This window comes from Hyperolius riggenbachi, chromosome 6 (genome assembly GCF_040937935.1).
Source record: "Hyperolius riggenbachi isolate aHypRig1 chromosome 6, aHypRig1.pri, whole genome shotgun sequence".
In the NCBI taxonomy this organism is placed as follows: domain Eukaryota; kingdom Metazoa; phylum Chordata; class Amphibia; order Anura; family Hyperoliidae; genus Hyperolius; species Hyperolius riggenbachi.
In genome coordinates this window covers 272,265,902-272,554,259 of record NC_090651.1, presented here as the reverse complement: position 1 = coordinate 272,554,259, position 288,358 = coordinate 272,265,902, and the positions used below count along the sequence as shown (strand labels likewise).

The following is a 288,358-nucleotide window of genomic DNA, read 5'->3' as shown; positions in this document are numbered from 1 at the left end:
ATCTAACATGTTTTATAGCTACAGTCCTTGTACTGAGGTTTAAAGTACACCTGAAGTAAGATGGATATGGTGGCTGCCATATTAACATCTTTTTAAACAGTACCAATTGCCTGATGTCCGTCCAATCTCTTTGGTTGCAGTAGTGTCAGAATCACACACCTGAAACAAGCATGCGGCTATTTCAGTGAGACTTCAGTCTGTGCACCCGATTTGCATGCTTGTTCAGGGTTAGAGACAGAGGCTCAGCAGGACAGCCAGGGAATCTGCATTGTTTAAATAGAAAATACATAGGTCAGCCTCCATATCTCTATCAGTGTGCTTTAAAGCTGACCTTAACTCACAACTTCCTCTCTGCTCCAAAAAGACAAGCAACAGCATAACCACCGTTAAAGAAAAACATTTTTGTTACAACTTATAGAACTCCAATGGTTAATAATTATCAATAACACAGACTTACATCTGCACACCGTAAGCAGAGTCGCGTTAGGCATCCCGGTGGTTTTTCAAATGTAGAAGAGTGGTGAAGTGGCGCAGTTTCACTTTCATCATAAACACAGCTGTAAAAATAACAAACATTTTCACCCAATTGCCATTTTAACCACTTCCCCACCACAAGTTATTTCCCCCTTTAAAACCAGAGCAATTTTCACACATCACACTCCTCCCATTCATTTGCCAATAACTTTATTGCCACTTATGACACCAAAATGATCTGTACATTGTTTTTTTTCGCCACAAATTAGACTTTCTTAGGGTGGTACTTTTTGCTAAGAATTATTTCATTTTAGCTCCATTTTAAAAGGGAGTAAATAAAAAAAAAAGGTAATTTTCATTATAGTTTTAAAATAAAATGTGCTGAGATAAATAAAAATGACACATTTTATTTGCCCATTTCTCCCAGTTCTAACATTTAAATTGTGTCCCTAGTACAATGTATTGCGACAATATTTTATTTGGAAATAAAGGTGCATTTCTTCCATTTGTGTTTATTAATACTAGATCAATAATTACAAGCCCTAATTTGCAAAAGTAATAGTGATATACCTTCACAAAATACATATTAAAAAAGCCCCTCAAAAAAAAAAAAAAAACCCCTCAGGTAACTATGATTTTTTTTGTATGCTATCACTTCTTTTTTTTTACAATAATAATAACTATAGCTATACAGACAGGAGGGGGAAATAAGGGGTTAAAATAGGGTATTTTTTATTAACATCAGTAGGTGTATAAATGAACATTTTAGGTGTATTTTTATTTTTGGCCACTAGATTTCCCCATACTGTCCTGTGTGCTGAACGGCACACAGGCAGTAGTGAAGAGATGTAAATATCAGTGGCATCTCCTCGATTAGCAATCTGCCACGCGATGGTGGTCGGGTCGCTTGTTGCTGTAAACACCGCAGTACGTGTACCTATGCCCCCGGTGCTGAGGTGGAGTCCACAGGGGCATAGATACACCATACAGCGGTGGGGAACTGGTTAAATAATGTTTTTATTTATTATTCGGTTGATATTGTGTTTTGTACTTGTTCTGAAAGGTGGTGGTGGGGTTCTTAAAGTACATCTGAAGTGAGAGGGATATGGAGGCTACCATATTTATTTTCCTTTTAAACCAGTTGCCTGGCAGCTCTGCTGATATGTTTGGCATCAGTAGTGTCTGAACCACAAACCTGAAACAAGCATGCAGTTAAACTATTCCTACTTCAGTCAGATGCTTGTTCAGGGTCTATGGCTAAGGGAGCTAACGTGCCCATGCATGAAGTGAAGATGGGCAGATCGACCAAGAGACAGATCTCTCTTTAAACCAATGTGATCAGAAAGAGATTTGTTGGCTGCCCATAGACCGCAGGCCAAATTGACTTCAGAATGAAATCTTTCTGGAATCAGCCTAGTGACGCCACCTCGCCTCCCCAAATATTATATGTGCCCCCTGGTGTCCGTGCATTAAAATCATTTACCTGTCTACTGTCCTCCGAGTGTCCACTGTACTCCTGCATTGGCGCCCCACTTTGCTGCCATCGTTATAGCATGACATCACACATGAACCCCACGTGTCACACACACTATATGACGGTAATCACAAAGCAGGTGGTTTCGGCACATGGTGTCAGAGCTGGTGTTTAACACTGCAGAGGATATGAGCAGCAGCAGGGTGAGCTGTTATTTTGCTCACCCTGCACCCAGCTCACCGGTGGCAGGATAATATGTACGCCGGTAGTTACGTAGGACCCAAATGCAGAAGTACGGTGGACGCTTGCAGCCAGTGAGACGGGTAAAGTTTTTTTAATGCATTGGTACCAGGGGGCACATATAACATTTGGAAGGGACAGTGGCCTTGGGTTCCATCACGTTTGTCACTCCAGATATCGCACAGTTACCGCAGGGCACCACATCAACCACGTCGGCTCAAGATTTCCCAGCATGTCCGATCAATTCATTCAAGCAATTTCAGCCCGCAAATCAGTCAAATAATCAATCGAGCATGCTTGTTGCGGTGCCGATTTTCACCCGGTTCAATAATAATAATCAAATCGGATGGTCAATCAGCCGTCAAAGCGCTACATGTACAGCCACCTTTACAGACAGAGGCTAAGTGGGATAGCCATATAATCTGCATTGCTTGAAAATAAATAAATAGGACAACCTCCGTATGCCTCACAGTTCAGGTGTGCTGTAAAGTGGATCCGAGATTACCTTTTACTCATTGCATAATTGTGTTCCTTTCCTATGGTTTATAGGGCATTCCTCAAGCCAAATACTTTTTGTTGTTGTTTTAATACTCTAATTCCCTATAAACTAAATAAGCCACACCCACAGTTTTCAGAGAGCCTTGGCAGTAGCAAGGGCTCATGGGAGCTCAGTCTGGGCAGGAGGAGGGGGAGGTATTACTAGCCAGAGATTTCAGAGGCAGAGGGGAGGAGGGATTAGGTTTTTTTTCAGTCTGAGTGCTGATAGTGCAGACAAGCCTGCCTCTGTGTAATGTTTACAAACAACATGGCTGCTGTCATTGTATCACAGGAAGAAATAATCATATTATATTAAAGCAGTATGCAGACAGATTTGCTGTTTAAACCATCTAAACTGTACATAAGATATATAGACAAGTTACTTGTTACAGTTAGATGTTCATCTCGGATCCGCTTTAACAGCGTAAGTAAGACAGACTTTAACGATTGGTAGATTCACTCACTCTTGGGATGCTTCAATAGGAGACTTTTTAAGTTTCCGGCTCTTAGCTCTGTCCCTCTTGATCGCCCTTTTCATCCTCAGCAACAATATTACAGAAATCAATGCAGAGGGTATTAGCACAAATGCAGACAGCAAGATGGCTGTATTAAATTTAAAGCTTATGCCTGAAAAACATAAGAGACACACAAACAGGATTAACATTGACAAAAAAAAAAAAAAAAAAAAAAGCACAGGTTACTAATTTGCAATATTAAACACTATAAAGCCACCGCCACTGCTGCCGTCTGCCTCTCCGCCCTCAGGACACCCCCCCCATTTAGGCTCCCCCTGCCAGCAGCAGTACTGTCACCTGTCCGCAGACGTAAGTCCCCAGGGTCTGTGTTGTCGCTTCTTCTGGTGTCCTCTTCACTTCCTGTCCCATCCTGTGGCAAGTCGTGGAAACAAACAGTAGAGAGCGCTCTACTGTTTGAACTTCAGCTCGTCACAGGACGGGACAGGAATTGAAGAGGACATGGAGAAGAAGGCCAGCCGGAAGAAGTGACAGCACGGCCCCCAGGCACCCGCGCCAACCAGACAGGTGACATTATTGCTGCCGCTATGCTGAATTGGTCTTTGCTGAATCAAATGTCGCAAGCGATGCGCTCCTGACCCGTCGGCGATCGAGCAAAATTTTCTGTCTGGACCGATGGCCTAAATCGACCGATGTCAGATGGAAATCAACATTTGCTTTAACACACATCACAGTGATCGAATCTGCTGTATATCTATGGGAAATCGAGCTAGTGTATGGCTACCTTTAGACAAGTTGTGGTAGGTAGCGATGGAGTGGAAATCTATGCCAACAGAAGTCTGACACATACTCCAACATTTCCCTGCGCTATCAGAAACATACAAATCATGTTTTGGCGGGCATTCTATGAAGTGGAATCATGAGACTTACTTTCCAGAGTGACTGTGAGCTTCATCTCAGGCACGTTGCCATGGACATCTGGCGGGTTTCTCACTGCGCAGGAGAGTGTTCCATTATCTGTGAGTCTCAGGTCCTCCAGCCGGATGGAGGCATCTCCACGTGCCACGTTCCCCTCCCACGTAATACGATCCTTAAAGGGTCCGCTTGTTATTGGGTATGCTATTGACTGGTAATGCATAATCTAGGCATAGGGAAACGACAGAACCACTCAGATTCTGGTAATATTGGCAAAAGGTGACAAAAGCATAGATTAATCTTCCAAATACTGTATATGTATGAGCCTATACGGAGACACAAATATATTAAAGTGAACCCGAGGTCAGAGGGATATGAAGGTTGCTATATTTATTTCCTTTTAAACCATAGCAGTTGCCTGGCACCCTTGGCGATCTATTTGGCTGCAGTAGTGTGTGAAGTACACCAGAAACAAGTCTGCAGCTAGTCTTGTCAGACCTGACAATATTGTCAGAAACACCTGACCTGCTGTATGCTTGTTCAGGGGCTGTGGCTAAATGTATTAGAGGCAGAGGATCAGCAGTAAAAGCCAGGCTACTGGTATTGCTTAAAAAGAAATAAATATGGCAGGGTCCATATAACTCTCACCTCGGATTCACTTTAAGACAGCAAGCAACCCTTCCAACATATTAAATGTTTTATTTTGTATATTGATAAAAACATGAATGCAGTCTGTAAGCTCACAACACAGATGCAATACATATATGTGGATAAAGTCACCCGCCAAAGGAAATGTAATACTGCAGTCAGCCTTCTGACTCAAACAACTTTGCCACATTACATAGCCTGGAAGGTGAAACCGTAATTCAGTTCCAAGCCAACAGCCTGCTGGAAATTGTTACATAACCCCAGTCTTCTGATCAGTTATCCATGACACAGGAAGCGGATATAAGACACAGCAGTTTCACCTGTTTGGTTAGGCAATTCCTCTGATATTTAAAACATTTCACACTACATATACATAGTTATTTGGGTTGAAAAAAGACATACGTCCATCAAGTTCAACCAGAGAACAAAGTACAACACCAGCCTGCTCCCTCTCATATCCCTGTTGATCCAGAGGAAGGCGAAAAACCCTTACAAGGCATTGTCCAATTAACCCCAAAAGGGAAAAAATTCCTTCCTGACTACAGATGGCAATCAGATAAAATCCCTGGATCAACATACATCACTGGGCATTACTTAGTAATTGTAGCCATGGATGTCTTTCAATGCAAGGAAAGCATCTAAGCCCCCTTTAAATGCAGGTATAGAATTTGCCATAACTACTTCCTGTGGCAATGCATTCCACATCTTAATCACCTTAATGTAAAGAACCCTTTCCTAAATAAATGGCTAAAACATTTTTCCTCCATGCGCAGATCATGTCCTCTAGTCTTTTGAGAAGGCCCAGGGACAAAAAGCTCACCCACCAAGCTTTTATATTGCCCTCTGGTGTATTTATACATGTTAATTAGATTCCCTCTAAGGCGTCTTTTCTCTAGACTAAATAAACCCAGTTTATATAACCTTTCTTGGTAAGTGAGACTTTCCATCCCACGTATCAATTTTGTTGCTCGTCTCTGCACCTGCTTAAAACTGCAATATCTTTCCTGTAATGTGGTGCCCAGAACTAAATTCCAAATTCCAGATGTGGCCTTACTAGAGAGTTATAGAGGAGCAATATTATGCTAACATCTCGAATTTTTATTTCCCTTTTAATGCATCCCAACATTTCATTAGCTTTAGCTGCAGCGGCTTGGCATTGAAAACCATTTTTTAATTTGTTGTCGATGAGTACTCCTAAGTTTGATGTCCCCAACTGAATCCCATTTATTTTGTATGGTGTTAGACCATTGGTACAGTCAAAATGCATGACTTTACATTTTTCAACATTGACTTTCATCTGCCATTTATGCCATATAGCCATCCTATCCAGATCCTGTTGCAATATGTCACTATCTTCCAGAGAGTTGATGATTCTGCATCATCTGCAAAAATAGCAACATTGCTTTTTACTGCATCTACTAGGTCATTAATAAATAAATTGAAGAGCACTGGACCCAGAACAGACCCCTGTGGGACCCCACTGCTAACAGTCACCCATTTTGAGTATGATCCATTGACCACAACTCTTTGTTTTCTGTCCATTAGCCAGTTCCCTATCCATGAACACAGACTCTTCCCCAGTCCTTGCATCCTCAACTTTTGCACCAGACTTTTGTGTGGAATAGTGTTGAAGGCCTTTGAGAAGTCCAAGTATATCACATCTACAGCATTTCTAATATCCATATTATCATTCACTACCTCATAAAAGTTGAACATGTTAGTCAAACCGGACCTGTCTTTAGTAAACCCATGCTGATGCTGAGAAATAAGAGTATTTTCTAGTATGAAGTCATGTATAGTATATCTTAGTAACCCCTCAAATAGTTTGCATACAACTGATGTTAAGCTTAAAGGTCTATAATTTCCTGGATCTGATTTTTTGCCCTTCTTAAATAATGGTAAAACATGGGCAGTACGCCAATCCCCTGGGACTCTGCCAGTTGAAAGAGAGTCACAAAAGATAAGATAAAGGGGTTTATCTATAACTGAACTTAATTCCCTTAGGACCTGAGGATGCATGCCATCTGGGCCAGCTGCCTTGTCTATTTTTAATTGATTTAGTCTTGCCTTCACTTCTTCCTGCGTTAAGTATTTAATATTACAATTGGAAGATTGAGACTCTTCCGCCTCTGTAGTTTGCAACAGTGCTGTTTCCTTTGTGAAGACAGAAGCAAAGAAAGCATTAAATAACTCTGCCTTACCTTGGTCATCCACCATTGAGTTCCCACCCTTATTCTTTAGGAGTCCAATACAGTCAACTTTTCTTTTTTATGCTGGATACACACCATGCGTTTCCGCGTTCGATGCATCCGTCGATACGCATCGATTCGATTATTTTCGACATGTCCGATTCAAGCTTCGATGGATCGTTAGGTCGATTTGCCATACTTTACATGGCAATCGACCTAAAAATCATCGAAATGCGTTCTGAAATGCTCGGAAATAATCGAATCGACGCGTATCGGCGGACGCATTCGACGCGGAAACGCATGGTGTGTATTCAGCATTAGAGTTGATGTACTTGTAAAACTTCTTTGGGTTGGATTTGATATCCCTAGCGATTTGATTTTCAGCTTCAATCTTTGCCAGCCTAATTTCTTGTTTACAACTTTTATTGCACTCCTTATAATTGCTTAATGCAGCCTCGGTCCCCTCCTGTTTTAGGACCTTATAGGCATTCTTTTTCCCCTTCACTTTATCTCTAACCTTTCTATTCATCCATAGAGGCCTTTTTTTTATTCCTAGACGTTCTGTTTCCATATGGGATATACATATTACAATATTGATTGAGAATAAGTTTAAAAGCTTGCCATTTCCCTTCAGTGTCCTCCCCTTGTAGTACATTATCCCAGTTCACCAAACTTAGTGCCTGCCTGAGTTGTGATCACTATTTCCCAAATGTTCTTGAACCTGCACATTTGATACGTTATCTGGTCTATTTGAAATCATCAATTCCAGTAACACACTGCCCCTAGTTGGTTCCGTTACCATTTGAGTCAGGTAACTGTCCTGTAGTGATGACAGAAATCTGCTGCTTTTACCAGAATGGGTAGCCTCAATACTCCAGACAATGTCTGGAAAGTTGAAGTCACCCATAACTATGACCTCATTTTTACTTGCAGCTTTTTCAATCTGCTGTAGTAATTGCAGTTCTGCAGCTTCATGAATATGTGGTGGCCTGTAGCATGCCCCAATAAGCAATTTTATTTCGACCATGAATATTTACCCAAACGGACTCCACATCTTCACAATCTTCATCCATCTCATCGTTCCGGACAGCTTTAAAAGAGTTCTTAAAGAGACAAACCCCTCTACCTTTTTACACTGTTCTATCCTTCCTAAACACATTGTATCCCTCTAAATTCGCTATCCAGTCATGGCTTTCATCCATCCATGTCTCAGTTATTCCCACAATGTCATATCCTTTGTCATTCAGAATGAAGTCTAGTTCGTCTATTTTATTTGCAAGGCTCCGAGCATTGGTTACCATGCACTTTATATTTTTACCACCACATTTTCCAATTTTGGTTACATGAAATGGGCTACTTGAAGTTTTACCAACCTCCTTAATCTTTACACTGTCCCCACCCCCCTCTCCACCCCCCATAATGCTAGGCTCCCACTGTATTTTTACCTTATTTTGTCTACATATTGAGACTTTACCCCCCTCCCCCCCGCCTCCTAACAGATCCTAATTTAAAATCTCCTTCAACCGATTAGCCATCTTCTCCCCCAATGCAGCTGCACTCTCCCCATTAAGGTGCAGCCCATCCCTGCTGTAGAACCTGTAGCCGACTGCAAAGTCTGCCCAGTTCTCTAGGAACCCAAACTCCCTCCTTCCTGCATTAATTTCTCAGCCACTTATTTAACTCCCTAAGCTCCCTCTGTCTCTCAGATGTAGCACGTGGCACTGGCAGTATATCAGAAAACACCACCTTGGAGGTCTTCTCTTTAAGTTTATCTCCAAGTACCTGAAAATCATTTTTGAGGACCTTCCATCCCCCATTAATTTTGTCATTGGTGCCAATGTGTACCATGACAGCTGGGTCTTCCCCAGCCCCACCCAATAATCTGTCAATTCTTTCCGCTACATGCCGAACCCGAGCACTCAGGAGACAACAGACTGTATGGCATTCACGGTTTCTTCGACAGATTACCCTATGTGTGTGCCTAATAATCGAATCCCCTACCACCAATATCTTTCTAGCCTTAGCTGCACTCCTATTCCCTTTCTCGTTGCAGCGGTCTGCCCCTTGGTTGCTAAGGGACACATCCTGCAGCAGCGTTGCTACTCCAGAATCATCCTCCCCAATATTACGCAAACAAGCATACTTATTAGGGAGGGACAACTCGGGACTAGCCTCCCTGCCACTTTTTCCTCTAACCCTTTTAACTGTGACCCAACTAGCGGCTGCCTCTGCTTCTTGCTCCGGCTGTACTCCACCCACCTCATCTTCACCGGTTCCCTCCAGTGTCTGGATCGTGAGATCCAAGCTCTTCTCCATGTTGTGTATGCATCTCAGTGTTGTGTATGCGTCTCATTTAGCTGTGACTTCAGCCTCTAACTGAGCAACACGCACACACCCAGGTCAACAGTAAACACCCTCAATCTGCTGATCAAGGCATGCATACATGTTGCAGGATGTACACTGTACTGCATTGTCTAACATGATGACTATTGTGTGGGGAAAAATTACTTAAATTAAACTGTGGTGGTAAAAGATGAAGCGGGAGAGTGAGTGAAGTGGGGGTGGAGGAGAGGGAGAGTGAGTGAAGCTGGGGTGGAGGAAAGGAAGAGTGAGTAAAGCTGGGGTGGAGGAGAGGTTATGGGAGGGGGTCAGCTAACCTGCCATTGTTTCCTAGGACAGGAAGGGGTGTGCCATTTTTTCCTAGGACAGGAAGGGGTGTGCCATTGTTTCCTAGGAGACGGAGGTGTTGGAAAGCACTGTGTTTGGGAAAGCAAAACCTTCTCATGACCCCCACAGTAGGAATTTGTGTCCATGGGGGAATAGGTTGGGTTAATGAATCATTCATGAATAATAATAATAATAATAATAATAATGATGATGATGATGTGGGACAGAAAACGATTGTTCCTCAACATCTATGCTCAGTTGTACACTGTAGTTAATTAAGCAAGTTACCAGGTTGGTTAACGTGTAGAGGAACTAAAGGAGTCCATAACCTCTACACTAAAAAATGATGCAGTGTACGGTACATAACCAAGTACACATTCAAAAAGTAAGACCAAAAAAAAAAAAAAAAGATAGAGGCAGATAATATATAATACAATTCCTGCAGCCAAGTGTACATACAGAATGACTGATAAACGGCAGAAATAGTAAAAAAAAAACAAAAAAAACGCTGTGGATGAATGAGGGTGGCCTAATAGCCCGAAACAGGACCTGTATACCAGCAGTACTAGATGCAAAACTAGCTACAGGGATATACATATAAATTAATTGCAAGGCCCGGTCCACTTCCCTTAAAATGTACCTGAGACGAAGGGGAAGAACATTTTTATACATACCTGGGGCTTCCTCCATCCCCCTCCGCAAAGATCGCTCCCTCGCCCCGGTCCAAAGCATCTTAGATGCTCCGGTAGCAGCCCTGTTCTCTGCAGCCAGTCGGTGGTCAGTCGGCGCAGGTGCAGTGCGGCAAACCGCTCTCCCCCTTCTCACTGAGTGTACTGCGCCTGCGCAGTAGTATTGAGCAGGCGCAGAATGCTCCCGGCATCAGGAATGCAGCAGAGTGGGTGAGAGTGGCAGGGCCTCGCATGCGCAGTATGCCTGACTAGCCGCGGAGAAGGGAGCTGCTACTGGGGGATCTAGGAGGCTTAGGAATGTGCCAAAGGAGCGATCTGTGCAGAGGGGGCTGGAAGAATCCTCAGGTATGTAAAAAAACTTTTCTTCCCCCTCGTCTCAGGTACATATTAAGTCTGAAATCCGAAAAAAATATATACTCCTTGCAATACAACACTACAATCAACATGTCAACAGCAAGTTGCTCAATTCAAAGATAGTTGTGTTGTGAAGTACCGTAAGTGGTGGGACTAGCATCCTACCTAATAATAGGCAAGTGACCCTGCGTCTGTGCGTGTCAGTGCTTTTTAGCACTGCGCATGTGCAGGAACAAGACGCAGAGACACTGAGCCGGAGGAGGATGGGGCCAGAAGGGGCGGTCGTGTGTGTGCGCACGGCGGATTACTGACAGACCTAGCGCACAAGTAAGTGTATGAGTATCCATATTCTGCATGTCCATACTCTCCGACTGTCATTTATGCTTTGGAAATGCACTTTCAAAGACTTTTTGAAAAAACTACACTAGTCCCTATCTACACGTCACATCGTGAACTCACAAAACCATTGCAGAGAAAGTTGTGGTTTTAAACAAGTTTGTGAACATTGATATTTTTGTTGAATGCCTATTTGTATACAATTGTTTACCTAATAAAGTAATTTTTCATTATTGTATTTGTTTCTGGAATGCAAGTATGACATTACTTTGTTGTTGCACTTTAGATCAGCGTTGTATGCTCCATGAAAACTCCTAGTTTCCAGGTGTTGCTTTCCTGCATAATTTGAAATTGTGGTCCTAGGAAAATGTGTGTACTTATTTGGCAAGATAGGGTTACTCATTGGATTGATCCCTTATTGGGGTTATAAGATAGCACCATAAACCCTCATCACCAGCCCCTGTGCACCACAATCGCCCCTGGTGTGAACCAGCCCTATGAGAGGAAGATTTACTGATTACCTTGTAAGGCCCTCCATAATTTGCTGGTAACTATCGCCAAAGAGGACCCTAAAAACTTTTGGGGTCTCTCTCTGCTTTTTACCAAAAAGAGAGGGCTAGCATGGCTTCTGTAGGGAACCTCCCCCACTTCAGAAAACAAATGGTGCTGAGCCTTATCACAACATTTTGCACGTGAATAAATCTCACATCAGTGATAATGAATCAGGCATCCAGTAAGATGCAGAACCCTGAGGTAATTGGGTGCAGGGTACCACAGCCTACCTGACCCAACAGCTATGTAACTTACTGTAAAAAAAGCACCTCCTCCTAAAGGACGATATCGCCAGTCCACAGTTACATCTTTAGAAACAGGATCAATTGAGGAGAAGCTGCACCACAACTTGACTGACTGTCCCACAATTCCATATGATGCTTTGTCCATTCGGATATCTATGGAGAGCACATCGTCGATGCCTAACCAAAAACAACAATAAGGCAGACAATAATAAGGTATGACTTTCACATACACGTCATGAAAGAAAAAAAAGTATTTTATACCGTTTAAATAGATAAATGTCGAACATACAGTGTAATATTCCCAAGCAGCGCCGGCCCTAGACTTTTTGCCGTCTGAGGCAAATTTTGAAAAAATTATTGCTGTGTAAAACCTCCTCCCCAGTATAGCCCCCTCCACAGTAGCCAGATATTCCCGCAGTACAAGTCAGCCTACCTCCACATAGCCAGATGTGCCCCAAGGATGATACAGCTGTGTCTCAAGACTCCACTAGATAGCATCATAGATATGAGACACAGCAATTGCCACACAGGAAGAATCCCTGATCATTGTTTGTTCAGGGTCTATGGCTAAAAGTATTAAGCCACACACACGCATGACTAAAGTCTGCCGATAATGACCGCCTCAGCCAATAGTCAGGCATGTGTACAGAGGCCGACTGTCCCTCCACAAAACATCCGTCCAGCAGATCAACTTGTCTGAGCAACTTGTCCGAGGGATGCCACTCCATCATCCCTCTGCCCACTGCATAGCAACGGAACCCTGACTCCGCATCTGTACAGGCACAGGGAGGTGACATTTATCAAAAAGTGTGTACGCAGATAAGCAGGGCAAATGGTATTTGTGGTGAACATTACGGAAAGTCGTGCGTAATCGCCAACGATTTTCGTATGGTCCAGCACCATTACTGTCAGTCCTGTGTAAATGTACAATAGATGGCTTTTTCCTCTCTTCTCTTAAAAGCAGAGTACAGTAACTTCCACCATGTCCTGTGAGGTCAGCAAGGAATTTCACACCTGGCTCAACCTCCTGCCGAGGACCATTTCCTGCCACAGCTCTCTCCCAAAAGCCAGATCGAACTGGCCAGATAAGAGCTCCCTCCAAAACCTTACACTCAGACAAAGGAAACTTTAATGTATTTGTATTTCAAAATAGGCTTGTCAAGGAAAGACAAAAAAATACATATTCTGATACCCATAAAGCAGTTCTATCATTCATCCGAATTACAGTTTCCCAACTGTCAGGGGTCAGTCAGGAAACTGCTTTATTCAACCTGCGTAGAGTGAATGCGGTAGAATAGGCATGTGTAGCCTCATTTGATACAGGGTCGCCGGCCACTTATGAATATAGCCTCGGATTTGCGATGCGCCACTCTGGGCCGGAGTCACACCGATTATTAATAAAGGTTACATTTTCTTGCTCTGAGTCTGGGGGTGGCAACCTTGCTGCCAGGAGATAACCCCGCCTTCCCTCCACCTAGTTTGGAGGTAACCCAGCCCCAATTCTAAGACTGTATAAATATGGGGCCAGCAGAGCCCGCCCCTGTCTTTCATAATTTCATCTGCTTAAGAAGAGCTTGTAGCATGCGTTCAAGGAGGACTGAACCCATGCTGTGTTTCAAGGACTCTTAACATTAATGCCTACTTTAACCTGGACTGCTCAGCCGTAACTAAGTAAGAACTTTCTAATTTTATCACTTCTATTTTTAAGCTGTGTGTATATGTTAATTGGTGTATATAACTGTATGTAATGCATTTTTGCTATTAAACGTTTTAAAAATTATTTAGCGGTTATGACCTGTTGCTGAACATACATAATCGTACCCATTCTCCTGAAACCGCTATCCTGTGTTTAATAGAAGTGTACCTTTATAACCCGTATGCGTGAATCCGGCTCAGATAGTCAGAGCTGACACAGATTCCTGCATACTGCAAAGGGTTAACAGAGCTTTCTCAAAGTATTAGCATAATTACAGTAGCGGGCTGTGTAACCCGCTTGGTGGCAGATCTTTGAATTGTATGTGTGTGGTGAATCCGTTGGCGTCTAAACGCTCCCTCTGCGAGTCAGTTCATCAAACTGCGAAGTCAGGTTTACGTTTCGTGATAAGCAAAATGACAGTGTGAGAGGATTGACCCCATCCGCAGACCGGCCTTGCGGTCTGTGACAGTATTGTTTAAGAGAAAATAAATATGGCAGCCTCCATATCCCTCTTACTTCAGGGGTGCTTTAATTCTCATACCCACAGTGCAACAAATTCACATAAAGTTGAATTTTGAAGTGTACCTGAAGGGAAAAAAGTGCCCCAAATAGATAGTTAGCCAAGTAGAGGAAAGTCTCGGATAATCCACAGGCCTCCACAGTCCTCCTTCACCTCGCCTTTCCAGCACTGGCACCCCCTAATGCTCCTCGAGGAGGGCTTGTCGATGGAGCTTGGCCGCAATGCTCAGACAGTGTGCGCCTGCGCAGTAGCATGGAGCCAAACAGTCTAGGCTTTTTCCGATGAGCCCGAGCAGCAGATCCTCGCTACTGAGCAGGCACGAAACATCATGCAGCTGCACAGTGGAGCCGTGTTAGTGTACTATAGGAGTGTGGCTGCCAACTTTTTAGCTTCCTATCGTTTAATCAGTGGTTGGGAGGAGGAATTGGGAACCCTCTGGAGGATTCAGAGGCTTCCCTCTACCGAGGTAAGTATATACCTTTTTCCTGAGGATCTCACAGATTTGCTTTAAAGTGAACTGAGCACCTCTAATATTTTTTTTTTCAATGAACCTTCCCATATGGGAGGCCAGTAATACAGTAATAGTGTGTCCTTGGGTGAGAGGGTGGAGGTCGGGGTTAAAAGCATTATTTACCTATGGGAGGCTCCAGTGGTCTCTCCTCTATATGGTGGTCACCATTTCCTCGGTACAGTGCTGTATTTTCTTTTTCCAGGGTCGGCAGCCGTGTATGTCCAACGCAAGGCATGCTGGGAGATATAGTCCATGGATTTGAGTACAGAGATGTACTCACATCCCCCGCCAGGCAATCACTGCAATGCATGCCGGGAGATGTAGTCCATGGATAAAGGTAGATGTACTCACATCTCCCGCCAAGCAATCACCACAATGCATGCAGGGAGATGTAGTCCGTGGGTATGAGTAGAGATGTACTTACACCCCCTGCCAAGCAATCACTGTAATGCATGCCCAGAGATGTAGTCCATGGATATGAGTACAGAGATCTACTCACATCTCCCACCAAGCAATCACCGCAATGCATGCCGGGAGATGTAGTCCATGGATATGAGTAGAGATGTACTTACACCCCCTGCCAAGCAATCACTGCAATGCATGCCGGGAGATGTAGTCCATAGATATGTGTACAGAGATCAACTCACATCCCCTGCCACGCAATCACCGCAATGCATGCTGGGAGATGTTTTCCGTGGATATGAGTACAAAAATGTACTCACATCCCCCGCTGTGCAATCGCTGCAATACATGCCGGTCATTGCATTGTGACAGGTGTATGACAGGAGATGCAGCCCGCTGAACCTGGTAAAAAAGTGCCACAAGAGCAGCCCCCTGCAGATAAGAAATGCTCCTCACCCCAACCCACGCCATCCTTAATGGCACTCTGTTATGAACCTACCTTATGGGGAGGTACATTTGAAAAAATAATTTAATTTGAGGTGCTAAGCTCAGTAGTAACCAGCTATTATTAGTAGATCTATGCTGTTTGGATGTGGGTAGATTTAAGGCCTGTCATTTAACAGTAAAGGCCCATACACACGTCTGATTTTTGCGAACGACGGGTCCGCCCGGCGGATCGCTCAAACTCAGTCTTATCACGCGAACGACAGTCTGTACATACGCCCGATTTAGCGGGCGAACGACTGAACGATGGGACGTTCAAACGACCCATCGTTCGCAAAAATCAGACGTGTGTATGGGCCTTTAGCTGCAATTTAATTAAACGCACAAAGCACAGTGCAGAACTGACCCATTTACACTTCCTCCATTCCCATCTCACTGCTGCTTGCATGAGCACCAAGTTAGGAAGCATAGTAATGCAAATGTCTACTGATAATAGCCTCTTACAAATCAGATAACATTCTGTAAAGAAGTAAGCAACACACACACGCAGAATCAACATCACCTGTAGCAATCATGGTCAATCATTAGGATGACACTGCAAGAAACTGGCATTGTACAGATACATCGCTTGAGAACAGCCAAACTGCATGTACTGTTCAATTGAGAGGGGAAGAGGGACAACAGGGCAGCACACAATAGAAAGGTCTCCAGCAGGCAGGTAAGCACCAGAACAACACGTTCTTTCTTAAAGGATAACTGTAGTGAGAAGTATATGAAGTCTGCCATATTTATTTCCTGTTAAACAATACCAGTTACCTGGCAGCCCTGCTGGTCTATTTGGCTGCAGTAATGTCTGAATAACAATGGAAACAAGCATGCAGCTAGTCTTGTCAGAAACACCTGATCTGCTGCATGCTTGCTCAGGGTCTATGACTGAAATGATTATTCCTAATACACACAATGACATTTTCTGGCAGATTTCTTGATAGATCGATTATTTCCAGCATGTCCGATCTATTTTCCGATCAATTTTCCATTCACTTCTATGGAAAATGCTGTAAATAATCGATCTGGCAAGAAATCTCATTGTGTGTACCAGGCATTAGAGGCAGAGGATCAGCAGGACAGCCAGGCAATTGGTATTACTTAAAAGAAAATAAATATGGCAGCCTCCATATCCCTCTCGTTACAGTTATCCTTTAAGTGTCGTTTATGGAGATTTAACATTATTGATCACTGATACACACACTAGATTCCTGGCTGAGATGACTCCAAGATCCCTCTAGCTTTAAAGTGTACCCTAGACCAGTGTTTCTCAACATTTTATTGGTAGGTACCCCTTTTAAAACCCTGTACTCACCAAGTACCCCCTAACATAGCAAACATTATCACAAGTACCCCTTTACAATTATATATGGAATCGTTGTACTTGATAATTTGTTCTAAACAATTTCCAAACATTTACTATTGCTTTTATTTAACTAAAACACTAATTTGGTGGTGTTTAAATAAGATGTATCATTTTCTAAAACTCTTAATTTTTTTATTCTTGGTTAAGTATATAAAGCCCAAGTACCCCCTGGAACCATCAGAAGTACCCCCTGGGGTACGCGTACCACACGTTGAGAACCTAGGCCCTAGACGGAGGAAAATAAAAGTTTTTAACATACCCGGGGCTTCCTCCAGCCCCATGTGCACGGATCACTCCCTCGCGACGGTCCAGCCCTGTTCTTCGTGGCCAGTCGGCACAGTGTGGCTGCTCTCCCCCGTCTGGGAACTTTCTGCCCAGCACAGTAGTACTGCGCAGGTGCAGAACACTCCCAGTAGGGGGGCTTGCTCGGCCCTGCCGCGGAATACGCCTGACTGGCTGCAGAGAACAGGCTACTACCAGAGGATCTACGAGGCTTAGGACCACCGCGAGAGAGCTATCTGCATGGAGGGGGCTAGAGAAAGCCCCAGGTATGTATAAAACCTTTATTTCCCCTCGTGTCAGGTTCACTTTAAGCTGGCCATACACTAATTGTCACTCAACTTTTTATTTTCCTTTGATTTTACGATCTCAATTACGATTGACATTAAAATTGATATTACAATCAATAAATTTTGCCCCCAAGTAAAACCAACATTGCAGATCCATCTTTCAATCAATTATTATTGGCTTAATATATGGCTTGACAATGAGTTCCAACTTTTCTACTGCCTCTATATTATAAGCTCTCTATTCAGTTGTTACTGCTCACTGTGGTGTCTATATTAATTTCCCTGAAGAAGAGGAGGATTTTATATACACGACTCTCAGCGTTATTCATGGAGAATGGGGCAGGGTTGTATGGGGACAGGTGCCACAGAAGCTTTGCTATGGAGCCCCTGATGTGTAGTTCAGCCACTTATAAGAATGTTTACATGTGTGAGTTACATGATCCTGCTGCCGAGTGTGAGACTGTCACCAGGACGAGCAGTCATGTGACAGCGAGGCCAGGCAAAGAGTTTCCACTCACCCATCAGCAGCACTAGAAGCCTCCATACCGCGGTGCCCCGCCGCCGAGGTGACACCATCATTCTCTATACAGTCAGGTCTTCCTTGTCCCCACTCCGGTCCGACAGGTGAGGCGAGTCACAGACAGGAAGTGAAGCGTGAGCAGCCCGGCCTCCTCTGTGGCGTGCAGGTGATTCACCCCGGCAGGCGTGGTGTCCTCCTCCTCCGGGGTGACCCGAGTGACACGGCGCTACCTGAGGGACGCGCTGTGCAGTACAGCGGGAGGCGGTGTATCATGGCAATGAGGTGTATACGCGATTGTATGTATGAAGTTGCATCCCCCCATCCGGATACACAGTTTGTGTTCTCTTACCAGTCATCCATTAACATCGTGTTTACTGAGCTGTTGCAGAACAACTGAGACTGAGTGCAAGTTTTAAAGTCTCCTCCCAGCTCTCTCCTCCAGTCTATTTATACATTTGTAGGAACACGTCTTGCAAGTTTATTTTATTTACGAAGAAAAGCACGTGTCACAGTTCACTGGATGCACGTTCATATATAGGGATAGTCAATGAGATGCAAATAATATTGAGTTAATTCCATGCAGCTTAAAAGAGAAACCATAACCAAGAATTGAACTTCATCCCAATTAGTAGCTGATACCCCATTTCCCATGAGCAATCTTTTCCTTTTCACAAATGGATCATCAGGGGGCTCTGTATGGCTAATATTGTGGTGAAACCCTTCCCACAGTGTGATGTCAGGACCATGGTTCTGACATCACACTGTGGGAGCCTTATTGAATTGTGGGAAATAACAGCTGTTTACAACTGCCAAAAAAACAAGCAGCATCTCCTTCCACTGACATCACCTGCCAGCAGTAAAAATGTCACCATGTGATAAATGTCAGAATGTAAATCAGGGAGAGGAAAGTTTTTACAATGGGCAAACACTGACTAAACCATTTATAAAGAATTAATGTAAAAAAGAAGCACTTTTTTATTACATAATTTTCACTGGAGTTCCTCTAATTGTACATGATTTTTAGTTAAATAAATGGTATCATCCTGATTTAAAACTTCTTGCTTTTAATTGTACATGAGAGAGACGTTCATTTATACTTACCTGGAGCTTCCCCTCCAGCTCTCTGCACACTCCCTCGCTAGGGTGGCCACTTGCAGAACCCCAAAAAGAAGGACATCACACCCTGAAAAGGAGGACATCGTACAGAGCGTTCCAAAAGTGGGCATGGCCAAGCATAAAGTGGGCGTGGTCGTGGGTGATGCCAAATATACATGACCTTAGCAGTGGTGTAAATGGTCTGCCGGGGAAGTTTGAGCTCGGCCGTAGTGTAGCCCCCAAAAATAGATGTAATCTGACAGCATTTCACCAAAAAGACACGTAATCTGGTAGAAGTTCCTCCAAAATACAGATAATAGGGCAGTGGTTCTCCCAAAATAGACAATGTGGCAGCAGCAGTTTCCCCAATATACACATAATCTGGAAGCAGTTCCCCAAAATACGCGAAACCTGGCAGCGGATCACCCAAAATACACATAACACCCAAAATAGATGTAATCTGGCAGCAGTGGTCCCCCAAACATACACAATCTGGCAGCAGTTCCCCAAAATATTCGAAATCTGGCAGCAGCCGTACCCCTAACATACATAATCTGGCAGCGGTTCCCCAAAATACACTTGGGGCTTGATTCACAAAAGAGTGCTAACTGTTAGCACGGCCGTTTTCGCGCGTATTTTCGCGCGAAACGATAACGTTTTCGCGCGCAAACGCAAATTTTCGCGCGAAAACGTTATTGAATTCACGGTAAAACTCGCGTTTGCGCGCAAAAACGTTATCGTTTCGCGCGAAAATTCTCAATCGCGCAATGCGAAAATTTGCGCGAAAACGGCCGTGCTAACAGTTAGCACTCTTTTGTGAATCAAGCCTATAATCTGTTAACAGCGGTTCCCCAAAAATACAGATAATCTGACAGCAGGTACCCCCCAGCATAGGTAGCTAGGTCTATATGTGTCCCCAGTATAAGTAGTCATGAGTATAGTTGTCCCCAGAATAGGTAGCCAGGTGTATAATGTCCCCAGAATAGGTAGCCAGGTCTTTGGGTGTCCCCAGAGTAGTTAGGCAGGTCTATAGGTGTCCCCAGTATATGTAGCCAGGTCTTTAGGTGCCCCCAGAATAGTTAGCCAAGTGTATAGGTGTCTCCAGTACAGATAGCCAGGTGTATAGTGTTCCCAGTATATATAGCCAGGTGTATAGGTGTCCCCAGTATATTTAGCCAGGTCTATAGGTGTTCCCAGTATATGAAGCCAGGTCTATAGGTGTCCCCAGAATAGTTAGCCAGGTCCCCCGGCAGGAGGGGCGAGCTCAGTGAAGGGAGAGCGGTAGGTACAGCAGTGGGAAAGGAGGGACATCTTTCCCCCTTTCCTCACCTTGGGACTTCCCCTTCCTCGCTCTCCCCTCCAGAACTAAAATTTTGGGGCGGCTGGCAGCGGGCTGGACTTACCTCTGCCTCGTTCCAAGCCCCGGGGGTAGCAGGTTCATGAGTCATTTGAGCCGGTTCTTTCCTGAGAGTTTAATGATCCGACTCATCACACTGAACCCAATAAGTTCAGTGGATGAGACAGGAGTGTGCAGCTGCAGTTCCTGTCTCATCCACTGAACTGATTCAGTTCAGTGTGATGAGTCGGATCATTAAACTCACAGGAAAAAAACGGCTCAAATGACTCATGAACTGGAGATCACTACTGCTTCCCCGGCGCTTGGAATGAGGCAGAGGTAAGTCCCGCCCGCTGCCAGCGGCCCCAAAATTTTAGTTCTGGACGGGAGAGCGAGGAAGGGGGGGTCCCAAGGTGAGGAAAGGGGGGGGGGAGATGTCCCCCCTTTCCCACTGCTGTACCTACCGCTCCATCTTCTCTGCGCTCTCTCCCTCCACACAGCCCAAAAAGGAGGACATCTGGCCGTCCGTCCTGGCCTTGCGCCGGACGGAGGACAAGAAGTCCAAAAAACGGACTGTCCGGCCGAAATCCGGACGTATGGCCACCCTTTCCCTCGCTGTCCTCCTGCATTGCTCCAGTGTCCTGCAATAAGCTCCGATACATTGGCCGATTATGCTCTCTCACGCATGCTCACAACTGCTGTGCTCCTGTACTGCACAGGCACAGAATGTTCCCGGGTGCAGGAGTGCAATAGGGGTACGTGCGTGGCTAGAGCGCACATAATAGCTACTGACCAATTTACTGGAGCTTACCGCAGAACAAAGGAGCAGCCCAGAAGGATGGCAAGGAAGCCCCAGGTAAGTATAAATGCTGCGGTTAAGTCTCAGGCTTCTTTTAAAGCACACTTGAAGTGAGAGAAATATAAAGGCTGACATAATATTTCCTTTCAGGCTAGGGTCACTCTCAGAATTGCATGCGTTCTCCACTATGTGCTATTGGGAAAATGCATGCACTTCTGCTGAGTGTCACCCTGGCCTCAAACAATACAGATTGCCTGGCTGTCCTGCTGAGCCTCTTCCTTCTAAAGGTGCATTCACACTTCTTGATTTCTGTCACCCGGCGGGGATCAGGACCCAGGAGCTTTGTTGCTGACAACACTCTGGGTGCTCAATTCAGACACACAGTGATGGCGCTGACACAATCAGCACAGTGTTGCGCCGAAATCAGCTGGTTCGAGAGGATCAGCAGGACTGTCAGACAACTGGTATGTGGACACACGCCGTTGTGGACACATCATTGATCACTATTTATCTTTCACTTATGCTAATACATTCAATCACTTTAAAAATAATTGTTGTATGGCAAACATTGCTCTTGTGTCTAAAGGTGCGTGCACACGCACGACAGCAGTCAACGACGGGTCAGTCGGCACCTCCCGCTGGGCGGGTTTTCAGCAGACTCTAGTGCGTGTGTACGCACTGTCGGCGGACTGATAAGGCTGTTCTTGAAAGATCCGCCGGGCGTACACTACAGTCTGCTTAAAACCCGCCCAGCGGGAGGTGCCGGCTGCTGTCGTGCGTGTGTACGCACCTTAACGCTAGAGGAGTATGTACTCCTCACCTGAAGTGTATGCACACTGTGCATGTTGCTGGATGTGAGTGTGCAGCACATACAGTTGTTAGAGCATGTTCTCATCTCTGCATTTTAATGGACCTGCGGTCCTTAAATGGACTCCGAGCTCAAAATAAAAACAAAATCGGTACTCACCTGGGGCTTTCTGCAGCCCAGTGTAGGTCGGGAGGTCCCAAGGTATCCATCTGGCTCTTCTCCCAGGGCCTGGCCAGAAATGGCTCCCCAGCGGCTCCCGGCGACACTGGGCCCAAGTGTCGGGCTCCTTCTTCCTGAAACGTCACGTCTGTCGTCACCACACCGGCCGCCTCGTGTCATCACGGTGGCCGGTGTGACAGTACTGCGCATGCAGGATTTATCAGATAATCGTTCATTAAAAAAAAAACTCCAGTGACATAAATTGATGACAAACATTTCTTGGGCACAATGAGCCAAATGGATTTGGATGCCTGTTGTTCATGTGCGTGTGTAAATATTGTACACATGCCCAGCTTCTCTGCAGTCCATACAAAGTGGTAAACAACTGTGTTGTTGATGTATGTACAGAATGGTTGCGTGTCACACATGTTCGTTTGTCAGAAATCGTTCTTGAGCAACAATTTTTTAATGTGTGCCTTAACCCTTCATTGCTACCTATCCACGGTTAAATTCCCTTTATTAATTGTATACTGTGTGCATCCCACTAGAGATAATCAATGGAAAGAGAGCATGAATGAGGTGCTGATAATTTAGGCTTTTATTGCTAAATATTCGCAGCTCAGTAATGTAAAGTAGTCAGTGTACAGCTTGTAGAACAGTGTCAAATTACTGTTCAATCTATATATCCCAACATACAGCTATTAACGTCTGAACCACTGGCAACAAACTTGAGTACAAACTAAGTGAAGAATGGTACCTCATGGCAGACAACTCTCTGAGGATCTTAAAACAAAGAGAATTGTTGCTCTACATAAAGATGGCCAAGGCTATAAGAAGACTGCCAAAACCCTGAAACTGAGATGCAGCACAGTGGGCAAGAGCATACAGTAGTTTAACAGGACAGGGTCCACTCAGAACAGACCTTGATCAACCAAAGAAGCTGTGTGCACATGCTCAGTGTCATATCAGAGATTATCTTTTGCAAATAGACATATGGGTGCTGGCAGCATTGCTGCAGAGGTTAAAAGGGTCAGCCTGTCACTGCTTAGTGCATGCTGCACACTACGTTAAATTAAGGTGCCCATACACTTTCCCGAGTTATCGCCGATAGACAGCAGATTCGATCACTGTGATCGAATCTGCTGTGAAATCGATGCACAAACGCTGACCGTTTAACAGATTTCCACCCGAAAACGATCAATCCCGTCGATCTGTCCGCGTGGAAAATTTTGCTCGATCACCGGTGGGTCGGGAGTGCGTCGATAGCGGTGTTTAAATGTCCGATGACCGACGCTAGCGGCAATACATTACCTGTTCCGCCGGTGCGTGTCCCCGCGGTCCCTTCCCCGCGCTGGGCTCCGGCTGGCTTCACTTACTTCCTGTCGGGTGAAGTTTAAACAGTAGAGCGCCCTCTACTGTTTAAACTTCCCCCGACAGGAAGTAAAGTGAAGCTGGAGCCCAGAGCGGAGAAGAGACAGCGGAGACCGGGGGACTCGCGCCGGTCGGATCAGGTAATGTATGCAGGGGACGTCGGCGGCAGCTCCACAGATTGTGAATCGGTTTCATAGTGAAATCGATTCAAAATCTGTTTGCAGTGTAGGCAGCCAATAGATTCCTCTTTGATCAGATTCGATCACAGAGGGATCTACAATGGGTTGCAAAAGTATTCGGCCCCCTTGAAGTTTTCCACATTTTGTCACATTACTGCCACAAACATGAATCAATTTTATTGGAATTCCACATGAAAGACCAACACAAAGTGGTGTACACATGAGAAGTGGAACAAAAATCATAGATGATTCCAAACATTTTTTACAAATAAATAACTGCAAAGTGGTGTGTACATAATTATTCGGCCCCCTTTGATCTGAGTGCAGTCAGTTGCCTATAGACATTGCCTGATGAGTGATAATGACTAAATAGAGTGCACCTGTGTGTAATCTAATGTCAGTACAAATACAGCTGCTCTGTGAGGGCCTCAGAGGTTGTCTAAGAGAATATTGGGTGCAACAACACCGTGAAGTCCAAAGAACACACAAGACAGGTCAGGGATCAAGTTATTAAGAAATTTAAAGCAGGCTTAGGCTACAAAAAGATTTCCAAAGCCTTGAACATCCCACGAACCACTGTTCAAGCGATCATTCAGAAATGGAAGGAGTATGGCACAACTATAAACCTACCAAGACAAGGCCATCCACCTAAACTCACAGGCCGAACAAGGAGAGCGCTGATCAGAAATGCAGTCAAGAGGCCCATGGTGACTCTGGACGAGCTGCAGAGATCTACAGCTCAGGTGGGAGACTCTGTCCATAGGACAACTATTAGTCATGCACTGTACAAAGTTGGCCTTTATGGAAGAGTGGCAAGAAGAAAGGCATTGTTAACAGAAAGCATAAGAAGTCCCGTTTGCAGTTTGCCACAAGCCATGTGGGGGACACAGCAACCATGTGGAAGAAGGTGCTCTGGTCAGATGAGACCAAAATGGAACTTTTTGGCCAAAATGCAAAACGCTATGTGTGGCGGAAAACTAACACTGCACATCACTCTGAACACACCATCCGCACTGTCAAATATGGTGGTGGCAGCATCATGCTCGGGGGGTGCATCTCTTCAGCAGGGACAGGGAAGCTGGTCAGAGTTGATGGGAAGATGGATGGAGCCAAATACAGGGCAAACTTGGAAGAAAACCTCTTGGAGACTGCAAAAGGCTTGAGACTGGGGCGGAGGTTCACCTTCCAGCAGGACAATGACCCTAAACATAAAGCCAGGGCAACAATGGAATGGTTTAAAACAAAACATATCTATGTGTTAGAATGGCCCAGTCAAAGTCCAGATCTAAATCCAATCGAGAATCTGTGGCAAGATCTGAAAACTGCTGTTCACAAACGCTGTCCATCTAATCTGACTGAGCTGGAGCTGTTTTGCAAAGAATAATGGGCACGGATTTCAGTCTCTAGATGTGCAAAGCTGGTAGAGACATACCCTAAAAGACTGGCAGCTGAAATTGCAGCAAAAGGTGGTTCTACAAATTATTGACTCACGGGGTCGAATAATTACGCACACCTCACTTTGCAGTTATTTATTTGTAAAAGATGTTTGGAATGATGTATGATTTTTGATCCACTTCTCACATGTACACCACTTTGTATTGGTCTTTCACGTGGAATTTCAATAAAATTGATGCATGTTTGTGGCAGTAATGTGACAAAATGTGGAAAACTTCAAGGGGGCCGAATACTTTTGCAACCCACTGTATCTGCTGATCGATCTGGTGGCATAATCGACCAGTGTATGGCTGCCTTTAGTCTGCATGGCTGTCTTCCCAGAAGAAAGCCTCTTCTAAAGATGATGCACAAGAAAACCAGTTTTCTGAAGACAAGTTGACTAAGGATATGAACTACTGGAGCCATATCCTATGGTCTGATGAGACCACGATAAACTCATTTGCTGCAGATGGTGTCAAGCATGTGTGGGAGCAACCAGGTGATGAAGACAGACAAGTGTATCTTTTCTACAGTCAAGCATGGCGGTGGGAGTGTCATGGTTTGGGGCTGCATGAGTTCTGCCAGCACTGGAGAGCTACAGTTCATTGAGGCAGTGTTTCTCAAACCTGTCCTCGTGGCTCCCCAGCGGTGCATGTTTTTCAGGCAACCTCACCTATGCATACTTGGGGTAATTAGTGTCTCAGCTACATGGAATCCACCTAGCTGAGACACTGATTACCCCACCTGTGCAGAGGTGAAGTTGCCTGCAAAACATGCACCGTTGGGGAGTCGTGAGGACAGGTTTGAGAAACACTGTATTGAGGGAACCATGAATGCCAGCATGTACTGTGACATACTGAAGCAGAGCATGATCCCCTCCCTTCAGAAACTGGGCCTCGGGCCAGTAATCCAACATGATAATGACCTCAAACACACCAACAACCACTACCTTGCAACAGAAACTGAGGGTAAAGGTGCTGGACTGGCTAGGCATGTTGCCAGACCTAAATTCTATTAAGCATCTGGGGACATCCTCCTCGAATTGAGAAGCGCAAAGTCTCTAACATGCTCCAGCTTTGTGATGTCCTCATGGAGGAGTGGAAGAGGATTCCAGTGGCAGCTTGTGAAGCTCTAGAGAACTTCATCCCCAAAATACACAAAATATTGACACTTTTGGCACAATTTTGACATTCTTCACTTAGGGGTGTACTCACTTTTGTTGCCAGCGTTTGGACATTAATGGCTTAAGAAAAAAGTTCATTTACAGGGCCTGAGCCCATTAACGCAGTTATGTCCGCTTTTTTAGCAACACATCAATGTTACAGATGCTGAAAAGAGGACACAACTGTGTGGGCTCAGGCCCTTACACTGTTATACAAGCTGTACACTGACTATGTTACATTGTATCAAAGTGTCATATCTTTAGTGTTGTCCCATGAAAAGCTACAATAAAATATTTAGAAAAATATGGTGGTGTACTCACATTTGTGAGATACTGTATTTACATCTGCATTGAGCTTAATTGCCATGCTAATCTTTTGGCGTCTGTAAATTCTGAGTCAGACAGCAGCAACCAGTGGAGATGGAATCCTTGATCCACATACTCCTTATGAGTCAGGCTAAGCAGCATTCTTTACAAGGAAGTCAGAAATGCATTAGGCTCACTTATTCCCATATAGCTTCCTTTAACTCTTTTGGTGCCAGGGCGTTTTTCACACGTATTGATAAAAGGCGTCAACAAAACAGTGCAGTTTCCCACTTTTTAACCAGAGAACCTGTAGACGGTATTAGGTCTGGAACCCACTGGAGCGATTTTGTGAGCATTTAGTGAGCGATTCAAACCGCTAGAGATTTCCCAAAACGCTCAGCTAATGTTAATGGATAGGCCAAATTCCACTGGAGCGATTGCGTTTACAAAAACGCAAAACGCAGAACATGCTGCATGTTTAGCGTTAGCGTTTCTGCAATGTAAAGTATATAAAAGCTGGCCTAATCGCTGGTCAAAACCTACACAGAGCGATTTAGTTAGCGTTTTGCTTGTCTGAAACGCTACCCAGAAAGCCTTGTGCTTCCCAGAAGACCTTAAAAAACCTTAAAAATCCTACTTCCTGGTGACGTCTGCTGGATGGTCGGAAGTGCTACAGAGCTGTAGGCTCTGTACACAGAATACATCACTCCAAAAATACTGTGGGTTATGTGTGCTTCATACAAAGTTGTATTTGAGGTTGTTTTTCTCAAAAAAATAAAAGAAAAAGGTGCCAAAAAAGCAAAAAGAAAATAAAAGTTAAGTAAACTACCACTATTGTTTCTGTATGAGTACTTATTAGTATTATTATCATTATTAATTTATTGTTTGAAGTAAGTGATGCTGCCACTCATACAGGTGTGTAGTCCCCTTTAAAAGATCAAAAAATCCAACACATCGGCTAAATTTGGTTAAAAAAATTAAATATTTGAATTTACCAATCATATTGCAAATCGCTAATCACTATCGCTCTCAAAACGCTATGCACTTTTTGCAAAACGCGCACCAAAACACCAGAAAACGCTGATGAAATCGCTAACACACCGCTCACAGAAAACGCTAGCGATTGCGATTAGCAATTGCATTTTGTAGTGGGTTCCAGGCCTTACAGATTTTTGTTGAGACTCTACATTTTTGTAGAAGCAGTATTATACATTATAATCTCTGAAGTGCTAGATTAGCATACATATACACCTTAAAGAGAAACTTTAACCCAGATTTGAACTTTATCCCAATTAGTAGCCGATACCCCCTCTCCCATGAGAAATCCTTTCCTTTTTCCAAGTAGATCATCAGGGAAATCTGCATGGCTGATATTGTGGTGAACCCCCTCCAACATTGTGATGTCAGGACCATGGTCCTGACCAGTGGCGTACCTAGGGCATTTGACACCCGGTGCTGGGTATTAAAAAGACACCCCCCCCCCCCCCCCCATTAAAAAAAAAAAAACAGCAAATGTGGCATGCTAAACGTGACACGGCGGGTAATGCCAGGTGTAGGCTCGCTCCCTCCCCCCCCCCCCCCCCCTAAAGTTGTCCTTAGTATAGTATAGTGGCACCAGTATAGCTAACAAAAAATGGGTGCGGTTATATCATGCGGCGCGCATTGCGCGCCGCAGCGAAAAATGGGCGTGGCCATGACCGGATGAGGGCAGAGCTAACTAATTTAAAGTGAACCCGGGATAAGAGTGATATGGAGGCTGCCATATTCATTTCCTTTTAAACAATAGGCAGCCCTGCTGATCTATTTGGCTGCAGTAGTGAACTGAATTACACCACAAACAATCATGCAGCTAATCTTGTCAGTTCTGACAATATTGTCAGAAACCCCTGACCTGCTGCATGCTTATTCAGGGTCTATGGTTGAAAGAATTAGATGCAGAGGACCAGCACAGCAGCCAGGCAGCTGGTATTGTTTAAAAGGAGATAAATATGGCAGCCCAATATTATTCTCACCTCGGGTTCCCCTTAAAAGTGCAACACAAGGACAGTGGGCCTTTCCCCAGAAAATTCACATAATTGTTCAGGTTTTCTCAAGAAAATACACGTAATGTGAACAGATTTGACCAGAAAATAGTTCAATCATGTCGGCAGATTTGCCCAAAAAACAAATTCAATCATGTCGGTAAATTTGCCCAAAAAAAAACGTTCAATCATGTCGGCAGATTTGCCCAAAAAACACGTTCCATCATGTCGGCAGATTTGCCCAGAAAATACATGCAATCATGTCGGCAGATTTGCCCAGAAAATACATGCAATCATGTCGGCAGATTTGCCCAGAAAATACATGCAATCATGTCGGCAGATTTGCCCAGAAGCCCAGAAAATACATGCAATCATGTCGGCAGATTTGCCCAGAAAATACATGCAATCATGTCGGCAGATTTGCCCAGAAAATACATGCAATCATGTCGGCAGATTTGGTTTCGAAAATACATGCAATCATGTTGGCAGATTTGCCCAGAAAATATATGCAATCATGTGGCCAACCTGGCCAGAAAACACTTCAATCATGTAGCAGACCTGGCCAGAACAGTCGATACACCTGCTAATATAAATTAAATAAAAATGTACTCACCTGAAGCAGCAGCAGACCTCCTGTCCCCGCCTCCGTCCGGCGCGCAGCTCCCACGATCCTCTGCAGCCAGCCAGCCAGCAACTGAAACTCCCGCGCTGAGAGCAGGGCTACGGGAAAATGGCGCCCGAAGCCCTGCATTGCAGACTCAGTCTCCAGAGCAGGGCTTCGGACGCCATTTTACTGTAGCCCTGCTCTGCCGCTGTTGGAGCTGCGGGCTGCTGCTGTCAGTGAACTGACACAGCGTCTATTAGAAGCCGAAAATCAGTTCACGGTGGGGGTGCTTGGACAATATTAGGGGGTGCTTCAGCGCCCAAACCACCCCCCTGGCACCGCCACTGCCCCAGTATAGCTAGTATAGTTGCCCCAGTATAGCATAGTGGCCCCAGTATAGTTTAGGGTAGCATAGTGGCCCCAGTGTAGCATAGTGGCCCCAGTGTAGCATGGTGTAGCATAGGTGCCCCCAGTGTAGCATAGTGGCCCCCAGTGTAGCATAGGTGCCCCCAGTGTAGCATAGTGGCCCCCAGTGTAGCATAGGTGCCCCCAGTGTAGCATAGGTGCCCCCAGTGTAGCATAGGTGCCCCCAGTGTATCATAGGTGCCCCCAGTGTAGCATAGTGGCCCCCAGTGTATCATAGGTGCCCCCAGTGTAGCATAGTGGCCCCCAGTGTAGCATAGTGGCCCCCAGTGTAGCATAGTGACCCCCAGTGTAGCATAGTGGCCCCCAGTGTAGCATAGGTGCCCCCAGTGTAGCATAGTGGCCCCCAGTGTAGCATAGGTGCCCCCAGTGTAGCATAGGTGCCCCCAGTGTAGCATAGGTGCCCCCAGTGTAGCATAGTGGCCCCCGGTGTAGCATAGTGGCCCCCGGTGTAGCATAGGTGCCCCCGGTATGAGGGAAGCCTGGAAGGTGGGGAGGGGGGCCGGACCCCCCACCTCCCTCACCTGGGTCCCCTCCTTCCGGCACTTCCACCTCCTAATTAGCAGCAGCTTAGCGAAGCGGGCGGGGAGGACTTACTCACCTGCTCCAGGCGATGGCGCATAACGTTATCCTCACGTGACGCTGGTCTCTCTGTCGCTCACTGTGCTTCCGCAAATCAGGAAGCACAGTGGGCGGTGGAGAAGGTGGAGACCAGCGTCAGGTGACGATGACGCTATGCGCCATCGCCTGGAACGCAGGAAGTAGGTGAGTAAGTCTTCTCCGCCCGCTCCTGCCCGCTCATCAAACTGCTGCTAATTAGGAGGGGGAAGCGCCAGAAGGAGGGGACCCAGGTGAGGGAGGTGGGGGGTCCGGCCCCCCTCCCCACCGCTTTCCCCGCCACCCCTCCTTTCCGGGTTGCTTCCCCCTCCTGTCCTGCCTGCACAGTGCACAGGCCTCTGTGGGAGGCCTTGGTGACACCCCCTGGGGCGCCCGACACCTGGTACGGGGCGCCCCATGCCGCCCTATGGTATGAACGCCACTGGTCCTGACAGTTTACTGTGTAACCTTGTTGCATGGTGGGAAATAACGGCTATTATCAGCTGCCAAGCAAGCCATTTCTCCCTCTGCAGAATGTTTTGTTTGCTAAGAGTTCCATGCACATTGCAATAAGGAATCACATGCGTTGTGCGGAAAAGTGATGCGTTTTATTCTTTTTTTTTTTTTTTTTTTACACTATGCATAATAACAGATGCCACCTGAAAACACAGCAGCCCCACCAAAAAAATCATAATATGCATTTTTGCATTGTGGCAAAATGCTCTAGTGTGATTGCTCCATAAAATGTGTCCCATGAGGCTACTAACTGGGGTGTTAATACATCTGGCCTGTAGATGACACTGCTCTACTTGTATTGCTGCATAAGATTATCTGGACTGTTGTGGGCCGTTGGTTCCTGTTATGCTCTGGCTAGGAACAAGACTCTGCTTATGTAGCGAGTTGGTGAATTTTGTAAATAAACCGAGTTTCAGACATCCTGCTTGCTTCCGTGACTACTGAACACCACACTAACCTCCTTTCTGTGATGTAAAGACTTGCTACAGGCAGTAACTGAAAATGTGTATGTGACACCAAGGAAACTACACATATAAAGGGTTTCTGTGAGGCTCTTCTCCCCAGACAAGGTAATGTTCATTTCCTAGGCGTTTCTTGCAGTTTCGCAGTTATACGTACTGGAAAACGACAGCTAAATATGAAACTAAGCTAAAGTTACAAACATTCAGAGGTCATCACCTGTAATGAACATCTTTCCAGTGAAGGCTCAGATTACCAGGCAACAATGAAAAAGATTTGAGCTCACATACAATGCCTATATTCTCAGAGGAAACGTCAGAGGGGTTTGAGCACAATTCTCACATTCTTCCCACATTTCTAAAGTAACCTTCTGCACGTTACTTTGTGTTTACCCTGCATGTACCTTCCTCTGCCTTCCACATTGCATCAGTTGCGTTCCATTGCAACAGACAACATATTTGCAACACAATTCAATTATATTACTATGGTAGGGTCACAGCAGCAGTTCCTGTCAGAGTAACGCACAGCATGTGGCGGTGTAGAAACTGTCAATGTACTATATGCGTCCCACCGCACCTTAGTTGACAATAGGGATGGTCAATGAGAAGCAAATAATTCTGAGTTGAAGGATTATGCAGATTTTGTAAGCACATTTATGAAGCTTAAAATGGACCAATCAAATTTTACCTCAGCATGATTTGACTGGTTCATTTTCAAGCTGCATAAATTGCTGCATCAACTCAAAATTATTTGCAGCTCACTGACCATCCCTAGTTGACAATTGTTTCTATAACTGTCAAAGCTAATCAAGAATTCGAAGCTTTGAACTAAATTTCTGTCCGACTTACGAATAGGGATGGTCAAATGATATACTGTACAAATAATTTTGAGTTGATAAAATATGTTTGGCTGATTTTGTGCAATTTATGCAGCTTGAAAACCAATGGAATGAAGTTCCTGCAGAATTTGGTTGGTCCATGTTTAAGCTGCATACATTTGTATAAATTCTGCCTCAACTTGGAATCATTTATTTAACCATCCCTACTTACAGACTACATACTAATTTACTCTAGATACAAAGGGCCTGATGCACAACACTGAGGTAAATTTACCAGGAGCGCGCGGTAATTTTACCGTTATAACAAGAGAGCACACGTTTACCCTTTCGCGCCATTACCGTGTTAACGCACATGTTGCTATGGTAAGGAGCTAAACAGTTAACAGGCAGGGACCACACCCCTCAGTTAATAATGGTAACATTTTACCGCAGTGTTGTGCATCAGTCCCAAAGAACCTTAACAATTCAACAACAAAAAAAGGTCATGAAAATTAAAAAAAAATAATGGATCAATTGCACTTATGTGTAACTAAACAATGAGGAGCTAGAATGGTTGAGATGAGCCAGCCTGAAAGTCTGCAGGGATCAGTTCTTCAATCACAGTAACGTCTACAACTGGAAGCATTCTAATTGGCCGAATAGTGTAGGCTAATTATTACTACAACTGATCTAAAACCTAGCAGTTCCAGTGGGTGCGGTTCACTCAATCACGTTAGCGGAATTTCCCTATGGACTTTTTACACTAGCTCGCCTCAATCATACTAGCGCCAACAATGCACCATTAGAAGGTCAAAAAGTCACACTAGGTGTGTTATCAGCTGAGAGTTCCTGCTGGACAGGTACTCTCTACAGCAGGCATGTCCAAAGTATAGGCCTGGGCACCAAATGTGGCCTGCCAATCCATTTCTGGTGGTCCCCAAAGCCCTCTACAGTTGTCAATTCCATGCGGCCCACAGGCTGTAGCTGCAGTGCTGCATGCAGGGGCCAGCAGCAGTAACATCCACTGATAAGCAGCTGTCACTGTGCTAACTGCACACGGTATATGGGTTATTTACTGTGGAAAGGTTTTATTTGACAAAATGTTACATAGTGTACCTAACAGCATTCAGCAAAATTGTGTTCAATTCCGCTAGTTCAGCCCCCTAGCACTCTCAAGAATGGTGATATGGCTCTTTGCCTAAAAAGTTTAGACACCCTTGCTCTACAGAGATGGATTAGATATTGCTAAGCATAGCCTATTTTAGAGTGGACGGGATAAAGAAGCTTTAGCTTCCTCCTGCGTTTACAGTAGTTGTATTCTGTTTTCTTTACTAGATCTTCCCAACCAGAGTGCATGTCCTGACTTTACCTGCAGCATCTTCTGCAACTCTGGGAAACCCCAGTCAGCAGCAAGACAGTCGCACACTGCTCTCTAAATGCTGCATAACTACAGGAATTGGGACTACACAATACAAGTGTTTTGTTTCTGCTAGAGACTTCAGCCCTAGTAAGGATTGATGTATGAATAAATAATAAAATGCCACCTCATATAGACTTTATCACATCATTTCTGGATTCGGGCTTTTATTACTTACATTACTATATGTATGCAGCATTTAGCCTTACTTGTGCTACACTGTGTGTTTTTATGGCAAGGATGTCACTTTTTCACTGCAGGCTGTTTGCAATGCGGAGTCTCACTTATTTGAACATTGATGTATTTGGATATTGCAGGGTCATGTGGAAGGAGGTTAGCTTTGTGTAACTATTGCACACCTTCATTTGTTCACTTTGATTACAGTCAGATAGCAGCTGACTGGTGCTTCCCTGCATTGCTAGTGATGTTCCAGGAAAATATTGGCAACGCAGCTACATAGAGCAGCGCCAAAAGTAAAAGCCATCCTGTACTGGTTTGTTATCTGTTCATACTTAGAGTTAAAAAACAGACCCCTTTTGATCCACCCAGTGGCGGCGCCAGGGGGGTGCTTGGGGGTGCTCGAGCACCCCCTAGAATTGTCCAAGCACCCCCAAAGCACCCCCTGGAGTGAACTGACTTCAGGCGTCTAAAAGACGCCAAGTCAGTTCACACACCGGCAGCACGGAGCAGCAGGCAGGGCTACGGTAAGATGGCCGCCCGGAGCCCTGTTCTGCAGACTTCGGGCGGCCATTTTCCCGTAGCCCTGCTCTCTGCATGCAGGCAGGAAGTCTCGTCGTGACGTCGGGAAGGAAGAGGATCGTGGGCGCGCGGGCGCTGCGCGCCACAATGAGGTCGGGACTCGGGACGGGAGGTCGGGAAAGAAGGTCTTCTGGCTGTAGGTGAGTAAATGGGTTTTTCTTTTCTTTTTCAGGTGATGCGGATTGTGCATATTGGGGTCATATCTGCTACGGATTGTGCATATTGGGGTCATATCTGCCACGGATTGTGCATATTGGGGTCATATCTGCCACGGATTGTGCATATTGGGGTCATATCTGCCACGGATTGTGCATATTGGGGTCATATCTGCCACGGATTGTGCATATTGGGGTCATATCTGCTACGGATTGTGCATATTGGGGTCATATCTGCTACGGATTGTGCATATTGGGGCGATATCTGCTACCGATTGTGCATGTTGGGGTCATTTCTGCTACCGATTGTGCATATTGGGGTCATTTCTGCTACCGATTGTGCATATTGGGGTCATTTCTGCTACCGATTGTGCATATTGGGGTCATTTCTGCTACCGATTGTGCATATTGGGGTCATATCTGCTACCGATTGTGCATATTGGGGTCATATCTGCTACCGATTGTGCATATTGGGGTCATATCTGCTACCGATTGTGCATATTGGGGTCATATCTGCTACCGATTGTGCATATTGGGGTCATATCTGCTACCGATTGTGCATATTGGGGTCATATCTGCTACCGATTGTGCATATTGGGGTCATATCTGCTACCGATTGTGCATATTGGGGTCATATCTGCTACCGATTGTGCATATTGGGGTCATATCTGCTACCGATTGTGCATATTGGGGCCATATCTGCTACCGATTGTGCATATTGGGACCATATCTGCCACCGATTGTGCATATTGGGACCATATCTGCCACCGATTGTGCATATTGGGACCATATCTGCCACCGATTGTGCATATTGGGACCATATCTGCCACCGATTGTGCATATTGGGACCATATCTGCCACCGATTGTGCATATTGGGACCATATCTGCCACCGATTGTGCATATTGGGACCATATCTGCCACCGATTGTGCATATTGGGACCATATCTGCCACCGATTGTGCATATTGGGACCATATCTGCCACCGATTGTGCATATTGGGACCATATCTGCCACCGATTGTGCATATTGGGACCATATCTGCCACCGATTGTGCATATTGGGACCATATCTGCTACCGATTGTGCATATTGGGACCATATCTGCTACCGATTGTGCATATTGGGACCATATCTGCTACCGATTGTGCATATTGGGGCCATATCTGATAACGATTGTGCATATTGGGGCCATATCTGATAACGATTGTGCATATTGGGGTCATATCTGCTAACGATTGTGCATATTGGGGTCATATCTGCTACCGATTGTGCATATTGGGGCTATATCTGATAACGATTGTGCATATTGGGGCCATATCTGATAACGATTGTGCATATTGGGGCCATATCTGATAACGATTGTGCATATTGGGGCCATATCTGATAACGATTGTGCATATTGGGGTCATTGGACGTGTTTTTTGTTAAAATCTGCTCACATTACGTGTATTTTCTTGAGAAAACCTGCACAATTATGTGAATTTTCTGGGAAAAGGGTCACCAAAACTTGGGCCCTCTGTCTTTGCGTTGCACTTTTAAAGGGAACCCGAGGTGAGAATAATATTGAGGCTGCCATATTTATCTCCCTTTAAGCAATACCAGTTGCCTGGCTGCCGTGCTGGTCCTCTGCCTCTTATTCTTTCAACCATAGACCCTGAACAAGCATGCAGCAGGTCAGGGGTTTCTGACAATATTGTCAGAACTGACAAGATTAGCTGCATGGCTTGTTTCTGGTGTAATTCAGTTCACTACTACAGCCAAATAGATCAGCAGGGCTGCCAGGCAACTAGTATTGTTTAAAAGGAAATAAATATGGCAGCCACCATATCACTCTCACCCTGGGTTCACTTTAAATTACAGTTAGCCCCGCCCTCATCCGGTCATGACCACGCCCATTTTTTCGCCGCGGCGCGCTTCGCGCGCCGCAGGTTGTGGCCACACCCATTTTTGGCGCGGCGCGCTTCGCGCGCCGCAGGTCGTCAGCTCCCCCGGAAATTGGTCCAGCACCTGCATAGCACCCCCTAAAAAAATTTCCTGGAGCCGCCACTGGATCCACCCATACTGTCTCCCCGCCTGAATTTTGGAATTGGGCCAAACACGGAAGGAAGCACATTTGATTTACCATCTCCAAGTATGATTGTCTACCATACTCCAACTCATCCATGCTAGATTCCAGCTGTGATGTTTGATTGGTTTCTTACTCACAGTTCTTTTCAACCCATTCAACTGCAACTCAATAGGATATTTAGATCCATGCAATGATGTGGTGGTCATTTCAGAAACGTCCATTTTAGCTGTATTTCCCCCCCCCCCCCCCCCCCCCCATCCCTCCCCCCAGTCATTTCTTAGTAGATTTACTGGAATAGGCTCACTGTCATTTTGCAAAGTCCATTTTTGTTTTAACTTTATTTTTGGGACAGAAGACCTTGCACCCTCTGGTAAAATGAATAATTTTGATTTTTTTTTCTATCCAGCAGCCCCAAAACATTTAAAACAGCCGTCTCAGGCCTTGTGATCCCATTGTGTGATCAGAGGCCCAGCACAAATGGAGAGCTGCGAGCAGTGTATGACCTGTGCTGCCTATGCGTTCCCTCTTCCTATTCTCTTATCAATGTGTCCAGTCTCCATGGCTCTCTGTAGCCATGTCCCTGCTCCTGTGACATCAGTTCATCCATACTGGCAAGACACAGCACAGACAGTGAGACATCAGGAGGCCGGGGTACACTTATCACACTGTAGGAGGGATCATGGCAGCAGGATTGGTTAGTGCCACATCACACTCCACTGCTTACTTAGCATTTTAAGGGGGAGGAGCAAAAGGAAGGACTCACATGGCTATTCAAATATTTTATCTAGTATGTATATATGATTGCCTAATACTGATAATCTGGAGGGCATGCAATCCAGTTACTGATATTTGAGGGGATGTGGCTACCCATTTCTTGTGTCTGGAGGACTCATGGCTAATATTTTTCGGACTATAAGACTCTCATGACCATAAGATGCACCTGGGTTTAGAGGACAAAAACCAGGGGTATATATACATATACACACACATATACTAAACCTAGTGCATCCATGGTGAAGGGGCATCTTGTGGGTTATGCCCCCTTTGTATCTCATGCCCCCTTGTACCGCTTGTGTGTCTGATGCCTATCCCTTAACTTATACTGGTGCATAACCCTTAACCCCCCTGCCGCAAAGCTGCTATTTGTAGCTGCAATGTGCATAAATGGTAGTCCCAGTGCCTACTATGTTATTGGTAGCCTCGGCACCCAAATGTCACTTTAATGCCGCTACGTTGCTACAGCCTCAGGCGCCCAAATTTCCTTTGAATGCAGCCATCATTGACACGTTTTTAATCGGGGCCTCGCTCACCTAAATTTCCCTACACTGCTGCTAGTCATGGCTTTTACCGTTATTTCCTATGTCGGCAGCCTGTTTCGAGAAAAAAAAACCCTCTAACATCAAATGTTAAAATATATGTATATATAATTTTGGGGGGTTTGTTTACACACAGATTGTAGGACTGTCTATTTGCTTCGCTAGTTTGATGGAAAGGACTTCTGCTTTCTTTAACTTTTTACATATAAAATACAGCATTAACATTCACCTAAACATAAAACTGTAAATGAAATAAAGACTATATGACAAACAAACATTTTTTAATGGAAGTTGCTTTAATAAAACATTTTCCCCTACAAAAATATTTATAAAAAATATCTTCAAAAGAAATTTTCTTATGCACTGTTAAAGAAGAACTCCACTGATCAGTATTTAAATGTGAATGCAGTGCATTCATACCAATGTTATTTCAGACACAACAACTCTAAAAGCCTAGTCACCGCTAAGTCAAGGCTCAGTTACACTATTATGCATTTATTAGTATGTACAGTATTGGCAGCAATTTCCACTGCATGCCCTCACATCAATCCTTCACAATCCCAGTAAGTCTAAGGCCACACCTCCCTACTACAGAATGACAGACTGAGTCAGCAGGGAGGTATAATGCCTGATGCACACCATGCAATTTCCCATCAGTTAAATCGATTATTTCTGACAACTGTTCTGATTTCTGATCATTTTTCTGATCGATTTTGTATAGACGTGATGTTAAAATTAATTGGAAATCAGATTGGTTGAAAATAATTGATTCAACTCATCTATCTGAGGGGAAATTACATGGCGTGTACCAGGCATTACTTCATCTGACAGAGCAATCGCTCTCCCCTCTTCATGCCCATGTAATTAAAGAGGGATTGGTAAGACTGACTGACAATGACTGGCAATAACTGAGGAGAGAAGGATCTATGAACTGGCACAGCAGGTACTTTTTTAATATGCTCTATTAAATGCATATTTAAATAAAACTGACTGAAGTGTGTCTTTGACTAGACTTACAGGAGTCCAAAAGCTGTAACAAAAAAACAAGAAACAACAACCGATGACCCTTGTGATGGGGAGCAGTACTAAAGCCAAGTCGCAACCGAACAGAACTCTGTCAAGCACATCATCTTACACAAAGAAGAATATTATTTCCATGAACAATAAGAGTCTTTATACTGGAAAGAAATCCCATTTTAGTCTGAAAATAAATCCTATGCTCAGGGCTGCATTTCATTTACAATAAACGAGCAATCTGCCCATTATCATGAAGACTATTGCATTTTTTTAGCTAGTGACTGGGAGAACTGAAAGCATAATGAATGTACATTTTACTGCTGGCCTTTTTATAAGAGACAAAACTGGAGCTTTCATTTTTTTTCATAATTTCAGATATCACTAGATTTGTATACATTTATAAAACGGAGGCAAAATTTATCATCAAAGTGGATACTCAAATTTTGACCCCATCCTCTGAACACTGAAAAGCGGTCATTTAGGGCAGTGTTCCCCAACCCTGTCCTCAGGGCCCACCAACAGTGCATGTTTTGTAGAAATCCACACAGGTAGTTAATTAGCTCTGCTGAGACACTGATTACCTCACCTGTGCATGTTTGTGGTTTCCTGCAAAACATGCACTGTTGGTGGGCCTTGAGGACAGGGTTGGGGAACTCTGATTTAGGGCATATTCACAGTGGGACGGTGCGTTGTAATGCGACGTTAAAGTCGCAACGCAGCATTACAACGCAACGCAAAAAAAGAGGTGGCAACGCACATTAATGCTGCGTTACCGTGGCATACAGTGGAGCATACAGGCAATGAAAAATATGCCTCTATCTTTTAACGTGTGCGTTTAGAGGTAACGCACTGCAAGCAGTGAGTTACCATAACGCAACATTTACAAGGCGACGTTAACATCGAACTGTGAATGTAAGCTTAACATTACAGTGCCTTATCCTGCGTTATAATGACTTTATAACGCAGGACAATAATGTCCCACTGTGATTGCGACCTAAAGAGTACCTGAACTGACATGTGTCAGGATGACTTAAACATGGGTAAATATAGTACCAACCCTAGTTAGAACTTGCCTGTGGTCATTTATTTTTATTTTCATAGCAAAGGTTAAAGAAAACCCGAGGTGCGTTTGAAGAATATTATCTGCATACAGAGGCTGGATCTGCCTATACAGCCCAGCCTCTGTTGCTATCCCAAACCCCCCTAAGGTCCCCCTGCACTCTGCAATCCCTCATAAATCACAGCCACACTGCTGACAAACAGCTTGTCAGAGCTGGCTGTGTTTATCTCTATAGTGTCAGTCTGCTGCTCTCCCCGCCTTCTGCAGAACTCCAGTCCCCGCCTGCATCCCTTCCCTCCCTGCTGATTGGAGGGAAGGGACAGGGGCAGGGACCGGAGCTATGCAGGAGGCGGGGGAGCAGCTGAGATTGACACTACAGATGTAAACACAGCCTCACAGCACGGCTGTGATTTATGAGGGATTGCAGAGTGCAGGGGGACCTTAGTGGGGTTTGGGATAGCAACAGAGGCTGGGCTGTATAGGCAGATCCAGCCTCTGTATGCAGATAACATTCTTTAAACACACCTCGGGTTCTCTTTAAAAAAACACCAGTGCCTTTTTGTATGCAAATGAGGCAGCTGAACCAGTCAAATGCAGCTCAGGCTTTCAAAAAAAAAATACAGTAACAAACACTCTCATCTGGCTTTGCAAACAATGCTGATAGCAAGAGTGAGCTCAAGTTCCAAAGCAAATTATTTATTTTGTTAGGAGCTGAAGGAACTAAGTGTAGTTGAAACTAATATGACAGCTGTGCAAACTACAGACAAAGCATCTTACAATGAATATAAAATAACAGGATAGTTCTGTATATTATTGCTACTACACATAAAATCTGTAATTTCTTGAATTTATTTTCAGTTCAGGTTTGCTAATCGCAATAGTGAAAATGTCTGACACTTGCAAAATGCATAGAGTTGAAAACAGCCCTAAAATTGGAAGACAAGTTGATTAATACTTATTAAAGTATTAGAACATAAAATCTTTCATGTAGTCAATCCTCACCGATTTTCACCCAAATATGAAGTTAATAGGACTTCCCTGACTGGAGAACAAATGGCTAATTGGGGGTTCTCTTTGCAGCCTTGTATTGCTACATACAGTAAATGGAGTCTAGGAACTTTAATTTTCATAGTCTTCTTCACCAGAGCTGCAAAGATAGCCAGAAAATAAACAAAAACGTAGTTGGGTATTCTTTTAGGGTGCTCTAAGTGGCTTACCTATCTCTAGCTACTTATGAACAATATTAATTGCTGGCGTTTGAACAGAGTAACAGTGGAGACATTGATGAAACAATGATTAAATTATTATTTACAGCTTTGTAATAAAAAAAAAAAGATTTGCATTTTATAATTTAAGTGTTTCTATTCGTACTTTGTCTGTATGAGCACTTAAAATATTTCAAGATAAAACTGATTATTAATGAAAAATATTTGCATTTATGATGTGACCATGGTTTCATAATACTGGTATGCCACCAGCACTATACATGCTACTCTAATTATACCAATACCAAAATAAGTGGAGTATTTGCAGATTCCTGGAAACAGGAAAGGGAAGCTCATATTTTAAAAGAGGGATAAAATAATACAAAGATATGGCATTATTGATCAGGGCCTCAAGATGCTGAGAGTGATTTTGCATCAAACAGAACATTTTGAGAGCAATTTAGAGGAAAGCGATTTTGGAGCATCACTTTCCGCTACTGAATTGCTCCAAAAAAAACGGCAGGTTCAGCGTTTGCAATTTCGGCAAATCGCTCTGTTTGCTCCACTCCATTGACTTAGAGTGTACCAGAGATCAAGCTTTAGTCAGAATCAATACTTACCCGGGGCTTCCTCCCGCCCCATAAACACATGGGAGTCCCACGCCGTCCTCCCGCAGTCTGTCTTTCAGATGCGATCAGCCCTGATAACTTGCTTAGTGGCGTCCAGTCTGAGTCTTCTGCACATGCGCAGTAGACCCGGACTGACGTCACTGAGCAAGTTACTGGGGCTGATTGTGGCTGAACGGCAGACCGTGGGAGGATGGCGTGGGACTCGCACGTGTTTATGGGGCGGGAGGAAGCCCCGGGTAAGTATTGATTCTGACTAAAGCTTGTTCACTGGTTTCCTTTAATTTAGCGTAACACTAGCGTGCCTAAAAGCATTCTAGTAGGCTAAAGCCCTAAAGCAGTTTTTACATCTATCCATAACATCATTCACACAACACTGGGAAATTAAATCCACATTCCAAATGTACAAAATAATGACCTAAGAAAAATGGCATCATATCAGCTATAAAAGCAAATTCACAATTCTTTCATTGTGCAAATATGACAGCATGGTCAGGTGTCCTTGTCATACCAAACCCTATAGGGCAATTCTGTCAGGCAATAGATGCAACCAATTTATTACATTATATACACATGGCAGATCTGGGCTGCTTCAGCAGTATGTTTGCATACTGGCAGTACTTTACAAAACACAGAAACAGAAGTCCAGACACAGAGGTCCATGCAGCAGTGAGGCATCAGAAGTCACCTTGCCACCCATAAGCAAACACTTTGGTTTGCATCTTCTTCAGTAGTGAATGTTTCCCAATAGGCAGTACAGCCAAGTTCTACAGAATAGCCGGGGGCCTTTCTCCAGCAGCCTGCATGACGAAATGAGACATCAGACATAATTAATTTATACCGGCATTAGAATTCTATTATAACCTTTCAGACATGTAAATACTCTGTAGAACCACAGCTGCACATCAACAGTGGGAGGGGGAGATTTATCAGAGCAGGTTCAAGACAAACTGGAGCAAAATGGTGCAGTTTCACAACCAATCAGGTTTCAGTTGTTACAGCAGGTTTTCTGATTGGATGCACTTTTGTTCCAGGTTTGCTCCAATAATTTTTCTCACACTGGCTTTAAATTGAGTCTGAAGCCAAAAATTAAAAAACAAACAAAACAGGCTTTGGGTACTATAGAGCCTTCCCATGGGTCGGAAACTGCTCTCTTCCGCTACAGGTGGGCTTCGGAAGCCTTAGGAGCACTTGGGCTCCCAAAGGTGGGCCGCTCCATACTGTGCACAGGCAAGTGCCCTCTCTTGCGCACATTTGCATGTGCACAGTGCACAGTACAGAGCCGCCTGTCTTTGGGAGCACTTGGGCTCCCGAAGCCTACCGCAGTAGTAGATTTAAACGGAGGACCCTGCAGGGGGACGAGGGGATGAAGAGAGGAACTGGAAGGCTCTATAGCAGGGGTCCCCAACCACCGGACCGCGTCCCACTGCCGGTCCGTTGGCAGTGTCCAGCCGGGCCGCGGCGGGTCTGTCATCTTGCCCCTCCCCCCCGCTTCTGTTACTTTATGAGCGGGCGGCCGCTTCCGGATTCCCCCATGCGCGCTCTCCTCCATGAAGTACTATCTCCTCCTATAACAGCAGCGCGTCTTGTGTCTGCTGTAAGGAGGGAAGGAGGCGGGGCAGCGGCTTCCTGTAGCGGCGATATGCATCGCCGCTACCATGGAAACCGCTGCCCCGTCTCCTTCCCTCCTTACAGCAGACGCAAGACGCGCTGCTGTTATAGGAGGAGATAGTACTTCATGGAGGAGAGCGCGCATGGGGGAATCCGGAAGCGACCGCCCGCCCGCCCGCTCATAAGGTAACAGAAGCGGCGGCCGCACCATTTACGCATACTGGGCACTATACTAGCTATAGCTGGGCCACTATACTAGCCATGCTGGGGCATTATACTAGCCATGCGGGGCACTATACTAGCCATGCTGGGACACTATACTAGCTATAGCTGGGACACTATACTAGCCATGCTGGGGCACTATACTAGCCATGCTGGGGCACTATACTAGCCATGCTGGGGCACTGTACTAGCCATGCTGGGGCACTGTACTAGCCATGCTGGGGCACTATACTAGCCATGCTGGGGCACTATACTAGCCATGCTGGGGTAACCATACTAGCCATGCTGGGCACTTTACTAGCCATACTGGGGCACTATACTAGCTATACTGGGGTAACTATACTAGCCTAGCCATGCTGGGCACTTTACTAGCCATACTGGGGCACTATACTGTGCACTTTACTAGCTATACTGGGGCACTACCTACCCATACTGGACACTATATTAGCTATACTAGGGCACTACCGACCCATACTGGGACTATACTAGCTATACTAGTCAATACAAGCTATACTGGGGCACTATACTAGCTACACTGGGGTAACTATACTAGCCATACTGGGGCAACTAAACTCCCTATACTGAGGCAACTATGCTAGCTATGCCGCCGCACCCCAGCCCCTCCCCCCATAACCCGCTGCGCACGACACTGTCCACTAGGTCGCGCGAGCAATACCTCAACCCCCCCCCCCCCCCCCCCCCCGGGCCTCTGAGAAAAATTTGGTCAGTAAGTGGTCCCCGGGCCGGAAAAGGTTGGGGACCCCTGCTCTATAGGACCCAGAGCCTTCACTCTCCTTAGGTAAGTATCTGTTGTTTTTATAATTTTGGCTTCAGATTCACTTTAATACATCTACAGCACTGTGTTTGGCCATTACTCCTCAGCATGTTATAGCTCCAAGTCCTTCAAGCTGGTATCAATCCAAAGAAAAGAAAGCCAAGTTTGGACGTTATTTTTAACGTTACTGACAGATTAAATCGATACAGAACCAAACAGAATTCACAATGCAGATAATTTAGTCAGATATATGTAGTATAATCGAATACAGTACACTTATTTGAAATAAAAAAATGTGATGAAAAAGTATTTGCGAATCACTGTGTGACCTTCAACCTACTGAACATGTCTGTGGCCACTACATAGGTCTAGACTGCAGACAACACAGGGGTCTATTATGTTTAAAGAGACTCTAACAAAAATTTTAGCAGTATTTCTCCTATCCTACAAGTTCCTAAGGCTGTTCCATTGTGCTCTGGCTTACTGCAGCACTTTCTACTTGCACCATCTCTGTAATAAATCAACTTATCTTTCCCCTGTCGGATTTGGCCTGTGTCTGGAAGGCTGCCAACTCTTTAGTAATGTGAACAAGTTAACTCCTTCCAAGCCCCTGCAGTGCCTCTGTGATGATTATTCCTCACAGACAATGTCCCTGCTCTCACTGTCAGCTTGTCTGCTATCTGTGAGGCTGATAAACACAGACTGATAAACTGAACAAAGAATAGCTGGCTGAGGAGGAAGCTGCCTGTCAGGCTGACAGGAGTGCAGAGCCAAGACACAGCTTGTCATGCTTCATTGACAAAGAGCTCTTCCAAAACTTGCACATAACCTCTGGAGACTGAATTCAATGTGTAACTCACTGAATTCTCTGTGTACTCACTGTGTATTAACTGAGTTCACTGCTCTGCTGATGTACTTCCTGTTTTGGTGGCCATCTTTTCTGTTTACAAAACAGTTTATAAAACAGTTTTTTTGTACCCTCTTTATTGCAGTTGAGAGCAGCAAAAATGTTACAGAGGGGGCTAGGAGATGACCCCAAACAGGCAGGAATGTTTGTTCATACTTCATTTTGTGAATAGAGATTCTCTTTAAATACAGAAACTGAAGGCCCAAACTCACGGAAAAACATGATTGTCGAAAATGAATAGCGAGTCTCAGAGTGTACATTCACTGCATGAAAATCGCTAAAGATCCGTCATGTGGGATCTTTGAGCACCACACAATGTACTATTTGGCATAAAAGTTAAATAAATAAGTTGACGATGCAACCTTGCCGCACTCCTTTATCGGCTGAGAATTAGTCAGTTATTCCATACTCCGTTTTAACTGTTGCTTCTTAGTTTGCATATAGATTCCTCAAAAGGCAAATGAGATGGCCTGGTATTCCCATTTCCATGACAATATGCCACAGTCTATCATGATTTACAAAGTCAAAAGCTTTTAAATAGTCAAAGCAAAAGTAGACATTCTTCTGGAATTCCCTTACTTTCTTCATTATCCATTGAATGTTGGCAATATGGTCCTTTGTGCCTCCACCTCTTCTAAAGCCTGCTTGCACATCTGGCAGTTCTCATTCCATATATTGCTGCAGTCTGGATTTTAGAATTTGGAGCACTACCTTGCTAGAATGTGAGATTAGTGCAATTGTCCAATAATTTGAGAATTTCTTGGCATTGCCCTTTTTTGGGATTAGAATGTAAACTGACCTTTTCCAGTCCAGAGGTCACTCTTGTGTTTTCCATAGTTGATTGCAAATAGCCAATAGCACTCTAACAGCATCCTCGTGCAAGCTTTTCAGAAGTTCTACTGGGATTCCATCACTTTCTGGAGCCTTGTTATTAGCAAGACCTTCTAATGACTTCACTTATCAAGATGCTTGGTTCTTGTTAAGCGCAACATATTCCAAGAGCCCATATGAAAATTGTTTATGTCCTTCTTGTATAGCTGTTCTGTATATTCTTGCCACCTTTTCTTGACATCTTCTGTTTCTGTCATAGCCTTTCCATTTTTTTGTCTTTCATTGTTTCCATTTTTGAATGAAAGGTTCACCCAATCTTCTTAAAAAGGTCCATTAAGCCTCGTACACACGATGAACTGCGGGCGTATCGTTCAGAAACAGCCTTATCAGTCTGCAGACAGACTGTACACACGCTCTACTGTCGCTGGAACGCCCGCCCAGTGGGAGGGTCTGACGGACCCGTTGTTCTCTGCAGTTCAGCGTGTGTACGAGCCTTTACATTGTCAGTTTCTATTTCCTTGCACTGTTGGTTCAGTTAAGCGGCTTATATCTCTGTGCAATTCTCTGGAACTCAGTTTAGCTAGGCAAACTTTCTTTGTCTCAGTTGGTTTTTGCTTTCCTCAGCAACTTTTAAAGCCACAGTAGACAACCAATTTGCCTTCTTAACCTCCTGAGCGATAATCCCGAGCTGAGCTCGGGGTATGTCGCGCAGGAGGAGTTCTCAGGCCCTGGTGGGCCGATTTGCATAAATTTTTTTTGTTACACGCAGCTAGCACTTTGCTAGCTGCGTGTAACTTCCGATCGCCGCCGATACCCGCCGTGCAGCGCAGCCCCCCCCCTCCCTGACCCGTTGCGCAGCCTGGCCAATCAGTGCCAGGCAGCGCTGAGGGGTGGATCGGAACTCCCTCTGACGTCACGACGTCCATGACGTCGGTGACGTCATCCCGCCCCGTCGCCATGGCGACCATGGAAGCCCAGCAGGAAATCCCGTTCTGAACGGGATTTCCTGCTTACTCTGATGGGCTCGCTACATGATTTAAAAAATAAAAAAAAATTTAAAAAATAGTGCTGCTCCACCTCCTGGGCGATATAATTGTATCGCCCAGAGGGTTAATCTTTCTCCGTTTTGGGATCTTATTTTTGGCAGCCTCTTGGATATTATAATGTACATACTGTATGACCATAATTCCTCAGGCATTCCATCTACCAGATTGAATACTCTGAACCTATTCTTCACCTGTATTGTGAAGTCACACGGAGTATTGTTGGTCTACACTCTTTTCCTGTTGTCTTTAGTTTAATTCTACACTTTACAATTAGAAGATGATGATCTGAGCCACAGTCCACTCCTGGTCTTGTTTTAGCTACAGCAGAGTCACAGTTATCCGGAATTCAGACTAGTCTCAACTAACTGGCATGCCTGATGGATAACTGAACCTTTGTATTGGGGTGTTCTGGGGGGTTTGCCCAGCGCAAAATACTTTGAGCCTTCACTGATCCTCCAGTGACATCCTGCATCACCTTACAGGCTCCTAGCGGCTTCCAGCATCCGTGAATGCAAGTCGGCATGTCACGTGATCCAGCGCAGGTTGGCTGACACTTCGGCTTCCATGCACGGGGAATGTCAGAATGCTGCTAGGAGCCCGCGAGGTGATGCAGGTCATCGCTGGAGGATCAGTGAGTATTCTGCCTGCTTCGGGTGAAGGCGGGGGGGGGGGATTTGTGCTTTTTGGCCAGTTGCTCAAGCCGACCGGCAAGCACACATTTCAGGCATCAGGCGATCCGCGCCGGTACCTGATACTGAGGACTGTGCTGTATTTTTATAGAACTCTTCCACCTTTTCCTGCAAATTATGTCGCTATGTTGGTTGCGATATTGACCATTTGGCAACGTCCATGTGTAAAGTCTTCTCTTTTGCTGTTGAAATAAGGCATTTGCTCTAACTAATGTATTGTCTTGGCAAAATTCTATTAGTCTCTGTCTTGCTGCATTACGTTTTCCAAGACCAAACTTGCCTGTTATTCCGCTTGATTTTTTTCACTGCCTACTTCAGCATTCCAGTCACCTATGAGGTGTGTGGTGTCTTTCTTCCCACCACTACCAAGGACAATTTACATCACAATGCATATTTGCCGGCTGTTATCTCAACTAGAGGGTCAGTATTTTATATTGCAAAATCCAGGTATTTCTTAAGGTGCACACACACCTCTCGACTTTATGTCATCCATCAGAGATTGGGACCCGATCCCTTAGAGCGACATCACTGGCCGGCCTATACAGATGCATGTCAGCTATGTAGGTGATTATGCATTCTGCTGCTATGATGGGGGGCGGAGGGACGATGTAGCTGCCCATGCATGGTGTCACACAGCGGGCAGCGGCACAGGCAATGCAATCAGACATTGCACGGGTAGATCGCTCGCAGGTTGGGGATCGCTGTACACATGCCTATCAGCTGAGGAGGTCGTATTCAGCCACCTTAGTCAGGCATGTGTATGGCCCTTTAGTGTCCACAGTACCTAAATATTTCAATTGAACTGTAGCCAGTCCAGTGCCATTACTTAGTCATGCTCAGACAGTTGGCATCTCTATTTCAAGGAAGGACAGAAGGCTTATCCCAGTTGGTATCCAAACTAGAGAAATGGAAGAATGGAGAATATTTCTGGCTGGGACCTATTAGAAATAACTAAGCCACTCAAATTCTGTAGTGAGTAGGACTGTGGAAGTAGCATAGAGGATGCTGAGGAGATGCGTATCTATGAATTAATACAACAGGTATTTTTCTGTTTTATATTGCACATTTTTTTATATAAAATGCTTTAATTAATTTTCTATTAAATCCACATATAAAAAAAGGGGTACTTATCCGTTAGCCAGGCGCATCCGGCAGGTGGCGCTGTTGATGTTAATTCCAATCATAATTACTTCACGTAAACCTGTGAATGTAAACGCCGGATGCGCCCGGCTTAAACAGATCAAGCCGCCGGCTTGCTTCGTGTCTCGCTCTTCTCCCCCTCTTGCCCTCTCTCGTATGAGCCTTGGGGAGGGGACATGCGTGTCCCCCCAGAGTCGTTCGTCGCAGCATTGCGACAAACGACTCTGGGGGGACACGCATGTCCCCTCCCCAGTGTTCTATAGGAGAGAGGGCAAGAGGGGGAGAAGAGCGAGACACGAAGCAAGCCAGCGGCTTGATCTGTTTAAGCCGGGCGCATCCGGCGTTTACATTCACAGGTTTACGTGAAGTAATTATGAATGGAATTAACATCAACAGCGCCACCTGCCGGATGCGCCCGGCTAACGGATAAGTACCAAAAAGGGCTTTATGCTAATCGCCTTTTTATCGCCCTCTAACATTGCAAGTGGATTAATGTATGAACATGTAAACATGTATGTGATGAAGTGCGGGGCAGCTGTGACAGTTAAAAAGACACTACCTGAAACAGTCACAATCAACTGGAAATGTGTGTAGGGTCTGTGGATATATTGCCAGGGTTTTCCTCTATGGAGCTAAGCATAAAAGGTTTGGTTTTGAGAGTAGTTGCACCTGGTGTAATCACCTACAACCATTGACAGCCGGCCTACAAACACTGGCCTACAATGCAGTTTCACAGGCATGTGTATAACTCACTGTGTAAACAAAGTGTTAGTGACAGCAGCATGCAATGCAGAAAAGGGAATGTATGCAACCTTACCACTGGCTAAGTATGCAGCAGTCTACTAACTAGTTAGATTTTCTCTATCTTAGGCGTAATGCCCAAGTCATAGAAAGTAATGACAACCTTATGTTCTATTAAAGCTCTGATTAGAAGTTACTGACCTTAGGGATGGACTGATATGGAATCATGCATTAACATCTGTTCCATGGCGTGTCTTCTCAGTCAGCTTTTCAGTGCTTTATTAAAGGGAAAATGAATTAATTCTGATTACTGTTGTAGAGTCATAATATGCGTATTATGCAGTCTTACATCTGATAAAAGGGACTCTCACCATTCCATTACTGAAACCGCTGTACTGTGAGTCTTCTGGTTGCGATAATATCGAAACAAAACCACAGCAAGGACCCCCAGAATAATCACAACGCTGCCAACCCCAATCACCAGTGCCAGCAACATGATCTCTGAAAACTTAACTGTAAAGACAACAACAACTTTATTTTAACAAAAAAACAAAAAACAAAGTTTAGAGGAGGAGGATTAATATGTTAGCATGATGAAGAAACAGTACCCCACGTAATCACTAAAATATGATTTTGCTTGTTTGCACTTGCCTTTGTCAACTACTTTAAGCTGAATCTCTCCCATTTCTCCATGCACATCAGGGGGGTTCTTAACCTGGCAGAGGTAAGTCCCGTTATCTGGTTGCTGAACATTTCTGATCATTATTGAGGCATCACTGCGTTGAATACTTCCATCCCAAACTGCACGGCCCAAGAAACGTCCATAGCGTGGAGGAAATGGTTCCCTGTGGTAATAAAATATCTAGAGGAAAGCAGAAGCCACAAAGACAGGATTTGTATTAATTATTAGGGCATTTTGAGACTGCAAACAATCACCACAATTTAGTTTCTGAAAAGCCCAACTTGGAGCAGTGATATGAGGCATCCTGGTTTCCTGCCAAATTTCCCAAATCGTCCTCTGCCTACCCTAATCTTTTACTGAAACCACTGTCACATGATCACCCTGGTACACACTTTGGCCTCTGTCCACAAGCAGCTGAAGACTGAGGAGTGGACAGACACCACTTCCCCCTTTGGGGTTGCACCCGAGCACAACAATTGCTGTGCTCAGATTCAACATGAGATTTTTTTGGCCGCTGGGTTTACGCCACCACATGCCATGCTTGTGTTACCCAAACGCTTCCTTTCAGCTTCATGCAACTGCAGCCAAATGGCTATTGTGGCCGGCAGCCAGGAGGCTGAACTGGGCTGCTAGATAATAAACAGCCCATAGAAAGGAGGCCTTTAAATGTCGATGTGCCCCACCACAACCTTAAAGCTGGCTACACAATATACAGACTAGAGCACTGCCAATTAACATTTAACCAAAATATTGATCACTGGTCAGGATTGCCCGTTTTCTACATGATCGATTATGGCAAGAGCACGAGGAACACAAAGCCTTAATTGGTATGCAATGGACAAAATCCTAATGGTGGAAGCAGTGCATTTGAAGAAATGTTTTCTAATATTTACTGGTATAAGCCGCACACCTGAGGCAATTAAGCCTTATTAGAATCACAGATTCGACTACTTTTCTAGCTACTCATAGAGAAGCATGTGACCAGTTTGGTCAGGTGATAGATATGCACGTTTCTGATTTGCTAGTCATGGAGGATGTGATCACAGCAAATCTGAGCTTTGCACATCAGCTGGTCAAACAGATCACATGCTTCTCCTTAATTTCTCCTAGACACGACCATTACTAGTGATTAATATTAGGTAAAGATCATTTATTTACCCAATGTACCATGCATCTAAAAATGTATGGCCAGCAAAACATTATTTGGCTCACTAGTATGGAGTGAGGGAGATAAAAAAAATTACACCACTGGACCTTATAGAAGGATAATAGTATGTTCCTGGTTATGACTCCATTCCAATTATCATTAGTTTGACAGTTGCATGAAAAGGTTTTAGAACGTGAAAAAAACAAAACAAAAAACAGTTTCCCTATAGTGAACCTTTTAATGATAGTGTGACAATAAGTCTGTGTTCCCACTAGCGCGGATGCAAAATGGACATGGTGAGCCATCCATCCATTTTGCATCCTGTAACGATTGGTGTCAGCAAAACAGATTTTCTGATTATTGGTGATCTGCAGTATCACCAATAATACAGATGCTATACCTGATTATATGGTGATCTGCAGAATCACCAATAATGCTAGTATAGTCAGACACAGGACAACCAATGTGAGATAGTGTTTGGTGCAACAGTAATGAGGAAGGGAAGATCTCCCGAGGAGCGGGTGACTCAGATACTACTGCAGCCAAGGATCACCTGAGGAGCAGGTGATTCAGACTGTACTGCAGCCAGTGGACACCTAAGGAGCAGGGACCACTGACTGTGCTACAAAGGATGATCACCTGAGGAGCAGGCGATTAAGACTATACTGCAGCCAGTGGACACCTGAGGAGCAGGGACCACTGACTGTGCTGCGAAGGCTGATCACCTGAGGAGCTGGCGATTAAGACTATACTGCAGCCAGTGGACACCTGAGGAGCAGGGACCACTGACTGTGCTGCGAAGGCTGATCACCTGAGGAGCAGGCGAATAAGACTATACTGCAGCTAGCGGACACCTGAGGAGCAGGTGTTACAGACAGTGCTGCAGCTGAGCTTCACCTGAGGAGTAGGTGAAGGCTACTACAGATCCCTCACCAGTGGCTAGGCCCACTGGTGAGGACAGGAAGGTCAGACAAGCAGAGTAGGCAACGTACGGACAGGTAAAGTACAAAGACAGAAGGCTGATTCAGTGTCAAGTTCAGGCAGAGATGGCAACAGGAATCAGATGGGCAGAAGTACAGAATCAACAAACAAGAGAATAGTCAAAGGAAGCAGAAGGTCATAACAGATAATACAATGCAATTAGTACTTTAAGCTATCAACAGAATCTGGCTAAGTGTGGATCCCCAGCTCCAGCTGGTTCTAGCACACTTTGGGATCTGACTAGGGTCTGAGCGCTAACACGATAGCATTCGCAACAGCAGACACGGAGCAACTGACAGACTAGTGCTATATATACAGAGCTGCTCCATAGCGCCGCCCCCATCACTCAGCCAATCCAAAGTACCGTTTGAGTCAGCTGACTTGGCAGATCAGCTGACTCCCCTTCTATTCGCATAAAGGTCCTGTCACCTGGCACGTAGCCCTCAATCTATGTGCAATAGAAGGACCAGGCAGAGCACCAGCATGTAACTGTGCGGCAGAGGCCGCCAGCTGATACGCGGAGATAGCCGCCATGCCGCTTGCCTCTGCGGCGGTATCCCTGCTATCTATTACACATGCGCTCCGCGTCTGCCTGCCGTCCGAAGCGATCGCCTTTGTTCCTCTCTGATTGGCCAATATTTCTCATACTGAGACAATGCACTTTCTATAGTGAAGGGCGTGCAATGCATAAACAATCCAACAGAGGAGAGTAAGGGAGGAAATGACATCAGGATTGGCATAAAAATAGCCAGACTTAAAATGGGAAATGCTAAGTAGGATTTTCTCTTTTTTTACTGTAGAAAAAATCACTAAAATCAAAACGTGGACAGTGCAATACATATGTTATGTAAGTAGAGTAAGTATTCATCTACGGTACTTAAATATGTGTTTTTTTCTGAGATAGTATGGCTGACAGCTCCTCTTTAAGCCAATCTCCCTAGTCTCCAACCTCCCTTGTCTCCCCTTTGGGATGCTCTTCCTTGCTTGAGGTATGGTGACCATATGCTATACAACCTAAAGATGCAATCTTTACTCTTAAGGCCCTACCTGAACAACATATTAAAGTTATATCCAGTCTATTGCTCTTATAATACATAGCTGTTGATAGGATTGTACAAAGATTGGACAGTCAAATTGCAGAGTATATGGGCATCTTTAGGCTTCTGATTGTCAAGATACCACCCCTTCCTCCATAGCCCAATACTGAGGCTGAGCGGCGACAGGCTGGCCAAGCCATCCCCCACTATTCTAACAATACCACACATCACATTCCAGTATGCTGTGCTTTGACTGTAATCTGCCCCCCATTAAACAGATACAGCTCCAGAAAATAGGGTTGTTAGTGCCTCCTCTCCCCCCATTCCTAGCTCCTGTTGTAATGTGCAGGCATACCTCCAGAACACCAGATTTAGGCTGGGTTCACACATAAATTGTGAACAGTCCCATTCCAGTCCTGTCAGTTTTTATCAGGTAAAACTGATAGAAAACTGATGCAAACTGACAGGAAAAGATAGCACTGGAACTGTACACCTTTTATGTGTGAACCCAGCCTCGGTGAGAATGAAGATGTTGCATAACATCACCACTAGACATTCCCTTGTGTAGATATTGCTTTATTAAATTTCTCTTGGCCAAGTGAAGAGACAGTGAGGAGATGGCCAGCATGATTTTTTCCAAGTCCAAAAAGTAACATAGCTCAGCAATCTATAAGGTGGGCCATTTATATGGATACACCTTAATAAAATGGGAATGGTTGGCGATATCAACTTCCTGTTTGTGGAACATTAGTATATGTGAGGGGGAAACTTTTCAAGATGGGTGGTGACCATGGTGGCCATTTTGAAGTTGGCCATTTTGAATCCAACTTTTTTTTTTTTCAATAGGAAGAGGGTCATGTGACACATCAAACTTATTGGGAATTTCACATGAAAAACAATGGTGTGCTTGGTTTTAATGTAAACTTTATTCCTTCATGAGTTACTTACAAGTTTCTATTTGTTTACAGCCATTGACATGTCGCTGACATTAACACATGAGGCGCGGATTGATGTCTGGTGAACGCAGTAACCCGGTCATTGCAGCAGATTTCAATGCAAGACACCCTACGAGACCACCCATCTCCCATGCTACAGTTAGCAAACTGCTTGCTAAGTTTTGTGAAACTGGTTCAGTGTTGGATATGCCAAAATCTGGACGCATGAAATCTGTCACTAATGAAGAAACATCAGTGGCTGTCCTAGCTTCATTCAGCAAGAGCCCACAGTGTAGCACTTGCATGTCACTGGAGAGTGGCATTAGTCAAAAATCCCTTCGGCGGATATTAGCTACTCACAAATGGCACCCTTACAAACTCCAGCTACTGCAACATCTCAATGAGGATGACCCAGATCGGCGCACTGAATTTGCAGAATGGGCAAAACAAAAATTGGAACAGGACCCTCAGTTTATGCAGAAGATTTTGTTCAATGATGAGGCAAACTTTTATGTGAATGGTGAAGTTAACAAACAAAACTACTGCTATTGGTCTGACCCTAACCCACATTTGATAGATCCCTCCAAGACTGTTGGAAGAAAAAAAATTGATGGTATGGTGTGGTATATGGGGTACAAAGATAGTGGGGCCATTCTTCATCCGTGGAAACCTCAAGGCCACTGGATATGCGAAATTGCTACATGATGATGTGTTTTCCTCTTTATCCACTGAAGCTGGCACGTTCCCTGAGTGTTTCCAGCAAGATGGTGCACCACCACATTATGGGTGTCAGGTCCGAGCATTCCTAGATGAACAGTTTCCTGGAAAGTGGATTGGTCATTGCGGGCCAGTTGAATGGCCCCCAAGGTCTCCCGATCTGACCCCCTTAGACTTTTATCCTTGGGGTCATCTAAAGGCAATTGTCTATGCTGTGAAGATACAAGATGTGCAGCACCTGAAACTACGGATACTGGAAGCCTGTGCTAGCATTTCTCCTTCGGTGTTGCTATCAGTGTGTGAAGAGTGGGAGAAGAGGGTGGCATTGACAGTCCAACACAATGGGCAGCACATTGAACACGTTTTATAAGTGGTCAGAAACTTGTAAATAACTCATGAATGAAAAAAACTTACGTTAAAGTTTATTCTTTCATGAGTTATTTACAAGTTTCTGACCACTTATAAAATCACCAACTATTCCCATTTTATTAAGGTGTATTCATATAAATGGCCCACCCTATATATACAGTGACATTCAGTATTTTTTACTGGTCTCTACTGTAATCCAATATGCAGCCTGTGTAATTCTGTGCATCCACTGGCCTGCTGCCTGGTGCTTCCAAAGGCTTCACAGACAAATAGGGCTGGTTCACACTACAAGAGCTTTTTAAGCACCAGTGATTTGAAAAGTGCTTGCGAATTTAATGCTATAGGTGATTTAAAAGAAAAAAAAATCAAATTTGTCAAGTGAGAACACAAACATAGCATTACATTAGCAAGAGCTTTTAAAATAACTCCATCATACAGATCCCTCTAGCAGAATTTGCATGCGGGGACACGCAGTAAATTAGCACTAATGGAAACAGGCCCATATGTTAGACATACAGTACATGACATTTATAAATTAGATTAGAGTAATTTTATGCATCACATCTATAAAAAAAAAAAATGTATTAACGCTATAGCATTTACAATCTTGCGTTTAATATATCACTTAAATATATACATCGGACATGCATGTTCATTGCCTGGTCCATGCCAGCCAGGTAAAGTACCAATGTCTGGAAGACTGTGATCTTTTACCTAATGTACCACAAATGTCATCTAATCCTAGCATAACTCACTATAAGGTTTCTGAGGTTACATTTGCTTGCAATCCAATTAGTGCATTTCTAGATTACTCACCCCAAGTACATAAAACACCACCTTATCAAAACAGGCCTTGTGCTTGCTGATCTGTGCTCTACCCTTCCAGGTTACCTGCCACTAATGATACCGGCATAATACCAGTAATGCCACTGAAACTCTACAGGCAAGGAGACCAACCCCTTTCTCACTCAGCAAAATCAAAAAGCATCACATTATTCAAATATAGATTCCCCTTCATCAAATGCACTGCTTTTCTTTTCCAAATACATATTCTGAATTTCTGATGGTTATAACTAAGCCACATGTACAGTGGGAAAGTGGTTCCTGATTTCCTATCATTGCCCTCCTGCATGCAGAAGATATGTAGTATACATATATATAATATACATAGGTTCCACAACAGGAAGTTGAATCTTGTGCACACGCTACAGGGTTTTCGGCAGAAGATGCCAGTTAGGGCCGCTCCTGCCAATAATCTACCTGTGTATGCCAGCTCGATGCATCACTGAGAGATCTGGCTTGTGGGATTGACTTAGCTAAGTGCATTGTTCTCTTCCTTACCCCTCCCTCTTAAGGGGCCCATACACTCAGCCGATTTTCTGGCCGACCGATCGATCCCGATCGATCGATCGATTTAATCGTTTGCAAATCGGTTGGCCAATCGACCGATCGATGGCCGATTTCGATGGATTTCCATCGAACTGGCAGGGTGGAAAATTTAGGTCGATCTGATGAGATTGCTTATCAGTTTCAAACTGAAATCTATTGGAATTCTATCCTGGTAAAAAATGTTCTAAAAACGCATCAGATAGATCATCAGATGCATTTCTTATCTATCTGCTGCCAATCTGACGAGTGTATGGGCACCTTTAGTCACACAGTTGTCCTCCTCCAACCTCCATAGAAACAAAACAGCTTGCTAGCCTCTAGGATAGCAAAGAGTCTATACAGCACTTGGTCTCGAACTGTCACCAGAAGTATCGAGTCCTGATCCTTAAAGAGACTCCGTAACAAAAATTGCATCCTGTTTTTTATCATCCTACAAGTTCCAAAAGCTATTCTAATGTGTTCTGGCTTACTGCAGCACGTTCTACTATCACAGTCTCTGTAATAAATCAATGTATCTTTCCCCTGTCAGACTTGTCGGCCTGTGTCTGGAAGGCTGCCAAGTTCTTCAGTGTTGTGGTTCTGATATGAACTCCCTCTTCCAGGCCCCTCTATGCACACTGCCTGTGTATTGTTTAGATTAGGGCAGCTTCTCTCTTCTCTCTTATCTTTTACAAGCTGGATAAATCGTCCTCTGAGCTGGCTGGGCTTTCACATACTGAGGAATTATAGACAAGGGCAAAGCTGTTTGCAGGAAGAAAAGAGCAGCCTGAAACTTCAGTGCATGAGACTCTGCAGGGGGAAAGAAACACACAAATGATCTCTTGAGATTCAAAAGGAAGGGTGTATACAGCCTGCTTGTGTACAGTATTTTCTATGTGTGGACATACTGTACATCAACCTACTTCCTGTTTTGGTGGCCATTTTGTTTGTTTATAAACAAACTTTTTAAAACTGTTTTTAACCACTTTTAATGCGGCGAGGAGCGGCGAAATTGTGACAGAGGGTAATAGGAGATGTCCCCTAACGCACTGGTATGTTTACTTTTGTGCGATTTTAACAATACAGATTCTCTTTAAGTGTATGTGCACACCTAGAGTAACACAAAATTCTGCTTTGTGCAGCATATTACCTCTGCAGCAGGGTGGAGCTTATCTGCAGTCTGTACCCCAAACTTGGTACTGTTGCAATGGAAGCAAAGAGCAATTTAAGCTGCAGCAAACAGCTGCAAAAAATCTAAAAACCGTAGGCAGATGCGAAAAACAAAAATATGAAAAATGTCAGCAAATGCCTCTGCTCCTGCTTTTTGATTGGGTGTCTCCAGTGCCCAAATTTCCATATATAGCCAAAATTCATATGGGCGCCTATACCAGAGCCCAAATGTTTGTGGTACTGCTGGCATGCACATTTACTTACAACATGGGTTTACATTTAGTGGCTGCTTAATATTTACAAGCACCAAACAACCGGGACTGGGTAAATCCTATTTATACAGAGAGTGTCTGAGAGGGTGATAGACACTTGTCACCACTTGTTGAATCCACTCTACATTGCATATGACCATGTTGCCATATCCTACCATATCCATGGCCTAGTGGAGAGAGGGTGTCATTACTCAAGTGTGCTAGGTGCTGGGGGGTGTCACACGGAAATGTTACTATGTCGCCCTAAGTCCAATTGCTATGCCATTTTCATAATATTAGTATTTAGAGTCCACCAGGAGAAAAGCACAATATAAATGTTATTTGTCTTGTATAGTAGGTCTGCTTCCCATGTGTTCTGTAAAATTTATAGATGAATCAATAAGAGTGACTAATTCTAGCAATATTTTCATTACCACAATTGGGCAGTCCTGAATAGTCCTGATTGTACCTCTCCTCCAGAAGGCATTCTTCACAATAGGAACATTGAAGTCTTATTACAAAATGATATTGTTTCATGAAAGCTAAAAGTATTTATATATTTTTTTTAGAATTTAATATTAGTATAACTATATCTTTTATAGCCATTTTCCCTCCCTGGATCGTAGGAGTGTTGGGTGGAGGGACACCTAGCAGGTACATAGAGAACAAAGGTTGGCAAGGGAATGGTCTCATTTATAGGTTAACAAGTCAAAGTCAAACAGAGACCAATAATGGCCTGTTCAAACACAAAGATCTGCTGGGTGGTCCTCACTGCTCTGTACCACTGCTGGCTGCCTCTGTGTGACCTGCTACAGGCAACTAAATGGGCTGCCTAGCTCTCCAGCTACAAAATATACCTGGATGCAACTTGATGCGTGGCACTGCACACACTACCAGGATGGGGAACCGCATTGCGTTAGTGCAAGGGAATCCTGGGTAACAGCAGTGAGGAGCTGGTGCAGAGTGATGTGCAACACGGTGGGATGTTTGAACAAGCCCCAACACCGCCATTCCAATGAAATAGGCATCATTTCAAGAGTAAAAATAACCATGTGGCAGTAACCTATAGTTTATATAAAAACTCCAAAAGTTTGAGGATCTGTTTTTTTCAACTTTAGGTTATTAAAATTAGTCTATTCTGTTTATTCTGAAGCTAGCAAGCTAGCAAAGGGTCTCCAAAACTGATAGTTAAGCTCAAACTGCACTATTTTAACACCTAGTGTGATAAATTAATTTGCAGCAAACTTGAACACTTGCCAATTTATGTCACAAAGCACTGAGTTTTCCACACATAAAAGCAAAGTAATCAGGCCAAAATATAGTTTTCCCATTAATTCTTGCAATATACAGCACCTAACTAAAATCCACTAAAAAGTGGGTTTTTCCCGCATGTAGAAGACTGATCCATTTTCTCCATACAAGTTAACTGGGCATTTGGTCCCCGTAACAAACACTCTCGCGTTTTGTATTCATCTCTCTTTGATGGCCTGCCTTGGATGGGGACAGTATGACTGCGCTATATATATGGAAGAGATTATGGCTGCTTTTGTTATAGGACAGTCACATAGTACTCATGTAATGTCCTTTAAAAGAGGAATTTCCGAGAAAATAATGTGATAAAAAGTGCCTAATTTTTACAATAATTATGTATAAATGATTTAGTCAGTGTTTTCCCACTGTAAAAGAATTCCTTGATTTACATTCTTACATATATCACATTGTGATATTTTTACTGCTGGCAGGTGATGTAAGTGGAAGGAGATGTGCTTGCTTTTTTGGCAGTTGAAAGCAGCTGTTATCTCCCACAATGCAACAAGGCTCCCACAGTGTGATGTCAGAACCATGGTCCTAACATCACACTGTGGCAGGGGTTTCATCACAATATCAGCCATACAGAGCCCCCTGATGATCCGTTTGTGAAAAGGAAAATATTTTTCATGGGAAAGGGGGTATCAGCTACTGATTGGGATGAAGTTCAATTCTTGGTTACAGTTTCTCTGTAAACCAGTTTGCATTTATACAGGATATAACAGTTTACCATCAATAGAGTATTAAAACATAAGAGGCCCCATCCTGATCCTTGCACAGGGCCCCATTGTACAAATAATTGTCTTTACCTGTAGACTTCATCCTTATGCACCTGAAGTGCAATAAAAATTACAAACGGGTGGAGGCAATAAACAACACTATCTTAGAGGATAACATTTTGATTTTATACAATATTCTAGTAGTGACATTAGTGCCCCTATTTTCTTTGATAACATGGACACTGATGTACAGAACAGCTGTGTCCTCTTCCTGCCTGTGTCTCTCTGTAACCTATGCAGGCAAATACAGTAAATGTACAAGGCTCTAAAGCTGGTCCATGGTTTGCATAATGCAAACAGTTTCAGTGAGATCTTCAATCAGTTTTTGGCATGAAGTAAACAATCACACAAATAGACCTCAAGACACAAGTGCTTGTATTGCAAGGAATCTGACGGGTGCTTCTGTTAATATGTAACTGAGATAACTGGAAATCTACATTGTTGCAAAAGATTGCCCAACATGCACTAAACAGCAAAACAACAACAAACAGCAAATTTGTGGCAAAATGTATGCCCGTGGATCCAGGAGATTGCTCATCAATGTCGGGCCTGACACTGAACAGATCAAGAAGCATTCCCTGCTGTTTAAAATGGAAGAAAGCAGAGCCTGATACATATATGATACGGTAGATCTCGCCATTAGGGACTTATCTGGTTTTGCAGAAATGATCTACATCCAATCTAGTCCCCCACACCTGGTGAGTAACAAACAAGGTCCCACGTGTGGTGCAGCTGCTCATAGCCATCTGCCACACAGAACACCCGTTACCTGACCTCAGGTGCATGGGGGAGGGGGGGGGGATTTCAAGAACAGCATGGTCGCTGTGTGGCAGAGCACTCACTCCAACTGAACAGCTGTATACTGACCTGTTTGTGGCTATAGGAATAGCCCCAGTGGTGAGCATGTCTGTTACGTCAAGAATGCAGATACATTCACACTAGTTTGACGTTTATCTTCAGTAAAGGGGTATTCCTAATATCTTTGGATAGTCTAGTAGAATACTGGAATCCTTATGTGCTTTGAGGGGAAAAAAGTATTCATTAAAGCTCTTCATCAAAAAGCAGCAAGTGCTCCTGAGTATCAAGGTCACTGAAACTTGATCAAATACATTAATTTGCACACAGACAAAAAGCCTCCTTTATAACACAAAGTACCCATTGTACACACACAGCAGCCTTGCAGCTACAGCCACTACCTCATGCACGGCAACCAAAAAAGTTTGACCTCAAAGAGAACCTGAAGCGTTCGGTGAGGCTACACACTAGATACCACCATAAGAATATTTTTAGATGTCTGAAGCCTTATGTTTGGGATCATCTCAGCAAAAAATAAAGCATAGGTACAGGTGTCCCCTGAGGTCCTGTAGAGATGTGGTACACCAAATCTTCAAGCAATATTACCCCCCACCCCGAGCCAACCAAAATCTGCTCCATTGTGTGCCACGCCATCTTCACTCTTTCCCATCCCATAGAAACAATACTCATTGTCCTAGTATAGCAGAGGGACACATTTGTACAGCGCTCGTTCTCACAGTGTTACTCCCATAATAAAGCTGACAGGTGTCGCAAATAGGGCTCTATTCAAAAAAAACGTTCCCACAAGTTTTCCGCTCAAAACAGCGGACTTTCCCGACCATTTATCCAAGTGGGGATTCATAAAAGCTGTTCCCGCATGAAAATCTACAATCCCCCAGCAGAGCGAGAAATTTCCGCCTTCTCCAGTGTTTTTCTAGATTTATCTAGAAAAAAGTAACAAAATGGCCATTCATAAAGTTTAGAGGAAGCGGTATGTGGACGGGAAATACCGCTTCCTCTGATTTTGCGGATTACATACAAGTGAATGGGACAGACCTCCCAGAGAGAGCAGTGCACGGAGGGACTCTGCCGGCTGAAGTGTTTTCGCATGCCTTCCGACAGCTTACCGCCAGCTTTCAGCGGGAGATCTCCGCTCTTGCATCGCAGCTGGCAAGATTTTTATGAATTACCACCCAGAAGTCTAAAATACCGCTGCGGTATTTTCCCTCCAGGAGTTTTTTCGCCAAACATTTTTTATGAATAGAGCCCATAGTGTGTGTCTATGTAAGCATCTTAAACCTGAGCTCTTGGAAAGCCCCAGCAGGATCTTAAAATCATATCAAAATCTGACTAAGGGCAGGGACCCACTGAAGCGCTTTTGTACCGCTGACAATCACCAGCAATTTCAAAAATATTTTGCCAATGAAAGTGAATGGTGGTGAAGCCACTAGAGCGATAGTGATTAGGGCTAATTGCAATCGCAGGGCATGCAGCATTTTGTGAGCGTTTGCACATTAATGTATTGTGTAGGAGCAAGAAAAACACTTAAATCAATTGCAAAGCGCTACCACAAAACGCTAGCGACTGCCATAGCGCTTTGCAATTTTTAGTGGGTCCCAGCCCTTAGAGCCAGTTCACACTGGCATAAAAATGGATTGGGAACGTGACATAGGTACACGCATTTCTGAGGAAAGATGGGCACATTGCTGTGCAACCCTAACTAGTCTATACTATTCATCAATTGAGACCTCTTTGAAGCTACTCCATAGGTGCTAATACACGCCAGCCCGGGTCCATTCTTTCCAGCCCTCTACATCTGAATTGTGCTGTAGAGGTTGCCAAACGGTTGGTGATTTGTGGCACATTTGGTGGTCATGCCTTAAAGGGAACCTAAACTGAGAAGGATATGGATGTTTCCTTTTAAACAATACCAGTTGCCTAACACTACTGCTGAACTCTTTGGTTGCAGAAGTGGCTGAATCACACACCTGAAACAAGCATGCAGCTAATCCTGTCTGACTTCAGTCAGAGCATTGGATCTGCATGCTTGTTCAGGGGCTGTGCCTAAAAGTATTAGAGACAGAGGATCAGCAGGAGAGTCAGGCAACTGGTATTATTTTAAAAGGAAAAATCCATATCCTTCTCAGTTTAGGTTACTTCAAAAGGTGGGTACACACATCAGATAAAAGTCTTTGGAAAATGAAAGATCACAGACCAATTTTACCCCATTCCATGTAATATGAGAGCCACACTGTACACAGTCTATTCTATTGAGCTGAACTCCCCATCAGATAAAATCTTTGCAAGATGCTGCACACAAAGATGCTGTACACATGCAACAGATCAGTATCTGCAAAAGATCTGTTCCTGAAAAATGCATTCATAGCCTATGATATCTGCAGATCCTCATACACACCTTGTTTAATGGACAATCATTTGCAGATCAGACAATCATCTGCAGATCCAAAGATCCATCCTGGTGGATCTGATCTGCAGATGATTGTCCGTTGAACAAGGTGTGTATGAGATCTGCAGATATCATTGACTATGAATGCATTTTGCTGGAACGGATCTTTTGCAGGAACAGATCTTTTGCAGATACTGATCTGTTGCATGTGTACAGCATCTTTGTGTGCAGCATCTTGCAAAGATTTTATCTGATGGGGAGTTCAGCTCAATAGAATAGACTGTGTAGAGTGTGGCTCTCATACTACATGGGATGGGGTAAAATTGGTCTGTGATCTATCATTTTCCAAAGACTTTTAGCTGATGTGTGTACCCACCTTAAGGCCCAGGCGTGTTGGGATTACATATGGTGATACATATTAGCCTGTTTGATTTTCAACATACAAGTGCCAATAGATCCATTTGTCATTTTACTAGGTATTAACCACTTGAGGACCGTAGAGTTACACCCCCCTAGTGACCAGGCTATTTTTTACAATTTAGGCCACTGCAGCTTTAAGAGCTTGCTGCAGGGCCTGTACGTATAAACACACAAATGAATCCCCCTTCTCTGCCCACCAACAGAGCTTTATGTTGGTAGGCTCTGATCACTGCTTCAGTGTTTATTTTATTAGCGATGTATAATGTAAATAGATGGCCGTTTCACCGTCTAACAGTCTCCTAGCAGCAATCGCCACTGGGAGACTGATGACGGAGCAAAACCCCTCCCCAGGACTTCACACCAATTGGTATTGAGTGGTCCTGGGGCTGCTGCCGCGTTCACGTCAATCGGCGTGGAGCAGTCGGCAGGGGGTTAAACCACCTGGTCTGAAATGCCCTACCCGCCTCTTCAACATGTAAAGACTACTGCCAAAAGACACTTAGACACTTAAACTTCCCACTTTGTCCCCGACATAGTGTTCGACAATTTGAACCAGTTTATGCTCTCTGAACACATCCTGGCTAAAATGAAGGACACCCTGCCTAACTTTTTTAAAACATTGTTATTATGGACAGATTGGCAATGCAGGGCTTACATATGTTCTCCACTCTTTTTAGGCCTTTCCTGGCTATTCATGTTTCTAGCCACCTGGAGATTGCGGTTCTTTGTTACCTTTTATATACTTCTATGTTTGGTTATAGAAACTGCAGTTTGTTTTTTTGCAACTTGCAGTATTGGGTAAGTGATTAGGGAGGGGTGTGAAGTGAGAGTCTTTCTGCATGCGGTGCACCCTGCTAGTGATATAATATTCGATTATGTCCGACCGAACCCCCTCACCTGAATGTTTCTGAATATATTCAATTCCTGCTAGGTTTGGTACTGCAACAACAACAACAACAACTAACATTTGTAAAGCGCTTTTCTCCCATGGGACTCAAAGCGCATAAGCATGGCTCCGACCATTGTGGTACAGAGGAAGAATTTTATAAGTCTGGAAATGTCAGGCTAAACAGGTGGCTTTTCAGTCTGGATTTGAATAGCTCCAGGGATGGTGCTGTCTTTACTGGGTGTGGCAGGGAGTTCCAAAGAGTAGGGGCAGCATGACAGAAGGCTCTATCTCCAGATTTTTTGAGGTGCACTCTGGGAGTGACCAAGTTTATAGAACTTGCTGATCTGAGGTTGTGAGAGGTGCGGTGCAGCTTCAGCAGGTCCTTCATGTATCCAGGGCCCAGATTGTGCAGGGATTTGAATGTCAGCAGTCCAATCTTGAAGAGTATTCTCCATTCTACTGGTAGCCAGTGCAGTGAGCGAAGGATCGGTGTAATGTGACAGTGGCGAGGCTAGTTTGTTAGCAATCTGGCAGCAGCATTCTGCACTAATTGCAGGCGACGCAGGTCCTTTTTAGGGAGGCCAGCATAAAGGGCATTGCAGTAGTCCAGCCGTGATGTGATGAAGGAGTGGACTAGGGTTGGAAGATCCTCTGGGGGAATCAGAGGTTTAATCTTTGCAATGTTCTTCAGATGAAAGAAGGAAGATTTAACTACAGATGAAATTTGGTTTCTGAAACTCAATTCCCCATCGATTAGTACTCCAAGGCTGCGCACAAGGTTGGAGCTGTTTATGTCTGAATTCCCAATACTGATTGGTGTTGCTTTAGGATAGAGCTGTTTTGATGGCGAGTGCTGGCTTTGGACAAACAGGACCTCAGTTTTGTCAGCATTCAGTTTCAACCAGTTATCATTCATCCATGCCTGTAATTTAGCCAAGCAAGAGTTTATTTTTGGGGTAGGGTCTGTTCCACCAGGTTTGAAGGACAGGTATAGCTGTGTGTCATCGGCGTAGCAGTGGTACGTCAGGCCATGACGTAGGATAAGTGTACCAAGTGGCAACATGTAGATTGCAAACAGCAGAGGGGATAGGATTAATCCTTGTGGCACTCCGAATTGTAGAGGTGCAGGTTTGGACATTATAGGACCTAGGGATACTCTCTGTGTTCTGTCAGTCTGCAGACACAGGTTTATACCATTGCACTTGATTGCCTGACTGGTTGTCTGCTCAGCATATTAAAATGGTGAATTGCTGGGAGCACTATATATTTAAGGTTCTTCACTAAGCAAACTTTGTCCCCTATATCCAGCAGAGGTATAATAGAGAAAACACAAATAGACATCATATAAATTCCATCATGCATAAAATCCAAAGTGCTCACTTTTGACACCAGTGGCAGGTGGCGTCTGGCCTTACCATAGCCTACAGCTGTGGTGTGGCGGTATTAAATTCAGGAAGATACGGTGTGACTGTAATATGATCGGCAAGGGGACATCTTCCATTGGTAAGTAGGAGAAGTAAGCTTAGTGTTAGGTGTAGGGAAGGAAGGTTAGTGTTAGAATTAGCGACAATGGGGTTAGTGTAGGTGTAGTGGTGATGAGTAGCGGTAGTGGCAGTGAGTTACAGTAGAAGGAGGGATAGGGTTTAGTATAGCTGGAGTAGTAGGGTTAGTGCTAGGTTCAACGGGAGTATAATATTCAGTATTCATATCCACTTCATTCTACATACTACAGGTGCTTCTCAAAAAATTAGCATATTGTGATAAAGTTCATTATTTTCTGTAATGTACTGATAAACATTACACTTTCATATATTTTAGATTCATTACACACAACTGAAGTAGTTCAAGCCTTTTATTGTTTTAATATTGATGATTTTGGCATACAGCTCATGAAAACTCAAAATTCCTATCTCAAAAAATTAGCATATCATGAAAAAAGTTCTCTAAATGAGCTATTAACCTAATCATCTGAATCAACTAATTAACTCTAAACACCTGCAAAAGATTCCTGAGGCTTTTAAAAACTCCCACCCTGGTTCATTACTCAAAACCGCAATCATGGGTAAGACTGCCGACCTGACTGCTGTCCAGAAGGCCATCATTGACACCCTCAAGCAAGAAAGACAAAGAAAGAACCATTTTCAGCAACAAATCTACTCTGTTTACCACATGCCTAACCCTTGTAGCAGGGAGACCTCAAACCATAACATTTATGCAATTTTGTTAAAGAGGAGCTGTCAGCCATTCTATCTCAGGAAAAAAAATATAAGTAGATAAATACTTGCTCTGCTTACATAACATATGTATTGCACTGTCCACGTTATGATTGCTGTGAATTTTATAAAGGAAAAGTAGAGAATCCTATTCTAGACAGTTTCCATATTTACTGTGGCTATTTTGAAGCCAGTCGTGATGTAATATCCGCCCTTAGTCTCCTCTGCCTGATTTGCCCGCCCTTCACTATAGAAAGTGCATTGTTTCAACCTGAGACATGTTGGCCAATCAGAGAGGAACAGAGCTGTGGGAGGGGAAAACAGGAGGGAAAGAGGCTTCAGCCAATCAGGCTGCATTAGTTAAGTCTGAGGGGAAGTAGGGAAGCAAAAAAAATAAAAATAAAAAAATAAAAAGACAACCCAGCATGCCCTGCAACTTCTCTTTTGTGCACCAAATTTTCTGTGGACCAAATAAGAGTCGTGTAAACTGGGGAATGATAAATTATCAACAAGAAATGTAATAGTGATTTTAACTATTGGATTGCCTGATTAGCATTCTTATTACTTGTTTACCAGATAAAAATAAAGAATTGATTTTTGATTTTATGCCTGACAGTTACTCTTTAAGAAGTCATTTTGCCCCCACCACTGCTAAATTGGCTGCTACCCAATTGGCTGCAATCACTTTCAGTGCTGCAAGTTCTGTGTTGGTTACCCTCACATCTTTATACAACTTGACAACTTTGTGTAAGTAATCAAATAGAGGATTGGCCTTCCTTCCTTGAGAGCACTTTGACACTCTCTTTGGCAACTGCAACCCAGAGGAGTATCTAGAGGGGTGCAGGCATGGCTCATGCCATGGGTGCCACAGCACTAAGGGCGCCATGCCTGCTCCTTTGTTGCACAACCATGCTTGCCCCCGTGCCTCCCCGTCACTAAGCCCTCAAATCCGATTGATTCTGTTATCTGGGGAACATGACAGAGAGAGAATAAGAAGAGATATTTCCAAAAAAATAACTTCAGCAATATGCCAAGCAAAAAAATACATGCAACCATAACACATGTACACGGGAAAGGATGCTGTTTTTGGAGTGGAAGGGTGCTGTAACTGGAGGGGGCGCAATTTCAGTGTTTGCCATAGGCTCTATATTACCCAGATACGCCCCTACTGCAACCCAACATTCTACCTTACAGCCTATTACTCCTCTCTATGCACCGCCTTTAACCCACTTATCAGTCAAGACTCTTACAGACTGTTCTTTAGGTAGTTTGGCTAGACTACTTAGTTTTGGTGGAGACTGGCTTCTACAAGTTCCTGTTCCAAACATTACTTTCTGACTCACTACTTAAAAAGGGACTACCCTTCCCTTAGGCTTCTTTCCCACTAAGACGTTGCGTTAGATGCTACGTAAAGGTTGCACAACGTGCACCTAACGCAATGCATTGTGGGGTAGAAGCTGGACGTCAGATCGAGCCGTGTTAAACGGCTCTTCACGCGTCCTGTGATGCCGTGATGCGTACTCTTGGACGCATGCGGCATTACGTGGTCCCGCCAGCCAATCGCCGCATAGAGCGGCGCTCCAGGAAGTAAACACTGCACGTCACACCGTGCAGTAAATATTTATTAGCCATGTGCCTGGCCGCGGAGGAGGAGTGGAGACTTCCTCCTCCAACACTACTGAGCATGTGCAAACAGTCTAACGTGGCTTAGCCGCTTATAACACACAGCACGCAGCACTTTGCTTTTGCCTGCTGCGTTACAGTGTAACGCAACGTGGGCACTGTGAACAGCCCATTTTTCATTGCTGTGCGGTGGGCTGTGTTACAGGCTGCACTAACGTGCGCCTGTAACGTCTCACTGTGAAAGCAGCCTTAGGATACAAAGGCAAATACACAGCAGACTATTTTCCCCCATGGCATGCACATATAGTCTTATTCTCAGTTCTACATTAATGCAGGACTTGCTGTCTGACATGGAGCATCCTTCCTGCTAGCATATTTTCTTAGTTATTAAAAAAAAAAAATGAAAACCAATGTAAAAAAAAAAAAAAAAAAAAAAAAAAAAAAAGAAGAAAGAAATATAAACAAATCAATATTTGCAACATTAAAGCTAACAAACACAAAAGAGCGTTAAATCTTTTAAATGAAGCAGTGTGAAAGACAGAAGCATGCTTGCAGTGATTTTGCCATGAAACAATAAGTGTTCTTTGTAAGGTACAAAAATATTGTGACATTTGGAAAAAAAAAAAAACCCGAAGAAGCTACTGGTGGAGAGTCCTTTAGGCCTAGTTTTCATACACGTAAAGGAATACTGTAGGGGGGTAGGGGGGGGGGCGGGCTGTCGGAGGAAAATGAGTTTAACTTACCCGGGGCTTCTAATGGTCCCCCGCAGACATCCTGTGCAGCCACTTACCGATGCTCCGGCCCCACCTCTGGTTCACTTCTGGAATTTCAGACTTTAAAGTCTGAAAACCACTGCGCCTGCGTTGCCGAGTCCTCGCTCCCGCTGATGTTACCAGTAGTGGACTGCGCAGGCACCGACCATACTGGACCTGCGCATTACCCTCCTGGTGACATCAGCGGGAGCGAGGACACGGCAACACAGGCGCAGTGGTTTCCAGACTTTAAAGTCTAAAATTCCAGAAGTGAACCAGAGGCGGGGCCGGAGCATCGGGTAGGTTCACCTCATTTTCCCCCGACCCCCTACAGTATCCCTTTAAAAAGTGTACACAGCAGGTAATGTGTGCTGGAGTGATCAAGTGAGCACATATGCTGAAACCAGCTGTGATGCAGAGGGACATTGCTGTAGCTGCTTACATAGATGTGGCTGCACGGTTGGATAAGCGTGCTGTAGGCATGTACACAAGCAGCAAGTTTCAGAATATGTAAAAGGAAAAGGTAGAAAACCTAGAACACAGTGCCATGTTCACATGTTGCTTTATTCTAAGCACAGGGCTCTAAGCAATATCATGGTGCAGACAAAGATGATGGATGTTTGGGGGAAGATTGAACTGAGATGGCATTTTGCAACACTAGACCTTTTTTCCCATCAGACACTTTTCTCTCAGCCCAAAGGAGTTAAGGTGCATACACACATCAGACCATAGTCTTTGGAAAATGAAAGATCACAGACCAATCTTACCACCCTTCATGTAGTATGAGAGCCATACTCTACACAGTCTTTTCTATGGAGCTGAACTCCACATCAGAAAAAAAAATATTTGCAAGATGCTGCACACACAGATGCTGTACAGACACAAAAGATCCGTTCCTGCAAATTGCAATGATAGTCTATGAGATCTGCAGATCATCATACACACATGATTTAACTGACATTCATCTGCAGATCAGATCCACCAGGATGGATTTTCAGATCTGCAGATGAATGACAGTTAATTCATGTGTGTATGATGATCTGCAGATCTCATAGACTATCATTGCAATTTGCAGGAATGGATTTTTGGCAGGAACAGATCTTTTGCAGATACTGATCTTTTGTGTCTGTACAGCATCTGTGTGTGCAGCATCTTGCAAAGATTTTTTTCTGATGTGGAGTTCAGCTCCATAGAAAAGACTGTGTAGAGTATGGCTCTCATACTACATGAAGGGGCGTACATCAAAAAAGGGCGTCGGGAAAAAAGGGCGCGTGGTGTAAACGATAAACAGTATTATCGTTTATTGAAATATTGTGTCGAATTTCGTTCAGAAATAGTGTTTTAAGAATTTATAAATCACTAAATAATGTGTATGAGATCGGCAATTCTTAAAAAGTTAATCTTCCCTATTTGTAAACTGAAACTTATATTTACGTTTGTTAAAAACCCTCCCTGTACCTATCCCTAACCCCTAGACCCCCTGTTGGTGCCTAAACCTAAGACCCCCCTGTTGGTGCCTAAACCTAAGACCCCCCTGTTGGTGCCTAAACCTAAGACCCCCCTGTTGGTGCCTAAACCTAAGACCCCTCTGTTGGTGCCTAAACCTAAGACCCCCCTGTTGGTGCCTAAACCTAAGACCCCCCTGTTGGTGCCTAAACCTAAGACCCCCCTGTTGGTGCCTAAACCTAAGACCCCCCTGTTGGTGCCTAAACCTAAGACCCCCCTGGTGGTGCCTAAACCTAAGACCCCCCTGGTGGTGCCTAAACCTAAGACCCCCCCTGTTGGTGCCTAAACCTAAGACCCCCCTGTTGGTGCCTAAACCTAAGACCCCCCTGGTGGTGCCTAAACCTAAGACCCCCTATGGATAATAATGTTTTACAGACATTAATAAATAAAAAATGTAAATAAAAAAATGTAAATAATTTTTTTGGGTGGATAATAATGTTTTAGAAATGTTTTAGAAATCGTGATTTAGTATCTTTATAAACGTTATTCGTCACGGGCTCATTTTGTAAAGTTAAATCATCACAAACATAGTTATAAATCCTTAAAAATCTCCGGCGCCTTTTTTTCCCCTGTTCGGCGCCCGGTAAACGATATTTATAATGGGAGTGAATGGGGCGCCCTTTTTGTCCACTTGTCTCATGCGCCCAAATCTCCTGCTTCCCATGAAGGGTGGTAAGATTGGTCTGTGATCTTTCATTTTCCAAAGACTATAGTCTGATGTGTGTATGAGCCTTTAGGCACAGCAGGCAAGAGTCAGAAATAGTTGTTCTGGTAACACTTTAAACTAAAACCCAATAAAAGTATTGCTCTGACCTGATGTTTTCTAAAAAAGCAAAGGCGAAAACTGATATCAGACAGCAAAAACAATACGGGGTCCTATTTCTGTGATCAGAAATGCAGTTTAAAGCCAAATTATTGTGTGGAATTCAGAAGCCAGTATATCGATAATTGTACGGGGTAAGGGCTCTGCCTCTCACACAGGTGACCTGGATTCTAATCTTGGCTTTTCCTATTCAGTAAGCCAGCACCTATTCAGTGAGGAGACCTTAGGCAAGACTCCCTATCACTGCTACTGCCTATAGAGTGCGTCCTAGTGGCTGCAGCTCTGGCGTTTTGAGTCCGCCAGGAGAAAAGCACAATAAAAAATTCCAGTGACAACAATTAGAAAAAAACTCAAACGCTAGATGCCAGCTATAGTTTATATGGAGCGTTGGCTGCCCAATTCCTAGGCTTTGTTTGTACTTTAATTCCACACACATTCTGTAACATCTCTGTAAAGTCACGAAAGTGAAAGTTCCCATGAAGTTTCAACAGGGAAAGTTTTACAGAAGGATATGTACATATGCGACGTCTTTGCTGCGTAGATGTTGCATAATAGGCTGGTAACGCATGTTATTACTTGTACAGCCAGGGGAACCAACACTGCTCACAGCTTATTTACAGGTTATTCTGAAAAACCTGCTAACTTCCAATGAAATGAAGGCACAGCGTGAAGTTTTGTAATTAGACTGCGCACCTCATTAGCTACTGTATACATGTGGCAATCTACAGCAGCTGAAAGACAAACATGTTAAACTCTTCTAAATGTCTAGGAAAAATAAATCTTACTAGCTACTATGGGATCTATCACAGCACCGTTGCTTGCAGTGCATTCATCATTATCATCTTATACATGTTGGAAGACCACTACACCAGCATCTGATCTCAGGTTCCCGGTGTGTTTGTTCTCACCCTAAGCATTACTTTTCAAATGGTGCTACTGCTTGGAAATTGCTCACAGACAACTGGAATACACACAACAGATTTGGAGCCCTGAGACAGTTTTCTGTATTTTCTATACACAGCAGTGTCGTTAGCAAGGCTAGGCTCACACTGCGGTGGCGTGGACTCAGGGGCGTAACTAGAAATCACTGGGTCCCCCTGCAAAACTTTGGATGGGTGGGCCCAGACTCCTCAAGCATCACTACGGTACACAGCACTTGGGAAGCGTAGAAAGGCTGGGGGTAGAGCGACGCTGTACACAAGACCCTGCTGAACACTGAATAGGGACGGTCTACAAAACTTTGTCTGCAAAACTTTGTATGATTCGTTACCAGTGACTGAGCAGATGCAGTCATTAGAACAATTGTGTAGAGAGCAGAAAGCTTTTTATCTCAGTGCCCTCAGTTGTCAGTCTCTCAGTACAGGGGAAAAAAACCTCTCCCCCCACGGCGCCCCTTGCAGGGTCTATAGTTACGCCCCTGAGTGGACCATAAAGGCCAAACACACTGAAAAATTGTGATTGCAAATGCAGTGTGATTATGGGGGCAATTATGATTTTATCATAAAATGGATGATCCCAGAAATAAATAAAAACAAATCGTATAGCATCATATTTGCTTTGCAAATTTCTTGCGCTCCTATTGATTTAACCCAGCCTTAAATAGAAAAATGCTGCATGCGACTGATGAAAAAATCAAAGCACCACTGTTGCACAACAACATCAGAATTACTATGTTAATCGCAGTGCAGTTGCCAAAACGCATGCATTTCAATAAAGTAATCAACGCTCATGCACAAACAGCACATACGCTGTCACCGTCCATGTCATGCAACACTCAACAAAGCAACAATTTAGACATATTTGTGGCATTTGACATGTTGTAACAATATTGCTGTTATGACGTGTCCAACTTCTCTGTGGTGCCTGTAATTATCGTGCATGTGGACCGGCACATCATGTTTAACATAGAAACAGTCTATTGTATTGTTAACCAGTCCTAGAGAGAGCATCAACTCAACGTCAGCAGATACCAGATACTGAAAAAGGCATCATGGATACCACTTGTTTCTGTCTGTGTACTTGCTGAGATTTCCACTCACTTCCTGTTCAAGTGACAGCATGACCTCGATTTGATAGATGGTGTAATCTGTGCAAAAAAAAAAAAAAAAAAAGACTCCAACAAGAATTTTAACTCTCCTCCATTCTAAATAATTTTTGTAGTCATGTATTGAAAGTAAAGTGCCTCTTTTCTAGATCAGGTGGGGGGATCTCAACAAGCTTCCGGATACTGAAAACAGCAGACAGGAGGAGACCGGAGCCTCATCAAGGGACCACACACACTTCAAGGGGCTGAAAGAAGCCCCACGGGGATAAGGTCAGCGCCCCCCCCCCCCCCCCCCCCTCCCCATCTTGGTTTTCTTTACGGTTGTCTGCAGTAAGATTTTAGATCCTGTCCAAGTTATTGGGGTTACATGCTCACCAATAATTTACTGCTTTAATGATGAACTGTAAGTTAAAGTGAACCAGAGATGAAGCACCCTCATGTATTTACCATATATATCAGTGGGAGCATTAGAGAAAACACCTACCCTGCTCTCTGCTTCATCCTTCACCGTTCAGCCTGCTTGTTATCCGCCCTGATAACATCCCCGACTGAGCCTTCAGTCTGGCTTTGCTCAGGAATCATTATAGCCAAGTCTGTCTTCTCTGATGTCTTTTCAAGCCCAAGCCTGACCCCTTCTGGCTCTGCTTTCCTGTTATATATACTTGCAGCATCACAGAGAGCTGTGATGAGATGGGAGGAGCTGCTAACTTAAGGGTATATTAAAAAAACTTTTTTTTTTATAATCTAGATTTGTTAGTCATAAGAGGTTTTTAGAAATGGTGATTTCATTTAGCACACAGCCCACTAAATACAATCGCTTCAGCTTGAGTTGACGAACAGATAGCCGGACATTCTCCTTCAGGATTTTTTGGTAGACAGTTGAATTCATGGTTCCATCTATCACAGCAAGCCTTCCTGGTCCTGAAGCAGCAAAACAAACCCAGACCATCACACTACCACCACCATATTTTACTGTTGGTATGATGTTCTTTTGCTGAAATGCTGTGTTACTTATACGCCAGATGTAACGGGACACGCACCTTCCAAAAAGTTCAACTTTTGTCTCGTCGGTCCACAAGGTATTTTCCCAAAAGTCTTGGCAATCATTGAGATGTTTTTTTTTAGCAAAATTGAAACGAGCCTTAATGTTCTTTTTGCTTAAAAGTGGTTTGCGCCTTGAAAATCTGCCATGCAGGCCGTTTTTGCCCAGTCTCTTTCTTATGGTGGAGTCGTGAACACTGACCTTAATTGAGGCAAGTGAGGCCTGCAGTTCTTTAGATGTTGTCCTGGGGTCTTTTGTGGCCTCTCGAATGAGTTTTTTCTGCGCTCTTGGGGTAATTTTATCGGCCGGCCGGCTGGCCACTCCTGGGAAGGTTCATCACTGTTCCATGTTTTTTGTCATTTGTGGATAATGGCTCTCACTGTGGTTCGCTGGAGTCTCAAAGCTTTAGAAATGGCTTTATAACCTTTACCAGACTGATAGATCTCAATTACATTTGTTCTCATTTGTTCCTGAATTTCTTTGGATCTTGGCATGATGTCTAGCTTTTGAGGTGCTTTTGGTCTACTTCTCTGTGTCAGATAGCTCCTATTTAAGTGATTTCTTGATTGAAACAGGTGTGGCAGTAATCAGGCCTGGGGGTGACTACAGAAATTGAACTCAGGTGTGTCACAGTGCCCCTAGTGGCCAGACCGCAAATGCCTTCCAATCGGTTTCAGCACACAGACCATGCAAGCTGTGGTCGCGATTAGTGCGCAGAAACCGCTGGAGTTTTGGCAGCAGACCGACCAGAAGGGAGCCTGTGGGTTACGGTAATTACGAATTACACACTATTTCAGGGTATAACTGCCACCACCTCTGCTTTCTGAGGCAGAGGAACTCACTGACTGGCTATTTCTCGACCTGCAAATAAAACGGTTAAACATACTCTATTCTGTCTAGCTAGCAACAAAAGTAGCGTCTCCTCAAAAGTCTGGGTTCAGTTTCTGTATGGCTGAATAATAGGGTAGCTGGAGCAACAACTAACGATAGCGTCGGTTTATTAATGCAATATAAATAATTAATATATACAGAAAATTGTTAAAATCAACAATTATAGAGACAAAGGGTAAAACAGTATAGAAAATAAAAATGGAGAAAAAACGGATACTTAAAGTTCATGGAAATATGTCCTTTCTGGGGAAAATCCGAGCACATGGAAAACGTGCTTTGTTTCAAGTCCAGGAAAATGGCTGCCAGCCGCATGGTCCTCTGGCTGGCTCAATCAGGTGATGGTACACAGGGGAGGACTGAAGTCCGCCTGCAGGGAATGTGCTTTTGATGAAGCTGGTTCGGGGGTGTGGCAATGCCTGCCCCCTCTGAATTACCCACCAACCACAGTTCAAGTCCTTGGAGAGAGATATAGGTTTAAACTCATACAACGCTGTAACTCAAAACCGATAAAGGCCACAGTGGCGCTGATAACAGATTCATATTCCTCAGATGCTGACAATTCCTATGACATCAGACTTGAGTAGGGTATAGGGTCCAGTTCCTGAGAAGTTTGATAACTTGGTTGTAGGGGCCCCTGGCCCCTCTCGGCTGGTATCAAAAGATGCAGCACGGCTCTACCAATCCAATGATACCGTTCTCATAACTATGCTATTCACGGTATTCCGTAAATATGCAGAAGATCAAAACTCTATGCTTTCTTAGGCTGGCTGGACGGCTCCAGCCAGTCTGTGGGAAAGCAGTTCTTGAGGAGGCTCACCATTTGGTGGACCTATTGAGATAATTAAAAGTAAACATTCTTCTTGGACACAAGCATTGTCCAAGCTAATTAGCAAATCAAAAAACATCCTGCACCTAAGTTACTGCCAGTCCTCGGCTGAGAGGAAGAGTAGAAAAACTTGTATTTTAAAAAACCAGGAATGTCAGTTCCTGATCGCTGCAATGACTGACAAATCTGACCAAGAGATCGGAAAAACCGATGGCGAATCTTCCCGATTCGCCTATGTTCCTCCCGGCTGTTCCTTGACAGCTGGGAGAAAAAAAAACTCCAGGTTGCTACATGTAGCCCCTACACAACCAATCCAGATTCTATTGATCTGAATCGCAATCGATGCAGAGAATCGCTTGCCATCGCATTTTCTTCACGGGCGGTTCTAGGACGAGTCTGCGGCCGCGCAACCGTCCGTGACAAGGTGTGATAAACCACAGTTAAGTTATTTTTTAACAAAGGGGGCAATCACTTTTTCACACAGGGCCGTGTAGATTTGGAGTTTTTTTCCCTCACTAAATAATAAAAACCATCATTTAAAACTGCATTTTGTGTTCAATTATGTTATCTTTGACTAATAGTTAACGGTTTTTGATGAGCAGAAACATTTAGTCTGCTTTCACAGTGGGACGTTACAGGTGCACGTTAGAGCAGCCTGTAACACACCCCCACCGCACAGCAATGAAAAATCAATTGGCTTTTCACAGTGCCCACGTTGCATTACACAGTAACGCTTCACGTCAAGACAACATACTGCATGCAGTACTTTATACGTGGCTAAGCCGCGTTAGACTGTTTGCACATGCTCAGTACGGGTGGGTTTTTTTATTTTAGGGGCGGAGAGGAGGCGGGGAGAGGCCGCTACGTAGCCAGGCACATGGCTACTTGGCATTCACTGCACTTGCAGTGTTTACTCTTTGGAGCGGCCGCTGATTGGCTGGCGGGACCACATGATGCGGAGAGCTCCGCTCACGTGGTCTCCGCAGCGCCTCCGGCAGAGCAGGCGCACCAAGAGCTGCTTGTAACGCGGCTCTTGGTAGCGTCCTGCTCCAACACCACCAGGCATTGCGTTAGGGGCACGTTATGTGCCCTATAACGTCCCCTAAACGCAACGTCCGGGTGTGTAAGTAGCCTTAAGTGTGACAAACATGCGAAAGAATAAGAAATCAGGAAGGGGGCAAATAGTTTTTCACATCACTGTAATATGTTTTTCTGATGAACTGTGTTTTGCATGGAGTTTTAGTTTAACACAAGAAACGGCACACCAGAGCGGCGAAAATAACAGGTATAGTATTTGTTTTGTAAAATCTATCGGGGATATGTTTATTTTGTGCCAAAGCGTTCATCTCTGGGTTCCTTTAGGCAGGGAACACACTTGACGGTTTTCGTGCTCGTTTTCTGCACAGAAAAACTGAGAACTCATGTTAATCAATGGTCTAGTACACACTTAATATGTTGTTCGCACGCAGAAAAAAAACTGACATTCTGCATCATGACTCTGCACATTTTGTCAGTTTTCTCTATCAACGACATCAGCTGCTGTGAAAAAACGCGCGCATTTTCCTGCATAGAGACACACTTGGTGTGCAGAAAAAGTATGCAGGAAAACGCGCGCAGAAAACTGAAAGACAAGTGTGTTCCCTGCCTTAATGTTATTGAGAAATGCATTTCTATTTCAGTTTGCAGCCAGCTATCAATCTCCAAAACTGATTGTAAGTTACATTTTTTTTTAGTCTGGAATCTGTACTCTGTTTCATTAAAGTCCACGGCCCATATGCAATTCTCCTTTTCTTCAGAGTTTTCTCATATGGGCCCATGTGTTTTCCTATTCCAGCATGAGTAATGCACCCAGTCTGAACAATTGTTGCATATTTGCCAGACATGCATAAACTGACTGGCAGTACTTTGGACACTCACAACATTGACAGACTGTACACCTTTTTTAGAAGTGAAACAAGCAGAAATAAAACCTGGCACTTAAGACTTCCCCTTGCTAAGTTAGGCCTGGTGCACACCAAGCGTTTTTGGTAGCGTTTTCAAAACCGCTGCCACCTGTGAAAACGCTTAACTAATTTATCTCTATGGGATGGTGCACACCAGCGGTTTCAGGTTTTTAGCCAACCGCAAACGTGGCTCCTGCAGCATTTTTGCGGTTTGCAGAAGCGTTTCTGCCTCAATGTAAAAGCTCAAACCGCTCTGAAAAACGCTAGATCAGAGTGGTTTTCCAGGCGTTTTTGTTACAGAAGCTGTTTAGTAACAGCTTTACTGTAACAATATATGAAATCTGCTACACAACGCTCCACAAAACGCTAGGCATGTTTGGAAAACATCTCTAAACATGCCTAGAATTGCTCTGAAGATCTGCTTTAAAAACTTCAAGCCTTTTGCAGATCTGCTAGAAGTTTTTGGTGTGCACTGGGTCTAAATCTAAACAAGTTTTGCCTGGTGGTTAACCCTTCTAACCATTGTAAAAGTGTTTTTTTTACTCACAGACTCTTCGTTTCCTCCTAACAGAGGTCGGAATGTCCAAGACACTGTGACATCATCTCCCAACGGTGACGACGAGCTGAACGTACATTTCAGACGGGCATCTGTTCCATTGACAGCTTGGACCTCCTTTGAGGTGAACACATCCATTGATGACACTGGAAGATGGAAACAGATCAGAGTTAGAAAGCAGACTGTCGAGAATCAAAGGAAAGTGGAGAGAGATATGATCAGAGTTAGGGACCATTCACACTTACAAGAGCAAAACACTAAGAAATGCTGCATGTAGCATGTTTTGAGTCTAGCGCTAATCACGAATCGCCGTCAATGTACTGTTGGTGGGCCTTGAGGACCGGGTTGGGGAGCTCTGCATTAAAGGATACCAGAGCCGAAGTACATCGGAGAAACGGGGGGGGGGGAGCATGCATGTATAAGGAATCGTCCTGATGCTCACCGCTCCCCCCCCCCCCCCCCCCCCCCGGTTTTCCTTTCTGCCCCTCTGATACGCCTAACTGCCCTCTGGCACGTTCTTCCAGGTCGCCAGAGTCGGGCATCACTGCGCCTGCACTGGCCTGGATGAGTGCATCCTACAGTGCGCGACCCCGGCCGGGAGCACTCTATGCATGACGTAAATTGTGCTGCACACTGAATAGAGACTGTCTACAAATGTTTGTCTACAAAACTTTGTACGATTCTTTATCAGTGGCTGAGCAGATGCAGTCATTGGAACAATTGTGAAGAGAGCAGAAAGCTTTTTCTCTCAGCGGCCTTAGTTGTCAGTCTCTCAGGAGAGGGAAAATAAACTTTTTTTCCTTGACTGCCAGAAAATGTAGAGCCTGTTTCCCTGTCCTGAGAGACTGACAACTAAGGGCTGCAAGTATGCTCCCAGCCTCAGCTTCTTATTACATTTACTCAGAGATGAATTAAGATATAATCAGGCCCTAGGCAAGGTAGTAGATTTGGGGCCTACCTGTGGTCCTTTTGGTAAGCCGAAATGGAGAGAGGTCAAAGAAGGTGGCAGTTAGGCCCCTTGATTCCCATTGGGCCCCAAGCACCTGCCTAGGTTGCCGGTGGATGATCCTGCTCTACACTCACTCTATCCTCCGATGGAGCAGACCTGGCTCTGCAGATTCCTCCAGCATTAGTACAGTACACGGCACTTGGGAAAAGCGTGGAAAGGCTGTGGGCAAGGTGCTGTACACAAGACCATGATGCACAATGAATAGAGACTGTCTACAAATCTTTGTCTATGAAACTTTGTATGATTCCTTATCAGTGGCTGAGCTGATGCAGTAATTACAACAACTGTGCAGAGAGCAGAAAGCTTTTTCTCTCCATGCTCTTCTCAGGACAGGAAAAAGAAACTTCTCCCCCACAGGCCACCTGCGCCTTCTCCACCCACGGGTCCCCCTGCAGCTGCATCCCTTGCAGGGGCGATGGCTAGACCCCTTGACCGAAGGTTCCAGGAAGGATGGTATCCAGATATTAATAAACACATATATAGAGTGGATAGCTTATGTAGAGCTTTGTATGATAGTGTTAGGAGTTTGAACAGTATCTTTTGGGTTATTGGCAGCCAGTGTATGGCCACCTTAAAGGGGTTCTGTTTTGGGTTTCTGAGAAGAAAAACAGACCCTTACCTTGGGCTTCTATCAGCCCCGTGCAGCGGTAATGTCCCACGCCGTCCTCCTCCCATCTGCTGTTCGCCGCAGGCCCCGGTCTAAGCGGCATGGGATCCAACTGCGGCTGCGCTACAGTGGCCGCGCACCCGCTCGCTTCCGCCTGCGTCATCGGAAGCTTACTGCGCAAGCGCAGTACAAGGCTCCGTTGTACTGCACCTGTGCAGTAAGCCTCAGATGACGCGAGCGGAGGCACGGCAACGCGCATTATTCGTCTGTGTGACAGCCGAATAATAGCCCGGTGCCGGCTGCGGGGAACGGCAGATGGGAGCAGGACGGCGTGGGACATTACCACTGCAGGTGGCTGATAGAAGCCCAAGGTAAGTGGCAGTTTTTCTCCTCAGGAACCCCCACAGAACCCCTTTAAAGAGAATCTGTATTATTAAAATCACACAAAAGTAAACATACCAGTGCGTTAGGGGACATCTCCTATTACTCTCTGTCACAATTTCACCGCTCCTCGCCGCATTAAAAGTGGTTAAAAACAGTTTTAAAAAGTTTGCTTGTAAACAAACAAAATGGCCACCAAAACAGGAAGTAGGTTGATGTACAGTATGTCCACACATAGAAAATACATCCATACATAAGCAGGCTGTATACAGCATTCCTTTTGAATCTCAAGAGATCATTTGTGTGTTTCTTTCCTCCATGCACTGAAGTTTCAGGCTGCTCTTTTCCTCTTGCAAACAGCTTTGCCCTTGTTTGTAATTCCTCAGTATGTGAAAGCCCAGCCAGCTCAGAGGACGATTTATCCAGCTGATTAGAGCAGCTTCTCTCTTCTCTCTTATCTAAATAACACACAGGCAGTGTGCATAGAGGGGCCAGGAAGGGTGAGTTCATAGCAGAACCACAACACTGAAGAACTTGGCAGCCTTCCAGACACAGGCCGACAAGTCTGACAGGGGAAAGATACATTGATTTATTACAGAGACTGTGATAGTAGAAAGTGCTGCAGTAAGCCAGAACACATTAGAATAGCTTTTGGAACATGTAGGATGATAAAAAACAGGATGCAATTTTTGTTACGGAGTCTCTTTAAAGAGAATCTGTATTGTTAAAATCGCACAAAAGTAAACATACCAGTGCGTTAGGGGACATCTCCTATTCCCCTCTGTCACAATTTTGCCGCACCCCGCTGCATTAAAAGTGGTTAAAAACTGTTTTAAAGAGTTTGTTTATAAACAACCAAAATGGCCACCAAAACAGGAAGTAGGTTGATGTACAGTATGTCCACACATAGAAAATAATACATCCATACACAATCAGGCTGTTTACAGCCTTCCTTTTGAATCCCAAGAGATCATTTGTGTGTTTCTTTCCCCCTTCAGCTCTCATCCACTGAAGTGTCAGGCTGTTTCTTACTGCAGAGTGCAGACAGCTCTGCCGGTATGTAATTCCTCAGTATGTGAAAGCCCAGCCAGCTCAAAGGACGATTTATCCAGCTTGTAAAAGATAATAGAGCAGAGAGAAGCTGCCCTAATCTAAATAACACACAGGCAGTGTGCAGAGAGGGGCCTGGAGGGGGGAGATGCATCACAGAACCACAACACTGAAGAACTTGGCAGCCTTCCAGACACAGGGCGACAAGCTGATTTAAGATGGTAATAGAAGAAAGTGCTGCAGTAAGCCAGAGCACATTAGAATAGGTATAGGAACTTGTAGGATGGTAGAAAATAGGATTAAATTTTTGTTACGGAGTCTCTTTAAGAAGTATATGGAGGTTGCCATATTTATTTCCTTTTTAAACAATACCAGTTGCCTGGCAGCCCTGTTGGTCTATTTGGCTGCAGTTGTGTCTGAATCACACCAAAAACAAGCATGCAGCTAATCTTGTCAGATCTGACAATGTCAGAAACACCTGATATGTGCTGCATGCTTGTTCAGGGTCTATGGCTAAAGGTATTAGAGGCAGAGGATCAGCAGGACTGCTAGGCAACTGGTATTGCTCAAAGGAGAACTGTAGTGAGAGGTATATGGAGGCAGCCATATTTCTTTCCTTTTAAGCAATACTAGTTGCCTGGCAGCTCTGCTGGTCTATTTGGCTGAAGAAGTGTCTGAATCACACCAGAAACAAGCATGCAGCTAATCTTGTCAGATCTGTCAAAATTGACAGAAACACCTGATCTGCTGTATGCTTGTTCAGGTCCTATGGCTGAAAGTATTAGAGGCAGAGGATTTCCAGGCAACTGGTATTGCTTAAATGGAAACAAATATGGCTGCCTCCATATACCTCTCACTACAGTTCTCCTTTAAATGGAAATACATATGTCAGCCTCCACATACTTCTCACTACTGTTGTCCTTTAAATGAGAGCTCATAGTTCAGAGTTACCCCTAGACAGCGAGCTTAGGTGTTGAGGGTTTTGGGGTGTTTTCTACTGTATATTAATGAAAACTATAGGTGGGGGAGCAGTGAGAGATGGAGGAAATATTACAATCTCCATTTTACTCATGTTAAATTTGAAGAAACTGGACGACATGAATGCAGAAATAGAGATTTGGGTGCAGAGATGGTACTGGAAACCAAGAGTGTATTAATTATCCCAGGCCTTGAGAATAGATGGAGAAGTCCAAAAACAGAGCCTTGTGGTACACCAACAGACAGTGGATGTAAAAAGGAGTTGGTATTGGAGTAGGAGACAGTGAAAAAAAAAAAACATCCAGACAAGTAGGAACAAATCCAAGAATATGATAGGCCCTTGACCCCCAGTGACAAAAGGGGCTGGAGAAGCAGAGAATGATCGACCCTGTCAAAAGCAATCAGTCGTTTGAAAAAATATGGCGTGCGTATGCCCCTTTAGGCTACTTTCGCCCCACGTTCATTGTGCTGAGGAGCAACAGACAATATAATCGCATCACAACTTCATTCAATTATATTTCAGTAGGGGCTTTCACACTATTAGGGCGCAGTCAAACGGCATATCGCTGCAAACGTCAGGTCCATGGAGGTTAATGGATACCCGAAATGACATGATGAGATAGACAAGTGTATGTACAGTGCCTAGCATACAAATAACTATGCTGTGTTCCTTTTTTTCTTTCTCTGCCTGAAAGAGTTACATATCAGGTATATAAGTGGCTGACTCAGACAGGAAGGGACTACAATGTGACCCTCACTGATAAGAAATTCCTCTTTTTATCTCTTTCTTGCTCTCAGAAGCCATTTTCTGCTAGGAAAGTGTTTTAAGCCCCATCTACACGATACGATTCTTTGTGCGATTTGATTACGATTCTATTTACGATCCGATTAAATCCGACATATCCGATCGGGATTCGATTCGATTCAATTCGATTTGCCATTGTTATGCAATGGCAAATGGAATTGAATCAAATCGAATTCCGATCGGACATGTCGGATTTAATCGGATCGTAAATAGAATCGTAATCGAATCATACAAAGAATCGTATCGTGTAGATTGGGCTTTAAGCTGGCCATACACTGGCCCGATTTGCGCCCGTTTCGACAGCAGATTCGATCACTGGGATCGAATCTGCTGCCAATCGTTCACGCTACACGCCGAATTTCGATCCATTTCGTCCGATTTCGTCGATCGTGCCGTGTGGAAAATAACCGTCGATCGCCCGCGGGTAAAGAGCGCATCGCTAGCGGCGTTCGAGTGCCCGACGACCGACGCAATAGAGCCCGCATACATTACCTGCTCCGCCGGCGCGACTCCAGTCTCCCGGTCACCACTGCTCTGTCTGCGCTCTGGTCTCCAGGTCCGGCATGCCTCACTTCTTCTAGCCCGGCAGGAAGTTTAAACAGTAGAGCGCCCTCTACTGTTTAAACTTCCTGCCGGGCTAGAAGAAGTGAGGCATGCCGGACCTGGAGACCAGAGCGCAGACAGAGCAGCGGTGACCGGGGGACTGGAGTCGCACCGGCGGAGCAGGTAATGTATGCGGGCGGGCGGGGGCAGCAGCAGCAGTACCACCACAACAGATTGTAAACGGTTTCAGGCTGAAATCGGTTCACAATCTGTTTGCTGTAAAGGTAGCCATACGATCCCTCTCTGATCAGATTCGATCAGAGAGGGATCTATCTGTTGGTCGAATCTGATGGCAAATCGACCAGTGTATGGCCACCTTTAGGGTACGTTTCCACTTGTGTGGTGGGAAGCGCAGAGGTAGAAATTTGCATGCGAATATATGCGAATTTGCATACAATTTCGCATAGATGATGATGTAGGCGAATTTAACTATGACAGTGCCTGTGTGCTTTTCCATTGATTCCATGCAAAATCGAATTCGCATGACAATTAGCATACCAAAGCCGCATGCGAAATTCTCTATTAAATACACTGTATGCGAATCGCATAGCGGTATGCGAATTCTGATGGCTCTGCCGTGCAGATTTTTTCTGCACAGAAAAACGCAAAGGAATCCTGACAAGTAGAAACAGTCCCATCCACTTGTATCGGCTGTGCAAATTCGCATGCGGCAAATGCATGCAAATTCGCGTTAGTGGAAACGCACCCTTATAGTTGGAATTTCTTATCAGTGAGGGTCACACTGTAGTCACTTCCTGTCTGAGTCAGGACTGAGTCACTTACATACCTGATATTTACCTCTTTCAGGCAGAGAAAGTAAAAAAAGGAACACAGCATAGTTATTTGTGTGCTAGGCACTGTACATACACATGTCTATCTCATCATGTCACATGTCACTTCGGGAATCCTTTAATTTAAGGCTACTGTGAAATACATTTCCTCTTCTCCCCCACCTGTTGAGGCATGCTAGCTCAGGCAGAAGGTACGAGGTACTGTACAGGCTATACTAGTAAACAGCTTGTGCTAATCAACAAGCTGGCTGCCTGAGTGTCTCAGCTCCAGCCCGCACGTTTGGCCAGATCAGCATTCCCTGGTGCACCATGACCTGAAGCCACGCCCCCCAGCGGGTCACCCTCCACCTGAGGACACTAGCCAAGCCACATACCTGAGGCAGCCAAAGTCACCAGGACGGCCAGAGTGAGGGAACAGCGAGCCCACATGATTCTCCGGCAGTGAGAGGCAGCCAGACTCCGGAGAAATGTCTGTACAAGTCAGGGGAGTGGTGAAAGTTCCCACCTGGCTGCTCCAGTTCCTCTGGGAGGGGTTATTCCTCCACTGTGTGTGACACTCACACTGCATACTGCATACAATGTGAAGAATGGCCCGGGCACATCTTTTGTAAGTCAGTCACTCTGCATAGCTCGCTCCTGATTCATTGCAGCACAGCAATTAGCAGCTTAGCGGAGAGCAAAACAAAATGCTCCAATTCACAAAACTTATAAGGCTGCTGCTGCTGCCATAGGAGTCACACGCAGTGATTGGGTGACTGGGGCTAGCAGATTCAGGGCTTCATTGAACTCATGTACTTGCAAATTTTAAAAAAAACAACTTACTTATAATTCTGAGTTTATGTAATTTGTGTTAATTGTATGGAAATGTATACAGATAATAGGCCAATATAAATCACTAGTTACTGCATTAGATTGGTCCAGTGCCAAACTGCGCACCTTTGCATAAAATTAACATAAATAATTCTATAGAGGGCTGGTGCACACCAAGAGCGCTTCTGAGCGCTTTTCAGATCGGCAGCGCTTTGAAAAGTGCTTGGCTACTGAAACCCTATGAGGCCTCTTGCACACTGCAAGTGATTCCGATTCCGATTCTGCTTTTTAATCAGTTTTTACATCCGATTCAGATTCTGATTTGCAGTGTGCAGGGAGCAAACTGCAAATCGGAATCGGATGTAAAAATTGATTAACCACTTGAGGACCACAGTTTTTCTACCCCTTAAAGAGACACTGAAGCGAGAATAAATCTCGCTTCAGTGCTTATATTCTGCAGGGGGTCCCTTACCCCCCAAACCCCTCCTGCAAAATCTACAGCCAACTTGGTCGTAGATTTTGCTGCTGTTGAGACAGGGCTAACGGCTGCAGCCCTGCCTCTCAGCGCCGTCTATCAGCGGCGCATCGCCGCCTCTCCCCCGCCCCTCTCAGCGAAGGAAGACTGAGAGGGGCGGGGGAGAGGTGGAGATACGCGCTGACAGACGCGTGTGAGGCAGGGCTGCGGCCATTAGCCCTGCCTCAATCAGGAAGTGATCCCCTGGACTTCTCAAGGGGATTAGGGGGGTAAGGGACCCCCGTTTAGCCGCGGGATAGCGGCGTTTTAGCAGGGGCACACATGCCCCTGCTATATATAAGAGCTGAAGCGAGATTTATTCTCACTTCAGACTCTCTTTAAGGACCAGAGCCTTTTTCTCCATTCAGACCACTGCAGCTTTCACGGTTTATTCCTCGGTCATACAACCTACCACCTACATTAATTTTACCTCCTTTTCTTGTCACTAATACAGCTTTCTTTTGGTGCTATTTGATTGCTGCTGCGAGTTTTAGTTTTTATCATATTCATCAAAAAAGACATGAATTTTGTCAAAAAAATGATTTTTTTTTTACTTACTGTGCTGACATTTTTCAATTAAAATAAAAATTCTGTATACATTTTTGTCCAAATTTATTGTGCTACATGTCTTTGATAAAAAAAAATCCATTCAGTGTATATTTATTGGTTTGGGTAAAAGTTATAGTGTTTACAAACTATGGTGCCAAAAGTGAATTTTCCCATTTTGAAGCATCTCTGACTTTTCTGACCACCTGTCATGTTTCATGAGGGGCTAGAATTCCAGGATAGTATAAATACCCCCCAAATGACCCCATTTTGGAAAGAAGACATCCCAAAGTATTCACTGAGAGGCATAGTGAGTTCATAGAAGATTTTATTTTTTGTCACAAGTTAGCGGAAAATGACACTTTGAGACAAAAAAAAAAAGTTTCAAATTCTTCTAACTTGCGACAAAAAAAAATGAAATCTGCCACGGACTCACTATGCTCCTCTCTGAATACCTTGAAGTGTCTACTTTCCAAAATGGGGTCATTTGTGGGGTGTACTGTCCTGGCATTTTGGGGGGTGCTAAATTGTAAGCACCCCTGTAAAGCCTAAAGGTGCTCATTGGACTTTGGGCCCCTTAGCGCAGTTAGGCTGCAAAAAAGTGCCACACATGTGGTATTGCCGTACTCAGGAGAAGTAGCATAATGTGTGTTGGGGTGTATTTTTACACATACCCATGCTGGGTGGGATAAATATATCTGTAAATGACAATTTTTTGATATTTCTCCCACTCAGCATGGGTTAGTGTAAAAATACACCCCAAAACACATTATACTACTTCTCCTGAGTACGGCGATAGCACATGTGTGGCACTTTTTTGCACCCTAACTGCGCTAAGGGGCCCAAAGTCCAATGAGTACCTTTAGTATTTCACAGGTCATTTTGCGACATTTGGTTTCAAGACTACTCCTCACGGTTTAGGGCCCCTAAAATGCCAGGGCAGTATAGTAACCCCACAAATGACCCCATTTTAGAAAGAAGACACCCCAAGGGATTCTGTTGGTGAGTTCATAGAAGATTTTATTTTTTTTCACAAGTAAGCGGAAATTGATTTTAATTGTCTTTTTTTCACAAAGTGTCATTTTCCACTAACCTGTGACAAAAAATAAAATCTTCTATGAACTCACCATACTCCTAACGGAATACCTTTGGGTGTCTTCTTTCTAAAATGGGGTCATTTGTGGGGTTCCTACACTGCCCTGGCATTTTAGGGGCCCTAAACCGTGAGGAGTAGTCTTGAAACCAAATGTCGCAAAATGACCTGTGAAATCCTAAAGGTACTCATTGGACTTTGGGCCCCCTTAGCGCACTTAGGGTGCAAAAAAGTGCCACACATGTGGTACCGCTGTACTCAGGAGAAGTAGTATAATGTGTTTTGTGGTGTATTTTTACACATACCCATGCTGGGTGGGAGAAATCTCTCTGTAAATGACAATTTTTTGATTTTTTTTTTACACACAATTGTCCATTTACAGAGAGATTTCTCCCACCCAGCATGGGTATGTGTAAAAATACACCCCAAAACACATTATACTACTTCTTCTGAGTACGGCGATACCACATGTGTGACACTTTTTTGCAACCTAGGTGCGCTAAGGGGCCTAACGTCCTATTCACAGGTAATTTTGAGGCATTTGTTTTCTAGACAACTCCTCACGGTTTAGGGCCCTTAAAATGCCAGGGCAGTATAGGTACCCTACAAGTGACCCCATTTTAGAAAGAAGACACCCCAAGGTATTCCGTTAGGTGTATGGTGAGTTCATAGAAGATTTTATTTTTTGTCACAAGCTAGTGAAAAATGACACTTTGTGAAAAAAACTATAAAAATCAATTTCCACTAACTTTTGACAAAAAATAAAATCTTCTATGAACTCGTCATACACCTAACAGAATACCTTGGGGTGTCTTTTTTCTAAAAAGGGGTCACTTGTGGGGTTCCACTTGTGGGGTTCCTATACTGCCCTGGCATTTTACGGGCCCAAAACCGTGAGTAGTCTGGAAACCAAATGTCTCAAAATGACTGTTCAGGGGTATAAGCATCTGCAAATTTTGATGACAGGTGGTCTATGAGGGGGCAAATTTTGTGGAACCGGTCATAAGCAGGGTGGCCTCTTAGATGACAGGTTGTATTGGGCCTGATCTGATGGATAGGAGTGCTAGGGGGGGTGACAGGAGGTGATTGATGGGTGTCTCAGGGGGTGGTTAGAGGGGAAAATAGAGGCAATCAATGCACTGGGGAGGGGATTGGAAGGGGGTCTGAGGGGGATCTGAGGGTTTGGCCGAGTGATCAGGAGCCCACACGGGGCAAATTAGGGCCTGATCTGATGGGTAGGTGTGCTAGGGGGTGACAGGTGGTGACAGGAGGTGATTGATGGGTGTCTCAAGGTGTGATTAGTGGGGGGAATAGATGCAAGCAATGCACTGGCGAGGTGATCAGGACTGGGGTCTGAGGGCGTTCTGAGGGTGCGGGCTGGTGATTGGGTGCCCTAGGGGCAGATAGGGGTCTAATCTGATGGGTAGCAGTGACAGGTGGTGACAGGGGGTGATTGATGGGTAATTAGTGGGTGTTTAGAGGAGAGAACAGATGTAAACAATGCACTTGGGAGGTGATCTGACGGCAGGTCTGCAGGCGATCTGATAGTGTGGGTGGTTGATCATATTGCCCGCAAGGGGCAGGTTAGGGGCTGATTGATGGGTGGCAGTGAAAGGGGGTGATTGATGGGTGGCAGTGACGGGGGGTGATTGATGGGTGATTGACAGGTGATCAGTGGGTTATTACAGGGAAGAACAGATGTAAATAATGCACTGGCGAATTGATAAGGGGGGTCTGAGGGCAATCTGAGTGTGTGGGCGGGTGATTGGGTGCCCGCAAGGGGCAGATTAGGGTCTAATCTGATGGGTAACTGTGACAGGGGGTGATTGATGGGTAATTAGTGGGTGTTTAGAGGAGAGAACAGATGTAAACAATGCACTTGGGAGGTGATCTGATGGTGTGGGTGGGTGATCAGATTGCCCGCAAGGGGCAGGTTAGGGGCTGATTGATGGGTGGCAGTGACAGGGGGTGATTGATAGGTGGCAGTGACAGGGGGTGATTGATGGGTGATTGACAGGTGATCAGTGTGTTATTACAGGGAAGAACAGATGTAAATAATGCACTGGCGAATTGATAAGGGGGGGTCTGAGGGCAGTCTGAGCGTGTGGGTGAGTGATTGGGTCCCCGCAAGGGGCAGATTAGGGTCTGATCTGATGGGTAACAGTGACAGGTGGTGATAGGGGGTGATTGATAGGTGATTGATGGGTAATTAGTGGATGTTTAGAGGAGAGAACAGATGTAAAAAATGCAATTGTGAGGTGATCTGACGTCGGGTCTGCAGGCGATCTGATGGTGTGGGTGATCAGATTGCCCGCAAGGGGCAGGTTAGGGGCTGATTGATGGGTGGCAGTGACAGGAGGTGATTGATGGATGATTGACAGGTTATTGACAGGTGATCAGGGGGGATAGATGCATACATCAGGGGAGAATCTGAGGGGTGGGGGGGTGATCAGGAGCCCCCAGGGTGCAGTTAGGGACCTAATAAAAAAATAGCGTTGACAGATAGTGACAGGGAGTGATTGATGGGTGATTAGGGGAGTGATTGGGTGTAAACAGTGGTCTGGGGGGGGGTGGGCAGGGGGGGTCTGAGGGGTGCTGTGGGCGATCAGAGGGAAGGGGGGGAGATCAGTGTGCTTGGGTGCAGACTAGGGTGGCTGCAGCCTGCCCTGGTGGTCCCTCGGACACTGGGACCACCAGGGCAGGAGGCAGCCTGTATAATACACTTTGTATACATTACAAAGTGTATTATACACTTTGTAGCGGCGATCGTGGGGTTAACAACCCGCCGGCGCTTCCGAACGGCCGGCGGGTTGTCGTCGCGGGTGGGCAGAGCCAGTCGCCGGGGAAAGTGCGCGTCATCAATGATGCGATCGCCCCCCCGGCATGCCGAAAGGATGCAACGCCGATGGGCGTATTGCGGTCCTTTCGGCGTCCACTTTGCCGCCGCCCATCGGCTGTGGGCGGTCGGCAATTGGTTAAAAAGCGGAATCTGAATCGGAATCACTTGCAGTGTGCAAGAGGCCTGAGTGTGTTCCCACAGCAACGTGGTGATTTTTTTCAAAATCGCAAACGCACTGCATGTAGCATTTTTTTGGGAGCGATTCAGCTTCAATGAATCATTCAAAAATTGCTCTGAAAATTGCTTCACAAAATCACTATCGCTTAGCACTAGCGATTGCAATAGTGATTTTGTTGTGCACTAGCCCTAATGCTGGGAATATACCATGCGTTTTTTCGGCAGATAGAGTATTATTATTATTATTTAGTATTTATATAGAAAAACACTCGGAAACACCGCTCACCCAGATCAGGACAGTGCTGGAACCAGGACGGCCAGATCCATGAAACTATAGCAAAAGAAGGGGAAGGCCCGCACGTTGTCCTAAACAAAGTCCTTTATTGTGGACGTATCCAAAAAATCAGCACACACAATCACACATCTCCAGCTAGAGATGTGTGATTGTGTGTGCTGATTTTTTGGATACGTCCACAATAAAGGACTTAGTTTAGGACAACGTGCGGGCCTTCCCCTTCTTTTGCTATAGTATTTATATAGCGCCGACATCTTCCGCAGCACTGTACATAGTATATATTGTCACTAACTGTCCCTCAGAGGAGCTCACAATCTAGTCCCTACCATAGTCATATGTCCTATGTATATGTATCGTGTAGTGTATGTGTTGTAGTCTAGGGCCAATTTTAGGGTGAAGTCAATTAACTTATCTGTATGTTTTTGGGATGTGGGAGGAAACCGGAGTGCCCGGAGGAAACCCACGCAGACACAGGGAGAACATACTAACTCCTTGCAGATGTTGACCTGGCTGGGATATGAACCGGAGACCCAGCGCTGCAAGGCGAGAGCGCTAACCACTATGCCACCATGCTGCCCAGATGGTTCGATAGATAATTTCCGTCATGTCTGATATTACTTTCGATCGTTTTACTGCTCGATTTCTCATAGAAATGAATGGAAATTGATAAGAAAAGATAAGAGATTCGAGCAAATAAACAAATCGAAAATCGCTTTGTGTATTCCTAGATTTAAAAGCACACCATACCTCCCAACTTTTTGAGATAAGAGAGATAAGAAACTTTAACCACTTAACATCTCAGTCGTTTTCAGCTTATGCATCCGAGCAATGTTCACCTCCCATTCATTAGCCTATAACTTTATCACTACTTATCACAATGAACTGATCTATATCTTGTTTTTTCCGCCACCAATTAGGCTTTCTTTGGGGAGTACATTTTGCTAAGAGCCACTTTATTGTAAATGCATTTTAACAGGAAGAATAAGAAAAAAAATGAAAAAATTCATTATTTGTCAGTTTTCGGCCATTATAGTTTTAAAATAATACATGCCTCCATAATTAAAACCCACGTATTGTTATTGCCCATTTGTCACGGTTATTTCACCATTTAAATTATGTCCCTATCACAATTTATCGCGACAATATTTTATTTGGAAATAAAAGAGCATTTTTTCCGTTTTGCATACATCACTATTTACAAGCTTATAAAAAAAAAATAGAGAGAAATATTTCATCTTTACATAGATATTTAAAAAGTTTAGACCCTTAGGTAAATATTTATGTGTTTTTTTTTTTTTATAGTAATGTTTTTTTTTTTTTTATTAAACATTTTATGTGGGCATTTTTGGGAGGGTGGGATACGCTTAGAGGGACACAGCTTCAGAAAGAGCGAAGCTTCCGAGAGAAGCTGTCGCTTTTTCAGCGGGGGAGAGGAATCAATGATCGGGCTCCATAGCCCGACACATTGATTCCGTGGCTACCGACTCCGCGGCCGGGAGTGCGCGTGCACGCGCGCGATCGGCCGCGGGAGCGCGCCTGTCCTCCTTGACGTTTTTATACGTCAAGGAGGACAAAGTGGTTAAAGGGGTTCTTTCACGAATGAGGAAAAAAATAAAAAGTGGTTTATGCATAAACTATTAAACATCCTTGTAAAATAGTGTAAAACGTTTTTTTTTAAAAATGAATGGTTTCATCAATATAATATGTATTGTAAATAGTGATGGATGATGGCTGGGAGGCTAATCCATTTGTTAGGGGTGTTTTTTTTTTACTTTCTTTTTACAACCATAACTGCTGTCTACATAGTTTTCAGTGGTATAACCCACATCTAGCAGGAATTGCCTTCATAACCCTAATAGCTGAGCTCCTGAATATGTGTTTACATTGTTGCTAGGCAACCAGACCCCAGGCGCAGAGACTTGTTTGTGAATAGTCATAAGCTGCAGGGAGAATCAGTCCCATCTACACCATATTATTCTTTGCCAGATTCGATTCAATTTGATTCGATTCATTGATATGATTTGATTCAATAGGACATGTCTGATTCATGATTCGATTCAATTTGATTCAAATTGAATCAAATCATGAATCGGACATGTCAGATTGAATCAAATCAATGAATCGAATCAAATTGAATCGAATCTGACAAAGAATCATATGGTGTAGATGGGACTGATTCTCCCTGCAGCTTATGACTCTTTTCACAAAACGAGTCTCTGCACGGGGTCTGGTTGCCTAGCAACAATGTAAACACATTCAGCAGCTCAGCATTTAGGGCCCGTTTCCACTAGGGCGGTTTCGCCGGCGATTCGGCAGAGTTTCCCCGCACATCATTCGCACGGGGAAACTCTGCCATAGGGAATGACAGCGGCGCGGCGGAATCGCTTGCGGGAGCGATTCACCCGGAACCCCCCGCAGATTTCGCCACGGTGGCTGCGAATCCCATAGCCGTGCATGGCACGGCTCATGGGATTCGCCTGCGATCCCGCCCACCGGCTCAGTACGGTGTGCGTCTGCGAGACGCACGCCGCACTAGTGGAGACGAGCCCTTAGGGTTATAATGGGGATTCCTGCTAGAAGTGGGTTATACCACTGAAAACTATGTAGGAAGCAGTTATGGCTGTAAAAGAAAGTAAAAAAAAAAACACCCCTAACAAATGGATTAGCCTCCCAGTCCTTCATATGTCACTATTTACAATACATATTATATTGATGAAACCATTCATTTTTTTAAAAAAAACTTTTTACACTATTTTAGAAGGATGTTTAATAGTTTATGCATAAACCACTTTTTATTTTTTCCCTCATTCGCGGAAGAACCCCTTTAAGACATGCCCTTGCCACACCTCTAACCACGACCCCACAATGCCACTCACCATGCATATGACAAATAATTCAGAACCAAAAGATGAAGTTTTATCATTCAAATCACACTGGTTCTCTCTATCATCTTTAGTTTTTCTTCATCAAGGACAGATGAGGAAGACAGAGGGATTTGGTTCCCAAAGAGGGACTGTCACTCCGAACAGAGCCGTTTTTAGGCAAAGGCATTCCAGGCCTGTGTCTTCTTCTGTCCCCTTGTGCTACCTGTGCCCCCTGCCCATCCTACCGTCCCACTGTGCCTTCTTCTGTCCCCCTTTGTGCCTCCTTCAGTCCCCGTGTCTTTGGTCCTCGTTTGTGGCTTCTTCTGTCCCCTTGTGCTACCTCTTCCCCCATGTGCATCCTTCTGTCTCCCTTTGCGCTTCCCTCTGTCCCCCTGTGCTTCCTTCTGTCATTTTTTTTCCACTCTCTGTCCTTGTCCCCCTCCTGTGCTCCCCTAGCCCAGTGTGTAAATGCAGATCATAGCGCAGCAGAAGCAGTGCTGTCCGACCGTTCGGTCTGTCTCCTGTTCTCTCTAGTACTGGCAGGGATAGGTTCCTGGGAGATCAGGGGCACCCCTTGGCATCAAGAGGGAATGTATGTGCGGCGGGCGAAAATGAGCGTGGTCATGTCGCACTCCAATGCACCAGCTATCTGACGTTCACAGTGCGGGCGGTGCATGGCTATATAACGTAGTGTGGCATCCCAACATTACTGCGTTTGGCAATGACTGTATGCTTCACTGTACGCAACGCAATTGCCAGATAGTGTGCGGCACAACTTTCCTGTTCAGTTGTGTTGCGTTCCTGCTTTACCGGGAACGCAACGTCCCACTATGAACTTAGCCCAACTGTGTGCAGCATCTGTCCCAAGAGTGTTCTGGGCATGGGTACAGGAGGCACTGAGTGGGACAGAGCATGTGCAGATCCTTCAGCTTACACTCAAATAGCCATGGGGAAAAGGGGGGGGGGGGGTAGGAGAGGCATAATGGAGGAGAATCTACAAGTATCAGGACCCTATAATACACTCATCCAAATACAGAGTTTACCATTTCAACATACCACTCAACTTACAAATTCATCTCACTAACAATCTCCTGAAACAGAACTGTTTGCAAATAGGGGACTGCCTGTATTTTGTATTTTATATTCCAATTAGTGAATATTGTTTTCTACTAATATTTTTAGGCTTGGAGGACAGACAGGATGTATACGTCTATATGATCTATGCAATCGTTGTAATGTTTTTACTTAGGCTAGGTTCACACTAGGCCCAAAAAGCTTCAATTTAGCTGGGTGGAAGTGCATGTGGATCCTATGTTAAAGGGGTTCTTTCGCGAAAAAAGTAGGCAGTTAAAAAAATGTGACAGATGACAGGTTTTGGGCCAGTCCATCTTTTTAAGGGGGATTCTCAGGGCTTTCTTTGTTTTCAACAGCATTTCCTGAACAACAGTTTAACTGCCAAAATAGCAAGATACCAGCCGGACTCCCTAATCACTTGCACACTATTATGTCAGTTAAATTTTGCAACTGTTGTTCAGGAAATGCTGTTGAAAACAAAGAAAGCCCTGAGAATCCCCCTTAAAAAGATGGACTGGCCCAAAACCTGTCATCTGTCACATTTTTTAACTGCCTACTTTTTTCGTGAAAGAACCCCTTTAAGCATACTTGCCACTCAAAACAGAGCTGGAGGGGAAGCGGAGTGCACGTTCCAAACAGGCATCATTTGTCTGGAGCCCTCATACGCAGTAGATGCTCACGGAATCAGTGCAAACCTATGATAATGGGCAGTGTTCGTTCTCACTAGACTGTTTTTCCCCTCCATTCCAAATCTACTTTCTTCTGTGTCCTCAGTTGCCATTCATGTCCTACACAGGCACTGACTGCTGCTGGGACAAGTGTCGGTATCAGAGACCCAGCAGAACCATAGGGCTATCATTGGATTGACCAATAGGAATCCTCCATAGCACCAGGAAGGTTTCTCATTGGTTCAGTGGTGAGAATTCCCATTTTATCAGATTGCCATTGATCTGCTCAGTGGTTACTCAATGCATCTGCCGGGGCTCTGAGCTTATCGGCTTTTGTCCCTTAGCTCAGCGGCTGTGTCAGCGGACCGGATGCTTAACAACGGTGAGTAGTGTGAATCACTCATCTGACGCTGCGACGGAGCACAGAATGTATCATCCATCTGGCATAGTGTGGACCTAGGTATATTGGTTTGACTGCAAATCTGTCAGCACTGCTGACATTGATGGGAAACAGGTAATCATTACAAACTGACAACCGTCCTAAACAATAGCCAGTGCATGTGTGAAAATAACAGTGCTAGCTCAAACACCACACCAAGCCCACAAATCTGATGTACTGTTTCATGCTTTAACTGGGCTGCCTATTTTATCAAAAACATTTCCAGCATAAATGTACAGTGGGATGCAAAAGTGTGGGCAACGTTGTTAATTGTCATGATATTCCTGTATAAATCGGTCGTTACGATAAAAAATGTCAGTTCAATATATCATATAGGAGACACACACAGTGACATTTGAGAAGTGAAATGAAGTTTATTGGATTTACAGAAAGTGTGCAATAATTGTTTAAACAAAATTAGGCAGGTGCATAAATTCCAGCACCACAAAAAAGAAATGAAATCAATATTTAGTAGATCCTCCTTTTGCAGAAATTACAGCCTCTAAACACTTCCCGTAGGTTCCAATGAGAGTCTGGATTCTGGTTGAAGGTATTTTAGACCATTCCTCTACAAAACATCTCTAGTTCATTAAGGTTTGATGGCTTCCGAGCATGGACAGCTCTCTTTAACTCACACCACAGATTTTAATTATATTTAGGTCTCGGGACTGAGATGGCCAATCCAGAACGTTGTACTTGTTCCTCTGCATGAATGCCTTAGTGGATTTTGAGCAGTGTTTAGGGTCGTTGTCTTGTTCAAAGATCCACGATGGTTACGCAACAGTAAACGACGGCCGCGGCCCTCATTTTTAAATGCTGTCCATTTAGATGAATGGACAGCTGTCTGTACTATCACTTACAGGCTTTTACTGGCATTTGCGCAAACACCAGGTTTCTGGTGTCGTCTGCCCGTTGCTTAGGCGATTCTGGAAGCAACAGGTTGCTACCAGGATCATTTACAGCCACGCTTCTGTGTTCTCCTGCAGAGGTGAAAAACGCCATAGGGGAGCAACACCTAAAGCCAACAAATGCTTTTCTGCACGCTTGCAGAAAACATTTTGCAATGAGACGCCAGGCAGCTGCAGGTGGCTGGTTCAGAACCTGGAGGTCTTTAACCAGTTCAGGACCACAGTGCTAAACCCCCCTAAAGACCAGGCTAATTTTTACTAAAAGGGCCACTGCAGCTTTAAGGCCAAGCTGCAGGGCCACACAGCACACTAGTGACCCCCCCCCCCCCTTTTCTCCTACCAACAAAGCTCTCTGTTGGTGGGGTCTGATCGCCCCTCAGTTGTTTATTTTTTTATATAAATATTTATAGTGTGTATTTATTTTTAAAAAAATGTTTCTGTTGCCTCCTCCAGCCAGCCTCCCTCCCTCCCCCAGTCAGCCTATCACAGCGATCGGCTGTGATAGGCTTCAGCCTATCACTGCCTGTCGCTCTTTTGTGCCCCAGGGGCACACAGTATCGCAGCACTGTACTGTGTAAATAGACGGCGATCACGCCGTCTAACAGTCTCCTGAGCGGCAACAGCCGCTTGGAGACGCCTCCCGAGAAGGAGATACGCGCGCAACCTGCGCGCGATCTCCTTCAGTAGCCAGCTCCAGGACCTGACGCCAATTGGCGTTAGGTGGTTCTGGGGCTGCCGCCGCGGCCACGCCCATCGGCGTGGAGCGGTCTTCAGGTAGTTAAAGCCAACATTTGCTCTGCAGAGCCAAAGCTGAGGGACATGCGAGAGGCTGCCGTCTACAATTACTAATAAAATTTTTACTGGTGTAGCCAACCGACGTGTCTGTGTGGGCTTAAAGAGGAACTCCAGTGAAAATAATGTAATAAAAAAAGTGCTTCATTTTTACCATAATTATGTATAAATGATTTAGTCAGTGTTTGCTCATTGTAAAATCTTTCCTCTCCCAGATTCACATTCTGACATGTATTACATGGTGACATTGTTACTGTGGGCATGTTATGTAGCTGTTTCTAGCTGCTCTGGCTGTTAGACAGCTCTAAACAGCCATTTCCTGTCTGTGAACATTGTTACATTGTGGCAGTTTGCCAGGAGTACCGCTGTATTCAGAGCCTCTAGTGGGAGTGGTTTCAGCACAAAATCAGTCACACAGCGCCCCCTGATGGTCTGTTTGTGAAAATCATTCTTTTTCTCATGTAAAAGGGGGTATCAGCTACTGATTGGGATAAAGTTCAATTCTTGGTTGGAGTTTCTCTTTAACTGTCGCTAATGCCTAATGCTGGGTACACACGATGAGATTTCCCGTTCGATTTGCGGATCGATTCGATTAAATCAAACATGTTCGATTGGATTTCGATTGTTTTTTCCGTCGATTTTGCATACCTATCATGAAAAAAACGATCGAAATCCAATCGAACATGTTTGATTTAATCGAATCGATCCGCAAATCGAACGGGAAATCTCATCGTGTGTACCCAGCACAATTTTTCATCAGATTTGATCATTTTCGACTGGCCAGATCTGATTTCCAATAATTCTTTTGATACAAAAGTGATTGGAAAATCGATCAGAAAAATGAACAGAAATCAGATGGGGCCTGTCGGAAATTATCGAATCAACCCAAAAATCTGATGGGAAATTGCATGTTGTGTACCAGGCATCAAAGAATGGAATCCAATGCCTATGAGTGACAGCTGTAGTGTGTGTACGCACTTTTACTTGAAAGTAAAGGTGACCATACAATTGTAGATTTGCAGCAGATTTGACCATCAGATAGATTTCTGTCAGACCCCTGTCAAGTCGAATCTGACAGGAATCTATCTGATGTGTGCCACACAGTAGGAACAGATTTCCAATAGATTTCAGAATGAAATCTATTGAAAATCGATCTAAATGCATTATTGCACCGTTAGATCCAACTGGTTGAACTCGATGGACGTATGTCTTTTTTTTCAACCCAAATAACTATGTAGCTATGTATGCAACTCTATGGGCCATCGATCTGCTGCCAGCAGCAGATCGACCCAGATTGTCCATCCTGTCAGATAGATCAAATTGATTAATATCAGCTGCAAATCAACCGATTTGCTGATTTGAAAGAATCGATTTTCAATCAATTGATTCTATAGAATCAATCAATCGATGGCTAAAATCGACCAGTGTATGGGCCCCTAAAGAGACCATATAGGAGACCATAGTAGGGCTTGTGCACACAGATACTTTGCTGTAATGTTTGGATTACAAGTTGTTTGTTAGTTAATCCTTGCTGATATGATTCACAGAGATTCTATGGTATTTGTTTGTCTATTTTCAATCAACTAGATAAGAGGAAGAACAATGCAGTCTGATTAGTAAAATTATTCAGAGCTACAGACTGGATTTCTGCTTGTACTGTATACAGGTCAGGCTTTATTTTCCACAAACATGCTATCTACACCTTAGATTGTTTATGTAAACGTAAACTAATTTCCTAACGGTGGAGGCTAATCAAATCAATCAATGACTTCACTTGCAGTACACCTGCAATCACATGATGAACAAACACAGAAAAGTAGTGCGGACAGAGCGATGGACACCGGACAGGTAAAATATTACTGCAAGGGCACTGGGAAGGGTACGCGTACATTTGGGGGGACACAGCTGGGGCGGCGAGCTGGCATCACAAGGCTGGAATTCCAAAAGATTTCATGCTGGAATCGATCAGGAATCTGCCTGCGGTTTATGGCAGCCAACATATCTCTCTCTGATCAGATTCGATCACAGAGAGATATCTCTATTGGTTGATCGCCTGCCAAAATCGCTAGATGTATGGGCACCTTAAAAAAATAAATCAAACCTCATACACATGTGAGGCGTGTTGCTATGCAAGGGGGTTGCAGTGGCACAGGAGAGGCATCGCACGACGGGAGGGGTGAGTGAGGAGAACAATGCTCTCGGTTCAAGTGCATCAGGCTGATCACTGGCTGAGGAGCCAGGGAGCATCAGGGGGCCGATGTACAGGTTAGATTCTCAGCAGAGGTGGTCCATATCGGTTGCCTCAACTAAGTTTCACCTAGCGTGTGTACGAGACATAAGGGGGTTTCATAACTGGTGTGCAGGGGCGCCTCTAGCCATTTTGTCACTCCAGGCGAGAAAACCTGAGGTGCTCCCCCCCCCCCCCCCCATGAAGATAATCGTAATGCAGCAGCATTTCACCAGAAAATACACAATGCGGGTAGCGTTTCACCAGAAAATACACGTAATGTGGACAGTGTTTCACCAGAAAATACACATAGACAGGGCTCCACTTTCATGAGGCACAAAGGAGGTCAGAAGAAGTCATAAAGGAGGACAGAAGGAGGCACACGGGGACAGAAGATGCACAGGAGGACAGAAGGAGGTACACAGAGGGGCAACGGGAGGTACAGGGGGACAGAAGAAGGCATGAGAGCCAAAAGGAGGCACAAAAGAGGACAGAAGGAGGCACAGGGGAACTGAAGGAGGCATACAGGGGAACAGAAGGAGGCACAAAGTGGGGCAGAAGTGGGTACAAAGGGGGGGGGGGGGGGACAGAAGGAGGCACAACAAGGGACAGATTGAGGCACAAAGGGGGACAAAAGGAGGTACAGGAGGAAAGAAGGGGGACTGAAGGAAGCACACAGGGGACAGAAGGTTGCACAAAGTGGGCAGAAGGAGGGACAATTGGGGACAGAAAAAAGCACAAAGGGGAGCAGAAGGAGGCACAGGGTGGCAGTAGGAGGTACAGAGGGAAACAGAAGGATGCACAAAGAGGGACCGGAGGGGGGACAAAAGAAGGCAGAGTGGGATGTTAGGAGGCATAGGGAGACAGAAGGAGGCAGAGGGGGACAGACAGAGCCACAGGGAGACAGAAGAAGGCACAAAGGGGCAAATAAGGAGGCACAGGGGGACTGAAGGAGGCTCAAAAGGGACAGAAGGAGGCAAAAAGGGGAAAAAAGGATGCACAAGGCACAGAGGGACGCAGTGGCAGCTGCCTGCAACTTACGCTAAGCAGATGCAGGAAATAGATCACCCATGGGGGTGGAGATTCACTCAGGGGTTGGGGCTTTGTTCAGGGGTGGGGCTTAATCCAGCAACATGGAGCCCCCAGGACCAATGGGACTCCAGGCAATGGCCTGTACTGCCTATGCCTAAAGGCGCCCCTGCTGGTGTGGGGTTTTTTTGGGTTGGGGCAGCAATAATTTACTTAAAGGAGTACTGTAAGGGGGATAGGGGTAAAAAGAGTTGAACTTACCTGTGGCTTCTGATGCTGGGCATACACGGATAGATTCTGCGGCTCGATTAGCCGCCGGATCGCCTCCCGCTGCGTCCCCGCGCACGGCTGGATTGATTCCCCCTCGTCCCCACGGGCGCTTTCTTATCTTCCGCTCATTTTCTGCTATTGTCCGCCCGTGGGTATCGAGCGGGGAATCGATCCGGCGGGCAATCGGACCTGTTGGAAATGATCAATCGAGCCATCAGCGGCTAGATTGATAAGAAGAATCTATCCGTGTATGCCCAGCATAACAGTCCCTCGCAGATGTCCAGTGCCAGCGATGCTCCGGTCTCTGCCGCCGGTTCACTTCTGGAATTAATTCCGGAAGTTAACCGGTGGCGGGGACTGGAGCATGGGCGAGTGGCTGTGCTGGCACAGGACATCTGCGAGGGACTGTAACAATAAGTCTTCTTCCATGAAAGCAGGAAGTACAAACAGTGTAGATGTATTGTTGGATTTATATCAGCTGTAACAAAGAAATGTTTTTCTTTAAAGGAATCTTCAATCAAACTATGCTACCCCTGCTTTACTTACCCAGGGCTTCCTCCAGCCCCTGACTGCCGCTATGTCCCACACCATATCCCCGCTTGCAGCCACCGGCCCGGGGTCCCCGCCAATGCAGAAGCTATTGCGCCTGCACGAGCGCCGTTAATCACCTCCACGTGGTCTGGAGTGTACTGCGCAGGCGCAGTAGTTCTGCGTCTGTGCAGTACAATCTGGACCATGTGGAGGTGATTTACAGCGGCACTCACGCAGGCGCAGTAGAAGAGGTCGTCCTCTGCACCGGCGGGGACACCGAGCCAGCGGCTGTGAGCGGAGATGCGGCGTGGGACATAGTGGCTGCCAGAGGCTGGAGGAAACCCCAGGAAAATAGAGCGGGAGGTAGTATATTTTGATTGATGATTCCTTCAAAGGTTATTATTGCTGTTGCGTTGTTATTATGCTGTTGTATCTTTAAAGTGAATGGTAACCACATTTAACCAGTTCACCCCCAAGAGTTTTTACTCTAACGAACCAGAGCAATTTTCACTTGTCAGTGCTCCTCCCTTTTATTCCCTAATAACTTTATTACTACTTATCACAAGAAAATGATTTATACCTCGTTTTTTTCACCACCAATTAGGCTTTCTGTGGGTAGTACATTTTGCCGAGAATTTTTTTTATTATAAATGCGTTTTAATGGGAAAAAACAAAAAAAATGAGAAAAAAAATCATTATTTCTCAGTTTTCAGCCATTATACTATTAAAATTAAACATTCTCCTGTGGTTAAAACAAATATATTTTATTTGCCCAGTTGTCCCGATTATTAAACCGTTTAAATTATGTCCCTATCACAATGTATGGCGACAATATATTATTTTGAAATATAGGTGTTATTTTTTTGTTCTGTTTTTTTTTCTTCTGGCCATAATTACAAGCCCCTATATAATAAATTAAAATTAATTTCCCCCCATAAAATATAGATTAAAAAAAGGCAACTATTTATTTATTTATTTGAAGCTGATTTTTTTTACAAGTGTTTTTTTTGGGGGGGGAGGGTTGGAAGTGTAATTTCATCAATTTTATTAATAGTGTGTATGTAATTATGTATGTATGTACTTTGTACCTGTAATATACTTTTTGGCCACAAGATGGCGCTAGTGAACACTCTCCCGTATAGGAAGTGATCACTTTTTTTTACACTTTATTAAATTGTTACAGTTTCCTGTTTTTGTGAATGGAGGTGGCCGCTGTTCGCGGTCACGTCCATTCACTCCAGGCAGTGCGATTGGGTAGAGGACCACTCGGTCCTCTTCCCCAATCACCCAGCACGGGAACCCAACGGAAACGGCGGCGGTAGCGGCGCGAACACGTGCGGAGCGGCGGCGGGAATGCGCGACGTATTAAAACGTCATGTTGCCATTAACAGGCAAAAGCATGACGTTTTAATACTTTAGTTTGCCGGTAAATGGTTAAAAAAATGAGACAGATACCCAAGGAGAGGAAAGGCTCTGGGTCCTATAGAGCCTTCTCGCTCCTCTCCTGGTCCCCTCATTCCGGTGCTGGCTCGCTCGGTAGCAGTATTTGACTAAATTAGTCAATTACTGCTTTACCCGTCCGAAGGAGGCTTCAGAAGTCTTCAGGGAGCCCGAGTGCTCCTGAAAAAGGGCGGCCCTGTACTGCGCCTGCGCAAGCACGCTCACTTGCACGCTCACACCTGTGCAGTATGGAGCCACACGTCTTCGGGAGGACACGGCTCCCGAAAACTTCCAAATACCCTTTCGGCGGGGGATTGAAATGGGGGGTAGCCATCACAGGATAGAGAGCACCGAGAGAGGAGACGGAAGGCTCTATACGACCCAGAGCCTTCCCTCTCCTTAGGTAAGTATTTGCTTCATTTTTTTTTAAAGAACAAGCGACACCCATGCTAACCTAGAAATAAAAAACACATATGTAAGTAGATAAATGCTACTACTACTTACATAACAGATGTATTGTGCTATCCACGTAATGATTCCTGTGAATTTTATAAAAGAAAAGCAGAAAATCCATTTTGCCAAGCTAATGCTGACATCATATCCTCCCTGACTCTTGTTTTCCCCCCTCCCTTCTCTTGCTCATTGTTTATTCATTAGATGCCCTCCTCCCAGAATCTTTTTTTTTATTTACACATCCGAGTCACCTCAGCCTTAAGGTGCCCATACACTCGTCAGATTGGCAGCAGATAGATAAGAAATGCATCTGATGATCTATCTGATGCGTTTTTAGAACATTTTTTACCAGGATAGAATTCCAATAGATTTCAGTTTGAAATCTATTGAAATTCGATCTGATGGCATTTTTTTGCCATCAGATTTCCATTAAGGCCAATGCAAACTGATAAGCAATCTCATCAGATCGACCTAAATTTTCCACCCTGCAAGTTCGATGGAAATCCATCGAAATCGATCGAAATCGGCCGTCGATCGGTCGATTGGCCAACCGATTTGCAATCGATCGATCGATCGATCGGCCAGAAAATCGGCTGAGTGTATGGGCTGCTTTACTTGTAAACACAAGTGATCAGCTAGGCAGGGAAATAAATGGAAGAGGAGGAATATATTATAGATAAAAAGAACTCCCAGCATTCAACTTTTTGGCACTGTTTGGCACTAGGGCCAGTGCTCCTAAAGAATGTGATAACTCCAAACCATAACAGCAGAAAAAGTTTTGAATGCAGGATTAGCATCTTTATCATTTAATACACTCAGACCAGTTGCTGTTGAAATTTGTTTTTTTTGGTGACACTACTGCTTTAAAATGCAATTCCCATTCACTTTAAGAGAAGAGAGGAAATTCGGAGTTCAGAACCACCTCACACCTAGACTTTATCACTACTTATGACACCCTAATGATATATACAATATACACCCCCCCCCCCGTGCGCGCTCCCGCTGGCGCCCATTAGCCCAGCGATCAATGAAAGGGATTATAAATCCCTTTCACTGATTGGACCCCCCCGGAGAAAAGCCGACAGCGTCTCTTCAGACGCTGCGGCTTTTCTGAGATCAAAAAGTTCCCAGTCTTCATACTTCTTCCTGGGAGCGAGATCGATCGCTCCCAGGACTTTTTGACTGTGGCCATCTTGTGGCCAAATAGCAAATTACAACCAAAAAACCCTTTGCATTGAATAAATACATTTTGAAACATTTAAAATCCCCTGTTTACCTCCCACACCAAAAAATACCCACATACAAGTTTTAATAAAAAATTACAATAATAAAAAAAAAACATAAATAGTTACCTAAGGGTCTAAAATTTTTAAATATTCATGTCAAAGGAGTATATCAATATGATTTATTCGATTATGGGCTTCTAAATAGTGATGGACACAAATTGAAAAAATGCACCTTTATTTCCAAATTAAATATCGGTGCCATACATTGTGATAGGGACATAATTTAAATGGTGTAATAAGCAGGAGAAATTGGTAAATAAAGTACATAGGTTTTAATTATGGCAGCATGTATTAATTTCAAACTATAATGGCCAAAAGCTGAGCAATAATGATTTTTTTCCATTTCTTTCTTAATATTACTGTTAAAATGAGTTTAGAATAAATTAATTCTCAGCAAAATGTATCACCCACAGAAAGCGTAATTGGTGGCGGAAAAAACAAGATATAGATCAATTCATTGTGATGAGTAGTGATAAAGTTATTGGCAAATGAATGGGAGGTGAAAGTTGCTCAGATGTAAAAAAAAATCTCAACCCTGTGGGCTGAAGTGGTTAAACTAGACTTTCTTTAAGTGCTTTATTTCCCCAGGAATCATTTTATTTCCTATGTGTCCCTGGTACAGTGGGATGCGAAGGTGTGGGCAACCTTGTTATTCACCATGATTTTCCTGTATAAATTGTTGGTTATTGGCCATAAAAAATGTCAGTTAAATATATCATATAGGAGACACACACAGTGCTATCTGAGAAGTGAAATGAAGTTTATTGGATTTACAGAAAGTGCGCAATAATTGTTTAAACAAAATAGGCAGGTGCATAAATGTGGGCAGAGAAAAGGCTTCCTCTGCATCACTCTTGCATACAGCATCTCCTTGTGTAAAGTACGCCGAATGGTTGAATGATGCACAGTGACTCCATCTGCAGCAAGATGATGTTGTAGGTCTTTGGTGCTGGTCTGTTGGTTGACTCTGACTGTTCTCACCATTCGTTGCTTCTGTTTATCTGAGATTTTTCTTGGTCTGCCACTTGCGAGCCTTAACTTGAACTGAGCCTGTGGTCTTCCATTTCCTTAATATGTTCCTAACTGTGGAAACAGACAGCTGAAATATCTGAGACAGCTTTCTGTATCCTTCCCCTAAACCATGATGGTGAACAATCTTTGTCTTCAGGTCATTTGAGAGTTGTGTTGAGACCTCCATGTTGCAACTCTTCAGAGAAAATTAAAAGAGGAGGGAAACTTACATTTGAACCCCTCATAATTGGATTCACCTGTGTATGTAGGTCAGGGATCACCGAGCTTACCAACCCAATTTGAGTTCCAATAATTAGTTCTAAAGGTTTTGGAATCAATAAAATGACAACAGTGCCCAAATGTATGCACCTGCCTAATTCTATTTAAACATTTAATGCACACTTTCTGTAAATCCAACTTCATTTCACTTCTCAAATATCACTTTGTGTGTCTCCTATATGATATATTTAACTAGAGTGACCAGACATCCCGGATTGCCCAGGACGCGTCCCGGATTCGGGGTCCGCTGTCCCAGGCAGCATGAGGTCCCGGGAAACGTTCCGCTTTTAGCAGCGGGACGTCCCGGCCTTGGGACTCTGGCCACTCTATCCTCATGAACTGGCAGCGGCGTCTATAGACGCCGTGCCAGTTCATTGCCCGCAGCCCCGCTCCAACCTCCTTGGTCTTCCGGTGTTTTGACACCGGCAGGTGAGCAGGGCTACGGCAAGATGGCTGCCGGAGCCCTGTACTGGAGACTATTTGTGTCTCCAGTACAGGGCTTCGGGCGCCATCTTGCCGTAGCCCTGTCAGTGCGGGAGAGAAGATCAGGAGCAAGATGGTCCCGGGAGCAGCACGCCAGAGGCTGGAGACTTCTGCCAGGTGAGTAAATGCTTTCTTTTCCAGGTGAAATGTTTGCCCGCATTGCGTTTATTTTCTGGTGAAATTTTTGCCCGCATTGCGTTTATTTTCTGGTAAAATGTTTGCCCGCATTGCGTTTATTTTCTGGTGAAATGTTTGCCCGCATTGCGTTTATTTTCTGGTGAAATGTTTGCCCGCATTGCGTTTATTTTCTGGTGAAATTTGGCCCGCATTGCGCTTATTTTCTGGTGAAATATTTGCCCGCATTGCGTTTATTTTCTGGTGAAATGTTTGCCCGCATTGCGTTTATTTTCTGGTGAAATGTTTGCCCTCATTGCATTTATTTTGTACTGACATCTTGCTCGCATTGCGTTTATTTTGTACTGACATGTTTGCCTGCATTGCGTTTATTTTGGACCCACAAAAATCTGGTCACTCTAATTTAACTGACATTTTTTATTGTAACAACCAACGATTTATACAGGATGAGGATGGGAACTCAATGGTGGATGACCAAGGTAAGGCAGAGTTATTAAATGCTTTCTTTGCTTCTGTCTTCACAAAAGAAACAGCACTGTTGCAAACTACAGAGGCGGAAGAGTCTCAATCTTCTAACTGTAATATTAAATACTTAACGCAGGAAGAAGTGAAGGCAAGACTAAATAAATTAAAAATAGACAAGGCACCTGGCCCGGATGGCATGCATCCTCGGGTCCTAAGGGAATTAAGTTCAGTTATAGATAAACCCCTTTATCTTATCTTTTGTGACTCTCTTGCAACTGGCAGAGTCCCAGTGGATTGGCGTACAGCCCACGTTTTCCCATTATTTAAGAAGGGCAAAAAATCTGATCCAGGAAATTATAGACCTGTAAGTTTAACATCAGTTGTATGCAAACTATTTGAGGGGTTACTAAGAGATACTATACATGACTTCATAGTAGAAAATAATCTTATTTCTCAGCATCAACATGGGTTTACTAAAGACAGGTCCTGTTTGACTAACATGCTCAGCTTTTATGAGGTAGTGAATGCTAATATGGATATTGGGAATGCTGTAGATGTGATATACTTGGACTTTGCAAAGGCCTTCGACACTGTTCCCCACAAAAGTCTGGTGCAAAAGTTGAGGATGCAAGGACTGGGGAAGAGTCTGTGTTCATGGATAGGGAACTGGCTAATGGACAGAAAACAAAGAGTTGTGGTCAATGGATCATACTCAAAATGGGAGACTGTTAGCAGTGGGGTCCCACAGGGGTCTGTTCTGGGTCCAGTGCTCTTCAATTTATTTATTAATGACCTAGTAGATGCAGTAGTGAGCAATGTTGCTATTTTTGCAGATGATACAAAATTGTGCAGAATCATTAACTCTCAGGAAGATAGTGTCATATTGCAACAGGATCTGGATAGGATGGCTATATGGGCACATACATGGCAGTTGAAATTCAATGTTGACAAATGTAAGGTCATGCATTTTGGACGTACTAATGGTCTAGCACCATACAAAATAAATGGGATACAGTTGGGGACATCAAACTTGGAGAAGGACTTAGGAGTACTCATTGACAACAAGTTAAATAATCGTACTCAATGCCAAGCAGCTGCAGCTAAAGCTAACAAAATTTTGGGATGCATTAAAAGGGAAATAAAAACTCGAGATGCTAGCATAATATTGCCCCTGTTTAACTCTCTAGTAAGGCCACATCTGGAATATGGAATTCAGTTCTGGGCACCACATTACAAAAAAGATATTGCAGTTTTAGAGCAGGTGCAGAGACGAGCAACAAAATTGATGCGTGGGATGGAAGGTCTCACTTATCGAGAAAGGTTAGATAAACTGGGTTTATTTAGTCTAGAGAAAAGACGCCTTAGAGGGGATCTAATTAACATGTATAAATACATCAGAGGGCAATATAATACCTTGGCGGATGAGCTTTTTGTCCCTAGGCCTTCTCAAAGGACTAGAGGACATGATCTGCGCATGGAGGAAAAATGTTTTAGCCATTTATTTAGGAAAGGGTTCTTTACAGTAAGAGTGATTAAGATGTGGAATGCATTGCCACAGGAAGTCGTTATGGCAAACTCTATACCTGCATTTAAAGGGGGCTTAGATGCTTTCCTTGCGTTGAAAGACATCCATGGCTACAATTACTAGGTAATGCCTAATGATGTTGATCCAGGGATTTTATCTGATTGCCATCTGGAGTCGGGAAGGAATTTTTCCCTTTAGGGGCTAATTGGACCATGCCTTGTTAGGGTTTTTTCGCCTTCCTCTGGATCAACAGGGATATGTGAGGGAGCAGGCTGGTGTTGTACTTTATACTGGTTGAACTCGATGGACGTATGTCTTTTTTCAACCAAAATAACTATGTAACTATGTAACTATGTAAGGTTGCCCAAACTTTCGCATCCCACTGTAGTTTAGTGGTCGCCCCACCCCTTTGCAGCGTTCAGTAGCAGCTGGAAGCATGGTTGGTAAGTACTGTATGTATCACCCTGGTTCCTGTGCCAATCATCTCTCTCCTCTCACTCATACTGATACCAACCTCTTGAGTTGGCATGTACCGGGTCCCGGCTTGAAGTTGGGACCTGGTACATTTCGACACAAAGGGACAGTGTTAGAGTGAGAGGAAAGAGACAATCACCACAGCCATGCTTCCAGCTGCTGCTGAACTTTGCCGGGGGAAGGGAGGTGTGGGATCAGACACCAGGGTACTATGCCCTGTCATGCCCTACTTGTTGCCTGCTAGCAAACGCATTGTGCTCAACAGCACTGCAGGCAGAATAACATCCTTCTGGTACAAATGAGAGAGTATATGAATGCAGTGTATCACAAGTGGTTAAACTTCGGTCTCCAGATGCTATACTTTTTTTTTAAGGAAACTTGCTAGGAACCATGACAACATCATATGGCTAGTTGTAGAAGATGCCGAGAATTCTCCTCTCCTTGTCTTATCTAAGGCCTCGTTCACATTACACGCGTTGCCGTCCATATTTGGGCAACGCGTGCAGGAGGCGGACATGCATGAACATCAGAACTGCATAGACTGCACTGTCTGATGTTCACACTACATGCGTTCCATACCGCATGCTGCACGCATTTTTTAGCAAAACGCGCGGCTGACCCATTCAATACAGTGAATGGAATCAGCCACGCAACGCATGCAAACGCAGATGGCGTGCAACGTTGAGTTCCGATCGCACGGCCATCTGGGTGTGATTATCTGAACTAGGCCGTACAGGTAATTCTGTACAAAACAGGAAGTAAAATGTTGCTCCCTTGCCTTGCAGCTTTTTCTGGGTTTACTGCAATGACACGTTCATACCACAGGGAGGAGATATCCGCATCTGGAAAGAGCATAGTATGAGTGCATGGGAAATCAAATACTCCTATCTCAGTCACAGCCATACAGGCAGGAGGTCTTTACAGTTGTACTCTGCAATACAAATACATTATCCACAGCAGAGTATATCGCACACAACCAAGGACTGCATTATTTATAATTATATTTAAGACTGCTTTATAAAAGAAACTACTCTGCCCTCATAGAAGGTAATTACTCATTATATTGTGAGATCTTTTGACAGTCCTTAATCCTGGTTCATTTAATGAAACAGTGTCAGCTTCCTTGGAGAATAAGCGAGTCATTAAAGATTGTGCACTATAAACTGCAGACAATATAGTTAGACTGATCTACTGTGAATAACTTTTTCTGGTGAACTAATCTGCACAAGATGAGTTGCAACATAACTAACAACATTCTCATTAAAATGGCAAGGCCTTCATTCATTTAAAACATTGGGAAATGCTCACACCATCTCATACTTCCCAACTTTTTGAGACGAGAAAGATGGACACTTAAGCCACGCCCCTGCCACACCCCTGATCACACCCCCATCACACCCCTAGTCACGCATACCATAAAGATTTCATAAGAAAAATATACAATACAATACAATAACATTTGTAAAGCGCTTTTCTCCCATAGGACTCAAAGCGCATAGTTGTGTCTCAGATTAATACAGGGTTGCAGGCTGGATTGTGTTACAGAGGAGATAGTCAGATGTTCATGAATGCCAGACTAAAGAGGTAGGTTTTCAGTTTAGACTTAAATGCTTCCAGGGATGGAGCTGTCCTGATTTGGTGTGGCAGGGAGTTCCAAAATGTAGGTGCAGCATGACAAAAGGCTCTGTCTCCAAAGGTTTTGAGGTGGACTCTGGGGGTGACCATGGTGTTACGTCCTTTTGATCTAAGATTGTGGGGGGTGTGATGCAGTTGCAACAAGTCCTTCAGGTATCCAGGGCCCAGATTGTGCAAGGATTTGAATGTCAGTAAGCCGATCTTGAACAGAATTCTCCATGTTATCGGTAGCCAGTGGAGTGAGCTCAGGGTTGGTGTTATGTGGCAATGGCGGGGTTGGCTCGTTAACAGCCTTGCGGCGGCATTCTGTACTAATTGCAGGCGGCGTAAGTCTTTCTTAAGCAGGCCTGTGTAGAGGGCGTTGCAGTAGTCTAACCTTGATGTGACGAAGGCATGGACTAGGGTTGGAAGATCCTCTGAAGGAATTAGGTGTTTAATCTTTGCAATATTCCTTAGATGAAAGAAGGAATGTTTCACAACAGCTGAGATTTGATTCCTGAAGTTTAATTTCCCATCAATCAGTATTCCCAGGCTGCGCACACAGTCTGAGTTTTTCAGGTCTGAGTTACCTATCCTTAGCGGAGTTGGTTGAGACTGGGGCTGCTTTGCTGTTGAGCCCTGGCCCTCGATAACAAGAATCTCAGTTTTGTCAGCATTAAGTTTTAGCCAATTAATATTCATCCACTCCTGAAGCTCAGCTAAGCATGAGTATATTTGTGGAGTAGGGTCTGTGATGCCAGGTTTGAATGACAAATATAGCTGGGTGTCATCAGCATAGCAATGATATGTCAGGCCATGTTTTTGTATGATTTCTCCAAGTGGCAGCATGTATATGGTGAAAAGTAAAGGGGATAATATTGCGTCCTGAGGTACACCGTATTTTAGTGGTACAGGGTTGGAGAGGAAGGGCCCTAAGGCTACCCTTTGTGTTCTGCCAGCCAGGAAGGAGTTGAACCACTGGAGAACAATGCCATCTATGCCACAGTACTCTTGTAGCCTGTTGAGCAAGATTTTATGATCGACTGTGTCAAAAGCCGCTGAGAGATCGAGCAAAATCAGGATGGAACATTGACCCTTGTCTCTTGCAATGAGCAGATCATTGCAAATGTGGGTGAGGGCTGTTTCACAGCTGTGATATTTCCTGAAGCCAGATTGAAGAGGGTCAAGGATGTTGTTTCTGGAGAGCCTGGCTTCAAGTTGGAGGTAGACAGCCTTTTCAATAACTTTTCCCAGAAAGGGGAGGTTAGAGACAGGTCTGTAGCTGTTTAGAGCATCTGGGTATAAGGATGGTTTCTTGAGTAGTGGCCTGACGATTGTCATCATACTTCCCAACTTTTTGAGACGAGAAAGATGGACACTTAAGCCACGCCCCTGCCACACCCCTGATCACACCCCCATCACAACCCTAGTCACGCATACCATAAAGATTTCATAAGAAAAATATGTTGTTATATAATGCAAACCACACTGGTCCTTTCTATCCTGGTTCATTTTCCTTCATAGTAACATTTCAAAATTAGTAATATATCAATGTAAAGGATGGGAATAAAGAGTCAATCAAACACATTTTTAGTAGAGGAATACAGTATGTATATTTACATAGAAATAGGGACAAAGTACTGAAAGAGGGACAAATGAGGAGTAAAGCGGGACAGAGGGACATGGCTTCCAAAAAGGGACTGTCCCTCCGGAAGAGGGACAGTTGGGAGCTATGCATCATAGACAGATTCTAAAGGTATACTGTACATGAGGCAATTTACAGGCCTGTAGAGTCAGTACAAAAATCATCTAACTCAAACTCCGACTCCTCAGTGTATAAAACCTCTGACTCAGACTCCAGGTACCCAAAAATTGCTCCGCCTCCAACTCCTCGACTTCCTCTCCTTAGTCTAATTCTTACTAGTGTTATGGAATTGGAACAAAAATCACCCGACTCGCACTCTTCAGTTTACTGAAACCTCCCACTCCAGGTACACAAAATTGCTCCGACTCTTCGACTATGACTCCACAGCCCTGATTTACAGACAAGAAAAAAGTTGAGAACCCTAGGACATTATCAGGGATCTAAAAGTATTTTCCCACTGGCTATGCCTGTGACTAAGGAGCGATTGCAGCTCCGATATGCGTGAGCTACTCATGTCTCTGTCTAGAACTGTGTTAAAGATTGGACTTTTTTTAACCTCCAGTTGATTGGATTTCCGTTCTAAGCATTTTCCCAGAGGCAGGCCTAATATATATGTGTATAACTGAATAATCACACTTTAATGATAATTAAACACACACAGACATTCACATTATGATGGAGTTAGTATTCCAGATCTGCCATCACAAATAAAATTCATGTTACTCTCCTAAATCGATTGCGTCAGAGAATATCGTACCATGAATCTCGTCAATCGCATTAAATATTGCACTGCAGTGCACAGAAGATTGTATATGTTAGGAGCAAATTGTGATCACATTGTGGCGTGTTTGCGATGTTAATCACAATTTGTATTGAAAAAGGTCTCTTCTAGTTTGCGGTAAATGGAACCTCTCAGTTGCCGGCTTCTTTGCAAGTCATGGATCTTTTTTCTTATTGAAGCCAGTTTCACAAACCTTTGTAACTTAACTGTCTTGAATTATCAAGAAAGATCAGTGCGGGAAAAATGGAACTGTTATGGGTGCCTGCTTCGTCTCCTCAGTAGAGGTCATACACGTTGTCTGACCAAAGGTGGTCATGGTGGTGCTATCTGCTCTGCAGCTTTCTGCCATCAAAGCCACTGAAGAGTGGGAGCTGGACAAGGTTACCCAATTACTTCCTCTGCCTGTATGGGCTTTGAAGCACATGCACTGAAAACATATGGCACAGGCCTTCGGCGTGTTCCAGTGTCATCAGCAGAAGCACTTTCTGCATTGCTGTACAATGTTTCTTGGTGGTAGGGGTCATATTTTGAATCTATAGAGGACCACCAGAGCTAGAACGCAACAACACGGTTTTATCTCCAAATAGCGGACAAGGGTTCCTGGAAGGGTAAGAGGCCACATACCCTCTACCTATGGAAACTTGCAGCTAGGCGTGTTGACTGTTGAGCAATACACCCCAGTACTCAGCACTAGCCCTGTTTTGTTGTTTTTAATTTAAGGTTTAGATGGGCTTTAGCTAAGACATTTATGTCTCACATAGCAGATGTGTCAACTTGCAATTCTTGGTTGTATTTCCGGAAGTTCATCTCCTCCGGAAAGACCTATTTCTGAAGATCAGGTCGGAAAATCTATGTGGTTGTAAATGTGGGTTTACTCATTATTTCATATGTTGCCTAGCTCAGAGGAAAACAGGTGACATTTTATGGTAAAACAACTTGCTCTAACATGAGAAACACTGATCGAGAGGGGGTAAGGGGCTGAGAGAAAAAGATGTAAAGGAAATACGCAGCAGATGTGTAGTCACACACATCAAACACATTCAGTTAAACAAACAGAAAGCACGGAAGAGAAGGTGAAAAGAAATCGACAGCAACTAACGTCAAAATAATTAGGAAAATTAGATAGAAAAATACAGAAATACTTTAAGAAGAAAATCCGATAAACTGACAATGAAGACACAACTCCTGGTGTTTTTTCTGCTCGCAAGTGCTGGTGAGTAACAAGATGTTGGCTGTTCGCCTCTGTAGACTGTGGCCTGTGTATTTCCCAAAAGATCATTTTTCATCTTATCTGAAAAACAACTTTTCAGCACATAGCAATTAAAAAGTAGGTAAAAAGGAATATTAAACTTATTTTTAGTAATGTTGTTGCATGGTTAGAGCTTTAAAGGACAACTATAATGAGAGTGATATCAAGACTGCCATATTTATTTCCTTTTAAGCAATACCAGTTGCCTGGCTAACCTGTTGATCATCTGCCTCTAATACTTTTAGCCATAGCCCCTGAACAAGCATGCAGCATATCAGTTGTTTCTGACATTATTGTCAGATTTGACAAGATTAGCTGCATGCTTGTTTCAGGTGTGATTCAGACACAACTACAGCCAAATAGATCATCAGGGCTGCCAGGCAACTGGTGTTGTTTAAAGGAAATAAATATGGCAGCCTCTATGTCCCTCTCATTACAGTTGTCCAGTGTTCCCCAACCCTGTCCTCGAGGCCCATCAACAGTGCATGTTTTGTGGAAATCCACAGAGGCAGTTAATCAGCTCTGCTGAGACACGAATTACCTCACCTGTGCAGGTTTGTGGTTTTCTGCAAAACATGTACTGTTGGTGGGCCTTGAGGACAGGGTTGGGGAACTCTGCAAAGGTATTTTATTGGTAAGGTTCGAAAATATCTTTTTGAGGAAAACATAGGCCCCGTTTCCACTACATGCAAATTCACATGCATTTTCTGCACACAGATTTGCATAGTAATGTATTTTAATGAGCTTGTTTCCACTGTATCCAGAAATCACCCGCAGAAAAAATATGAACAGCTGTGGTACAGTTGATCAGATGCCGCATGGCATTTTTACGTTAGTGCTTTTTTGCATGTGTTTTCGAGTATGTGAATATAGACAAAACACACAAAAAAAGGGAAAAAAATATTGATTACGCATGCCAAAAATGGACGCAAATACATGTGAATTCGCATATGCATGCAAATTCAAATCCAGAAAATAGCATGCAATGTGCATGCTTGTAGTGGAAACAATTAAACAATTGGGAGAAAAATTAATAAAATTTGGGCCTGCGTGTGTGTATATGAATGTTGCAGAAACCATTAAAGGCATACATTTATTTTTGACTGTTCTGTATTTAAAAAATCAGTTTTCAGACAAATTAAGTTTGAGAACAATTTTTTGGAAATGTACTGTAAACTGCCAGAAAAATGTACATGTTGCTGATTGTCTCAGTAAAATATTTATTATATGCAAGTATTGTAAGTTATATGGTCACTTATTTGTTTTCTCATTTGCCAACTAACAGGTATTCATTTTTTGATTATAATGATTACTTGATGTTGGGTTCAAACTGTTTTGGTACATCTTCAGGTAATATAGCAAAACCCGTATGTGTTATTTATTGTAAGAAGATCAGAAAACCTGCGCTATAAGCTATAACCCACCAGAGCAAATGAGGAGGATTCTGAAAGATACCTGAAGGCCACTCAAGACTATAACGCATTTCCTAAAATAGCTAGCAGCAAAGATCAATATAATGTCAGATGTTTTGTACTAATGATTTCTCCTGGATCTTTCCCTAGAAAGCTACCTGAGCATTTTTGTAAATTATTATTTAATGTAATTATAAAGCACTGAACAATAAATACATACAGTGGTACAAAGGATGACAGACGTAACATAACAAGTTTATATAATATAGCACAAAGGTATACAGGATCTTCTCAAAAAATTAGCATATTGTGATAAAGTTCATTATTTTATGTAATGTACTGATAAACATTAGACTTTCATATATTTTATATTCAAATACACACAACTGAAGTAGTTCAAGCCTTTTATTGTTTTAATATTGATGATTTTGGCATACAGCTCATGAAAACCTAACATTCCTATCTCAAAAAATTAGCATATTTCATCCGACCAATAAAAGAAAGTGTTTTTAAAACAAAAAAAGTCAACCTTCAAATAATTATGTTCAGTTATGCACTCAATACTTGGTTGGAATCCTTTTGCAGAAATGACTTCTTCAACGCGGCGTGGCATGGAGGCAATCAGCCTGAGGCACTGCTCAGGTGTTATGGAGGTCCAGGATGCTTCGGTAGCGGCCTTAAGCTCATCCAGAGTGTTGGGTCTTGCGTCTCTCAACTTTCTCTTCACAATATCCCACAGATTCTCTGTGGGGTTCAGGTCAGGAGAGTTGGCAGTCCAATTGAGCACAGTGATACCATGGTCAGTAAACCATTTACCAGTGGTTTTGGCACTGTGAGCAGGTGCCAGGTCATGCTAAAAAATGAAATCTTAATCTCCATAAAGCTTTTCAGCAGATGGAAGCATGAAGTGCTCCAAAATCTCCTGATAGCTAGCTGCATTGACCCTGCCCTTGATAAAACACAGTGAACCAACACCAGCAGCTAACATGGCACCCCAGACCATCACTGACTGTGGGTACTTGACACTGGACTTCAGGCATTTTGGCATTTCCCTCTCCCCAGTCTTCCTCCAGACTTTGGCACCTTGATTTCCGAATGACATGCAAAAGTTGCTTTCATCCGAAAAAAGTACTTTGAACCACTGAGCAACAGTCCAGTGCTGCTTCTCTGTAGCCCAGGTCAGGCGCTTCTGCCGCTGTTTCTGGTTCAAAAGTGGGTTCATGCTTCCATCTGCTGAAAAGCTTTATGGAGATGAAGATTTCATTTTTCAGCACGACCTGGCACCTGCTCACAGTGCCAAAACCACTGGTAAATGGTTTACTGACCATGGTATTACTGTGCTCAAGTGGCCTACCAACTCTCCTGACCTGAACCCCACAGAGAATCTGTGGGATATTGTGAAGAGAAAGTTGAGAGATGCAAGACCCAACACTCTGGATGAGCTTAAGGCCGCTATCGAAGCATCCAGGGCCTCCATAACACCTGAGCAGTGCCACAGGCTGATTGCCTTCATGCCACGCCGCATTGAAGCAGTCATTTCTGCAAAAGGATTCCCAACCAAGTATTGAGTGCATAACTGAACATAATTATATGAAGGTTGACTTTTTTTGTTTTAAAAACACTTTTCTTTTATTGGTCGGATGAAATATGCTAATTTTTTGAGATAGGAATTTTGGGTTTTCATGAGCTGTATGCCAAAATCATCAATATTCAAACAATAAAAGGCTTGAACTACTTAAGTTGTGTGTATTTGAATCTAAAATATATGAAAGTCTAATGTTTATCAGTACATTACAGAAAATAATGAACTTTATCACAATATGCTAATGTTTTCAGAAGATCCTGTACAAGGTACACAGGGAACAAAATACATGATCATGCAATTTTGTGCTGGACTGGTTAGGTGGGTCCAGTAATTCAAGTACAGGCTGTCATAGGTAAGGAGTACACAATCATGTAGAATACACAAGGAAGGGGAGGACCCTGTCAAAGGCTTACAACCAAAGGTAATCCTGTAAGTATGAGGGCATGTTCACACTGCAGGCGTTTTCGGGGTTTTTTTCTCCCGCGTGCGGTTTTTAAAAACGCCCCCCGACAGCGTGGACAATTAATGTCTATGTGAAGGTTCACATCAGCGCGGGTTTTGCGCCGTGTGGCTAGCAAAGTGGTGCGTGGACCATTTTTGAGGCGATTCCGCCCCAATGGAAAGTATAGGAGAAACGCAAAACGCTCACAAAATCGCTTTGTGCAGCGACTGTGATCGCATTTTTAAGAATGTGGGAAGAATTACATCTTTTGAGTTTGTGATCTTAAAGGGATACTGTAGGGGGTCGGGGGAAAATGAGCTGAACTTACCCGGAGCTTCTAATGGTCCCCCGCAGACATCCTGTGTTGGCGCAGCCACTCACCGATGCTCCGGCCCCGCCTCCAGTTCACTTCTGGAATTTCTGACTTTAAAGTCAGAAAACCACTGCGCCTGCACGCCCGTGTCCTCGCTCCCGCTGATGTCACCAGGAGTGTACTGCGCAGACACAGACCATACTGGGCCTGCGCTGTGCGCTCTTGATGACATCAGTGGGATCGAGGACTAGAGATGTAGCGAACGGTTCGCCAGCGAACGGTTACAGGCGAACATTGGGGGTTCGCGTTCGCCTGCGCCAGGCGAACTTTTCCGGAAGTTCGATTCGCCCCATAATGCACTATGAGGGTCAACTTTGACCCTCTGCATCACAGTCAGCAGGCACATTGTAGCCATTCAGGCTACAGTAAGCCCTGGAGCCCCACCCCCCCTTATATAAGGCAGGGTCCGGCGGCCATTACACTCACTCGTGTGCCTGCTAGTGAGAGGAAAGGGACAGCTGCTGCAGACTTGTTCTTCTAGGGACAGATTAGTTCAGTGGCGGACACAGCCAGCAGTGGGCCCCTGTGCAAAATTGTAATTGTGGGCCCCCTATGACCTGCGGCGCGCGTAGCGCGCCGCGGCAAAATATGGGCGTGGCTACAACCTGCGGCGCGCTAAGCGCGCCGCGGCAAAAATTAGTGGACAGAACCTGCGGCGCGTAGCGCCGCGGCAAAAAAATGGGCGTGGCAATGACCGGATGAGGGCGGAGCTAACTGTAACTTAAAGCGAACCCGGGGTGAGGGTTTATTTCCTTTTAAACAATACTAGTTGCCTGGCGGCCCTGCTGATCTATTTGGCTGCAGTAATAAACTGAATTACACCAGCAACAAGCATGCAGCTAATCTTCTCAGTTCTGACAATATTGTCAGAAACCCCTGACCTGCTGCATGCTTGTTCAGGGTCTATGGTTGAAAGAATAAGAGGCAGAGGACCAGCACGGCAGCCAGGCAACTGGTATCGGAGCAGTGCTTTTCAGCGCTGCTAGCTTTGGGCGCAGCCAGCGCCGCCATAGACTGTAATGGGAATCAGTCTATAGCGGCGCTCAGTGAGGAAGGTCGGCTCCGTCAGAAGACGGAGCCGAAGTTGTTTAAAAAACACAATAATTCGGCCTCCAGCAATCGCTGGAAGCCGAATTATTTCATTCCCCCACTATCCATGTCGGCCTGGAGGGGGAATAGTAATTAAAACGCCCCGGACTTGTGCAGAAGCAGGACCAGCCATTTAACAGCTGGATCCTGCGCCCAAGTCTACCAGCGCCGTATTCAAATGTACGCACTGGTATTGCTTAAAAGGAGAGAAATATGGCAGCCTCAATATTATTCTCACCTCAGGTTCCCTTGAAAAGTGCAACGCAAAGACAGTGGGCCCAAGTTTTGGTGACCCTTTCCCCAGAAAATTCACATAATTGTGCAGGTTTTCTCAAGAAAATACACATATATGCCCAGAAAATACGTGCAATCATGTCGGCAGATATGCCCAGAAAATACGTGCAATCATGTCGGCAGATATGCCCAGAAAATATGTGCAATCAAGTCGGCAGATATGCCCAGAAAATACGTGCAATCAAGTCGGCAGATATGCCCAGAAAATACGTGCAATCAAGTCGGCAGATATGCCCAGAAAATACGTGCAAACAAGTCGGCAGATATGCCCAGAAAATACGTGCAAACAAGTCGGCAGATATGCCCAGAAAATACATGCAATCAAGTCGGCAGATATGCCCAGAAAATACGTGCAAACAAGTCGGCAGATATGCCCAGAAAATACGTGCAATCATGTCGGCAGATATGCCCAGAAAATACATGCAATCATGTCGGCAGATTTGCGAAGAAAATACATGCAATCATGTGGCAGACCTGCCCAGAACATACACCTGCTAATATAAATAAAACAAAAACATTTACTCACCTGCAGCAGCAGACCTCCTGTCCCAGCCTCCATCCGGCGCGCAGCTCCCATGGGTGGTTGGGTGGATAGGTAGCCTAGTGGGTGGGTGAGTGGGTGGGTGGGTTGGTAGCCTGGTTGAGTGGGTGGGTTGGTAGCCTGGTGGGTGGGTGGGTAGGTAGCCGGGTGGGTAGGTAGCCTGGTGGGTGGGTGGGTAACTAGCCCGGTAGGTAGGTAGGTAGCCCGGTGGGTGGGTAGGTAGGTAGCCTGGTGGGTGCGTGGGTAGCCGGGTGGGTGGGTAGGTAGCCTGGTGGGTGGGCTGGTAACTAGCCCGGTAGGTAGCCGGGTGGGTGGTTAGGTAGGTAGCCGGGTGGGTGGTTAGGTAGGAAGCCTGGTGGGTGGGTAGCCGGGTGGGTGGGTAGGTAGGTAGCCGGGTGGGTGGTTAGGTAGGTAGCCGGGTGGGTAGGTAGGAAGCCTGGTGGGTGGGTAGGTAGCCGGGTGGGTAGGTAGGTAGCCGGGTGGGTAGGTAGGAAGCCTGGTGGGTGGGTAGGTAGCCTGGTGGGTGGGTAGGTAGGTAGCCTGGTGGGTGGGTAGGTAGCCTGGTGGGTAGGTAGGTAGCCGGGTGGGTAGGTAGGAAGCCTGGTGGGTGGGTAGGTAGCCTGGTGGGTGGGTAGGTAGGTAGCCTGGTGGGTGGGTAGGTAACCTGGTGGGTGGGTTGGTAACTAGCCCGGTAGGTAGCCGGGTGGGTGGTTAGGTAGGTAGCCAGGTGGGTGGTTAGGTAGGTAGCCGGGTGGGTGGTTAGGTAGGTAGCCGGGTAGCCGGGTGGGTGGGTAGGTAGCCTGGTGGGTGGGTTGGTAACTAGCCCGGTAGGTAGCCGGGTGGGTGGTTAGGTAGGTAGCCGGGTGGGTGGTTAGGTAGGTAGCCGGGTAGGTAGGTAGGTAGCCGGGTGGGTAGGTAGCCGGGTGGGTAGGTAGCCGGGTGGGTGGTTAGGTAGTTGAGTGGGTGGTTAGGTAGGAAGCCTGGTGGGTGGGTAGGTAGCCGGGTGGGTAGGTAGCCGGGTGGGTGGTTAGGTAGTTGGGTGGGTGGTTAGGTAGGAAGCCTGGTGGGTGGGTAGGTAGCCGGGTGGGTAGGTAGGTAGGAAGCCTGGTGGGTGGTTAGGTAGTCGGGTGGGTAGGTAGGTAGCCGGGTAGGTAGGTAGCCGGGTGGGTAGGTAGCCGGGTGGGTAGCTATCCGGGTGGGGGGCCCGACTCCTATCCTCCCTCCCTCCCTTCCTTCCTCACCTCGGGGGGCCCCCTCCCGATATGCGCGGCGGGAGAGTGAGCGGCAAATGCAGGAAGTCTTCAGGGCTCTCCAGGCATCCGCTAGAGGCCCAGCCGCTGAGTCTCCAATATGTCTCCAACTGGAGACATATTGGAGACCAAGCGGCTGGGCCTCTAGCGGATGCCTGGAGAGCCCTTCCTGCATTTGCCGCTCGCTCGCTCTCCCGCCGCGCATATCGGGAGGGGGCCCCCGAGGTGAGGGAGGGAGGGAGGATAGGAGTCGGGGGGCCCCCGGGAATAAAATAATATAAAAAAAAAAATATATTAAAAAAAAAAAAAAAAAGTACTTAATGCCATGGGCCCCTGAAGAAAACGGAACTTCAGGGGCCCTCGTGCGGCGGCACGGCCTGCACGGCCGTATGTCCGCCCCTGGATTAGTTAGGTTCTTGGCTGCTTAGTTTGCTCCTGGCTGATTGTTATTGCTTTTATAGCACCCTAGCTCTTGTCAGAGCTCATCCTGTACTTTTTTTTTTTTTACTGTGTGTCAAACTGACACTTTTGTTGCATGCACAGCTTTGCTAATTGATAGTGTGTGTGTGCCACTGCCAGCAGCCCAGCACATTCAGTGACTGACTGCCTGTGTGTGTGACAGGGAGCTGCACATTGTACTACCCAGTACTGCATATACCCAGTACCTGTTGTGTTTACTTAACCCACCTCATCACTGCATATACCTAGCTTTGTGTTGCGTTAACCCAGCTCACTGCATATACCTACTACCTGTTGTGTTTACTTAACCCACCTCATCACTGCACATAACTACCTGTAGTGTTGAGTGAACCCAGCTCACTGCATATACCTACTACCTGTTGTGTTGAGTGAACCCAGCTCACTGCATATACCTACTACCTGTTGTGTTGAGTGAACCCAGCTCACTGCATATACCTACTACCTGTTGTGTTTACTTAACCCACCTCATCACTGCACATAACTACCTGTAGTGTTGAGTGAACCCAGCTCACTGCATATACCTACTACCTGTTGTGTTGAGTGAACCCAGCTCACTGCATATACCTACTACCTGTAGTGTTGAGTGAACCCAGCTCACTGCATATACCTACTACCTGTTGTGTTGAGTGAACCCAGCTCACTGCATATACCTACTACCTGTTGTGTTTACTTAACCCACCTCATCACTGCACATAACTACCTGTTGTGTTGAGTGAACCCAGCTCACTGCATATACCTACTACCTGTTGTGTTTACTTAACCCACCTCATCACTGCACATAACTACCTGTTGTGTTGAGTGAACCCAGCTCACTGCATATACCTACTACCTGTTGTGTTTACTTAACCCACCTCATCACTGCATATACCTAGCTTTGTGTTGAGTGAACCCAGCTCACTGCATCCTACTACTACCTGTTGTGTTTACTTAACCCACCTCATCACTGCACATAACTACCTGTAGTGTTGAGTGAACCCAGCTCACTGCATATACCTACTACCTGTTGTGTTGAGTGAACCCAGCTCACTGCATATACCTACTACCTGTTGTGTTGAGTGAACCCAGCTCACTGCATATACCTACTACCTGTTGTGTTGAGTGAACCCAGCTCACTGCATATACCTGCTACCTGTTGTGTTGAGTGAACCCAGCTCACTGCATATACCTACTACCTGTTGTGTTTACTTAACCCACCTCATCACTGCACATAACTACCTGTTTTGTTGAGTGAACCCAGCTCACTGCATATACCTACTACCTGTTGTGTTGAGTGAACCCAGCTCACTGCATATACCTACTACCTGTTGTGTTTACTTAACCCACTTCATCACTGCACACAACTACCTGTTGTGTTGAGTGAACCCAGCTCACTGCATATACCTACTACCTGTTGTGTTTACTTAACCCACCTCATCACTGCATATACCTAGCTTCGTGTTGAGTGAACTCAGCTCACTGCATCCTAGTACTACCTGTTGTGTTTACTTAACCCACCTCATCACTGCACATAACTACCTGTAGTGTTGAGTGAACCCAGCTTACTGCATATACCTACTACCTGTTGTGTTGAGTGAACCCAGCTCACTGCATATACCTACTACCTGTTGTGTTGAGTGAACCCAGCTCACTGCATATACCTACTACCTGTAGTGTTGAGTGAACCCAGCTCACTGCATATACCTACTACCTGTTGTGTTGAGTGAACCCAGCTCACTGCATATACCTACTACCTGTAGTGTTGAGTGAACCCAGCTCACTGCATATTCCTACTACCTGTTGTGTTTACTTAACCCACCTCATCACTGCACATAACTACCTGTAGTGTTGAGTGAACCCAGCTCACTGCATATACCTACTACCTGTTGTGTTAAGTGAACCCAGCTCACTGCATATACCTACTACCTGTTGTGTTTACTTAACCCACCTCATCACTGCACATAACTACCTGTAGTGTTGAGTGAACCCAGTTCACTGCATATACCTACTACCTGTTGTGTTGAGTGAACCCAGCTCACTGCATATACCTACTACCTGTTGTGTTGAGTGAACCCAGCTCACTGCATATACCTACTACCTGTTGTGTTTACTTAACCCACCTCATCACTGCACATAACTACCTGTAGTGTTGAGTGAACCCAGCTCACTGCATATACCTACTACCTGTTGTGTTGAGTGAACCCAGCTCACTGCATATACCTACTACCTGTAGTGTTGAGTGAACCCAGCTCACTGCATATACCTACTACCTGTTGTGTTGAGTGAACCCAGCTCACTGCATATACCTACTACCTGTTGTGTTTACTTAACCCACCTCATCACTGCACATAACTACCTGTTGTGTTGAGTGAACCCAGCTCACTGCATATACCTACTACCTGTTGTGTTTACTTAACCCACCTCATCACTGCACATAACTACCTGTTGTGTTGAGTGAACCCAGCTCACTGCATATACCTACTACCTGTTGTGTTTACTTAACCCACCTCATCACTGCATATACCTAGCTTTGTGTTGAGTGAACCCAGCTCACTGCATCCTACTACTACCTGTTGTGTTTACTTAACCCACCTCATCACTGCACATAACTACCTGTAGTGTTGAGTGAACCCAGCTCACTGCATATACCTACTACCTGTTGTGTTGAGTGAACCCAGCTCACTGCATATACCTACTACCTGTTGTGTTGAGTGAACCCAGCTCACTGCATATACCTACTACCTGTTGTGTTGAGTGAACCCAGCTCACTGCATATACCTGCTACCTGTTGTGTTGAGTGAACCCAGCTCACTGCATATACCTACTACCTGTTGTGTTTACTTAACCCACCTCATCACTGCACATAACTACCTGTTGTGTTGAGTGAACCCAGCTCACTGCATATACCTACTACCTGTTGTGTTGAGTGAACCCAGCTCACTGCATATACCTACTACCTGTTGTGTTTACTTAACCCACTTCATCACTGCACATAACTACCTGTTGTGTTGAGTGAACCCAGCTCACTGCATATACCTACTACCTGTTGTGTTTACTTAACCCACCTCATCACTGCATAGTCGTGTTGAGTGAACTCAGCTCACTGCATCCTAGTACTACCTGTTGTGTTTACTTAACCCACCTCATCACTGCACATAACTACCTGTAGTGTTGAGTGAACCCAGCTTACTGCATATACCTACTACCTGTTGTGTTGAGTGAACCCAGCTCACTGCATATACCTACTACCTGTTGTGTTGAGTGAACCCAGCTCACTGCATATACCTACTACCTGTAGTGTTGAGTGAACCCAGCTCACTGCATATACCTACTACCTGTTGTGTTGAGTGAACCCAGCTCACTGCATATACCTACTACCTGTTGTGTTGAGTGAACCCAGCTCACTGCATATACCTACTACCTGTTGTGTTGAGTGAACCCAGCTCACTGCATATACCTGCTACCTGTTGTGTTGAGTGAACCCAGCTCACTGCATATACCTACTACCTGTTGTGTTTACTTAACCCACCTCATCACTGCACATAACTACCTGTTGTGTTGAGTGAACCCAGCTCACTGCATATACCTACTACCTGTTGTGTTGAGTGAACCCAGCTCACTGCATATACCTACTACCTGTTGTGTTTACTTAACCCACTTCATCACTGCACATAACTACCTGTTGTGTTGAGTGAACCCAGCTCACTGCATATACCTACTACCTGTTGTGTTTACTTAACCCACCTCATCACTGCATATACCTAGCTTCGTGTTGAGTGAACTCAGCTCACTGCATCCTAGTACTACCTGTTGTGTTTACTTAACCCACCTCATCACTGCACATAACTACCTGTAGTGTTGAGTGAACCCAGCTTACTGCATATACCTACTACCTGTTGTGTTAAGTGAACCCAGCTCACTGCATATACCTACTACCTGTTGTGTTGAGTGAACCCAGCTCACTGCATATACCTACTACCTGTAGTGTTGAGTGAACCCAGCTCACTGCATATACCTACTACCTGTTGTGTTGAGTGAACCCAGCTCACTGCATATACCTACTACCTGTAGTGTTGAGTGAACCCAGCTCACTGCATATTCCTACTACCTGTTGTTTACTTAACCCACCTCATCACTGCACATAACTACCTGTAGTGTTGAGTGAACCCAGCTCACTGCATATACCTACTACCTGTTGTGTTAAGTGAACCCAGCTCACTGCATATACCTACTACCTGTTGTGTTTACTTAACCCACCTCATCACTGCACATAACTACCTGTTGTGTTGAGTGAACTCAGCTCACTGCATATACCTACTATTTGTTGTGTTGAGTGAACCCAGCTCACTGCATATACCTACTACCTGTTGTGTTGAGTGAACCCAGCTCACTGCATATACCTACTACCTGTTGTGTTGAGTGAACCCAGCTCACTGCATATACCTACTACCTGATGTGTTGAGTGAACCCAGCTCACTGCATATACCTACTACCTGTTGCGTTTACTTAACCCACCTCATCAGTGCACATAACTACCTGTTGTGTTGCGTAAACCCAGCTCACTGCATATACCTAGCATCCCCCCGAGATGGACAAAATGGACAAACCAGGTAGAGGAAGAGGTAGAGGCAGACCCAGAGGAAGGCCACCAGGCATCGGCAGGTCTGTGCGAGGTGGTGTTGCTGTGATTTCGTGCGGACCTGCCCCAAAATTCAGTGCTCAGAAGAAGGCACGTGCCATCACTTCCCAAAATCGTGAGGAGGTGCTTGAGTATTTAACACAGAACACCTCATCTCCCGCAGCCACCAGCGCTACAACAAGCACCACATCCGCTGCATTTGACACTTCGCAGGAGTTATTTGGTGGTGGTGAAATCACCGATTCACAGCCCCTACTGCAAGAAGGCGCAGGTACACCACCTCCTACTTCTGAGTTAGGTGGCGATAGTATGGACGTAACATGTGTGGATGTGGATGATAGACCACCTGAAGTTGGTGCAGTTAAGAAGGTTTCTGAGGAAAGCGCAGCTGGCCAGGAGGATTATGATGACGATTATACGGATACCACATATGTTCCCGGTAGAGGAGATGACCAGGGGGACAGTTCAGAGGAGGATTCAGAGAGGACTAGGAGGAGACGACTCCATGATAGAAGCAGAGGGAGCTCGTCCTCAGAAACAGCTGGGGGCAGTGTCCGGCGCCATGTATCGCCAGCTATGGCCAGACAGCCAACATGCCCTTCAACGTCAGCTGATGATGCCACCGTAGCGCCATCAGCCCAGGGGGGCTCAGCGGTTTGGAAATTTTTTAACGTGTGTGTCTCAGATCGGAGCAAAGCCATCTGTTGTCTCTGCCAGCAAAAATTGAGCCGTGGAAAGGCCAACTGTCACGTAGGGACAAGTGCTTTACGAAGGCACCTGGAGAGAAGGCACAAACAGCTATGGCAAGAACACCTGAGGAAAAGCAGCACCCCTCAAAAGACAAGCCGCGGATAACAACCGCGGCAGCCGTCACAGGGGGCTTCTGCTGCTCCACGTTCCCATGGTATTGTTCGTGGCTGGGGGGAGGAAGAATGGATACACTTTTAAACAATTTAAAAATACAACCATCTAAACTTTCAAACAATTTAAAAATACAACCATCTAAACTTTCAAACAATTTAAAAATACAACCATCTAAACTTTCAAACAATTTTAAAATACAACCATATATCATTTTCAAAAAATTTAAAAAAAAGGGCAAAAAAACTTGCCCTCCGTAAAACATTCTTGGCAAATGCTTTCGACTTGGTTTGTCTTCCGCTGGCTCAAGGGTCCATCTGAACATAGATGCCTGGTCTGCAAAGCACGGTCAGGGCAGCTACAGCATGGGTCTCAGCAGGCTCCCATTTCGGGCCGGAATCCAACCTTCATTCCCCGCGGTGACAATGGCAGACTTGCCCTCCATAACGGATTCCCGTTAAAGGATTTAAAGTTAATTCATTTCAAATACACAGCAGGGCCTCGAAAGTCCGCCTCCTGTATTGTTATTTTTGGTCACTACCTTGGGGCGGGCGTGCATGCCTGCCTAATGCCCTCCTTGGATGTGTAGTGGTAGCCGTTTCTCAGGCTCCACACCGGATTCCATCCCTCATTCCCCGGCCATTACCCGGGGTCACAAATGGCAGACTTGCCCGCCTCCATATGATTCTCGTGAAAGGAATGTGGTGTCATCTTTGCCCGCCATAACTGGTTCTCGTTAAAGGATTTAAAGTACATTCATTTCAAATACACAGCAGGGCCTCGAAAATCCTCCTCCTGTATTGTTATTTTTGGTCACTACCTCGGGGCGGGCGGGCGTGCATGCCTGCCCGCTGCCCTCCTTGGATGTGTAGTGGTAGCCGTTGCTCAGGCTCCACACCGGATTCAAACCCCTCATTCCCCGGCCATTACCCGGGGTCACAATGGCAGACTTGCCCGCCTCCACAGGATTCTCATTGTAGCGGTACTGAACAAACACACAGCAAGTAGAAAATGTAATTAAAAAACCAAACGTAAGCTTTTTAGCAATGCCATGGAAAGTTGAGAAGGAAGTAACACATTACCTGACATCACTGAGTGAGGAAGAGCAATCTCGCCATGTTGCGCAGTAGTCCAGCATGGCCGTCACTACACAAACAGCTGTTTGCGGTGCGTTACACAGTGAGTTTGGTGTGTCAGTGTGAAGCAGTACTCTAATTACACTCCCTGATTGATGTATACACATGCAAGATGTTTGAAAGCACGTTAGGCCTGCAATTTAGCATTCAATGTGATTTCTGCCCTTAAAACGCTGCTTTGCGTCACATCCAGATTTTTCCCCGGGACTTTTGGCATGTATCCCACTCCGCCATGCCCCCCTCCAGGTGTTAGACCCCTTGAAACATCTTTTCCATCACTTTTGTGGCCAGCATACTTTTTTCTATTTTTCAAAGTTCGCCTCCCCATTGAAGTCTATTGCGGTTCGCAAACTTTTCCGTGAACCGAACCTTCCGCGGAAGTTCGTGAACCGAAAATCGGAGGTTCGCGACATCTCTATCGAGGACACGGCAACGCAGGCGCAGTGGTTTTCTGACTTTAAAGTCTGAAATTCCAGAAGTGAACTGGAGGCGGGGCCGGAGCATCAGTGAGTGGCTGCGCCAACACAGGATGTCTGCGGGGGACTGTTAGAAGACCCGGGTAAGTTCAACCCATTTTCCCCTGACCCCCCTTTAATATGAACCCTGATAATACAGGAGATGGAGAACATCAATAACATGTCACAGGTTTTTGTTTTTTATAAACACCTTCATTAGCAAAATAATATTATGACACAATCCAACAGCACATATAAGCATCAGTATCGAGCAAAAGTGGGATAAGCAAGTAAGTAGTTAGACAATGCTTACATATGGAACCATCACAATAACAACCTAAACAGCAGTAAAGCCTCATCTACATGGTACAATTTTCCATCAGATAGACGGATCTATTAGATAATTTCAGGGCCAGATTTAGGCCAAGGCCACCTAGGCCATGGCCTAGGGCACCACAGGAGGAAGGGCACCTAACCAGCAGGCTAAACTGGCGCAGCATTTGCAAGCTTGTAAATCCTGCAATGAAGGAAGATCAAGTAAGCGCCTGACCTCTGTACTCTGCTGCTACCAGCCTGTGCAGCAGCCACCTTGCTCTCTGTGCACATTTGCATTGAGGCCAAAGGCAATGGACATGTGCAGCACTGGAGATGGAAAGGGAGAGGAAGCTTCTGCACTGGAGACTAGCGGAGAGATGTGTGACACTGATGGCTGCTGTGGTGTGAAGGCGAGCTGGCTATCTATACTGAAAGGGGGGGGGGGGGAGAGAGGGATTAAGGGAGTCATCTGGCTACCTATACTGGAGGGGGGGGGGGGTCATCTGGCTACCTATACTGGAGGTAAGGGGTCATCTGGCTACCTATACTGGAGGTAAGGGGTCATCTGGCTACCTATACTGGAGGTAAGGGGGGAGGGGTCGTCTCGCTACCTATACTGAAGGGGGGCGGCTGGTGACAGTGGCCTAGGGCGGTAAAGAGTACAAATCCGGCCCTGGATAATTTCCAACCGGTCAGATCGGATTGCAATCGATTTTGAGTACCTATCAATGCAAAATCTACCACAAAATTGATCAGAAACAATATGGACTTCTACACACAATGCAATTTCTTATCAGATCACCGTTGATCTGATGGAAAATTGTACTGTGTAGATAAGGCTTTACACTAGTACTGATACATCGCTAAGGAACTCTGTAGACCATTGGGATTGCAGCATAACATATATAATAATGTGCATATAACCAGCTAATTAATATAGCAACACCAAAACAGAAATTTGAGCTGTCAGCTCTGTGCTTTGGGTGTGCTGAGTGAGGTGCTAATATGTAAACACAGGAGTTTAACTCTTTTTGTGTTCCCATGAAACTAGGAAGTAGACGCTGCAAATTTATTGTAGGGGTTTTACATGTGATAACAAATGTTTTTCTTTAAAGGGTACTATGCTGTTGCTTATCTTTTAGAGCAGACAGGACATTCTGGGTTTAGGTCTGCTATTAAAATCTCTGGCAACTGCTTTTGTTATGCTGTTTAGTTATATTGCTGTGCTGTGTGTCTCCCACCATATTTGGAGGCAAGAAGATGTAAACATGCTAATGCTAACATTTTAATGCAATGCTCTTGCTGGACGTCACTATAAATAATCTTTTTCTTTTGTTTCAGATGTGTCATTTACAGATGAAGGTACGATACCCATTTTTTTCCATAAAATTTTTATCATGAAAAAAAAAACATTCTGTATTCATTTAAAGGGAACCTGAGATGGGGCTAAAACAACAGAATATACATACCTGGGACTTCCTCCAGCCCCCTCCAGGCTGATCTTTCCCATGCCGTCCTCCTGCAACTCCCCGTTCATCTCCAGGACCAACTGCGCATGCGCTGCCTGGCCACGCGCACATTCCCGCACTGTTCATGATGCCAGGAGTTTTCTGCGCCTGTGTAGTAGTTAGTGTGCAGGTGCAGAATGCTCCCAGCAACGGGAGCAAGATGGGGGAGCACGCCTGGCCAGACTGTGCCTGCGCCAACTGGCCCAACTGGAGGATTTTTCAGGGCCAGTTGTACAAGGTAAACAAGGAGGCAATTGGGGAGGACGAGGAAGCTATCAGGCTGGAGGGGGCTGGAGGAAGCCCCAGGTATGTTTATTTATATTTTACCACTATATATTACTAAATATTGAAATGCAACCCCGCCCTCCAAGTGATGTTCAGCTATTTAGTAAAGGAGCCTTCTGCCCCAGAGCACTCTTTGAGACCAGGTGTTGTTTTTGCTCACTTCAGAACACACAACAAACAAACATTCCGCAGTGATGCACCTTGCCAGCTGTAAAGAGGTTGCCACCTGTGATAAATTTAAGAATGTAAATCAGGGTGTGGAAAGATTTTACAATGGCCAGACATTGACTAAATTATTTATTAAATGAATAGTGTAAAATTTAAATCATGAAGTTACATTCAGTAAAGTTCCTCTTTAACCACTTAAGTCTATCTGGACAGATATATCCGTCCAGATAGACTCTGCTGCTGCCACTGTGCCGTGCGCACATTCCCACCGCCTGCCGTTATCCCGAGATCAATGAATGGGAGTATAGTTCCCATTCATTGATCTAAGTCCCCCGCAGAAAAACCGACAGCCTCTTATCAGAGGCCGCGGTCTTTCTGCAGAAATGCTTCCTCCTAATGCTTCCAGGAAGCGAGATCATTTGCTTCCAGGACTTTTTGACTGTGACCATCTTGTGGCCAAATAGTAAAACTACACAAACATACATTTTTTTTTATTAAATAAATACATTATATTACGTTTAAAATTAGCTGTTTACCTCCCACACCAAAAATTACCTAAACAAAATGTTTAATAAAGAAAGAAAATTTGAATAAAAAAAAACAAAAAATGCATAAATAGTTACCTAAGGGTCTGAACTTCTTGAATATGCATGTCAAAATTATAAGCTTGGAAATAGTGATGGACGCAAATTTAAAAAAGGCACCTTTATTTCCAAATAAAATATCGGCGCCATAAATTGTGATAGGGACATAATTTAAACGGTGTAATAACTGGGACAAATAATTCTTAGCAAAATGTACCTCCCAAAGAAGGCCTAAATGGTGGCGGAAAAAACAAGATATAGATCATTTCATTGTGATAAGTAGTGATAAAGTTATTGGCGAATGAATAGGAGGTGAAAGTTGCTTGGATGCATAAGGTGAACAAAAATGTAGGCTGAAGTAGTTAAAGGATAAACTGAAGTGAGAGGGATATGGAGGCTGCCATATTTATTTCCTTTTAAAGCAATACCAGTTGCCTGGCTATCCTGCTTATCCACTGCCTCTTATACTTTTAGCCATAGACCCTGAACAAGCATATGCAGACCAGTTATTTCTCACATTATTGTCAGATTTGACAAGATTAGCTGCATGCTTGTTTCTGGTGTTGTTCAAACACCGCTGCAGCCAAATAGACCAGCAGGGCTACCAAGCAACTGGTATTGTTTAAAAGGAAATAAATATGGTAGCCTCCACATTCCTCTCAGTTCCGTTGCCCTTTAAACATTCTACTCAAAATAAACATTTTAAAATCTGTTCCACTTTAAATTAAAAAAAATAAACATTTTTTTTGTACTATACAGACTTTTTTATTGCCCTTAAATTGAAACTGAGCAATAATACAAAAAAATAGCTTGTGGAGCAAATGGTCTCCTTGATCTGTGTTGCTCCTCTGCTCCTCTCCCATGTGTGCTGTCCTCACAGATCTGGTATAATTCCTATGGGGCAACTTTGAATAACAATGAGATGTCTGGAAGGTGTAGGGTTGGCAGACATTGATGGATATCGGCACTCACTGCCCAATTCATAAGCAGAAACCTGGAGGAGGTAAAAAGAAGCAGCTGAGGCTGGAGGGAGACTTCCTGGGGAAATGGCTTTTACCTTTTCTTTTTTTATATTTTGTCCTTGGTATCCGCTCCAATGTGAACCTGCCCTTAGCATTGCCTTTATTCTTTATAACAAACACTCCTTGAAAAGGATTTATACAAATATGCTGGCCAGTCTCCCTGCTCACTACACAGTTTTTTGGCAGTTGGGTGGAGCAACTGCCATTTACTAAGTGCTTCTGAAAATAAAGAAAACACTGAGAATCCCCTATGAGGAGATGGACTAGTCTAAAACCTGTCGGTTCTGTCCGTTATCTATTACCTACTGTAAGTGACAGCAACATAGAATAAAAGTCATTTATGTCTTATTTTACTCTGGGAAAAATGTACTTGTTATTTGTATGTGTTTATCTGTACTTAAAATTTTATGATTTTTGCGACAGTGGTCCTTTAATTTGGGTCAATGCACCCAGCTGGGAAGGACTGATGAACCTCTGACACTAACGCACCATGGGGCCATATGCAATTGACTTTTTCACCTGAGCTTTCTCCTAGGAGATAATTTCTCATTTTAAATTTAAAATATTTACCGGTATTTTACGATGACCCAACTTCTCTCAATCCCACACAGAACCCTCCCCTGGTGGCGGCTAACACTTAACCTTCCCCTTGATGGTGCATAACCCTTAACCACCACCCCAAGCAATTTGCATTGTTTGAAAGGAAATAAATATGTCAGCCCCCATGTCTGTCTCACCTCAGGAGTACTTTAAAGTGTAATTCTGGAAAATATATAAAATCCCCTGAGGCTTAATCAGTGATTCCCAACTTTTTTGAAGTTGTGACACATCATGCCAAATGCTCTGATCTTCGTGACACAAATGAAGCAGGATAGAAAGGACCAGTGTGGGTTGAATCTTTAGGCTGCTTTCACAGTGAGACGTTACAGGCGCACGTTAGTGCAGCCTATAACGCAGCCCCACCGCACAGTAATGAAAAATCAATGGGCTGTTCACAGTGCCCACGTTGTGTTACATTGTAACGCAGCACATCCATTGAGAGTGCTGCATGCTGTGCGTTATGCACAGCTAAGCCGCTTTAGACTGTGCACACATGCTCAGTAGTGTTGGGGAGGAGTGGAGAGCGGCCAGGCACATGGCTAATTAATATTCACTGCACGGTGTGACGTGCAGTGTTTACTTCCTGGAGCGGCCGCAGTGTGCGGCGATTGGCCGGGCGGGACCACGTGATGCCGCATACGTCCAAGAGTACGCATCACTTACTCTGACGTCCACATCAGAGAGCACCAGGGGTGTGTCTCGGACGTGATTAGGGGTGTGGCTTAACCTCTTGGGTGATAATTCCGAGCTGAGCTCGGGGTATGTCGCGCAGGAGGATTTCTAAGGCCCTGGTGGGCCGATTTGCATAATTTTTTTTTTTTACACGCAGCTAGCACTTTGCTAGCTGCGTGTAACTTCCGATCGCCGCTGCTCGCCGCCGATCCGCCGCTACCCGCTGTCACAGGAGCCCTCGTGGTCAGACTGCAAGTGGCCTTCTAAACGGTGCCAGCGCACGGATCGTGCGAACTCTGGTCGCGGTCAATGCGCAGGAACCGTTGGAAATTAGCCGCAGACAAACCAGAAGGGAGCCTGTGAGATATGGGTGATTACAACTTACACACGATTCCAGGGTATAACTGCCACCACCACGGGTAGGGGCCCGTGGACCCGACTGCCTGACTGATCCTGCGAATAAAAACGATTAAAACACGCTGTATTCTGTCTAGCCAACAACAAACAAACAGTAGCGTCTCTTCTGAGGTCTGGTTCAGTTGTGCGGCTGATAAGCAGGGTAGCGGACAGTGAATGACTTTGATAAAGTCTTTTATTCACGCAATATAAATAATTAATATATACAGACAATTATTAAAATCAACAATTATTAAAACAGTAATAGCCAGTATGAAATAAAAAGGGAGAAAATACTTAGGGTTTGTGGAAATATGTCCTTTTGTGGGAAGAATCATAAAGTCCAAGCAAAACGGTTTCAAGTTCTGCAAAGTTCTTTGTTCCAGAGATAAATTCAAAGTTCAGCAAGATTTAAAATCCAAACAAAATGGAGGATGTCTTTTGTTTCAGATTTCAGACAAGATGGCCGCCAACCATGTGTCCTCTGGCTGGCAGCATGCTCTCAGGAAGATGGAATCTGAAGGACTGATGCCCGCCTGCTGGCCATGTGCTTTTGATGAAGCTGGTTTGGGGGTGTGGCAATGCCGGCCCCCTCTGAGTTACCAACAAATGACAGTTCATTCCCTCTGAGAGATTTTAGGGCTAAACTTATGAAATGCTGTAACTCCTGAACCATACACGTTATATTTAGGGGGGTAACAGCTTCATACTTGTTGGAAAATACAGATTAATATGACATCAGACACGGCTAAGCCAGCGGGTCAGGCTCCTGAGAAGATTCATATCTCGATAACCGGACGGTCTATCCCAATGAATTTCATATCAGCACGATGGCCAGATTTTACCGAACAAGACGATATGAATTTTATAGCTGTGCGACATACGGTTTTCGTATGCCGACAGGAAATCATACCACCCATGCTTTTCTTATGGCCCGTGCTCGGTGCCGGATCGGCTGGCTTTCTATGGCCCCCCTGTGGAGCCAGTTTCCTGGTTTTTTTCATGGGGACATCTGCTGTAGGGGGAATGAGCTAGGCCCTGCAGGGAATCCAGCCACGTGCGACATTCCTGAGTGGTGAGGCATTCAGGAGGGGTGAGGGGACTGCTTTGGCTCACAGGGGAACAGATCTCTGGATTTAAAACAACACAAAAAATGTCATTTTCGGATCGCTTGCACGACTGCTCAGATCCGACAGGGAGCGATCAGGAAAGCGACTGTGAATTATCTAGATTCACCTGCGTTTCTCACGGCTATTCCGTGACACCCGCCGTGCCGTGCAGCCCCCCCCCCAGACCCCCATGCAAAGCCTGGCCAATCAGTGCCAGGCAGCGCTGAGGGGTGGATCGGGACTCCCTCTGACGTCACAACGTCGATGACGTCGGTGACGTCATTGTGAGCGTCGCCATGGCGACGGTGAAAGCCAAGCAGGAGATCAGGTTCTGAACGGAATCTCCTGCTTGCGCTGATCGCCTGAGGCGATCGGAGGGGGTGGGGGGATGCCGCTGCACAGCACCTATCATGTAGCTAGCGCTAGGCTAGCTACATGATTTTAAAAAAAAAGAAAAAAAAAGTGCTGCGCCCCCTCCTGGGCGATGTAATTGTATCTCCCAGAGGATTAAGAGTCCCTCTGTCCTATCTCAAAAAGTTAGGAGGTATGGGGCTGTGAGTAGACATTCAGAATTATTCTGCAAGGCAACTGAGCACTGTGAACTAGCCCTAAAGGTATACGTGTCCAGTGAAAAATCTTTTTTTTTTATATATATATATTCTTTGTTCTGTATAATATGGCTGACATGCTCCCCTGTACCGCAGAAATCAAATTTGCACCGAATTATAAATATATTTCATTTACAAGAAGTCCAATATTTATATTAAAATTGATTGACTGGAGCATTCCAATTCTGAAATCTCTTGTTTTATTTATTACAGGCAATAAACATCAGTTCCAAGTAGTAGTCACTGGGACATCAGTCAACTTCAATTGTCCTTTAGGAACAGACTTGAAACAAGATGGAAAGAAAGACACAATACCTATGCCATTGCAAAATGTAACGGTCGGAACCTATTATTGTACGGATGATTCTAAAACTGCATATCTCTACTTTAATGTATACAGTAAGTATATTGACATAGTTAAGCTTGGCAATGTTTTCAATGCAAAAAGGGTGATTTACTAAGCAAAATATGTAGATTATAAGCCGTATACAGTGAGGAACATAAGTATTTGAACACCCTATGATTTTGCCAGTTCTCCCACTTAGAAATCATGGAGGGGTCTGAAATTCACATTGTAGGTGCATTCCTACAGTACCGTCCAAAATACTATCCTCGTTACACTGTATAAAAATTTGGCATGATCCCATTGTGGGGATTGGATGATCCCATCGTGGAGATTTGATTCCCCCCCCCCCCCCAAAAAAAAAACCAGTGCCAGATATTTAGGACACACCACTGGATGAGGTATTCTTAAACCCCTGCTTACCAGCCATTCATGAATCCCCACAGTTTTTAAAGTGTACAGAAGACAAAATCTGCATATAGAGCAGTAGAAAGATGTCTAACAAATAGGTATTTTTGTCTGCAAGTCACATATATGGTTTCAGTTGACTCTCTACTATAAATGGGTAGGGCTAATGACCTGTTTTATCTATTTACCTGAGAGGGAGTGCACACATGTGGTTCCCTTATTATTAATGGGGGCATATAAAATCCACCATAAGCCCCCCCCCCCCCCCGGCATTCTACCACATAAATGCACCATAAAGCTCCGCCCCTCATTGCCAGGCACAGCACGAGGCCAGGAGGTCTCTAAAGAGCTTCCATACCTACAGAGGCGCTTCTGGAGACCAGCTGACCAGCTAATTGCCTAGAGCGCAAGATTTATGGCAGGCGCTTTGAGGGAAAAAAAGTTTATTTTTCCTGTCCTTAGAGACTGAAAACGTAGGGAACGGGGATAAAAAGTTCTAATGAAAGCCTCTACTGCTCAGCCTCAAATAAAGGAATCTACAAACCTTTTGTCTACAACACTTTGTATGGCATTCCCTAATGTTAGTGTTATCTCTAGAGGGATCTTGAGTGTGTCTGAGTGACTCCTGTCCTGCCCGCCTCTCCTTATCAGGGCCGTTTTTATGGCCTTGCAGGGCATGCCATTGCCGGGGCGCTGGGAGGGGGAGGGCGAAGAAGTGCCAGGCAGATGTGACTAGCACAAGGACACTTTTTTTCCTGCATTTGCAGAAGAGGTTTTTTTTCAGTTACACTTCCAGGCTTCTTCCCAGAAGCGGCAGCCTGCTAGTGCTAGCAGCCAGTGACTCATTGGCCCAGCCCCCGCCCCCCTGAACAACACTGTAGAGTGGAGATGAGAGAGAATCAGCTTGTAATTAGCTGCTTGTAACTAGCAGCGCTGTCCATGTCAGAGCTGAGAGAGGATTAGCCGGGAGTTTTAAATGCTGCATTCTCTAGCCAGCATGGACTATGGATAGAAGGCTGCCAGGTACTACACTATAACATCCTCCAAACGGCTGTGATCTGGGGCGTGGCTAGCCATGGAGCTGTGAGGACGCAGACTTCTCCAGCTCTCCTGACACCGCCGAAAACTGCAGCAATCCTGCTTTCTAAGTGCGCACCTCCTGATCTCCCGTGGTCCCTACGACAGAGGGGAACACCGGGGCCTCACAAGATGGGGAAATCGGACACCCAGAGACCTGACGGACCGGCGGAGCGGCTGGCGAGATTCGCCCACGGAGCTTCCCAAGATGGCGCCGGCGGCCAGGCGGCTGAAAGGATCAGTGGGGGAGCGGCTGGAAGCTCACAGTCCCGCAGGCAGCGGCAGCACACGGACACGGCGGGGACATCTCCTCCCGGTAAGGCGCATGTCACTCCTGCCTCAGACCCAGCATCCCCAAGAGCACAGAGCGGCAACCACAGCCCAGCTCATGCACCTAATACAGGCCCCGGCTCACATCATCAGCCACAGGCCGCGGCCGGCCTCTCGGATAAGGCCAAGGCCACGAACACTCCTCTCCCCTCCCGAGGGAAGCCCCAGAAAGGGAACTATAGTCCTGAGGGTGGGATGACTGTAGCCCAAATACATCATGCTGATCCAGCGGCCCTTACAACAGGAGAATCGCAACATGCTATCCCTCCCTCCCCGGTGACAGAGAGGGAACAAAACGGAAACACTCCTGTCTCTCCGGAATCCGTCTCCCCAGTTAAAAACACTGACACAGCAGAGGAACCTACAAGGGCAGAAATCATGGCAGCGATAGTAGCCTTACAGCTATCAGTGACCAGCAGGCTAGACTCCATACAAGCCGATCTATCTTTTGTCAAACATGACTTGTCTAAGGTCAAAGACCGCACAACTGCAGTTGAACGCAGAGTCTCAGACCTAGAGGATACTGTAGCCCCTTTACAACAACGCATGCAAGGGGTGTCTTCTACTTCGCAAGATAACTCTGCCAAACTAGATGACCTTGAAAACAGGGCACGCCGATGCAATCTCAGGCTGGTTGGGGTTCCAGAAAAAGCTGAGGGCTCTTGTCCAGAATCCTTTTTTGAAGCATGGTTTAAAGAATCGCTCCCTGATCTTCGGCCTTCTCAGGTATTCATCATCGAGCGGGCCCACAGAGTTCCTGGCGGTTCACCTAAACCCGGGGCCTCACCACGCCCGATAGTCATGAAATTCCTTAACTACAGGGATAAGTTTGAAATCTTGAGAGCGGCCAGAAACCAGCCGGATTTATTTATTGACGGGACCAAAGTTTCTATTTACCAGGACTTTTCCCTAGAAGTACAAAAAAAGAGAGCCACTTTTATTCATGTCAAGAAAAGACTGCGCGACAAGCAGCTGCAGTACAGCATGCTATTTCCAGCTAAATTGAAAGTTCGGCATAATGGCAAAGCCCATTTTTTCTTTGCTCCAACTGAGGTCTCACAATGGATGGACGCACAAGGGTTTGCTAACTGATTAGACAAGCTACCATGTTGTTCTGATTCTATAACAAGCTTGGGAACTAGGACTGTGCTCTTTTTGGATGCACCAGCTCGGGTCCTATCCTTAAAGCGGCACTTTTATCATTCAACGATATGGAGTGGTATGCTCCTCTGTTCAGTTTGGTTTTTGCTACTGCAGTTGTAAATTCATTATTTGTTCATTTCTCGCTGTCAGTCGCAGTGCAGCCACCAGAAGACACTTGTAATGTTTTTGAGTACTTTTTCATCGGGTGGCTCTCTGCCGCTGTTAATAATACAGTAATTTCTGGTTAAAAGTAAATGTATAATGCATTTCTCCCATCATACCCTCCATGTAGGGCATATAATATGATACATAAGGCTCCACAAGGTTCCTAGGCAGCACATTGTAATTAACAATAACACATTTAGTTTGCATGACTCTAAGCAGTGTTAATATCCTTCTGTACGCGGGTCAGGAGGGCTGGCCACAATTCTTACCCGTGTTCAGTAAGTTTGGGGAATGATACTTCCTGGTGTTTGGGGCAGGGAGTGGGGTGGGTTAGGGGTTAAGGGGCTTGTTGGTTGGGGTAAAAAAGGGAAGGGTGCATGGTCCACACTTTGTAACACACTCAGACACAATGATATGGTTGCTCATGTAATCGCTGGTGCCTCCACGATATGTTTTCACCTTGACTATGGCTAATTTACGTATAATCTCTTGGAATGTCAGGGGTCTCAACAACAACATAAAACAAAGACTAGTATTTGACCACCTGAAAAAATTAAGTCCTCATATCATCTGTCTACAAGAGACACACCTTACAGGTGGGAAGGTACTTTCTCTCAAAAAGCCATGGGTGTCCAGCTACCATGTGTCCCATTTCTCTACCTTCTCCAGAGGCACCGCAATTTTAATTTCTAAATCTTTCCCGGGCACGGTGCAGGGTGTCCAGGTGGACAGGAACGGTTGTTTCACAATAGTTACTATCAATCTAGAAGGCAAAATTTATACCCTGGTATCATTATATGTTCCCCCACCTTTTAACGTTGCTGTGCTTGACCACCTGGCCACTAAGCTTCGTAGCTGTATGGACAATCCTGTCCTCATAATTGGGGATTTTAACGCGGTCCTTGACCCAGTCAAGGACAAATTAAGCAAAAGTTCACGGGCCTTCCCACATTTTACAGATTGGATATCCAGATATGCCCTTACAGACATCTGGCGCTGGAGATATCCAGACGGCAGAGAGTACTCCTGCTATTCAGATCAACACAAATCCATGTCACGTATAGACATGTGCCTGGGGACCCAAGACATACTCCCCCTGGTCGAAGACATTAGATACTTACCTCACGGCATATCTGACCACTCTCCCTTGCTATGCGAACTTCGTTGCCTTAACACCCAAGGCAACAGTTGCTGGAGAGTGGGCGCGTGGTGGCTGGAGGACCTAACAGTTCTAAACCCCTGTGTAGAAGCTATGGGTAACTTCTGGGTAGAAAATTTAAGCTCAACAGAATTTGGGGTATGCTGGGACGCAAGTAAAGCGGTCCTACGGGGCGCCTTTAGAGCATCTCTCTCAATTATCAGACAGAATAACCTGGCTACTAGCTATATGACAGAATCCAGGTTAATGGAGGCTAAACAGCGATTACTGGCGGCACATGACGATCAATCATACGGGAAATGGGCATCAGCCCGCAGGTTCCATGAGCTTGCACTTCTGAGGCGCACAAAGCGTAAGGATGTCATTTCGAAACAACAATCATTTGAATTCGGTAATAAATGCAGTAAGACCCTGGCATATATGTTGAGGACATCTGAAGGATCTGTGGCTATACCCAGAATCCTATCAGGCACAGGCAAGTTATGCACGTCCTCGGCAGATATGGCAGGAGCATTTTATGATTTTTACAGTGATTTATATACCAGTAGGTTTGATGGCAATCTAACCTCCATTAAGGAATTCTTAGATGCCGTCGAGCTCCCGAAACTAACGCAGGAAGCAGCGTTGGCTCTGGATGCGCCTATCTCAGAGGAAGAAATACTCACAGCCATAACGGGCCTGAAGAAGGGTAAAACGCCCGGACCTGACGGTATTCCGTCAGAATGGTATCTTAAAAGTAGAGCAGTGTCGGTCCCTAAACTGGCAGCGCTATACGCACAATCCCTGGAGAGGGGCACATTTCCACCAACCCTGTACGAAACACTAATTATTCTTCTCCCTAAGCCAAACAAAAACCTAGAACTCTGCGAATCTTATAGGCCCATCACATTAATCAATGCAGATGCCAAGATTCTAGCTAAAGTCCTGGCGAATAGATTGATCCAAGTTATTCCTTCACTTGTGCATGGGGACCAAACGGGCTTTATCCCGGGCAGATCTACTAAAACAAACATTAGAAGGTTGTTTTCTAACATCCAATACCCCCACAAAAACGCAGGCTCCAGAGTAATCTTATCCCTAGACACGCACAAGGCCTTCGACTCCGTGGAGTGGCCTTACTTAGCAAAACTAGGATTTGGGGTAAACTTCAGGAAATGGTTCAATGTCCTTTACGCAGACCCTAGCGCAAAAATTAGAGTCAATTCACACATCTCCAATTCTTTCAAAATCAGGAGGGGGACGCGGCAGGGGTGTCCTTTATCGCCACTGTTGTTTGCCCTAGCCACGGAGCCCTTAGCGGAACATGTCCGCACATCCACTGCCCTGTCCGGCCTTATAGTAAACAGTATGGAGGAACGAGTTTCTCTATACGCGGACGATGTCTTACTTTATTTAGCAGATCCAGGTCTCTCCTTGGTGGAGGTCTTCCGCATTTATAACATTTTTGGTAAAATCTCCGGCCTTCGAGTAAATTGGACTAAATCTGCTTTATTCCCGCTAGACTTAAACGCTAAACAGCACATTGACCCTTCCTCAAAACTAGAGGTAGTTGACACCTTCAAATACCTAGGAGTCACGGTGACCAGGGATTTAAATAACTACAGCTCTGCTAATATTCTTCCCCTCATGGTCAGCATAGATTCTAAATTTAACTTATGGAGCAAGCTCCCATTAAATGTAGCCGGTAGAGTAGCAATTCTCAAAATGATAGTCGCCCCCAAGCTATTATATGTCACCCAGATGGCCCCATTAACAATCCCCAAAAGTTTCTTCAAAAAACTAGACATTAAAATTAGCAAATTCATATGGGGAAGTTCAGCACCTAGACTAGCCCTAGCTACTTTAAGACTCCCACCCGCACTGGGGGGTTTAGCTTTACCAGACTTTTACCTATACTATTTAGCAGCTCAACTAACGTATATAAAGCGCTGGATGAGTTCTGACAGATCCGATGCCTCGCTGAATCTGGAAGCGGATATGGCCACCTCGTACGAAGCTCTGGGTAATGTAATCTATAGGGGGGTGGCCCCTCACTCAGAAGGTACCCTACTTATTAAATCCTCTGTTAAATTATACAAAGCGGCCATCAAAATAATCCCCAAAAAGGAGAACACAGTTTCTCCTAGCACCCCTCTTTGGATCAATCCTAATTTGCCGGAACTATATAACTTCAGTAACGTCCAATTTTGGTTTAAGCATGGAATCAAATACATCAACCACATTTATAATGACGGGACCTTTAAATCCTTTGTGCGCCTCAGAAACGAATGCGGTCTCCCAAGGGGCTCACTCTTTCAATACTTTCAACTTAGGGATGCGGTTAGAACTCAATGGGGCACATCTGGGGTACGGATTGAACCTTCGGAATTGGAACTTCTCATGTTAAACAAAGACACTACTAAGCAAATCTCTAATCTCTATTCTATCCTGTCTTCCAAAGGGGGCTTCCAAAGGTATGAGGCTGCCAAACTTAAATGGCAGTTGGATACCTACAACTTCGAGGAATCAGATTGGGGGGAATTTGAAATGTACTTTATGTCATCAGTTATTAGCACGCAAGATAAACTAATACAGCTCAAGTGGTTTCATCAGGCATACTACACCTCGCTTAGATTAGCCAAACTGGGATCTAATACCAGCTCAGCATGCTTCAAATGCGGTCATCAGAAAGCTAATTTTATCCACTGTGTATGGGAATGCTCACACATTCAGGTGTTCTGGAAATCCGTTGCTTCCCTACTTTCTAGGGTTCTGGGCCGGCCAGTAGAGATGTCCTTTAAGGCCATGATGCTTAGCATCATTGACAATGCCACTTGCAGCGCACACAAGAAAAAATTTATACGCATAGTTCTTTTTTATGCCAGGAAATGTATTATGTTTAAATGGAAACAACCCATCACCCCTCAGCTATCTGACCTTACAAGACTGGTTAATCTCAACCTCCCATTATATAACTTAACTTACCAGACTAGGGGCCAGATTGGGAAGTTCGACAAAATCTGGGGGGCTTAGGTGGAGGCCAACGACACGGTAATACCAAACCTGGACATAAACGTCAGTGTCTCGGATGTGTATTTGTAGAGCCTATCAGATAGTGAGTAAAAGCGCTAGTTCAACTGTGTAAGTCAAATTGCTGAAATGTGTCAGGGCCTACTGGTTACCAAAACAGTCTTTTGCTGTACTGCACAATGTATGTATGTAAGACCATGTCATGTACTTGTAATTTATGTGACTAACAAGTGTGGATCTAAGGGGGGGGGGGGGGGGGGAGGTGTAGGGATTATTTCATGTTTGTAATGTTTATAAAAATTTCAATAAAAAATCTCTTTTAAAAAAACGGCTGTGATCTACGGAGTCAGTGTGCTATCTCCCATCTGCTCACATGCTGTGCCTGCTACCCCATCTCCCTGCATAAACACACAGCCTAGTCACAAATCCCCTCCGCCCAGCTCCTTCACTTAGCTTTAACCACCCTCCAGCATTCACTTTACACCAGGTAGCATACAGTTTGCCCTTGCTCTCTCTGCACCACCAGTTATTTGCTTACTCACTCCCCAGCCTATCAGCGTCCTCAATTATAAGCTCCCTACACACGCACACACGCACGCACACACACACCAAAACCCATATTCAACACATTTCAAAATGATATTTATCGTTTTATGGAAATCATATCCTTTCCCACTTGCAATCTGCTTCAAATAGTGAATTACAGCCATTTTGCTGATTTACACTTTACATGTCTATTGCGGTGTGCTCTTTTCCCAGTAGTGCGTGGCATTTTTTCCCAAAACGCAGATTGCCGGCTTGCGCAAACCTCATTGTGCTCCATTCCCGACGCTAATATGGCGCGAATGCGGCAAGTGGAAAAGGCAGCTTGTGCGATCGCAATGCAGTGTGTTTGTGGTTGCTGGTGGAAATGGGCCCTAATTAATTTTCCTGGTCCTTAGCACCCTGAGGGCTGGAATACACTAGAGCGATTTTCGGAGCGTTTAGGGAGCAATTCAAACCGCTAGCGATTTCCCTAAATGCTCATCTAATGCTAGTGGATGGGCCAAATTCCATTGGAGCGACTGCGATTACCAAATCGCAAAACTCAGGACATGCATTTTTTAGCGGTTAGCGTTTTTGCAATGTAAAGTATATAAACGCTGGCATAATCGCTCATCAAAACCTGCAGAGCGATTTTGCTAGCATTTTGAAGTTAATCGCTACACAACCGCTGGCATATTGATTACACTTTTTGAAATCGCTACCGAAAACGCTCATGAAATCGCTTACAAACCGCTCATACAAAATGCTAGCGATTGCGATTAGCCATAGCGTTTTGTCGTGAGTTCCAGGCCTCAATCATGTGTTCACTCCCTCCCAGAACATCACTTCCCCCCAGCACCTACAATTATGTGCTTACTCCCTGTTCAGCCCACCACCACAGCACCTAAAATCATGTGCACAATATATAAGGCAATGTGAAGCACTAGGCTGGTTGAGGGAAATAAATGTACAATTTGATGGCAAGCTGGTAAATGTACACAGCATGATGCAGAAGAGAGGCTTGCCTCCTACAGTGTCCTTAGAAAAAAACTCTGTCTGCTTTCTCATCATTGTAAAGACTGCATGTGGTCAGCTAGATAAGGTATTACACAGGTTGAAAAGTTTTCGACAGTCCCTATACTCCAGGAGGGCTGCTTTCTGACTTGTGTGAGAGACAGGCAGGACAGGAGTCACATTACAGGCAGGGCGCCTCTGTGTTATGTGGCTGCAATACAGATAAGTTCTCTGCTCCATGTCAGGCTATTCTCAGTCTCTCTCCACTCCTCCTCTCTCCCTCATTCACCTTTGTTCAGCCCAACCCCCCCCCCCCCCCCCCCCCCCTTCCCCTAGTGCTGGCTGTCTTTTCCTCCTCTCAAATCAAATCAAATCAAAGATAGATTTATTGGTATCACCAAGATTAATTACAGGTATTGCCAAAGCAAGGAGAAAAGTGGGACATGGGAGGGGGTGGGGTAGGGGGACAATGGCTAAGCAGTCTGTGGACATTTTTTAGGTTTACAGTTCCGTTATACTCCTCTCAGTCTGTGGCATGCTGTGTGACATAGTGTGCAGTGATTGTCACTGTGGATTCCTCTTCTCCCAGTAGGATATATGTTTTTCTCTCATCTTCTAATGTGAGAATGTCTGGGAATAGTTCCAACAATTTCTTAAAGTAAGTGTCCCTGGTTGCAGTATATTTGGGGCAGTGCAGCAGGAAGTGGCTTTCATCCTCAAGGGTCTTCTGCTCACAGTGTTGGCACAGTCTCTCCTCCCTGGGTTTGTACGTCTGTCTTTGTCTCCCAGACTCTATTTCGAGGTTGTGAGCGCTCAATTTGCTGACACTCAGGATTTTCCTCTCTTGAGCGTTTTGGAGCTTTTCCAGGTATGGGGCCATTTTATATTCTCTTTGTAGAGACTGGTATATGGCTAGCTTTTGTGACTGTTTTATTTCACGCCTCCATTTTTCCACATAGTCCTCTTTGCTCTTGGCTGTGGTGTGTTTCATCTGCCTCTCTCTGGATAGTGTAATTGGTAAGGGCTCTGCCTCTGGCACAGGCAACCAGGGTTCAAATCTCTACTTCTTCCTACTCAGCACCTATTCAGTAGGAGACCTTGGGCAAGACTCCCTAACACTGCTACTGCCTACTGAGCAAGTCAGCACTGAGTCTGCCAGGAGAAAAGTAATTATAAATGTTCCTTGTTACTCTCTACTTTTCCACCCAATCTTACCCTTACAATTGAATCACCCAATCTTATTATTAGTAACCCTAGCCTATAGCTGTCAATACATGCATTCATTTTTACAGACAGATTCTTTCAAAATGATCGAATATGGTGATTATCAACCACCACATCGATCAGAATTTCAATCAATCCATGGCAAAAATGTACCAAAAGTACAATCAAGCAGTACATTTTTACAATTGGACACAGCGGTATAGAGGCAGTAGATCGGCGGCTCGTAGTATTGCGAATATTGCCGCATTGCGAATATTGTTATGGAGAGGGGGGGGGGGGAAGGGGGCGCCACAGGTTTCCTTGCCTGGAGTGACAAAATGGCCAGAGGCGCCCCTGCATACCTACCAGCAATGGACACACTGCTTTATTGGCGGAGGCGTTTCACGTCTTTGCTATGGTGAGAGCTAGCGTAGCTTCAATAGGAAACTCCCATGATGATTTTATTATTATTTCCTCATAACTGAACATGTTTTTCAAAACGGAATATGTTTTATAAATTGAAAGTTTTGCTCCATGGTAAGTGAGCTGAAAGGCTGAGATGACCATAACTAGCTGTATCAGATGATCATTATTTTTATTATTATTATTTAGTATTGATGTACAAGATGATGAGCAGTGCTAATTGTTATTACACCATGGCACAAGTGAGACATAACTCTTACATAGTGTGCACCTGTGGGAAATTATGCACTGGTTAGCGCATCCTTACTGAACATTACTGCATCGACTCCTATGCCTGGTACACACCATGCAATTTACCATCAGAATAATGAGTCTAATAGATCATTTCTGTCATGTCTGATCTGCTCCTGATCGAGAACACGATCGATTTTGTGCAGTAACGATCTTAAAATCAATCCTGTTCTTAATCGAGAGCAGATCGAATTATCGATTCGACCCATTGATCTGCCGGTAAATTGCATGGTGTCTACCAGGCATTACAGTTTATGTATGAGAGCCATCCACATCAATTGTCCTATTTGTAACTTTTTTTTTTTTTTTAAATTGCTACTGATGCTCCCTTTTCAATTTTCATCTTTTTGATGTCAAAGAATAAATTGCTGCTGAAGTCAAAGAAGAAGACATATGAGTCTTATGGGAGAAAAGCACTTTGTATATGTTTTGTTATTGTTGTGATTATGGGCATGAATTGTTAATGATGTACCATGCAATAACCTTGGAAAAATAGAGCCAAGTCCAAAGCAGCAATACGTCATCAATGTGCCTAAATGCCAAACTGAACAGGTGGGTTTTTAGTGTGGATGTAAACACATCCAGAGATGAACGTGTCCACCTGAGGAAGGGCTACGCCCGAAACATGTCGTGTCTACTGTCTGCTCTGTAACTGTATGGCTCTAATACAGATTACTTGAAGAAGCTACTCAAGTGCTGTCTCCTTTTTTTGAAATCACGTCCAGAGATGGAGCTGTCCTGATCTGCTGAGGTAAGGAGTTACATAATGTAGGAGCAGCATGACAGAAGGCTCTGGGACCAAAAGTTTCCAGGTGGACTCTGGGTATGACTAGATTATTTGAACCTGTGGATCTGAGATTGCAGGGACTGCTACGCAGCTGCAACATTTCTTTCATGTATCCAGGGCCCAGTTTAGTAGTAGTAGTCTTTCCCTTATTCTAGTTCCTAACCTACGTGGATCTGTACAGTTATTGGAAGAAGTGGTCTGATAAGGCTTGCCGATTGTAAACAACATTTTCTATCACTTACAGCATGTGAAAACTGCATGGAACTGTCTGTCTCTATGGTCGCTGGAATTGTGATTGCTGACATCCTCGTTACAATTGGAGTTTCCTTTTTAGTCTATTTTGGATGCAAGAGAAAATCTCCCAGAAACAGTCAAGTTGCAAATGGAGGTCGAAAGAGAGGTAAATAATTACGAAGAGAAGACCATGGGCTTGATTGACAAAAGAGTGCTAACTGTTAGCAGGGGCGTTTTCGCAATTAACTGTTTTCGCGCGCAAACACGAATTTTCGTGCGAAATTGTTATCGGTTTCGCACGAAAATGTGTGTTTGTGCGCGAAAACGATAACGATTTTGCGCGAACATTTGCTTTTAAGCGCAAAAACGGTTAATTGCACACGAAAATTCACGATTGCGCGCAAACGTGAAAATTTGCGTGGAAACGGCCGTGCTAACACTTAGCACTCTTTTGTGAATCAAGCCCCAGATATTGATGTGATAAGCAGAAATTTACACACAAAATTAAAGCGGGATTGTCAGCCACAAAATCAAATTCCTTTTACCCACTGCTCTGTGTTTCTTATGCTGTCTACAACCTGACCCTGCATTGCAAGCATCCAATCTAATCATAAATGTTTCTGCAGTAATATATCTTATCCCAGTCAGCCTGGCTCTATTTGGTACATTGCCAACGAGAAGGAAGCTTGTCATCTCCCTTCCCACATTTCTGTTCCTCATTGATTGGCTTAGAGCAATTCAGTGTGACACGAGGCTGAGAAGGGAGAAGCTGTTGAAATATGATCTATGATGTGGTTTGCAACAAAACAACCTAAATATGACAGTGCAGTTTCTAGGAGAAAAAAAAGAGTAAGGGAGGAAATGACATCAGGATTGGCTTCTGTAAGTAGTAAAAATGGAAAATGCCAGGAACAGTTTTCTCTTTATTTAGTCTATAAAACTCACTAAAATCAAAATCTGGACTGTACAATGCATACTGTATGTTATGTAAATAGTAGAGGAATTTATCTACTTATACAGGTCCTTCTAAAAAAATTAGCATATTGTGATAAAGTTCATTATTTTCTGTAATGTACTGATAAACATTACACTTTCATATATTTTAGATTCATTACACACAACTGAAGTAGTTCAAGCCTTTTATTGTTTTAATATTGATGATTTTGGCATACAGCTCATGAAAACCCAAAATTCCTATCTCAAAAAATTAGCATATTTCATCCGACCAATAAAAGAAAAGTGTTTTTAAAACAAAAAAAGTCAACCTTCAAATAATTATGTTCAGTTATGCACTCAATATTTGGTCGGGAATCCTTTTGCAGAAATGACTGCTTCAATGCGGCGTAGCTTGGAGGCAATCAGCCTGTGGCACTGCTCAGGTGTTATGGAGGTCCAGGATGCTTCGGTAGCGGCCTTAAAGGGAAGGTTCAGGGACTGTTTAAAAAAAATAAAAATCTGCATCCACTTACCTGGGGCTTCCTCCAGCCCGTGGCAGGCAGGAGGTGCCCTCGGCGCTGCTCCGCAGGCTGCCGGTGGTCTCCGGTGGCCGACCCGTACTGGCCAGGCCGGCGGCCAGGTCGGGCTCCTTCCGCGTTCCAAAATGCGCCTCACGGCGGCGCGCTGACTTCATCGGAAGTCCTCCGTGCTGTACTGCGCAGGCTCAGTAGTTCTGAGCCTGCGCAGTAAAGCCCGGAGGACGTCCGATGACGTCAGCGCGCCGCCGTGAGGCGCATTTTGGAACGCGGAAGGAGCCCGACCTGGCCGCCGGCCTGGCCAGGTCGGGTCGGCCACCGGAGACCACCGGCAGCCTGCGGAGCGGCGCTGAGGGCACCTCCTGCCTGCCACGGGCTGGAGGAAGCCACAGGAAGTGGATGCGGATTTTTATTTTTTTTAAACAGTCCCTGAACCTTCCCTTTAAGCTCATCCAGAGTGTTGGGTCTTGCGTCTCTCAACTTTCTCTTCACAGTATCCCACAGATTCTCTATGGGGTTCAGGTCAGGAGAGTTGGCAGGCCAATTGAGCACAGTAATACCATGGTCAGTAAACCATTTACCAGTGGTTTTGGCACTGTGAGCAGGTGCCAGGTCGTGCTGAAAAATGAAATCTTCATCTCCATAAAGCTTTTCAGCAGATGTAAGCATGAAGTGCTCCAAAATCTCCTGATAGCTAGCTGCATTGACCCTGCCCTTGATAAAACACAGTGGACCAACACCAGCAGCTGACATGGCACCCCAGACCATCACTGACTGTGGGTACTTGACACTGGACTTCAGGCATTTTGGCAATTCCCTTTCCCCAATCTTCCTCCGGACTCTGGCACCTTGATTTCCGAATGACATGCTAAAGTTGCTTTCATCCGAAAAAAGTACTTTGGACCACTGAGCAACAGTCCAGTGCTGCTTCTCTGTAGCCCAGGTCAGGCGCTTCTGCCGCTGTTTCTGGTTCAAAAGTGGCTTGACCTGGGGAATGCGGCACCTGTAGCCCATTTCCTGCACACGCCTGTACACGATGGCTCTGGATGTTTCTACTCCAGACTCAGTCCACTGCTTCTGCAGGTCCCCCAAGGTCTGGAATCGGTCCTTCTCCACAATCTTCCTCAGGGTCCGGTCACCTCTTCTCGTTGTGCAGCGTTTTCTGCCACACTTTTTCCTTCCCACAGACTTCCCACTGAGGTGCCTTGATACAGCACTCTGGTAACAGCCTATTCGTTCAGAAATTTCTTTCTGTGTCTTACCCTCTTGCTTGAGGGTGTCAATTATGGCCTTCTGGACAGCAGTCAGGTCGGCAGTCTTAGGGCCTGTTCATACTTGCTGCGTTTGTAGAACGCGTATAAATTCAAAGAAACGCAAGTTGAAAAACGCATGCGTTTTTCTTGCGTTTGAATGCGTTTTCTATTGCGTTTTGCACAAACACGTGACCCAGAGGAAAAAAAAGAATTATGGGAACCGCAGAGGAAAACGGACGCTAAAAACGCAATAGTACGCGTTTTTGATACGCGTCCATAGACTTTCATTGCGTCCGTTTCTGTGCGTATCGCACAGAACTGCGTGCAGCAATGCGGATGAGAAACGTATGCGTCTCATACGCATACATGTGAACTAGCCCATTCAAAAGCATTAGGAGCCGTTTCTATGCGTTTTTGGTACCCGGACATGTTCCCTGAAAACGGCTAGGAACGCATATAGTCTGAACAGGCCCTTACCCATGATTGCGGTTTTGAGTAATGAACCAGGCTAGGAGTTTTTAAAAGCCTCAGGAATCTTTTGCAGGTGTTTAGAGTTAATTAGTTGATTCAGATGATTAAGTTAATAGCTCGTTTAGAGAACCTTTTCATGATATGCTAATTTTTTGAGAGGGGAATTTTGGGTTTTCATGAGCTGTATGCCAAAATCATCAATATTAAAACAATAAAAGGCTTGAACTACTTCAGTTGTGTGTAATGAATCTAAAATATATGAAAGTCTAATGTTTATCAGTACATTACAGAAAATAATGAATTTTTTCACAATATGCTAATTTTTTTGAGAAGGACCTGTATATGTTTTTTTCCTTGGATAGTATGGCTGTCATTGGTTCTTTAAAATAGGAAAGTAAAGTCAACATATAATGTAAGCGTAATATGCGATAGTTATGCAAAATAAAATTAAATCACAGATACGGTACATTTTTGCTCAGTTTTCCAGGGACTTTGCATAGATATGATTGATGGAAGTACTAAAGCGGTGTGACCCAGTTAAACAATACTGGTGTATACAGCAAAATAGGATAAATCAAACATGTTCCTTCCCGGATTGCTGAAGTTAAATTAAAGAAAATTCAAGACAGAAGGATAAATATATTGATTTAGCTGCCACCCCCAGCTGTTAGTGCTTTGAGGAGTACCCAAGGTGGTGGGGCAGATGGCACATAGAGGCATGTTCACTGCTGGATTACATGCCTCTGTCCCCATCCCCCCCACGCCGCTCTCTGCCCCCCCCCCCCCCCCACCGCCACGCATCACCCCCCAAAATTGGTGACATGCAGCTTATTATTTTTTTCACCCACGTTTTCTTCTTGGAGGTAATTTTTATCTTCTCTTTAAACTAACTTTTCAGCATTTTACAACTGAAAAAATACCCAAAAGTTGGTGAAAAAGTTTTTATGACAAGTTGTTTATGACAAGTGTCTTGTTTTTATGACAAGACATTTTATGACAAGTTGTGAAAATATCACCTAGGCGAAAACTCAGGAGAAAAAGTGAATTGCATATGGCCCCTGGTGTCTAACGTGACCTTAGCTTGTTTATCCACTGCAATAACTGCAGCTTGGCTTGACCTCAGCTGGCTGACTGTCTATGTAGTTGCTACCTTCCTCCTACCAACCTTATAGAAACCAATGTACATGCTTTGCTTTCTTGAGAGTTGAAACACATGGGCCCATATGCTATTCACTTTTTCACGTGATTTTTCTCCTAGGAGATCATTTATTCATCTTCAATTTAGAATAACTTTTCAGCACTTTGCAATGGTAAAAATTCTAAAAATTAGGTGGAAAAGTACTATCAAAATTATTTTGAGTATTTTTTTGCTTGCTGGGGGTTTAAAAGGGCATTTTATTAACATGTCTGAAAATATCACCTAGGGGAAAACTCTTGAGATACTGGTACCAGAAGCACTGACCTAGCCAAAACTGCCTCCTGCTGCCCACAATTGGTTTTTAACCCACAATAAAAAAACAGGGAGGTTAAGTATGATGGGTGACCTCACTTACCAAAATGGAGGTGCTAGGAAAAGAGGGCCCAAGCTAAATTTCAGTAGATGAAGTAAAAACTTGCATAACAGAGTGCTTTTGGTTTCACTGTCTTGGTATGCTCCACAAGATTGTGAAAACATATGCAATAGTTCTGAAAGGATCTACACCTCCAAGTCTTTAAAGCGTCAGCCCACCATTGCAGCAGAAACTTTCAGCAGAGCTGCTCACGTGGTGTACATAGTCATAGGGAAAAACAAGGCCTCGTTATTAGTTACCAAGTTTGGGTGCTTTGCTCTTATAACATAACCTGTTAACAATTAAGCAAATCTCGCAGAATGTTACCAGGTGAAACTTTTCAAGTGGATTTTTTTTTAATTTCCTATGAAATATATCTTACTATTAAACACAATGAAAGAATAAATGGAATAAATGAAACAAACTTGATTAGGAAAAAGTACTTAGCATTTCTTGTAAGACAAGCTAAACCTGATTTTCAGGTTAACTTGAGACTTCTGTGTATAAAATCTAAGTTACAGATTACTCAGCAAGCTCATGGTGAACCAAAAACTCCCAGGAGTGTGTAAGGGGTTACAAAGGATCAAAAAGCCTGCTTGCGTATTCAGCAGTGAAGCATCGTGGGAGACATCTAATGCTCACTCCAATCTGTAATAATCACAAATACCTTCTATTTTAGGAAAGCAAACTTTTGTTTTTTTATTAAAAGCTAAGCAAATACAGCACTGTACAAGTAAAATCATCAAATCCAGGGGCGTAGCAATAGGGGGTGCAGCGGTAGCGACCGCATCGGGGCCCTTGGGCCAGAGGGGCCCCGAAGGGCCCTCCCTCAACTACAGTATTAGCTCTCTATTGGTCCTGTGCTCATAATAATCACTTCTATAGATACTTTGAATACTGGTAATCATTAACAAACTGTTTCCCATCCCTTCCTTGCACCTCTGACTCTGTAGTTGCCATTGGCAGGTTTTGGTGCACCGTATCAATTGCTATGTATAAAGTGCTTGGGGGGCCCCATTGTAAAACTTGCATCGGGGCCCACAGCTCCTTAGCTACGCCACTGATCAAATCTCATGAAAATCTATTACAAACTAAGGCATTTTTATTGATATTTGATGTAAATATTGATTATTGTAATATGCGGCGGGGATACCATCGCGGCGGAGAGCAGCGTGTCCGCCGCTTCCGCATACCAGCCAGCGGCGTTCCCCGCCGCACAGTCATTAGGTCCTTCAGCCGCGCATAGGGACGGTGCTGCACGCGCGCGCCCGGCGGCAGGACCTTTATCTTTCTAGGAGGAAGGTCAGCTGACTCTCCGGTCCGCCGACCCCAGAAGCCTCCTGATTCGCTGGGCTTCTGGGCGGCTCTGCTGAGTGACCCTCAGCATAAAGGGAGCTGGCTGTCAGTGGCTCCTTGTCTGCTGTTGCGAATACCTCATGTTAGCACTCAGACCTAGTTAGGTTCCTGTTGTGATAGATGTATATGCAGTGTTTGCGATATACATCTATCTCTAGCTAGTATTTTTGATTGTATTATTTATTTATCTGTGTATGACTCTGGCTCGTTTCTGACTACTCTTTCACTTTACGCTCCTGTACTTTAGATTATCTGATCTCGTTGCCGACTCTGCCTGTTTAACCTTTCTGCCTCTGCTTTCCGATTTTGTACCTGATCTGTCTGTCTGTTGCCAACCCGGTCCGTCTGACCATTCTGCTCTCACCAGTGAGCCCTTGTCACTGGTGAGGGGTGCTCTGCACTACTATCTGTAACCTCCAGCTCCGCTGGTGAGCTTACTGCTAAGAATCTATCAGTAAAATACTGTCTGCACCAATCACTTCACTCTGTGCAAATAAGTGGTGACTAAGGTCACGTATTTTCCTTTGTGTTTGCTATATTTGTATGAGGCTGCATTTCCACTTGTGCGGTGCGAATCGCCGCGGTATGCGAATTTAACAATGGCAGTGCTGGTGTGCTTTTCCATTGTTTCTATGCGAATTTTCATGCGAATTCGCATGAAAATTCGCATACTCAAACCTCATGCGAATTTCCTATTAAACACATTGTATGCGATTCACATAGCGATGTGCGATATGCGAATTCTGATGGCTTTGCCATGCACAGAAAAACGCAAAGGAATTTTGACAAGTGGAAACAGTCCCATTCACTTGTATTGCTATGCGAATTTGCATGCGAAAAACGCATGCGAATTCGCGATAGTGGAAATGGGCCCTTATTGGTGATTCTGCAGATCACCATATAATCAGATATAGTATCTGCATTATTGGTGATACTGCAGATCACCAAATAATCAGGACGCTGTTATTAATATTTGCTAACACTCATCGTTACAATTATGCATTGATCAGGGATGCCCATTCCTTGTATGAGAAATACTAGTCAATATACGGTAGATCTCGATTGTTTACATGCTCTACTAGAAAATGGCTAATCTATGCAAAGTTGAACAGTCTAAATGGTAGTGTCTCTTATTTTCCAGCAATGAATAATGAACATCCCCCACCTGTCCCTCATCCAGACTATGAGGTGAGTTGTTATGAGTATATTTTAAGTCATTTGGTAGCCTACCTGGACTGAAGCAAACCTGACGGAAAATAAACTTCTTAAATAATCAATTGTATGTAATAGTGATAAACAGACATTAACTGGTGTTTCATATTTTTGGTTGAATTGAATGAAAACAGCGGCCATGTCAGTGTAATGTACAATCTTGTGCATTCAGCTGCAAAACAAATGAAATCATAGCACTTAACTGTTGTCAGCAGTGTTTCCTCAGCCACATGGAAGTGTTTTGGCTTGTGTTTACCTTTCAGGAGAGCTGCCGCTGCATTTGTTTGCTATCTGATTGCCTAATTTGCATAGTTAGAAGAGCTTGTTTATTAACCCTTGCAATTAAAAAAAGAAAACAATAATTAGGGACAAGTTATAAGAGGATTAGTATATGTGCCTATATTAATCTCATAATATCACGTCAGTTCATGAACACTATAACTACTGCATGGCATGCACTGAAGGGGTTAAAGTGGGCGCACTTGCATTTCATACGAATAGACGTTTATGAAATGCCCATCCATTTAGCCAGAAGTGGTTAATTATAAACGTGTTGTACACATGCTAGTTTCTTGGCAGAGCTGGTCCTTATCAGCCGCCTCGGTCGAGTTTCATCTAACGTGTGTACACAGTTTTGGTGATGTGCACTGAATTGTAGTAATTCTTGTTTTTCTTTTCACAGCCCTTACAGCAAGGAAGGCGGCAAATATACGATGACCTGAACCGAAATAACAAATAACTTAATTGCCTCCACTTAGTACTGTAGATATTTTTGTGTATAATATTATTATGAATGGTTACACTCCCTCGAGTTAAGTAAGATAGAAAAGAACTTATTCTACTGAACAGAGACGTTTTCCATTTAAATGTTGCTTTCCTGCTAAATAATGAAGCATTTTTATAAATACAAAGTGTTTAGCCAATGAGTATTGTAATAGCTGGTACTGCATCACTTGAATTATTTGTTTATTGATAATGCTTAAAGGATACCCGAAGTGACATGTGACGTGATGAGATAGACGTGTATGTACAGTGCCTAGCACACAAATAACTATGCTGTGTTCCTTTTTTTCTTTCTCTGCCTGAAAGAGTTAAATATCAGGTATGTAAGTGGGTGACTCAGTCCTGACTCAGAAAGTAAGTGACTACAGTGTGACCCTCACCGATAAGAAATTCCCCTTTTTACCTCTTTCTTGCTCTCAGAAGCCATTTTCTGCTAGGAAAGTGTTTTATATTTGGAATTTCTTATCAGTGAGGGTCACACTGTAGTCACTTCCTGTCTGAGTCAGGACTGAGTCAGCCACTTACATACCTGATATTTAACTATTTCAGGCAGAGAAAGAAAAAAAAGAACACAGCATAGTTATTTGTGTGCTCGGCACTGTACATACACATGTCTATGGCTGCATTTCCACTTGTGCGGTGGGAATCGTCGCGGAAAAATTTTGCATGCAGATGCGAATTTTGCATGCGGGTCTATGCGAATTTTCATGTGAATTTTTATGCGAATTCGCATGGATGACGATGTATGCGAATTTAACCATGGCAGTGCTGGTGTGATTTTCCATTGTTTCTATGCGAATTCGCATGCAATTAGCATGAAAATTCGCATACCCAAACCGCATGCGAATTTCCTATTAAATACATTGTATGCGATTCGCATAGCGGTATGCGGTATGCGAATTCTGATGGCTCTGCCATGCGAAATTTTTCTGCACAGAAAAACGCAAAGGAATCCTGACAAATGGAAACAGTCCCATTCACTTGTATTGCTATGCGAATTCGCATGCGAAAAATGAAAAACGCATGCGAATTCGCGATAGTGGAAATGGGCCCTATCTCATCATGTCACGTCAATTCGGGGTATCCTTTAACATAAGAGTTTCCCTTTAAGCTGTATTGATCTTTTGGAAAATGTTACCAACAGTTAAATATTGAGTATAAAGTAATGTCTTTATTAGTGAGCAAGATGAATATACTGTAAATAACTGAATTAATTGTAGGCAGGACTATGGCCTAGTTCATACAGGCAGCTGCACTCACCGCCTGCCAGTTACTACCGCGCTTTGGTTGGGTGCCTGTTAGTACTCAGCGGAGAGGCATATGATTGCACTGAGTTACATTTGAGCGCAGCCACAGTGGCACTCACGTGCAACATTATGCAGTTTCTAGCTGATGGGTAACACACTTAGTTGTCAAAGAGGGACTGTCCCTCTGAAAAGGGATATTTGGTAGCCGCGTTATTGGCCAGTTACTTGTTCTTTTTTTTAATTAGCCAATAAATAGTTTCACCCTGACTCAAAACAACCTGCAACAAAGGCATGGATGAGTGACCATTAAGAGGGGCCTGCACTGAGCCCTGACCTCGATAAAACACCTTTGGAATGAATTTAGGGTTGAAGTCTAGGGTTGAGCTGGCTGGCTAAAGCGCTCCTTCACTCAGGAGTAAGTGAATGAGGAAGTACCAGAATGATGGAGCGTAGCATTGAGTGCTGCCGCCAGGGTGAGTTAACCCTTTCTGATGTAGGCCGTGTTTGTTTCTGTTCCGACTCGGTGAAACAGCATTTTGCATACTGAAAGCTCATCCAGAAATAGACCTGCATTCGCTTATTAATGAATGACTTTACTTACAAATGTATTTGATTTTCTGATGATTAATAAATTATATAAACTAGACACCAGTCCTTTAATTTCTTGTGTATTCATGGACTTTATAATTGTCTATCAGAATAGATCTGTCAGTTCTCCAGGAAACTGTCTGTAGGCAGTGGTACACAAAAGTATTCGGCCCCCTTGAAGTTTTCCACATTTTGTCACATTACTGCCATAAACATGATTCAATTTTATTGAGAAGTGGATCGAAAATCATACATCATTCCCAACATTTTTTACAAATAAATAACTGCAAAGTGGGGTGTGTGTAATTATTCGGCCCCCTGAGTCAATACTTTGTAGAACCCCCTTTTGCTGCAATTACAGATGCCATTCTTTTATTGTATGTCTCTCTACCATCTAGAGACTGAAATCCTTGCCCATTCTTCTTTGCAAAACAGCTCCAGCTCAGTCAGATTAGATGGACAGCGTTTGTGAACAGCAGATTCTTGATTGGATTTAGATCTGGACTTTGACTGGGCCATTCTAACACATAGATATGTTTTGTTTTAAACCATTCCATTGTTGCCCTGGCTTTATGTTTAGGGTCATTGTCCTGCTGGAAGGTGAACCTCCGCCCCAGTCTCAAGTCTTTTGCAGTCTCCAAGATGTTTTCTTCCAAGTTTGCCCTGTATTTGGCTCCATCCATCTTCCCATCAACTCTGAACAGATTCCCTGTCCCTGCTGAAGAGATGCACCCCCCGAGCATGATGCTGCCCCCAACATATTTGACAGTGGGGATGGTGTGTTTAGAGTGATATGCAGTGTTAGTTTTCTGCCACACATAGCGTTTTGCATTTTGGCCAAAAAGTTCAATTTTGGTCTCATCTGACCAGAGCACCTTCTTCCACATGGTTGCTGTGTCCCCCACATGGCTTGTGGCAAATTGCAAACGGGACTTCTTATGCTTTCTGTTAACAATGCCTTTCTTCTTGCCACTCTTCCATAAAGGCCAACTTTGTACAGTGCATGACTAATAGTTGTCCTATGGACAGAGTCTCCCACCTGAGCTGTAGATCTCTGCAGCTCGTCCAGAGTCACCATGGGCCTCTTGACTGCATTTCTGATCAGCGCTCTCCTTGTTCGGCCTGTGAGTTTAGGTGGATGGCCTTGTCTTGGTAGGTTTACAGTTGTGCCATACTCCTTCCATTTCTGAATGATCGCTTGAACAGTGCTCCTTGGGATGTTCAAGGCTTTGGAAATCTTTTTGTAGCCTAAGCCTGCTTTAAATTTCTCAATAACTTGATCCCTGACCTGTCTTGTGTGTTCTTTGGACTTCACGGTGTTGTTGCTTCCAATATTCTCTTAGACAACCTCTGAGGCCCTCACAGAGCAGCTGTATTTGTACTGACATTAGATCACACACAGGTGCACTCTATTTAGTCAATAGCACTATTCAGGCAATGTCTATAGGCAACTGACTGCACTCAGATCAAAGGGGGCCGAATAATTATGCACACACCACTTTGCAGTTATTTATTTGTAAAAAATGTTTGGAATCATGTATGATTTTCGTTCCACTTCTCATGTGTACACCTCTTTGTGTTGGTCTTTCATGTGGAATTCCAATAAAATTGATTCATGTTTGTGGCAGTAATATGACAAAATGTGGAAAACTTCAAGGGGGCCGAATACTTTTGCAAGCCACTGTACTTTAACCGCTTGCCGCCCGTGTCACGCCGATGGGCGTGGCCGCGGCGGCAGCCCCAGGACCAGCTAACGCCAATTGGCGTAAAGTCCTGGGGCAGCAGTTTATGGGAGATCGCACGCACGCTGCGCGTGCATCTCCCGCTTGGTGGGCGGAGCTGAGCTCCGCCTTCAGTCTCCGAGCGGCAATCGCCGCTCGGAAGACTGTTACACGACGAAACCACCGTGTATTTACATGTACAGCGCTGCGATCAGCTGCAGCGCTGTACTGGGGACAAGAGAGAGATCGGCTCTCATAGGCAGAAGCCTATGACAGCCGATCGCCGTGATTGGCCGGCTGGGGGGAGGGATGGGATTTAGAAAAAAGAAGACGAAAATAGCAAAAAATATTCAAAAAAAACCCCAAACAAATATTTATATAAAAAAAAATAAACACAGGGGGGGCTCTGTTGGTGGGGAGAAAAGGGGGGGGGGATCACTTGTGTGCAGAGTTATACGGCCCTGCAGCTTGGCCTTAAAGCTGCAGTGGCCAATTAAGGTTAAATTAGGCTGGTCACTAGGGGGGTTTAACACCATGGTCCTCAAGAGGTTAAAAAGAAGTGATGTATTGATTGATTGTCCTCAGTACAAGTCTTCAAATAAGACTATCCATCTATTTTTGATGGCATGAAGTAGTGCAGAGAGGCATGTATGGCAGAGAGAGAAAAAGCGAGAAGTTGTGTAGACAGAAATCCAAAGTGGTGGAGGTGGACAGAAAGACTCAGGAAAGAGAGGGTGGTGGCAGATAGCGATACCAACACTCAAGTTGATCCTGCTCATATAGGCTGAATTTGTTGAATTGAAAGCTTAGGAAGGAGGCTTTTATGGTATACAGTAGAATCTAGAAAGATGAAGACACAAACACCAAGAGCCGATCTAGTACAGTAAACTGTAAAAGGTGATTTTTAATACAGATGGGTATATTCACATGTAACATGTAAGTTAAAAGGCATAGAGACACAGAGATAAACCTGTCCGCACATGGCACTGCAAGAAAGTATTGTAAAAAGGTCACACTCTGGAAAGAAGGGGGGGGGGGGGGTTACAGGTAAAAACGCACCCTTCCACCAAAGGCATTACATATAAGGTAACTTGGACACACCTACTTGTCAGTCTCAGTCTCCCCCTTTATCAGATGGTTAAAACATTTTTGGCTGACCTACCTTAAAGGAAATAAAAACTAAAAGTGGCCATACATCAGGCGACTTGGCGGCCAATCGACCTTCCGATTCAATTATTATAATCAAAGCATGCTCAATCGATGATGCGACCATTTTTGGCACAAAATTGTTTGCGTGTATCGATCGGACATGTTGCAAGATGTAGGGCCAACATGGTCGATCAGTCCGGAAATCCCGTTCTGAACGGCTTCCCCCGTCGCCATGGCGACAGGCGGGATGACGTCAAAGGGAGTCCCGATCCACCCCTTAGCGCATGGGGTCTGGTGGGGGGGGGGGGGGGGCGGCACGGCGGGTAGCGGCGAATCGGCATGGAGCAGCGGCGATCAGGCAGCGCACGCAGCTAGCAAAATGCTAGCTGCGTGTACCAAAAAAAAATTGTGCAAATCGGCCCAGCAGGGCCTGAGAAATCCTCCTGCACGCCAGGAAGGTTAATTGAAGGCACTGAGGTCTCCAGGGTGGCAAGCATTCAGTCAGTTCCTTTGCACTACCATCACAAATTATTAGGGAGAGCACCACCAAAACCCAGGCTCAGGAGAGGTGGACGGGAGGGGGTTGTGATGGGCAGATGGGGCACACAACCATTTTCCTGCTCCATGCCATTTGTCCCTTCCGCGCAGCTCTCTGCCCCCCCCCCCCCCAAATTGCCAACAAGCAGCATGTCCAAAACTGCCCACTACAGAAATCACCTACACCCACCCTTTGTGTCAGGAAGAACACTTCCTGACACAAAGGGTGGGTGTAGGTGATTTCTGAGCTGCGCCCCCCCCCCCCCCCCGTACACACACACACACACACACACACAATTCTTTGGTTTCAAAGGCAATGTCATTTGAATTTCAATTTGATTTCTCTGAATCTTACTTCTAACCCTATCCAGCTTCTCCCGTAGAACTTGCCAAGGTTGCCGTTTTTTCTTTCATTAGAACCTCTGATACTAACTCTCAAAACGTTACCCTTTACCTTTTAGGGATTTGTGCTGGAAAATGTCACTGATACAATTTACTGTACGCTGACGATATACTTCTCACAAGGAATAATCAAGATCTTCAAGATCTGTAAACGATATTTTACAAATATTCATACTGTTTGACTGCTTCTCAGGCTTTAAAATGAATAGACAAAAATATCAACTTTTGATGATGGTTTACTAGACCAAAAAAATCCTCCTCAACTCAGAAATACCATTAACAGTACAACCTATCAAATATATATCAATACACTCCACAGTACTGGCGCTCACTGATAAAACAGTTGTTATAGCGGTGCACTTGTCATAGCACCTGGAACGAACAGGTATAGTTCCCTGAAGATGTTCTCTGAAGGAGGTACCAGCTCACACATAGCCGAGACCGGAACTTTCCCGCTGGCAACGGTGATTATGTGATATGCTGATATGCTTTTACCAAGATATATATAATGTATGCATGTATTTTTTAGGCGAGAAGCTGTATTAAAAACGGTTTTACACATGATACGTTTTTTATCTTATGGGGTGTATGGTCTTAATGGAAGCGACGACGTTGAGAGATATGCAAGTCTAAAGAGACTATCTGGTGAGCAGGGAACTTAAGGGGGGGTTGTGACCCTCTATCCCCCAGGTGGAAGTGATTGCTAAACACTATTGGTGCACTTTTGAATGCGGGCTTCTTGGTGCACATAGGTGAAACAGCTATATAATGACATCCTGCACTATGATATGTCTCTGATGTTTTTCTATTTAAAGGTGTACGTATGTTCTGAAGAACCAAGCATCTGTGCATGGTTGTAGTCCTTGGACAGTGAGCGCCAGTACTGTGGAGTGTATTGATATATAACCAGAGGAGGTTGTGTTTACTGTGTCGCTCCAATTGTACCATATAACTTGTAGAACGTATTACTTGTAAAGTCTCTGTAGTGCAGCTTGACAATTGTGTTTCTATCAAATATATAGGCATATTTATTCCCTCAGACCCCATTGTCTATATCAATGTAATTACTCTGTTGTTACCAATTCTGTATTTAGGTCTATGCACCAGTGGAGCTCTCTCCCTGCTCAACTTTTTGAAAAAGCTCTTCTCTTTAACCACTTCGGTACCGGCTGCTGGTACGCTAAAACGCTGCATTCTGACTAATCGCCACAATAATCCGTCGCTCCCGCCGGTCACGCCGCTCTGTCCCCGTCGCAGGCTGCTCTCCCTGCCGTCTCTATGACGGTAGAGCGCTGTGCGCCAGTCAGGAGCCGGTTTCATTGGCTCCTGATCCTGTCACTCAATGTAAGCCAATGGGATTGGCTTACAGTAATGACAGGGCCAGGTGTCAATGAAAACGGCTCCTGCCCGGCTCACAGTGCTCTGCCGTCATAGAGGCGGCAGGGCAGCACATTGCGGCGGGTAGAAAGCGGCGAGAGCGGCAGGAACGCGCGGTGAATGGGACGTAGAGTTTACATCCGGTCAGAACCGCAGAGCCACCCGCCCGACGAAGATTTAAACTGCGTCGGTCTGCAAAAAGTTAAATCAGTACTATTGCTAAAGCTGACTTTTTTCCTAAGCAGGCCATACACTAGTCAATTTTACCATCGATATACGGCAGATCATTGTGATTGAATCTGCTGTAAAATTGGTAACACGAATGTTGCCCAATCGATTGCTATCCAGAAACGATCAATTTGGTTGATTGGACCAGCCAGTAAATTTTACTTGATTGCCGGTGGGTCGGGAGTGCATCGGCAGCGGTGTTCAATTTGGCGTCGACTGACGCAGAATAGCATACACGCCGACCCTCTAGGTTTTGAACTAGCTTGTCACATGACGCGGAACAGAAGAGGGACAAAGGGAGGAGGAGACTCACCAGAAGAAGTTAAAGCACCGGACCTGGAAGAATACGCACCAGCAGGACAGGTGAAAGTACTGCTGCCAGCCGGGGGAGCACAGTTGGGGGGAGCCTGGGGGCAGCGAGGTTGGAAGCGGTGTCGGCTCCACAGATTTGTGTACTCGATTTAATTCTGTGTGCAGTGTGTGGGCAGCCAATAGATCCCTCTCTGATCAGATTTGATGGTGGACATCTGTAAAGCTTGTACACACATGCCTGACTTAAGTCAGCTAACACGGCCGATAACGCCTTCCTCAGATTATAATAAGGCATATATACGGCAGCCAGCGACCCCCAACCAGAAAGGGGGGGGGGGAATCTACTCACCCCCAGCGACGCCGATCCCATTGTTCACGCCACTCCCTCACGCATACACCACTCAGTGTCCCTCTGTCGCCCCCCGCATAGCAACACAGTGTGTTATCAGCTACACAGCTGACACACGTGTGTGCAGCCCAGCCCAGCAATGTTGCTGTCAATGGTGTTTATGCTATTTTAGTGTATGGCCACTTTTACTCTTTCACTGCTAATGAAAAAGACAACTTTACTTACGGTAACGTCTTTTCCAGTAGTCAAGAGGACAGCACCCCTGGATGAGACCTGTCTCCCTCCCCCACCGTGGACAGGAACTGAAAAAGAAACAATTTGCATAAGCAATAGGCAGCAGTATAAGAGGCAACCACTTACTTCTCTACCTCAGTTTAATAAACAAGATGACACGGACCATAAAAATAATGCTCATACAAACCTTAAATCCTTCCACCCATAAGGGCGGGTTGTAGGGGTGCTGTCCTCTTGACTACTGGAAAAGACGTTACCGTAAGTTGTCTTTCCCAGAACGTCATTCGGACAGCACCCCTGGATGAGACGATATACTAGAGATCAGGCTTAGGGTGGGACTACTGCTTGCAAAACCTTCCTTCCAAAGGACAAATCTGTGCTCGCAGATACATCCAGTCGGTAATGTTTCACGAAGGTGTTTTTACTTGACCAAGTTGCAGCTCTGCATATCTGATCAATAGAAGCGCCTGCCCTCTCTGCCCATGATGTTGAAATGCCTCTTGTGGAATGAGCCTTGATGGAAGAACCTAATGTCCTTCCCTGTGACTGATATGATAAAGCAATTGCTTGTTTGATCCAACGTGCCAAGGTTGTCTTTGAGGCTTTATTTCCTCTTGTCTTGCCTGAAAATAGAACAAAGATCGCATCAGATCTTCTCCAGGACTTGGTTCTTTCCAAATAAGTTAATAAACATCTTCTAACATCCAGAAAATGCAGTCTTTTCTCCTTATCATTTGAGGGGTTATCACAAAAAGAGGGAATGTAGATCTCCTGGTTCCTGTGAAATGAAGAAACCACCCAGGGCCGGGCCGAGGCATAGGCTGGAGAGGCTCCAGCCTCAGGGCGCAGTGTAGGAGGGGACGCAGAATTCATTCAGCTGTCATTACTAATTGTGTTTGAAGCAGAAAGAAATAAGAAAAGGGGATACATAGCAGTGACTGCAAGCCAGATAACTAGATATTAAGGTGTTGGGGAGGTTGTGGGCCCTGTGGCCCTCTTAGTCTAATAGCAATCAGTGTTTGATGACTCGGTTGGCAGGGATGGAGGGGCGCACTTTGGTGTCTCAGCCTTGGGTGCTGGAGGACCTTGTCCCGGCTCTGAAACCACCTTAGGTAGAAATGTTGCGTCTGGACGTAATGTTATCCTGTCTTCTGAGATAACACAGTAAGGTTCCCTTATTGATAATGCCTGTAGTTCACTTATTCTCCTTGCTGTAGTTATTGCCAGGAGAAACACGGTCTTCAACGTCAGGAACTTGTTTGAGACCTGAGATAAGGGTTCAAATGGAGTGTCACACAGACCCTGCAAAACAACATTCAGATCCCAGGAAGGTATTCTTGGTCTTACTGCAGGTTTCAATCTCTTTAAGGCCTGAAAAAAAACGAATTATAAAATCGTTCTGTGCTAGCTTTCTCTCTAGAAACACACTTAGTGCTGAGACTTGAACCTTTAGTGTGCTAATACTGAGGCCTTTCTTGAAACCGCACTGTAAAAATTCCAACACAGATCTGAGAGAATCTCTATTACATGATCTCTCAGTACACCAATTATTAAATACTCTCCACGCTTTCTGATAAATTACCCTAGTTACTTTCTTCCTACTGTTAAGTAAAGTCTCAGAAAGTTCGTCTGAGAAACCCTTGGACTTTAGGATCTTCCACTCAGATTCCAAGCTGAGAGGTGTAGTAAACTCAGATCCGGATGCAAAACTGGGCCCTGGGATATCAGGTCCGGAGTAAGCGGCAAGATTATCGGCTCTGATATTGCTAGAGACTGAAGCAACGTGAACCATGGTCGTTTGGGCCAAAAGGGGGCAATTAGTATGACCCTCGCTCTGTCCTGGATAATCTTCTTTAACACTCGAGAAAGAAGTGGAATTGGAGGAAACGCATACATTCTCAAACTCCCCCAATCTATTGTGAAAGCATCTACCGCCCAAGGGACATCTACTGGATATAGGGCACAAAAGTTCGGGCACTTCGTATTCCCTCTCCTTGCGAATAAGTCCAACTCTGGATTTCCCCACTTCGAAACAATTGTCTGAAATATTTCTGAATTGAGAGACCATTCGTTCTGATCCAGTTTTGTTCGGCTGAGATAATCCGCTACCTCGTTTGACGTCCCCTTTAGGTGAACTGCTGTCAATGACCTGATGTTGTTTTCCGACCAGAACATAATCCTTGCCGTCTGGCTCCACAACTTCTGACTCTTTGTGCCTCCCTGTTTGTTTATAAAAGCCACCACAGACCTGTTGTCGGATCTTATCCTGACATGAGAGTCTTTGATCTGACTGCTGAAGTGTTGTAAGGCTCTCCATACCGCTTCCAGTTCTCTGCTGTTTGATGAATTTGAACTCATCTGTACAGACCACTGTCCTTGTGCTGGAAGGGAATCCAGGTGGGCCCCCCAGCCCCATACACTGGCATCTGTTGTAATTATCTTTTGTTGCGGATAATTCCATAGACGACCTGGGGTTAGATGAGACTGGTTCAACCACCACAAAAGAGACACCCTTATGTTGTGAGGGATGAGGATCTTTTTGTCTAAGACCGCAAGGCTTTTGTTCCATGATCTGAGTATCCATAATTGTAGGAATCTTGCATGGAATTGTCCCCACTGAACTGCAGGAAATGAGGCCGTCAGGATCCCCAGAACTGCCATGGCCTTTCTGAGAGACATAGTCCTTGTTTTCTGAAATGAAAAAACAATGTTTAGAATTGCAGACATTTTCCTACTTGGCAGGTAGAGCTTTTCCTGTCTAGTATCAATGTTAAATCCTAAAAATTCTATAACCTGAGATGGGATCAGGGAAGATTTGTCCCAGTTTATCAGCCAACCAAGATCTTGGAGGAAATCTAGGGCTAAACACATCTGGTGTCTTACTGAATCTGCCGATGGACCCCAAATCAAAAAATCGTCTAAATAACCAACTATGTTAATCTTCTTTAGTCTAAGCTTAACAAGAACCTCAGACATCACCTTGGTAAAGAGCCATGGGGCTGAGGACAGCCCAAAAGGAAGAGCAATAAACTGAAAATGTCTTACCTCCTTCTCTATCTGAACGGCAAATCTCAGGTATTGCTGTGATGTCGGATGTATGGGCAAGTGGAGGTATGCATCCTTTAGATCTAGGGAGGCAAGAAAGTCGTTTTTCTGTAAAAGATGAACCACAGATTTTATATTGTCCATCCTGAATCGTCTGTATCTTACACTTTGATTTAGAATCTTTAGGTTCAGAATAAATCGAAATTTTCCCTCTGGTTTCTTTACCAGAAATACTGGTGAATAGTAACCTTTCTCTTTCTGGCACCTTGGTACCTCTCGTATAACCCTCTTCTTTAGAAGAGAAAGAACTTCTGACTGTAAGGCCAGATCCTTTGTTTGATCCCGTGGGCGGGGAGTAATGCAAAAATTTCGAGGAGGAGGAAGACTGAAGTCGATTTGATAACCCTCTAGAATGATTTTTAGCAACCACTGGTTTGAGAAGTGTGGAAGCCAAACCTCGTAAAAATTTGCAATTCTCCCCCCCACCAGAATCATGGCGTCATTGCTTATCTGGTCTTTTGGCGGGAGTAAAGTTAGGCTTTGACCTCTGAGGCCTGTAGGGAGCCCAGCGTTTGCCTTTGGATGACCTTGGATCCTGCTCTGTTCTGGTAGAGGGACGAAATGGCCGTTTATATTGGAACTGCCTTCTCTTAACAGGAAAGTTCTTTTTTGTATCTGCTGTTCTATCCAGTGTATCATCTAGTTTAGAACCAAAGAGGAGAGCCCCTTCACATGGGACACCACACAGTTTCGATTTGGAAGAATTATCACCATTCCAAGTCTTCACCCATACTCCTCTTCTGGCCGAGTTTATCAAAGCAGTGGTTCTAGCTGTAAGTTTAACTGTATCGTCTGAGGCATCTATCATATAATTTGAGGCATTTAAAACTTTTGGGAAGTCATTGAGTATCTCTTCTCGTGGAACCCCATTAGCGATCTTAGTTTGCATTTCCAATAACCATGTCTTTAATGACCTGCTAACTGCTGTAGAGGCCACCGCTGGCTTAAAGGTCAAGGATGAGGATTCCCATGCTCTGCGTAACAGATTGTCCATCTTTTTATCAATTGGATCCTTTAAATTTCCAAAATCCTCAAATAACAGATCTGTTTTTCTCGACACCCTCGAAAAAGATGGGTCCAACCTAGGCGGAGTACCCCAATATAATTGATCCTCGGGGGAAAAAGGGTATCGCTTAGATAAGGATCTCGGCCATAAGGCCCGTTTCTCAGGGTTATCCCATTCTTTCTTAATCATACCCTTTAGGGTAGAATGAACTGGGATAAATTGAGACTGAGGATCCGCCAAGGTATTATACATCTCATCCAAGGGTGTCAGAGATTTTTGTTCACTCCTTATGCCCATGGTTTCATACATTTCCATCAATAAATCCTTCATTAAATCTGTGGAAAAGGCAAATTTTGGTCTATCAGCTCTTATTGATTCATCCTCTCCTTCAGATATTTCCTCAAAGTCAGAAATTTCCCCCTCAGACAAATCGGAATCTTCCAAATTATTCTCCTTCCTTTGTCTCTTAGACCCAGGAGGTATCGGCTGAGATACTGTCAATACTGGTGATGTAGGAGTAGGAACGGAAGTCATTGTATCCATTTCAATGCTAGCTCCCTGTAAATCAAAAGGAACAGCTGAAGTAGAAGCAATAGCAGACTCCTTTATCTCCTTTATAGCAGTGGACATTTCCGCCCGCATCCAGCCCATTAAATCTTTAAATATAACAGGTGATTCGTCCTTAACCACCTTTTCAGTGCAGTACTGACATAACTTTTTAGAAGAGGATGAAGATAAACGATTACTACAAGTAGCACATTTTCTCTCAGACTTGCTAGAACCATGCTGACTGGTTTGAGTAGATGATCTCTCAGACTTTTCAGCTTTATCAGTTTTATCAGTCTTGTCATGTTTTTTTGGGCTATAAAAAAACACAAACAAGAAACAATCCATTACTGATGGCTCTCATATACACACATCAAAACAAGCAGGAGTATCCCAGTACTACATCTACTTGCCAGAGAGGGGTCCTGGCCAGACTTAGCAGACTGCAAAGGAGCTGACCCTGAAGCGTCCTCCATGATCACAAACAGCAAGTGAATCATGGACATAGCATCCAGCTATATACATTCCAACCGACCCAGCTGAAACCAATTGTTGCAGCCCCTGCTGCTTAATTAATCTAATTAGCTGCACATAACTTTGTGAATCAGCTGCATGCTGATTCGTCCTCACCGCCGCGGCCCCTGCCGCATAATTAATCACAGCCCATGCTGGCTTTGAATCTCTTCAGCGTCTTGTGCTGAATCGCTTTCCTCCGCCGCGGCCCCTGCCGCTGCAGACCTCAGATCACGCGGGGACGCCATCGCTCTGACTACTTCCGGGTTACCCGGAAGTGAACTCTTTCATGCGCGCGCATGTGCGCATAAGTCCGCTGCCACCTACGGAGAAGCCTCCCATACGCTGCAGGACTCCCCACTGCTCACTGCGCAGCTCCTCTGGGAGTCCTGGACCACGTTGCCCCTGCCTTCAGACACGGATAGCACTCCTGGAGACCTCTCCTCTGCTCCGTCCGGGGACAGGAAACTAAACTGAGGTAGAGAAGTAAGTGGTTGCCTCTTATACTGCTGCCTATTGCTTATGCAAATTGTTTCTTTTTCAGTTCCTGTCCACGGTGGGGGAGGGAGACAGGTCTCATCCAGGGGTGCTGTCCGAATGACGTTCTGGGAAATACAGATTTATCACTCATTTTATTCAGACTGTCACAATACCTCGGAGGTCAAACTCTGCCAAACTTCAGACTACAAGATATAAAGGAAGACTTTTATTCTTGAATCTTAAACAAATTAACATTTTTGCCCTACTGAGATATGTTCTTGAATGGGGTTTAGGCTTATACAAACTGACCAAAGCCGGATTCAGGCTTTTTCTGCCCCTAGGCCAAGTATGTTGTTGCTCCCCTTTCATGTGCAGAAGCGGGGTGCTTCTGCACATGAAAGGGGAGCAACAACATCCCATTCCATGTGTAACATCCATGTACTGAAGCCCTTTTTTTTCATGAACAGCTCCCTTGGGCATCAGGTTCCCTACTTCTGTTGCTCCCCATTTTTAGCCTCTTTCATATGCAGCAATACCTCTTTCATGTCCAGGTGACCCCCTAGGGCTGCAGCCACGCAAGGCCTGGGCCTTTCCAGAAATCTAGCCCTGAAACTGACCATTCCCTGCTTCTGAATACTCTATTCCAGGACACTCAAATTTCATAGGACTTTGTTGCAAAGACTCTAGGCTTCTCCACAAAATGTTTTCTGTTATCACTAACTCAGTCATGCACCTCACACTGAAATGCCTCATCACTTACCTATGCATACTATTTTTTTATCTTATTAACTCGTATAGGAAACAGTTACCGGTATATGAGTTTTCAGAAGCCCAAACTATATAAAAAATTCCTTCTCGGCCCAGTGGCGTAGCTAAGGAGCGGTGGGCCCCGATGCAAGTTTTACAATGGGGTCCCCCCAAGCACTCTATACGTAACAATTGATACGGCGCACCAAAACCTGCCAAGGGCAACTACAGTGTCAGAGGTGCAAGAAAAGGATGGGAAACAGTTTGTTAAGGATTACCACTATTGAAGTTATTATTATGAGCACAGGACCAATAGAGAGCTAATACTGTAGTTGAGGGAGGGCCCTTCGGGGCCCCTCTGGCCCAAGGGCCCCGATGCGGTCGCTACCTCTGCAACCCCTATTGCTACGCCCCTGCTTCTTGCGCTTGGCTCTAGTTCAATCAGATACACAGCTTTAAAGTCCAACGTACCAACTAGCATAATTGGAAATACTAGATTCTCTGTTTTGTGTTATTAACCAAAAAGGTGCAAGAAAAGGATGGGAAACAGTTTAAGGATTACCACTATTCAAAGTATCTATTGAAGTTATTATTATGAGCACAGGACCAATAGAGAGCTAATACTGTAGTTGAGGGAGGGCCCTTCGGGGCCCCTCTGGCCCAAGGGCCCCGATGCGGTCGCTACCTCTGCAACCCCTATTGCTACGCCCCTGCTTCTCGCGCTTGGCTCTAGTTCAATCAGATACACAGCTTTAAAGTCCAACGTACCAACTAGCATAATTGGAAATACTAGATTCTCTGTTTTGTGTTATTAACCAAAACTGCTAAACAGGGCAACTCCTTACTATCATCTAACAATTCCATGCTGGTCAGAACCAACAAGACACACCCTCTGCTAGGCCTATCAAAGGGATGATCTAAGGCTCAAATCCCTGATTACTTCAGAACTATTACTAAAATCCTTCAATCGAGTTAAAAAAAAAGTCTCCTGTGCAGTGCATGGTTTGAGCAGCTCTTCAAAATGGTTCACCATGCATTTATCAGATTTGCTATACCTTATATGCTCAACACCACAGTCTCCTGCCCAAAGTGTGGGCTTCCTGCAGCCAAACTGCTTCATGGACTCTGAACATTCCATTCATTACTTATTTCTTTTGGATTAATACATTCTGCTTTATCAATACTGTTATGGGTCACACCATCCTCCAAACCATCCAGCTTGGCTATGTTGGCTACCAGTCCTGAGGGTGACCAGAGTTGCCTCTCAAATTACAAAATTCATCCTATGGTCAACTTTATTTTTATGGCAACTAGAAGTAATATTTTGAAAACATGGTTCAGTAAAACACCTCCAAACATCCAAGAGGTAATCCAAACACTACAAAATGTTTGTTTTTTTTAAAGCCCTTAACATTCGCCATGCTCTTTACAATTTCCTCATACTGGTTCTTTAAGAAGTTTTACATTTTCCATGATAATTACTGTGACATCACCCTTCAATTTCTTGTTCCCTTTGTCACAGATTACCATTCAGCCCTCTGAAGGTATTCTGAGCGTATTCCGAAGGGATTTAACACTGCAGACAACCTTTTTAATTGGTTGATGAGTCAACACACAATAGAATTTTAATTGTATGTACAAACGATAAAATCAGTGTTAGAAGACCCTATGCTGACTCTCGCTAGTCCTGTAGGAAAAAGGGTTATTTCATCAACCTTACTAAATATAACAATATACTGTATATTAATAATTCAGTTACAGTAACGTTCTACACAAAAGGCAGGATTCTTTGCAGAGGATATTCAGAATAAGGGCTTAGACAAATTTTTAATAGTTTATTTCATAACAAAATAGTTCATAAAAATGAATACAGAAACATGCCAAAAATGATGTCTCAAATGAACAGATTGATATAGTAAAAAATATTGGGAAAAATATAGTAGAGATAATAACTGGATAAAGTCTGAGCAGTCTATGGAATTTCCATGTCTTTTGGAATTATAAGTCCAAGAACGTTGGTAGAAACTTCCTTACTAATAGTCCAAAGTAAACAGGAGCTTAGCCGGCGTCCAATCAGCTAACAGATAGATGCCAGTATTGAAGGACAATTGGCAGCTTGTGTGTTCAGACTTTTAACCCTCTCTCAGCTGCGGTGGAGATTGTAATGGGAGATGGGCAGACTCTGCCACATGATCGCATTCCGTCCCCCTCATTAGAGCAGAAAGAGATATGAAATGTCTGTAAATATTATATCTCTGTGGCAATACAGCAGGCAGTGTTGATGCGAATAATTATGGATTCATCAGGTTCTCTGGTGTTCATAGGTATCAAACACGGTGTAGTCATTATGTTTTATAACAGAGAATCCCTATCTCTGTGGCAGAAGGTGCTACCACTACGATTGTTGGTTTGGAACGTTCATATTTTACCCAGTGACAGAGCTACTTGTTTTTTGTGCAGTTATCATAAATGAAAATATAGAATTCTGATAAAGAACTGTTATTGTTTATTACTAGCTGAATTCAGGCTGATCTTCCTGTTTATAGAATATGGGGGATGTTGCGTTTGGCTGTTTATGACCCTTCCTGGCTTTTCCGTGATCCTCAGATCTGAGACTGTGCATCCCTGAAAAGCCAGGAAGAGGTAATGGGTTTATTTCATACAGCCTTATCAATCCCTCCCATGTACTGATGAGGACCAAAAGTCTGAAACAGGCTGTCTACATGTGGGGTTGATATGGCTGTGTAACATTAAAAGCTATAGGCTTGCTATACAGCAGCAGTTCTGGATGCTTGCCTGGCTTAACAAGGACGAAAAGGGATAATTTGCATATTCAGTAGTAGGGCATTGTGGGTAACCACAAATGTTCACTTATAGCTGAATTATTGCAAATATCCTTCTGTTTTAAGAATTCAAGTTACACCAAGCTTTGCATCAGGAAGAAATAGAAAAGTCTTTGGAGGCCAGGGCTGCCCCCCTAGTAAACAACCATTTCCTATTGAAAGGCCTAGAATGCCATGACTAATAGAACACTTACTTTCTAAGCCAAACTCAAATGTAAGGGGAACTCTGGAGCAAGTCTTTGACCGTTTCCTTTCGTGTGAATGGCGAATCCTTCACAATTACTATCTCATATTTCACCTTTATTCCCTCTGTAAATTGAAATGAACATCTTTATATTTAAACTAGACTGGCAAGATTGTTTCTCAGCTGTCACGGTCATAGCTAGGAGTTCCCTCCACCCTTAAGATGACAACACAAGATTTCTGCTGTTCTCCAATCTTTTAATTAGCACAGAATAAAAAAAATGCAGAATGTTCTACAAGTTAACTTGTGAAATATGCAAAGCACAACCTTTAAAAGACTATTCCACATTAGTTGATTAAAAAAAAAAAAAACAATCTCTCAATTCAGATATGTATATTATTAAAAAAAAATATTTAAAGATTTGTAGATGTTTTCCTTAAATTATATCTCAGCCTTGCCGCATGAGTTTCACCACAATGGCTGTTGAGTGTGTATGTTGGCTGATTGATTTCACTGCTGGTGATGTAGAGCAATATGCAGTGTAGCGGCAAGAGGTGACAAGAGTTAACCCTCTCTGCCAGAGGCACAGACCGGTATAGTTTTGCAAAAATCGCTTACTCTACTCAGGACAAACTTTAGACACAATTTAAAAAAAAATGCCTGATTTCGTAGCCAGAAAACACAGAAGCAGGCCACTTTGGTGCCCGATACTGGATTTTGGGACCACCATAGGCTGTAATGTTAATTACGGATATAGTGGCGAAGCTCAAATAACAGTATAAATACTGTAATTCGGGTGCCGGCAATAGCCAGAGCCAGAATTACACATCCTAAGGGGACAATAAGGTCATCCGAGATTACCTATCGCAGGAAGAGAAGTCCCTTGGCTTCTCCCTGCACCCAAATGACACACGACGAGATAACGCATGTACAGAAAACACAGCTATTTGTACTTATAGGCCATTTTAGGCTCCTTCCCACTTCAAACAGTTCGTTGCAGTGCGATTCTTCTGCAATCGCACCGCCCCGTTCCCAAAAGGTTGCAGCGCATGTAACCTCTGCAGTGTCACCATACAATGAGGCAGGGGCAACAGCTTCACTGCTGCTACGTTGGGACGTAAGTAGAGGGAAGCAGCCCGGAGCTGTGGGAGCCCCCAATTACTAACCCTCCCTTCCTGTGATACAGAGCACTGTACTTCAGATCAGGTGTTTTTGTGGCTATACTTGTTACGGGTGTGAAGATTATGATGGCCACATTTGTATTATGGCCCTTGTGAGATGGGCACCAAGGCCATGAAGGGCAAAAAGGGGAGGCAAGGGAAGGGGTATGAACATTGGAGGGTCCCATCAAAGTTTCGCTGGGGGGCCCCGTGATTTGTACTTACACCACTGCTTCTGCAATGGGATGCAGCATTTTTATGCAATGTAACTGGGTACGTTTACACTTAATCAGCTGGTATGCATTTTTTTTCTTCTCCATAGCAGTGCATTATAAAAAAGCTTTCAGTTAAAATGCGTAGTGTGAACAGTGCCATGGGAAAACATGGGCATTACTTTGAAAATCTGTTGTCCTTTCAGTTATAACTGAGAGCAACTGATTAAGTGTAAAAGGGGCCTAAGTGTGAACGGCTCTCAGGCTTTTGTAGCTGGGTGCAAACTGAAAAGGATAGCTCATGTTTAATAACATTAAGATTCCAAATGACTGGTGTGGCAGTGTGTCTACAAAATTCTTCTAACGAAAGTGGAATATCACTTAAAGGCAAAACTATTTTCAGCACAAGCATTTTGGGGACTGTGCATAATTAGATAGCATTCCTTTTTTGACGTGAAGCCAGCACACTGTATGGATCATTCTGACGTGGTCCCAGTCTCTGTGAAGGGAAAGAAAACAAGCAATAAACAACAATGTCCTCCATATTGGTAACAGTAAAAATACAATAAGTAACTTCAAGTGTAACTCCAGCCAAAACTTTTCATTGCCATTTCCGAGGCCGGATTGGCATCTCTAGAGCCTATGGGCACAGAAAGCCTAATGTTGAGCAGACATACCCGCTTGTTGATGAATAGGAAAAAAAATACTTATGCTGAAATAAAGAATAAAGTGCGACAGTGGCATACAAAAGCCAATATAGGTGCAACCAAACTGGGAGGTGGGAGAGCAAGCATTGGAAAAAGGGAAGGCCATATTGGCAGTTTAGGCATTTGTTTATGTACACCACCACCACCACCACCAGTGAGCTGGGTGCCGAATCACAGCTCACCCTGCTTCCGCTACCTGGCAACAAAAAATACTATTTCCCCCCCTTCGAGTCGTCGCGACTCAGAGTGAGATGTACTTTGGGGTCTGGCGATCGCTGGAGCCGCGAATTACCCTTACCGCACCACGCAGTATAACATTACTGCTACATCGGCTCAGTGCAGTGCACCAAAACCACCTGCTTCGCTGTTTAGCCCCAGCCACGCCTAGGCACGTCCCTACTTTGTCTTCTGGGAAAATCTAGCCTTGTTTAATGGTGAAGGGTTAGTGCCTTCATTAGTTTGTGTCTAGATTTTCCTCTAGATTTTACTTGAAAAGACTAAATGAAACTGTTAGTGTAAGGACAGTGCATTCACATGTGGCAGCAGCAAGCAGGCTGCGAATTCTCTGCCTTCAGCCTCCCATGTGAAAGATTCCTCCTGTGTGCACCTGGAATCAAACTGGTTATCACTAACAGCAGCCCTCGCTATGCTCTGATCTGACTCAGGAAAGGTTGCAAACCCTGATTACCAGTATCATCATATTGTTTGCAAGAAATACAGGTCAGTTTTTCCGCTTCAGTGATGAACTTCTATGATATCTAGCCCAAACTTGCCTTGGCACGACAGGCCTTATCTATTTCTGCTGTATAACAGGCAACAGAGAGAAAATGGCTTATGGTATGACCAGGGGAGTAACTAGAAATTACTGGGCCCCCCTGCAAACCTTTGGATGGGGCCCCCCAGCTGTCATTGCTGGAGCGCTGATGATAGCCCAAGGTGAGAGAGAGTGGGAAATAGTGGGAGTCGGGCCCCCTTCCCGGCTGCTGCTCACCCTTCCTGCACTACACCCCCCTCCTTCCCTTAAAGTGACCCTGGAGGGCCCCCCTCAGGCTTCTCCCCCTAAGGGCCCCTCTGCAGCTGCATCCCTTGCAGAGACTATTGTTATGCCCCTGGGTATGACAGGCTGAAGTTAGCATGCATGTAATCACATGAAAATCATAATAAATGTTATTTTCTGACGACATTTTCATACATGTTTAACAATACATTTGTAAGTCCAGGTAGATGTTATTTAAGGATTCTTTAGCGCTGTTCAAAATTTTAAAAAGGGGTGGAGCAGGCCTGAGTAGGAAGCTCTCCTCATGCTCAGCACTCCCCCCCCGTTCCCCTCTATGTTCTAATACCCCCCCCCCCTCCCTGTAGCCACTTCTGGGTAGGGAGGGTCGGTGAGCAATGTGCAGGCATTGCCCAGCGATGCACATCCCCCTACGTCACAACTACATAGTGCACATGCGCTCCCGGCCGCAGGCGCACGATCCAGGACATGCATTGCCGGGCAGCACCTGCACACTGCTCATTGACCCTCCCGACGCAGAAATAGCTGCGGAGGGGGGGCTCTAGAAGATAACAGAGGGGGGCAGAGGAGAACTGGGGGGGGGGGGGGAATCGGTGGGCATAAGGCGAGCCTCCTACACATGCCTGCTCCCCCCCCCCTCCCCTGGGTAGCCACTTCTGGGTCGGGAGGGTCGGTGAGCAATGTGCAAGCATTGCCCAGTGATGCACATCCCCCTACGTCACAACTACATAGTGCACATGCGCTCCCGGCTGCAGGCGCACGATCCAGGACATGCATTGCCGGGCAGCACCTGCACACTGCTCATTGACCCTGCCGACGCAGAAATAGCTGGGGAGGGGGGGCTCTAGAAGATAACAGAGGGGGGCAGAGGAGAACTGGGGGGGGGGGGGGGGAGCGGTGGGCATGAGGCGAGCCTCCTACACATGCCTGCTCCCCCCCCCCCCCTCGCCGTTTGTAAATTTTGAACAGTGCGAAGGTAACCTTTAAAGTACGGTGACCATACGTCCCGCTGTAGCCGGGACGAGTCCCGCCTTCGGGGTCCGCTGTCCCAGGATGCCTTGCGTCCCAAGAAGCGTCCCGCTTTCGGCAGCGGGACATCCCGGCCTCGGACGCTGGCCACCGTAATTGCAACTGGCAACGGCGTCTATTAGACGCCGCGCGAGTTGATAAGCCCGCAGCCCCGCTCCAGCCTGCATAGTCTTCTGGCGGCAGGCAGAGCAGGGCAATGGGAAGATGGCTGCCGAAGCCCTGTACTGGAGACTATTTGTGTCTCCAGTACAGGGCTTCGGGCGCCATCTTCCCGTAGCCCTGCTATTCCAGTGCGGGAGGCTGCAGGAGGAGTGAGATGGTCCGGGGAAGCAGCGCGCCAGAGGCCGGCCGCGTGAGGGGACTTCTGTCAGGTGAGTAAATTCTTTTTTCTTTGCAGGTGTTATGTTGTCCAAATTACGTTATTTACTGCTGACATGTTGTCCAAATTGCGTTATTTACTGCTGACATGTTGTCCAAATTGCGTTATTTACTGCTGACATGTTGTCCAAATTGCGTTATTTACTGCTGACATGTTGTCCAAATTGCGTTATTTACTGCTGACATGTTGTCCAAATCGCGTTATTTACTGCTGACATGTTGTCCAAATTACGTTAATTACTGCTGACATGCTGCACACATTGTGCTATTTACTGCTGACATGCTGCACACATTGTGTTATTTACTGCTGACATGCTGCACACATTGTGTTATTTACTGCTGACATGCTGCACACATTGTGTTATTTACTGCTGACATGCTGCACACATTGCGCTATTTACTGCTGACATGCTGCACACATTGCGCTATTTACTGCTGACATGCTGCCCAAATTGCGTTATTTACTGCTGACATGCTGCACACATTGCGCTATTTACTGCTGACATGCTGCACACATTGCGTTATTTACTGCTAAAATGTGGCCACATTGCGTTTTATTTTCTGGTGAAATGTTGCCCACATTGCGTTTATTTTGTGCTGACATGTTGCCCACATTGCGTTTATTTTCTGGTGTCTGGGGTAACTGTTGCTGCATTTATTATTTAATGGTCATAGTTGGCTATGTTTGCTGCTTTGGGGTTACCGTATACTATTAAATAACATCACACAGTTTCTGCACACCCATGATGCGAATCCTCGTTTGACCACATCATGGCGTAAACACTGCTTTCTTATGCCTCGCTGTTACATCATTACGTTAGCTCCGCCCATACAATGTCATGGCCACGCCCATTTTTCGGTGCCGTGCAGCCATCACATTTTTCGGCGTGCCGCCCTGTCCCAGGTTGATACCACAAAAATCTGGTCACTCTACTTAAAGTGAACCAGAGACAAAGCATCCTCATGTATTTTACCATATATATCAGTGGGAACATTAGAGAAAACACCTACCCTGCTCTCTGTTTCATCCTTCACTGCTCAGTCTGCTTGTTATCAGCCCAGATAAAATCCCTGACTGAGCATTCAGTCTGGCTTTGCTATAATGACTCAGCTATAATGATTCCCGAGCAGAGCCACAAGGGGGCATGCTTGGGCTTAAAAAGACAGCACAGAAGACAGACTCGGCTATAAAGATTCCTGAAAAAAGCCAGACTGAATGCTCAGTCGGGGATTTTATCTGGGCTGATGAGAAGCAATCTGAACAGTAAATAATGAAACAGAGAGCAGGGTAGGTGTTTTCTCTAGTGTTCCCACTGATATATATGGTAAAATACATGAGGGTGCTTTGTCTCTGGTTCCCTTTAAGGGGGATCTTAAAGGACACCTGAAATGAGTGTTATGGAGGCTGCCATATTTATTTCCTTTTATACAATACCAGTATCCTGGCTGCCTCCTTGATCTAGCCATAGATCCTGAACAAGCATGCAGATCAGATGTTTCAGGCTAAAGTCTGACTGGATTACCTGCATGCTTGTTTTAGCGGTGTGAGCCAGATACTCCTGCAGCCAAAGAGATCAACAGGAATGCCAGACAACTGGTATGGTTTATAAGGAAATACAAATAGCAGTCACAATAGGTGTCTCACGTCAAGTGTGCTTTAATGCATTGCAAGAGCCTGAGACATCATTCACATAAGAAATTATCACTGCTTATCTCCTGAGATGAGATGTGCAGGAAGTGGGCAAACAGTAACATCTGCAGATGCGGAAAAGTAATGCAGAAAGCAGCATGCTGAATGATATCTATGTATGTTTCAGTTTTCTGGACCTGAAAGTAAAATAATGAGATGCTTGAAAGGTAGATGGCACCATAACCATTATGCTGGGTACACACGTAGCGATTTCCCGCTCGATCCGCGGGATCGATCAGGATCGATTTGATTATTTCCAACATATTCGTTCAGGTTTCGACCGATACAGCCGTCAATTTTGCATACTTAACATGCAAAATCGATGGCTGTATCGATCGAAACCTGAACGAATATGTCGGAAATAATCGAATCGATTCTGATCGATCCCGCGGATCGAGCGGGAAATCGCAATGTGTGTACCCAGCATAAATGTTGTGTAATGCATTATGTTTATTGCATTCAGTAATTAAAATATATACTCTTTCTTTGTCATCTGATTATCACAACTCTATTCATTACTCAACAGATTCTGAAGGATTTATCAGACTCAGGTGCCAAGGAGAAAAGAGAATTGTTTGGACAAGAAATAGTACTCAGTGGATAGTCTGTACAAGCATTTCCCATGACTCAGTATAAAATCAGGCTAAAAGAAAAATAATACAGGTCAGGTATCGGGAGGAGAAAGAACACTTAAGGTGCCCATTGACAATACAATCGACTATACAGTCTTGATATAATCTTGACAGGATTGGGCAATCAAGACTGTATAGTTAGTAAAAAGAATACTAACAGACTACAGCTGGCTGTAATGCTGGGTACACACGATACGTTTTTTCCGCTCGATTTTCCACCCGATCGTTTTTCACGTTAGATTCTGCACTTGATTTTCTTCCGCTCATTTTTCTTATCTTTTTCCATTCACTTCTATGAGAAATCGAGCGCAGAATCGATTGGAAGGAATATTGGACATGTCGGGAATTATCTATCGAGCAGAAAAACGTATCATGTGTACCCAGCATAAGGAAAACAAGCATGTCTTTTTTTTTTTACACTTTAAGGAATAATAAGAAAAGCGCCATTTTATTGTCAGTATTCACACTCACCTGATAATCTGGTTCACTTTCAATCAAATTTTGTTTATCAGAACCTGCAGGTGAAACAAAAAAATGAAACATATCAGTCAAACTCAAATTCACAGCGGGCCTAGATTGAAAACTGAGACGAAGTCACGGGCCAACCTCAGTGTCTAGTGGCCACCTCCCTCCCTCCTTATTCAGTTCCCTGGTCCCTCTACAATGGGCAAACACTGACTACATAAGAAATATTGAACAAACAAATAAGACATTTTATTCAAATTATATTCAGTAAAGTTCCTCTTTGAGCCCAACCGTAGGGGTTAAAGTGGACCTGAACTCTTGCACAGGACAGAAGGAAAATAGAGAAATGCACCCTGTATGTATTTAGAGAGTTTAGAATGCCTAATTCCCCCGCATCTATGACTAATCACCACCGTAATTTGATCTCTCAGCTGTTTCAGCTCAGGAATCTCCCCTGGCACAGCAGAGCAGCTAATATGTAGACACAGGATGTTAACAATATATCTGTATCCATGAAAGAAGAAAGTAGACACACTGCAGATTCATTGCAGGATTTGTATCAGCTGTAAACAAAGAAATATTTTTCTTTAAAGGTTATTATGCTGTTGTAAAAGGCCTCTTTCACACCAAGACGTTGCGTTTTAGGGGACCTTAAGGTCGCATAACGTGCCCCTAACGCAACGCATGGTGGTGTTGAAGTTGGACGTCAGATTGAGCTGCGTTATGAGGCTCTTGGTGCTATCCTGGGAAGTCCGGATCTTTTCAATGATTCGAATCGGATCATTGAAAAGATCCGGATCTTTGAACCGTATATTTGAATCATTTTACTAGGGAAGCAGGAAGCAGGGGTGCAGCAGAGTGAGAGGTGCAGGAGAATGAAGGCACATTGAGGGCAGGGCCGGCCAGCTCATGAGGCGGGGTAAAACATTTGCCTCAGGCGGCATTTCTGGGGGGGCGGCACCCGCCTGTCTATTAGTGCGGGGGGCCGCCCGCTGAGCTGGAGGGGTAGCGGGCAGAAAGGGGGTATTGGGCCTAGCGGTGGGGAGGGTGGTTGGACCCCCCTTCCTCGCCTGGGTCCCCCGATCTGCGCTCCCCTCCAGCTTTAAAAGTGAAGTACCAGCTCTATGATTAAGAGGCAATGGGCGGGGATCACTCACCTTTTCCGCGTTCCAGCGTGCGCTCCACTGACGTCACTTCCTGCAAAGCTACCCACTGTATTGTAAAGGGACGGCGTTGCAGGAAGTGACGTCAGTGAAGCGCACGATGGAACGTGGAAAAGGTGAGTGATCCCCGCCCGTTGCCTCTTAATCATAGAGCTGGTACTTCACTTTTTAAAGCTGTAGGGGAGTGCAGATCTGGGGAACAAGGCGAGGGAGGGGGGGGGGGGGTCCGACCCCCCTCCCCACCGCTAGGCCCAATACCCCCTTCCTGCCCGCTACCCCTCCAGCTCGGCGGCCCTCCCACCCACGGACGGGGCGGCAATTTTTTTCTAATTTTGCCTTAGGCGGCAAAAAGTCTAGGGCCGGCCCTGATTGAGGGTGCTAATGGGGAAGGGAGTGATGCAGCAGGAAGATTGTGCTTGTGCACAGAAGCTGCAGTTCCTGTTTCTTCCTGACATCTACTGTGAACCGAATCCTTCATTGTGATGATCCGGATGATTTGACTCACAAAAAAGATCCGGATCAAAGATCCGAATAATTCATGATCTGGACAACACTACAGTGCAGTGAATATTAATTAGCCATGTGGCTAGGAACAATAGCGGACTCTCCCCTTACTGAGCATGTGCAAACAGTCTAACGCAGCTAAAACCACCTATAACGCACAGCATGCTGCACTTTCTTTGAACGTCCAGCATTACACTGTAACGCAACGTGGGCACTGTGAAAAGCCCATTGATTTTTCATTACTGTGATTTGGGCTGCGTTACAGGCTGCTCTAACGTGCGCCTGTAACGTCCCACTGTAAAAGCAGCCTACGTGTTAGGGCAAAGAATTCAGATCCACTTTAAGCTGCCTCAACGCAGTAAGCTGATGCGCCATTAAATGTTTCCAGTGATCCTCAATACCCAGTGAAGTGCAATTCATCTCCTCACGTTTCTCCTCCAGGCATACACACTACCATTGCACTGCCTCTGCGAATTTGGACTGTGTACTGCCATTTACCTGTTCTCAATCCCCTGAGACTGAGTACCTTTAGCATAATGAAAAAGGGTCGCTTACCTTCCAATCAGTTTACTACGGTACAAAAACCTTCTTTGTCAGTTTATACATCTAAAATGTTGTCAAATACATTCTTCATTGGTTGTTTCAAAAATAATTAATCATGAATTTTTTATTTCTTTTTCAATTTTAAAAAGATGAAAATTGCGTCTGACTGTTATCGGTACACCACAATCTGGTTTGCATAGTACAATCCATAATTATTATTATTTGTATTATTTATGCATTTCTGTATAATCTAACCTCGCCCAGGTCTTCGCGTCTCCGAACCAGACACAAAATATACAGCCATGGCTATAAGGCCAATCATGATCACATCGGCTACGACGAACCCTGAGATTGTTGCAGCATCCATCTCAACGCAGTTGAGACACTCTGAAAAAGCAAAATAAAAATTATTATTAAATCACTGTTAATTATTGTTTGTTCTATTATCCATTTACAAAGGAGTATCATAAAGGTTTAATCATCACTCGGAAGTTATTATGGTACATTGATTACATTTTCATCATTGGTTTCTAAGTGCAAGATGTTGAGAAAAATCAGCTCATTGTATACTTTATTTCTTTTAGTTTGTGCCAAAAGTGACTGAAAGAGGAACTTCAGCCTAAAGAAACACACTGTCATTAAAGAGACTCCGTAACAAAAATTGCATCCTGTTTTTTATCATCCTACAAGTTCCAAAAGCTATTCTAATGTGTTCTGGCTTACTGCAGAACGTTCTACTATCACCATCTCTGTAATAAATCAACTTATCTCTCTCTTGTCAGACTTGTCAGCCTGTCTCTGGAAGGCTGCCAAGTTCTTCAGTGTTGTGGTTCTGTGATGCATCTCCCCCCTCCAGGCCCCTCTCTGCACACTGCCTGTGTGTTATTTAGATTAGGGCAGCTTCTCTCTTCTCTCTTATCTTTTACAAGCTGGATAAATCCTCCTATGAGCTGGCTGGGCTTTCACATACTGAGGAATTACATACAGGCAGAGCTGTCTGCACTCTGCAGGAAGAAAAAGCCTGACACTTCAGTGGAAGATAGCTGCAGGGGGAAAGAAACACACAAATGATCTCTTGAGATTCAAAAGGAAGGGTGTATACAGCCTGCTTGTGTATGGATGTATTTTCTATGTGTGGACATACTGTACATCAACCTACTTCCTGTTTTGGTGGCCATTTTGTTTGTTTATAAACAAACTTTTTAAAACTGTTTTTAACCACTTTTAATGCGGCGAGGAGCGGCGAAATTGTGACAGAGGGTAATAGGAGATGTCCCCTAACGCACTGGTATGTTTACTTTTGTGCGATTTTAACAATACAGATTCTCTTTAAGTTACTTTAGTTATATTAATTAAAATTGGTAGGTAATGTAATTTCTTAACCACCCTGTTTTAAAAGAACAGGCAAATGTTTGTGATTTCATGGTGGCAGCCATCTTTTTGGTTGAAAGGATGTGACAGGAAGCATGAGACACAGTTCCAACTGCCCTGTGTCCTGATCACCCCTCCCAGTTACTAGGCAACGAGAACAACAACATCAGAAATACCATCATGCTTTGCACAGTATCGGAAAAAATGCCCGGGCAGTTTTCTTTGATGGGGCGGAGCTTAGCTTCTGTGCAGCCAAAAAATGAGGCTTGGATAAGAAAAACAAAGTTCTGATGCTGTGAAACACCAAGCCTTTTCAGAGGCAATGCACTTTCTATTGCAGAGATGGTTGGGAGTGTCTGAAGATTGGGAGGAGGGAGGGCAATGATACACAGACAGAGTAAGGCCCAGTGCACACCAAAACCGCTAGCAGCTCGTCAAAACGCTAGCGGTTCTGGGAGCAGAGAGCCGATATTTGCTGGGTGCACACCGAGCGGATTTTGTATGAGATCCGCCATCCGCATCAGCATCCGTGTGGCTAATGTATCTCTAAGGGCTGGTGCACACCGGCGGTTTGAGGTTTTTAGCAAACCGCAAACGTGCAGCAAGAGGCACGTTTGCGGATTGCTAAAAACCTCAAACCGCCGGTGTGCACCAGTCCATAGAGATACATTAGCCATGCGGATTTTCAGGCGGATACGGCCGGCGGATCCGCTCGGTGTGCACTGGGCCTGTGGGAGGAAATTATGTCAGGATTGGCTTCAAGATAGACACAGTCAAAATGGAAAATCCTAAGAAGGATTTTCTCTTTTTTTACTATAAAACAATAAAAAAAACTAAATGTGGACAGTGCAATACCAATGTTATGTAAGTAGAGCAAGTATTTATCAACTTATATGTGTTTTTTTTTTTTCTTAAAAGATGCAGTGCAATACCCAGTAATGCACTGGGAGATCTGCATGCACATGTACTGTTCACCTTTCATTACATTGGAGCTGGTAGCAGTTCCTGATGTGCATAAAGCCATGGAATCCATTTTCTCAGTATTTTGTGGGCACATAACACGCCAGTCAGGATATGATCACATTGTACCCCGGATAGCATTTGGAGGCTGGCTCTAAGCCAAAGGATAGCAATTTGCAATCTTTTAGATCAGGCTCCATATACATGCAGTTATTATGTTCATCTGGTATGAATTTCCACCCACAGTCAAAAAACACAGTGTTCATCTAAAATTGCCCGTAAGGCAACAGACCTTAGGGTATGGGCCCATCCGAAAGCCAGATACTTATGTGATCTGATCACTGTTCTGTGTTAGCATTCAAAATGTGCATAAAAGGCATGCATTTTCACAATTCTGCATTAAAACCGCAAGCCTGCATACTCAAATTGCACGCGAGACAGTGGAAGTGGGCCCCAAGTGTTGTGAGCAAAGTAAGCAGTGTATAAATAGGTAGAGCAAATATACTTTGTGACATACACAATATTTACATTGAAAAAAAAAATACTAAAAAGTATGAGGAACACTATAGATGATTGGTAAACCAGTATTATCTCATGTATACACACTGCTATAATGTACTAATGTGCAAAGTCCCCACACGTGAATATAAAAGAAAATATATACTTACTTCTCACGTACACATCAATATGTGGGATGCTGTCACTGTAGTCAGTCGTTGAGCAGGAGTAGACACCGCGAGGCTCACTCCACAAATCTAATTCCAGAACTGTACTTTGAGGGACTGGAAGTTTTTCAGTGTCTTTATACCAGTTGGCATTCTCTAGCAACGGACATTTCAGCGTCAATTTATCATTGGTCGCTGTTGCTAGCAAAGGTGAAAATAAAGTTTGAATAAATTTGGTGATAACAATATGCATTTATGATATACTCTAAACATTATTCCAGGAAACTTTTCAAAAAAGTTCAGATTCATACATTATCTAGTACTAGAACAAAGGCTTGTACCCTATATGGAGAAATAAAAGCAAAAACAACAAAACTTGGAAGGTTACACAACCCATTACAACAACAATCCAGATCTTTGTGAACAGGTGATGCCTATGGAGACTTATGGATATTAAATGGCTGGAGAGAGTGACAAATAAAGAACTGTGGAAAAACATCAACCAGCTACCAATTGAAATGTCGTTAAGAAAGAGGAAGTGGAGTTGGATAGGCCACACACTCAGGAAGGGAGAGGACTCTATAGTAAGAAGAGCTCTAGAATGGAATCCACAGGGATCAAGAAGTAAGGGAGGCCATGAAAAACATGGAGAAGATCAGTGGAAGAAGTCATTAGAAACATGGGAAAAACTTGGAAAGAGATCATGAGAATAGGAACAGATACAGTAGATCTGAATGGAGAGTCTTTACGGATGCCCTATGCTCCACTGGGAGTAAAAAGAAACAGAAAATAACAAAGAGTAATGGGACCCACAGGCACAAGAGGAAAGCCCAGACGTTTCAGCTTTTTGGGGGGGATTAGGCACTAACCCCATGCCTGTAGGTGCAAGTCAGCAGTGGCTGGATAGTGTAATGTTAAGTGCTCTGCCTCTGACACAGAAGACCTGGATTTAGATCTCAGCTCCTCTTAATCAGTATGCCAGCACCTATTCAGGAGACCTTGGGCAAGACTACCTAACATTAACTGACACTCACTATAGAGCAAGTCCTAGTGGCTGCAGCTCTGGCGCTTTGAGTCCAATATAAATGTTATTTGTCTTGTCATCTCTCATGTACAGTGTTGCCAACTCACCCCTTTAATTACTGACACATCTAAGTTATACAGGTTGGAGATATTTGCACATAATCAGTGCTTTAACTGCATCTACCTAGCCACAAAACCTGTATAATTCATATGTGTCAGTAATTAAAGGGATGAGTTGGCAACACTGCTCATGTATTTTCTGCATTTAAAGGGACACTTAAGCATATAGCAATCCTTCTGTGCACACTTAAGCATATGGCAGCATAGAGGGCGCTATTACGGCCAGGAACGTGAAAAATCACTCGCGTTCCCGGCCTGTCGGCTCCTGTCACCAAAACCGGAAGTGGCTGCTGGTGGGGCCAGGAGCATTGGAGCGAGTCTACGTGGGCACCAGACTGCTGCTGGGGGCTGGTAGAAGCCCCAGGTGAGTAAAACTCATTTTTTTCAGTTGGCTTAAGTGACCCTTTAAAGTAAGCTTGGATGCTTCCTTTGCATTGAAGGACATCCCTGGCTGTTATTACAGTAGAGTCCCAGTTTCCCGGACCTCAACTAACCAGCAGTATCAACCAACCAGCACAAATCACCGGCAGTACTCACAATGGTAAATGTCAACTTTTTAGGCTGAGCTAAAGTAAATTTAGGCTTAAAGCTAAACTATTTGCACTCAGACGCCTATCATTACTAACTAGGCATTCAGCCCACCCGTTTAAAACGGGCGCTAGGGCTTAACCGTGATCCCCCTCACCACCACCTTGCCCGGCATGCAAGCCATGCTCCCCGCTACGCGCATGGACGCGCTCCCCCTGCACCCATCCTCCTGCTCTGCAATGTCTGCCCGCATGCCACACATGCGCATATTCTCCCCTGAATTCTGTCTTTAAAGGAAACTTGATAAGGAAAAAAAAAAGAATGTATACATACCTGGGGCTCCCACCAACCCCCTTCAGGCCAATAGCTCCCTTGCCATCCTCCCACGCCACCTCGATCCTTTGCTAACCAGCCCGGTAATTCCTGTAGTCCCGCGCACACTGTCTCAGGTACACTTTAACCCTCACAAATATCATATACTATTACCTAGTAATAACACCAGCATTAACATGTAATAAGAAATACAGGGCCATATGCAATTCACTTGTTTTCTCGTAGGCAATCATTTTTCATCTTCTCTATGAAACAACTTTTTAGAACTAAAAGTACCAAAAAGTCGTTGAAAAAGTACTAAATAATTTTGAGTATTTTCTTGCTCTCTGGTGGTTTAAATGGCATTTTATTGACAAGGTGTGAAAATATCACCTAGTAGAAAACTTAGGAGAAAAGGTGAATTTCATATGGGCCACAGAATTTAAGGACAGTGCTTGGCAAATAAAACATGATAATTCAATAACCTCAAACAGTAGCTGATGATAATGAAATTAGTCCTGAGCTACTTACACAACCAGTAGTAGTAACAGCTAACACAATAACTGGCAGGTCAAATGAGGAAACTGAGAGGGTGGAGGAAGGACTGCTCTTCATCCTGCTCATCATACACAACTGGATAACTGAACCCATCTTGTGTTGCACGTGACCCATGGCGTAAGTTGATGTTATATTATTTGGCAATTAACTATTTTACTAACGTTACACATCATGAGGAGATTTCCCTACGTTTTTCACACTGAGGGGATTTTAAGCTTATCCTGTAGGACTCCATGGAATTGTTTCCTTGCTTTGAGCTCCAGAGTGTGTCAGACCTAATTAAACGATCTAAATAAGTTGCTTACTAAATAAAAGCAAACCTGAAGTGAAAAAACCCTTATCAGAGGCGCCTCTAGGCACCAACTGATAAGCCAACTGCCTGGAGCGCCAGATTTATCTAGGGGCGCTTCCAGGGGAAAAAAAGTTTATTTTTCCTGTCCTTAGAGACTGAAAACTGAGGGTGCGGAGATAAAAAGTTCTAATGAAAGCATCTGCTGCTCAGCCTCTCATAAGGAGTCTACAAAACTTTTGTCTACAACTCTTTGTATGATGTTCCCTAATTAGTTGTTATCTCGGGATCTAGGAGTGTGTCTGTTCACTCCTGTCCCGCCCCTCCTTATGACCGTGAAAAGAAAACAAATCAGAAGAGGAGGATGCTGCCTTTCTGGGAAGCAGGTACAAGGCATTCCAGAACGGACTGGCCGGGTGCAAAGGGGGGAGATTTTCCTCCAGGCTGCTGGTACAGTGCCTGGTGCTTTGAAGTTTTTCTTGTATAAGGCAATGTGAAGCATTAGGCTGGCTGAGGAGGCTTGCCTTATGCAGAGTCCATAGAAAAAAAACTGTCTGCTCTCTCACCATTGTAAAGACTGCATGTGGGCAGCTTGATAAGGAATTACACAGGTTGAAAAGTTTTCGACTGTCCCAGGAGGGCTGCTTTCTGACTTGTGTGAGAGACTGGCGGGGACAGGAGTCACATTACAGGCAAGTAGCCTCGGTGAGATATGGGACTGCAATACTATCTAAGCTCTCTGCTCCATCTCAGTATCTCTCCACTTCTCTTCTCTCCCTTATTAACCTTTGTTTCCCCCTTTTCCCCTAGTGCTGGCTGTCTTCTTGTCATACAGGACAGCTAAATAAAAGTTCTTTTCTGCCCTCTCTCTGGTGTAATGGTTAAGGGCTCTGCCTCTGGCACTGGCAACCTGGGTTCAAACCTAAGCAAATCTCAGCTATTCCTGCTCAGTAAGCCAGCACCTTTTCAGTAAGAGACCTTGGGCAAGACTCCCTAACACTGCTACTGCCTATAGAGTGCGTCCTAGTGGCTGCAGCTCCTCAGTCCGCCAGGAGAAAAATGCAATATAAATGTTCCTTGTCATTCTCTACTTTGTCCCATCTTGTTATTAGTAACCCTAGCCTATAGCTGTCAATATATGCATTCATTTTTACTGGCAGATTATTTCACTAGGATTGAATCTGGTGATTACCAACCACCCACATCGATTATACTTTCGATCAATGATTCTGTTGCAAAAATGTATAAAAATTACGATCAAACAGTACATTTTTCAAGTGGACACAGTGGTATAGAGGCGGTGGATCGGCGGCTCGTAGTATTGCACTGAACCACCACTGTAATACGATTATTTTCTGGTGAAATGCTGCAGCATTGTGATTATTTTTTACACTGATTTCCTCGCCTGGAGTGACAAAATGGCCAGAGGCGCCCCTGACCCTTATGATATAATGAATTACTGTATAAGTGTAGTATGGATAATGAATAGAACTAGTAGCAAAGAAAGGTCTCATATTTTTATTTTCAGTTATATAGTTGTTGTTTTTTTTTTTTTTTTTTAGCACTGCATCATTCTTTAACATTTGCAGTTTAAAATCACACTTTATTTTTTAAGCTATAAAACAAAGCAGAAATAATGACCTTTTGAACTTCCCTGCAGTAAAACCTTCTCTCAGGCCTTATTCACACCCAAAAACAAAAATGAAAACACAAGCGTTTTTGTGCATTTTTTTCCCCTCCTGGCTGCTTTTTAAAAAAACGCAGCATGCAGTGGAGCACTGCATGCTGCGTTTTTTGAAAAAGCGCTTTTCTAAGCCCTTTTCCAGAGCGGTTTTGAGATTCACTCCCTGACGCGAGTCAGGAAGTGAACTCTTTGACCCGATAAAGTATAAATACAATGTATTTATTCTAAAAAAACGTGAATGCAAACGCTGCATAAAGCGGTTTTAGCTCACTCTTTTTATACCTTCCATTTTAGCAAAAACAGATACCGCTTTGCTGAACACTTTGTGGGCGATTTAAAATTAAAAAAAAGGCCGAAAACTCCCTTAGTGTGAATGAGCCCTGAAGCTGTCTCTCACTGTTTCTTGGCTGTTTATGTACTTCAGAAAACAGGACTGTATTTGACTCAGTTGGGTCAAATTTTTTTTAACTCTTCCTGTACTGGAAACAATATAAGATTCTATTCTTCGCTACCTATGTTCTATTTATTTGCTATATATGCTACACATACAATTCAGGTTTGTTTTAAGTGAGTTATGTTTTGGAGTTATGGAGCAAATCTGTTGATATCAATTTCAAAATCTTTAACTGTGTATGTGGTTCAGAGGCACCTAAACTAAATATAAACTTACCTTCAATTTTTTTTTCTTTAGGAGTGGAAATTAACGTAGACATCCAGTTCAGTAAAAAAAAGAAAAACATTTTAATGTACGGCACTTTTAAACATTATTTCAATAATCTAAAGATTAGTAGCTATAAAAGCCTAGCAAGAGAGCAGTTTATATTAAACTTCTGTAAAGATGTATATTATGTGTGTGTGTGTTTATTATGTTTCCCTGAAAATAAGACACTGTCATATATTAATTTTTGCTCCAAAAGATGTGCTAGGGCTTATTTTCAGAGGATGCCTTCTTTTTGGGGGAAACACTGGTAGTTTTCCTATACAAAATGTATATACTGCATGCCATGGTGAAACACAAGCAGCATACACAGAGCTTGTGGTTTGCAGATATTGGCTTTCACTTACAAGAAATTGATTCTGCTGATCATGTGGGTAATGCTAGGACTATACAGTTCATTTCTGGTGCTCGATTCTCCTCTCGATTGTTATTGACGCTTGATTCTGCAGTCAATTCTCTTATCTTCTATCAGAAATCGAGCGGCAAAAGGATCGAAAGGGAGATTGGACATGTCGGAAATTATCTATCGAACCACTTAATCACTGCAAAAACGAACCGTGCATTAGAGTCTATTTCTTGCAGACAGATAACTCTGTCAGGCTTTCCAGTGCTATGATAGGATAAGCTGTGTGTCCTGGGAAAAGGTGAAGTGCTGCTGATGCTTATCATGACAGATCAGGAGGGCTGGCTCCAACAAAAACACAAATTGCCTGACACATACAGGACTGCAGAACTCATATTATACTGCTGCTCTCCTGTATCCAGGCTTTGTATTGAGCGTGACTTGCTGGGGGCTGCTGCTAGGGCTTACATTCGGGGGATGTCTTATATTTCAAGCATGCTAAGAATTCCTGCTAGGTCTTATTCTCAGGGAATGTCTTACTTTAGGGGAAACACAGTATATATATATATATATATATATATATATATATATATATATATATATATATACATACAGGGAATGCAGAGGCAAGTTGTATTTTTGAGGAATAATTGTATTATTGAACAACAACCATGTTCTCAATGAACTCAAAAACTCATTAATATCAAAGCTGAATATTTTTGAAAGTAGCTTTTAGTTTGTTTTTAGTTTTAGCTATTTTAGGGGGATATCTGTGTGTGCAGGTGACTATTACTGTGCATAATTATTAGGCAACTTACCAAAAAACAAATATATACCCATTTCAATTATTTATTTTTACCAGTGAAACCAATATAACATCTCAACATTCACAAATATACATTTCTGGGAGGCGCATGCGCGACGTCACGGAGATGGCAGCCTAGGATCTGAGCTCCGGCCCACAGCTCTCTGAGAAGAGCCACTATCCGCATCCCTAAGCCTCAGAACCGCACGGCTCTAACCGGATCAGATGCTCTAAGACTCCCTCCACCTGATGGCCGCAAAGGGATCCCTCAAATCGCCGCAGACTCCGGGCACAATGGATCGCTTCCTCCGCCCCGCGCACACCCAAGATGGCGCCGATCAGCCAGACCACGCTGACAACACCCCACAGGCCAGTATAACGCCAGACACTGCACCGGCCACTGCAGCTTTCCTAGAATCTACACTAGACAGGCACTGTAAAGCCATGCATGACTCCCTACAGAATCTATTCTTATCTGCCATAAAAGACATGAAGGCAGACATAATAAGCCTGGGGGAACGCACTAGCGCCCTGGAGGACAAAGCCATCACTTTCTCTCAGAAGCAGTCAGCCATAGAGGATGAACAATCTATAATACAGTCAGACCTGAAAGCAATCCGCACTACACAGGAAGACTTTGAAAATAGGGAAAGGAGACAGAATCTGAGGGTGAAAGGGGTCTCCATGTCAGTCAAGCCTGACCAAATTAAGCCACACTTGCTGGAGCTATTCAAATCGATTCTACCTGACTTTACAGATGAGCTATGGCGCATGGACAGAGCCCACAGGTCCTTAGGGGAACGTCAGCCCCACAGCCAAAGGCCTAAAGACATCATAGTCCGGATGCACTACTATGAAGCTAAAGAAGCCCTGTTACAGGCATTACGCAAAGTTCCATCTCTTACTTTTAAAGGAGACGAGATCCATGTTTACAATGATCTATCCCTCATCACCCTGGCAAAGCGCAGGTCCCTGAAACCAGTTACACAACTTCTGCGTGATGCAGCTATCCCTTACAAGTGGGGTTTCCCTTTTCGTCTAACTGTTAACCGCCAAGGACTGACCTTTACCTTAATGGATATTGATGATGCTCCCCTCTTTCTGAAGCAAATGGGACTCAAACTCCCACCTCTACAACTCACCCAGAACCCCAGATCTCCCTCTACGTCTTCGCCCCCCAGGAAAGTACGCCATATCTCAGATTGGACTCGAGCCCCTGTTCGGAGCCTAACATACACCCAGATCCAAGATGATATGGAAACCTTACCTAGCTGAACTCTAAACTGCACTCCTTTTTCTCCCTTACAGAGGGATCCCACACTTTTGATACTTACTTTGGAGGCCCTAACATGATGGTTTGGACTCACCATTACCTACACTACAATATCATCTCTGTTTTCAGTTTTTAACAATCTAGACAATGGGACTCTGGTCCTTGGGCTGCTACCCCCCGGTACTTCCACATGCACCTCAGGAGGTCCCCTTATGGGCTTATCTGGCTCTTTTGGAGTCTGGTACCCCCAAAGGCTTCCTCGCCCAGGCAGCTCTTTTTGGTTGCCATTACCTACGGCCACTTACTTTATAGTGGCATAAGCTTCTTACCTCTATATCAACCAACATTTGTTTCTACTGATGTGTTTTTCGGTCCGATATGGAAGTATGTCTCATTAAGGTTTATAGCTTGTTTGTTTTATGTTTACTATGGGTCGCGATGGTCGGATCTTACCGCATACACCTCAAACGTGCTCCGCATTACCACGGATTATGGTTAAACTGATCACGTTAAATGCGAAGGGCCTAAATATACCTCAGAAAAGACTTTCCCTATTAAAAGACCTCAAAAGGCTGGACATAGACATTGCTATGCTCCAGGAAACCCATTTCAGACGACAAGACCCTATTAGACTGGGAAACAAGCATTACTCTAAGGTATATTTGGCCTCCGCCTCGACTAAACGAGCAGGTGTTGCTATTTTGTTCAAATCAAATCTCCCCCTACAGATCACTAAATCTATATGCGATTCTGATGGCCACTACCTCATACTTACTGGATCCCTGGCGGGCAAACCCATCACCCTGGCCAATGTTTATATCCCAAACAAAGATCAAACCTCTTATTTATCCTCCTTTCTGGATAAACTCCAAAAATTAAAATACGGCACTTTAATCTTAGGGGGAGATTTCAATTTGGCATTCTCAGCTATCCACGATAGAAGCTATGTTAAAAATTCCTCCTCAAAAGGTACTCACGACCGTAACTCCCGTAAGTTCAGGGCGCTTATGAGAAAACATACCTTGCTTGATTTATGGAGAATCTCCAATCCCAAATCTATTGAATACACTTTTTTCTCCCCTCCTCATGCATCTCACTCTCGCTTAGACTATTTTTTCGCCAACCCCACCCTACTACCTCTATTGGACAAATCAGAAATTTTACCAATGGCTTGGTTCGACCACCAGAGTGTTGTCTTACACCTAAACTGGCTGCGTAGACCCCATAAGCCCTTAAACTGGAGACTCAATGAATCCCTCATACGGGATAAAACTTTCGCCAAAGAACTTAGTGAGGAGCTGCGGTCATTCTTCAACACAAATACTACTACTGTATCCTCTTATGGCACTCTATGGGAGGCCCATAAAGCATTTGTGCGGGGACTGTTCATTGCTGAAGGTTCCAGGAGAAAAAAACTCTCCTCTCAAAAATTTCTTTCCCTCCATGCCACCCTAGTTAAGGCTCAGTCAACTTATAAAAAATCACCTACGCAAGAACACTTTAGCATAGTACAAAATTTAAAACAAGAAATCCGCTCCCTACAGACCCTCCAACTTGAGAAAAGCCTGAGGTGGTCGAGGCAACTCTTCTTCGAAAGGGGCAACAAACCCCACACCATACTAGCCCGAAAACTGAATCCTAAATCCGCCCAGCAACTGATCTATTCCATGAAAGATACAGAGGGCACAATACACTACGATCCTCAGAAAATTGCCCATATCTTCTCTGACTACTACTCACAATTATATAGCTTACCAGACCTATCTAAGAAGCCCACCTTCCTCCCTAAGTTAGACTCATTCCTCTCCAAACTCAATCTCCCAACCCTCACAGAGGCTCAATTAACCCTACTTAACTCCCCAATATCAGACTCTGAGATTCTTGAGGTTCTTAAACTTCTCCCTTCCTCCAAAAGCCCTGGTCCAGACGGTCTCCCCTACTCATACTACAAGACATTTAAATCAGAACTAGTTCCACACCTAATCAAACTGGCAAACAAAATACTCCAAGGAGACTCTCCCCCCTCATCCATGCTAGCTTCCTTACTCACAGTAATACCCAAGGAAGGGAAGGACCCTCAACTCCCTCAAAGTTACCGACCTATTTCTCTCCTAAACTCAGACCTGAAAATTATAACAAAAGTCATGGCCAATCGTCTTAACTCTATTCTAACTACGCTTATTAATAATGACCAAGTAGGATTTATCCTAGGACGCCAAGCTGGGGATAACACCAGGAAAGCAATAAATCTTATCTCACTTATGAGTCAGAGTGGCAGGCCTTCTCTGCTCCTGAGTTTAGATGCAGAGAAGGCCTTCGACAGACTATCCTGGCCCTATCTATTCCGAGTACTAGAACATCAAGGCTTCAAAGGGCCCTTCCTCTCTTTACTTAAGTATTTATACTCCACACCATCCACTTCCATTAAGCTTCCTTTTGCCCCTACACAACCCTTACGAATACAAAATGGCACTCGCCAGGGATGTCCCCTTTCCCCCTTATTGTTCGCCATAAGCATCGAACCTCTAGCCTCAGCTATTAGACTGAACCCGAATATACATGGGGTTCGACAAGGCAAACATGATCATAAGATATCTTTATTTGCGGATGACGTCCTGCTCACAATCACACAACCCCTTATCTCTCTCCCGACATTGCACTCCACCATAAAAGAATATGAATCCCTCTCAGGTTTCAAATTAAACCAAGATAAGACAGAAGCTCTCCCTATCAAAATACCCCCCACCCTACTGTCCTCCCTTAAAGAGACTCCGTAACAAAAATTGCATCCTGTTTTTTATCATCCTACAAGTTTCAAAAGCTATTCTAATGTGTTCTGGCTTACTGCAGCAGGTTCTACTATCACCATCTCTGTAATAAATCAACTTATCTCTCTCTTGTCAGACTTGTCAGCCTGTGTCTGGAAGGCTGCCAAGTTCTTCAGTGTTGTGGTTCTGTGATGCATCTCCCCCCTCCAGGCCCCTCTCTGCACACTGCCTGTGTATTATTTAGATTAGGGCAGCTTCTCTCTTATCTTTTACAAGCTGGATAAATCCTCCTCTGAGCTGGCTGGGCTTTCACATACTGAGGAATTACATACAGGCAGAGCTGTCTGCACTCTGCAGGAAGAAACAGCCTGACACTTCAGTGGAAGATAGCTGCAGGGGGAAAGAAACACACAAATGATCTCTTGAGATTCAAAAGGAAGGGTGTATACAGCCTGCTTGTGTATGAATGTATTTTCTATGTGTGGACATACTGTACATCAACCTACTTCCTGTTTTGGTGGCCATTTTGTTTGTTTATAAACAAACTTTTTAAAACTGTTTTTAAGCACTTTTAATGCGGCGAGGAGCGGCGAAATTGTGACAGAGGGTAATAGGAGATGTCCCCTAGCGCACTGGTATGTTTACTTTTGTGCGATTTTAACAATACAGATTCTCTTTAAAGCTCACTACCCTTATAGATGGAAAATACACGCCCTCAAATACTTAGGAATAAACCTCACACCTACATATTCCACACTATATAAACAAAACTACCCTACACTCATCCAGACCATTCTTAAGGACCTACACAAGTGGACAGCATATAAAATTTCTTGGATGGGGAGAATATACTCTCTAAAAATGAACATCCTCCCACGCCTCTTATACCTATTCGAAACACTGCCAGTCCAAGTCCCTTCAACCCAACTCTCCAAACTACAAACTGAGTTTTTCTAATTCATTTGGAACCACAAACACCCGAGAGTCCACAAAAATATACTCCTATCCCCACGAGAATCAGGAGGTTTGGCAGTCCCCCACCTGAAGCTTTACTATCAGGCCACCCATCTTAGACAACTTACCGAATGGACTAGCCCAAGAGTTTTTACTAAATGGGCCCTAATAGAGGCTACAAGCATCCTACCAACCACTTTAGCTTCACTTATCTGGTCACCAACTCCTCCAAAACTCCCCCCCCACTATTACACTACCCACTATATCCTTTTCAACTCGCATATGGAGGAACACTATGTCCACTGCCAAGCTTAGGTCCACTCCCTCCCCGCTATTCCCAATACTTGGAAATCAGTCTTTTCCCCCTGGAATCTCAAAACAATTTATGGCCCGCTGGTTCAATCTGGGCTTTTTTAACCTTAGAGACTGGATTAATCCATTAACGGGTAAAATTTGGGATAGAACAGCATTAGAAGAAAAGACCCAGTTCTCCCCTCAGATGTACCTAGAGTACTACCAGATCAAACACTTTCTCCAAAAAACCACCAAGGGGGCAAACGTAATCCCTTCCTGGACACATTTTGAGCGTTTATGTAACTTTAGAGGACACCAAAAAGGACTGATATCACAAATTTACTCTCTTCTTCAGACTAAATCAAATTCCCTCACCCCCTCTCACCCTTACATGGCTAAATGGGAGTCCGCTCTCTCTACTTCTATCACGTTGGAGGACTGGACAGACATCTGGGAAAATGCTAAACATAGCTCCACCTGCACACAAATAAAAGAAAACATATACAAGATCCTCTTCCATTGGTATCTCACCCCAGATAGACTCTCCAGAATATACAATGGACCCTCTGATTTATGCTGGAGAGGATGTGGAAATAAAGGCACCCTAGCACATATATTCTGGTTCTGTCCTCTCATTGATACATTATGGAGAGACATCCAATCTCTGATTCAACATGTCACTGACACTTTTATCCCTCACGATCCCCTTTATATGCTACTGGGCAAAACCATACCTGGTGTCCCTACACATTCTATGCGTCTAATTACCCACATCCTGACAGCCACCAGACTCTCCATAGCAGCCGCATGGAAACAAATAGCCCCACCCACAACCTTAGAGATAAAAATTTAAATTACCTGGTATAAAACTATGGAGAAAATGACAGCCTCTCTGAGAGACTCCGAAGACAGATTCCATAAGATCTGGGACCCATGGACGTTTAACTCCTCAGATTACATACCCCCTTAAAATAAAAAAAAATAAAAAAAAGGGACCCTGACCACCCACCCTTCCCTAAAATGAGCCGGTACCCTATTTACCCTGGGGTTTGCCAGGAAGCTGATAGGGGACCCAAACCTTGAGTCTCTAGCCATGCCTCCCCATACCCCACCCGAAGTGGATATGGATCCTGCCTTGGCAACACCACATGAACATGATATATAGGTTGCCCAGACCACAGCACTGCCAGATGAAGATAACGATCTGTAAGATGAATGAAGCTTGAGCCCAGAGTCAGAAGTCTAGTTTTATAGGCAACTGTCCTGTGATGTCAATGGTGCAGCGTGTTTGCCACTTTTATTATCTAGCTGAGCAGAACATATGCTTAAATCTTTTTGGGATGCTGAAGGAGACGAATGGGCTTTGGAGTGAATGTGGTAGTTGAGGGAAAAACAAATCCCCATATCATCCCCTCTATACCCAATACAAGGACTCTATACAATCCTCTCTATTAGGCCCTTCCTTCCCTCTATCTCTAAATAGAACTAACCTCATCTGAGGTAACTATCAAAACTGATATGCGGGATATCTGACCATCGTGACCCACTTGGACCTGTTGTCCATCAGTTCTTTATTTTCAATTGTTGCTATCTGCTGATTATTTAGCTGGTTGACCTTTAATAATAATTAAACTCTTCCCTCCCTTATCCCTATTACACTACCCCCTCCCCCCCTAATCCCTCCCCCCCCCCTCATACCCCCCCTCCCTCCCCCCCCCCCCCATATACAAGGCTGTCTACTTCTTTAAAGAAATAGGTGTATTATTAAAATCCATCCCAGAGAAGTAAACAAATCTACGAGCCACATGAAGACTGGCTGAAGAACTTTTCACCCTAAGACTCTTACATCACTGACTCTTAAATTTTATATGATTTGTAAGTTAACTTCCAATCTTCTAACGGTCTTTGTGTATTATTTAATCTGCTTAATAAAAATCAGTGTTACCAAAAAACAAATATACATTTCTGACATTCAAAAACAAAACAAAAACAAATCAGTGACCAATATAGCCACCTTTCTTTGCAAGGACACTCAAAAGCCTGCCATCCATGGATTCTGTCAGTGTTTTGATCTGTTCACCATCAACATTGCGTGCAACAGCAACCACAGCCTCCCAGACACTGTTCAGAGAGGTGTACTGTTTTCCCTCCTTGTAAATCTCACATTTTATGATGGGCCACAGGTTCTCAATGGGGTTCAGATCTGGTGAACAAGGAGGCCATGTCATTAGTTTTTCTTTTATACCCTTTCTTGCCAGCCACGCTGTGGAGTACTTGGACAAGTGTGATGGAGCATTGTCCTGCATGAAAATCATGCTTTTCTTGAAGGATGCAGACTTCTTCCTGTACCACTGCTTGAAGAAGGTGTCTACCAGAAACTGGCAGTAGGACTGGGAGTTGAGCTTGACTCCATCCTCAACCCGAAAAGGCCCCACAAGCTCATCTTTGATGATACCAGCCCAAACCAGTACTCCACCTCCACCTTGCTGGCGTCTGAGTCGGACTGGAGCTCTCTGCCCTTTACCAATCCAGCCACGGGTCCATCCATCGGGCCCATCAAGACTCACTCTCATTTCATCAGTCCATAAAACCTTAGAAAAATCAGTCTTGAGATATTTCTTGGCCCAGTCTTGACGTTTCAGCTTGTGTGTCTTGTTCAGTGGTGGTCGTCTTACCTTGACCATGTCTCTGAGTATTGCACACCTTGTTTTTTTGGGAACTCCAGTGATGTTGCAGCTCTGAAATATGGCCAAACTGGTGGCAAGTGGCATCTTGGCAGCTGAACGCTTGACTTTTCTCAGTTCATGGGCAGTTATTTTGCGCCTTGGTTTTTCCACACGCTTCTTGTGACCCTGTTGACTATTTTGAATGAAACGCTTGATTGTTTGATGATCACGCTTCAGAAGCTTTGCAATTTTAAGAGTGCTGCATCCCTCTGCAAGATATCTCAATATTTTTGACTTTTCTGAGCCTGTGAAGTCCTTCTTTTGACCCATTTTGCCAAAGGAAAGTAAGTTGCCTAATAATTATGCACACCTGATATAGGGTGTTGATGTCATTAGACCACACCCCTTCTCATTACAGAGATGCACATCACCTAATATGCTTAATTGGTAGTAGGCTTTCGAGCCTATACAGCTTGGAGTAAGACAACATGCATAAAGAGGATGATGTGGTCAAAATACTCATTTGCCTAATAATTCTGCACTCCCTATATATATATATATATATATATATATATATATATATATATATATATATATATATATATATATATATATATATATATATATATACACACACACACACAGTATATATATATATATATATACACAGTATATATATATGTATATATATACCGGATACGGTATACTGATTGACAATTCGTGTTTGGCAGCCAAAAGAGATCTGAATGAGCAGTTCCTAATCATTGTTGCTTGCTAAAGCTGAATACTCACCTGACGACGGAACCTCACAGCAACGCTCTTGAAGATCCATCTTCTTGCCCGTGGGAACACGATGGCCCACGACTGATGCGAACCAGAGTTCAAGCGATCGCAGCACCTGTACCCACATTGAGTGATCATCGAAGCAATCGCTCATCGTGCAAATAAACACCATAAAGATCGTGTAGTGGGTACAGGTCTTTACAGACAGAGGAAGAAGCAATGGTGTGTCTACAGTATTCACCTAACCCGCCAGGCCATTATTTCTTGGGTAAAAGCAAATAACCTCCTACTTCTACTTTTTAAACCTCAGGATATGCCACTGCTGAAGTCACCCTGTCCCTCTCCCCCCCCCCCCCCCTATTTTATACAGAGTTATTTTGACCAACCTAAGCATATATATATCGTCACGGATACGTCCTTTGAATGATTATTCAGTCTAACGTGTGATCCAGCTACAACTTAAAGTAAATGACTAGGCTGTGCAAGAATCAGAATTCTGCTGCATACTGATTGCAAACAACCAATAACCAAGCATAAGTCCTGCTGCGAAATGCTCTAGCACTCATGTGTGAATCATAAACTGACACAAAGTAAGAAGAGCAGGAACTTGCCTGGAAACAAAATATCAGACAGAGAAGCCATAATACACATGTGTACATTGATCTATTATTCCCACAGATTTGATTATTAATCTGGATAATCAATGAGAATGGCAGATTGGCTACATATCTGCCCATGTGTACTAGCCCTAATGTGTAGACTATGCTTTAAAATTGCAAACCCTGAACACCTGCCATGGCCATTTCCAGAGGTCCTACTTACCTTGCCTAATCTGTATATGAAATATGCAACAATGAATGAAGTGAATATTTCCCATCTGTAACGAGAGGAGTGAGACTACATGGTGGGCGGGAAAACAAAGCCAGGAAATATGACTCAGATGTGCTCACTGGAGTAGGCGGGAGATAGAGAAAAACTGATGGTAGACTTAGCCCACCAAACTATATACACAGTGGGATGCGAAAGTTTGGGCAACCTTGTTAATCGTCATGATTTTCCTGTATAAATCGTGGATTGTTACGATAATAAATGTCAGTTAAATATATCATATCCTATATCATATAGGAGACACACACAGTGATATTTGAGAAGTAAAATGAAGTTTATTGGATTTACAGAAAGTGTGCAATAATTGTTTAAACAAAATTAGGCAGGTGTGTAAATTTGGGCACCACAAAAAAAAAAAATGAAATCAATATTTAGTAGATCCACCTTATGCAGAAATTACAGCCTCTAAACGCTTCCTGTAGGTTCCAATGAGAGTCTGGATTCTGGTTGAAGGTATTTTGGACCATTCCTCTTTCCAAAACAGACTTCTTTCAGGTTTGATGGCTTCCAAGAATGGACAGCTCTCATTAACTCACACCACAGATTTTAAATTATATTCAGGTCTGGGGACTGAGATGGCCATTCCAGAATGTTGTACTTGTTCCTCTACATGAATGCCTTAGTGGATTTTGAGCAGTGTTTAGGGTCATTGTCTTGTTGAAAGATCCAGCCCAGACACAGCTTCAGCTTAGTCACTGATTCCTGGACATTGGTCTCAGGAATCTGCTGATACAGAGTAGAATCCATGCATCCCTCAACTTTGACAAGATTCCCAGTCACTGCACTGGCCACACAGACCCACAGCATGATGGAACCACCACCATAATTTACTGTAGGTTGCAGGTGTTTTTCTTGGAATGCTGTGTTTTTTTTTTCTCGATGCATAATGCCCTGTTATGCCCCAATAACTCAATTTTAGTTTCATCAGTCCACAGCACCTTATTCCAAAATAAAGCTGGCTTGTCCAAATGTGCTTTAGCATACCTCAAGCAGCTCTGTTTGTGCTGTGGGTAGAGACAAGGCTTCCTCTGCATCACTCTTGCATACAGCTCCTTGAGTTAAGTGTGCCGAATGGTTGAGCGATGCACAGTGACTCCATCTGCAGCAAGATGATGTTGTAGGTCTTTGGTGCTGTTCTGTGGGTTGACTGACTGTTCTCATCATTTGTCGCTTCTGTCTATCCGAGATTTTTCTTGGTCTGCCACTTCGAGCCTTAACTTGAACTGAGCCTGTGGTCTTCCATTTCCTCAATATGTTCCTAACTGTGAAAACAGACAGCTGAAATCTCTTGGACAATGTTCTGTATCCTTCCCTGGCCTAAACCATGATGGAGAACAATCTTTGTCTTCAGGTCATTTAACCTCCCTGGCGTTCTATTAAGATCGCCAGGGCAGCTGCGGGAGTTTTTTTTTTACTGAACTGAAAGTTGGCTGCATGAAAGCCCACTAGAGGGCGCTCCTGTAGCGTACTTCCGATCGCCTCCGGCGACCAGAAGTAACATGGAAGGCTGCAATGAGCAGCCTCCCTTGTTTCGCTTACCTCGTCGCCATAGCTGGCCGGAACTGATAGGTCCGGCTGCGCAGGGCTCGGCGGCTGGGGGGACCCTCTTTCGCCGCTGCTCGCGGCGGATCGCTGCAGAGCGGCGGCGATCAGGTAGCACACGCGGCTGGCAAAGTGCCGGCTGCGTGTGCTGCTTTTTATTTTATAAAAATCGGCCCAGCAGGGCCTGAGCGGCGACCTCCGGCGGTAATGGACGTAACAATGCGTCCATACCGCTAAGGAGGTTAAGAGTTGTTTTGAGTCCCCATGTTGTTACTCTTCAGAGAAAATTAAAAGAGGAGGCAAACTTACAATTGACCCCCTTAAATACTCTTTCTTATAATTGGAATCACCTGTGTATGTAGGTCAGGGGTCACTGATATTTGAGGTCCAAAAATCAGTTCTAAAGGTTTTGGAATCAATAAAATGACAAGTGCCCAAATGTATGCACCTGCCTAATTTTATTTAAACAATTATTGTGCACTTTCTGTAAATTCAATAAACTTCATTTCACTTCTCAAATATCACTGTGTGTGTCTCCTATACGATATATTTAACTAACATTTTTTATCGTAACAACCAACGATTTATACAGGAAAATCATGCCGATTAACAAGGTTGCCCAAACTTTTGCGTGTGTGTGTGTGTGTGTGTGTGTGTGTGTGTGTGTGTGTGTGTGTGTGTGTGTGTGTGTGTGTGTGTGTGTGTGTGTGTGTGTGTGTGTGTGTGTGTGTGTGTGTGTGTGTGTGTGTGTGTGTGTGTGTGTGTGTGTGTGTGTGTGTGTGTGTGTGTATTTGCTTCCATCATAAAGGTTAAGGTTTATCTGCAATGGTTCCATAGACATCGACAGAACACAATCAAAAACACAAATTGTTAAACCTTTACCTAACCGTAATGCAGAGAGCATTGTACAGTAGTTTCCAAACATTCATTTCTAATGTTATACAAGTTTCTTACAAGTTAACTGTGTATGTGGTTCAGAGGCACCTAAACTAAATATAAACTTACCTTCATTTTTTTTTTCTTTAGGAGTGGAAATTAACGTAGACATCCAGTTCAGTAAAAAAAGAAAAACATTTTAATGTATGGCACTTTTAAACATTATTTCAATAATCTAAATATTAGTAGCTATAAAAGCCTAGCAAGAGAGCAGTTTATATTAAACTTCTGTAAAGATGTATATTATGTGTGTGTGTGTTTATTATGTTTCACTGAAAATAAGACACTGTCTTATATAATTTTTGCTCCAAAAGATGTGCTAGGGCTTATTTTCAGAGGATGCCTTCTTTTTGGGGGAAACACTGGTAGTTTTCCTATACAAAATGTGTATACTGCATGCCATGGTGAAACACAAGCAGCATACACAGAGCTTGTGGTTTGCAGATATTGGCTTTCACTTACAAGAAATTGATTCTGCTGATCATGTGGGTAACGCTAGGACTACACAGTTCATTTCTGGTGCTCGATTCTCCTCTCGATTGTTATTGCCGCTTGATTCTGCAGTCAATTCTGTTATCTTCTATCAGAAATCGAGCGGCAAAAGGATCGTAAGGGAGATCGGACATGTCGGAAATTAATTAATCACTGCAAAAACGAACCGTGTATTAGAGTCTATTTCTTGCAGACAGATAACTCTGTCAGGCTTTCCAGAGCTATGATAGGATAAGCTGAAATCTCTTGGACAACGTTCTGTATCCTTCCCCGGCCTAAACCATGATGGAGAACAATCTTTGTCTTCAGGTCATTTAAGAGTTGTTTTGAGCCCCCATGTTGTTACTCTTCAGAGAAAATTAAAAGAGGAGGCAAACTTACAATTGACCCCCTTAAATACTCTTTCTTATAATTGGAATCATCTATGTATGTAGGTCAGGGGTCACTGATATTTGAGGTCCAAAAATCAGTTCTAAAGGTTTTGGAATCAATAAAATGACAGAACAAAATCAAAAAACAAATTGTTAAACCTTTACCTAACCATAATGCAGAGAGCATTGTACAGTAGTTTCCAAACATTCATTTCTAATGTTATACAAGTTTCTTACCTTTATTGTCTCAACCACTTGCCGACCGCCCACAGCCGATGGGCGGCGGCAAAGTGGTGTACAGAACGACCGCAATACGCCGATCGACGGCGGCTCGTTCTGCACTTAATGGCCGGGGATCGCGCGCAGTGCTGCGCGCGCATCCGTCGGCAATAGGCTCTGCCCACCCGTGACGTCAACCTGCCGGCCACTCGGAAGCGCCGGCGGGTTGTTAACCCCTGGATCGCCACATCTAAATCATATAATACGCTTTGTAATGTATACAAAGCGTATTATACAGGCTGCCTCCTGCCCTGGTGGTCCCAGTGATCGAGGGACCACCAGGGCAGGCTGCAGCCACCCTAATGTGCAACCAAGCACACTGATCCTGCCCCCCCTGCCCTCTAATCGCCCACAGCACCCCTCAGACCCCCCCCCTGCCCACCCCCAGACCCTTGTTTGCACCCAATCACTCCCCTAATCACCCATCAATCACTCCCTGTCACTATCTGTCAGCGCTATTTTTCTGATCAGGTCCTAAACTGCCCCCTGGGGGCTCCTGATCACCCCCCACACCCTCAGATCCTCCCCAGCCCCCCCCCCCCCGTGTACTGTATACATTTATACTCCCCACTAATCACCTGTCAATCACCCATCAATCACCCCCTGTCACTAACACTGCCTTCTTGGGGCTCCTGATCACCCCCCCCCCCCCCACACACACACACACACACACACACACCCTCAGATCCTCCCCAGACGCCTCCCCCTGTGTACTGTATACATCTATTCTCCCCACTAATCACCTGTCAATCACCCATCAATCACCCCTCTGTCACTAACACCCATCAGATCAGACCCTAACCTGCCCCTTGTGGGCACCTGATCACCCGCCCGCACCCTCCTCAGATCGCCTCCGAAGTGCATTGTTTACATCTGTTCTGCCTTCTAATCACCCACTAATCACCCATCAATCACCCCGTCACTACCTGTCACTGCTACCCATCAAGACAAGACCCTAATCTGCCCCTTGCGGGCACCCAATCACCCGCCCACACCCTCAGATTGCCCTCAGACCCCCCCTTATCAATTTGCCAGTGCATTGCTTGCATATATTCTCCTCTGTAATCACACCCTGATTACCTATCAATCACCCCGTCACCCCCAGTCACTGCTACCCATCAGTTCAGACCCTAAACTGCCCCCTGCGGGCACCCAAACACCCGCCCACACCCTCAGACCCCACCTGAACACTTCTCCAGTGCATTATTTACATCTGTTCTCCCCTCTAATCACCCATCAATAACCCCATGTCACTGCTACCCATCATACCCATCAGATCAGACCCTCATCTGCCCCTTTGCGGGCACCCAATCACCCACCCACACCCTCGGATCGCCCTCAGACCCCCCCCCCCCCCCAGTGCATTGCTTGCATCTTTTCCCCCCTCTAATCACACTTTGAGACACCCGTCAATCACCTCCTGTCACCACCTGTCACCCCCTAGCACACCTACCCATCAGATCAGGCCCTAATTTGCCCCGTGTGGGCTCCTGATCACTCGGACAAACCCTCAGATCCCCCTCAGACCCCCTTCCGATCACCTCCCCAGTGCACTGATTGCATCTATTCACTGCTCTAATCACGTCCTGAGACACCCATCAATCACCTCCTGTCAACCCCTAGCACTCCTATCTATCAGATCAGGCCCTAATCTGCCCCCTGCGGCCTTCTGATCACCCGGCCAAACCCTCACCCGCCCCATCGCAGTGACAGAATTTTTTTTCCTGATCACTGCTGGTCTCTACGACTTAACTGTTGCTGAAACCAACCGTTATGCCACACAATACGCAACTGCCAATCCAAGAAGCTACCATGCCCAGCCTTTTCGGTGGAAACCACTCCAACTTTCCGAACGTAACTTTTTTTGGGGCCTTCTCCTTAACATGGGTCTAGTCAAAAAGAATGTATTGCGGTCTTGTTGGTCTACGCATCCAATACATTACATGCCTATGTTCTCTGCTGCCATGTCCAAGTCATGATTTTAGAACATCCTGCGCTTCCTGCACTTCAGTGCCAATACAACCTGTCATCTAAGAGACCACCCTGCTTATGACCGGTTCCACAAAATTCGGCCCCTCATAGACCACCTGTCATAAAAATTTGCAGATGCTTATACCCCTGAACAGGCATTTTGAGGCATTTGGTTTCCAGACTACTCCTTACGGTTTAGGGCCCCTAAAATGCCAGGGCAGTATAGGAACCCCATCAAGTGACCCCATTTTAGAAAGAAGACACCCCAAGGTATTCCGTTAGGTGTATGGTGAGTTCATAGAAGATTTTATTTTTTTTGTCACAAGTTAGTGAAAATGACACTTTGTGAAAAAAAAAAACAATAAAAATCAATTTCCGCTGACTTGTGACAAAAAATAAAATGTTCTATGAACTCACCATACTCCTAACGGAATACCTTGGGGTGTCTTCTTTCTAAAATGGGGTCACTCGTGGGGTTCCTATACTGCCCTGGCATTTTAGGGGCCCTAAAGCGTGAGGAGTAGTCTAGAAACCAAATGCCTGAAAATTACCTGTGAAATCCTAAAAGGTACTCATAGAACGTTGGGCCTTTTAGCGCACCTAGGCTGCAAAAAAGTGTCACACATGTGGTATCGCCGTATTCAGGAGAAGTAGTATAATGTGTTTCGGGGTGTATTTTTACACATACCCATGGTGGGTGGGAGAAATCTCTCTGTAAATGGACAATTGTGTGTAAACAAAATCAAAACATTGTCATTTACAGAGATATTTCTCCCACCCAGCATGAGTATGTATAAAAATACACCCCAAAACCCATTATACTATTTCTCTAGAGTACGGCGATACCACATGTGTGACCCCTTTTTGCAGCCTAGGTGCACTAAGAAGCACAAAGTCCTATGAGCACCTTTAGGACAGTAAACACACCCCACAAATTACCACATTTTGGAAAGTAGACACCCCAAAGTATTCAGAGAGGGGCATGGTGAGTCCGTGGCAGATTTCTTTTTTTTTGTCACAAGTTACCAGAAATGAAAACTTTTTTTTTTTGTCACAAAGTGTCATTTTCCGCTAACTTGTGACAAAAAATAAAATCTATGAACTCACCATGCATCTTAGTGAATACTTTGGGATGTCTTCTTTCCAAAATGGGGTCATTTGAGGGGTATTTATACTATCCTGGGATTTTAGCACCTCATGAAACATGACAGGTGCTCAGAAAAGTCAGAGATGCTCCAAAATGAGAAAATTCACTTTTGGCACCATAGTTTGTAAACACTATAACTTTTACCCAAACCAATAAATATACACTGAATGGATTTTTTTTTTCAAAGACATGTAGCACAATAAATTTGGACAAAAATGTATATAGAAATGTTACTTTATTTGAAAAATGTCAGCACAGAAAGTTAAAAAAAATATTTTTTTTGACAAAATTCATGTCTTTTTTGATGAATATAATAAAAACTAAAAATCGCAGCAGCAATCAAATAGCACCAAAAGAAAGCTGTATTAGTGACGAGAAAAGGGGGTAAAATTCATTTAGCTAGTAGGTTGTATGACCAAGCAATAAACCGTGAAAGCTGCAGTGGTCTGAATAGAAAAAAAAGCTCTGGTCCTTAAGGAGTGAAAAGACTGCGGTCCTCAAGTGGTTAATGTAAAATTACCCAAAACAAAGAAAGAGAAAAAATAAATATTCTACTTTTAAATAGAAAATGATATAAAATTATGAAATAATAATGAAATAGAAATGTTTCATGTACATATACATAAAAACATTTCCCTCCTGTAACAAGAGGAGTGAGACAACATGGTGAGCATTAAGAAAGCCAAGAGTTATGGCTCCGAAGCAGGTCTGTTCAGTGCACGCTCTTCCCTGCACTGTGCCTGACCTGCGCGCTGCCATAGATATAATGGTATTATGTCTGTGGCCACGCTGCAGTGTAACATGGGTGTCGGTGATCACCGGACCCTGAATTACATCTCCCTCCGAGTTGCTACGACTAGGGGGAATAGTATTTAACACTGTTAGGAATTTGTGCGGCGGCAAGGTGAGCCGTCACTTGGCTCACCCCGCGAAAAAATGATGGGCGGCGAGTATCCACATAGGCCTATGGGTCATATATTTTCACTGAAGAAGCCAGGAGATAGAATAAACTGATTGTAGAATTAACCCACCACACTCCACCTATAATATGTATAAATAAATGATCGCTTTCAGTCATTAGGGTTTATCTTTAAAACATACAATACAATGGTGCAATTGAGTGTAATTCTGTCTTTAAAGTTTATATTAACATAGACATCCAGAAAAGACAAGAAAAAAAATGATAATGCACTTTTTCATTCCATAAGGGGTAGGAGTTAAAAATCTTTCCTTTAAAAAAAGGATTAAGGCTGTTTGTATTTGTTAAATTTTTACACAACCACAATGCAGAGAACATTGGGCGTGATGCACAAGCTGCCGGTAAACTTGCTGTGCACAGGCTGCCCACAGCAATATTACCGGTACTATTGCCAGCCGAGTACTACGCATTGTGCAATGAGCGTGATCCGCGGTACATGGGTAACGCAGGTGTTGCTACGGTATCACGGGTTAAGTTACATGCTTAAATCAAAGGGTCGTGCAACAGGCCCATTGTACGGTAATTTCAAAACATTCAGTAATAATATTGGACAAGTTTCTTAGCTTCTTTAGTTTCCCATTTTAAAATTGGAGAATAACATAATCAACCAAAACAGACAAAGAAAGAGAGAGAGAGAGAAATAAATATGTACTTTTAAATAGTTATAAATAGTTTTAAAAGTTCATAAATGTAACTCTGAAAGTCTGAGGGAAAGGATGCAGACACTTTATTTTGGGTAAACTTTGGTTAAATACAGAACACTGGGCAGCTAACTACAGTAGAGTACCAGTTATCCAGAACTCAACTAATTAGCAGTCAACCAACCAGCACAGTACTCACTCTGGTGAAGACCAACTTCTTAGGCTGTTTGTAGGCTCTGCTGTGTTTAAAGATTGTCTTCCATGGCTTCTTCAAGGTTAATATACTTTCAATAACTGTATTTTAACATTTAATAATAATAATAAACATTTGATAATAATTTAATGGAATGTATGAACAGTGGGATGTGTATTAGCTGGGACTATTTTTAACATTGAGTCTCAAGCATCCCGAGAGCACACTTATCTGGTATTAGCTGATCCCCTTTGGTGCCGGATAACTGACACTCTACTGAAATGTTTTTAGTGGCCAACTGGTAATCTCATGGCCATCTCCAGCCCACTGTTACTCCTTTAATAGTCTCTAAATGTCTCTCACATATAATAAATTAATCTATATAGTCTCTAAGGGCTCTTTCACATTAGGGCAGATTTTCTGCGTTTCAACGCAACGGGTAAAGTTTGCGTTACCCAAGGTGAAATGAAAGTCCATAGACTTTCATTTTAGCTTTCACATATAACGCAGCCTTTTTGTGCGTTGCGTTACACTGCACCCAGGCGCAGTTTTTCGGCCGACGCTAGCTTTATGCGTTACAATGTTAGTCAATGTAAAACGCACACTATGCGCGTTTTTAATCCGTTAACGCAGGCAATCAGTCCCAGAATGCAACAGAGGAATAATGTAGAAAGTTGAAAGCTAAAAGAAAAAAAAATTACCTGCGTTTTCCTATGTGCTGTAACGCATTGAAAACGGATTAAAAACGCACACTCACTGCAGTGCAACGCATATCAAAACGCATTAAAACGCATACAACAAAACGTATGCTTTGAGCATTCTCCAACGCAAGCTCTGATGTGAAAGAGCCCTAATATATGGTTTTCCCATTTTTTAGCCTCTTGGTGAAGAGTAAACAAAACCAGAACCAATGTTGTTTCATACTATTTTGGGGGGTTTACAGGTGCCATACTTGCCACTGTTATTACTATCTTGCACTTCTTAGGGCCCGTGCACACTTTGGCCTTGATTCACTAAACCGTGATAACTCATATCACGGGCGCGCTAGTGTTTTTGCGGTTTGCACGCAATCGAGAATTTTTGCGTGCAAAAATTCGCGACTGCACGTGAAAATTTGATGCGCGCAAAAAGCAAAAATTGTGTGCGAAAAAGCTAGCACGGCTGTGATACGAGTTATCACAGTTTAGTGAATCAAGCCCCATGTGCATTACATAATTAATGTACGCGTTATAATGAGTGTGAATTTCAATGGAGACTGGACAGAGGCTTTGATTCAAAGCCTGCATGCAGCGAGTTGGAATAACCCAATCACAGCACAGTAGTGTGAAAAGCTCCATAGACTTGCAGGGGCAGTGATGGCGTTGTAGAATTATTCTGCAACACAACGCACTTAGGGTCACTTTCTTATTAACTTTTCTCCTGTGTTTTTTCCAAGGAGATATTTGTAAACAATATCAATAAAATACTTTTAAAGCTCCTACCAAGCAAGAGATGAAGCAAGATAAGCTGATATTACCTTTTTACCTAGTACTTTTTCAATTGTAAAGTGCTAAAAAGTTATCTTATCGGATAAGATGAAAAAATGAATTCCTTGGAGAAAACTCAAGAGAAAAGCTAATAGGATACGGCCTTTCGAGTTCAAGGGCTCACACCTATGCTAGCATTAGTGGAGATTCCTATTGGTGGCTTTAGTGCTATGACAGCACTACAGACAACATTAGGAATCTCTTTAGGAACTCAGGGACAGGCCCAAATTGTCAGGCCTAAATGTCAAGTGAAAGAAACAAAGAAATCATCTGGTACTCGCCTTCATTACATGGGTTGTGTATAACATGCCTACATCTCTATTCTAGTACCATCCTACCAGAGCAGGATCATCCAACAGGCAACCTAGGCAGATGCCTGGGGCCTAGTGGGTGTCAAGGGGCCCACCAGGCACATCCTCTGACCTCTCTCCACTTCAGCTTACCAAAAGGACCACAAGGGTGCCCCAAATCTACTACCTTGCCTAAGGCCCCATTACATCTGAATCCATCTCTGCATCCTACCCATCCATGAGCTTTCTGTAAGCAAATAGGAATTGCTTTCTGTTGGTGAACCCACATCACTCATTTAAGAATACTAAGATAGTAAAAAATTATTGCATTATAACCCACACACTTACCTTCAGCAGAGGTGCCTGTCAATCCAATGGTAAAAATGATCCAGCATAGCGCAATAATGTTGTATATCATCATGATTGGCCTTATGGCTTCTTTGTTCTGGTGAACTGCACTTAGCTATGCTTTGTACCTGCAGAATGTCAAGCTGCAGAAACAATGGTTTACAGACAACAGCAAGCATTCCGTTAGTCACAGCCACAGTCTTCCTGTGCTTTGTTCTACCCACCAATTGAAGTAAGCATCACTAACACATTTGCACACCGCAGCATCTTACAATTCAGACACCAACAAGCAGCTGCACAATTTGACTTGAATTCCAATTTTTTATTAATTAATTAGGATTCACCCATTAATAAATCACTAATTGATTAGTCAGTGTTCGCTTATTTTTTTTCAAGGTAAATTACATTATCTACATAATCCTTTAGATTGTAAACTCGCATGGGCAGGGCTCTCTTTTGTGTCTTGGAATTTTGTTTATTTAATAACTTGCTTTCTGTTATACATTTTTTTTCATCATGTTAGATCTGTCATTGTAATCACTCGTTCTGTATTTTGTGCCAGCGTCCAAATTTGATGTATGTCATTGTCTGTATCATTATGTACCCCTTGTTTGATTTCTTATTTTGTACAGTGCCACGGAATATGTTGCGCTTTATAAATAATAATAACCTGTCATGTTTTCTGCAGCATTAAAATGTGGTAGTCTTAAAGGGAAGGTCCAAGCAAAAAAAAAATAATGAGTTTTACTTACCTGGGGCTTCTACCAGCCCCATGTAGCCATCCTGTGCCCTCGTAGTCACTCACTGCTGCTCCAGTCCCCCGCTGGCAGCTTTCTGACCTCGGAGGTCAGGGCCACATTGCATACATTTTTACGCATTCCAGCTAGTGCAGGAACAAAAATTTACGCGTTGCACCACTAACGCATAAAAATGTATGCGTTAATGTTCCTGCACTAGCGGGAATGTGTAAAAATGTACGCAATTCGGCCCTGACCTCCGAGGTCAGAAAGCTGCCAGCGGGGGACTGGAGCAGCAGTGAGTGACTACGAGGGCACAGGATGGCTGCATGGGGCTGGTAGAAGCCCCAGGTAAGTGAAACTCATTTTTTTTTTTTGCTTAAACCTTCCCTTTAAAGGGAACCTGAACCAAGACAAATTATTTCAAATAAACACATGATGTACCTGCAAATGTATATTACAGCCTTACTTCAGTTGCGTGTGGTCTTTGTAAGCTTTCAAATCTAAGTTTCTTCTTAAGGCAGGTTTCAGAACCATGCGGTTCTGGTTGTGATCCAGTTATGAAACATGCCTGAAGAAGAAACTTAAAGGGGCACTACAGCGAAAAAACTGTAAAATTTAAAATACGTGCAAACATATACAAATAAGAAGTACATTTTTTCCATTGTAAAATGAGCCATAATTTACTTTTCTCCTATATGCTGTCACTTACAGTAGGTAGTAGAAATCTGACAGAAGTGACAGGTCCATCTCTTTATAGGGGATGCTCAGGGATATATTTCTTTTCAAAAGCACTTAGTGAATGGCAGTTGCTCTGTCCAACTGCCAAAAAACTGTGTAGCGAGCAGGGAAGCTGGCCAGCATCATTGTTTAAATCCTTTTTCAGGAATATCTTTATAAAGAATAAAAGCCTTGCTGAGAATCCCCTATAAAGAGATGGACTAGTCCAAAACCTGTCACTTCTGTCAGATGTCTACTGCCTACTGTAAGTGACAGCATTATAGGAGAAAAGTAATTTATGGCTCATTTTACTCTGGAAAAAAATGTACTTCTTATTTGTATATGTTTGCACATATTTTAAATGTTACAGTTTTTTGCTGTAGTGCCCCTTTAATGTTTCAAAAGCTTGAAAAAAAATCTTGTACAGTTAGTCATTAACCTCCTTAGCAGTAACCACAAGCTACACTCAGGAAGGAAAACCGCAGCTCAGAACGGTAACCCCGAGCTACACTTGTGGTAGCCGGCCGCCGGGAGGTCCCTGCAGAGCATTGCGCGCAGCGGGCATTCTCACTCACCTCCCTGGCGATCCAGACGCTGGCGGCCATTCCTCTTCCTGTCCACAGATGCTCTGCATCCCCCTGGTGAGATCGCTAACTGTCATCATGATGACATCCGGCAATTACTATAGGGTTACAGCGCCACCAACTGCAGCACTGGATCCCAGGGAGGTGCGGAAGTGCTGGGGCTGCTCCAGGCTCTCTAGTGGTATGATATTATTCTTGCTTTTAGGGTCTAAAACCACATGAAAAAATTTTACCACTTTTAGACCCTAAAATCAGGAAGGAATCATACCGCCAGGGAGGTTAAAGGTATCACCTAAACAACTTTTGTTGTTCTGTCTTTGGAACCTTACCTCACCATCAGTTCCTCTTAGAAGCTCACTATTTTTTCTAACAATGATTCCTTCCAGTTTTGAAATTCTGACTGTCAGACTTGGAAGCTGAAAGCCTCAGGGCCCGTTTCCACTAGTGCTACGAGACGCACGCCGGCACTGAGCGGGTGGGCGGGATCGCAGGCGAATCCCATGAGCCGTGCCATGCACGGCTATGGGATTTGCAGCCTCCGCCGCAAATTCTGTGGGGGGTTCCGGCCGAATCGCTCCCGCAAGCAATTCAGAAGCGGCCCTGTCATCCCCTACGGCAGAGTTTCCCCGTGCGAATTATGTGCGGGGAAACTCTGCAGAATCGCCGGCAAAATCGCCGTAGTGGAAACGGGCCCTTACTGTATCAGTTGTGTCGGTTATAACTTAAAGCGGAATATAAACCAGCATTTCATCTTTGCTCTAAAACATTATTTACAGCATATTATATGCAACCAGTATTGTTTTTTTACTAGACCAGCATTCAAAGGGTTACACACAGGGCTGGAAAGTTCAGTGCAGTGAAATGTGGACACATCTGAAGTTGTAGATTATGTTATCTTGTGTTTACTTAAATGTAACAAGTGAGGAATGTGACACATTCTCTGACTGTGGAGAAGCTATTCCGCACAGACAGAGAGTCAAAGCATGTCTGGCTTCAATACATAATGAATAAAACCAGTTATTAATAAAATGCAAAGTCAGCTCACAAAGCAAAAAACTGTACTTTTGGGAACGTATAATTCTAAATGAATAATAATACTTATGCACAAATGCGAATATAACCCTATGGCATATAAAAAGTAGGAAAACATGTTTTTATTGAATATTATGTCAGGGTTTTAAACCGCTTTAAAGGACAATTGATGCGACATTGGTCACATTGGAAAAACGAAACGCAGGACAGGAGACAAAGATTGAATAGCAGACTAAGCGGGAGGTAAGTATGACGTGTGTATGTTTATTTTGACTTTTATTTTAGTTATAACTGAACAGACAACTGATTTGCAAGGTAATGTCTGTTTCCCTGTGGCTTCTTTTAGGCTGGGTTCAAGTATAAAAGGTGTATTACAGTTCTTTTCCAGTCCTGGCCCATCAGTTTACATCACTTTTGTATGTCTGGATCACACATAAACCTGTACGTTTAGTGTAAGAGTCCTTTTACACTAAATCAGTTGCTGTCAGTTATAACTCAACAGACAACTGATGTGCAAGGCAATGTCTCTGTTTTCCTGTAGCCTCTTTTAGGCCTCATTTCTACTTAGTGCGCTTCTGTCCACTTTTTATCAGCACATCAATGTTTAAGGCCTTACAGGTTATGTCCCCAATCAGTCTCTCTGAGCCCAGCCCACGGTCTTTACCTATAGACAAGCCCTCGTGTGAACAGGACACATTATTTGTCTCCTGAATACGGTTACCCCCAGGTCTTCACGTGCAAGGCATACAGACTGAAGTAGAGAGGACACTAAGCCGCCAGAACCCCAATGAGGCTAGTAACACAGTTCAATAGTTATAAGTATCACCCAGGGCTATTACCTTGATTCATTAGGATGAGACCCTCAACGTCGATTGTCAGTAATGACAGATGTATCAGGAACAGGCAGTGAAGGATCTCTGTATATATGAGAGAGTTCATGCAAAGTCCATATGCAAGGTTAATTCAACAGGCAGTGAATGATCCAGGTAATGAGAGAGTTCATGAAAGGTCCACGCGCAAGGTTACTCAACAGGTAATAGATGATCCAGGTAATATTTGAGTGAGTTCATGCAATGGCAGCATGCAAGGTTATTAAAGCAACAGACAAGGATTAGTTCAAGTATACTTAGAGTGTCTAGTCCAGGTAGCATACAAGGGTATCCAGTTAACAGGCAGAGGTCTGTCCAGGCAGCAGGCAAGAGTATCCAGCAATCAAAGCAAGGGTTACAAGAATAGTCAATACAAGCCAAAGGTCATGATCCAGTAATCTAACAATGTGAGTGCGCACCCAGCAACTATATGCTTATCACGGGCGATGACTGGGAGCACTCTGCGTGTTTAAGTACAGCTTTCATCCAATCAGTGGCCGGCCACACTTCGCACATCCAATCACACAGTAGTACACCTACCTAGGTGTCAGCTGTACCGTCAGCTGACACCGTACTGTCAGCTGACCGTAGTAAGCTGACTATTGTTTACATCTGCGGAGGGCATACTGAGAACGCGCTCTCCGCCTATCAAAATGTACGGCCTGTGTCTCAGCAGCAGCGTCATCAGCGGGGAACAAGCGCTGAGACCCGGAAGCAACTGATCCTGCCCGGGTCTCGGCGGAAACAGCAACAGAAACAGGCAGGTTCCTTATACAATGTTAGAGATTGATACATGTTGCTGAAAAGCGGACAGAAGCACACAGAGGGAAATGAAGCCTTAGGTTGGGTTCATATATACAAGGTGTACAATTCTGTTCCAGTCCTAGCCCGTCAGTTTACATCAGTTTTCTATGGCTGGATTCACACATAAAGCTGTACGTTTAGTGTAGAAGGGTCCTTTTACACTAAATCAGTTGCTGTCAGTTATAACTGAACAGAAAACTGATGTGCAGGGTAATGTCTTTGGTTTCCTATGGCCTCTTTTAGGCTGGGTTCATATATAAAAAATGTACAGTTCTGTCCCATTCCAGACCCATCAGTTTTCTATGGCTGGGTTCACGCATAAACCTGTACGATTCCGATCCAGTCCTGTCCTGTCCATTTTATATCAGTTTTCTATGGCTGGGTTCACACATAAACCTGTACGGTTCCATTCCAGCCCTGTCCTGTCCGTATTGTATCAGTTTTATATGGCTAGGTTCACACATAAAAAGTGTAAAGTTCCATTACTGTCATAAAATTTTAGTTTTTCAGCATACAGTGTGAAAGAAGCTGTGGGGGAAAATGGACATTACCTTGCACTTCAATTGTCTGATTAGTTAGAACTGAAAGCATAGGATGTAGTGTAAAAGGAGAGTTACACCTATGCCCAGTTTTCAGTAATCCACTGTTTTAATACCCCTGAAAGTGTGTGTGTGGGGGGGGGGGGGGGCATAGTGTGCTAGATTACCTAATCCTGAGACTCGTTGTCTTCAGGTCCCTCCTGTTCCCCATTTCAGGTCATCTTCTCCCCACAGCCTGTTGTGATGTTTAGATGAGTGGTGAGAGAAAGCGCTTGTGCATGAGCGCTTATTTTTGCTGTGCACATGCGGTTCAGAACTCGAGCATACGCAGTTCTGAATTGCTCAGGCAGGGCCACTGGCATTTCCTCCATGCTATTTAAGGTGGCCAGTTGAACATGAGCAGAACCGGGAACCCATAGACAACGAGCATACAGTGGTGTGAAAAACTATTTGCCCCCTTCCTGATTTCTTATTCTTTTGCATGTTTGTCACACTTAAATGTTTCTGCTCATCAAAAACCATTAACTATTAGTCAAAGATAACATAATTGAACACAAAATGCAGTTTTAAATGATGGTTTTTATTATTTAGTGAGAAAAATAACTCAAAACCTACATGGCCCTGTGTGAAAAAGAAATTGCCCCCTGAACCTAATAACTGGTTGGGCCACCCTTAGCAGCAATAACTGCAATCAAGCGTTTGCGATAACTTGCAACGAGTCTTTTACAGCGCTCTGGAGGAATTTTGGCCCACTCATCTTTGCAGAATTGTTGTAATTCAGCTTTATTTGAGGGGTTTCTAGCATGAACCACCTTTTTAAGGTCATGCCACAACATCTCAATAGGATTCAGGTCAGGACTTTGACTAGGCTACTCCAAAGTCTTCATTTTGTTTTTCTTCAGCCATTCAGAGGTGGATTTGCTGGTGTGTTTTGGGTCATTGTCCTGCTGCAGCACCCAAGATCGTTTCAGCTTGAGTTGACGAACAGATGGCCGGACATTCTCCTTCAGGATTTTTTGGTAGACAGTAGAATTCATGGTTCCATCTATCACAGCAAGCCTTCCAGGTCCTGAAGCAGCAAAACAACCCCAGACCATAACACTACCTCCACCATATTTTACTGTTGGTATGATGTTCTTTTGCTGAAATGCTGTGTTACTTCTACGCCAGATGTAACGGGACACGCACCTTCCAAAAAGTTCAACTTTTGTCTCGTCGGTCCACAAGGTATTTTCCCCAAAGTCTTGCCAATCATTGAGATGTTTTTTTAGCAAAATTGAGACAAGCCTTAATGTTCTTTTTGCTTAAAAGTGGTTTGCGCCTTGGATATCTGCCATGCAGACCGTTTTTGCCCAGTCTCTTTCTTATGGTGGAGTCGTGAACAATGACCTTAATTGAGGCAAGTGAGGCCTGCAGTTCTTTAGATATTGTCCTGGGGTCTTTTGTGGCCTCTCTGATGAGTTTTCTCTGCGCTCTTGGGGTAATTTTGGTCGGCCAGCCACTACTGGGAAGGTTCATCACTGTTCCATGTTTTTGCCATTTGTGATAATGGCTCTCACTGTGGTTCGCTGGAGTCCCAAAGCTTTAGAAATGGCTTTATAACCTTTACCAGACTGATAGATCTCAATTACAGTACTTTGTTCTCATTTGTTCCTGAATTTCTTTGGATCTTGGCATGATGTCTAGCTTTTGAGGTGCTTTTGGTCTACTTCTCTGTCAGATAGCTCCTATTTAAGTGATTTCTTGATTGAAACAGGAGTGGCAGTAATCAGGCCTGGGGGTGACTACAGAAATTGAACTCAGGTGTGATAAACCACAGTTAAGTTATTTTTTAACAAGGGGGGGCAATTTCTTTTTCACACAGGGCCATGTACATTTGGAGATTTTTTTCCTCACTAAATAATAAAAACCATCATTTAAAACTGCATTTTGTGTTCAATTATGTTATCTTTGACTAATAGTTAACGGTTTTTGATGAGCAGAAACATTTAAGTGTGACAAACATGCAAAAGAATAAGAAATCAGGAAGGGGGCAAATAGTTTTTCACACCACTGTACATACACACACACACCTAGCCCTAAAGGACTACTGTAGTGAGAAGGATATGGAGGATGCCATATTTACTTCTTTTTAGCTCCTGCAGAACCTCTTCGGGTTGACAAACTGTCTTACCACTAGGAGTTTTTAGTGAAGTAATAAAATTAGAGCCCTGTTGTGCGCGCACAATAGTAGCCAATAAATGACCCGTCTGGCACCCTGTTCGAAGAACGCCTGCTTTATGAAGAATCTCTTCTGGTTTGCCTTACTCAGCATCATCTTATGATACTGATCCTGAGTGGCAAGCCATTCTCTTTTATGTGCATCAGTGGGGTTTGTAACATATTGTTTTTCAGAATTTATAACCGCTAATTTATGAATTTTTTCCCACTCAGCAGAATTCGTTTTGACATTATTAATTGCTGTGATCAGAATCCCTCTGATAAATGCTTTAAAGGCTTCCCACGTCCACTGGGAAGTAGACGGATCCATATTTATTTCATTTTAAACAATACCCGTTGCCTGGTTATCCTGATGATCCTTTGCCTCTAATACTTTTAGCCATAGACCCTGAACAAGCATGCAGCATATCGGGTGGTTCTGACATTATTGTCTGATCTCACAAGATTAGCTCAATACTTGTTTATGGTGTGTGTTTCAGACACTACTGCAGTCAAATAGATCAGCAGGGCTGCCAGGCAACCAGTATTGTTTAAAAGGAAATAAAAATGGCAGCCTCCATATTCTTCTCACTACAGTTTTCTTTTTAAACCCCCAATGGGCTTTTACCAAATGGTTCAGGCTGGGAGCAAACCTGTTTTTGGCCTGGTGCACACCAGAGAAGTTTTTCTGAGCGTTTTGAGTTTTTAAATCTGCTGCTAATGTTATCCTATGTGTCTGTGCACACTGGAGCAATGAGGTTTTGTAAAAAAAAACATAGCATTACATTGGGAAGAGCTTTTGAAATCTCTAAAAGCTTCTCCCAATGTAATGCTATGGTTTTTTTTTACAAAACCTCATTGCTCCAGTGTGCACAGACACATAGGATAACATTAGCAGCAGATTTAAAAACTCAAAACGCTCAGAAAAACCTCCTCTGGGGTGCACCAGGCCACAGTGTGTGTTTTCTGCACAGGAAAACTGAGAACCAGAGGCCTCTTTTCCACAGACAGCTTAACTGCTTGTTTGTATGTTCTTCCATTGTAAGCCCTAGTATTCACTGAATAATGCGCACGCGTGGCTCCCGACTTAACGCCTCCTCGATCGCACTTCAGTAACTGCTGGAAGCATTAAAGAGGAGCTGTTAGGTATAGGGTCTCAGAGAAAATAAACACATATATCAGTAGCTAAAGATAGGCTGTACTTACATTACATATGCATTTCACTGTCCACGTTTGTACTTCACAGAATTTGTATATAGTATATGCAGAGATTGATGCTCCTGACAGCTCATGGCAGGTTCCATGTTTGTCTGTCTCCTATGAAGCCAAATGTGTCGTCATGTCCTGCCTGCTTCCTGATCACAGAAAAGCTCGTACTGAATAACACTAGTGTGCAGTGAATATTAATTAGCCATGTGGCTAGGAACAATAGAGGACTCCTGCAGTGTACTCTGCCCGGAGATTTTTCAGTGCTGTGCGCTGGACTGAGTTACAAGCTGCTGAAACTTGATACTGTAACTTCTCATTAGCAGCTGAGGGGAGGGCCCCATAATGCTTTGCAGTATGGTATGCGGCTTGCGTCCTCTTAAGAGCTTGGGTCTAACAGCTTTGCTGATAAGCACACATCAAATGTAAGAGAGATTTTTTACTACAGTATTGCCTTTTTGGCTTCCTTCTAAACTGTTTAACACAGAATAGAGGTTTAAATTAGCTTCTGCAGCCTGACAGTTACTCTTTAAGGCTTGAAACTGCACAGGTATAGATTGTGCATGCATAAAATAAAATAGGGGCACAAGGAAAAATGGGTGCAGGTTGAACCTGCTATGCAATGCCACAATTAGGTTTTCCGCAAGCCTGTATACCAAAATTGCACCCTCTCGCTGCTAATCGGACTCTGAAATTTACCTTCATAGCCTCTTATTGCAGCCATTCTAAAAGCTGCGATTTGCAGCAAAGAAGCCTTGAGGCGACAACCGCCATGCATGCACCTGTCATGCCGAAAAATGCAGTTTTTATTAGGGTGCCTATGGCATCACCATTTTTGGTACTTATCCGTTAGCCGGGCGCATCCGGCAGGTGGCGCTAATTACTATTCCCCCTCCAGGCCGACATGGATAGTAGGGAAAAATGTAACTCTGGTGGAGTTTTGTCGCCACCTGCCGGATGCGCCCGGCTAACGGATAAGAACCCCGTTTTTTTCTGACAGGGCTCCTGCACCCATTTTTTCCTGCTTCAGTGAAATCACCCCATTTTTCCTTTATTAGCCTAGCACTTGGTTGTTGTAACTGCTTTTGTGGGCCCCATAGGGTTGCCAGGTGTCCGGTTTTACACCGGACAGACCGGTTTTTGTGCTCTGTGTCCGGTTGAAGAATGCATGCTAAACCGGACAATTAAGTTGTCCGGTTTTTAGAGCCCCCCCCCCGCAGCGCAGGAGGAGAACAGCGCAGCAGAGAGAGAGCTGGGAGCAGCGGTGGAGAAGGGGGGCAATCTCCCCCCCCATCCCTCACCTTAGGGTGCTCTCTCTCCCCCGCTGTCTCCTCCAATATGATGTGCAGGCTGGCGGGTGGAACTTACCTCTGTGTCGCTCCAGCGCCGGAAGTTCGGGTCCCGCAGCCGCTGAGAATCTCATTCATGAGCCGGACAACACTAATCAGTCTGAATAGTGTTGTCCGGCTCATGAATGATTCGGATCTTTGATCCGGATCTTTTTTGAGTCGAATCTCAGGCTCAGCGGCTGCGGGACCCGAACTTCCGGCGCCTGCGACAGAGAGGTAAGTTCCCCCCTCAGCCAGCCAGCCACCCGCCAGCCTGCACATCATATTGCAGGAGACAGCGGGGGAGAGAGAGCACCCTAAGGTGAGGGATGGGGGGGGAGATTGCCCCCCTTCTCCACCGCTGCTCCCAGCTCTCTCTCTGCTGCACTGTTCTCCTCCTGCGGGGGGGGGGGGGGGGGGCGGGGGGCACCTGGCTACCTATTCTGGGCACATATAGCCCCTGGCTAGTGGCTACCTATTCCGGGCACATATATCATTACCCCCTGGCTACCTATTCTGGGCACATATAGCCCCTGGCTACCTATTCTGGGCACATATAGCCCCTGGCTACCTATTCTGGGCACATATAGCCCCTGGCTACCTATTCCGGGCACATATACCCCCTGGCTACCTATTCTGGGCACATATAGCCCCTGGCTACCTATTCTGGGCACATATACCCCCTGGCTACCTATTCTGGGCACATATAGCCCCTGGCTACCTATTCCGGGCACATATAGCCCCTGGCTACCTATTCTGGGCACATATAGCCCCTGGCTACCTATTCTGGGCACATATAGCTCCTGGCTACCTATTCCGGGCACATATAGCCCCTGGCTACCTATTCTGGGCACATATAGCCCCTGGCTACCTATTCCGGGCACATATAGCTCCTGGCTACCTATTCTGGGCACATATACCCCCTGGCTACATATACTGGGACATATATACCCCTGCCTACGTATACTGGGACATTTACACCCCTGCCTACATATACTGGGACATATATACCCCCTGGCTACATATACTGGGCACATATATCCCTGGCTACATATACTGGGAACACTGGCTGTTTGTCATTATGTGCATTTACTGGTGAAAAGCTGTCTCTTTTGTGCATTTACTGGTGAAAAGCTGTCTCTTTTGTGCATTTACTGGTGAAAAGCTGTCTCTTATTATGTGCATTTACTGGTGAAAAGCTGTGTCTTATTATGTGCATTTACTGGTGAAAAGCTGTCTCTTGTGCATTTACTGGGGAAAAGCTGTCTCTTATTATGTGCATTTACTGGCGAAAAGGTGTCTCTTATAATGTGCATTTACTGGTGAAAAGCTGTCTCTTATGTGCATTTACTGGTGAAAAGTGGTCTCTTATGTGCATGTACTGGTGAGGACAGTTAGTGACATGGCTATGTACTCTGTAATGTGCTGCAGAAGATGTCAGTGCGATATAAATACTGCAAAAAACATTTTTTAAAAAGCCCATTGCTTAGCCCCACTCTACATAAAAGTGCGCTTCTGACTCCGCCCCTAACTCCACCCCCTGTCCGGTTTTCTCCATCAGCCGACCTGGCAACCCTAGGGCCCCAGCCCTTATTGTGCTCCACAGCGACAGAGGAAATAAATCACTTTTTTATGGACTATCTGTAGGTTGGCAACACTGCACACTACCTGAACTCTTCCACAAAAACACCCCACTTTCACAAATAAACCCAACACAGCACTACAGCTCGCCACCCATTCACTGCTTCCCGCTGCTGATTGCTGAATCACCCCCTAAAGCTACAAGCAGGCAGCCACTTTACTACGAGACGAGCTTCTGTCCTTCGGAGGTCACATGATCGGATCACATGACAGTGACGTCACATCCAGCTCCTGCACTGTAGCATTTCCCGAGGAGGAAGCGGTGAGTCACAGCTGGACACAGCAGCGTATGGTGTATTTCAGCGCCCTGTACACGTCTATCCGTGACCATTACCTGCTGTTATTCACACATAAGGCATAGAGATAAGGGCATGCATCTAGTTGTGCTTTCCTGGCATTGTGTCATCATTATACCCTCCTAGATATGCAGATTCTGCTGATGGTTGTGGTCATCACTTATTTTCTTGCTGTGTGGTTGATCATGGCTAAGTTTAATATGTATTTTCTGCTAGAGGGGATTGAACCCTGGCTTCAGCTTCCTGGCAAGTGCTGGTGTACGACAGGGCAATAACTCCAACAACATTACCAATAGTGTTATTTATTCTCTGTGCTGTGTAGTGTGGCCAACCATCAGTAAATTTACAGATAGTCTGTAAATAAAGTGATTTATTCCCCTTGTCTGTTTGGCCCATACGCTATTCATAGGGACTGAAAATAAGCTCTCAACAGCAATACTCTACTACAGTGACAGGAATTACACACTTTGTTTCTGCCTCCTCCCCTCCTAGTTTGGCTTGTAAGGTGATCCCAAGGGTCTCTTTTCTTTTGACAGACACAGGCTTATGTTGGAATGACCCGTCTGTGACCCATAAACACAGGAGCCACTTACTAGCAAGGAAGTGTTGAAGTGCCAGCCAGGTTCATCTGTAGTTACCTTGTCTACCATGCGGAGCAGTGCTTTTCAGCGCTGCTAGATTTGGGCGCAGCCGGCGCCTCCATAGACTTCAATAGGAATCATTCCTATTGAAGCGCTCAGTGAGTAACGTCGGCTCCGTCAGAAGACGGAGCCGAAGTTGCTTAAAAACATAATAATTCGGCCTCCAGCAATCGCTGGAAGCCGAATTATTTCATTCCCCCACTATCCATGTCGGCCTGGAGGGGGAATAGTAATTAAATCGGCCCGGACTTGTGCAGAAGCAGGATCAGCTATATACCGCTGTATCCTGCGCCCAAGTCTACCGGCGCCAATTTCAAATGTACGCCTACCATGACAGCTCCACAATTTGGTCAATCTGCTCTGCTCAAAAGCCGTATAATTCTGCTTGATGTTTATAGTTGGCTCCTGTTATTGCTAAACTATTTAGCCAAAATGTTAACTCATCTCTGTTATCTTCATTCTCTAATAAACAATATCAGTTGACTGACTTTTGTGCTGATGCTCTGTCTCTAATACTCACTGGCCCAAAATAAGCTTGCAGATCAAATGCTTTAATGCTGATCTGATTTACTGGCTGCATGCTTGTTACAGGTGTGCAACTCAAAATACCAAAAGCCTAAAGCACAGCATGACAGCCAGTTAACTGGTATTGCATATAAGGGAGTGAAGATGGCAGCCTCCATATTCCTCTCACTTCAAGTTCCCTTTAAAGGGATACTTAAAGGGAACCTAAACTGAGAAGTATATGGACGTTTCCTTTTAAATAATACCAGTTGCTTGTCAGTCCTGCTGATCTCTTTGCTTCAGTAGTATCTGGATCTCACACCTGAAACAAGCATGCAGCTAATCCAGTCTGACTTCAGTCAGAGCACCTGATCTGCATGCTTGTGCAGGGGCTGTGGCTAAAAGTATTAGAGACACAGGATCAGCAGGAGAGTCAGGCAACTGGTATTATTTTAAAAGGAAAAATCCATATACTTCTCAGTTTAGGTTCCCTTTAAGCCTTGGGTTTTACTCACCTGGAGCTTCTACCAGCCCCCTGCAGCCGCCCCGTGCCCTTGCAGTCACTCACGGATCCTCCTGCACCCCGACGCCAGCTAGTTTCCTTTTCGCCGACAGGCTTACTGCGCATGCCTGGCCACGCTTCTCCTTCGCTGTGCCGTCCGCAATAGCATCCTGCAGAGGAGCTGGACAGTATTGTGGACGGGAATGCAAGGAAGGCTACACATGGCCAGGCCTGTTGGAGAAACTAAACTAGCTGGAGGCGGGGGTCCGGAGGATCTGAAAGGGGCTGGTAGAAGCCCCAGGTGAGCAAAACTGATTTTTTTTTTCCTAAGGCTTAAAGCGGAACTGAAGATAGGATAACAACAAACTGTTTCACTTACCTGAGGCTTCTCCAAGCCCCCAGCAGCCATCCTGTCCCGCGCCTGTCCTCCACGAGCCTCCGTTCTTCTGCCACCGCTCTGTTCCTCCACTTGTAAGTCGAGGCCAGTGCAGCCCTGCCAAGCATATCCTTTCTATGCGAGCCCCTCTGCAATCGCGCTATTGCAGACTGGAGCGTGAAGAAAGGATATGCGTAGCCAGAGCTGCGCAGGCACAGTGGCCCGTCAGCGAAACCTGAAGTAGCTGGAGACGGGAGAACGGAGGCTCGTGGACTGGCACGGGACAGGACGGCTGCTGGGGGTAAGTGAAACAATTTGTTGTAATCTTATCTTCAGTTCCACTTTATGTATCCCTTTAACCACGTCACCACTGAGGGGTTTTTCCCCTTTTGGACCAGAGCAATTTTCACCTTTCAGCACTCCTCCCTCTCATTCACCAATAACTTTATCACTACTTATCACAACTAAATTATCTATATCTTGTTTTTCCACCACCAATTAGGCTTTCTTTCTGTACTACATTTTGCTAATAATTATTTTACCCTAAATGCATTTTAATGGAAATAATAAGAAAATGGAAAAAAATCATAATTTTCAGTTTTTGGCCATTATAGTTTTAATATAATACATGCTACTTTAATTAAAACTCACATATTGTATTTGCCCTTTTTTCCCAATTATTACACAGTTTAAAGAGAATCTGTATTGTTAAAATCGCACAAAAGTAAACATACCAGTGCGTTAGGGGACATCTCCTATTACCCTCTGTCACAATTTCGCCGCTCCCCGCCGCATTAAAAATGGTTAAAAACAGTTTTTAAAAGTTTGTTTATAAACAAACAAAATGGCCACCAAAACAGGAAGTAGGATGATGTACAGTATGTCCACACATAGAAAATACATTCATACACAAGCAGGCTGTATACACCCTTCCTTTTGAATCTCAAGAGATCATTTGTGTGTTTCTTTCCCCCTCGAGTTCTCATGCACTGAAGTTTCAGGCTGCTCTTTTCTTCCTGCAAACAGCTTTGCCCTTGTCTGTAATTCCTCAGTATGTGAAAGCCCAGCCAGCTCAGAGGAGGATTTATCCAGCTTGTAAAAGATAAAAGAGAGCAGAAAGAAGCTGCACTAATCTAAATATCACACAGGCAGTGTGCAGAGAGGGCCTGAAAGGGGGAGTTCATAGCAGAACCACAACACTGAAGAACTTGGCAGCCTTCCAGACACAGGCCGACAAGTCTGACAGGGGAAAGATACATTGATTTATTACAGAGACTGTGATAGCAGAAAGTGCTGCAGTAAGCCAGAACACATTAGAATAGCTTTTGGAACTTGTAGGATGATAAAAAACAGGATGCAATTTTTGTTACGGAGTCTCTTTAAATTATGTCCCTATCACAATGTATGGCGCCAATATTTTTATTTTTAAATAAAGGTGCATTTTTTCAGTTTTGCATCCATCACTATTTACAAACCCATATTTTCAAAAATAACAGTAATATACCCTCTTGACATATATATTACAAAAAAAAAAAAAAGTTTAGTCCCTAAGGTAACTATAAATGTATATTATTATTTTTTTTGCTAACCTTTTATTTGGGTGTCTGTGGGAGGTTAGGAGTTCATTTTAGATTAGGTGTAGGTCTTATTGAAATAAATGTATGTATGTGTAATGTTACTATTTGGCCACAAGATGTCCTCACACATTTTCCTCCTGCTGCATATTAATAGTATGCGAACAGGAAGTAATGCATGTGTAAATCAATTTGTTACAATGACCGCAGGCATCTCATTGATGCCGGCGATCATTGACACAGAGACTTAGATCAATGAATGGGAACTGCGTTTCCAGTCACTGATGTTTCCCTAACAATCGGCAGCGAGAAAGCGCATGGGAGCAAGCTGCGGCGGGAGGCACGCCCCCAGTCTTCCCGCGCGGTGTAGATATACTGCCATGGCTAGTGTTTAAAGTGTATCTGAGATGACAAACATACATACCTGGGGCTTCCTCCAGCTCCTTCCGGGCCTGATCACTCCCTCGGCGCTGATCTTCTGTAAGGGCTTCTAGTATCTTTGGCCAGTCGGTGCATGCGCAGTATGGCCGCTCTTGCTCCCATGGCCAGGAGAGTACTGTGCCTGCGCAGTAGTACTCCCAGCGATGGGGGCCTGGCGGGGCTGGTTTGCCAGGCCGCGCATGCACAGTAAACCCAGACTGGCCGAAGATACCAGGAGCTCTTATGGAAGATCCAGGAGGCGGAGGAAGGCGCCGAGGGATGGAACAGGCCAGAGGGCGCTGGAGAAAGCTCCAGGTATGTATGAATTTTTTTTTCTTATCATCTCAGTTTCCCTTTAAACAAGCCATACACTCACTGATTTTCCTCCAATGTGGCAAACTGATAAGATTGTGATTGAAGCCTAGAAGAATATCTATTTAGCCATGTGAGTATACATTTTTCTTAGTGTAAATATCACCCCCCACCATGCCATGTACCATGCTATATCCTTAAGGCTTCTTGCACACCAAGACGTTGCATTAGGTGGCACGTTAAGGTCGCATAACGTGCACCTAACACAACGCATGGTGCTGCAAGAGCCGACGGTAGAGTGAGCCGCGTTAGGCGGCTCGAGTCCTATAATGTCTCCCAGAGTGGCGCTGATTGGCCAGCGGGACCACGTGATGCGGAGCGAGACACTCCGCATCACGTGGTCCCGCCGGCCAATCAGCGCCCGCCAGTGCAGTGAATATTAAGTAGCCATGTGCGCGGCTACTGTAGCTGGCTCTCCCCGCCTCCTCTCCGCCCCCCCACTGCGCATGTGCAAACAGTCTAACGCGGCTATAGCCGCTCCAACGCTGTAGCATGCTGCACTTTGCACAGAACGTGCAGCGTTACATGTAACGCAACGTGGGCTGTGTGAACAGCCCACTTGTGTTACATTGCTGTGCGTTGGGGGAGCGTTACAGGCGCACTAACGTGCGCCTGTAACGTCTTGGTGTGTAAGCAGCCTAAAGGAAACCAGAGATGAACACTTTGTCACAAAATAAACATATCCCCCCGATAGATTTTACAAAATAAATACTATTTTTTATTTTCGCCACTCTGGTGTGCCGTTTTTTTTAACTAAAACTCCATGCAAAACACAGTTCATTAGAAAAATATAGTATTTAGTGGGCTGTGTGCAAAATGAAATCACCATTTCTAAAAAAAAAAAAAAAAACTCTTATGACTAACAAATATACCCTTACATTAGCAGCTCCTCCCATCTCTTTACAGCTCTCTGTGATACTGCAAGTATACAGAACAGGAAAGCAGAGCCAGAAGGGGGCAGGTTTGGGCTTGAAAATACATCAGAGATGAGAGACTCAGCTATAATGATTCCTGAGCAAAGCCAGACTGAATGCTCAGTCTGGGATTGTATCAGGGCTGATAACAAGAAGTCTGGGCAGTGAAGGATGAAACAGAAAGCAGGGTAGGTGTTTGCTCCAATGTTCCCACTGACATACATGGTAAAATACATGAGGCTGCTTCGTCTCTGGTACACCTTACCTTAAAGGGCCCCCTGACTTCCATTCTAGGTAGAAATCTGCAGATTATTCGAATTTTCCTCGTCACTGCAGCCATCCATCAGATCAGAGGACCAGCAGGGAGGCTTGAAGGGTCAAAGTGGGAAGCTAATGTTTCTGACTCTTACCAACAGTAGAGCTTCTCCTGCCTGCAGCTCTAAACAAAAACATAACTTTGTTTGTGCAGCTTTTCTTAAATGTAGCCTCTAAGTATGTTCTTTTTTTCCATTATTATATAATGTTCTTATTCCACACTTTTTTGGACATGTTTTAAACAAGTGTTGTACGTGTATGTCTAATAATATTCTTATGTACAGTATTTAAAAATGCCTTGATTTCAGATGTTTTACAGAACTTTGTCAGCTGGACACTAGATGGCACGTTCTGCTGGTTAACATGACGGATCAAGAGAACAATAACAGTATATCGGCAAATCCATTCGCTGCTCTCTTCGCGTCTCTTGCAGAAGCTCGTCAGTTTGTGGCTGGGCAGAAGCAACAGTTCAGACAGCCAGCAGGTGATGATGCTTACCAGGCATACAAGTCAAGTTTGTAAAATAAGTCCTGACCACTTTTTACTGTCAGGACATAAAAAAACATTATAAAAGCAAAAATCAAGTTAAAGGACTATCCCCAAAAATGTTTACATTTGAAATACATACTTCTATACAATGCACTTTGTTCCTATTTTGCTGTCACATAAAAAAGGTAGTAAAAAGTAGACCATTTCCTCATGGGAGATTAATGTTAACTTTGTTCTTTACAAAATAACTCTCTAAAAAAGATCCATACAAAGATATTGGCCAGCCTCCCTACTCCCTGCACACTATATTGGCAGTTGTACTGAGCAACTGTCATTCAGTAAGTGCTTCTGTAAATAAATACTTGGGAATCCTACACGAGGAGATGAACTTATCCAAAACCTGACAGATTTTTACACCCTACTGTATGTCATCAACAAAGGAACAAAATAATCTATAGTACATTTTACTCAAGTAGAAATCTACATTTTACATCTACCGTAAATGTTTTAAATTTTACAATTGGTAAAATAATCTCCATTGGTGGACACAATCGATTATGAACGAGTGAAAAAAATGTCGCCCAAATGAATTTCCATCGAACCAAAATTTGGATTTTCTTGTTGGTTGTGATAGATAGGAAGCAAAGATTGATATGTTGATTGCGGTGTGAACGATGTATTACAAAATTTCACTTCTGATCATAATTTCTGATCGTTCGAACAATTTTTCACTAACAATTGGACCGTTAGTGGCCACCTTTAGATCCGTTGCATTGCGTGCGTTGCAACTCATGTAAATCCATCCTCATGGACCACTATCACGAAAAATAGTGAAATTTATACAGTAATACATGTGTACACATATTTATAAGAAATACTTTTCTTCCAGAGTAAAATGCACTATAAATTACTTTTCTCCTATGTTGCTGTCGCTTACACTAGGTAATAAAAATCTGTCAGGTTTTGGACCAGTCCATCACCTCATGGGGGATTCTCAGGGTTTTCTGATGTTGTTGCAGAGTGACACTGGAAGTTGCTTGGGATCTGCAGCTCATCACCACTCCAGCTAGACTGCTTTTGTGATCGCTGTAATGAGGTTGCATGTGCAATTCAATGATAGTGAATGTGGACCACTAGTTGAGCCCTTAACCTTCCTAGCGTTATGAATGAGCCTGAATTCTCTTAAAAAAATATATATATATATATCTGCTATCAGTAAGGACGAGTCAGGCTTGTCCAGTAACTACAATTACCTGTGGCGTCGCTGGCATGCGGCATCCCTCACCGGCACCTTGCAGCTCCCTGTGCATGTATTCCTGTCTTCTTTGCTGTGGTCCCTGGCGGTAATCTCCTCTTCTTCTGCGTTTGTTGCTTCCTGTCTCTGGGCGAACATGACCCCCAGCATGTCCCTTTGATGATGCTGCGTGCGCCCCCTGGTGTTGGGCGCAAGCAGCGTCATCACATCAGGTGGCAAATTCAAATTGTTTGCATTGGATTTAATACAAACATCTGTGTTCAATCCATTATAAAAATTTCGAAGTGTAAAATGAAAAAAAAGATAAAAAAAATATTTTAAATAAAAAATAGTGTTGTTTTTTTTTTGTTTTGTTTTTTGGTATTGTATGCATGCTTGCAAGACCGCAACTTGCAAGCAGTCCGCAAAAATGTAAAAGAATGTACCGCTTCCGGTACAAAAATTGCAGGGAAATTACACACCTGGGAGGTTAACAGCTATCTCGAAAGAGGTCCTAAACTTCGAACACAAGCTGAGACCATGTTTCAGTGCAGCTCTGCATTAAAAAGGCATAACTCAGAGGCTTCTTATACTGCAAGGTTTTTAGTGTGTGTTTGGTAACAAAGAATCTTTCCTGCTTTACAGAGGACGCAGGGGAGAGCCAGGATGAGTCTGACAACAGTGTTTCAGAGAGCTTGGATGACTGTGATGATTCTGTGGCAGAAATTAGCCGTTCATTTCGATCTCAGCAAGAAATATGTGAACAGCTGAACATCAACCATATGATTCAGAGAATCTTTCTTATTACTCTGGACAACAGTGAGTATGACTTTTTCTAGGAAATGTACTGATACTGGTTATTATGGTGATGAATTTGTTCAAGAAGACCGTGAGTGTTACTATGTTTTAAGGTGACTCTCTAGTGAGAGCTATATGGAGGCTGCCATATTTATTTCCTATTAAACAACATCAGTTGCCTTGGCTGTCTTGCTGATCTTCCTGACTTTAGCAGTATCTGAACTATACACTTCAAACAAGCATACTGCTAGTGCGGTCATGCTTTTGTCAGAATACCTGATCCGTATTCTTGTTCTGGGTTAGAAGCAGAGGATCAGTGGGACAAATCCTGTCTCAAATCGCAGTCATGCCGTAAACCTGGTGGATCGCACAATAATCGCATCAGCAGATATATGTGAATCTCAGTGTGATTACAATTGCAATCACGATTCACAGTAAAAACAGCCTTAAGTCACTCCTGTTGTCATCCCAACATGGGTATAAGCAGGGCTGTGGAGTCGGGGCAATTTTGGGCACCCGGAGTCGGAGTCGTTGATTTCATAAACTGAGGAGTCGGGAGTCGGATCATTTTTGTACAAAATCCACAGCCCTGTTAAGTATTAGTCTAAGGAGTTGGAGTCGGAGCTATTTTAGGTACCCGGAGTTGGAGTCGGAGTCGTGGTTTCATAAACCGAAGAGTCGGAGTTGGAGTCAGAAGATTTTTGTACCGACTCCACAGCCCTGGGTATAAGTATGGCCATTTTGATTGTATCAGCAACTACCACAGGAAGATACAAAAGAAAGTGGCCAAAGAAAGGTACAACAAAGTCTCCATTAACATTTAAACTTATGGGAGGGAAGCACATGCTTAATGTAAATTATAATGCTTTCAAGCATATTTTTGAATATGCTAATTCATGTTGCCACTGTAAAATATGAAACATAACAGATCAAAAAGAGAAATTTAACAATGTAAACAGCTGGATAATAGTAGAATTAAAATGGTATTATCCATAATCTAACCTTGGCAGATAGCTAAATGTTTCTTTTCAGCATGTCATTACAGAACTTGTAGCATAATGATACAGTAGTAGATCTTAAGGCTAACAATAAAATGTGATATTTCATTAATTTATTCTATACCAGGTGACCCTAGTGCTAAGAGTGGTAATGGCATCCCCCTGCGCTGTGTGTACCTCGAAGAGCTAGGCTCAGAACTTGATGGGCAAGACTGGCTGGACATGGACAATGTAGAACAGGTATGCTAAGCAGACAGAGAGTTTGTTGAAAAGGTTCATCTGTCTGGGTCAAATATTGCATATTACCTTACGCAATAGGACTGGTTTGCTAAGGTTGGACAACAGCGGAAAACACTGGAGAGTATATGGGGAGTATATTGGGATCAGACACGACATAAAAATCGCAAACCATGGAGGAATGAACCAGATGGTCTGGTATAATTAATCTAGTTATCTTTGGCCCTTCAATTTCCCCAGATCTCAAGCCAATAAAGTATCTGTGGGATATGCTATAAAAACAGGTCCAGGTCCATGGAGACATCACATTGCAACTTATTGCTCATGTCTCTGTGCCACATATTGCAGGACACATTCTGAGGCCTTGTGGTGGCCATGCAGCTGGGTCAGGTACTCTTTTCTAGGACAGTGAGAGCTACACAATATTTCACAGGTGGTTTTATCTTTTGGCTGAACAGTGCAAGTGACTCGGCAAATTTGGACTAGATTTTTTTTTTAAATTCCTGTCCTTGATTAGGTGGCAAAGGTACTATCCTAGCAACATGAGTCCCTGGTTCAAATCCCAGCCAAGGCACTATCTGCTCGGAGTTAATTGGCTTCCCCCTAAAATTGGCCCTAGACTGCGATACATAAGCTACATAATACATGCGTAGACATATGACTATGGTAGGAATTAGAATGTGAGCCCCTTTGACTGCAATAAACATTGAAATCAAATTCCCTAACCTTCCAGCAATCCTTGCAGTATACTGATATGACCCAGGTGAGGGTTCCAAACTTTTGCTACATAATAGCAGTTGGGTTTTGTTTTGTTTTTGTATCCGATCCAGGTTTGCAGTGTTGGTTATGTTTTCCACACATGATACCTTTTACTGAAAAACACACAAGCTGTAAGTTGATCTGCAGTAGACTGAAGTCTGTATTGTTGTTACTATTATTCTTACATATATTTTGCTGTATTTCAGGCTGTATTCACTCGTCTTCTTCTGCCAGAGCCTGGAAAGTACATGATATGCATGACATCCACCGGGGCCCCCAACCTGTCCGCTGAGAGAGATGCTGGAGAAAAGCACATCTTCCCCTTCCTATTCTCCTGTTTCCAGAGAGCCAAGAAGGAGGTGAAATTTTAGTCAAGTTAAGGATTTGCCCATTGCTCTTAAAAGTGGAAGCCAAGGCAAAGCTTTGTTTTGGATAAAGTAGGCCGAGTATAGAACCTCTGTCATGCTCTCATTGTCCCTATTGGGAAAGTTTCTTCTCACTCCCTTCCAGTGTCATGGCTGCCACTGATACATAAATTCATCAGATGTCACCAGGACAGTCATTTTCCAGTAGAGCAACTAATCAGGTGGCTGCTATCAGAAGTGGCAGTTCTGTGTCTGTGACATTTTCTGGTACTTCCAGTTTTTTTTCTTTCAGAAAGAAATAAGAAGCAACCTGTTCGATAGGAATGCAGCCAGCCTTGAGGAGAAACTCCGCTTTCACATACTCTTTGTAGTGTATGGACAGCTGAGAAACCTACCATCTTGTTACGTGAGGAATTCGCTATGCAGAGGAGGAGCTTGTTGTTCCTTTTCCACACCTGGACTTTCCCACTAACTGGCAATAAACTGGGATACTCCTATATCACAGTTTCTAGAAGAAAACCTACAGAAGGAGTTGCCAACATCCCCTGCAATGTATAGTGGTGTTTCAGTTTCAGTTTTAAAGTCTGACAGCGGTTCTAGGTCTTCTTTACTCCATACAGAGTTGAAAAAAAAATGTTTTGCTTTGACATCCACTTTAGTTCTCTACAAAAGGAAAGATTGTTGTCCGTATTGGTAAATGCCATTTTCATGAGGTAGGCGAGTCAGTGACCAACCACCGGGAGTCTTTAAAACATCCCACGTACATTGCTGGTTATTTGGTCTATTTTGGTTTAAGCTAATAATTCTTCTAAACTTGAGTAGTGCCATATATGTGACTTTGCTGGATACGTGTTTAATAGTAAGCAGCAGGATGCAAATTACCTTTTACATTCACCTTTAAAATGTAATGACACTTTTTAAATTTTCTTTTAAAGCAAAGCTAAAGCAAGGAAACCTATTTCAGGTTAGACACATGTCTGTGTAGAGGAAAGGCTCTCGATACCATAGAGCCTTTCTGGTCCTCTGCCCGTCCTGTTCCAGCGCCATCCCTTCTGCGACTGGCTGTGTTTTCAGTACTTCTTGGGAACTTTCGGAACTACTTGCTTCCCCCGAGTGCTTCCAAACATGGGCGCATCCACACTGCAGGTCAAATATCTTCAGCGTGGGACGTCGCTGGAAGGACAAGACTGACAGAGGACCTGTAAGGCTTTATAGTATCCAGAGCCTTCTACGTAGGTGAGTATCTAACCTGAAGTTTCCTCACTCCAGGTTCACTTTATTGTATACCTTTGCTTTAAAAATTTGTATGAAAAGCATACTATTCTATACGTGGAAGTACAGTTTTTCATACCACAGGTTCCAGCAACAGTGTAGAGGCTTCCCCATCCTCCTCAACCTTGCTGTTACTTGTTTTTGCTTTAGATACCCCTTAAGGGAATGTAATGTTAGGTTATTGCTGAAGTCAAGTTAGGGTTAACCTAGGGGCACACCGGTGGATCACAGCCCAATGTTCCAAACTGATTGAACTCTCCCTTATTGGAATTTGATTGGCTCATGATTGAGCCCTACACCATGTGGCAAACTTAATTTTCATAGATTTTGGCAGAAATCTATCATCAATGATAAAACCACAAGCATTGTACGGCAAGATGTAGTCCAATGCTAAATAGCTATAAATCCCCCATCACTCCTACTCCATCTTTTGCACAGTGATAGTTCAACATATTCAATCAGACTTTTGATCTACAAACTGTCCAAATTGATTGAAAGTAAATTGAGCATATTTGTTGGTCTTGCTTTAGACATGGGTTAACGGAGAGATATAGAAGTATCAAGCTAGCTTACGGCTCATTCTCACACTGAGTGCGACTTTTACAGAAGTTGGGGCTAGTTCTTACTGCAAGCGCATCCTGGCATTTAGTAGCAGCATAGTATTGTGCCGTATTGGCCATCAGCAAAAGCAGACTCGAATCCTGTATATTGCACTTTACAGCTGTTAAAACTATATAAACTCTAATGTTCTCAGTGAGGCCACTTTTAAAGCGGACCTGAACTCAGAACTTCCTCTCTGCTTTAAAAGATAAGCAACAGCATAATAGAAACGTTTCTTTGTTACAGCTGATATAAATCTGCAATGTGTCTACTTCCTGCTTTCACATAGAGTTAACATCATCCGAGACAGCCAGCTGACACAGCTGAGAGATCAAATTACAGTTTTACAGTTGTGATTAATCACCGATGAGGGGGAATTAGACAGGCTAGAAGGGTGCATTTCTCTGTTTTTCTTCTGTCCTGTGCAACAGTTCAGGTCCACTTTACAAGACTGGTGCTAGGTGACTTTTTATAAATCCTTACAGCAGGACTTTAAGGAGAGCCAGCTAGTATCAAACATCTAGTGTGAATTTATGCTAGGTACACACAATGCAATTTTCGGACAGATTTACCGTCAGAAAGACTGTTTCCAACATGTCAGATCTGATTTCCAATCGATTTTCTGATTGATTTTCCATAGACGTGAAAGGAAAATTAATCAGAAAATCAGGTCATAATCTGCCAAGCCAGGGAGTATCAAGAGTTTTTGATGATCAATAGAGGCAAGGGGCAAAACTGCTGGGGCACACTGGAATTTCTGGCTTTATGTACAGTCTAATGATGCCAAATCCTTCAGCAGGTGTCGCACCCAGGACTGGTTCTTAGCGTGCTGAGGTAATTGCAGTGTTTGCGGTTGCAATATTCATTACTACACTTGTCTTGTTTGTACAGGTCACGAAGGTGCCAGAGAATCTGCTGCCATATGCAGTGCGCTGCAAAGCTCTCACTGTTTCTAACGCACGCACTCTACTACTCACACCGGAGATCTATCAGGGGCAGGATGTACCGGCTCAGGTGGTGGACTTAATGCTCGAGGGATTACACGGAGGAAGTGAGCTCAATTTTCTTTACATACTATACTGAGGTGAACTTTTCACCATAGATATTTTGATATCTTCTGTTTTGAAATTTGGTGTTTTTAAAGTTTCAGATCAGGTAGGAAAGCCAACACCGGGATGACACTTTTAGGGCCTGTTCACATCTAAGTTTTACGGGAGTGATTTTACCGTGATTACACGGAAAAAATCACTGGACACTGCGGCGGTTTTGGAGCGATCGCGATTAGCGGTGCTATGCATGCTAAACGCGAACCGCCGGCAAACCGATGCATGTAACACGTTTGCGGCTAACGCTAACCGCAAACGCGGCAGTGAGAACCCTGCCATGTGTTACATGTTGTAGCGTTTTTTTAAAAACCGCTAGCGGTTTGCCTTGAGCGGGAATCGTGTGATTTTAGCAGCGTTTTCCTTTTTCCGTAGCGTTTTTTTTTGTGGGGGGGGGGGGGGGTTATTTTAAAGCAGTTTTGAATTTAATGCTAGCAATTTGTATTGGGATTTCCTTATTTATTTATTTTTTTGTGGTTCTGGGTTCTGGAATGGCTGGCGATTCCAAAGTGTGGCTAAAAACAGCTGCTGTGGGTTTCAGCCATAAAGTGAACATGAAGGTGAGAGGGATATGGAGGCTGCCATTTCCTTTTAAGCAATATCAGTTGCCTGGCTATCCTGCTGATCCTTTTCCTCTAAAACTTTTTGCCATATACCCCGAACAAGCATGCAGCAGATTAGGTGTTTCTGACATTATTCTCAGATCTGACAAGATTAGCTGCATGATTGTTTCTGGTGTGATTCAGACAGTCTCTACTGCAGCCAAATAGATCAGCAGGACTGCCAGGCAACTGGTACTGTTTAAAACCACTTCCGGACCATAGGCTTACACCCTCCTAGTGACCAGGCAATGTTTTACAATTTAGTGCTCTGCAGCTTTAAAAGCTTGCTGCAGAGCCATACCACGCAACACACAAATTAATCCCCCGCCCCCTTTCCTGCCCACCAACAGAGCTTTCTGCTGATGAGCTCTGATCGCTGCTGGGATGTGACACAGCTGTCCCCAGTCCCTGTCTAACAGTCTCCTAGCGGTGATCGCCGCTGGTCTCAGTCATTAAAGCAGGGATGCGCGCGCATTGGTGGTCGGGAGGGGGTTAAAAGGAACTTGTACTTATAAGACTCATGTTATACAAAAATATTTTGCTCTCTGCCTTTGATTAGATGGTTAGCAAGGGAGTAGCAATAGCCATAGCAGCTGCTATGGGGCCCTGAAGCAGAGGGGGCCCAGATGCTACTTGATGTATTCACCATTAACTTTCTTATGTTCCTCCACCCTCTGACTTTGTCTAAGTGCCCATGGACTATATGTAGTGTAGATTGCATGGAAATGTAAACTGCCCTGTTAACTCGTATCCGTAGGGTAGGGGGCAAGTGGCATTGCATAAGATTGCCTACATCTGAGGGCCCCATGAAAGTCTTGCTATGGGGCCCCATAATCTCTAGCTACGCAACAGCTGGTTAGTGTCTTTCACTTGTTAGCACTCACGTGAAACCATTTCTTACAGACTTTGACAATGTAGTGGAGTTCTTGGAAGAAGTGATTGAGGTTCTCGTGGCAGATGAGGAGGTGCGATCCTTCAGTGAAGTTTTCCATCCTGTGTTTGATGTCATCCTGGAGCGTATCAGAGCTTTAGATTTATGCCAGATGCTCCTGTACACCTACCTTGACATGCTTTTATATTGCACCAGGCAAAAGGATATCGCTAAGGTGAGCAAAGTAGCCAGACAGCAGTTACACATATTCTTCATGCAATGCACCAGCTACACATTTTCTTTTATGTTTTATGTGAACTTGAGGTGAAAAAAGTGATTTTTTTTTTAATATATCCCATGGTTTTATTTTATATGTAAACATTTATAGAGTACATTGAATGTTTTATTATCTCCTCTCAATGGCAGCCCATTAAGAGTCCCAGAGTTAAAATACATGAATTATTGACCTGTTTCTATCTCTCCCATACCCTCAGAAGTTGTATTCAGCCAGGAAAACTTTTATGGTTGAAATTTGCTTATCAGTGTTACTATATTCCCAACAAGGTACCGACAAGACATAAGCTGTCACTTCCAAACCTAAAAATGTACTCTTTCAGGCAGCAAAATAAATCAAGTAAAACAGCCTGGTTATTACTGTAATAGGTTTTGCATTTTACATACACGTTTATCCCACCATGTCACGTCGCCTCAGGTACACTTCAATCAAAGTTGAACACGGTTTGTGTGGATTGAGTTAGGGATCTGTGCAATGTAATAATACTAATGTCTGTCTGCCCGTTCCCTCTAGTTTAATGCTGCATTTCTGGGTCATGTCATGGAGTGTCTGGTTACCCATTGTTGGTTACAGGTCTGCCATTTAAATATCTCTTATCATATATCAAGCATTGTCCTTCTTTGCAAATGATATGCTCACATCAAGAATTGGTCCCTACTTATTGTTCTATATTACGATAAGTACAGTGGCTGTACTCGAATGCTAGCTATGAAACTCTTCCCTGCGTGTGGCTAGTTTGTCCTAACATGCTTCTGGAGTCCGTGCTGCTAGAATTACTGGTATTTACAGTGGCATAGCAATAGAGTGCAGACCCTGAAACCACATCTTGGCCACTAGACCTGACGGTTTACCTAGGGCCCTCCCTCAGCCATTGCATTTGTTTTTTATTGGTACATTAGAATCCTTTTATAGTAAACTCCAATGGACCAGAAAAAGTGTGCTTTCTGGTTGTTTGAGACTCGATGTAGTAAATAGGCCTAACTAGTACAGTACTATACCCCTCTCTACATAAAATTAACTGTGTAGTCTTAGAATACAAGTATATTAATCTAGGTGGAACCCTCTCTTTGAAGGATACATGAGAGAAAAATAAAAAAATGCTGATCAACTTACCTGGGGCTTCCTCCAGCCCCTTGAAGTCTCTGCCTCCCTCGTCGCAGCTCTGCTGGTACCCATTCTTCTTCAGCTAACAAGGCTGCTTGCGGCTGCGCTCATGTACCAGAACGCACCCACCTACGTGAGCATGGCCCCAAGCAGTGCGCGCGCATGTGCAGAAACCACCAACCTAGCCTTGACAGTGATCATTACGGATGAGACCGCAGCAGAGTGGCTGCCATCGGTGCTGTGACAAGGGACACAGAGACTTCAAGGGGCTGGAGGAAGCCCAAGGTAGGTAGATCAGCATTTTATATTTTTCTCCCATGTATCCTTTAAGCACAGCAGACCCCAGAAACAGCCTAAGAAGTAGAAGGATAGATACAATTATTTATCTCATCAGTTTATTTTACTTAAAGTTTTACTTTACTTAAAGAAACTCAGAGACAACAGACAGCCCAGCTCTGATACTTACCCGGGGCTTCCTCCCACCCCACAAACATGTCTAAGTCCCACGCCGTTCTCTCGCACTCTGCCGTTCAGCTGCAGTGAGCTCTGTTACTGGGTTCAGTCGATGCCAGTCAGGGTATACTGCACATGTGCAGACCTACCGCGCATGCGCAGGTAGGTACTGCATGCGCAGTAGACCCGGATGACGTCACTGAGCCTGTTAACGGAGCTCACCGGGGCTGAACGGCAGAGTGCGGGAGGACGGCGTGGGACTTAGACATGTTTGTGGGGTGGGAGAAAGCCCCGGGTAAGTATCAGAGCTGGGCTGTCTGTCGTCTCTGAGTCTCTTAAGTCTCTCTTTACTTTTTATTGTCCCGTATGACTTGCTGCATTAAAGCAGGAGCCTGCCTTTTACTGCACATTGCTGAAACATGTTGTATTGTGTAACTACATTTCAGTGCATCTAGCTGGTGAGACATTACATCAACTTTGCTGTAGGGTGAAAGGGAAAAGTCACGTGACCACGTCACAGCAGCACTGAGGGAGGAAGGGGGCACATTCCAAAGACTGAGGCTCTGTAGCAATCCTTTTACAGTTGGCAGCAGTCCCTGTTGATTTTACAGATGAGGGGACAAAGTTGCTGGCTGTTGCCATCAACCAACAGCCACTCCAATAAAAGTATTTTGATACTTCACAACAGACTTTTATCTGTGATGTTATTTCTGACATAACCTTGAGTGGGGGCTAGCGGAGAAATGCTTTCAATACTTAGAAGGTTCCTTTGACACCAGAAATCTGGATGTGAAGCTCCTAACTAGTGAAAACTAGGAGCAGGTGAGTATTAAAAACACCCCCCATTAATTTATAATCAGGATATTATCTTATGTTTTGTTTTGAAAATCTCACTTTTGCGCATATATTTACCGGTATGTGACTATGCTTTAATTTGTCTGCTATTAACATATAAGTTACTTTTCATTTCCTTTTGTAGATTTTTGTGAAACATATCCAGCCTCAGGATCCAACAAACGGACATCAGTACCAAAAGACGTTGCTGGGTGAAATCCTCAGCATATCTTGCCTGTTGCGCACCCCTGGTGTAGTAGAAAACCATGGTTATTTCCTGAACCCATCGCGCTCCAGTCCTCAAGAGATTAAAATGCAAGAATCCAATATCCATCAGGTAGGATAGTACTTCTCGTACAATTTGGTTTGCAAATCCTAATTTCTTTTTGCGGAAGGGCGAGCGGCTCTGTGTTGCTGCGCTGGCGGGGTCCATGCTCACACGGCTGCAGCATGTGAGCATGGCCATGCTTGTGCATGAAAAAGAGTGAGGTCATGATCTTCAGGAGGGTCCCAGGCCCGTGGTAGTCGGGAGATTAGGTAAGTATCTCTAGTCAGTTGACTAAGGTCCTAATTCCTCCCCGTGTTAATTTTTAACCTATGTTCATTCCATTCAGTGTTTTTATTTAATTGCATATCTAATCTAGTAAGAATTGTATAGTGGATGGAGACCTATACAACTCCTTTCACTGATTTTTTTTTTTTTTTTTAATCTAGTCATTTGTGCAAGCACGTATTCTGTATGTACATGTAGTATTCCATTGGATATTTTAATAGTTTTAGTAGAAAAGTTATGTCAAGGAGCTCCTAGCAGCCAGATGTTAAAACAATGAAAGATAATTTAGGCCCGCTTCACGCTGGCAATTAGTGGCAAACAGATCCGTAAAAACAGATCTGATTACCGGTCGATCGGATCCGTTTTCACTCAGTTTGCCGTTCAGCTGCTTCCATTACGTTTCCCCACAAGCCCCCCAGACTCCCATCACCAAAGTGAATTTTGCTGGCTAAAACGGTTCGTTTCTTCACTAGTGTGAAGAAACGTTCCGTTTTCTCATTGCCCCCAATGCAGGGCTCAGCTGTCCGAAAAAATTGGTGCAGAACGGATCCATTCTAACAGACCAATGTGAACAGATCCATAGGTTAACAATGGACTGTTTTTTTAACTCTAATGTGAATCAGGCCTTATAGTTAGATGTTTTTTTAGACCAATGTTTCTCAACATATTATTGGTATGTACCACTTTTAAAAATCTGTGGTTGCCAAGTACCCCCTGGTATGGTAAAGATTATCTCAAGTACCCCTTGACACAGATATATTTAATAGTAGTGCATGGTAATTGTTTCTAAACAATTGCCACAAGTTTATTTTTGCATTTAATCATCTCAAATACCATTTTGATGTTGATGTTTATACTGGATTTTTTTGAATTCCAATGTTTTAAAACACTGAATTTTGTTGAACTTAATTATATCAAGTGGGAGTACCCCCTGGAGTATGCATACCACACGTTAAGAACCCAGGCTGTAGACCAATGCATTTTACATACTTCTCTTTTCTCATCACTTGGGCAGCACAGTGCGCCCAGTGGTTAGCGCTCTCGCCTTGCATCGCTGGGTCCCTGGTTTGAATCCCAGCAAGGGCACTATCTGCATGGAGTTTGTATGTTTGCCCATGTTTGATTGGGTTTCCTCCTGGTGTTTCGGTTTCCTCTCATATCCCAAAACATACAGATATATTAATTGGCTTACCCCTGAATTGGCCCTAGACTACAATACATACACTACATATATAGATATATGACTATCGTGGGGATTAGATTGTGAGCCCCTCTGAGGGACAGTTTAGTGATAAGACAATATACTCTGTACAGCGCTGCGGAAGATGTTGGCGCTATATAAATACTAAATAATTATTATTACATATAATAAGGCTTTGTTTTCTCTATCAGTTCATGGCTCAGTTTCATGAGAAGATTTACCAGCTTCTGAAGAACCTCCTTCAGCTGTCTACAGATACCAAACATCACATCTTATCATGGCTGGGTAACTGTCTACATGCCAACGCCGGCCGTGCGAAGATCTGGGCCAGCCAGGTCCCTGAGATTTTCCTTCAGACTTATGCATCAGATAGTTTCTTTCTGAACTTGGGTGCTGCCCTGCTGCGTTTGTGCCAGCCTTTCTGTAAGCCAGGTTCTGCCCGTCTGCTTACATTTAATCCCACTTACTGTGCTCTGCGAGAGATCAGTGAAGAGGAACACAAGACTCGGAATATCCACATGAAGGGTGAGCACAAAAAACATAATGAATGTATTTCCTGCTGATTTATGGAGTCATTTCTGTTGTAGTGTGACTTTTTTTTTTAATTAGGATGGTGACAGTTGGCCTAGTGTTGAGCTCAGTGATGCTATAGGTCGATGGTGCCATGCAGGATGAGTTTAGTGCACATTTAGCTTGCCTCTAGACTTCAACTTTTAAAAAAAGATTTTCATCTCTAAAGGCTCATACACTCGTCTGATTTTTCCAAGCGACCCGTCGTTTGAACGTCCAAACGTCCGGTCGTTTGGACGTCAAATCGGGCGTGTGTACACGTTTTGCTGATAACGCTGGTTTTGACGGATCTGCCAAGCGGATCTGTCGAAACCAGCGTTATCAGCTGAACGACCGACTGTACACACGCCCGATTTGACAATCCGACGTGTGTATGTACCATAGCGATCCTAATTATTCCATGTAGTTGCAGTAAGAAGTACTGTTGTGCTTGCTTATGATATGTCTGCCATGCACTAGCTGTGCTGTGTTCTTTAAAAGTTACAGCGTTCCTGAACTGATGATGTTTGATAATGAAAACTGAACGTTATTATTATGTAGTTTTTATATAGTGCTGATGCTTTCCAGAATGTATAGCATTGTCACGAACGGTCCCTCAGAGGAGCTCACAATCTAATCCCTACCATAGTCTCATGTCCGTTGTAGTCTAGGGCCAGTTCAGGGGGAAACCAATAAACGTATCTGTATGTTTTTGGGATGTGGGGGAAACCGGTGTGCCTGGAGGAAACCCACGCAGACATGGGGGAGACCATACTAACTCCTTTCAGATGTTGCCCTGACTGGATTTCAAAACAGGGATCCAGCAATCGCCTTGAGGGCTGGAACCCACTAGAGCGATTTCTTGAGCATTTAGGGAGCGCTTTAAATCGCTAGCTCTTTCCCTAAACGCTCTGCCAATGTAAACAAATGTAACAAATTCCAAAGTAGCGATTGCGATTAGCATAATCGCAATCGCAGGACATGCAGCATTTTGGGAGCGTTTGCGCTTCAATGTAATGTATTGAAGCGCTGGCAAATCACTCATGAATCGCTACACATAGAGATTTGAGTGCGATTGCAAGCTGTAATAAAATTCTGATAGATTGAAAGGACCAATCAGAATTAAAATCGCAAATCGCTACACAATCGCTGGCAAAAAGCTTACACTTTTTAAAATCTCTCCCAAAAGTGCTGGAAAACACTCATGAAATCGCTAACAAAACTCTGAATAAAAACGCTAGCGATTGCGTTTTGCGATTTGTAGTGGGTTCCAAGCCTCAGAGTGCTATCCGCTACACCACTGTGCTGCACATGCGTTTGTTTTTTTTGTTTTGTTTTTTTACAAATAAGTCAAACAAGTTCCATTCTGTTCTGCAGTAGGCTGTAGCAATGAAGTAGGAAAAAAAACTGTGTAACAGGGACTTATTGTTTAACTTTCCAGTAAAGGGGAACTTCTAGCAGAAGAGTCTCCTTATAATAACCACAAGGTCAAAGAATGGATCCGCGCACAGACTTGCAGGAACAGTGAAAATGTTATTGTCCCATCACACACACAGAAAAGATCTGACCGTTCACCAACAATTGTTTCGGGGCCAATCTGGTCCCCTTTGTCGAGGCTAGTACAGACATACAAAAAACAGTGCATGCAACAAAATATATGCCTAATGTAATGACACATCCCCAAAACATGTCAATCATGATCACACAACCGTTATGCAGATGGCAGTCTATACAATTCGATACCATTTGATTGAAAGGTATTGTACCAATCTATTTGAATTGTAGAGACTGCCATCTGCATAACGGTTTTGTGATCATGATTGACATGTTTTTGGGATGAGTCATTACACTTTGTACTTTGCCGAGGATCCTGCACCAGCACCCGCTGGACAGAGGTGTGCAATTCTTTTCTATATTGTCCTTATAATACGGCTTCTTTTGAGGATCAGATGTTTCCTAGAACAGAAAGTTGCAAGGTCTCCTGGGATTTGATCTTGAAAATTCACAAATCCATTGTATCGCATTGCGTTTTTGTGTTTGATTTTTCAAATGCAGCACTTAAAGTGGTGCTGCAGTCACTGCAGTTGTGATTTTTCTAAAAGAACATCACACCACTGTGTACAGTTCATCATTTTTAAAAAGGCTTTGCAATTGAAAAAATGCATGCGATTATAAAAACGCAGCCAATGTTTACACGTCCTCACTCACACAAGTTGTCATTGTAATAGGAAACCAATTGATGTGCAGTCTGGGAGAACAAACCCAATCCTACCTGGGTTAAAATAGTCGCGCTCTGTGGGATGGGCTGGGGGCACAACCCTCCACCAAGGGTGGATCAACAATCCAAACAAGAAGAATACAGAGGCGCAAAGGGATATAAAATTATATGATCATTTTGATTCTTTTATTCTTCAATTCAAAAAGGAACAATTTCTACAATCGAACAAAAGAGATACTCAAAATTGCTTTGCATTTCTGACTAAAGAAGCAGCAGTTGTGCTGCGAAACGCGTAGCAAATGTGAAGTATCATTTTTTATGTTTATGTTTTTATGCTCAAACTAGTTTTTGAGCAAATCGATTTCAAAGTTTCATAAGAAAAATGTGTTTTAAACTGTGTAAAATGACACTGCTGCAGAACAGGTTACTGCATTCCGAGTTCTGTATACATATTGTATACATTTCATGAAAACAGACAGCGTGGGGTCCCCCCTCCCAAGCCTCCTTAACCCCTTGTCCCCATGCAGGCTGGGATAGCCAGAATGCGGAGTCCCGGCCACGTGGGGCTTCGCACCCTGAGCTATACCAGCCCGCATGGTCCATGGTATGGGGGGGGGGGCTCTGGAGGAGAGGGGCGGCCAACCTCCCCCTCTCCTCCAGAGCCCTTGTCCAATCCATGGACAAGGGGTTCTTCCCCACCTCCGGTGCCCCAGGAGGAGGTGGGGGCCAAATTCCGATGGCAAACTTGAAAATCGGAATCCGAGAGCTCAGCCCTATTAACCCCCATAAAAAACACGAGTTTTTGAAGAGTTGGCCAGCAAGGTGAGAGGATACTGTGCAGAAGTATAATATAGTTTTGCAAACATGACAAAAATGGGACCAAGTAGAAAAAAGGGAAGTTTTGGCTTTCCTTAAATATATACAGTATTTGCAATCGTTAGGAATTGACTTGAAAGTGTCTATGCTGTTTCTATATATGTTCTGCAGTATAACATTTTTTACATTTATTATACAAATCTCTCTACAGGACTTGACAAGGAGACTTGTCTGATTCCAGCTGCTGATGACCAGCAACCAGACTTTCCTCAGAGCTTCAACTTAGTGACAGAAAACTTGGTCCTCACACAGTACACACTTCATTTAGGCTTTCACAGGTACATTATACTAAAGAAGGCCTGGGCTGACGGTTAGACATGTTGGACAGTTATATTTAAAGAAAGTGTGAATTTCTCATAATTTGTTTCTTCCACCACCAGAACAGATATATGTTTCCTATTTTGGTATTTGCAGAATGACCCATTTATGCTTACTGAGCACTGGATGTGCAGTACTGCTGTGATTCCTAATACAGTACTCTTGTTTGTCTGTGTAACGGATCTGTAAATAGTTATCTGTACAACTCCCTGTAATATGTTAGGAGGACTGTATAAAACCTATGCAAGCAAGGAAAGAAAAGTTCCAGCACTCAGCGGGAGATGCAACAGGAGGCCGGGCTGGGCTATACTATAAGACAGACTGTGTGGGTGAAGGTCCCTCTAAACTGCGTGCTCCGGCAGAAAAAAAGCAATGCACTTGTAAACATGGAGAGAGAGGACAGAGCCAGCACTGCAGTTAGGGTTCTTTAATTGGTAAAAGTTAAGCACTCACAGTTGTATGGTAGCCAGGTGTCAGAGCAGGTTGAGTGGGCGCCAGGTCTGAGGTTCCCTGCGGACGACCGTTTCGCGCTGCACGCGCTTGTTCACCGCTGTGGGAAGGTTGGGGGCGGGCTGCCTCAACGCGGGTTACATACCCGCGCCACGGCGGCACTTCCGCCTTCATCCGCTAGCCACGCCCCCATTACTGTGTCATGCCATGACGCTCACTCGTCCTGCGGACAGGACGGAAAGCGTCCATGTTCCCCAGCAACAGAGTGTACGCCCACAGGCACGCCCAGCCGCGTCACCCGGTGTCCAGCCAACCAGTCCCGGGATGCGCATAGATGGCTGCCGTTGGTAAACAACAGGACATGTGCGCGTTGTGTAAAGTGCGTACTGTATTAGAGGCACATATATGAACAAAGTGGCGCGAGGCTGGAAAGGCACGGGCAGCGGAGACAGGGGCAGGAGCGCCTGCAAGCGCAACACGGAGTGTCTGGGTGAGAGAGCATAACATAAAAACAAATACCTAAAGGTATATGTACAGTAAGGAACAGGCCCTTAAAGAGAGGAGAGAGAGAGGCGAAAAGGGAGGCAGAGCAGTATAGCAAACCGCTAACCAATCGTTGAGGGAGGAAGAACGTGCAAAGAGGGAAGGGAAAGAAAAGGGGAGAAGAGGAAGGAGCCAGCAAAATATGGTAGAGGGCAGAACCAAGGGACAGGATTCCGCAGGTGTATCGAAGTCAGGGCACAAGTGGAGATCAGAGACAAGAATTCATTTTAAGTCATTTCTCCAGGAAGCACGCCAACTCATTTTTATCGTTCAATCCAAGAGGGCCAAGGGCATTGGTTTGTATAATCCACCGAGCTTCATGTTGTAGTAGGGTTCGCTCCCTGTCCCCTCCTCGGTGTGTAAAGGATATACTTTCTAGGGCAAAGAACCTGAGGCAATGGGCGTTCCTCCCATGGTACTGGGCCATATGAGTTACTAATCTAGTAGATTTGTCCTTGGATTTGAGTGAACGGAAATGTTCCTTTATCCTTGTCTGCATTTCCCGAGTGGTTTGGCCGATATAGTATCTATTGCAGGGGCACAACAGGCAATACACTACAAATTTGGTCCTACATGACAGAACATCTTTAATTTTTATCGGGGTCCCTCCTAACATCGGTATTTCATGTTTCAGGATTTGATCACAAATGCCACACGTCCCACAACGATAGTTGCCTGGCCGTTTAAGGGTGTTCAGCCAATTACTCGAGTTGGGTTTCCTGTACTCACTGCTGGTCAGCATATCGCCCAAAGTGGGGGCCTTTCTGAACGTTACCAGAGGGGGTGCGCTGGTTACCCCTGTCAAGTACGGATCTCCCTGTAGGACGTGCCAGTTTTTACAAATAATTCCTTTGATAGTTGTTGCCATTGGTGAATAATCAAAGGCAAACACTTGTCTGGTGTTAGTGTTAGGACCCTCTTTTTGTGCAGAGTGTTGGCGTCGTCTCCTGATCAAGTCACTTCTGGGTTTAGAGAGGGCCCTATTGCTCGCCTCTTCCAACAATTTCGGGTCGTAGCCTCTGTGCTGTAGACGTGCCTTGAGCTCCTCTGCCTGTTTCAGATATTGGGAGACTTCACTGTTGTTTCTGCGGAGACGCAAAAATTGTCCGTAGGGTATAGACTTCATCACCCAGGGGGGATGAAAGCTCTTTCTGTGCAGAATTGAGTTGGTAGCTGTGCTTTTTCGATAGCCTCTAGTTATCAATCTATCATTCTGAACCACAAGTTCCAGGTCAAGGAAGCTAATACGGCATGGATGTATTTCCGCCGTAAACTTCATGTTGATCTGGTTGTCGTTCAGATAGTCGACAAAGAGGGAGAAGTCCTGCTCAGTACTTGACCAGAACACCAGGACGTCGTCCACGTACCTCGACCATCTCCGCAGACACCCACGGTACGGATTGGCATCGCCATGCACGCAAATCTCCTCCCAGCGAGCCAGGAAGAGATTCGCGTATGTGCAAGCCACCGCCGTTCCCATGGCGGTGCCTGACACCTGCTGGTACCACTTCTCTCTAAATAGGAAGGAGTTGTGGGTGAGCACGAATCGCAGGCAGTCGCAGATGTAGTCGCAATATCCATCCGAACGTGTACCACGCTTGAGGAATGACTCGACCGCCGCGATACCGTCCTCATGTGGTATCCTGCTGTACAGGCTGACCACATCAATCGTGGCCAGCCTGTCGCCCGCGCACCAGTCGAGGTCATCGATCCCGTCGAGTACGTCGATCGTGTCGGCGAGGTGCGACGGCACCATCGACAGCAGCGGCCTGAGGAGATGGTCGAGGTACTTTGACAGTCTCTCGGTAATCGACCCGATACCGGAGACGATCGGACGTCCCGGTGGTCTGGTCCTGGATTTGTGTATTTTTGGTAACATGTACCATACTGGAAATCTCGGGTGCTCCGGTAATAGCTGTTCCCCCATTTTCTTGGTTAGGAAACCTGCCTCTACCCCCCTGCGGAGTAGGGATCGCAGAGCAGATACATATCTCCACGTCGGATTACTGTCCAGTGGTTGGTATACTGTTACATCCAGGAGTTGGCTCATTGCCTCCTCTTCGTACTGTGTTCTAGTCATGAGAACAAGGTTACCCCCCTTATCTGCCTGCTTGAGGATCAAGTCTTCCCTTGCTCTCAGCCATTTCAAGGCAGAAAGTTCTCCTTGAGTGAGATTACTGGCCTCCTCTTGATAGACCAAAGATTTGGTTTCTTTCAGGACAATTCTGTAGAAGCTATCAATGCTAGAGCCTGGAGTGGTTGGGAAGGGTGCGATAGATCTACAGGGTCTAAAGGGCACATGGTCATCTGGTGGGGGGATAGGATCTATAATTGGGTTCTCATTTTCCTCTAATAGGTCCAATAAGGTCCTAAGAGTGCAGTCCTCAGCATTTGGGATATCCCTCTCACAACTGGGAGCAATGAAGCCCAGTGGGCCAATTCTCGTCTTGATGCTATCCTGAAGGCTTTCTTTACGTGTGAAAAAGTGCCTGATGTTCAGCTGTCTCACTCCCTTATATAGATCAATCTCAAATTGGACAGGGTCAAACTTTCTGGTGAGTGAGAAGTTTAATCCTTTTTGTAGCAAACTCATGCAATCTTCCGTGACTTCAATACCCGCAATGTTGACTATTTCCAGTCCTAGGGCATCCTTTATTCCTGTGTCCTCTGCCTCTTGCCCCTGCGTCTCGCCCTCCAGGAGCGACCATCCCTCCAGGAGACTTGTTTCTGGGGTCTTCCTGTGATGTTTCCGCCCTCCCCTACGCGGTCTGCGTCTAAAGGGACCGATACACATGACTGTGCGTTTTCTCCAAAGGTTTGTACGACCCCAGATGTGGATGGTTTGCTTGGTTGAACTGTATAAAACAATCATTATGTCAATGGCTTCAGGGGCTTAAAGAGATTATTTGCATTTTCAACAGTGTGTATTGTGGGTAACCACCGTTACATACATCTGAATTATTGTAGGAACTTTTTGTTTTTAGAAGGCAAATCAATCTAAGCATTGCTTTTTTAAGTAGAAGGGCTTTTCGGTCTCTTTAAGGCCCCTTGCACACTGCAAATCCGATTTGCGATTCCGATTTTCCCTGGATGCTATCAAAACAAAAATGCATAAAAAAACGCAGCATGCAGTAACGTTTAACCACTTGAGGACCGTGGGCTTTACCCCCCTTAAGGACCAGGCACTTTTTTTCCATTCAGACCACTGCAGCTTTCACGGTTTATTGCTCGCTCATACAACCTACCACCTAAATGAATTTTGGCTCCTTTTCTTGTCACTAATAAAGCTTTATTTTGGTGCTATTTGATTGCTGCTGCGATTTTTACTTTTTATTATATTCATCAAAAAAGACATGATTTTTTTTTAACTTTCTGTGCTGACATTTTTCAAATAGAGTAAAATTTCTGTATACATGCAGCACGAAAAAATGTGGACAAACATGTTTTTGATAAAAAAAAAACCCATTCAGCCTATATTTATTGGTTTGGGTAAAAGTTAGTGTTTACAATCTATGGTGCAAAAAGTGAATTTTCCCATTTTCAAGCATCTCTGACTTTTCTGACCCCCTGTCATGTTTCATGAGGGGCTAAAATTCCAGGATAGTATAAATACCCCCCAAATGACCCCATTTTGGAAAGAAGACATCCCAAAGTATTCACTGAGAGGCATGGTGAGTTCATAGAAGATATTATTTTTTGTTACAAGTTAGCGGAAAATGACACTTTGAGACAAAAAAATGATTAAAAAAAAAGTTTCCATTTCTTCTAACTTGCGACAAAAAAAAATTAATTCTGCAACGGACTCACCATGCCCCTCTCTGAATACCTTGAAGTGTCTACTTTCCAAAATGGGGTCATTTGTGGGGTGTGTTTACTGTCCTGGCATTTTGGGGGTTGCTAAATTGTAAGCACCCCTGTAAAGCCTAAAGGTGTTCATTGGACTTTGGGCCCCTTAGCGCAGTTAGGCTGCAAAAAAGTGCCACACATGTGGTATCACCGTACTCGGGAGAAGTAGTACAATGTGTTTTGGGGTGTATTTTTACACATACCCATGCTGGGTGGGAGAAATATCTCTGTAAATGGACAATTGTGTGTAAAAAAAATCTAAAGATTGTCATTTACAGAGGTATTTCTCCCACCCAGTATGGGTATATGTAAAAATACACCTCAAAATACATTATACCACTTCTCCTGAGTACTGCAATACCACATGTGTGGCACTTTTTTGCACCCTAACTGCGCTAAGGGGCCCAGAGTCCAATGAGTACCTTTTAGGATTTCAAGGGTCATTTTGCGGCATTTGGTTTCCAGACTACTCCTCACGGTTTAGGGCCCCTACAATGCCAGGGCAGTATAGGAACCCCACAAATGACCCCATTTTAGAAAGAAGACATACCAAGGTACTCTGTTAGGAGTATGGTGAGTTCATAGAAGATTTTATTTTTTGTCACAAGTCAGCGGAAAGTGACACTTTGTGAAAAAAACAATAAAAAGCAATTTCCGCTAACTTGTGACAAAAAATAAAATCTTCTATGAACTCGCCATACTGCTAACAGAGTACCTTGGTATGTCTTCGTTCTAAAATGGGGTCATTTGTGGGGTTCCTATACTGCCCTGGCATTTTAGGGGCCCTAAACTGTGAGGAGTAGTCTGGAAACCAAATGCCGCAAAATGACCCTTGAAATCCTAAAGGGCACTCATTGGACTCTGGGCCCCTTAGCGCAGTTAGGGTGCAAAAAAGTGGCACACATGTGGTATCGCCGTACTCGGGAGAAGTAGTACAATGTGTTTTGGGGTGTATTTTTACACATACCCATGCTGGGTGGGAGACATATCTCTGTAAATTGACAATTGTGTGTAAAAAAAATCAAAAGATTGTCATTTACAGAGGTATTTCTCCCACCCAGCATGGGTATATGTAAAAATACACCTCAAAATACATTATACCACTTCTCCTGAGTACGGCGATACCACGTGTGGCACTTTTTTGCACCCTAACTGCTCTAAGGGGCCCAGAGTCCAATGAGTACCTTTAGGCTTTACAGGGGTGCTCAAAATTTAGCACCCCGCCCACTTGCCAGGACAGTTAACAAACGCCACAAATGACCCCATTTTGGAAAGAATACACAACAAGGTATTCCATGAGGGGAATGGTGAGGTCATTGAAAATTTTATTTTTTGTCACAAGTTAACGGAAAATGACACTTTGTAAAAAAAACAAAAAAACATTCTGCTAACTTGTGACAAAAACTAAAATCTTCTATGAACTCACCGTGCACCTCACATAATACTTTAGGGTGTCCTCTTTCCAAAATGGGGTCATTTGTGGAGTCTGTCCTGGCATTTTAGGGTCTCTGCAATCATTACATGTATGGCCAGTATTAGGAGTTTCTGCTATACTCCTTATATTGGGTATACGGGTAATGCACTCTGGGCTGAAAGGAAAAATGAACGGCAAACATACCTTTCTCCACATCAATGGCAGATCTTCCTCCACATCAATGGCAGTGATAACCTCAGGAGAGAGACACCCCGTGCCACCCTGCACTCAGGGTGAGCCACCAACTTATGTGACTGGGCCTCAGAACTTTAGTATACAGCATTATGCCTGTAGTATACAGCAATGTGCCTGTCAATAGATGACTCTGTGTGGCATTAAAGTATCATCATAGGCCCAAAGTAAATAACATACAAACCGGGGGTGTCCACACTCAAGGGAAATTCAAACATGCCGTCTTATATCGCCATCCCAGGACAGATCAGCAGTATCAAGCATGGAAACCGACCCTTCTTCCGACTTTTTTATGCTTACCTGTTTGTTTGGTTTTCAAGCTTACCTCTCCTCTCCCTGGGACAATGTGCGAAAGACCACTGAGTGTGTGCCTACTCCTGTGTCTGGAGTTCCCTAGGTTCTAATAGTGAACCTGCTCGTGGTACCTCTCAAAACACTCCCCTACGCATAGGCCAGGCTGGTCAGGACATTTGGGACAATAAAAACTGGTGTCAGTCCTTCTAGTACTGCTGCAGACACGACAACGTTTTCTTCGGATGCGTTGACCTGGGGTACTCGGAAGCTGATAGGCGTAATGCCTTCCATGCAGTCGGCTAGTTGCATCTGGGGGGGGGGGGGAGGGGGGGCCTGGCACCAGAATGATCTGTTCCTGAAATTGAAGGAAAGATCCAGTTCTCCCAGCCTTACTGTAGAGAACAAAGCTGTTGTAAACTGCCAATTGAATCAGATAAAAAGACACTTTCTTATACCAGCGTCTTGTTTTCCAGGAAATTAAATAGGGCGCTAACCTCTGGTCATTGAAGTCCACCCCTCCCATGTTGACATTATATTCGTGGACGACAAGGGGCTTTTCAATGACCGCAGTTGCCCGTTGAATTTGGACTGTCGTGTCTGTGTGAATGGTGGACAGAAAGTAAACGTCCCTCTTGTCCCTCCATTTCACCGCGAGCAGGTCTTCAGTACGCAAGGTGGCCCTCTACCCCCGTTCAAGTCTGATGGTAACGAGCCGTTGGGGGAAGCCCTGGCGACTAGATGGTACCCCTTCTGGAACAAGGGTGACACCAAGTCCTACACAACCTTTCCACTGCTCCCCAAGTAGTCAGGGCATCCGACCGGCTCCAATTTTGAGTCTTTTCCCTCATAGACCCTAAAACGACATGTATAGCCTGTGGCCCTTTCACAGAGCTTATACAGTTTCACCCCATACCGGGCGCGCTTGCTTGGGATGTACTGTTTGATGCCAAGGCGCCCGGTAAAACGTAAGAGGGACTCGTCTACGCAGATGTTCTGTTCAGGGATATAAGCATCTGCAAATGTTGATGACAGGTGGTCTATGAGGGGCCGAATTTTGTGTCATAAGCAGGGTGGCCCTTTCATGACAGGTTTTGTCGTCGTTGAAGTGCAGGAAGCGCAGGATGGACTCAAATCGTGTCCTGGACATGGCAGCAGGGTACAAGGGAACATGATGTACTGGGTTCGTAGACCAATACGACCGCAATACATTCTGTTTCATCAGTCCCAAGTTAAGGACAAGGGCCAAAAAGATTTTAATGTCGGAAACTTGGACTGGTTTCCACCGGAAAGGCTGGGCATGGCTGCTCTCTGGGTGCTCGATGATGAATTGTGTGGCTTTACGGTTGGTCTCAACCACAATTTAAGTCCAAGAGAACCTGGGTGATGAACAGCTGCAAAAAGTCTAGGGCCGTTCCTAGATGAGCTGTCGCCATTTGGACTCCAGACTGGGCGGTGAAAGGGGGCACTACGGGTGCGGCGGAATCAGGGCATTGCCAATCTGGATGTGCCAGCACCTCTGGGAGTCTATGGGTACTACGGGCCCGTCTTCTTCTTGGTGGCTGCGACGGGGGTACTACTGCACGTGCCACCGTACCAGTTTCAACTTCCATGCTGGCGCTCACCACTTCACCAGGGTCTACGGAAGTACTGGTACTAAGTCCAGGAGATGCTGCGCTGCTGGTGCCTGCCTCACCAAGAAAACTCCTCAGCGCTTGCACCACCCTGCTGCCCTTGAGGCGGATCCTGCACCACCTGCGGTCTAACGACATGGGGTCTGGTACGCCTGGCTCTAGCCGGGACCAAAGCCTCGTCATCACTTTCGGTCAGAGAACCACTGCTTTCCACAGGTTCAAATTCGGACCCGGATGTTTCGTCGGATGAGTCTTCCCAAAAGCTCTCATCCGACTGGTCCATGTACCTGTATACCTCCTCATCGGAAATCCCCCTTCTTGCCATTGTGGATTGCTAAATTTATGGGGTTTTCCTCCGAGACTACCCAGAAAAAAAGAGCACCTACCTAGCAAAAGGGAGTATTTGAGAGGTATTGGGGTTGGTGGGAAGTGGGGTCTCAGAGGCAATCAATCACGGGACAATCAAATACAATTACAGCACAATCGAATCCAATCACAGCACAAGCAAATCTGATGCACTCGGAAGGTGGTGGTTGGAGGTGGGGGGGGGGGGAGGGTGGGGTTGGGTGTGGCGAGAAGTGGGGTCTCAGAGGCAATCAAACAATCACGGGACAATCTAAGCCGTTCACGGGACAATCAAATACAATTACAGCACAATCGAATCCAATCACAGCACAAGCAAATCTGATGCACTCGGAAGGTGGTGGTTGGAGATGGTGGGGGGGAGGGTGGGGTTGGGTGTGGCGGGAAGTGGGGTCTCAGAGGCAATCAAACAATCACGGGACAATCGAAGCAGATCACGGGACAATCAAATACAATTACAGCACAATCGAATCCAATCACCGCACAATCAAATCTGATGCACTCGTAAGGTGATGGGGGGTGGGGATGGTGGTGGGGTGGGGGTTGCTGGGAAGTGGGGTCTCAGAGGCAATCAAACAATCACGGGACAATTGAAGCAGATCACGGGACAATCAAATACAATCGCATACAATCGCAGCAGAATCGAATACAATCACAGCACAGTCAAATACAATGCACTCGGACGGTGATTAGGGGGGGGGGGTCTGAGGGCGATTCGAGGGGGTGGGGGGTTGATCAGGAGCCCGCACGGGGCAGACTGAGTCCTGATCTGATGAGAGGCAGACACGGGATTACTGATCGCAGATCAGTTAGTGATTGCTGGGGAGGACAGATGTAAACAATGCGCAGGGGATGTAATCAGGAGGGGGGTATGAGGGCAATCGAGGGTCTGGGCAGGTGATCGGTTGCCCCCGCGGGGCAGTCAGGGTCTGCTCTGATGGGTGGGGGTGCTGAGGGGTGATGGACAGGTGATCAGAGGGGGATCAGAGAGGGATCAGGGGGTAAGGTAGCTGTATACAGATGTATACAGTATACAGGGGGGTAGTCTGGGATGGGGTGTGGGGGTGATCTAAAGGTGGGGGGGGGATCAGGGGTGATTAGGAGGCAGTTAGGGACCTAATGCAGGGGATAGCATCGCTAGTTAGTGATAGGTGGGGGGGGGGGGGGTTTAGAGGGGTGCAAGGGTGCTGGGCAGGGGTCTGCCGGGGTGATCAGGGGGGGTCTGAAGGCTGGGGTGGGAGATCAGGGGGGCTGTGGGCAAAAAAAACCTGTGTGCAATGTCACTTACAAATGCTTCCTCCTCGCTGGTGATCTCTGGAACAATGAGACCACGAGGCGAGGAGGAAGCATGTATAAGGCACTTTGTTTACCTAACAAAGTGCCTTATACGCATTTGATTGGCGGATTCATTATATTCCTCCGCTCGCCGGCGCTGCTAAGTGGCCGACGAGCGGAGACTAAATGGCCGGCTATCGATCCCCGGCGGAGCGATCGCGTCACGGATGACGCGATCGCTCCGCCCATGCCCCTACAAGGACCGCCGCCTCTGGGCATGAGCTGGTCCTTGCGGGATCCACTTTCCGGCCGCCCCTGTGCAGTGGGCGGTCGGTAAGTGGTTAAACAACGTAAATCGGAATCGCATGTAGTGTGCAAGAGGCCTTAGTCCCCTATACTTTCCTAGTGGTTTTGGGTCACCCTGAGCTGCTTGCTTACTCTTATGTCAGTGGGAAATGTATTTTTTCTTTACACTATTCTATTAGTTTAGCATTGAGATCCATACTAGGTGGTTGTCTATGGCGCTTATTACTTGTAATAGACACTTATAATATGCTGTCAGGAATACATTAAAGCCCTTTAACACCCTCAAATCACAGCCGGTTCAGTGATACTCTGTATGTAGTTGTGTGTGTTCTTAGCCTCCTTGCTGTCATGCTTCAGGTTCCCACTTGGTTATGACAGCAATTTAACTTTCTATTTTTGATGGTCATGTTTCCTCATGGGGACACAAACATGTGGGATACTCACTTAATGTTGGTCTGTGGAAAGCTAGGAGCAGAAGAAACAGCTGAGCTCAAGTCTTTGCTGAGGAGGGCGGGGCCTGTCAGCAGGGAGGAGGCTGTGCTCAGTCAATTCTCTATGGAGAGTCGCAGTGTATTTCTGTTCCCATTATACTTGTATTGCAGTACAATATTTGCAACACACAAAATGTGCATGTCTGTTTTGCAGAGGCGGTACAGGCATGCTTTTCAGTAGGGTCAATATTAAAATAGGCTGTCTTGTGATAGCTATGTTTATCAATAAGCTTTTTTTCTAGGACATTTTTTTCTTACTTTAAAAATTTAATTTCATGGTGAATAAAATTCCAAATGAAATGCCACTTACAGGTTGCATGAGCAGATGGTGAAAGTAAACCAGAGCCTGCACAGACTGCAAGGAGCGTGGCGAGATTCCCAACAGAGTGGCAGCCCCACTGCGGAGAACCTGAGGGAGCAGTTTGAGCGACTAATGACCATTTATTTGTGCCTGAAGACGGCCCTGAGTGAGCCACAGACCTTGCAGAATTGCCTTCACCTACAAGTCTCTACTGCAGTATTGCTGGTGCAAATCGCTTTGGGAAATCGAGGCACAGAACTAGTTCCACTCACCTTTCCCTTGCCAAATGTGCAGCACAGTGCGCTGGCTTATGTTCCAGGTAAAAAGAAAATCCACTGAGATTTGCCTTAAGCATGTTATGAGTTCTAGAATTGTCAAATGGCAACTATTCAACTATTGTACATCATTACACCTGGGGTGCAGCATAGGAAGGAGCTACTGTGCTCCAGAAAGCATCATTATGCTGAAATTAGGAAAACTGGAAGGGGCTTATCTGTAGCGCATGCGTTCAGCACGGTGCAATGACAGGTTTTGCTGCCTGGAGCATCTGCTGCTACATCAGCGCGTTTACTGACACGCATGCGCAGCAGAATCTTTTTTTTCTCCTGCTGCCCTACATCACTGCGCTGTTTGCCATCATGCCTATGCACAATGTGTTCTCAGATACAGTTCACCCCAAATTTTTAGGTTATGGAGTAGGCACCCCAAACTGTCTTTTTTCAGTCCTGGAACCCTGCTGGTTCCAGAGATATGGCATATGAATCTATCCCAGGAACTAGCAGGGCTCGGGGACTGCAAATTTGCACAGAAGCAAGCTTTGGGGGGTCCTTTCTATAGCCTCACAATTTGGGGTGTGTAGGCCATGTAGGAGGTCTACAATTTAAAGGATTTCAGGTGAACTGTAATTGAGAATACACTGTGCATGCGTGTGGTGGTGCGCAGCGCAGTGACGTACCAAAGACTGTCACTGCAACGGAACAGCAGGACGGTTAGATTTCATACTTCCTGCTTCCAAGCTGAAAGAAATTATGAAAATAATGTACAAGGTATCCAACAGTTATGAATGCAGACACATTGGAAAAGTTAAATATTGTTCCTAGGTTTCCGTTTTTGGCTGATGGCATCTCTGTTCCTGGGTTTTCAGTAGTGCACACTGGCTAAGAAGAGAAGGAAAAAGTTCCACACAAAATCTCGTGTTCAATCGAGTCCCAACTTTATTAATACAGGTAAAAAGCCATACAGGAGCGGCTTTTTACCTGTATTAATAAAGTTGGGACTCGATTGAATACAGGATTTTGTGCTGAACTTTGTCCTTCTCTTCTTTGCTGCATATCTGGGTCAAGTTGCCTGGTTCCAGCACTATCTTGGTGTCCTAGGTGCAGCGGAATTCACCCACTTGCTAGTGCACACTGGCTACAGTCATAAAAAGGAAGTGCCCTGTTGGTTTATTAGCAAGTGTTCTGCAAGGGTGGAATGTTATGCTTACTGCAGCAGGGGAGACTTGTTAGTAAATGGAATATGTACCAGAGAGTGTGTTCAGAAAGCAAATTACTGCACCGGAGTCCAGCTGTAAATGAGAGCTGCTGACTGGTGACAGCCCATGCTGCTATAAACCTGAAATGTGAGTCCAGACTTTTCACTGAATATAATCTATTTCTTTTAACAGAGTTCTTTGCTGATAACCTGGGCGATTTCTTCATCTTTATGAGACGGTTTGCAGATGAAGTTTTGGAAACTGCAGCTGAATCCTTAGAACAGATACTGGACTTCATCACTGTGTTCACAGGCAGTGTTGAAAGGTATGAATGACAAAAAGCCAATGTATAGCTGGTTTCAGAAACTCTGTTGCAAACAAAAATCTATGGGTGAGCTCCACTCACAAAAAATGATTTCACACAACTTTTCTTTTAAAAGAAATTCTCTTTCACTGTGAAGTCTCTGTGAAGTTGACAGCATTGAAGGTACCCATAAACATGATATTTTAATTGACTGAAATGGGTTAAGGCCGGCATTCTGACTATTTGTTGCTTGAAAGATCTTCCTCAATCAGAACCCCAGTCTGCTGGGAGGGATTTTAGGGTCTAAAAGTGAAGCATTTGGCAGCCCCTGCACTTACCTCCCTGGGATAGAGCACTGCTATTCTCCCTCCGTCCTCTGAGTGGTGCTGTACCCCTTTAGTGAGATCCCCGTCTGTCTTCATGATGACAAATGGTGATCTCACCTGAGGGATCCAGAGCCTCTGAGGACCATAAGAAGAATGTCTACAAGCATCTGGATCCCAGGTTCTACACATACCTCCTGGTGGCTACCCCGAGTCAGGCTTGGGATTACCGATCCCTGCTTCTTTTTTCCACCCTGATCTTGGCTCGGAGTTACCGCCAAGGAGGTTAACTCAGAATGTGTTTAAAGAGTAACTATTAGGCATAAAATACAAAATCAATTCTCTATTGCAGGCTGTTACATGGGTAAAAAGGATGCTAACCAGGCAATTCAAAAGTTTAAAATCAATCTTACTTTTTTTCCAAATAGGTTTTCTCTCCCCATGTCCCCAGGCTCTAACTTCTTACACAGCAGCAATACAGAAGTGAAATGGCATGCTGAATCAGCCTGATTGGCTGAAGCCTCTGTCACTCACCTCTCTCCTCTCTGAATGGCCACCTGGTCTCCCCTTCACTATAGTGGTTGCATCTGCTGCTGGGGCGCAGGGAGGGTGGAGGCAGAGGCTGTCTCCTGTCACTGTCCTCTGTCCCCTCCTGTTCAGTGTCATGTCCGCCCCCTCTCTGCACTTCTGCCGCCCGCTGCATTCCCCCTCCTCCCCGCACTGCACATTGGGGAATAATAATAAGAAGAATAATGGTTCCAGGTGCTGCAGTTACTGGTGGTTGTGCAGAGAACAGATGGGAATGGCAGCACTTGGTTCCATTAGTAGGTGAGGCTGTTCTTGCTGCATTTTCTTCCTTCTGCTGTACTCAGAATAAGTGTGAGAAGGAGGGGGATGCGGGGGGGGGGGGGGGGGATTTAGCTGGAGGGCACGAGATGGCCACTGCCAGGACCAGGATAATCTGTTATTAAAATTATAAAATACAAAACGTGGACAGTGCAATACATCTGTTATGTAAGTAGAGCAAGTAATTATCTACTTACTTATGGTATGTGGTTTTTTTTTCCTGGTATTGTATGGCTAATAGTTTCTCTTTAAAGTAAATGTTTAGCATGGCAAACAGGATAGTAATCATTGTTTGGCTGAAGGTCAGCCATGGCACTTTCATATTTATCTCAGTACAATTTTCCTTTAGGGAAGAATATCACTCAGTGCAATATTATAGCTTGTGTTGAAGTGTATGTGAAGACGTCCTGTGTAGACAATGGGAGAACTCCTGTCACCCTTCCTCTTGTGCACTGTCTGTTCCTGTAACTAAAGGTGTCTATTATAGATTCCTTTAAGGCTCTATGGTAGCCACTGCTAGCTGAAATGAACATGTAAGAGGGCATGTAATAAGTGTACCAGGTGGCTACAGGAAGCCTGGATACAGTACATTTTTATTTTCAGATAACAGTGGTATCTGGTAAGTATAAAATACATATCCCTTCCACTTGTCTCAACCCTGCTTATCATATGGCATTGTGAAGTGTAATTATTTAATTCAGAGTCAATATTCTAATATTGCACTGTTGATTCTGTGATTGTTAGATACTCAGGCTACAGGTGCCATACATCAGATGATGTGTGGGCAGATCTCTCTCTAAACAAACCTGTTGCCTGACCATACACTGCAGAGTAATTTCCCAATAGTTTTCAGAATGAAATATATCAGGAATCGGCCTATCGGTGCGACTGTTTGCTGCCTGGCTGGCTGCCCACGTGGCCCGAGTATGACATGATACAGCCACTCGCAGTAACGGTGGACAGGCCTGGAGTCACGTCAGCGAACGAGTGAGAATTTACAGGGGGGACATTTATTACTTCGGGGAACATTGGCCAGGGGTCCTTTGCATACGTTGGTTGTTGCAATACCATATTTCGTTACCACCGTGCACCCGATCGAGTATGTGCGATCAAGATTTTCCAGCATGTCCAAACGATGCCTTTGACCGATTTCATCCCAAAATCAATTGAACTATCGATTAGGCAGACATGTTGCGGTACTGATATTCGTCCAACTCCCTAAAATTATCATAGTGGATGGTCGATCGGGCTGCAAAATCGGTTCCTGTATTGACCACCTTTACTCACTAAAGCCTTTCGGCAGTGTAATGCTGATGCAGCGTAATAATGCGTATTTATTGATCATTCACAAATAGATTAATCCTACACTGCTCCAGGACTAAAGACTACAAGAAGCATCATAAAAAAGTAACCCTGAGACATGGGCCATGTGCACACTACCCACATTTCAGCCTCCTGCAAAATCTGCTCAGTTAAGCATTAGCAGCTTGCTTCACTAAAGCACCTATCAGCGTAAGTTTATTTGAACGCAATGAGCGATCCTGGCGGCTTAGCGTGCACTCTTAAGGGACACTTAAGCCAGGAATAAAAAAAATCAGTTTAACTTGCCTGGGGCTTCTACCAGCCTCCTCCAGCCGTCCCGTGTCCTCGCAGTCACTCACGGAGCCTCCGTCCCTCACAGCCAGCTAGTTTTGTTTTCGCTGAGTCAGTGTTCTTTCTATAATTAATTAATTTGGCTGTATTGTAGTCGCTTATTTGGCTACTAATCCCATACACAGATAGAGGGGAAGGTTAAACCCATATAATACATAGACAATAAAAGGAATGGACTGGGGTCGCACACCTTCATACGTATACCAAAATATAAATTTATTGATAGCTTAACTACAGATCATCCCATAAATACCCACAATGTAATTGCATAAATCCCAAACAATTAAAACCAACAAATGCGGAGCATCAGTAGCTATATGCATGTGACCACACTGTGATGATGCTTATATTGGATATAGCTATCCTGACCAGGAAATATACCATACCATCAAAACAATCATCCGCGCAATCTCACTCCTTTCACACTTGTGCCTGAGCTGATCAAAGTGTCGGGGGGCCCCCTTATCCAAACAATGAAGTCTGATGCACCATGACTCCAGCAAGATATGCTTTAAAAGTTATGCACATTTCATTTCGCTGCCGCATATAGCCTGGCAGCATTGGTTGGTCTCACCCCTCCTCTCGTCAGCTACTTCTCTGTAGTGTATTCCGGGTACAGGTATTAAACCATTCAGTCCTGCCCCACTCGCGCTGGGATCAGTAGAGATGCCTCCTCACAGCGCTGTGTACAGCTACGATGCAAGACGCCAGCCCGGGATCCCATCCGGCATGTGTGGAGGAGGATGCTGCGTCACACGCATCCGCGTAAGCTCCGCCCACCGACGCGTTTCACGTCCTCATTGGACGTTTCATCAGGGTGTGTCCAAGCCTTCTACTAGCCCGTCCTTTGTATCCACCTTGACTCCACCCCCCTCTCTCCGTTATCCTGTCGTTGACATCATCCTATATGGAAGCTCACGCTGAGGGGGAGGATTCCTGTGAATACCACCTGTTGCATTGTAATATTAGGCAATGGCTCTCATTCTCTTCTTTTTTTGCATACAATAGTACATTTATATGGGCAGAGTCGGCATTAAGGCAGGTTGTACTGAGGCCCACAGCCAGAAACAGAAATACTGATCTTCACATTACTACTTATCCTTGTCATTTCTGTCCCCAATATACATGCAGACATATTTTCGATTGAACTCATGTTCAGATTTATTTAGGCAGTTCCTCAATCTCTCAGCTACCTTCATGGCAGGCATATAAGACATATAATAAGTTCTGCTTGTATCTTCTTATCTTCCCTCATTCAAAGAGGCACACTTAAAGGCACAGTTCATGTTTGTGGCACAGTTCATGCACTGCGGATCCACTCACAGCTCTTGCTCTACCCTTACATCTAGTTTGTCCCAGGACTTTCCTTATTAAGGGACCACAATCAGGGGACTCGTCACTAAATATACCTATTGATTCTGAGGAAGGGGGATAGGTCCAATTCTGCATTGAGCCCACCCGGAGTCACACTTCCAAGTTTGAAGATCCACATGGCCTCTTTGCAGTAGAGGACCTCATCAAAATCTCCCCTCCTCCCAGAAATCTTCAAATTATAAATTCCCCTAACTGAGGTCCCCTTCAGGCTATTCTAATGATGATCCCTATAATGGTCATAAATTATCCCTGTAGCCTTGCCACTTGTAATCTTACCGAAATGCTCCAGCACCCTCTCTTTTAATGCTCTTTTAGTTTTACCTATGTATTTTAGGCCGCAAGGGCATTGTATCATATACACTACTTTTTTTGTGTCACAATTTATAAAGGATCTAATAGTATATTCCTTTTCTCCCCTGCAGTCAAAAAATACATTGGTACGGTCCACATAGGGACACATCTTACATTTCGAGCATTTAAACATCCCCATGGGTTTCCTCTGGTCAAGCCATGTAGAAGGATTTTTTTGTAGTTCACTATGTACCAAACAGTCCCTCAAATTCGGTGCCCGCCTTGCTGTTAGAAGTGGTCTCGGCCCTACAATTTTTGCAACCTCTTTATCCGAAGTCAAAATAGGCCAGAACTTATTGAGAAGTTCACGTAAGTTTGCCCAATGGGCTCCAAAGCCGGTTATAAGGCGCATATGTCCCTCCCCCACCGCCCTTCGCGGCATCCCTCCGGGGGCCAGCAATTCTTGCCGGTCCTGGCTCCGTGCCCTTTTTAGAGCTTTACGTAACACCGAGTGTGTATATCCACGTTCTCGGAATCTCTGATACATCATTCGGGCCTCCTGTCTGAAGTCATCATCTCTCCCACAGTTCCTCCTAAGACGGAGGAATTGTCCATATGGGATTCCCCTCTTTAGGGACTGTGGATGATGACTTCCAGCATGCAATACCGTGTTACCAGCAGTAGGTTTACGAAAGGACATTGTGGTCACTTTCTTTCCGTCTATTTTCAGCATGAGATCCAAGAAGGGTATCTCCATACCGAACGAAAACGTTAATCGAATATTCTTTTCATTGATATTGAGTTTGGACACAAATTGTTCCAACTCAATCTCAGTGCCCCTCCACACCATTAAGACGTCGTCTATGAATCTAATCCAGAGGGCGACATGTGCACCATACTCCGGGGTAGGGAAAACTTGTTCCCTCTCCCAGAGTCCCAAATGCAGACATGCATAGGCTGGTGCACACGACGCCCCCATCGACGTTCCTCGTAATTGCTGATAATAACCTCCATCAAAGGTAAAGCAATTCCGCGTTAGAATCAATCTCATCGCCTCAACTATAAAGGCATTATGAGCCAAAGCGGAGGGATGCCGCTCGCGGAGGAAGAAGGACATTGCCCGGAGGCCCTCCTCATGTGGGATCGACGTGTAGAGAGACTCCACATCGATCCCGACAAGGAGGGACCCCGGGGGCACCTCAAAACCGGCCAGGACACCCAAAACATCCCGTGTGTCCTGCACATAAGAAGGCAAGGCCTGGACCAATGGACGTGTTTTCCTATCAACATACTGACCTAAACGTTGGGTGGGACTACCCACCGCGGACACAATCGGTCGTCCGGGTGGGCTGGACATAGACTTGTGGACTTTCGGAATAGTATATATAGTTGGAATATTATACGTAGTTACAGTAAGGAATTCACATTCTTTGGTGGTAAGTATTCCCTCATGTAATCCATCATCAATTAAACTATTAACCTGATTCTTAATTGCAGGAAAGGGGTTTTCACGAAGTTTTCGATAAGTATTTTCATCGTTTAACTGTCTTAAGATTTCTTTCACATAATCATCTTCGTCCATGAGAACAACATTCCCCCCTTTGTCACTAGGCTTAAAGAGGAACTCCAGTGAAAATAATATAAAAAGGTGCTTAATTTTTACAATAATTATGTATACATGATTTAGTCAGAGTTTGCTCATTGTAAAATCTTTCCTCTCCCAGATTCACATTCTGACATGTATTACATGGTGACATTGTTACTGTGGGCAGATTATGTAGCTGTTCTGGCTTTAACAGACAGCTATAAACAGCCATTTCCTGTGTGTGTCATTGTTACATTGTGGCAGTTTGCCCAGAGTACCGTAAGGTACCAGAGCCTCTTGTGGGAGGGGTTTCAGCACAAAATCAGTCATACAGCGCCCCCTGATGGTCTGTTTGTGAAAATCATTATATTTTTCATGTAAAAGTGGGTATCAGCTACTGATTGGGATAAAGTTCAATTCTTGGTCGGAGTTTCTCTTTAATGACTAGCTTTGGGGCTTTTTGCAATTCTTTCAACGCTATTCTTTCTTGTAAAGTTAAATTGTTATCCCCTTGAGCCTATGCATGTCTGCATTTGGGACTCTGGGAGAGGGAACAAGTTTTCCCTACCCCGGAGTATGGTGCACACGTCGCCCTCTGGATTAGATTCATAGACGACGTCTTAATGGTGTGGAGGGGCACTGAGATTGAGTTGGAACAATTTGTGTCCAAACTCAATATCAATGAAAAGAATATTCGATTAACGTTTTCGTTCGGTATGGAGATACCCTTCTTGGATCTCATGCTGAAAATAGACGGAAAGAAAGTGACCACAATGTCCTTTCGTAAACCTACTGCTAGTAACACGGTATTGCATGCTGGAAGTCATCATCCACAGTCCCTAAAGAGGGGAATCCCATATGGACAATTCCTCCGTCTTAGGAGGAACTGTGGGAGAGATGATGACTTCAGACAGGAGGCTCGAATGATGTATCAGAGATTCCGAGAACGTGGATATACACACTCGGTGTTACGTAAAGCTCTAAAAAGGGCATGGAGCCAGGACCGGCAAGAATTGCTGGCCCCCGGAGGGATGCCGCGAAGGGCGGTGGGGGAGGGACATATGCGCCTTATAACCGGCTTTGGAGCCCATTGGGCAAACTTACGTTAACTTCTCAATAAGTTCTGGCCTATTTTGACTTCGGATAAAGAGGTTGCAAAAATTGTAGGGCCGAGACCACTTCTAACAGCAAGGCAGGCACCGAATTTGAGGGACTGTTTGGTACATAGTGAACTACAAAAAAATCCTTCTACATGGCTTGACCAGAGGAAACCCATGGGGATGTTTAAATGCTCGAAATGTAAGATATGTCCCTATGTGGACCGTACCAATGTATTTTTTGACTGCAGGGGAGAAAAGGAATATACTATTAGATCCTTTATAAATTGTGACACAAAAAAAGTAGTGTATATGATACAATGCCCTTGCGGCCTAAAATGCATAGGTAAAACTAAAAGAGCATTAAAAGAGAGGGTGCTGGAGCATTTCAGTAAGATTACAAGTGGCAAGGCTACAGGGATAATTTATGACCATTATAGGGATCATCATCAGAATAGCCTGAAGGGGACCTCAGTTAGGGGAATTTATAATTTGAAGATTTCTGGGAGGAGGGGAGATTTTGATGAGGTCCTCTACTGCAAAGAGGCCATGTGGATCTTCAAACTTGGAAGTGTGACTCCGGGTGGGCTCAATGCAGAATTGGACCTATCCCCCTTCCTCAGAATCAATAGGTATATTTAGTGACGAGTCCCCTGATTGTGGTCCCTTAATAAGGAAAGTCCTGGGACAAACTAGATGTAAGGGTAGAGCAAGAGCTGTGAGTGGATCCGCAGTGCATGAACTGTGCCACAAACATGAACTGTGCCTTTAAGTGTGCCTCTTTGAATGAGGGAAGATAAGAAGATACAAGCAGAACTTATTATATGTCTTATATGCCTGCCATGAAGGTAGCTGAGAGATTGAGGAACTGCCTAAATAAATCTGAACATGAGTTCAATCGAAAATATGTCTGCATGTATATTGGGGACAGAAATGACAAGGATAAGTAGTAATGTGAAGATCAGTATTTCTGTTTCTGGCTGTGGGCCTCAGTACAACCTGCCTTAATGCCGACTCTGCCCATATAAATGTACTATTGTATGCAAAAAAAGAAGAGAATGAGAGCCATTGCCTAATATTACAATGCAACAGGTGGTATTCACAGGAATCCTCCCCCTCAGCGTGAGCTTCCATATAGGATGATGTCAAAGACAGGATAACAGAGAGAGGGGGGTGGAGTCAAGGTGGATACAAAGGACGGGCTAGTAGAAGGCTTGGACACACCCTGATGAAACGTCCAATGAGGACGTGAAACGCGTAGGTGGGCGGAGCTTACGCGGATGCGTGTGACTCAGCATCCTCCTCCACACATGCCGGATGGGATCCCGGGCTGGCGTCTTGCATCGTAGCTGTACACAGCGCTGTGAGGAGGCATCTCTACTGATCCCAGCGCGAGTGGGGCAGGACTGAATGGTTTAATACCTGTACCCGGAATACACTACAGAGAAGTAGCTGACGAGAGGAGGGGTGAGACCAAATAATGCTGCCAGGCTATATGCGGCAGCGAAATGAAATGTGCATAACTTTTAAAGCATATCTTGCTGGAGTCATGGTGCATCAGACTTCATTGTTTGGATAAGGGGGCCCCCCGACACTTTGATCAGCTCAGGCACAAGTGTGAAAGGAGTGAGATTGCGTGGATGATTGTTTTGATGGTATGGTATATTTCCTGGCCAGGATAGCTATATCCAATATAAGCATCATCACAGTGTGGTCACATGCATATAGCTACTGATGCTCCGCATTTGTTGGTTTTATTTGTTTGGGATTTATGCAATTACATTGTGGGTATTTATGGGATGATCTGTAGTTAAGCTATCAATAAATTTATATTTTGGTATACGTATGAAGGTGTGCGACCCCAGTCCATTCCTTTTATTGTCAGTGTTCTTTCTATGCCTGCATAGGCCTGGCCACTAGTATCCTTCTTCAATAGCTTCCTGCACAGGCGCAAGGCGCTATTGCAGACGGGAACACGAAGAAAAATATGCGCGGGCAGGCCTGTCAGCGAAAACAAAACTAGCTGGCGGCGGGGGTCCGGAGGCTCCTTGAGTGACTGCGAGGGCACGGGACGGCTGGAGGGGGCTGATAGAAGCCCCAGGAAAGTAAAACTGCTTTTTTATTCCTGCCTTAAGTGACCCTTTAAGTTATCGCTGATCCTTCTAAATGCCATGCAATAGAGAGGTAGTGCGACCGCGATACTTCACTAACGCGGCCGCGTTAATTAACTAAGTAGCGGCCGCGCTATTGAAGTGTTGCGGAACGTAACTGCACACGTGCACTTGTTAAATTTAACACACGCTCGTTCAAGTGAACTCGTGCTGACTGGCGTGTTACTTTTAGCGAATCAACCCGTAGGGAACTTACAGATAAAGTAAGATTAATGAACAATGACTTGTTCATGGGTATACAGTAAGAAGGTGCTGGATTCTTTAATAAAATAATTTCAGGGGTAGTACAGTATTAGCAGTTGATTGTCTGTCTGATTTTTTATAACCAGCTTTTTGGGTTGTTTTTCCAGAATGAAAAACCCTCACCTTCGTGCCAAATTAGCAGAGGTCCTGGAGGCTGTCATGCCCCATCTGGAGCAGACTCAGAATCCACTAATCTCTAGTGTCTTCCATCGGCAGCGAATCTTCTGCTCATACAAACATGCAGCACGTCTTGCAGAAGCTCTCATAAATGTGTTTGTTGATATAGAATTTACAGGTATGTAACATGAATGACTCGTCCCTTACAGTAAGGGCCTGAGCCCACAAACGCAGTTGTGTCCGCTTCTGTCCGCTTTTCAGCATCTGTTAAATTGATGTGTAACTGAAAAGCGGACACCGCTGCGTTAGTGGGCTCAGGACCTAAGGCGGCATTTTTCAAACCACTGCTCTAATGTCCCAAATGTGCATCTACAGGAGACCCTCATCAGTTTGAGCAGAAGTTTAACTATCGGAGGCCTATGTACCCTATTTTGAGATATATGTGGGGACAGGACACCTATCGGCACAGTATAAAGGTTAGGAGATTGAAATATCACTGTAGCGTATTTGTAGCATTTACTCTTTATTGTAATAACACCACTTTTGCTTTGCAGAACCTGGCAGACTATGCAGCTGAAAACCTCGAGGCTGTTAAGCCACCGCTGTTTTTACGATTTTTGAATTTGCTGATGAATGATGCTGTCTTCTTATTGGATGAAGCTATCCAGGTAATGAACTGAGAGTCTGTTTAGTTGTGAATGTATCCTGCAGGTAATATAAGTTGTTCTGGATTAACTGTGATTTATTCCCATATCTGTGCTTTCAAAATCGTTTGCTTTATATGCATATTTGATGCACTTAACATTGAAAAGCATGTTTATGTACTTAAGGTTTAGTTGCAGTTTGCCACACACATTATGTACAGAAGTGTGACTGACCCTAGGCTGGTTCCAACTATGCCAGAGTGACAGCCTTTCCTTCTAGTACAGATATGCTGTGCCACTCTAGGGGTCAGGGGCAGTATCTGGTGCACTGTGGAGTGGGATGCGTGTTGTTCTAAGGGGCAACTGGCGACTGACTCCCCAAAACAACTTAAAAGGTAGGAGGAACTTCCCTCAGAATGAAACATAGTTTAGGGTAAAAAAAAAGAGGTAGTTTATTGAAAAAACACCAGACAGCATTTTTCATGGACATCAACCTGCTTCCTCAGGTCAGTGAGCAGTGCCTGAATATAAAAAAAAAACTCTTTGTTTAAGAGCTGGTCCACACTAGGTCCGGAAACGTATCCGTGGCTGCGTTTTTCAAACCTGATGAAAAACGGAGTCCCGGATACTAATGTTTAAAATAGCAGCCATCCTCCCCCAAGTAAAAAACGGATCCGTCTGCGTTTGCAGGTCCGGACCTGCTGCATTTTCACGCAACGGATCAGGACCACGGATACAGGCAGGGGTAGTGAAAGCAATGAGAAAACGCATCTCCAGCTCCACAGGCAAAAAACGGATGTGAAAACGGATAGCCTGAGCTTTATGATTGGCCCAAAAAATCCTCCCACTCCTTCCTAATGATAGAGACGTTTTCTGTCAGGGAAAAACCTGAACGGAAACCGATACAAAACTGATGCAAAACTGATGCACTTTCATCAGTTTGCAGTACGGTGGGTACTTCCCCTGATCCGGACTGCAGTGTCCGTCCTGCAACCGGGTCTAGTGTGGACCCAGCCTTACCCTAAACTACCGGTATGTTTCTTCCTGAGGTAAGTTTCTCATATCATTTAGATCTGATTTTAAATGTTTTATTTTTGTACTAGTTAAAAGTTCTTCCTGTTAAAAAAAAAATGAGCCAATAGGTCATGGCCACGACAATCCCTCTCCCCTTCCGTGCACATGGCCATGTTCCCGCACACGTTCCCGAATGCACACGCTCGCACTCCTGCGTGTGTTTTAGTGCGCAAGCCCTGGCGCCCGTCGTCCTCTGCTGTCTGAGGTCCCTCCACGTGCCGCGCATGTGCGCCAGGTACAACACAGAGACACAGGAGGACGCGGCGACTGTGCTGTTATTACTGTATATATGATATAGAACTCTTAAAATATATTGGGGCACCTCCTTCCCTTCCAGTTTGTATCATAGCCCACTCCCAACATGGGTGGTTATTAGTTTGGGCCATTTACAGTTTTTAACCTTATTGACCCCAACTACAACATTTCTGGAGAGTGACCAAACCCATTAGAACATACAGGGTCCCACCCAAAGCTTTTTACCGTGGTGGCTTTTCATCAATCAGTGTTTGTGAGTACCATCTTTATTGCTTTTATTTCTACTGTTTGCCTAACATACAACTACACCATAAGGGGTTCCTGCTCTCTCCTGTGCCGTTTTCCTCTTTCTGGAAGATTGTAGGTTTTCCAGACCTCCGCTCTGGTCACAGTGGAGATGGGACAAGTGTGAATGGGTCCATCCAGTCCCCACCCCCACCTCCAGAATAAAACAACTGTAGATGAGGGTCCTCGGTCCTCTCCAAGTGCTACAGAATCCTCTCTATTTCTCACTACCGAGATCTTTTTTTTGCTCAGCTCCATTCACAAGTTAATTATGTAAGCACACTGAAAAAAGTTATACCTTTCACAGGAGGTCAGATACAAATACATTATCTGACCAGAGGTAACAAACATACTCAGAGGGGAATTGTTCTGTCTTGTTTACTTCAGTCTGCAAGCAGGAACAGGGGTCAGACAGGAGAAGGAAGGACAATAGTGCAACAATTGTTCTAATTATAAGAAGTTATTGTATGTCACTCTAGCCACAGTGAAAGCAGCACTGTTCCATGTTCTGTCACTGACGTTACAGTTGAAAGAATTTGTGGACTATGAAATGAATTGAATTCTGATGTATCATTCTGATCCTTTCTTTTCTGTAAAATCCAGTACCTGAGTAAAATTAAAGTCCTTCAGATAGAAAGGGACCGGGGAGAATGGGACGCTCTGAGTGCTGACAGCCGGCGAGAGAAGGAGTCCAGCCTGCTCATGTTTGGACAGCTGGCCAGGTTCCACAACATCATGTCTAATGAGACTATTGGCACCTTGGCATTTCTTACTTCAGGTAAAGTGCATGTTACACTTTAAGGGTAGAAACACACAGGCAGAATTGCATATGCGTTTTCCACTATCTGCTATGGCGATTCTGTTCCTTCCCTATGTGTTTATTGTAAGGTGCAGGTAGTCCCCAGTTTTTGATCAACAGATGTATGAACGTACTGCCATTTTGATTGCTGCCGCCCCGATGATGTAATTTCGGTGATGATGTGACGGGACAAAGTCTGCCAAGAGCTTTGATAACCTAAAAAAATGTAAAATACATGTAAACACATACAAATAAGTACTTTTCTTCCAAAGTAAAATTAGCCATACATTATTTTTCTTCTATGTTGCTGTCACTTCTAGTAGGTAGTAAATCTTATGGAATTGACAGGTTTTGAACTGATAATTCCTGAAAAAGGATATATACAAAGATGCTGGCCAGCCTCACTGCATACTACTTTGGCAGTTAGACCGTGCACTAAGTGCTTTTGAAAATAAAGAATATCCTGACAATCCCTCATGAGGAGATAAACTAGTACAAAACCCGTCTGTTCCGTCACATCTCTACTACCTACTGTATGTAACAATAGGAGAAAAGTAATTTATTACTAATTTTACTCTGGAAGAAACATAATTATTTTTATGTGTTTACATATATTTTATCCTCTTAATGACAGGCTGACTTATAAAAAAACGTCCTGCTTATCACATTATTTTAACTATGTCCCTAGTATATTTGGAAATAAAGGTGTATTTTATCTTTGGTGGGAGCTCTTAATGGCTCTAGGACGTTTTTATAAGTCAGACAGTGCTGCTGTGCGCGTGCTCGTGCGCGCTCCCACGCATGCACATGCATTCCCTTGCACGTGAAAATAGTGGAAAAAAAAACCCACCAAAGATAAAATACACCTTTATTACCAAATACTATATTGTCACCATACTTTGTACTAGGGACATAATTAAAATAATGTGATAACCAGGACAAATAGGCAGATAAAATGTGTGTGTGTTTATGTACAGTAGCAGTGTTTATATTAAAACTATAGAGGATGAAATTGGAGAAATAGTGTATTTTTTCATGTTTTCCTTGTTTTTCCCTTTAAAATGCATAGAAAATAAAGTAATTACTAAAAACAAATATCAACCCCCAAAAGCTCAATTGGTGGTGAAAAAAACAAAATATAGAAACAAACAAGATATAGATCATTTCATTGTGATTAGTACTGATTAAGCTATTGGCAAATTGAGGGCCGGTTCACATTGAGCTTATGAACCCAGCGCATCCGCTCCTGCACTGCGATCCGCTCCGTCAAGCGGAAGGATCGTGCATGTCGGGAACGTCCGCTCCAGTGAGCGGAACGCAGGGAGCGGAAGGGAGCTCAACGCAGCAATGTGAACTTTCCCATCGGGAAAGCATTGCTTCCACTGTTGCGTTCCGCTCATCGGAGCAGAACGTAAGCTCAATGTGAACCGGCCCAAAAGGGATGAGCACTGAAAGGTGAAAATTGCTCCTGTCCGTTAAGGTAAAAACGCCTTTGGGGTGAAGTGGTTAAATTTTACAATTTTTTAATTTTACAATTTTTTTTGAGATAGTGGGCCTTTAAAAGGTGTGCACAGAGCGAGCATTGGCTAAAGAAGAATCTTTAATAGATTATCATTTTTATCAGGGCTGTGGAGTCAGTCCAAAAATCCACCGACTCCGACTCCTCAGTTTAGGATTCCTCCGACTCCACGACTCCGACTCCTCTAATTTGCATATTACAAGTTTGTTGATTAAAAGTATGTAACATGAAATTCGTCTCTTGACTGCCAACGCTTAGGAATTTTACAAGACAACTGAAGTGAGAAGGATATGTAGACTACTATATTTATTCCCTTTAGACTAAAACTAGTCCTTGGTAAGAGTACTTGTAAAAGGTACAAACCGGAACAAAGAACATCTATCAGGCCCTAGGCAATGTAAGTGTGGGTACATGTAAGAATGATGTGCAGGTACTCTGCAGGGGAATGAGGAGATTGTAAACAGACAACACCTCTGTGTTCAATGTGCACAGCATTCTCAGTGGATTCCCTGCAGCTCTGTGGGGAGTGCATATGTAGAGTATAGTACTACTGTGTAACAAAGTAAACCTGAGACAGATGAAATTGAAGTTTTATACATACCTGGGGCTTCCTCCAGCCGCCTTCAGGATAATCAGTCCCTCGTTGTCCTCCTCCACCACCTGGATCTTCTGCTATGAGTCCAGGTACTTGAGCCAGTCGGGCGTAGTGCGCATGCACACACTCCGCCGCCAGGAGCATACTACACCTGTGCAGCACAATTGCGCAGGTGCAGAATGTTCCTGGCTGTGGGAGCGGCATGCGGCCGGACAGCGCTGACTGGCTGAATTACCAGAACTCATAGCAGAAGATCCGGGTGGTGGAGGACAGCGAGGGACTGATTAGCCTGAAGGGGGCTGGAGGAAGCCCCAGGTATGTATAAAACTTTACTTTTCATCCGTCTCAGTTACCCTTTAATTTGTAGTCACCAAACCAAATTTTAACAACATATCACATTATTTGATTTCATCAGCAAAGGGAGTGCATACATTTGCATAAATCCGCATCAATGCAGAATTATTTCCATCTCGTTGACCATCTCTATTAGTGACACAGCTACACATCAGGCTTTATTCTTACAGCATAGATGTTATTTAGTATATATAAGAGATTCCTGTGTACACATCATATATACAGTCACAATCAGATCTGTATATCTGACCTTAAAAATACGGGGACTGCTTTATTGAAGCAGCACAAGTAACTAATTTTGATTGGTTTATTTCATTTTTGTGGACTAAGCACAGCTATTACTGTATATATACTGTATATATACATTATTTTTAATAACTATTATCTGAGAAATAGAACATTTTATCATATTTTCTATTTTAATTACAGTTACAAATTCATTAGGAGTCGGAGTCGGTGCATTTTTTCCCGACTCAGACTCCGACTCCAGGCACCCAAAATTGCCCGACTCCACGACTCCGACTCCACGACTCCGACTCCACAGCCCTGATTTTTATGTCGTTCAGTTAGAACAATAACAGTACAGTTTGCTCAGTGCAATATTCTGGTTTTGAATACTGAAATAGGCTGTGGAGTGCAATCCTAGGAGACTTATGCTGCCCATACACGGTACAATAAAAACGTTAAATTTTCCTGTTTTTTCGACCAAAATTATCAAATCGAATGAAAGTTGAAAAGAATCTTTTTTTTTTTTTTAGATCAAGAAAAATGAACAATTATCCTGTTTTTTTTTCAATACAAATCCAATCCTACATGTTGGAAAAATGTTTATATTCGATCTAACGGAATAACCAAACTAAATTATCTAATAAAAAAAAGTAAAATTGTACCATGTATGGGCACCTTTAGGCTGACAAAGTTATATATGTGGCATTCAATAAGGCTACAGTCGCACTGAATTAGGTGCAAAGCATATGTAGCACTTTGCAGTTTGCAAGGGGTTTCAAATTGGACGGCTCATGGTGGCACATGCGTAGCAGGACACAGTATGTTGTCACCAGCCATTTAAAAAGCAGCATGGGGTCCAGTAGTTCGGTGCGCACAGTTATGACGTAACCCGATGCCTTGCAGAATCTGTATTGTAAGCCTGCAAGGGCTTTGCTGTACAATTAGATAATTGTTACATCTGTTACGGTAGTTACTATGTCTACCAATTCCGTATTATGTACCAATGTTGATATTTTGTGTATACCAGTGTCTGTATTATCACATACCCTATGTTTTCTTTCTTACTCTTACGCCATGGAATATGTTGGCGCTATATAAATCAATCATAATAATATGAGGCAATGTGAATGCACGGATTGTGTAATCATTGGAGCGTATTGTTGTGCGGTTAAACATTGTTCTATCGCAAAGCAACGTGCATAGTGTGAACATAGCCTAACACATAACATTTCTGTTGCTAAATCTGTTCATGTAGAAATGTAATTAAAAGTTTTGCTTTGTATTTCCTTCATTCTCCAGAAATACATTCGCTCTTTGTTCAGCCATTTTTAGCGGAACGCATCATTTCCATGCTCAATTACTTCCTCCAACATCTTGTGGGGCCTAAGATGGGAGCCTTGAAAGTGAAGGATTTTAGTGAGTTTGATTTCAAGCCTCAGCAACTAGTTTCTGATATCTGCACTATCTATTTGAACTTCAGGTAATGCAAAACTTATATTACAGCACATGGGAGATGAATCTATGTATTTAAATGTATAACCAGGGCTAGAGATATTCTGTTTCCATTTTTTTCTTCTTTTTCAGTGATGAAGAGAATTTCTGTGCTTCAGTGCCAAAGGATGGCCGCTCCTATTCCCCAACACTATTTGCTCAGACTGTACGAGTGTTAAAGAAAATAAACAAGCCAGGGAATATGATAGTGGCTTTCACAAATCTGGCTGAAAAGATAAAGGTACGAAAACAGAGCTAAATGTGTGCCATGCGTTTAGCCACTGTAGTTTGGAATATTCATGCAAAAGAAACAGCTGTACAATCTCAATGTGTTCATTTTATTTAGCTAGTTACATGTTGCTGAAGCTGTGGAGGTGGGGGAATGAACACACCTGAAACACGCATGTGGCAAATCTAGTCAGATTTCAGTTAGCTGATTCGCATGCTTGTTAAGAAGGGTCTATGGCTAAAAGTATTAGAGGCAGAGCATCAGCAGGGCAGCCCGGCCATTTGCATTGTTTAGAAGGAAATACATGTCAGCCTCCATATATATATATTTAAAAAAAAATTAACCCTTTGCACACTCGCATGCAAATGTTTAAACAAATGCATTCACAGATTCACTTATCCAGGCACCACTGTTATCCCTACAGCTAAGTTAAAAGCCGGGGGCTTTGTTTAAAAAGAAGGTATTCTCTTGCGTAGTCGCCTACACTGCGCAAAAGTACACAGGTAATCATAGGTGTCCTAACTCTGGCCCTGTAACATGCATAGTGCAGACATGCAAACATTCATTGCATCAAACCCATCAAGGGATTAGGAGCACACATCCTGACGGCCTCTCCTGGGACAGATAGCGCATCAACCAATCGCACAAGGGAGCTAACGTAATGTATCCATGCACACCATGCACATACACCAGCATAAACCTAAATCTTCACCTTTTCTCAAATAAATCATCAGGGACATCTGTATGGCTAATATTGTGGCAAAACCCCTCCCACAGTGTGATGTCATGACTATGGTCCTGGCAGTTTGCTGTTTGTGAACCTCATTGCGGAAAATAATGGCTTTTTCCAACTGCCAAGCGACCAGTATCTCCCTCTGTGCATAGAAGTCTCAGTAAAGAACATTCCATACAAATCCCTTGGCAGAACTAAAGATGTCACCGCTAGTGATACATTTCAGAATGTAAATCGGGGAGAGGAAAACATTTAAAAATTGGGCCAATACTGACTGACTAATCTATAAATAAATATTGTAAAACATAAGCAATTTTATTTATTATGTATTTTTTTCACTACAGTTCCTCTTTAAGTTTATTTGAAAAGACACCTGATCCAGTAAGAGTAGGCATCGCTATCGCTTGTTTGTATGGACCATTATAGTGCACACGCGCTATGAATGTCACCTGCAGAGTGTGGGATTCGATCCCTTAGGTGACAGTTCTGGGTCTAGTGCTGTTGCAAGGCTATAGCTTCATAATACATTCTGGATGGGAGAGGACAGACAGTGAGGCAGTGCATGATAAAGTGACTTCTGGTGGGAGGGGCAAAGAGGAGAGCAAAGACATTGGCACTGCAGATCTTTATGCGACACAGTGGGGTGGCCGTGTATATATGCTAGATTCTCAGCGGAGATCACCCCAATTGGCCGTCGAGGTTAAGCATACACAAAATTATTTACCAGCCCTTACACTGTTCATCTCTATCAATGCCTTTATCACATATGAACGGATATTACACTTTTAAATCCAAAATTATAATTTGTGAATATTTTGTCCATTAGCATCATGTCTGCATAGGATTCTCCTGTCTTCTGTGCAAAAATAAATAAAATAAAATAGACTAAAACTGATTAACCACAGCAGATTTTTTTTTATATAAATGTATACAATTATATTTGTATAATGTATGGACATGCACTCCCTGTTCAGCTAAGTGGCATATTTTGTTATATGGAGGAGAGGAGAGTAGCAGTAGACTTGCCACAGGGACAGTAACATGGCAATCATCCAAGTCCAGTACAGCCAAGCAGCATCTGCTACTGACCACAGGTGAGCTGCCTACAGGCGTAGGATTGTTGCTGAAGACAACTACAACTGTGACAGTTATCTTATGTCTGTTTCCATTCACACGAAGAGGAATTCCATTGAATGTGGACTTTTATTAGCAGATCATTAAAAGATTTCTGCAGAAGTCACTAAATCCTGTCTCTATAGCTGATGATTCAGTCTGTCTTGATGATTCTTGGCATCAGTGGGGTAACCTGATTCTGTTGTGATTTCAGTCTTTGGCAGACCGGCAGCAGCAAGAAGAGGAGACGTATGCTGATGCCCCTGATGAGTTTCTGGATCCTATTATGAGTACTGTAATGTCAGATCCCGTCATTCTACCATCCTCCCGTGTTACTGTGGATAGATCAACCATTGCTCGACATTTATTAAGGTAACACTTAGAAATACGAATTGGATTTTATTTGGAAACTAAACCATATTTCACGTATAACTCACACAGTGCATGAGTGTAGCAGACAATACTAGATTTTATTTGCTAAAATGTATCAATGTGCAGGTGAATGGGAGAAAAGGATTTTTACTTACCCGTGCCTTGTTCCAGCCTCCTGTAGTCCATCAACTGCCTCGATGTTCTCCCGGTCCCATCCACTATGCCCCTGTCAGCCCCATGAAGTCTACGACTGGCCCAGTCATGGACAACTGCGCATGCACAATCCCAGCAGTGCGCACCCCCATCTCGCTCCTGTAGTCGGGAGAGTTTTGCGCGTGCACGATCCCAGCCGTGCGCACCCCCATTTCGCTCCTGTAGTCAGGAGCGTTCTGCGCGTGCACGATCCCAGCAGTGCGCACCCCCATCTCACTCCTGCAGTCGGGAGCGTTCTGCGCATGCACGATCCCAGCCGTGCGCACCCCCATTTCGCTCCTGTAGTCGGTAGCGTTCTGTGCATGCACGATCCCAGCCGTGCGCACCCCCATCTCGCTCCTGTAGTCGGTAGCGTTCTGCGCATGCACGATCCCAGCCGTGCACACCCCCATCTCACTCCTGTAGTCGGTAGCGTTCTGCGCATGCACGATCCCAGCCGTGCGCACCCCCATCTCGCTCCTGTAGTCGGGAACGTTCTGCGCATGCACGATCCCAGCCGTGCGCATCCCCATCTCGCTCCTGTAGCCGGGAGCGTTCTGCGCATGCACGATCTCAGCCGTGCGCACCCCCATCTCGCTCCTGTAGTCGGGAGCGGTCTGCGCATGCACGATCCCAGCAGTGCGCACCCCCATCTCGCTCCTGTAGTCGGGTGCGGTCTGCGCATGCACAATCCCATCTGTGCGCACCCCCATCTTGCTCCTGTAGTTGGATTCTGCGCATGCAGTTAAGGCTGTAACTACGTTCGCACAGAACACTCACCCAGGAGCGCAATGAAGGGGTCTGCAGCCCGGAACAGTAAATGTAAGTGGCCCACTTCCCGGCTGGACAAGAAGCCCACTCTTGCATCTGTTTAGCAGTTGTTAAAGCACACCTGTACTGGGACAAAAAAGATAACTTTTACTTAGAGCTGGTCCACACTAGGTCCGGAAACGTATCCGTGGCTGCGTTTTTCAAACCTGATGAAAAACGGAGTCCCGGATACTAATGTTGAAAATGGCAGCCAGCCTCACCCAAGTAAAAAATGGATCCGTCTGCGTTTGCGAGGATCCGTTTTCAAAACCTGAACGGAAAGTCCGGATCTGCTGCATTTTCACGCAACGGATCAGGACCACGGATACACGCAGGGGGTAGTGAAAGCAATGAGAAAACGCATCTCCAGCTCCACAGGCAAAGAACGGATGTGAAAACGGATAGCCTGAGCTTTATGATTGGCCCAAAAAAATCCTCCCACTCCTTCCTAATGATGGAGACGTTTTCTGTCAGGGAAAAACCTGAACGGAAACTGATGCAAAACTGATGCACAGTACGGTGGGTACTTCCCCTGATCCGGACTGCAGTGTCCGTCCTGCAACTGTGTCTAGTGTGGACCAGCTCTTACCTGGGCTTTTTTCGAGCCTTTGGGATCCCCTCCATTGCACCACTGCCCTCTCTGACCTGGCTTGATTGTAGGTTACTGTGCACCTGCCTCTATAAATCACGCCTCATCACCAGGAACATTCTCTGCATGCACAGTGCACACAGAGAATGCTCCCAGGGCAACATTTGATGGAGGTCCTTGAACTAAGCTGGGTTAGAGATTTTTCTGAGTGGGGGAGGGGGGGGGGCAGAGAGGGATACCCCAAAGATTACCGGGGGTGGTGCTTGGCTGGAAGAAGCCCCAGGTAAGTATCTTTCTTGTCCCTGTTCAGGTGTGCTTTGGTGAATAGTCCAATGCATTTTTAGTAGTGTGAACATGAAAAATTGGTAGTGAGAATGATGTGAAGGCTCCCATGTTTATTCACTTTTACGGACAACTGAAGAGAGAGGTATATGGAGGCTGCCATGTTTTTCCTTTTAAACAATACAAGTTGCCTGGCAGCCCTGCTGGTCTATTTGGCTGCAGTAGTGTCTGAATTACAACAGAAACGGCATGTAGCTAATCTTGTCAGCTCTGACAATAATGTCAGAAACACCTGATCTGCTGCATGCTTGTTCAGGATCTGTGGCTGAAAGTTTTAGAGGCAGAGCGTCAGCAGCGCTATAAGGCAACTGGTATTGCTTAAAAAGAAATAAACATGGCCGCCTCCATATACCTCTCTCTTCAGTTGTCCTTTAATAAAAAATCACATGCTTGGCTGTCATACTGATTCTCTGCATCTAATACTTTTTGGGCATGATTTAGCGGGCCAACGGACGCATGTGAATGGATCCATAGATTAACATTGGATCCTTTCACATCCGTTCCGTTTGTATAGTATACGTTCCGGTTCCGATCTGGAAAAAAACGCTAATGTGAACCAGGCGTTCACATTAGCGGTTTTTTCCAGATCGGAACCGGAACGTATACTATACAAATGGAACGGATGGGCTCCCGATTTTTGTTTTGTCTCTTCTTCCCAGGGTGTACCGACACCCCATCCACTAGATCATGGAAGGATTTGGACATTACAGAATGAGTGAGATTTTTTTTTTCAATAAAGCAAGTCTCAGCCCAGTCATAAAGGTTCCCCACCCTTTCCTCCCTAAAGCGGTTTATACACTGGTCAGTGTTGCCAACAGATAGATCCCTCTCAGATCATTATCTGATCAGAGAGGGAACCTACGGTATCTAATTAAATCCCTCCACACACTACACAAAGATTTGAATAGATTTCAACCTCTATGTGTCCCCGCATCTCACTTCATAAACCGGTTCAGGTTCATTTTAGAACTCCCCATTTCCTGTACTCAGCTGGGTGGCTGGTCAGTTGCAGGTCCTCAGGAAAACTAGAGATTGTGTTCAATTTTCGGCAATTTTCAAAATATTGATTTACCTAAAGTACTAATAAAAATTCTCCACCATTTCCTACAGTGACCAGACTGACCCATTCAACCGAAGTCCCCTCACCATGGATCAGCTCAAACCAAATACTGAACTGAAGGAAAAGATCTCCAAGTGGCTGTCTGGGCGTGTACAGCTTAGTGAGAACACAGGACATCGCTCTTTATAGGGATGCACAGATTGAAATGGGTCTTCTGATGGTCCAAGTGGAGAATGTGAGCGGAGACTCCTACAGAGCACTTCCTTTGCCTCAGTGGGCAACTTGTGGGAGGAATCTGACCCATCAATGGAAGAACTGTGTGGGGAGTTACTACTGAAGAAATAACTAAAGAAGATACAGTCACATGCTAATAAATTACATGTAATATGCAGTTAAAGTGTACCTGAGGCGAACCTTGGGTCAAAAGCTAAACACTTAACTTAAGAAGTCAAAAGTGAAATACTTAACCTAAGAAGAGGGATGCCTCTGGATCCTGTAGAGGCTTCAGATGTCATTCTCCATTCCACCGTTGCCGAACGCTGACCCCCAAAGGAATCATCTTGTGGGATTCTTGCTTGCAACTACACCCCTCTTCAAGCACGAGCGTGGCTGTAATGCATGAGCACAGCTGCGCCTGCCCAATAAGCTGCTCATGCACGCTGTACTGTGCAGGCGTGGTCATACTCACACAGACTCAGCTGTGCTGGTGCATGGAGAGGAGCGTGGTCATCATGTGCAGGAGAGTCCCGGGCACCAGTGGAGGATGGCATGGGAAGCCTATGAAGAATCCAGAGGCTTACCTCTTCTTAGGTATTTAACATTTGACCTGAGATTCACCTCAGGTTCTTTTTAACTACTTTGCTGCTAAGGGGATTTGCAAAGGTAGTTCTTGCCTTGCCTGTGTATGCTTTGGGTTGTTGTAACAGATCTAGCACATGCTATTCCGCAACTAGCCTGGCAGCATATGTGAAAAAGTGTCATGCAACCAAAATAATTTGACTGTGACTGCAGTGTTTACAGCACGTGTGGGCTCCTCCAGCCTTGCCTCATCCTTTGAGGACATTTCTGTATTTATTTTCAGGGTTTTATCCCTAATCATTAAAAAAAATTCAGACCCTTTAAAATGGTGAAAGATCACGAATCCTAAATTGTCCAGGGGGAACATAACCTCTGGGTCTAGGTGGATTCCAACAGGAAACGACTTGATAAAGGTTTGTACAGGAATTTAAGTCCACCTAACATTGCTTATCCAGCTTTTATGCTTCAGGACACGGGTGAACCGGTAATACAAAATGCAGGGGCCATGCAATCAACTGTAGACTTCATACTTTTATAATTAGTCAGGAAAGATGTGCATTTATTTGCAAATAAATATGATTTTTAAAATATAGGCCACAGCATAATTTTCTGTGCTTCCTGGGATTAGTCCAGCTGTGTTTTATTCAGGTAAAATGACATTTGATTCTGTGAATTAGACAAAAATATGTAAAGCGTATATGTGTAAATGTTCTAGCAAGACAATAAATACTTAAATATGTCTGTGTCGTGAGGTACATTTTGACTGCTAAACTGTAAACATTGAAAATTTCAGGTTAATAAATTGTAAATCTGGTTTGTGTGTTTGCAGTGCTGAACTGGGATTTGTTATAGATGGGGTCTTTATGCCTCACATGGTGGTCTTTTGTCCTTGCTACTATTCTGTAGGGTAGTGATACATGACTAGGCCACTGTATTTAAAGGGTACCAAAACTGACATGTGACATAATGATACGTTTTTATACAGTGTCATTACAGCATATAATCCTCTAGAAGTACGGTATAAAGTATATTTTTATTAAAGAAAATCTGTAACAAAAAAGAGCCCCTAGGAGGAAGCCTCCGTATCCTTAGTGTACCATAGACGAAGCAACTTGCTTTAATGAATACTATATACTAGTAGGGACATGAGAACAGACACCCTGCTGTCTGTTTCATTCTGGGCTCTGTTGCCTGCTTTATCAGGAGGCTCTATAGCTGTGAGAGCAGTCTGCTCAAGCCCACCCCCCTCTCTGCCTGTGTTCTGCACAGAACTGCATCACAGAAAGTGCAGTGCCTGTGATGGGAGTAACCGCTTAGTAAACATATATTTATCTACTCAGCTAATTAGCAAAGGCGGCCTTAGAGTACGTGAGGCCTGGGGGCGTGTCATATGCGGGGCCTAGACCCATAAGTGTAGGACATCCACCATACCACCATGCACTTGGGGTTGTCCTCATCTAATGCAGTACGCCTTATTATTGTTTAAAAACAATTAAGTTTGTTAAAGGCCACTAAGCCAACCAATAAACTGGACATGGGTACTAAGCTGCAAGGAGAACGCCAGCGCATACCACTAAGACTGCATCTGAATTGACCACCAGCTCAGTGTGTAGCACCTATATAGACTTTCTGCACACTTCGCATTCAATTCAGATGCAAATATGCTACTACTTATCATACAAACAGGAAACTCAGGAGGAGGGGCTGGGAGCAGCTAACCTGACAGTTACATAGTTACAAAGTTAAGGAAAGGTGGGGGGGGAAGGCTGCGCATCCCTAAACACATGTTGCAATTGAATGGTTAATCGCACAGGCATACACCGCCTCTGCCAGACTGAAAAATGCATGCCCTGCATCCAAGACAAGTGCTAACATTAAACTAGGAGGTACTTTAGCGTCCAATATGGGTCCTAAGCTGGCTGGGGATCTAGGAATGGGTAATAGGCAAGCTGGGGCGCTATGGATGGGTACCAGGCTGGTTGGGGAGCTAAGGATAGGTAGAGGCTGGCTGGGGAGTTTGGGATAGATACAGGCTGGCTGGGGAGCTAGGGGTGTGTACCAGACTGTGATAGCGGCTATCATGTAGCGAGACAAAACATGAAAAAAATAAAAAAAAAGACTTTGCTGCCCCCTGGCGGATTTTTTATAAACCGCCAAGAGGGTTAATCTATTGTGAAGCGCTGCGTAATATGTTGGCGCTTTATAAATACAATAAATAATAATAATACTGTGGACCTATACAGATGGTTTGTTTTGCCATTGATCACATTGATTTGTGCACCGCCATGCGCTGCGGCCTCTGTGTTGGCCAGATCACTATGGCCCCACCACATCACATTGCACTTAGTGTGTCAGGTTCCATTGACTTTGCTGGCCGCTGCGGCAGAGGAGAGTACTGTGACATGATGCGATAAGTATGAAAGGGGCCTGACTGTTAAAGGGAACCTGAACTGAGTAAAATGATTTAAAATAAACACATGATGTAGCTGCAAATGAATATTACATACTTGCCTCGCCATCAGTTCCTCTTTTCCTCTTACAGTGATCCCTTCCAGTTCTGACAAGATTTTGTCAGAACTGAAATATACCAGTTGCAGTCAGTTATATATCAGCTGCTGTCAGTTAAAACTGTGGAAGGTAATGTCCATGTTTCCCTATGTCTCAAGGGGGCGCTATAACAGTTTAACAGTGTGCTGACCAGGAAGCTGTTATGGGGTAATGGCCATTCTCAAAATGGAGGACAGAGAATTCCATCGATCACAGTGGACAAACAGGAGAGGAGAAAGAGATTGATGAGCAGACTACATGGGAGGTAAGTATGACCTGTGTATGTTTATTTTGACTTTTTATTTTCAGTTCAGGTTCTCTTTAACCACTTCAGCCTATCTGGATGGAAGTTATGGGAGATGAAAGTTGCATAATATGAAATGACACTGAATGCTGAAGTGGTTAAGAATTCAGGTATGCAAATGACAGTTAACGGAACT

General features: G+C 44.3%; 5 protein-coding genes across 7 annotated transcripts in view; 2 read left to right on the top strand and 3 right to left on the bottom strand.

Annotated features, from left to right (window-relative positions):
* The window catches only part of LOC137521514 (myelin protein zero-like protein 3), a 24,024-nt gene extending 5,775 nt beyond the window's left edge, over positions 1-18,249 (bottom strand). Inside the window, exons 1-5 of the mRNA XM_068240871.1 lie at positions 17,865-18,249; positions 11,804-11,970; positions 4,129-4,339; positions 3,190-3,352; positions 458-557 (exon numbers count right to left, since the gene is read on the bottom strand). Coding sequence (XP_068096972.1) covers positions 458-557; positions 3,190-3,352; positions 4,129-4,339; positions 11,804-11,970; positions 17,865-17,925 — 702 coding nt within the window. The 5' untranslated portion in view covers positions 17,926-18,249. The remainder of the gene's footprint in view (positions 1-457; positions 558-3,189; positions 3,353-4,128; positions 4,340-11,803; positions 11,971-17,864) is intronic.
* Positions 18,250-41,831: 23,582 nt separating this feature from the next.
* Positions 41,832-85,736, bottom strand: MPZL2 (myelin protein zero like 2). The gene is made up of 6 exons (XM_068242808.1): positions 85,611-85,736; positions 79,004-79,158; positions 50,190-50,400; positions 49,910-50,051; positions 49,740-49,814; positions 41,832-42,376 (listed from the first exon to the last, which is right to left on the bottom strand). The coding sequence occupies exons 1-5, from the start codon at positions 85,663-85,665 to the stop codon at positions 49,763-49,765; spliced, it is 615 nt and encodes a 204-aa protein (XP_068098909.1). The 5' UTR covers positions 85,666-85,736; the 3' UTR covers positions 41,832-42,376; positions 49,740-49,762.
* Positions 85,737-114,856: 29,120 nt separating this feature from the next.
* CD3E (CD3 epsilon subunit of T-cell receptor complex) lies at positions 114,857-157,456 on the top strand. The gene is made up of 6 exons (XM_068242806.1): positions 114,857-115,116; positions 131,342-131,362; positions 137,166-137,351; positions 149,074-149,229; positions 156,307-156,353; positions 157,060-157,456. The coding sequence occupies exons 1-6, from the start codon at positions 115,074-115,076 to the stop codon at positions 157,114-157,116; spliced, it is 510 nt and encodes a 169-aa protein (XP_068098907.1). The 5' UTR covers positions 114,857-115,073; the 3' UTR covers positions 157,117-157,456.
* A 17,508-nt stretch (positions 157,457-174,964) lies between these two features.
* On the bottom strand, positions 174,965-215,574 carry LOC137521513 (T-cell surface glycoprotein CD3 gamma chain-like). 2 transcript variants are annotated; one of them, XM_068240868.1, is made up of 6 exons: positions 215,393-215,574; positions 213,944-214,086; positions 187,226-187,423; positions 184,482-184,613; positions 182,023-182,066; positions 174,965-176,599 (listed from the first exon to the last, which is right to left on the bottom strand). In XM_068240868.1, exons 2-6 carry the CDS (start codon positions 214,014-214,016, stop codon positions 176,531-176,533), a joined length of 516 nt encoding a protein of 171 aa, XP_068096969.1. In that variant the 5' UTR covers positions 214,017-214,086; positions 215,393-215,574; the 3' UTR covers positions 174,965-176,530. The 2 variants fall into 2 exon arrangements, with proteins under 2 accessions (XP_068096969.1, XP_068096971.1); XM_068240870.1 differs by lacking the exons at positions 213,944-214,086; positions 215,393-215,574 and adding an exon at positions 192,407-192,453.
* Positions 215,530-286,110, top strand: UBE4A (ubiquitination factor E4A). Of its 2 annotated transcripts, none has more exons than XM_068240867.1 (20): positions 215,530-215,665; positions 231,825-232,000; positions 233,885-234,058; positions 235,163-235,275; positions 236,238-236,390; positions 239,160-239,319; positions 240,877-241,079; positions 243,676-243,867; positions 245,476-245,809; positions 249,079-249,205; positions 260,423-260,730; positions 262,078-262,210; positions 271,880-272,067; positions 272,265-272,365; positions 272,444-272,557; positions 274,751-274,925; positions 278,942-279,122; positions 279,227-279,374; positions 281,423-281,580; positions 284,624-286,110. In XM_068240867.1, the coding sequence occupies exons 2-20, from the start codon at positions 231,880-231,882 to the stop codon at positions 284,760-284,762; spliced, it is 3,222 nt and encodes a 1,073-aa protein (XP_068096968.1). In that variant the 5' UTR covers positions 215,530-215,665; positions 231,825-231,879; the 3' UTR covers positions 284,763-286,110. The 2 variants fall into 2 exon arrangements, with proteins under 2 accessions (XP_068096968.1, XP_068096967.1); XM_068240866.1 differs by lacking the exon at positions 215,530-215,665 and adding an exon at positions 225,810-225,864.
* Positions 286,111-288,358: the final 2,248 nt, after the last annotated feature.

Bases quoted from the DNA above. Each gene is read 5' to 3' on its own strand.
- MPZL2 (XM_068242808.1), bottom strand. From the start codon at position 85,665: ATGTGGGCTCGCTGTTCCCTCACTCTGGCCGTCCTGGTGACTTTGGCT. The intron at 79,159-85,610 runs GTATGTGGCTTG...TCCATCTTCCAG, and splicing joins GGTGACTTTGGCTGCCTCAG to TGTCATCAATGGATGTGTTC. The intron at 50,052-50,189 runs GCAAGTGCAAAC...TTGTCTTTACAG, and splicing joins GCTTAAAGTAGTTGACAAAG to TTAAGTTTTCAGAGATCATG.
- CD3E (XM_068242806.1), top strand. From the start codon at position 115,074: ATGAAGACACAACTCCTGGTGTTTTTTCTGCTCGCAAGTGCTG. The intron at 115,117-131,341 runs GTGAGTAACAAG...CTTTTGTTTCAG, and splicing joins TTTTCTGCTCGCAAGTGCTG to ATGTGTCATTTACAGATGAA. The intron at 137,352-149,073 runs GTAAGTATATTG...TATCACTTACAG, and splicing joins TCTCTACTTTAATGTATACA to CATGTGAAAACTGCATGGAA.
- LOC137521513 (XM_068240868.1), bottom strand. From the start codon at position 214,016: ATGATGATATACAACATTATTGCGCTATGCTGGATCATTTTTACCATT. The intron at 187,424-213,943 runs GTAAGTGTGTGG...CACCTTTGCTAG, and splicing joins GACAGGCACCTCTGCTGAAG to CAACAGCGACCAATGATAAA. The intron at 184,614-187,225 runs GTAAGTATATAT...TTGCTTTTTCAG, and splicing joins TATTGATGTGTACGTGAGAA to AGTGTCTCAACTGCGTTGAG.
- UBE4A (XM_068240867.1), top strand. From the start codon at position 231,880: ATGACGGATCAAGAGAACAATAACAGTATATCGGCAAATCCATTCGCT. The intron at 235,276-236,237 runs GTATGCTAAGCA...GCTGTATTTCAG, and splicing joins ACATGGACAATGTAGAACAG to GCTGTATTCACTCGTCTTCT. The intron at 239,320-240,876 runs GTGAGCTCAATT...CATTTCTTACAG, and splicing joins CGAGGGATTACACGGAGGAA to ACTTTGACAATGTAGTGGAG.